This window comes from Abramis brama, assembly GCF_963993115.1.
Source record: "Abramis brama genome assembly, chromosome: 8".
Lineage (NCBI taxonomy): Eukaryota > Metazoa > Chordata > Actinopteri > Cypriniformes > Leuciscidae > Abramis > Abramis brama.
In genome coordinates this window covers 24637985-24926342 of record NC_139970.1, presented here as the reverse complement: position 1 = coordinate 24926342, position 288358 = coordinate 24637985, and the positions used below count along the sequence as shown (strand labels likewise).

General features: G+C 39.5%; 20 protein-coding genes and 1 long non-coding RNA gene across 56 annotated transcripts; 9 read left to right on the top strand and 12 right to left on the bottom strand.

The window, feature by feature from the left end:
- Positions 1-34598: 34598 nt before the first annotated feature.
- On the top strand, positions 34599-35957 carry LOC311089026. Its single transcript, XR_014607611.1, has 3 exons — positions 34599-34648; positions 35261-35351; positions 35861-35957. It is a non-coding gene; the product is annotated as an uncharacterized lncRNA (long non-coding RNA).
- An 8877-nt stretch (positions 35958-44834) lies between these two features.
- LOC311087856 (uncharacterized protein) lies at positions 44835-50313 on the top strand. The gene is made up of 7 exons (XM_084121329.1): positions 44835-44926; positions 45033-45275; positions 45459-45730; positions 47106-47113; positions 49425-49447; positions 49554-49796; positions 49999-50313. The coding sequence occupies exons 1-7, from the start codon at positions 44915-44917 to the stop codon at positions 50269-50271; spliced, it is 1074 nt and encodes a 357-aa protein (XP_083977455.1). The 5' UTR covers positions 44835-44914; the 3' UTR covers positions 50272-50313.
- A 24167-nt stretch (positions 50314-74480) lies between these two features.
- LOC311089016 (gamma-crystallin M2-like) lies at positions 74481-75549 on the top strand. The gene is made up of 3 exons (XM_084123453.1): positions 74481-74597; positions 74735-74977; positions 75216-75549. The coding sequence occupies exons 1-3, from the start codon at positions 74589-74591 to the stop codon at positions 75486-75488; spliced, it is 525 nt and encodes a 174-aa protein (XP_083979579.1). The 5' UTR covers positions 74481-74588; the 3' UTR covers positions 75489-75549.
- Positions 75550-79201: 3652 nt separating this feature from the next.
- LOC311089015 (gamma-crystallin M2-like) lies at positions 79202-80106 on the bottom strand. Its single transcript, XM_084123452.1, has 3 exons — positions 79985-80106; positions 79630-79872; positions 79202-79524 (listed from the first exon to the last, which is right to left on the bottom strand). Exons 1-3 carry the CDS (start codon positions 79991-79993, stop codon positions 79252-79254), a joined length of 525 nt encoding a protein of 174 aa, XP_083979578.1. The 5' UTR covers positions 79994-80106; the 3' UTR covers positions 79202-79251.
- Positions 80107-81313: 1207 nt separating this feature from the next.
- Positions 81314-82256, top strand: LOC311089005 (gamma-crystallin M2-like). The gene is made up of 3 exons (XM_084123441.1): positions 81314-81468; positions 81597-81839; positions 81921-82256. The coding sequence occupies exons 1-3, from the start codon at positions 81439-81441 to the stop codon at positions 82191-82193; spliced, it is 546 nt and encodes a 181-aa protein (XP_083979567.1). The 5' UTR covers positions 81314-81438; the 3' UTR covers positions 82194-82256.
- A 4919-nt stretch (positions 82257-87175) lies between these two features.
- On the top strand, positions 87176-88165 carry LOC311089014 (gamma-crystallin M2-like). The gene is made up of 3 exons (XM_084123451.1): positions 87176-87239; positions 87452-87694; positions 87851-88165. Exons 1-3 carry the CDS (start codon positions 87228-87230, stop codon positions 88121-88123), a joined length of 528 nt encoding a protein of 175 aa, XP_083979577.1. The 5' UTR covers positions 87176-87227; the 3' UTR covers positions 88124-88165.
- Positions 88166-95032: 6867 nt separating this feature from the next.
- LOC311089006 (gamma-crystallin M1) lies at positions 95033-95952 on the bottom strand. The gene is made up of 3 exons (XM_084123442.1): positions 95898-95952; positions 95476-95727; positions 95033-95346 (listed from the first exon to the last, which is right to left on the bottom strand). Exons 1-3 carry the CDS (start codon positions 95904-95906, stop codon positions 95071-95073), a joined length of 537 nt encoding a protein of 178 aa, XP_083979568.1. The 5' UTR covers positions 95907-95952; the 3' UTR covers positions 95033-95070.
- A 3087-nt stretch (positions 95953-99039) lies between these two features.
- On the bottom strand, positions 99040-99998 carry LOC311089018 (gamma-crystallin M2-like). The gene is made up of 3 exons (XM_084123455.1): positions 99928-99998; positions 99549-99791; positions 99040-99452 (listed from the first exon to the last, which is right to left on the bottom strand). Exons 1-3 carry the CDS (start codon positions 99934-99936, stop codon positions 99180-99182), a joined length of 525 nt encoding a protein of 174 aa, XP_083979581.1. The 5' UTR covers positions 99937-99998; the 3' UTR covers positions 99040-99179.
- A 1952-nt stretch (positions 99999-101950) lies between these two features.
- LOC311087855 (uncharacterized protein) lies at positions 101951-104446 on the bottom strand. Its single transcript, XM_084121328.1, has 6 exons — positions 104393-104446; positions 104028-104270; positions 103603-103870; positions 102797-102843; positions 102412-102654; positions 101951-102243 (listed from the first exon to the last, which is right to left on the bottom strand). The coding sequence occupies exons 1-6, from the start codon at positions 104420-104422 to the stop codon at positions 101968-101970; spliced, it is 1107 nt and encodes a 368-aa protein (XP_083977454.1). The 5' UTR covers positions 104423-104446; the 3' UTR covers positions 101951-101967.
- A 1212-nt stretch (positions 104447-105658) lies between these two features.
- Positions 105659-106666, bottom strand: LOC311089019 (gamma-crystallin M2-like). Its single transcript, XM_084123456.1, has 3 exons — positions 106560-106666; positions 106234-106476; positions 105659-106131 (listed from the first exon to the last, which is right to left on the bottom strand). Exons 1-3 carry the CDS (start codon positions 106566-106568, stop codon positions 105859-105861), a joined length of 525 nt encoding a protein of 174 aa, XP_083979582.1. The 5' UTR covers positions 106569-106666; the 3' UTR covers positions 105659-105858.
- A 1206-nt stretch (positions 106667-107872) lies between these two features.
- On the bottom strand, positions 107873-108890 carry LOC311089025 (gamma-crystallin M2-like). Its single transcript, XM_084123462.1, has 2 exons — positions 108336-108890; positions 107873-108154 (listed from the first exon to the last, which is right to left on the bottom strand). The coding sequence occupies exons 1-2, from the start codon at positions 108510-108512 to the stop codon at positions 107879-107881; spliced, it is 453 nt and encodes a 150-aa protein (XP_083979588.1). The 5' UTR covers positions 108513-108890; the 3' UTR covers positions 107873-107878.
- A 763-nt stretch (positions 108891-109653) lies between these two features.
- On the bottom strand, positions 109654-113189 carry c9h2orf80 (chromosome 9 C2orf80 homolog). Of its 2 annotated transcripts, XM_084122490.1 has the most exons (9): positions 113078-113189; positions 112486-112575; positions 112261-112342; positions 111991-112073; positions 111798-111888; positions 111076-111153; positions 110717-110804; positions 110489-110595; positions 109654-110333 (listed from the first exon to the last, which is right to left on the bottom strand). In XM_084122490.1, the coding sequence occupies exons 2-9, from the start codon at positions 112524-112526 to the stop codon at positions 110265-110267; spliced, it is 639 nt and encodes a 212-aa protein (XP_083978616.1). In that variant the 5' UTR covers positions 112527-112575; positions 113078-113189; the 3' UTR covers positions 109654-110264. The 2 variants fall into 2 exon arrangements, with proteins under 2 accessions (XP_083978616.1, XP_083978617.1); XM_084122491.1 differs by lacking the exon at positions 113078-113189 and having other exon boundaries at positions 110495-110595; positions 112486-112604.
- On the bottom strand, positions 112773-117932 carry sgo2 (shugoshin 2). Of its 2 annotated transcripts, none has more exons than XM_084122487.1 (8): positions 117419-117932; positions 117244-117324; positions 116945-117120; positions 116586-116663; positions 116360-116399; positions 114106-116019; positions 113850-113904; positions 112773-113720 (listed from the first exon to the last, which is right to left on the bottom strand). In XM_084122487.1, the coding sequence occupies exons 1-8, from the start codon at positions 117483-117485 to the stop codon at positions 113636-113638; spliced, it is 2496 nt and encodes an 831-aa protein (XP_083978613.1). In that variant the 5' UTR covers positions 117486-117932; the 3' UTR covers positions 112773-113635. The 2 variants fall into 2 exon arrangements, with proteins under 2 accessions (XP_083978613.1, XP_083978612.1); XM_084122486.1 differs by having other exon boundaries at positions 112816-113720; positions 113850-113955.
- A 134-nt stretch (positions 117933-118066) lies between these two features.
- Positions 118067-124339, top strand: uchl3 (ubiquitin carboxyl-terminal esterase L3 (ubiquitin thiolesterase)). Of its 2 annotated transcripts, XM_084122488.1 has the most exons (9): positions 118067-118231; positions 118385-118396; positions 118742-118870; positions 122363-122519; positions 122646-122731; positions 122843-122890; positions 123459-123534; positions 123701-123759; positions 123855-124339. In XM_084122488.1, the coding sequence occupies exons 1-9, from the start codon at positions 118190-118192 to the stop codon at positions 123936-123938; spliced, it is 693 nt and encodes a 230-aa protein (XP_083978614.1). In that variant the 5' UTR covers positions 118067-118189; the 3' UTR covers positions 123939-124339. The 2 variants fall into 2 exon arrangements, with proteins under 2 accessions (XP_083978614.1, XP_083978615.1); XM_084122489.1 differs by lacking the exon at positions 118385-118396 and having other exon boundaries at positions 118068-118231.
- Positions 124340-125342: 1003 nt separating this feature from the next.
- lmo7a (LIM domain 7a) lies at positions 125343-174325 on the top strand. Of its 30 annotated transcripts, none has more exons than XM_084122271.1 (35): positions 125343-125710; positions 130890-130960; positions 135824-135893; positions 138923-139029; positions 149013-149043; positions 149646-149759; positions 150340-150535; positions 152945-153185; positions 153770-154060; positions 154330-154611; positions 155272-155427; positions 156570-157301; positions 159137-159166; positions 159792-159918; positions 160343-160482; positions 160787-161426; positions 162047-162280; positions 162603-162717; positions 163098-163259; positions 164431-164531; positions 164645-164708; positions 165340-165396; positions 165508-165582; positions 166635-166660; positions 166845-166952; positions 167166-167258; positions 167644-168158; positions 168977-169033; positions 169203-169258; positions 169439-169597; positions 170689-170878; positions 171006-171257; positions 172088-172196; positions 173449-173551; positions 173632-174325. In XM_084122271.1, exons 1-35 carry the CDS (start codon positions 125642-125644, stop codon positions 173652-173654), a joined length of 5796 nt encoding a protein of 1931 aa, XP_083978397.1. In that variant the 5' UTR covers positions 125343-125641; the 3' UTR covers positions 173655-174325. The 30 variants fall into 30 exon arrangements, with proteins under 30 accessions (XP_083978397.1, XP_083978395.1, XP_083978381.1 ...); XM_084122269.1 differs by having other exon boundaries at positions 165505-165582; XM_084122255.1 differs by having other exon boundaries at positions 164356-164531.
- A 45789-nt stretch (positions 174326-220114) lies between these two features.
- Positions 220115-221470, bottom strand: kctd12.1 (potassium channel tetramerisation domain containing 12.1). Its single transcript, XM_084121231.1, has one exon. The coding sequence runs from the start codon at positions 221384-221386 to the stop codon at positions 220520-220522; it is 867 nt and encodes a 288-aa protein (XP_083977357.1). The 5' UTR covers positions 221387-221470; the 3' UTR covers positions 220115-220519.
- Positions 221471-228829: 7359 nt separating this feature from the next.
- Positions 228830-231956, top strand: acod1 (aconitate decarboxylase 1). Its single transcript, XM_084122677.1, has 5 exons — positions 228830-228867; positions 229014-229175; positions 229269-229358; positions 229487-229686; positions 230345-231956. The coding sequence occupies exons 1-5, from the start codon at positions 228856-228858 to the stop codon at positions 231312-231314; spliced, it is 1434 nt and encodes a 477-aa protein (XP_083978803.1). The 5' UTR covers positions 228830-228855; the 3' UTR covers positions 231315-231956.
- Positions 231957-232851: 895 nt separating this feature from the next.
- On the bottom strand, positions 232852-238522 carry LOC311088509 (glutamine amidotransferase-like class 1 domain-containing protein 3, mitochondrial). 3 transcript variants are annotated; one of them, XM_084122679.1, is made up of 4 exons: positions 238278-238522; positions 234451-234622; positions 234154-234352; positions 232852-233168 (listed from the first exon to the last, which is right to left on the bottom strand). In XM_084122679.1, the coding sequence occupies exons 1-4, from the start codon at positions 238383-238385 to the stop codon at positions 232973-232975; spliced, it is 675 nt and encodes a 224-aa protein (XP_083978805.1). In that variant the 5' UTR covers positions 238386-238522; the 3' UTR covers positions 232852-232972. The 3 variants fall into 3 exon arrangements, with proteins under 3 accessions (XP_083978805.1, XP_083978804.1, XP_083978806.1); XM_084122678.1 differs by lacking the exon at positions 238278-238522 and adding an exon at positions 237816-238173 and having other exon boundaries at positions 234451-234639; XM_084122680.1 differs by lacking the exon at positions 238278-238522 and adding an exon at positions 236660-237510 and having other exon boundaries at positions 234451-236253.
- An 809-nt stretch (positions 238523-239331) lies between these two features.
- On the top strand, positions 239332-240911 carry mrpl30 (mitochondrial ribosomal protein L30). The gene is made up of 5 exons (XM_084122243.1): positions 239332-239843; positions 239952-240011; positions 240309-240455; positions 240548-240621; positions 240718-240911. The coding sequence occupies exons 1-5, from the start codon at positions 239793-239795 to the stop codon at positions 240848-240850; spliced, it is 465 nt and encodes a 154-aa protein (XP_083978369.1). The 5' UTR covers positions 239332-239792; the 3' UTR covers positions 240851-240911.
- Positions 240912-244427: 3516 nt separating this feature from the next.
- On the bottom strand, positions 244428-248796 carry txndc9 (thioredoxin domain containing 9). 2 transcript variants are annotated; one of them, XM_084122242.1, is made up of 5 exons: positions 248724-248796; positions 247897-248085; positions 247593-247711; positions 247231-247485; positions 244428-245224 (listed from the first exon to the last, which is right to left on the bottom strand). In XM_084122242.1, the coding sequence occupies exons 2-5, from the start codon at positions 248080-248082 to the stop codon at positions 245104-245106; spliced, it is 681 nt and encodes a 226-aa protein (XP_083978368.1). In that variant the 5' UTR covers positions 248083-248085; positions 248724-248796; the 3' UTR covers positions 244428-245103. The 2 variants fall into 2 exon arrangements, with proteins under 2 accessions (XP_083978368.1, XP_083978367.1); XM_084122241.1 differs by having other exon boundaries at positions 248411-248795.
- A 1409-nt stretch (positions 248797-250205) lies between these two features.
- On the bottom strand, positions 250206-270981 carry rev1 (REV1 DNA directed polymerase). The gene is made up of 22 exons (XM_084122140.1): positions 270688-270981; positions 268766-268832; positions 267461-267593; positions 264380-264548; positions 264035-264301; positions 262909-263609; positions 262691-262795; positions 262471-262587; positions 262228-262354; positions 261301-261429; positions 261043-261197; positions 258388-258507; positions 257697-257917; positions 257412-257584; positions 256339-256580; positions 255894-256087; positions 255265-255495; positions 255055-255154; positions 254535-254728; positions 254249-254399; positions 254058-254160; positions 250206-251080 (listed from the first exon to the last, which is right to left on the bottom strand). Exons 2-22 carry the CDS (start codon positions 268820-268822, stop codon positions 250969-250971), a joined length of 3801 nt encoding a protein of 1266 aa, XP_083978266.1. The 5' UTR covers positions 268823-268832; positions 270688-270981; the 3' UTR covers positions 250206-250968.
- Positions 270982-288358: the final 17377 nt, after the last annotated feature.

Here is a 288358-nt window from a genome sequence, read left to right as displayed (position 1 = left end):
CACCTCAATCCATTGACAGTTTTGCAGCAGTTTAGTAGCTTCTTGGTTTGCTGCTCTGCTTCCATGTCTCAACGACTAAGCTCTTCATCTGACGAAGAAGCAAACATCACCAGGGATGCACCTTCGCATTCCGGAAGTCCCACGACCATTCCTCCTACGCCGGACGTTGCACCTGAGTCCCAGGCTTCTTCACGCGGCCGCACACTGGCCCGAACAGCCCTGCGCTCACCAAGACGTCGAGGCCAGTCTTCGCCGCCCCTGGCAAGACTTCCATCTTCTTCCCCGGCCTCCTCCTACCGCTCGGCCGTCCCGACGATCCCACCTATCGGGAAATGGACTGTAGCTGGATTGAGGCAAGCGCTGGGTAATTCAGACATACAGGCTTCGCGAAAAATGAACAAAGCAGAGCTGTATGATCTGTACGTTTCCTTACAGTCAACTCCCAAGACAACCAACAGGCAGAGCAAATCCCGCAGGACCCAAAAGTCACCTGCCCAGTCACCACCGTCGTTTTTCCGCACAGGAGCCTGGGCTGTGCCCCAGATTCTGCCATGGCAGGTCCACTCCCACCTCTCGATGAGGCCCAGCCCTCCACCACGGCTTCTGCTGCCACAGCGCCGCATGCAACCGGGCCCAGCGGCCTCCCCACAGCCACTCAGTTTTATACTCCCGCTGTTCATAACCCTTTTCCTTTTCAGTGGCCTCCAGCTCCCGTCGCAGACACTAGCGCGAGGCTATCGCCGCTAGCAGCACAGGCCCAACCATTTCAACAGTTTTACCCAACAGGTTACAACCCCGCCCACTTCCAGTGGCCTGCAGCTCCAGTAGCTCAAACAAGCGCGAGCCCGCCTCCGCTTGCAGCTCAAGCCCACACTTCAACCTATCATCCTTCCTTTCCTTCACATCCTCCAACTAACTTTCCTTTTCAAGCCACAGCGGGTCATCCAAGCGTGAGGCCACCGCCGACATTCGCAGCCCCGGCTTATAACCTTCCCAGCTCTCTCATACAACCTAAATCACCATATTCTCTCTTCACAGCAACACCGATGCCCGTTCTGTCCAACGCCGTCGCCATGGAACCACCACCAGTATCCGAAAACATCCGAGCACAGATCATCTCAGGTGCGGATGTAGACCTTTCTTCTCTTCTCTCTCTACTCCCCGCAGCCGAACCAGACCGCCAAATAGATTGCGGGGATTTCTCCGTTACCCTGAAAAACACAAACACTCACTCATCTCGCGTTCTTTCATTTTCTGAATTTTCAATTGCTTTTTCTCGTTTCACTGAAATGATCTGTTCAGCTTTCCCCCACAGGCGGCGCGAACTGAACGATTATCAAGCAATCATAGCCGAGTTCGCGCTGTCCTATGGGGGTGGGCACTTCTACACGTACCATCAACTTTTTTCAGCCAAAAGTGCTGTGTGAGTCGCACAGTGGAACCAGGGCAGATACTGGGGCGCACTCGACCTAGATCTCCACAGCAGGGTGTTTTTAGGTTGCAAAAACATTACTTGCGCGGTCTGCAGGTCAGTGGCGCACTCAACTGCATCGTGCCCGCAGGTTAACCCTTCCTCTCTTCCCTACTTGGGAACAAGCACCGCTAAATCCACCAGCTACGTGCCTCGTGCAGCAACCACCAGCGCAAACCAGGACTCCTCTTTCGACGAAAGCAGACAGCCCTGTAACCATTTTAACTCGGGTAAATGTAACAGAGCGCGCTGCCGGTTCATGCAGTTTACAAATCTGTGAATAAAAAATCAAAAAATTATTTGGCGACTCCTGTAAATATTTTGCGCATGCACTTTGAACTAGCTCATCACCCGGACGCTGAATTTACTCATTATCTGCTGTCAGGCCTAATAAATGGCTTTAAGCCCGGCCTAGAATGCCCGCTCTCCCAAAACATCATATGTAATAATCTTCAATCCGCCCTCATAGAACCTGAAGTTGTAGACAAACTGATCAAAAAAGAAGTCGAGTCAGGCTTCATGATCGGCCCGTTTGACAATCCTCCATTTAATCTGTTTCGTATTAGCCCCATTGGAGTGGCTACAAGAAAATTCTCGGGTAAAAAACGCCTAATAATCGACCTGTCAGCCCCACACAATTCCCCGTTCCCAAGCATAAACAGCTTGATCCCTCTCGATGAATTTTCGCTTAAATACCACGACATAGATCAGGCTATCGACATGATCAACATCGCAGGTCGCAGGTCACATCACAGTCTGAAAGCTGCTTGCGACCCACCTAATTGTAAATACCTGGCCAATCTTGAGCAGTTGTACATTAATATCTCCAGCTGCCTCAAGCAGCAACCGAGTGGTTTTGTGAGACTGGTTGAATAAACTATACAATTTAGAAATGAAAATCTCAAAATGGTTACAGCCAGAGACCGATTTAAGGGAGTCTGCTACAGCCAGTTCCAATCTGTGAGCTAGACAGTGAATACATTTTATCTTTGGGAATTCTTGCTTAAGCTTAGTAATTACACCAGATTTACTACCAGTTAAAACTGAGGCCCCATCTGAAGCAACACTGATAAGATTATGTTGTAAAAAAGCATCATAAAAGCCAGCTTCCCTCAGACTTCCTCTCAATGAATTATAAATGGAAGTGGCATCTGTGCCCTCCTTCAACTCAATTAGATCTAAGAAGACATTGTCAAGATCGCCATCTCCACTAACATCACATCGGATAAAAATGATCATGTATGCCCGCCCAAACACAGTGCTCTCATCTATTGTAACAGAGATGCGGGAGTTCTTTTCTCTAATTGTTCTGACTAGCTTTTTTTTCATTTCATGTGCAATGTGCTCTATGATTTCTGCGCAAGAGTGGTCTGATCGGTGCACCTCCCCCACTACAGCACCATTAAGTTCTTGAAGTGTCATAAGGGATGGCATCTTTCTGAATGCCAATCTCTCTTTAGCAACAGCATAAGCTGTTCTGAAGGAGCTGGTGGTTTCACAAATTAAATTAGCACTAATTTCCAAGATGTTTCTGGGTAATACATCTTTTTCCCTCTGATGTTCAATCTCTATAGCTCTCTGGTGTGCTGCACTGTCACGGTGCTTGTAGATTTTCTTTGCCAGAGTTTTCTTAGAACAGTTGCCAACTAGTCCATTTATCCATTGCTGTGAAAAGTGCATCCCAATATATTTGTCAGACAAGAGGAATGTCTTTGCGTCTCTGCAAGTGGCACAACCTAGCATTCCGTTTTGTCTTGAATATAACCACGGATTTCTATCTTTCCACCCCAGCCACTGTTCTTGTGTCCAGCAGAATGGCGTTATCCCTGTCTCCTCATGGTCAATCCCTATTATAAACTAAAGAAAAAGGCTATAAGCATGTGGTTTGGTGGCATACTATGCAGATCTCTGTCTAACAAACTCACCTCTTGGTCATGTCCTGCCTGCTCATTGCTTTGCTCCTGTCCACTACCTTCTCTTGCCTGCTCATGTTCACTACTTCCTGCTGCTTGTGTCTGTCCACTACTTCCTGCTGCTTGTGTCTGTCCACTACTTCCCTGCTGCCTGTTCATTGTCCTGCTCCTGCAGAGGACCTGTTTTCTTCATACACATTAACATTTTGTTAAATATATCAGCACTCATACCTTAATTACCTGTCTCTTAATTGTTATATGTCCTACTTACTGTTCTTTTACCACCAAAAAAATGCCTGATGTCTGCCACTGTCCCTTTTCTCTTACTCATAGTTGCTCTGTAAATGAATTAATTTCAAGTTTAAGTGACTTCTTTCACGTCAATCCCTTACAAAAAATAACTGCAGTACATTGAAGTACAACTGAAATAAAACTGTCCTACTTTTACAAAGCAGTATAACTGCAGTAAAATCAAGTACAACTTTAGATTGCAGTATAACAAAGTATAAATAACTGCAGGTCAGTGATACGCTGAAATGTATGTGAAGACCAAGCGGCAGTTATTTCAGTTGTTTTCCTCTGTGATCATGCATGCATTAATGGATGTCTAACAATTTCGTTGCTTTTTGGAGTTTTCAGATTTAAAAATGTCTATAGATACAGAGGCTCCTACAATCGTTCTGTGGTACCGTTGCTCTCACGGAGGTTGGAACAGATAACGTTAGACTAATATGCTTGTACCGTCTGATGAAATCCTGCAGGTGTCGGTGCTTTTTCCGTCCATGCAATAAATGCACATCCTTGAACGAGCGCGGATTTCTAGCGCATTTACTTGAACTTCATAGGTAATGTATCTATGGTTTGACCCATTTGAGAGGTGGCCAAAATCAGAATTTAAAATGGACAGAATAAATCTCTCTATGAACTTGATGAGCGACTGTAAAAAAAAGTGACATGTATGCACATAAATCACGGTCACACACACACACACTGAATAATATTGTAAGTTACTGCATAATACATTTTCAACTAGCAGAATAGTAGGCTACAGAATCACGATACACAGCCTCACTTGTAGCTATGTTTGTTTAAATATTTTAATATTTCGAAGGGCAAAACAGGAACTTTTAACTATTGGCTTTACATAATTAACTGTCATTTAGCGCACAGATGCAAAAACGTCTCGGGTTACTAATGTAACCCTCGTTCCCTGAGTAGGGAACGAGACGCTGCATCGATACTCGATACTTTGGGGAATGCCTTCGGCATGAAGCGTCTGAAGTCAACTATGGAACTATTCCAATCTTGATTGGTGCAACGTCACCCGTGACGTCGCATGTGACGGTGATCCGGAAGCTATAAAACGGTCACAGGAACCAGGAAATGTTAGCTTCTAATTGGTCAAAGCAAGTCGTTCTCAGGGGCGCGAAAAGTGTGGCCGAGGGATGCAGCGTCTCGTTCCCTACTCAGGGAACGAGGGTTACATTAGTAACCCGAGACGTTCCCTTTCGTAAAGGGAACTCCCGCTGCATCGATACTCGATACTTTGGGGAACGAATACCCACGCCGCCACACTGAGAGAAAAAACGCCCTGGTATAAAGCATCTGGTACGCTCACGGACGATAGAATGAGTAGAGGGCAGATCCAAACTAGCTTGTCATAAGATTTGGTGCAAGAAGGGGAGGTCTGGAGCCGGAGGCTCAACTGACCTCATGGATGGGAGCCCCAGACAGTAGAAAATATTAGATGAGAGGTGAAGGCAAAAGCGCACCTTGTACTTCAGATATGAGTGGTTTTAGATAACCAACTGTGCTCTTGATAAAGGGAATAGCTCCTAACCCTTGATGCATAACTAGATGGACTGACTTCTCAGCTTGAGGCCTAATGTAGGAACCTCAAAGGCTACGACCTTGACCATCCGACACATGCGATGGAGGATGGAATACCCGAAGAATCTTAACATTGCCTACAGGTACTTCAGTACCGGGCAAAAATAACGTTGAGTGGCTCCCACGCTAGCAAGTAAGAGGGGGCAGCACCACCACTCTTCCAGGGAGTAAGACGAGCAGGAAGCAGACTCAAAAGATTCTTCTATATATTCATATATACTCCTATATTCATATATGTCATCCACAGGACATGATGGGTGCCAGGGATAGCCCATCAACCTGATGCCAAAAGGCTGGATGAAAGGATTCATCCTCCAATCTACAGGAACATGGAGTTTCAGTGGGAATGTCCCTACGTGCACACCCTTAGAAGCTTGTGGAGGGCACTAAGGCCGCCACAGAGGCCCTAAGCATGAACGGGAGATCCCGTTAGAGAGTAGGATGGAACACCAGTACTGAAGCCAGTGGGCAGTAATAACACTGGGTTCAATGCCCTCCCTAACTTAATTATTTAGTTCCTAGTAGAGTGGGGTTCTAGTATGGATGTCCTGACCACCTCGGTGGAAAGGGCAACCTAATTATGGGTGGGACCCCCTCAGGGGCCAGACCCATAGTCTCCATAACTCTGGTCGGGGATGAAATAATGTACCATCAGCCTGAGACAGAAGATCTCTCCTAATAGGAATTTCCCATGGAGGACTCTCCAAGAGACTAATAAGGTCCGAAAACCAAATTCGGGCCGGCCAGTACGGAGCTACAAGGAGTAGTCTCACTCCGTACCTCCTGACCATTTCTAGAACCCCCGGGAGCAGAGCAATCGGGGGAAAGCGTACAGATGTGACCTCAGCCACATCTGTACCATGACATCCAAGCCCAAAGGAGCTGGATGTGAGAGAGAGTACCAGAGCGGGCAATGAGAGTTCTCATGAGAAGCGAACAGGTCAACCTCCGCCCGGCCAAACTCTCTCCATATAAGCTCAACCACTTCAGGGTGGAGCCGCCATTCCCCGGGCCTCAGCCCCTGCCTCGACAGGATGTCTACTCCCATATTTTCAACCCCAGGAATATAAATAGTTCTGACAGAGAGAAATTTGTCCTGGGACCAAAGAAGAATTTGATGCGCCAGTCTACAAAGAGGGCGAGATCTCAAACCTCCTTGGCGGTTGATATAAGAGACCACCGACATATTGTCTGTCCTAACCAGAACATGATGGCCTCTGAGGTCTACAAGGAAGTGCCTCAGGGCAAAAAATACGGCCAACATCTCCAAGCGATTAATATGCAATGTGAGATGATGGTCTTTCCAAGTACCTCGGGTGTAACGGCCCTCCATAACTGCACCCCAGCCCGTGAGGGACGCATCCGTGGTCAGAGTTTTTCTCTCACATGGTGCTCCCAAAACCGGGCACTGAGACAGGAACCATGGTTTCTGCCATACGACAAGAGAACGAAGGCATCTGCGCGTAACTCTGATCGTACGAAAAGGGTTTTCCTAGAGGAGAAAATCCCTTGTTCCTGAGCCACCACTGCAAGGCCCTCATATGGAGCAGACCAAAGGGTACTACCGTGGAAGCTGCAGCCATAAGACCCAAAGCTCTTTGAAAGTGTTTGACAGTGATAGCCTGGCCAAACCTAATACTCTTCATTGTGTTTAAGATAGTATTTATACGAGCAGGAGACAATTGTGCCCGCATCGTGACTGAGTCCCACTCTACTCCCAGGAACGTAATCCTCTGAAGAGGAGTTAAGGAACTTTTCTTCACATTGAGTCTCAACCCCACGCACCTCAGATGACGCAAAACAACATCTCGATGTTGAATTGCTAGTTCTTTTCGACTGAGCCAAAATGAGCCAGTCCTCTATAAGATGCGGACCCCCTGAAGTCTCAATGGAGCAAGGGCCGTGTCCATACATTTAGTGAAGGTGCGAGGGGATAAGGCTAGGCCGACTGGAAGAGTCCAGAACTGATGTGCTTTTCCCCCCAAAAGCCGATCTCGGAAACTTCCTGTGATGGGGTTAGAAGGGAAAGAGGAGTTAAGGAGCTTGTGGATCTATCAAGACAGACCAGTCCTCGGAGCTGGTCTGACTGACAGTCGGTAACTTGAATCTGAACCCCCTCGGAGGTTGATCCAGTACCATGAGATCCAAAATAAGGCCTAACTCCCCCCCTCATAGGAACTATGAAGTGCCAGCTGTAGAACCCGGGCTCCCGTAACCAAGGAAAAGCCCACCTTGAGGTTTCCTGTGTTAAGAGGGACTAGACTTCCTGTTCCAAAAACCGACCCTGCTCGGGGCTGGCCGACATGTGAACCACCCTTAGTAGATAATATTTGTATATTAGCTCCACTGTAAGCAGGACCCCCTAGGCTATATTTTGAAGACCCCTCGGGGTGTCTAAATATGCCATTATGGGGACCAGTCCCTCGAGACTGGCCTCGGCTATAAATTTCCAAATGGCTTCGGTGACCTGAAGCAGCTAACTGGCAGGAACTAACCGAAATATGCTCTCTACAGACCTCCTGAGAGGCGGCGAACTCGACAGGGCCGCAACGTCTTCGGGCAGATACTGCGATTTGTGTTCGCTGGAAGCCGATGTGTCCCGAAGCGCCATCGGCGGCGGGAAGCGAACATCGATTTCCTAAGGGCTGCATAAGGGGGCGAGACTCCTGTACTCGCTCTCCTGGGGGAACGCCCATAAGGGTCTGTGTGTTACGACAAGACCTCTTAGTTGAAGCCATCTTAACCCGAGAGACAGTCCTCAGACCTGTCTTCGGTATGGAGGGCTTCGTGCGAGAATGTTTCTTCTGGCCCCAAGCCTTATAAGGGGGGGCACGAGAGGAAACCTTCTCAAAAAATGAGGAGCTGGCGGCTGTCCCATGAGGCTGCCCCCTGGCAGCAACCCCATGAGACCTGGACTGACAACTGGGGATAGCTGATTGTCGCTCTGCCTCCTGAAGCCTCTCGACAACGGTTCTTGCCGCGTCGCCAAAGAGGCCAGAAGGCGAAAGGGGGGCATCGAGAAGGAAAGCCCTGTCTTTCTCCCCGATCCCCAAGCGATTAAGCCATAAATGTCTCTCTGAGACGACTAGTGCTGCCATAGAACGGCCAATAGCACGGGCTGTCTCTTTAATAATACGGAGAGATAAGTCAGCTACTCTACGAAATTCAGTAATATCCATTGAGTGAGACCTCCCAGTTATCATCCACCTGCTTGAGGAGGTCAGCCAGGTATGCCTGTAATAACCCCATCATGTGTGGGCATGCACCGGCTCGACCCACCGCCATATATGCTTTCCCTAACAAATTCGATGTACGAGATTTGGAGGGAAGTGTCTGAGCTATCAGGGGTGACGCAATGTCGGGGAGAAAATATTTCGCAAAATATTCCTCAACCCGAGCCATCACCTCATAACCATTTTCATTAGATTCCCTAATGGATGAGTAAATATATACATGCGGGGAAAATAATGGATTTTCCCACGATCTTGATACCTCAGTATGGAGATCAGTGAAAAAGGGAAGGCTCTGACACGAAGATTGTGACTGGGTCTGCAGGAAGCGCTCATTCATTTTATTTTTCTTAGTCGCTTCCTGCTTATTATATGGCCATTTAACATATAATTGAACCACTGCCCTGATTACAACCTCCAGCAACTCCTCACTAACGGGAATATGGGGTGGCGAATCCCCATATCCACGTGATTCAGTGTTGATAGATAATATCTAACTCCTCGGAGCCAAATAAATCAAACGCTGTGTCTTTAACACGGTCGGAAGAAGCCGCAGCGCGGGCTTCCGAACCGTGCGCGAGACAAGTGGGGCTGGTTGATAAACGCTGAGAAAGGGTCGCAACCGTCTCAGTATTATATGCCAGCCCCACGTGCGAATCCCATGCATACAAGCGGCGCGCTGCCTCAACAGCCGCGGGACCTAATGCACTGGAAACGCGAGCCTGATCTAATTGATCGAACAAGCTCTAACGGGAGCGGAGCTTTTTCATTGAAAACAGTTTGCACAGACAGCGCCCTCGAGCCCCGCCCGTGCATGCTCCACTCCCAGACAAACTACACAAAGCGAGTGTGTGTCACCCTCGCTTAAATAACGTGGGCAAGGGGACGCACACTGCCTGAATAGCTTCTCTTTATTCGCCATAAATAATACTCTTTTCACGGGACAAACAACACCAAATAGAACAGACAAGATGACATAGAGCGCTTGCTGAAGACCAGAAGCTAACATTTCCTGGTTCCTGTGACCGTTTTATAGCTTCCGGATCACCGTCACATGCGACGTCACGGGTGACGTTGCACCAATCAAGATTGGAATAGTTCCATAGTTGACTTCAGACGCTTCATGCCAAAGGCATTCCCCAAAGTATCGAGTATCGATGCAGCGGGAGTTCCCTTTACGAAAGGGAACCTCAGTTCATCTGACAATTTTTTTTTTATTAGCTTTTTTTCTTTATCAGGCTCTTTTGTTTAGGTTCAGTAATTTTATTTTAAGGGCAACTAAAATGACCATTTAAGGGAAATTACTAAACCTAAACAAAGGAGCCTGATAAAAATGTTTGTTAAAAGAAAAATCTCAGACGGACTTAGAGGTTTTTGCATTTGAAGTCTTCATAGGCCTATCGTTTGTACTACTACACTATACTGCAGTTATGCTGTATCGTGCAACACAAACTTCACCCGCATAGATAATTAGCCCGCACATGACCATTATCTTCTTCCTTCGCGCGAACTCTCGAGAGCAGCTGACGCTCGTTACCGTCAGTCAGCGTCTTTTCCCGTACTGTCTACTACTCCATAAAATACGTTTTGGTTGATTTCTTTACTGACAACATCGTTCATATATGTAAATGATCACAATTAAAACACAAAGACATGACAGCATTACATGCAGCCCGTTGTCATTCACATCACAAGTGGAACGGAAGAGAAGCATTTTCTGGAAGAAAAGTTCATTAGGCGAGGTGGAACCTTGGTTATATTGAGTTGCAGTATTATTGTAGTAGGCTACTACTTCAGTTGTATTGCAGTAAAACTGCAGTTGTACTACAGCTATACTTCAATAGTAGTGCCATTTTTTGTGTCCAAAAAACTGAATTTTTCTACATGTAACAAAAACGGCAGTATTACTTCTAAAAAACTGCAGTAAGCGGGATGTTTTGAAATGAATCACGTTGGTTCATGTGTTAACGTCAAATATTAAAATACAAAACGATATTTTAATAATTGTTTCACTTGCTGTAGTGGTGTATGTTCGGGAGTGAAGAAATCGCGCGCCACTCTAACTTATGTTGTTCGGGGCGAGAGTGAAGACCTAGTATCTCGCGCCTAAATACAGATAGAGCTAGCTTCTGCAGCAGTTCAAACACACATTTTGAGCACGTTTCCATCCAACAACCTTGTCCATGAGATAATAAACAACTTCTTGCATTAATGCAACCATTCATGGCTTAGTTTCACCAAGATACGGACAATATTTGCTTGGTACAGAGAGCTTCAGGAGCTGCGTGAACTTTTAGCTAGCTAACGTTAGCTAGACTACGACTTCATTATATAGAATGAGAGAAACACTATGAACAACCAAATTAGGACAGTTCTGAAAACCTGTTTAGATGACGAGCTGCTCATAACATTTAGCACAAAGTACAACACATGATACATGGGAGTCAAAACCATAGGCAAAGATTAATGTTGATTCAACCACTTACTCTTAATTTTTCACTGACACATCAGCGCCTGCGCCCCTACCGAGTACGTACGTTTTGACAGCTAGTGAAGTGATATCAAAAAACCATGGTAAAGAACAGAGGCTGAACGTACCCTAAAAATGGTACAGCCCGGGGAGTAGGGTTTGAAATCGTATTAGATTATTTCCTGAATTGTTGATATGTGGTGGTAATACATACTGCATTTAAATACATACTATTTTGGATAGGCTAACATTATATTTAATTTTTTTAAAAATCAGTACCCCCCAACTATTATTTTCATCCCTTTTGGGAGGTACCAAGTCTCATCTAGGGGGGTCGGACCCCCCCAATACCCCCCGTAATTCGAACTATGCTCACAGCAGAGAAAGAAAGGCGCAAACTCTCCCGATTGGTCGTTCCAAATTACAACTGCTCCCCGTTCGCAGGCCAGCAGGGCCCATCAGTCCGGCGCAGTGAGCCGCCATCACGGGCCCTCCTGGCCAAGCATCCAGGCCCCTTCTCGAGATGCCAGCCCGCCAAACTCGGCACTCATTTGAGGGGGTCTTTAGTCTGGCGGCTGTCCTCTGCTCTTTAGCCTTTTGGGGGGAGTACTCTGGGTTTGGGCCGAACTCCGAGCTCGGAGCCCTCCCCCCGGACAGCACACCGAATACGCATTAAACATTACCCCCTCAAATTGTATGTAAGTGTGAACTCGTGAAATGATGTTTTATTAACAAAGTTCGGCAGGAGCATGTTCATAATTAACACAAGTGGAGAGCACTCAGCAATCAATGGTAAGAGGTATACACTCAGCAGTCTCACCTCAATCCATTGACAGTTTTGTAGCATCCCTCCACCACCCCTTCTCCACGCTTCTAGTCCTAAACACATACGGGGGGAGTACTCTGGGTTCGGGCCGAACTCCGAGCTCGGAGCCCTCCCCCCGGACAGCACGCCAAATACGCATTAAACTTTACCCTCTCAAATTGTATGTAAGTGTGAACTCGTGAATAACTGATTAAACTAATAATAATAAACTATTAAATAAAGCCTAATCCTTATATGGTGTAATAAATTAACTTCTGATGAGTAAGTTATTTATTCTTTCTTACGTAAGAAAACTAAATTTACTAAAGACCGACAGTTCCTGACAGACTGGAAGCAGAGATGTTTTATTTCTACAGTTTTTTTCCTACACCAAATACCCTGGAAACAGTGGCGGCTCGTCAGGGAAGGCAAGGGAGGCACAGCCTACCCAAAATTGTATGTCTCAGAATGTGTATTTCTTGTTTGTAATTGCACCTCTGTGTAACCACCGCACACTTTTTCCCAGAATGTGTTGAATCTGCGAAGCGCGAGTCTGAGGGGATAGAAAAAGGGAGGGGAAGGCAAATCCATAGCCGGTGTTGTGTAATATTCAGTTCCTGTGAAAAACGCCTCGGTTACGACTGTAACCTCGGTTCCCTGAAGAGGGAACGAGCGTTGCGTCGAGAATGACGCTATGGGGAACGCTTTGCGTGATGACGTCTTGAAGCACATGTAAAATCAGTCCAATGGTGTGACGGAACGTCAGAGGCGGGTGACGTCACGTACCAGGAAGCTATAAAAGCCGGCCTGAAACAGAAAACGAAAGCTTCGTATAGTCTGAAGTCGTGCTGACAGGCATGAAGGAGATATGGCAGGGCGACGCAACGCTCGTTCCCTCTTCAGGGAACCGAGGTTACAGTCGTAACCGAGGCGTTCCCTTTCAAGGGAACTCGCGTTGCGTCGAGAATGACGCTATGGGGAACGTCTATACCAACGCCTCCATAGCTACAAGTGTCTGTCCTGTGTGAAATCTGGAGAGCAGCACTAGGAAGACAAAACATGAGACCCTGGAGCAGAGTCTAGATCCAAAGAGTAGAACCTGACGAAGGTGTGCGGTGAGGACCAACCTGCCGCATCACAGACGTCCTGTAAGGACACTCCTGATATAAGGGCCTTAGAGGCCGCCATACTCCTAGTAGAGTGCGACCGGACAACCAAAGGAGAAGGCTGCCCAGCCGCCTCATAAGCAAGTGAGATAGCCTCAACCACCCACTTGCTCATTCTTTGCTTAGACACTGGGCCTCCCTTGTTGGGGGACCCAAAGCATACAAACAATTTATCACTTTTACGCCACAGGGCAGCTCTGTGGACATAAGCGTCTAACGCCCGAACTGGGCAAAGCAAATTATTAGCCTCCTGGTCCGCATTCTGAAAATGAGGAGGACAGAAGGCCTGCAGAACAATAGGTCTAGCCACATTAGTGGGGACCTTGGGGATGTAACCCGGTCTAGGATGAAGAAAGGCTTTAACCATACCCGGAGCAAACTCCAAGCACGACGGAGCAACTGACAGCGCTTGGAGATCCCCTATTCTCTTGAGAGAAGAAATGGCGAGAAGGAACAGAGCTTTCAGAGTTAGGAATTTCTCAGGAACCTCCTCAATGGGCTCAAAGGGGGCCAGGGAAAGGCCTTGCAGCGCAATGGACAAATCCCAAGGTGGCACCCTAGAGCGAACTGCAGGCCTCAGCCTCCAAGTGCCACGAAGGAAACGAGATACCAGAGGGTCTTTCCCCACAGACATTCCACCCAAAGGAATGTGGTAAGCACCTATAGCCGCCACATAAACCTTTAAAGTGGACGGGGTCAGACCTGCAGTGAACCGGTCCTGCAGGAACTCCAGAACTGTACCAATTGGGCAGTTGACTGGATCCAACCGACGGTCACTACACCAAGAAGTGAATACTCTCCACTTCAGGGCATAAAGTTTCCTCGTGGAGGGAGCTCTGGACTGTAGAATGGTCTCAACAACCTCAGTTGAGAGACCTGACTCCATGAGCTGGGCCCCCTCAGAGGCCAAGCCCACAGGTTCCACAGTTCTGGCCGAGGGTGAAATATCGAGCCCTCCGCCTGGGACAGAAGGTCCCTCCTGACGGGTAGCTCCAGAGGAGGCCCGTCGAGGAGAGACACAAGATCGGGAAACCATACTCTGCCCGGCCAGCGCGGGGCTATAAGAAGCAGGCAAACCCGGTCCCTGCGAACTCTCTCCAGAACTCCCGGGAGCAGAGCAACTGGGGGAAAAGCGTACCAACGTAGCCTCGGCCACGCCTGTACCATAGCATCCAGTCCCAGAGGAGCTGGATGCGTGAGGGAGAACCAAAGTGGACAGTGAGACGTCTCTCGAGACGCAAACAGATCCACTTGTGCTTGGCCAAACTCCCTCCATATCTGCTCCACCACCTCGGGGTGGAGCCTCCATTCCCCGGGCCTTGGCTCCTGTCTTGACAGAGTGTCTGCTCCTATATTCTGAACCCCGGGGATGTAGGCTGCCCTGAGTGACAGCAACTTCCCCTGGGACCACAAGAGGATATGGCGTGCCAGATTGGATAATGGGCGCGAACGCAAACCCCCTTGGTGGTTGATATAGGCGACTACCGACGTGTTGTCCGTGTGTACTAACACATGGTGTCCCCTGAGATCTGTGATAAAGCTCCTCAGAGCCCGGAAGACAGCTAACATCTCTAGGCGATTGATATGCCAGGAACGATGATGGTCTTCCCACAGACCTTGAGATGAGCGACCCTCTAGGATCGCTCCCCAACCCGTGAGGGAAGCATCCGTCGTTAGCAGTTTGCGACGACAAGGAGCTCCCAACACTGGGCCCTGGGACAGGAACCAAGGTTTCTTCCACATAACCAAGGCATGTAGGCATCGCCGCGTGACCTTGATCGTGCGAAATGGGTTGCCCCTCGGGGAAAACCCCCTGGTCCTGAGCCACCACTGCAGGGGCCTCATGTGCAGTAGTCCAAAAGGTATCACGTTGGAAGCTGCTGCCATGAGACCCAACAGTCTCTGGAACTGTTTGACAGTGAGTAGCTGGCCTAGCTTTACACTTTTCACAGCTGCAAGGATGGATTCTATACGTGGCGGTGACAGGCGCGCCTGCATCGACACAGAATCCCAAACCACGCCTAAGAAAGTGGTCCTCTGTAGTGGAGAAAGCACACTCTTCTTGGCGTTCAACCGTAACCCCAACTCTTTCATATGGGCGAGAACGACATCTCGATGTCGAACCGCCAACTGATGCGACTGAGCTAAAATCAACCAATCGTCGATGTAGTTCATTATGCGAATGCCCTGGAGGCGCAGAGGCGCCAGAGCTGCATCCACGCATTTCGTGAAAGTGCGGGGTGATAAAGCTAGGCCGAATGGAAGAACTCGATATTGGTATGCTTTGCCCCCGAAAGCAAACCTCAGGAACTTCCAGTGACATGGACGGATGGAAATGTGGAAATATGCGTCCTTGAGATCTATCGTGACAAACCAGTCCTCGGACCTGATCTGTGGCACGATCTGTCTCAATGTTAACATTTTGAACTTGAGCTGCATGACTGACTCGTTCAGAACTCGAAGATCTAAAATGGGACGCAATCCCCCGTCCTTCTTTGGAACTATGAAGTACCGGCTGTAAAACCCGGTTTCCCTGCAGGAGGGAGGTACATATTCTATGGCCCCTTTCTCTAACAGAGTGTTTACTTCCTGTTCCATAACCAGAACCTGCTCGGGGCCCACCAGTGTGGGCAGGACCCCCATAAACCGAGGTGGGCGTTTCTTGAATTGCATCTGATACCCTTTTTCTACGGTCTGCAGGACCCAACGAGAAACATTCGACAGTAGCTTCCACGCTGTCAAAGATTCTACTAGAGGTACCAGCCTCTCGAGACTGGTTTCTGGATTTTGTTGTTGTTGAGTAGTCGGTTCGTCGCCCTGTAACGGCGCACCGGCAGGGAACGACTGAACAGACTGCTCTAACACCCTCCTCAGAGGGGGCGGGCATCCCGAGGCCACTACGTTTCCGGGTGGTCCTTGAGATATGTGCTCGCCGGAGACCGCTGCGCCCTGTAACACCAGAGGCGGCAGGGTTGGCAGAACGGTCCCCTGAGGGCACCGAAGAGAGACGGGCACCGTAAAAAGAGGTGTTAACCGCTCTGCTTCGGGGGGGACTACCCTCATTCGTCCTGAGCCCTCGGACATCAGGACTTTTTCCCAGCAGCCTTCTTGGCGGTAATAACGGTCCGCAGATCCGTCTTACCCCTCGAAGACTGCTGGGTTTGAGAGCGTCCTCCGTGTCCCCGTGATTTTTGTGGGGGAGCACGGGAGGACACACTCTGTTTTTGAGTGGCACGATGTTCAGCGCTCTTTTTAGATGAGTGAGGCTGCTCCCGCTCAGCAGCCTCATAGAAAGAACGGCGGGGGAGAAGTTTTTGAAGTGCGGCTGCCTGCTTAGAAGCTTCTTGAGATTTAACTACAGCACTATTTACAGCATCTCCAAATAAACCTGAGGCAGAAACCGGAGCATCGAACAGAAAATGTTTCTCTTTGTCCTTTATATCGCTCAGATTGAGCCACAGATGCCTCTCAGTGGCCACCAGGGCTGCCATAGACCGCCCGATTGATTTAGCGGTCTCCTTGGTGGCCCTGAGAGACAAATCTGTGGCCCTACGCAGTTCGGACACTGCCTCAGGACCAATCCCCCCGCCCTCATCTAAATCACCCAGTAATTCAGCCTGATAAGCTTGCATGAGAGACATAGTATGGAGACACGCTGCAGCTTGACCAGCGGCGGAATAGGCTTTATTAATCAGTGAAGATGTGAATCTGACTGGTTTGGTGGGTAACACAGGAGCCTTCAGGGAAGATGCCGTTGCTGGAGAGAGATAGCTCGCAAGTGTCTCCTCCACCTTCGGCATCTCCCCATAACCATGCTCTTTATATTTGGAAATGGAAGAGTAGTGAGATGTTTGTGCACTGTAAACTCTGTATGACATGGGTTTCCCCCACGATCTCGACACCTCGGTGTGGAGATCGGGGAAAAACGGAAGGCTTCTGCGCTGAGGCTGTGCACGGGATGGCAGGAAGCGTTCGTCGAGCTTACTTTTCGAACGAACGTCCTGCCTATCCTCTGGCCACTCAATAGAAAGTCTCTCGACAGCTCTAGTCACTACATCGAGCAATTCCTCAAATGCATGAGACTGAGGTGGCGAATCCTCAGACTCAGCTTCAACACTAACAACGTCCAACTCCTCAGAGCTGGACAATTGCAGTATTGGTGCCTCTATCGGGGGGGAAGAAACCGCAGCGCGTGCTTCCACACCCTGATGAGAGGCACTGGATCTATCAGTAAGAGGCTGAGATAAGGCAGAGCCCGTCTCAACATCCACTGATAGATCCATTTGCGAACCCCAGGTCTGAGATCGACGCCGTGCCTCGGCAGCGGCGGGACCCGAGCCCTGGGGAACGCGATCCTGGTGAAATAACGCCAGGCGGGATCTGAGCGTACGCATAGGGAGCACGTCGCAATGCACACAGTCACCACCCTCGAGTGCTGACTGGGCATGCTCTTCACCCAAACAAACAACACAAAGAGTGTGAGTATCACCTCCCGTTAAATAACGCGGGCAGGGATGAACACACACTCTAAACTGCTGCTGCTTACTCGCCATACTGAATATATATATATATAATATAGACAGACAACACCAAATAACAAGGACAGATTCAACACAGAGCGCGACTGAAGACTCAGAAAGCTTTCGTTTTCTGTTTCAGGCCGGCTTTTATAGCTTCCTGGTACGTGACGTCACCCGCCTCTGACGTTCCGCCACACCATTGGACTGATTTTACATGTGCTTCAAGACGTCATCACGCAAAGCGTTCCCCATAGCGTCATTCTCGACGCAACGCGAGTTCCCTTGAAAGGGAACTGTTCCAGTGGGAACTGTTCCATGTTGTGGGCGTGGCCTTGAGACAACACGCAAAATGAATGGAACTGAAAATATTAATGCTTGCTCCTCAAATTGCAACTCGTTTAATGAATTATTTCGAAAAGCTAATGAAGTTTCAATGTTAAGCATTAACTTCAACAGTTCACATTTTCAAAACAATGAATAGTTTGTGTAATATAAATCGTCTGAGCTGTTTTACCTGATTGATTACAGGCATTCAGATAAATACAGCAGCAGAGCAAACAATTAGTGAATAACCTATACTCGTCTAGGCTAATACAGTTTATTATTATTATTATCATTTGTGCCCTAATAAAATGTTTTCTTTAAAAAAATTTCTCTAAAAAATTTCGCATATAGTTATATGTTTCTGTTAACTACCTACTGGGGAAAATGTTGTATTAATCTTGTAGTCATCACGTTAAACATTGCAATTTGTACTTGATTATATAACATATATTATATATTACAGTGCATAAACCTAAAGCATAGTTCTGATGGTCCAATCTTCTTGGACAAACTACCTGGTTACTATTTTTAAATTTGGATAGTTAATTTTAGGCATTACGCTCCAACACCGGACCCTCTCCAGGGCTTTCCTGAGCGACTCAGGGCGGCACCGCAAAACGCGGAGGGGGAGGAAGAAGCACAAGAGGACAGAGATAAAGGACAGTGTCATCAACATCTCAACTAAACAGTTAAGTCAAGACCAACTTTCTGTTTTATCCAAAGGTCTTTCTTTTGTACCCGTGAAGGGGAATGATCCTTTTGTGACTAAAATAGAAATGGTTAAGTCTATCCGTCTCAAGGCTTTCTATTCAAAAGGCACTGAAAGACAATATAGCCAACAAATGACTATTCCATCTGAGGAATCCTCTCCCGTCTTCGAAAAGACTCTGTTTAAACCTAAGAGCACCTTTCTCCCTCCCATGAACAATTCGTCAGTTGAAACGTTCTGCCGGCTGGTAGAACAAGATGTTTTCTCCTGTTTAAAACCTGGTGACTATTCTATTAGACACAATCTTATGACCTCCGAGAAAGAAGCATTGCATGCATTAATGGCTGATGATGACATTGTGATAAAATCTGCAGATAAGGGAGGGTCTATTGTCATTCAGGACAGGGCTGCTTATGTAAAAAGAAATAGAGGGACAGCTTGGTGACGTTAACTTTTATGCTTGTTTACACGGTGATCCCACAATGAAGTTTAGTGAAGAGATCAAATCTATACTAAAGAGAGCCGTGTTTGACGCAATCATTGATGAAAAAGAATACAAGTACTTGCTACAGACCAACCCATTAAGACCAGTGTTTTACACTTTGCCTAAAATTCATAAAAGGTTGGATAACCCTCCTGGCCGTCCAATTGTATCTGGGAATCAATCTGTGACTGAGCCGTTGTCTAAATTTGTTGATCATCACATAAAGGATTTAGTGCTTAACCTGCCATCCTTTTTAAAAGATACCACCGACTTTCTGGTGAAATTTTCATGTATTGGAGAGGTTAATGCAACCGATATCTTGTGCTCTATGGATGTAACCAGCTTGTATACTAATATCCCGCATGATGCAGGTTTAGCAGTCTTAGGATATTATTTACAGACAGACCAAGTGCCACATACTGAGTTCCGATTGTACCAGTATGAGTTTAACTCGTAACTACTCGGCATTCTATTGGCCAATCGCTGCCACAGCCCCCTATAAATACAGGTAGTTGCCCTTCTGACTGCCTCTTGCTCGCTGGTGACGGAAGTGCGTCATACTTCCGGGTCACTCGCTCCGTGTTTTGCTGCTGCGTTTCTACAGGTAAAGTAGCGGCTCTGCTGTCTCTGCCCTCATTCCATTTGGTATCGGCCGCTGTTATGTTTACTATGCATTGAACGTTCATAGATCTCCGGTTGGCGGGCCAGTCCTTCACTCCGTCGTTCAACGCATTTAAAAGCGGATGTTACTGAAAGCTGCCTGTACTGTTTGTACCCTTTGAGCTGCCTCCTCCTGGGTGATACAAAACGCTGCTTGATCGGTATGTAGGTTAGTATGTAGGTTATGTTAGATAAACTATAGTGTAGGATTTATTTGTTTGATTTGGGGTTAATTCATTTTTTTTAATAACTAACAGGAACCGGGCTGGTTCAACGGGAGATCGACTTCAGTTGCAGAGCATTCATTCACTAGCTGCTGTTTTGCCTGGATTGCTGTCTGTTTAACGCACATTTTGAATATTGTACAATCAACCTTAACGTCATCTGATTTCTGCACGTCCGTCCTGGAGTGTTGCTTGCTTAACGTGTATATTTTGAACATTGTATCAGCAACTTTACTCGATCGCGCTACCTGCTCGTCCTGGACGGCTGTTTCCTTGTGTGTTTTGGACATTACGTACCAGCAACTCTAACGTTACTCGATCACTGTACAGCTGTCTTTTTAATGCAGATTTTGAACATTGCATCATCAACTTTACTCGATCGCTGCCCGCCCGTTCTGCCTTCACGGCCACTGGGCAATCACGGCCACTGGACACTCACGGCCGTACGTTTGACTGTGCGAGCCTCTAGTTTGACGTGGGCCAGTGTTTTAACTGTTTGAATGCAGTTGAAGGGGTTGGCTCTTTACAGTTATAATTTGAGTTAAGTGTTTATGTTTCTTTTCTATTATTTTGTTTTCAATTTAGTTAATTTGTGCTTCTAGTTTGTTTCTTTATCAGTGATTTTGTTTCTTTATTAGTGATTCTAGTTTATCTCGTTAAAAAAAAACTAATCCAGTTAATAGATTTATTTATATTTTGTTTTCTTTTGTCTTATTACTGAATTTGTTTTCCTTGGCCAAGGTTTCATTGTACTTTAATTCATGTTTATTTTGTCTTTCTTTGTTTGAGAAGTGTCTTAGAATTGATCTTCTATTTATTTTGTGGACTGCCTTCTGGAACCATTGTTGGTTCTGGCAGTTTGGCTATTTTGTGATTAAGATTATTTCATTTTGTTTTTTTTTATTTAAATATTATATTGACTTTTTTCTTTTTCTGTTGAGTGAATCCCCCTTGATCGTGTGTGTCTGTTTCAGTTGCTGAGAGCCGAAGGTGGTGGTGTTGGTGTCTGGGTGGTGGTGTCCCCCTCCTGCGTGCTGTGTTGTCTACCCCGTTTCCTTTGCTGTGTTCACTGTGTTTTTCAGTGTTTGTGTGTGTTCACGTGGTGACCTTTCCTGGGATTTCTTCGTGCCTTGTGACTCCTCTCTCCTCCACTGGTAAGCCTCAGCAGCAAGTATGAATGTGTTCTGAATTGTTTTAAATTATTGAATAAAATTTATCTCTTTTAAAAATTGAACTTCGTCTCTGGCTGAATTGTTTACTTACCTGTGTGTCCTTAAGTGAATCAATAGTATTGCAATTAGGAAATAAAGAATCATTCTCTGGGTGAAATTCCCAGGGTGGCGTAGTCGGTGTTTTTGGGGCAGGTTCCACTTAGACTATAACCTCCTCAGTACTGTTTGGCTCTCTGTATCGCCACACTATTGTCATTGGCTGATGAAGTTCTAACAAAAAATTATTTCATGTTTCAAAACAATTTTTTCTTACAAACCCAAGGTACCGCCATGGGTTCTCCCATGGCGCCTAATTATGCCAACCTTTTCATGGGTAAATTTGAACATGATTTCATTTATAACTATAATCCTTTTAAACAACATCTGAAAGTGTGGTACAGATACATAGATGACATATTTATTGTGTGGTTGGGCTCAAAAGAAGAACTGATTGCTTTTAATAGTTATGTAAATACTAGATTGCCCTCTATCAAATTTACATTGACTTATGATGACAAGGTCCTGCCCTTTTTGGATGTTTTAGTGAGGAAGGTAGATAACGCGCTACACACTGAAATTTATCGCAAAGAAATGGATCGTAACTCTGCACTACCAGAGTTTCCATCCACCCTCTCTCAAACGTAGCCTGCCTTACAGTCAACTGTTGAGAGTGCGCCATATTTGTAATGACGATGAGGTATTTGAGCGACAAGCGGGGGAACTATGTCAAAGATTTCTTGACAGTGGATATTCAGATAACTTGGTGCGTGATTGTCTAGAGCGCGCGCGCAGTATCCAATGTGCTGATTTGATGACCAAACGTATCAATCAGAATAGCTCTAACAACACTACAGTTACACTTGTATCCACTTATGGTCAGATTTCAAATAGCTTAAAGAACATTGTGCATCTCCACTGGCACATTCTAGTGACCCGGACATAGGTCACACTTTTAAGGATCCGCCGCGTAGCTGTTATAAACGAGCACCCAGCCTGAGAGACCGGTTAGTGCGATCGTACCCTGCACCTACCCAGTCGCCTTTTCCCTTTAAAATTTTACACGGCAATTTTAAGTGTTTTAACTGTGCAGCATGTAACTTCATGCTCACAGAAAATTTATTTACACATCCAAAAACAGGCAGGATATACAAAGTAAAGGGCAGAATCACATGTTTATCCACTTTTATTGTGTATTTACTGACGTGCCCTTGTGGGCTGCTTTATGTGGGCAAAACTAAGCGACAACTCAAAACCCGAATTTTTGAGCACAAATGCACTATCAGAAAGAATGATGACAAATCATCAGTCACAAGGCATTTTAACTCTGCGGGACATGATGTCAATATGCTCACATTCATGGGCTTAGAGCTTGTCAATCGGTCTCCAAGAGGGGGAGACCGTGAGAACCTCCTCCTGCAGCGAGAGGCTTGGTATATTTTTAACTTAAAGCTCGTTTCCACTGAGTGGTACGGTACGGTACAGTACGGTTCGGGTCGGCAAACCATGAATCGGCTTGCGTTTCCACTGCCAACAGTACCCTTACTTGATAGGTGTGGTGTAGCCTATGCCGGAAAGAAGCGATCAACGTCATTTTCGCGCGAAGAAGAAAGCTACATAAACAACAATGGATTACATACAGCAGATCCGCCGCCAACATTAGGCGTTTCTCAATTGCAAGTACGCAAAGTTCGGACTTGCCAAGTCCAGCTCAGGAGAATGACTCCCGAGGACGTGAGTCCGGTAATTCTGCAAATGGAACAGCGCGTTCTTCAAAGCGTCATACATTTTAGGCAACAATAAAACGAAATATGTTATAAAACACCACACTGCCTCTTTACGTTTTCATTTAAAGAAATCTTAAACATTATAGCCACACAAATGTGGTTCAGGCAACGCGTATTGATTATATTCACTGCATGTAACGTTAGCCTATTTATAACAATATATATATATATATAACACAAACCTGCCTCTTTTCGTTTGAATTTTAAAAATATAAAAATTATTAATATCAGGCAATATGTGCATTTGTACTGTGATCATCTTCACTGTAATAAAATAAAAAATTACAAAACTAAACCCTGTATCTTTTTGTTAAATTTCAGTTTTTATCAATAATAGCCATTATAAAAGTATAAGTAAAAAGTACAAGAAGCTATACAATAAGAAATAAAGCAAACAATTCAGTCAAACATACAAAGTCAGTGCTCTAGTCTAACGATACAACGGTAAAGTTAAATAGCCTAAATATAAAGTTATGAAATTTCACTTAGCCCTCAGTTCGGCCAGGGAACAAATTATAGATTCACAAGACCAAAGATCACCGGTTAGGTCTACACAAGGCGAATTATATCTCGTTTAACCACTACAGAGACGTCAGAGTCGGCGGCAAACGTCAGAAGGACTAGCCGAGGAAAGGCTGTTCCAGGAGCGCCCGGTGATTGCATGGATCTCAAATTTTCATAAATCTTTATAAATAAACCACAGATTTGAGCTTTAAACAACTACATTCTCGCCTGAAAAACTCTTAAAATTACATTTCGTGACACAGTAACAGTAGTATTATATTAAACTGTATATTAAAAAATTACGCTTCTTATGTTGTCATTCCCCTTGTAGCACGCGCAAATGACGATTCTCTGTCAACCAATCAACGTCCTGCAGTGAGTCTAGCTCCACCTTTTAGTACCGTACCACTGTGCTAGGTACCCCAACAGAAGGGTACCCAAAAAGTGGTACGGTACGGTTCGGCATTTTGGTACCAATCACAACTTTTGATAGTGGAAACACAAATAAATGCGTACCGTTCCGTACCGTACCGTACCGTACCGCTCAGTGGAAACGAGCCATAAAACACATGTATCCCGAATGGGATGAATGAGGATCTGTCACTAAGTTGTTTCTTATAAATGGAACACTAATATGTGTATTGTATGTTTATTTTCTTATATGTATAACAATTGTTGTCTTTCATTAATGGACTGTGACATTATTGGTTATCACTTTAACATCATTGGCTGGTGTTAATATGGGTGTGTCAATGGGTGTGGGCATATAAGATTGGCTACATTGTTACCTTGTTGCACACTGAAGAAGTCACGCGCCGAAACGTGTCTGTGCAAATAAAAGTATATTTATGCATAGTGCGGCCTCTCTCCTCACTCAAAAAAATGATTCATGGCATAGTTTATAATTATGTATTTGCATCCTTTTGATTTTATTTAAATCATAATATTTTCTAAATGTATGTAGTCAGATTGCTTAGAATCAATGTAAATCTGTTAATTGTGAAAACTATTCGATTTAATCAGTTAAAAAGCATGAATATGGTTTAAATAAAGGTAGCTGCGGAACGAGCCAGATTCTATTAGTTACATTTTATGAGATTGGTTTGCATACAATTTATGGGAAATGGAAGCCGGAGCCGATCCATAGGGGGCGGTACTGCACATTAGACAGGTCTAAATGCACCTGGAAAAAAGATGAAGCAGAGACCAGCGGCAGTTGAAAAAGTTCTCCTCGCCATCTTACATGAGATCGGAGCACCTTCTTGGATCAACCTGATTGCAAGGCAAGTTACATTATGTACTCATCGTATATAAGTTGACTGTTTCTGTTTTCAATGTATATACATGTGTTATTTCTGCTGTTGATATCGTATTACACGTATCAATGCCCCGACTATCAAATTTGGATTTAGTCCACTAGCTAACTTGCACATGGTTCTAATAAAAGCTAACTTTATCTACTTTCCCCTTAACCCTCTGAGGTCGACAAACGCGCCGACGCGTTTTGCCGGATTTTCTCCACATTGTAGCACTATAAACTTAAATTACTCCATCATTTATGGTCATACAGAAAAAAGAAATATAAAAAAAGAATCTGTGATATTTCTCCTTTTGTATGTGTCCACTTACAATCAAATCAAAACATTGTGCTTTTGTAAAATAAAGAAAATAAACAGGGTGTGCGTTCTGCCTCTCTGTCGCGGTGAACTTTTTTTTCTTGAGCACGTCTATAAACTGAAACAAAACTCAGCGAATACTTGTCACACATTTATGAGCCATATACCTTTATAAACATTTAAGTGTGTACTTTTAAATGATCGGATTCAAAACGAAAACAAATATTCTCTGTTTAAGTAATTTGTATAAAACCAACAAGATGTCCAGCTTCTCAAACGCTTGCTCATTACAGTTAATTTGGCCACGCCTACTCGCGCAAAAGATATTCACATGCAAATCTCCACATGGAACGCGAACGCGCTCGTTACCTCAACAACAAAACACTTCACTTCACTTTTCGTCGAGTTTGAAAGACGTGCCTGAGCTTACATTGGATTTAGGCTACCTCAGAAGAAGAAGAACGCGATTTGAAGACAAGAAAGATAAGGTAAGAAATTCTTACATAGCCTAGTTTGTTATTGTTGCATAAATGTCACGTTGCAGCTGAACTGTTGCTAGATATATGGGGAATATTATAATATTTAGACCCGTGTTTACTGTGTTTGTGGATATCTGCTCAAACATAGATATGTTTATGGTAACCATAATGTTTTATATTTGAGAGTGATCGCGTTTGAATGTATCATATTTTGCAAGCGATCGCGTTTGAATGTATCATATTTTGCAAGCGATCGCGTTTGAATGTATCATATGTGTTTACTGTGTTTGTGGATATCTGCTCAAACATAGATATGTTTATGGTAACCATAATGTTTTATATTTGAGAGTGATCGCGTTTGAATGTATCATATTTTGCAAGCGATCGCGTTTGAATGCATCATATTTTGCAAGCGATCGCGTTTGAATGTATCATATTTTGGATGAAAGCAAAACGCACCAAACGGCTTCATGTTTTTATTATTATCTCATTTCATATCATCATAACGGATGGAAACATTTGAAGTAACATGATAATCAATATATTTTTCTCTAGCTTCTTTTGGAAGATTTATAGGCTGCTATAGGTTATTTATTGTTATTATTATTTTATCCGCACTGCGCATATACCTTATGCCTACAAGGCACAACAAACCTGGTGTTCATTATATTATATATCGTTGGAAACGTGTGTGTGTGTGTGTATTCTGTGAATTTTAAAAAGGAATTTTAAAAAGCAATTTTAACCAGAAAAATCTAATATTTATTTCCAAAATCATGCAGGCCTTTCTCTTGATATCAGTATGTTCACTTTTTTTTTTTTCAGGTCCCAGATGCCACTGAGGACTTCAACATTCACATGAGTCTCAGTACGTGAACATGGTAAAGTGAAAATCTTGGAAATGAAAGGTATGTACAATGTTTTTAGGAATGGCACAAAGGTCTCTGTCTTTGAAGTGCTTTTTTGGCATTTGTTGTGTATCTTTGGATTATGTTGTGTTGTAAATAAATCCAAACAATTTAAAAGCCATTATTTTTTAAATCTCCTCATTTACAGTATTGTGCAAGGTTGCTCAGAATGATAGGGGCCTGATAGCTCCTAATAGGGCCGTTAGGGGAGGTTCTTTGTCTTTCTCAGGTGAGAAAAGCTTACATATTAATGAGCTCTCGCATAAGGCTTTTTCACACAAAACACGTCGTAAAATTTTTAAATCAATATATTGTCTTATCTGAATGAGCAGTCAGGGTGATTTTCACATAGTTTTGCAGCAAATATTCTAGGCTACGTCATACAATTTTCAAAAGTCTTGTGAAGAAATAATCAGTATGGGTTTCATGGCCTTATTTCAGTGAGAATTTTTTTTTGTATTTTCAAAAACCACGCATAAATGTCATTATCTCAAAACTACAAACTTTTACATACATGCTGCTGATATATTATTGTAGCAGAGTTTGTGCTGAATACAGTGTAATTAGACTTTAGCCATGAAAATGTCACAAGTAACAGAAATAACCAGAAATGTCAGAGCATGTCAGAACACCTCCAGGGCCCAGAAAACAGCTCAGACCTCAGAGGGTTAAGCTACTTTTTCAGCTACACAGTATAACTAATTAAAAGTAACTGGGAGATGTTGTCACGGTTCATGAGTGCGCTGCTTCCTGCTTGTCTCGTGCATTTGTTATTGTTGTCTGTGTGCCATGTGCGTGTGTGTGTGGGTGTCACCGTATTAATTATCAGTTAATCACATCATCCGCAATCAGCTCAGCGCCAGCTGTCACTCATCTCCTGTTCCTTTAAAAGACTCACTGAATCCTTCTCTCATTGTCAGATCGTTGGTCGATGTTTGTGCGTGTTTCCCGTTTGAGTTGGTGTCTTCCTGGAGTCCTGTGCTGTTTGTTCTTCGTGTCTGGTTCCTGTCTTCACCTTCACGCCGTTTCACCGCCGGATTCATCACGACCATCTAAGTCCCTGCGTCACCCTGCTACAGCCGTCTGACCCTCACGATCTGCCTGAGTCTTCTTCTGTTCTGAGTGTTAATAAACGTACTTTCTTGAGATCGCCTGCATTTGCTTCCTTTTTTCCCAGCACGTCATGACAGAACGATCTGACCAATCGATGGGAGCAGCAGGCGAGACCCAGATGTCTATGGAGGCTTTCATCGGCACTAGCATGCAACGAATGGACGCTCAAGAGGAGGGGCTTAACAACAACGGACGTGCCATACAGGCACTGGTGACGCAGGTGTCCGAGCTAACCCAGCAAATTCAACATCTGCGCATGCCCACTGCGCCACCCACGCCGTTCGTGCCCCCCGTTCCAGCTGATCCGCTCTCCCAGTCTGAACCTCGGATGCCAGTTCCGGAGAGGTATGCTGGAGAACCTGATTATTGTCGTGCTTTCATTACCCGTTGTGAGATGCATTTCGCCCTACAGCCACGCACGTTTGCCACGGAAACTTCTAAGGTGGCATTCGTTCTCACTCTCCTGACTGGGAGGGCGGCCCTTTGGGGTACGGCGGTGTGGGCGAATAGAGATCCCTGTTGCGTGTCGTTCCAGGCACTCGCGGAAGCCATGAGGGAAGTCTTCGACCGCGCGGCGGCCGGGAGGGAGGCTGCTAGGAGGCTGGCGGAACTCAGACAGGGTAATCGCTCTGTATCGGACTACGCCATTGAGTTCCGCACCCTGGCCGCCGAGTGCCAATGGAACGACACGGCGCAGTGGGACATGTTCCTGCATGGGCTGGCTGACCGCGTTCATCAGGAGATCTACGCCCTGGACCTCCCGACGACCCTCCACGGGTTAATAGAGCTGGCGCTGCGGGTGGACTCCAGGCTTGGCCGGATGAGTCGACGCGCGCCAACCGAAGCTCCAGTCCACCTCTTCAACCTCCCGAGGTCCAGTGGCACCGACGCGGTCAGCCCCATCAACGACACCGAACCCATGCAGGTGGGGAGAGCTCGGCTTTCCCGGGAGGAGAAGGAGAGGCGGAGATCCCTGGGCCTTTGTTTGTACTGTGGAGGATCTGGACATTTTCTGAACTCATGTCCGTTAAAAGGCCCAGCCCGGCAGTAACTATGAGGCTACTGTCGGGTGGGATCTCCGCTGCTAAGACCTCAGGAACACCATCAGCGACATCTACTCTCCTCCCGGTTAGACTTAGATGGTCGCATCACCAACACCACTGCCACGCACTCTTGGACTCTGGGGCGGAAGGTAATTTTCTGGATCATCACTTCGCCATCAAACATCACATTCCTCTCCTACCACTCACCCAACGCATCTCTGTCCACGCACTCAACGGCCAAGACCTCCCTGTCATTACCCTGTCCACTGCTCCTCTCACACTCACCACTTCCGGAAACCACACTGAAACCATCACCTTCTACATCATGGACTCCCCCCTGGCTCCCATAGTACTTGGACACCCCTGGCTCACTCAACACAATCCCAAAATAGACTGGCAACACAGAACTATCAATGAATGGAGCACTGAATGTCATAAGTCTTGTCTTTTGTCTGCCTGTTCGTCTGTTCCCATGTCTGTCTTACAGGAGAAAGCAGCGGACTTGTCAACCGTGCCCGAGGAGTACCACGACCTGAAGGAGGTGTTTAGTAAGTCTCGAGCTGCTTCTCTTCCTCCTCACCGTCCCTACGACTGTGCTATAGATCTACTGCCAGGTAAATCTCCGCCTAAGGGCAAGTTGTATTCACTTTCTGCTCCAGAAAGGGAGGCCATGGAGAAATATATTTCTGATTCTCTGGCAACCAAATTCATTCGCCCTTCCTCTTCTCCTGCAGGGGCGGGGTTCTTTTTCGTGGGGAAGAAGGACGGATCCCTGCGACCTTGCATTGATTACCGGGGACTGAACAACATCACGGTAAAGAATACTTATCCTTTGCCGTTGATGTCTTCAGCCTTCGAGAGGTTGCAGGGAGCGACTCTCTTCACGAAACTGGATTTACGCAATGCTTATCATTTGGTCCGCATCAGGGAGGGTGATGAATGGAAGACCGCCTTTAATACCCCCAGGGGACACTTTGAATATTTGGTTATGCCCTTCGGGCTTTCCAACAGTCCAGCGGTCTTCCAGGCACTCGTCAACGACGTGCTGCGAGATATGGTAGATCAGTTCATATATGTTTACCTGGATGACATATTGATTTTTTCTTCATCTCTCCAGGAACACGTGCAGCACGTCCGACGAGTGCTTCAGCGGTTGCTAGAGAATGGGCTTTTTGTCAAGGCGGAGAAATGCGAATTCCACGCACAGTCGGTTCAATTTTTGGGGTACGTTATCTCGTCCGAGGGGATTCGCATGGACCCTGACAAGGTTAAGGCTGTGGTAGAGTGGCCAATTCCAGATTCCCGCAAGGCCCTGCAGAGGTTTCTGGGATTCGCCAACTTCTACAGACGTTTCGTCCGTAATTTCAGCCAACTAGCCGCACCTCTGACTGCCTTGACCTCCCCCCGAACTACGTTCAGGTGGACAGACGCGGCTGGCTCCGCGTTTGCCAAACTCAAGGACCGCTTTGTTTCGGCCCCTATTCTCATCGCCCCTGATTCCTCACGTCAGTTCGTGGTGGAGGTCGACGCGTCAGAGGTGGGGGTAGGAGCAGTGTTGTCCCAGCGTTCCCCCACGGACGAGAGGATGCATCCTTGCGCGTATTTTTCACACCGTCTGTCTCCTGCCGAACGTAATTATGACATTGGTAACAGAGAGTTGTTGGCCGTCAAGCTAGCGTTGGAGGAGTGGCGCCACTGGTTGGAAGGGTCGGGGGTACCTTTTATTGTTTGGACCGATCATAAGAATCTGGAATACATTCGTACTGCTAAAAGGTTAAACTCCAGGCAGGCTCGGTGGGCACTTTTTTTCGGTCGTTTTGATTTTTCTCTCTCGTACCGCCCGGGTTCCAAGAATATTAAACCCGATTCTTTATCGCGACTTTTTGATCGTTCCGAACGCCTGGTTACTCCCGAGTGCATTTTACCGGAGAGTCTATTTGTCTCCACACTCGTATGGGAGGTCGAATCGAAGGTCAAGAAGACCTTAGAAGGGGTAACGCCCCCGGTCGGGTGTCCACCGAACCGTTTATTTGTGCCGGAGGAACTACGGTCTGAAGTTATTCAGTGGGGTCATTGTTCCAACATAGCCTGTCACCCTGGAATCAATCGCACGAGGTTTTTGGTTAAGCAGCGATTCTGGTGGCCACGGATGGCCCGCGACATTCACGATTTTGTTTTGGCTTGCTCGGTATGTGCCACTGGTAAGACTTCCAATCGCGCGCCAGATGGGTTACTCCAACCGCTGCCAGTCCCTTCGAGACCCTGGTCCCACATCGCTCTAGATTTTATTACCGCCCTCCCGCCCTCCCAGGGCAACACGGTTGTTTTGACCGTGGTGGACCGGTTCTCGAAGGCGGCTCATTTCATTCCCTTGCCCAAATTGCCGTCAGCCAAGGAGACAGCGGTTGCCGTCATTGACCACGTCTTTCGTTTACATGGCCTTCCGATTGACGTGGTCTCTGACAGGGGTCCCCAGTTTGTGTCCAAATTCTGGCAAGAGTTCTGTAAATTACTGGGCGCGACTGTTAGCCTGTCCTCTGGGTTTCACCCTCAGAGCAATGGCCAGACCGAGAGAGCCAACCAGGATTTAGAGAGAATGTTACGGTGTTTGGTTTCCAAGAATCCGACTTCCTGGTGTCAACAACTGTCTATGGTGGAGTACGCCCACAATACGTTACCAGTGTCATCCACGGGCCTTTCTCCGTTTGAAGGTAGTGTAGGATACCAGCCACCTGTTTTTCCCAGTCTGGAATCTGAAGTCGCGGTTCCCTCCGCACACGCCTTTGTCCAGAGGTGCCACCGCACCTGGACTAGAGCCCGTGAGACTCTACTCCAGGTGGGGGCGCGCACTAAGGCTAACGCCGATCGCCACCGGTCTAAGCCTCCCGTTTACATCGTCGGTCAAAAAGTGTGGCTTTCTACTAAGAACATTCCTCTCCGTTCCGTCTCGAATAAGTTAGCACCCAAGTTTATTGGCCCGTTCACTGTCACCAAGATTATTAGTCCGGTGGCAGTCCGCCTCAACCTTCCTCCAGCGTACAGGAGGATACACCCCGTGTTCCATGTCTCCAAAATTAAGCCTGTGTTTCGATCAGCAATTAATCCGCCTGTACCGGTTCCCCCACCGCCGCGTCTTGTAGATGGGGAACCGACGTATTCGGTTAACCGTATTCTGGACACCAGGCGGAGGGGACGAGGATTCCAGTACTTGGTGGACTGGGAAGGTTACGGTCCGGAGGCGAGGAGTTGGGTTCCTGCGAGAGACATACTAGATCACTCCCTTATTGATGATTTCCATCGACAGGTAAGGGAGTCTGGGGACGCCAGGAGGCGTCCCTAGGAGGGGGGGTACTGTCACGGTTCATGAGTGCGCTGCTTCCTGCTTGTCTCGTGCATTTGTTATTGTTGTCTGTGTGCCATGTGCGTGTGTGTGTGGGTGTCACCGTATTAATTATCAGTTAATCACATCATCCGCAATCAGCTCAGCGCCAGCTGTCACTCATCTCCTGTTCCTTTAAAAGACTCACTGAATCCTTCTCTCATTGTCAGATCGTTGGTCGATGTTTGTGCCGTGTTTCCCGTTTGAGTTGGTGTCTTCCTGGAGTCCTGTGCTGTTTGTTCTTCGTGTCTGGTTCCTGTCTTCACCTTCACGCCGTTTCACCGCCGGATTCATCACGACCATCTAAGTCCCTGCGTCACCCTGCTACAGTCTTCTTCTGTTCTGAGTGTTAATAAACGTACTTTCTTGAGATCGCCTGCATTTGCTTCCTTTTTTCCCAGCACGTCATGACAGATGTTTTGTGTTTTTAGTTTATATTAATTAGCATTTTTTTGTTTGACCTAAGTAGCCTAACGTTATAACTTTGGCCCACGTACATTGCGTAAATAAAAAATGGTGTTAGGTTTGTGGTAAGTTAACGATTTAAAGATTAAAAATCGCGATAATACTCTAAAAAATGAATGCTGGCTTTGTAATTTCATAAGCAAAAGTATGCATTTTGTTTCTAACTAGAACCGTTTTTTCTTTTACAGATAACGTTACATCAAGCATCCTTTCTTACATCTATATGGTTGGACATGGACAACCTCCGATCTTGTATGTATGCTACAAAAATACATAGAAAAATCAATACATCAAATTATGAACAATTAATCTCAGTTTGAATGTTATATGATTCAACATAAAAAAACATTACATTCCGAATACATAGTTAAAAACATATTTTACAGACATGAACAGCCGATATCATCTTGCAATCAACCATATTTTCTTATAAATTGGACCTACAGTGAGGAAAATAAGTATTTGAACACCCTGCTATTTTGCAAGGTCTCCCACTTGGAAATCATGGAGGGGTCTGAAATTGTCATCGTAGGTGCATGTCCACTGTGAGAGACATAATCTAAAAAAAAAAAAATCCAGAAATCACAATATAGGATTTTTTAACTATTTATTTGTATGATACAGCTCCAAATAAGTATTTGAACACCTGTCTATCAGCTAGAATTCTGACCCTCAAAGACCTGTTAGTCTGCCTTTAAAATGTCCACCTCCACTCCATTTATTATCCTAAATTAGATGCACCTGTTTGAGGTCGTTAGCTGCATAAAGACACCTGTCCACCCCATACAATCAGTAAGAATCCAACTACTAACATGGCCAAGACCAAAGAGCTATCCAAAGACACTAGAGACAAAATTGTACACCTCCACAAGGCTGGAAAGGGCTACGGGGAAATTGCCAAGCAGCTTGGTGAAAAAAGGTCCACTGTTGGAGCAATCATTAGAAAATGGAAGAAGTTAAACATGACTGTCAATCTCCCTCGGACTGGGGCTCCATGCAAGATCTCACCTCGTGGGGTCTCAATGATCCTAAGAAAGGTGAGAAATCAGCCCAGAACTACACGGGAGGAGCTGGTCAATGACCTGAAAAGAGCTGGGACCACCGTTTCCAAGGTTACTGTTGGTAATACACTAAGACGTCATGGTTTGAAATCATGCATGGCACGGAAGGTTCCCCTGCTTAAACCAGCACATGTCAAGGCCCATCTTAAGTTTGCCAATGACCATTTGGATGATCCAGAGGAGTCATGGGAGAAAGTCATGTGGTCAGATGAGACCAAAATAGAACTTTTTGGTCATAATTCCACTAAACGTGTTTGGAGGAAGAAGAATGATGAGTACCATCCCAAGAACACCATCCCTACTGTGAAGCATGGGGGTGGTAGCATCATGCTTTGGGGGTGTTTTTCTGCACATGGGACAGGGCGACTGCACTGTATTAAGGAGAGGATGACCGGGGCCATGTATTGCGAGATTTTGGGGAACAACCTCCTTCCCTCAGTTAGAGCATTGAAGATGGGTCGAGGCTGGGTCTTCCAACATGACAATGACCCGAAGCACACAGCCAGGATAACCAAGGAGTGGCTCTGTAAGAAGCATATCAAGGTTCTGGCATGGCCTAGCCAGTCTCCAGACCTAAACCCAATAGAGAATCTTTGGAGGGAGCTCAAACTCCGTGTTTATCAGTGACAGCCCAGAAACCTGACTGATCTAGAGAAGATCTGTGTGGAGGAGTGGGCCAAAATCCCTCCTGCAGTGTGTGCAAACCTGGTGAAAAACTACAGGAAACGTTTGACCTCTGTAATTGCAAACAAAGGCTACTGTACCAAATATTAACATTGATTTTCTCAGGTGTTCAAATACTTATTTGCAGCTGTATCATACAAATAAATAGTTAAAAAATCATACATTGTGATTTCTGGATTTTTTTTTTTAGATTATGTCTCTCACAGTGGACATGCACCTACGATGACAATTTCAGACCCCTCCATGATTTCTAAGTGGGAGAACTTGCAAAATAGCAGGGTATTCAAATACTTATTTTCCTCACTGTATGTAGTTATTTAATTGTTATATAAAAGTTATTAATTTATTATTATTTATTAATTTATTATTAGTAGTAGTAGTAGCTGTATTTTGACTTGTCTTGTTACAGCAAAATTAAGTGTAAATCAAGTAATGTCGATTCTCTAAGTAAACTGTTTTTTTTCTTTCTTTTGTCTTTTTTCACAGATACGTGAATGTGGCCATGCAAAGTGTGTGACGTTTCATTATCTACCCGGTATGAATTGCTAAAACATTTTAGGCTGAAACATTCTTTCTCTTTATTGGCATTATTGTTTAAATGCAATATTGTTAAAGCATTATTCATATAACAGGTATTATGACATATGACAGCTACGCAATCACCACTTTGACACTTCAAAAAGTTAATAAAGAGATCATAAAACTAATCCATATGAATTTAGCAGATTAGTCCAAATTTTCTGAAGAGACTCAATCCTTTTTTATGATGAACAGATTGAAGTTTTTTCACATTCAAACATTCATCAACTCACACATCAGTTATAGTAAACGGAAGCTCAAGAATTTTCGCTTGACGTGCGAGTGAGGTTTGTTCTAGTGTGTTAAGCAAGTTCAGTTGAGCTTCTGTTTATGTTCGCTGATCAATGTTTATGTGAATAAAAGCCTAAATTTAGTCTGTCTCTTTAGAAAATTTGGACTAAACCACTCAATTCATGTGGAATAGTTTTACTATCTCTTTATGAACGCTTGGAAGCGTCAAAGTTGTAGTTGCGTAGCTGTCAATAGAGGGACAGAAAGCTAACTTACTTAAACTGTAAGTTAATAATTAATGACATGTTTTTTTGGGATCTTTTTATGCTTGTTTGAGAATGAAGACAAACACCAGGCGAGATTGTATCCTGAGGTGCCTAAGTGTCTACCTCAACGAAGACATCGAAACACTTCTCAAAGAATATGTGGTAAGTGTGTGTCAACCTACTCTCTTTATGTTATAAATTTCTTATGGATATATTTACATTGATGCCAATGAGAAAATTAACATAATAACAGCCTAGCTTATGCCCTTGTGTGTAGTGTGCAGCGAAATATTAAACTATGCAGCAATCAGTGCAGAGCATGATTGATCACACCAGACAAATGAGAAGCTTTTCAACTAGAAATGACCTGGATCAGCTGCAAAATAAAATTGTAAGCCTTGGAAAAGGTTCACCCACAAATGAACATTATGTCATAATTTACTCACCCTAATGTCGTTCCAAACCTTTATGAGTTTCTTTCTTCTGTTGAATACAAAAAAATATATATTTTGAAAAATGTTACAAAATATGTAACATTACATATTTTGTGTTCAGCAGAAGAAAGAAACACATGAAGGTTTTGAACAACATAAGGGAGGATAAATCATGACAAGATTGTTTTGGGTGAACTAACCCTTTAACTTATTTAACCACTTCGATGTTTTTTTCAGCAAATCAAGACACTTGTTCACAATCACTGGAACATAATTTCCAGTTGTGTCCAGTTGCATCAGGAATTTCTTCTTCTATATACTTCTCCTATTCTCCTAAGCCAAATATTATCTGAATATTACATTTTGACTCACATTGGGACACGACTCACATTCTCTTTGTTTATCCTCCAGGACTGAAAGTAGAGAGGCGGAGTCTCATTGCACAGACAACAATGGGCATCTATGTCATTCGAGCGGAGGGTACTGGTCCTGGAGAAAAACTTTCAGATGTGGGTGTTGTTCTTGAAGTTCTGCAAAGCCTGCCAAGTGTCACACTTGGATGTGTGATGCTTTTTTGACTAATTTATGCCCTTAACTTAAACTATCCAATGGACCTCGATTGCACATTTGACGCATTTCAGAAAATCCTGATGGAACTGGATACAACCAAGCTGTCGCCAAAAGTTCAGGGACGGAAATTAAGACGCTTCAGTGATTGACAGATATGCTGATATTTTCCTCTTGACTTGTTGCACTTTTTCTACTCATTTGAATGACTTTTAAACTTAAACAAAACTTGTTTTGTCTACTTGTAAAAGTTGAACAGATTCTTTGTTGTTCTAGATTTTTCTCTTTTTCCCCGCTGTCGAACCTTTTATACACCTGTACTCCTAACTTGTAAACGTGGGTAAAAAGTGTGGTGGTTGATTGTGGCAACGACAAAAACAAAACAAAAAAAACATTGAAATAAGTGCATTTAACCTTAATGTGCATGTAAACATGAAGGTACTTTTTTTATTTGTGTTGAGGTTGCACACATCACAGTGTATGTGAGCATGGGTTATGTCTTTCTTTCTATCTCATCTTTTTGCTGCCTTTTGAGCTTGTTATTCCTAAAATAAAAATGAGGGGGAAAAATGTGAAATGAGGTGGTCGGGCTGTTATTTTTGTGTTGTATATCGTGATTGGGGAGGGGAAATGGTGATTAATAAATACAAATTTATAAATATGATTTTAAAAAACATTGGGTTTATTAATAAAAATTACTTAAATGTGATGCATTTTAAGTAAATTAGGTTTATTATATAATAATACATAAACCTGTTTCTTATTCATTTTAAATAAATTGGATTTATTGATAATTTTACATAAATCTCATTCTTACTTGTTTCATTTATATAGGACTTACAAATATTTATTGCATTAAGTTTATTAATATGTTTACGTTAAAAATATGTAATCCAAATGGATGGAAAATTTATATGCAATCAAATTACATAAATCTTATCTATTAGGCCTAAATATTTTTTTGAGTGTACTTTATGCATTTTAATTATCCAGGCCAGCACTCTTAACGTTTAATAGTATATGCATTGAGTGAAGCCTGCTCCTATCCTCACTTAATTTTAGGCATGCCATCATCACCAATGTCATAATGGCTTCATTTTGCTTTTATGATACATATATTCATCATCATGTAGTTACTGTCCGTTTCAGACTGGATGTAAGAGCTAAAGCCACTGGTAGCTCTGGCAGTGTGTGATCTGGACATACATGGAGGCTTCTTTCATTGAGTGCCAAGGCCCTATTTTAATAATTATCTCAGACACCAGACCTTCACTTAATTCCGCATTGCTTGAGTTGATGAAAAGCATAAAACTGTGAAAATAAAAACAATACAAATAAAACTAAAAAAATATGATGTTTTATTCATTTGCATGCATGTCATGTCACCATTAACCAACATCAGTGAACTGTGAACATCAAAGTGTGTTGTTAAATTTAATGAAATATTAACTTTATTACTTCAAGTAAGAACTTCAAGTAAATGTTGTAGGTCAAGTTTGGCTGACAAAAACGTTTGGGAATCCCTGCCCTACAAAGTTGAAGATCAAAAATGGTATCATTGTATACTTGTAAAATGAGAAAAAAACTTTTGAATACAATTTTCAAATGTTGAACACGATTTACACAACATTATAAATCATTAAATTTTGGATGATTTCACATGCCATAATAAAACACATGACATGAAAGTAGGTTGTTTTTCAGTGCAATTTTTCATGGTCAAAGAACAGACATGATGCATGCTTTATAACATGGTACATGGTATTATTATTATTTTATTTTATTTTTTTGTACATATACAATGGAAGTCAATGGGCACCAATATTGGTTCTACTGGTTCCCAATGTTCTTCAGAATATCTTATTTTGTGTTCCACAGAAGAAAAGAAGTCAAATTGGTTTTGAAAGGGTGAGTAAGGATGACATAAGTTTTATTTTTGGATGGACTATACCTTGAATCTATTAGTAAACTGAAAACTGATAAATACTGCCTTCGGAGGACGCATTCCAAGGTCGGAAGGCATCAAGGCAAGTCCGAATGCAATGTTAGTTTCACTTCCTGTCTCCTGAGATACCTTCATCTGATTGAAGATTTTTGAAGGCAGCATAGATGTATCCTTTACAATTTTTTGATATCCCACAATTCTGTGCTTTCCATTCTGTGACAGTTGAGCTAGAAGAATAAAGATGACATCTGAAAGTTGCGGCTGGTCATCAGTTTGTAGGGATGGGAATTGATAAGAATTTAACGATTCCGATTCCATTATCGATATTGCTTATCGATCCGATTCCTTATCGATTCTCTTATCGATTCTTATTGGGTGAGGGAATAAGTACAAATTTGTTTGTATTAACTCGCTTTAATATCTGATCAGAAGACACAGCACAGAGTATACACAAATTATGTGTAGCAACCTCAGAACAAACCTAAATGTAGGTGAGCTACTTCTCAAAGTAAAGTCCAGGGACCTATAGCCTAGGGCAGTGTTTCTCAACCTGTGTGCCTTGAAAGATTATCAAGAAGAGTGCCTTAGGATTAGGAAATTGACAATTTTCACATTCATTGGTCCGGACAAAAAAATAAATAAAACTGCCATTTATGTGCCATAAAAACTAAAAACACAGACTGAAAACAGTTTAGGAAGAGCTTGTGTCTTTTGGAATATTAACAGTGCTCATTTGGATTAGGCTATTGAGTTACTAAAACAATCTTTGTCAAATAATACACGGGTTTTCTTCACATTTTGAACGTTTTTGTTTCCATTTGTTTAATTTCAAGATCTGATGTGACTTATCCATTGTTGTTTTTACAGCTACAAAGCTGGGAGCACTAAATGATATTCAGGCACATTATACACGCTTTTAACATTAAATAAAGCACAAAAATAGTACCTGATATTATCATTGCCACACTTTGAGATTGTTGTTCCAGCGCGACGTCGCAGTAAAATAGGATCCGTTTCAAATAGAATCGTCGCGTGTCGCGGCTGGTTAAACTTTGATTAACATGGAAAATGATACTTTTTATCGCGTGTAAAAAGTGTATCGCGTGTTTTATCGCGTGATACTTTTTATCGCGTGTCGCATGTAGTTAGGACGCGGTCAGAGCGCTTCTGCCTCGATGCCATGTTTGCTCATAGTGTTTGCTACGTTCTGAACCAAAACAACGCAGCACGTGTGTGATGTCGTGTCACATTTGAACGAGCGGAACCGATAAGCGGAATCGTTAAGCAGGCATGCTAACGGTTCCAAGGAATCGATTCACTGGGCACCGGTTCTGAAGAAGAACCGGTTCTCGGTTCCCATCCCTATCAGTTTGTGTATAAATGTAAATTTTTTATCATTGTTCCCTTTCGAAGGGAACTCGACACTACGTCATCGACGCTTTGGGGAACGCCTCAGGCGTGACAGGTGTCTGAAATCAAATATCAACTCACGGCAATCATGTTGACCGGCGACAGCCCGTGAATCATCAGCTTGATTGATTAACGCGCGACCTGGATGTATAAAGGGGAGCCTTGAAAACATGACAACATCTTTTCGTCTTCAGGGACTGTTTGTCTGTTTAAAGAGAATATCGCTTGGAGAATGAAACGCGCAGAGAAGAGGGAGACTTTCCGCAAGTGTGCAGACCCATGCCCAAGATTTTTGACGCCAGGTGACACACACGATCTGTGCGTTTTCTGCTTGGGGGAAGAGCACGTATGAGAGCCTCTTGTGCAAACTGTGAGAGTTTTCAATTGAAGACTCTCCGCTCTCGTCTGACCCTTTTCTCGAGGGAGGAGGGTTCAGCATCTGAGCCCCGTGGTGCTGGTCCCGCTCGTGCTGAGGCGCAGCGGCGACTTTCATCATGGGGCTCCCAGATGGAGCTGGCCGATTGTCTTGAGAGGGAGGTTAACCTCTCAAACAGTTCGTCCGCTGACGAGGGCGAGCTGCAGGTAGATAATGATGTATTATTGTTATCTCCTAATGCGTCTGCAGCTGGTGCTCTTCTGGATGGGCAGGATGTGGTTGATGATGCTGGCAGTCAGGTGGAGACCGAACCATCTCAACCATCCTGCCCTGTGTATGCGGAGCTGGTGGACGTTATGGGACGCGCCACCGACAGATTACAGCTGCCGTGGAGGCGCATTAGGGAAGAGACCGCTCATGGCCGTCTTGACGATCGGTTTCTTCCCAGCCATAGGCCACCAGCTCAGGTGAGCCTTCCATTCCTTCCGGATAGCCATACTGAGATCAAGAAGGCATGGAAGAACCCATACTCTGCACGTATTCATCCACATCAGTGGGGTAGTTTCGCTGCTGTGGATGGAATCGCAGAGCATGTGTACGTGTCGATGCCGCCCATTGAAGAGACGTTGGCTAACTATCTCGTGTCTGGGCAGGCATCGACATTGAGAGCTCCTACCCTGCCATCCAAGCCGCTAAAAACAACGTCGCGCTTGAATGGCAGAGCATACACAGCAGCGGGTCAGGCCGGTGCTGCTCTGCACACTCTAGCGGTGTTACAGGTGTACCAGGCCGACCTGCTGCGGGATCTCGACCAGGGGACAGGACTGTCCCCTGAGGCGGTCACTGAGCTGCGCCGTACCACGGATCTTGCTCTCCGGGCCACCAAACAATCTGCTGCAGCGATCGGCCGGTCGATGGCGGCTATGGTGGCCACGGGAGAGGCATTTGTGGCTCAACCTGTCTGACATCGGGGAGAAAGAAAAGACCTTTCTCCTCGATTCGCTGGTTTCGCCCGCTGAACTTTTTGGCCCTTCCGTTGAGACGGTGGTTGAAAAGTTCAGGGAGGCGAGGGTGCGCTCAGCTGCTTTTAGGAGTTGTACACCGCTGAGATCCGAGTCCACGCCCAAGCAAGCGGGAAGGCCTGGCCCGTCTTGGTCTGAGGGCCATAGACAGGCCCAGAGAGCCAGTGTCGCCTCTCGTGCACCCCCTCCTGTCCGGAGCAGGTCGCAGAAGAGACGCAACTCCCGCAGGAAGCAGGATCTGAGGGAGGTTATCCAGGATAAGCGCACTCAGCGGCACTAGGGATAATCTCCCCGGAGCCTTCTCCTAACTTCCCCCAGGCGTCTCTTACATCAGGCCTGGGGCTGGGCCCATGATGAGAACCATGTCTGATGGCTCTCCTCGACCTGGTAGACAGGCCCAGAGAGCCAGTGTCGCCTCTCGTGCGCCCCCTCCTGTCCGGAGCAGGTCGCAGAAGAGACGCAACTCCCGCAGGAAGCAGGATCTGAGGGAGGTTATCCAGGATAAGCGCACTCAGCGGCACTAGGGATAATCTCCCCGGAGCCTTCTCCTAACTTCCCCCAGGCGTCTCTTACATCAGGCCTGGGGCTGGGCCCATGATGAGAACCATGTCTGATGGCTCTCCTCGACCTGGTTAGTAGGAGCGCCTCTTTCAGGCATGTAAGTGGTGAGCCCAGGTGCTCTTTGAAAACGCCGCAGGTGTACTGTCTGGTCTTTTTGTGAAATGTTTTTTGTGCGCAAATAACATATTTCTGTTTCTCTTATAGACCGCATCTCCTGTATAGAGCTTGGGGCATGTTATGGATAAGAAAGTAAAATCTAAAAGCTTTTTCGGAGGCTGCATGGTCAGGTAGTAGGCCTTAGCAGGCCTCCTTGACCAGACAGTCCCCATCTTGCAACTGGACAGCGCTTGGGCCTCCCTGAGGTGAGCTCCCAGGAGTTGGCTATCAAGAGAAAAAAAAAGAAGAAAAAAAACATGTGGTGTTCAGGTAATAGGCTTCACCAGGCCTTCCCGAATATGAGCTCCCATATACTGTGGCTTATCAGGTCAGAGGCCTCACTAGGCCTTCCTGAGTATGAGCTCCCACATACAGCAGTTATCGGGTTATAGGCCTCAACAGGCCTTCCTAATTATGAGCTCCCACATACTGCGGTTAGCAGGTTATAGGCCTCACTAGGCCTTCCTGAATATGAGCTCCCACATACTGTGGTTATCAAGTATCAGGTTATAGGCCTCACCAGGCCTTCCTGAATATGAGCTTCCACATACTGTTGTTATCAGGTAGTAGGCCTCACCAGGCCTCCCTGTGAGTACAGGCGGACCATGTGCTCCCCTCACCGAGGGTCACTATGAGCACGCGGACTCCTTAGTCTGGTCAGACGGTCGTAGGCCTCTTGTGAGGCCTCCCAGTTAGATCAGCCCTTAGGCCTTCACAGGCCTCCTCAGTGTTTTGAAACACAAACACTGGGTAGATCCGTGGATCGAGTAGAGAAACTCCCCTCACTAGCAAGGGTTGGAAAGTACTATGCTGAGTCATACTCTCCGGGATATCCTGTCTCTGAGATCCGGGCCGAGTGGTCCACTGCCAGCTTTGCAGTCCCTCGGGTTGGATGCCTTACCTGAGGCAAGTGTCCAGAGGCTCTGTCTTCGGACAGACAGGAAGTGGCCAGACTAAGTGTCTATGTACTGACGCCAGGTCAGGCCGTCCTGGTGGCATTTTGGGGTATGTTCCCCTGAATAGTGATTGGCTGGGGTTCCTTCGGGTTCCCTAGCCACATTCCCTAGAAGGGACCCCCTTTCTAATTGGAAGCTGTGGTTCTAGGCCCTGATCAGGCCCAGGTAGACATTTCATTTAACCATTTTTATGAAGGTTTTCCTGCGAGGCTTATAGCTTGGGCTATGACCGTAGGGAATGCTGTCACTGACAGCCCAGTGTGACCTGAGGGTGAGTGGTTCTAGCGTTTCATTTGAATTGCTGGTTCTGACCGGTGTCACTGCCATCTGGCATGCACTCCCCTTAGCATGGCGGTGTGGGTATATCGCTCCCCAAAGCGTCGATGACGTAGTGTCAAGTTCCCTTCGAAAAGGAACGTCTCAGGTTACGACTGTAACCTATGTTCCCTGAGAACAGGGAACGAGACACTACGTCTCCCTGCCATGCCTCGGGGCCTGTCTACCAACAGTCCCTTCAGACGATAGGATGTTGTCATGTTTTCAAGGCTCCCCTTTATACATCCAGGTCACGCATTAATCAGTCAAGCTGATGATTCACGGGCTGTCGCCGGTCAACATGATTGCCGTGAGTTGATATTTGATTTCAGACACCTGTCACGTCTGAGGCGTTCCCCAAAGCGTTGATGACGTAGTGTCTCATTCCCTGTTCTCAGGGAACATAGGTTACAGTCGTAACCTGAGACGTTTTCCACTTATGATGTCATTTCTAGCGAGAAATCATTATTGTAGTCATTAAATATTCACTTAGTTTTCACCGAAGCTCATTATATTTTGCTGTAGATCCCTAAACCGTTACGCTGCCTCTGTCTGTCCGAAATCAGTTTCTTAAGGAACCTTCTTGCGCAAACGCTGCCTGCAAAGTCATTGCCTGATAGGGCAGCGAGGCAACAAGTCAGCTGCCTACGTTTTCGGATGCAGCCAACACCGGAGACTTTTGCCTCCGTTGGTAAAAATAAAGATTAGCCAATCACCATTGAGTATTTCACTCTCAGTGATTAGGAGTGTTGAGAAAAGTAACATGGCAGAGGAGGCTAGTTTCCCTTGGTATATCAACCAATCATCGACAAGATGTAAATTACGTGATATTAGTTTTAACTGCTACCGCTGATGTAACTATGGTGAGTAGAGATATTGAATATTTGATCGCAAACAAATTTACTAAACTACCAATCAAACAACAGCTACAAATTTTAAATAAAGGAAGACATGGCTAAGTTGGATATGCTACAGCAATCAGCTTCACTAAATGACCGAACGTGCTCTTTTAACATGGACATTTAAAAGGACAGAAGGATGGATTTTTTGTGATAGTGATAGGCTAGGACTAGATGAGTGAACTTATATTTATATTGTCTTGATGTCTGTGTCATTTTCTATAAATATTCAGGTATATAAGGGACCAAAAAAGCCATTTTAAAGTAGTTTAAAAAATCCTTCCACTAAAATAATGTGTGCCTCCTTTATTTTAAAACTCACCAGCCGCCACTGCTTGGAAATGCCAGGTATGTGATGTTCACTTATATTTTTGGACATGATTCATTTCCAGGTATGACTATCATGAGGCCATTTGGCCCTCATTAATATTTGGATTATATAGTTGACTATATTGTAAATAAACTACATACAAACAATAAGTATATATAACAAAATTATATATATATATATATATATATATATATATATATATATATATATATATATATATATATATATGAAGAGTTCAGATGCAAAAGCCTCTAAGTGCCATCTGAAATTTTCTTCTAGAATGATCATTTTTATCAAGCTTGTATGTTTAAGTTTAGTAATTTCACTTAAATGACAATTAATAGGTAATTTTCATTGTCATTTAAATGAAATTACTGAACTTAAACATAAAAGCTTGATAAAAATTATCATTCTAGAAGAAAATTTGAGATGGCACTTAGAGGCTTTTGCATCTGAACTCTTCATATATATATATATATATATATATATATATATATATTTCTTTCTTTTGTCCTAAAAAAACCCTGAACATACCCTTAAAAAAGTGAACTCGAACATCTAGATTCTAAACTTTTGCTAGAATAAGTTCTTTTCTATTTTGCACAGTCAGGAACTGACTAACAATAGAGGCTGTGTATTCTTTAGTCTTGGTCTAGTATAAAGGTATGGGTGACAGCAGTCAGTCAACAACCAGAATCAGCTTCAGTTTCAGCTTCTCCTTTTTGGAACTACTGAGGATCAGCCAGCGCAACCATGATGGGCAAGGTAAACTTCATTGCAGCAAAGATTTTTTAAGATAAATTCAAATGAAAATGAAAGTAGAATTTTTTTATTTTTTTATTTTTATTACTTAAATTTAATTCATTTTCAGGTCATCTTCTACGAGGACAGGAACTTCCAGGGTCGCTCTTATGAGTGTATGGGTGACTGTGGTGACTTCTCCTCCTACCTGAGCCGCTGTCACTCTTGCAGAGTGGAGAGCGGATGCTGGATGATGTATGATCATCCCAACTACATGGGAAATCAGTATTTCTTTAAAAGGGGCGAGTACGCTGATTACATGTCTATGTTCGGGATGAGCAACTGGATCAGGTCCTGCCGTATGATCCCCATGGTGAGCTCAAAAGTAAAACTTGTTTAGATCAATGTTATGTTAAATCCTGTAGCATGAATACCCTTTCAAAATGGCAATACATTACTAACTTGTTCTAAATTTAGTTTGACATTTCCTGTATTTATTTAGCTAAAACTTGCTAAATAGTGCTAAAATCTACAACGGACTTCTCTTCCACTACAGTACAAAGGCTCCTACAGAATGAGGATCTACGAGAGGGAGAACTTCATGGGTCAGATGTACGAGATGATGGATGACTGTGACAACATCATGGACCGTTACCGTATGTCTCACTGCCAGTCCTGTCATGTGATGGAGGGCCACTGGCTCATGTATGAGCAGCCCCACTACAGAGGCAGGATGTCCTACTTCAGGCCTGGAGAGTACAGGAGCTTCAGCAATATGGGTGGCATGAGATTCATGAGTATGAGGCGTATCATGGACTCTTGGTACTAGTGTTTCAATAAAATTATTTTTCTACAACACTAAACATTGTGCCTGCAAAATCCTTACTGCCACTAATATTTGCATGTCTAATCAATCACAAAAAAAAATCTAGTGAGTTAAACAGACTAACAAATAAAACAAAATTGGCTCATATAGAACAGTAGATTCTTTCTCATTTACAGCCAGGTTTAAATGAGGCAGGCTAAAATGGTTTCAATAAACAGTTTGTTGTTGTTGTTAAAAAAATGCTACTAAAAACCTTCCTCATAGAGGAAGTGCAAAGTCTGGAGTGCAGTTCCAACTGTTGGATTTGTAGGGCCCAAGCATTGTTGGGGAGTAACTGTAATTTAATTATAAAATAAATGTAACTGTAATCAGTTACAGTTACTGAGAAAAAAATCTCAATTTAAAATCAATTTAAGTTACTTATGAAAATGTTAACAATTACAAATGGTGTTACATCTGAATATTTTCTCTAAATAGGAAATGCTCTTAGCTAGGAAATGTTGAATAATGTTAATTTGTTGCCTTGCCTTTTTTTGATTGGCACGATGCCTCCTGCCATTTAATTTGATTGGTTATCTTGTTTGAGTTTGCAGCGCACCACGTCTGCCAACATCAATCCACATTGCCACTGAAAGCTTTAGGCTACAATCTGTCTAAGAGTTGCCACCATGGTGAGTGATAAAAATGTGTTCCAATGCTGGAAATTATAAAAGTAATCAAAATGTAATCAAATGTAATCAGTTACATTGCTTTAATAAAGTAATTGGAATAGTTACACTACTTATTTTAAATAGGGTAACTTGTAATCTGTAAAGATTGGTGCAGGTATGACATCACTTTGTAGGCCAACCGGCAGTTAACTGGTTGGTTTGTCGCTGGTTCCCTCGACAAAAACCCAGTAGGATTCTCCCATAGGCTTTTGGATTATTGCTAAAAACAAGCTCTGTGATCAACACAAGTTTATGATACTTGCACGTTTTGTCCATCAAGATAATTATTTAATTCAATTCAATTTACATTTATTTGTTTAGCGCTTTTCACAATACACATCATTTCAAAGCAGCTTTACAGAAAATGCATGAGTCAACATTACAATTATCACAGATGAACACAACTTTAATAAATTTTGAAGCCTAAATGCAGTCGCCAGAAGTAAAAAGCTAAAGGTAGGCTACAAACGAACTACACCACAGTCCCACAAATTCAACGTCACCATCACTAAGCTACCAACAACTCTTTCAGTTTTTATCTAAAAAACAAAATACCAGAACGTCTGAGTTAGAATGGTTTGTAAGAGCACAATTATAACCTTAACAATGCTGTAAAAACGGACTGAGCTTACCTTTTCTGCGTGATGACGTTTAATCTCCTTGACAGCCTCTGTAGTCCCATTTAGCCACTTGTTAGCAACCCCCTTTTCAAGACACGTAACAGCTTAAAAAAATCATGAGTGGGGTAATATTGATTTATTTTATGTCGTAGAATAAAACGTGCAAGTATCCTGAGCTTGTGTTCACCACATAGCCTACCTTATTTCAGCCATTTAACCAAAAGCCCATTCAAAAAAAACCATTGACAGTGCTAAAATGCTAACTAGCTTCCGCGTTTTGGCCTACAAAGTGATGTCATACCTCCACCACTCTATTACATTTCCAAAGTAACCTTCCCGACACTGGGCCCAAGGCATCATGAAAATGGGCTTTAACAGTGTAAAAAAAAAAAAAATACAGCACATATAAACAGTGATTCTTTTGGGGTATAAATGTAGTAATCTATACAAGTTCAGACAGATTTGTTACAAAGAAAACAATCATCTCCTGAATCAAATACCATGTGGCTGATTTTTTCTTTTATTAGAACTCTTTGCAGCACATAGGGAAAGTCATTTTCACTGCATACAAGGGTCTATTTCATGCTTTTAAGAGCCATCCAAAGAAAACATGTACTATAATGAAAATTGACTAATTATATATTGCTGGCAAAAATCTTATTTTGTCAGAATAGAGAGGTGCCTGTACGGAGAGTACACACTCTGCATACCCTGACTTCAATAGCATTTCAATATGTTATTTCTACATCATGTATATCACTAATCATATATGATAATAAAGAATCCTGTGTTTAAACAGAATGAACTGTGATGAGATGAATAAGCAAAGGGGTCATTTACACAGAACACATTGTTGCTTTTAAAAATGTGGCATGCAGTGCAGTGGAATGGGAAAACTCTTGAGGCACAATTTTAAAAGTTGAACTCACCACTCATGCCCAAGACAATTAATAAGCAGTGAGATGCAGCGTAATGGTCAGACACATCTGTATAACACATATAAAAACTGTTTAAAAGCAGCAAATGAAAGCCAAAAAACTAAAACTAAAACAAATGATGTTTTGCTGGCATTAATATAGCCTGCTGTTGAACAGTTACTGCTCTTGCCAGTAGGTAGGAATTTCATTCAACAGGTTCAACAAACCGTCATTGATTCAAAGGCCTGATGAGGTAATAAAACTATTCAGTGAAAAATTAAGTTTAATTAGGATGACAAGATGTAAATAAATAGCTGTTGTGATGCAGTCACCTATGATTTAGGCTACATTCATGAAAATCCTAAGGGCACCCCTATACATGACTACTTTTAATTCTCAACCAAGAAAGATGATTTTTGCAATCCATTCAGCTACAACTTTGAAGGCTTTGTGTCATTTAAATTCTGTTTGATTATATTGATCTCAAATTGTTTAATAAACTGTGATTTAAATTCAACACTCAAGCGTCTTGAGCATTAATACATTTAAGAAGCTTCATAATGATTAAAAACAATCGGTAGAAAAAAATGATTATGGTAAAAGATCTGCCTTTTAAAACTATTTCAACATCATTGGCATCAGAAAGGTCCATAATGGATCTAAGGTTTATTCACTTTAAACTGTTCTTCTATTTCAAATACTGAGAACTTTTCACTATGCCAAAGAGCAATGGTGAGGCTTAAGGCAAGAAGTTTGAATCCAAGTGCTAGATATAATGTGCTTTGAATTTGAAAAAACGAACCATTAGCCGAATGATGCAGGTAGACCGAAACAATAATACATAAAGACAAAAGAGACATGAGGATTACACATAACAGCTAATAACTTTAAAAAAAAACATCTAAACCATTAGGTTGTGAACCTAGAACAGACAGAAGAAGAACATAACACAAGAACTTCAAATGGAAACTTCAAATGGAATCCAGAAGGAACATAATAAAATGACACATGTTCTCAAATTAATTTCTCTCAAATTACAGTTGGACTAAAAATGGATCCATCATGGTCCAAGTCTTGTGAAAAAAAATAAAAAAATAAAAAAAATAAACAAGAATATGAAACAAGACAAAACAATGGAAACTCCTTGTTTAAATCTTTTCTTAGTGTTCCGCATTTTAATTTTTTTATTTTTTAGTAAATTAGAAACTTTTAGAAAAAAAAAATTAATTTAGAAACTCAAGAAATGCTAGATTCCTGAAAATGAAAGGACTAAGATCTACATACCAAGCTTTAGCTAGAATGGCCTCTATTCCAACTTGCACAGTCAGGAATTGACTTAACAATAGGTGCTGTGTAGTCTTTAGTCTTGGTCTAGTATAAAGGTACGGGTGACAGCAGTCAGTCAACAACCAGAATCAGCTTCAGCTTCTCCTTTGTGGAACTACTGAGGATCAGACAGCGCAACCATGAAGGTAAACTTTATTACAGCTCCCAATCCATACAATTTCACTCAAATTACTTTAATGTGCTATTTTCCTCCCTTAAAACCACTAAGAGATTAACTAAATAAAATTTCAGGTCACCTTTTATGAAGAAAGAAATTTCCAGGGTCGCTCTTATGAGTGTACCGGCGACAGTGGTGACTTCTCCTCCTACGTGAGCCACTGCCACTCTTGTAGAGTGCACAGCGGATGCTGGATGATGTATGATCATCCCAACTACATGGGAAATCAGTATTTCTTTAGAAGGGGCGAGTACGCTGATTGCATGTCCATGTTTGGAATGAGCAACTGCATCAGGTCCTGCCGTATGATCTCTATGGTGAGCTCCATGAACCTCTTGACGTATTTATTAACTGACATTAGACAACAGTCCTAAATTTATTTTAACGATTTATTTTGAAATCAGAATGGTCAACTGTGTGAGATAGACCTAGATTTTTGTTGAAGTTAGACTTATGACTACATGTGATAATGGTTCTTCCTAATTAATCTATACATAACTGACTTCTCTTCCACAACAGCACAGAGGATCCTACAGAATGAGGATCTACGAGAGGGAGAACTTCATGGGTCAGATGTATGAGATGATGGATGACTGTGACAACATCATGGACCGTTACCGCATGTCTCACTGCCAGTCCTGTCATGTGATGGACGGCCACTGGCTCATGTATGACCAGCCCCACTACAGAGGCAAGATGACCTACTTCAGGCCTGGAGAGTACAGGAACTTCAGCAATATGGGTGGCATGAGATTCATGAGCATGAGGCGTATCATGGACTCCTGGTACTAGTGTTCAGATGTTTCAATAAAATGATAACTCTACAACATAAAACTGTCTGAATAATCATTATTGCCAATATTTACATGTGTAATCCACCAAAAAACACCTTTCATGTAGTGTGTAACATAGCTCTAAGTGAATGAAAACATCCTGCAAAGTTTTAAATCTGAAAGTGCACCGTATATAAAGTTATTGTTTTTCAAAAGTAAGAGTCGACTCTGAGTCAATTAAATTAATAGTTTTTAAAATGAAACCTAAGCCGTGTCTTTGTGACGTCAAGATGAAACATTAGCATATTGCCCATCCACTTATTGTGCGCAGACACCAGAGAAAACTTGAACCCCCTCAAACACTGCAGCTGATTCCTGTGGATACTGGATAGCATCATGTCGAGAAGACGCTGTGCTCTACAATGTGAAGGTAAAGCCAGTATCACTGAGAAACGTCCAGCTCGAGTCGTCCTTTTGAATGCGATGGAGGTTCGGGTTGAATGACTAGTTCTTCCAGTGTTTTATCATCGGACTCACGCTTGGATTGATATGGTAAAATCAACGTAATTGTTTGTTACTATTGTAGCAAATTAGCTCTAAAGAAATATTAAAAATCAATCAAAACTTGTTATAATTGATTATGAATATTTGGATTAGTTAATTTTTAATGTAGTAAAATTAATATTACAATCAATCCCCCTGTTCGTCCCTTGAACACTCCGTGTTAATTGTTTATTAATTCTAAGAAATTTTCATTTCCAGGGGAGGGAAATGTCTTTCTTACTGTACAGTACTAATAAGAGCCTGTAGTCAAAATCTAAATCGTAAAATAAACTTTGTTGCAAGCAGAGAATCAGAACCAAATACGTATTGTGCACAAGTTTTATTAACTAAATCACAAACATAACTAAACTAAACACACATACATACATGCATAGGTAAAATGGTGAGTGACAGAATGAAACCGGAAGCAGGAAATGGAACTATGGAAAAGATCCATTTAACTATGAAAAGAAGCATCAGCTTATCATTTTCAGAGCACTTCATTAAATGTATACTTGCATTGCCTTTGCAGTGAAACATTTTGTGAAGTTCCTGAAGAAGGATTTTGATGGTTCCATGAGTCTCAATCAATTTATTTGGTGTTGACTGAAGAATTGGTGATGAAGTTGCGTGGTTGGTTTGACTCTGTTCCCATGGCTGGAGTGCAGATTGTGGCCTGCCAGCCCTGGGCCGGAGACAAAGGCGTAGATTTGGTTTGAACATTGGGGGGGTTGAAGTTTGGGTATGCCTCCTGATATTGTGATCATGGTATAAATATTGGGGGGGTTGTAATGCATAGATTTAAATATTGAGGGGGTTACCCCCCCCCCACACACACACACACACACAAACTACGCCCCTGGCCGGAGAGGACACGCAGAGCAAACAGGAGAAGGGAGGAAGTCGGAAGAGTTGATGGTTGGAGTTGCAAAGGACTTCTTCTGCATTGAATGAAGACATTGTGCCACACTCCTGATGTTGTCCTTTGATTCTGTTCTGGTGGAGAGAGTCCTCTCTCTCTCCTGAATGAGCACATGGCTGGTTGTGGGCCAAGGCCTGCTGCCTTGAGGCCTAGTGTGGCCACGCAGGACAGCTATGCGAACATACCGAGAAGGCAAAGCGAGGGACGGGCTTGTGTAGAGCCCATTTATAGTCTGAGATAGGTCCCACCTCTCAAGGTTGGCTCGACCAATAAGAAAGGGGGAATTTCCAAGGGGGATTTATGGCTCTGTCTCAAGTGTGGTTAGACATAGGCCTTGCTGTTTGTGTCCATTTATACTCAATTAGATATAACAAACACACACTGCATTCTATGAGAAGGTGATGTACACTAAAGTGTGAGTCATTAAATTAGGATTAATTAGATAGGAGACATGATACAGGTGGGGTTACATTGACCATTGGTTCTCTCATAAAATACATAGTATCAAAGACATAATAGTATCAAAAGACACTACACAAGACAATAAATCATTCACACAGTGTCCTGGGGTGCATGTTCATTTACAGATCAGTTCGTCCATAAATTAATGCAGGAAAGTCTGTTTTAGGGGCTGTGGGTCTTTCCTATGGCCTCTGCTTTTTCCACGTGACCACATTTTACCACGTGACCACAATAAAACCAACTTATCTGATCGTAGTCATGGTAACCAAGATCCTTCTTGCCCTTGTTGGGGGGATGGGACCATAGATCCCAAAGTGAGTTTTAAAGATTATTTGTTAAATATAACAAATAATTGTGTCTGATTTGTCTCAGTCGTTACACTGTCTGTAGTTTACGGTGTACAATCGCTTCCGGAGAGAGCTTCCGGATGTACATAGCTGAAGTTCAGTTATGGTAATGGACGTTTTTGTTTTCCACAAGCGCGCTGTACGTGGTAGACCAATCACAACAGACTGAGCTGTCTGGTCAATCAGAGCAGAGTAGCTCACGGAAAGGAGGGATTTAGAGAGACTGATTCATGTGGTGAGTCGTTTGAGAATAATTGAAAAATGTGGTGATGTGCAAATGTATATTTTGAGAAAATGAAAGTTTTTTTACCTTTGATGCATGTAAACCTGTTGTAGAAGACTCCAAAACAACATTATGAAACTTTAAAATAGTATAATAGGGGCACTTTAAGGTGTCCGTGTTGCAGAGCAAATATACATTTAAGTACTGAGTAATATTAATTAACTACATGTACTTACATTAGGGTTAGGTTTAGGATTAACCCTATAATTGACAGTCTTTAAGGCAGTTTTAAGGTGTCCTTCATTATGTTTCAGATGCATTCACAACATCAAAGAATATAGATAAACAATATTGTCCCATGGTGGAAACTAGGTTCTGCACACAAAGAAGCTCTGCACGTGCAGTGGTTAAACAACACTATTCATTAGGTACACATACGTACCGAACTGAAAGACCAGTTCCCGAAAATCTTCCATATGACTATGTAAAACTAGGTTCTGCACACAGAGAAGCTCTGCACGTGCAGTGATTAAATAACACTGTATTCATTCGGTACACGCATACCAAACTGAAAGACATCATGTGCCGAAAATCTTCCATATGACTATTGTGGTTGATTTTCCCCTATGGCACCTGACTTAAGTTGAACCAAGTGTCCCTGACACCTGCAAAATTATACTCAGGTGACTTCCCCTCTGAGCGCGTTGGTTGATGCCTAATTGTAGCTACTCCTAACCCTAACCCTAACCCCTAACCCTAACCCTAACCCTAACCTAACCTGTACGTTGTGACCGACGAATAGGAATCTCGCTAGAGAGGCCAATCTACTTCGAGTGAAACAAAAAAAAAGCCAATGCACACTGGTGTGCAATCATTTGCATCAGCTGTTCAGCCACGCAGCATGGGTATATAATGAGCAGAAGGTGCGATTGCACTTCAGCTTTTTGCTTCTGAGCCGAGCATTTCAATGCTGTTCTATATTTCAATGCTGAGTGTTTATATTAAACAAGCGAGCTCTCCAGGAGGATCTTTCACGTCTGGTGTGGGCGATACAGCGCGGCAGCGAGGTCGACTTTTCTCTCTTTCTGTCTTTTGTGTTTGTGTTGTTTGTCACTGAGCAAAACAAAAAGGCTGTTCTTACAGCTGGTTCAGTACGCCAAGAGCGCTGAAAAGCCGTTCTTACGGCTGGTAAGATCGCCAAGAAAGAGAGACAGCGCACGACAGGCTGCACACTTCCCTGTCGGTGTCCGCTGCGACCGTTCCCATGCGTGCTTCAGCACCAAGGAGAGCAGTCCCCTGAAAGAGCTTACATGGGTGGAGCGCTTCTTTTTAAGATGCCACTCTACCTGTGTGTTTCTGAATGCGGCCGTTACCTGGGATCGCGGGATGGTCACGAACGCTGCATCGCATGTCTGGACATTGAACACGCTGAGGCAGCGTTCGTGGATGAGTCATGTCATCTCGGAGCTACAGTGGAGACTCTCGTTCCTGCAAAGGGGCGGAGTCCCTGCGCCTCTGCAGCGATCTAACCCTCCTAAGAGGGTTACTTCAGGCAGTAGTGTGGGTGACCTGAGGATCACGGTGAGAGCGACCCAGAGATGATGGCCATGCTTTCCCGGGCCACCAACAGCCCTCGAGGCTGGATGATTGGTTTCTCGGGGTGGTGCTTGCTGGTTCTCAGCAAACCATCCTGGTGCCTTTCTTCCCGGAGGTGCATGAGGAGCTCACTGGGGCGTGGACGGCACCTTTCACTGCCAGAAACTGTAACGATGGCTCCTCCTCCCTCACCACCCTTGATGGCGGGGCGGCTAAGGGTGGCGCAGAGAGCTGTGTTTCCCTTCCCGGGCCTGTAAATACTCGTTGGACTTAACCGGCAAGGCTTACAAGGCCTGTGGGGAAGCTGCCTCTGCCATACATGCCATGGCATTGTTGCAGGTCCATCAGGCCAAGGCACTGAAGGACCTGCACGAGGGTGGTCATGATCCCCAAGTTCTCCAAGAACTTCGTGCCACGTCGGGCCTCACGCTTCGTGCGACGAAGGTGACCGCGTGGTCGGTGGGTCGTGCGATGTCCACTATAGTGTTCCAGGAATGCCATCTCTGGCTGTGTCTGGCCGACATGAGGGAGACCGACAAAGTCAGGTTCCTTAACTCCCCTGTGTCCGAGACCGTCCTCTTCAGCAATACGGTCGAGAACTTCGCCCAGCAATTCACGGCTGTACAGAAGCAGACTGAGGCGATTAAGCATATCCACCCAACCGCCCGCGGATCCTTAGTCTAATCATCGCCGAGAGCGTCCTCCTGTGAGGAGCCAGTCGCAGGCAAAGCCAGAGGTAAGTGGCCCTAGGACGGGAGACCCGGAGATGGATGGGACTGCTCTTCAGGAGATGCTGACTGCACCGGAAGAGGGCCGGGTGGAAAATCTTGTGTTCCCTTTTGTTTGTGTTCCACCGCTGGCGTCAAAACCAGCGGTACCCATATTTTCAATAAAAGAGCAGTTTCTTCCATCTCTGGGTCTGAAGAGCGCCCAGAGAGCAGTGGGAGGAGAGAATCCTCACCACTCTCATCCACCTCTTCTATCACCAGCGGGCAGCAGCGTGCAGTTCGGGAATGCAACCAAGCCTCCTCCTGTGCCTCCTGCCCTGTGGAACCAGGTAAGTGTTGCACAGCACACTAAGACCCCGCTATGGGCCGCCTCCCAGAGAGAGCCTCTCGAGCCGCATCCATGCACTCCACCTCACTGCCCCACTGCGGGTACGCCTATGGTCCCTTTGATCCCGCTTGTACGGTCTCTGCGAACCTGGTTAGCTCTCCCCAGTCCGTCTCGCTGGCTCATTCGTACCATCAGGCTTGGCTATGCGGTTTGGTTCGCCCAGCGTCCCCCCAAGTTTCGGGTCATCCACTCCACTACAGTGAGAGCAGCCAATGCCCATGTCTTAAAAACGGAGATCGCAGTCCTACTGGCGAAGGACGTGATAGAGCTGGTCCCTCCATCCGATATGAGGTCAGGGTACTACAGCCCCTACTTCATTGTACCCAAGAAAAGCGGTGGGTTACGACCAAACTTGGACCTGCGAGTTTTGAATCGAAACCTTCACAAGCTACCGTTCAAAATGCTCACGCAGAAACGCATTTTCAAATGCATCCGTCTCCGAGATTGGTTTGCAGTAATCGACCTGAAGGACACGTACTTTCATGTCTCGATTCTTCCTTGACGCTTTGTGTTCGAGGGTCGACCATATCAGTACAAGGTCCTGCCCTCCAGGCTGTCCCTGTCTCCTTGTGTCTTCACAAAAGTCACGGAGGGGGCCCTTGTTCCCATGAGAGAACAGGGCATTCGCATCCTCAACTATCTCGACGACTGGCTCATATTAGCACACTCTTGAGATCAGTTATGCGAACACAGAGACCTTGTGCTCAGGCACCTCAACCAGTTGGGTCTTCAGGTCAACTGGGAGAAGAGCAAACTCTCCCCCGTGCAGAGGATCTCTTTTCTCTGTATGGAGTTGGATTCAGTCGCACAGACAGCGTGCCTCACAGAGGAACGCGCTCAGTCAGTGCTGAACTGCTTGAACACATTCAAAGGCAGGGCGGCGGTCCCACTGAAATTTTTTCAGAGGCTCCTGGGGCATATGGCAGCGGTATGTAACCGCATTAATACTGCATTAACATTAGCTCAAATGATATATAGGGAATTTTAATAATCAATCAGGAATATGATTAATATATATTGCATATTACAGTTACATTAAAGTGTAAGTTGCAGGTTAACCACCACAGCCAATTAATGTGTAAATTAAAGTGCTCTATATGTATATATTTAATTATTTCTGTCTTAAAATGCGTTAAAATAACATTTATTGGGGTTTCTTCAAAGGTAGCGTGTTTTTTCAGTAACTGGTGATGACGTCATAAGAGGAACTCGCAACCCATACTCTGCTAGATTCTTACTGTATTATGGCTATTTGGAGAACGACTGAGGATGTGGGAAACCATCAGATTCTTTATGGACCACAGCCCTACAATTTTTAACCGGTCAGGCGTGAGAGAGGGGAGGAAATTGCCAGGAGCCATGGCACTCAAAGAGTTATTAATGCTTGGTGTGAGGAGAATGAGTGGAGGGTTGGCCAGGTGTCCTGGTGTTAGAGCTAGTCTAGGCTAGCCTGGTGCAAACTTAACCCGGATAATATAAGGGAACAAGCCAGTCTTTTCAAAAGTTTGCCGTCATGTAGAATAGCAAGGAGGGACAACGACTGAAGACATTATTTACTTACATGGTGTCAGTCCAAATCAGAGCTGTAGAGATGCACACACTGCACAGGCACCAATCGCTAGTCTCATCGACGCCTCAAACGTCATGTAATACCCTTCCTCAATCCACGCTATTTCTCACGATTTAATTAGCGATGTTTATTGTCAGAAAAGAAAAAGAGAGATCGATGTCCCCATCACTGTGTTTGTGTGGGCTATGCCACCCAATTGAATCAGCAGTGGAGAGTATGTGCTGCCGTGAGGTGAACGCGTTTTGGAGTTTAGTGGAACAGCTCGACCTACGACCGGCTGATCTGATGTGCCTGAACCCGGTGCCTGAACCCGTTTGTTTTGCGAATAGCTTATTCTCATTTCAGGCAGGATCCCGGTCCCCTTGAAGTCAGCACACACGAGTATGTTTACTGTTGAGTTATTTTATCCATAATTTTTTTTATCAAATAAAACATACAACCAACTTTTCTGTAGTTATGTAAGGCATCTATAGCTATGACTATGCCAGTAACTCTACTAGTGAGTTCCTCTTATGACGTCACGCCCCATCTAGTGGAAGGGAGCGGGAGCGGTTAAAACCACTGTTAAAAGTGCCAACTTTTCATATTATATTTAGCATTTTGGTATAAAAAACAATGGTGGGCGGTTCTTATCTTTATGTTTAATAAACACATTGCATTATCTTCGTGAAAAATTTAACCTGCAATTTACACTTTAAATTATCGAAGCTGAAAATAGATTGATTGTATATATGAATGATTACCACAACGGGTTATGGTTCGTCATTAATATATCAATCGTCTTATTACAGATCGATTGTATGAGATAACTTTTAATAGAATTAATTTAGTTATCGAACAATCTGTTTGTCCAGCAAACGGCCGTAAGATTAACTTATCAACTTCTCAATAAAGTTATCACTTCTTATAATGTTCCCGGTGCTCAACCGTGTGGCTGATGAGCTATCACGAGCTGTGAGAAGGAGAATGGCGACTCCACCCCCAAAGTACATGCTGCCGCGATTTCAGCATATCACGACCACATAGATGGCAAAACAGTAGGAAAGCATGACCTGGTCGTCAGGTTCCTTAGGGGGACGAGACGGTTAAATCCTCCTCATCCCCCCTCCATACCCTCTTGGGACCTTTCCCTGGTGCTTCGAGCACTCCAGGATACTCCCTTTGCAATCAGCAGACTTAAAGCTTCTCTCCATGAAGACTTTTCTGCTGGTTGCACTGGCCCCTATCAAGAGGGTAGGGGACCTGCAGGCATTTTCGGCCAACGAATCATGCCTAGAGTTTGGGCCAGGTGACAACCATGTTGTACTGAGACCCCGGCCTGGCTATGTGCCCAAGGTTCCTACCACTACCTTCAGGGACCAGGTGGTGAACCTGCAAGTTTGCCCCTGGAGGAGGCAGACCCAGCCCTGGCTTTGCTCTGTCCCATCCGTGCTCTGTATCTGTATGTGGAAAGAACTCAAAGTCTCAGGACCTCAGACCAGCTCTTTGTCTGTTACAGAGGCCAGCAGAAGGGAAAGGCTGTCTCCAAGCAGAGGATGGGCCGCTGGATAGTGGATGCCATCGCCTTGGCTCATCAAGCACAAGGCGTGCCCTGCCCACTCAGGTTGCATGCTCACTCCACGAGAGGTGTTGCATCCTCCTGGGCGCTGGCACGTGGCTCCTCCCTAACAGATATCTGTAGAACTGCGGGCTGGGCGACACCTAATACGTTCGCTAGATATTATAGCCTACGTGTCCTCCCGTGTTCTCACCCTAAACGGATAGAAGCACTGAGAGGCCAAGCTCTGTCGGCTTGCTGCACCCTACTGTGAACCGTTATTACTCCACTGTGAAAAACCTGTTGAGTCCTCCAACCCCCTCGGCCCGGACGTGGCGGATCGTCCGGCGCCAGGCCTTTATCCGTTGAATCCTTGAGAGTGACCCTGCGGGGATCCCATATGTGTATTCTTTCACGGCTGCTCCTAAACAGAAGCCTGTGTCTTTCCCTTGGGCTAGGTCACCCAGTATTTCATAAGCAGTACAACCTTCAGGTTAGTCCATATCTATATCTCCACATAACTCCTTCGGGGAAGAATGTGGGTTCCACAGCGTTCTCCTTCCTAACAGAAAGGGCACACTTCCCAGTGTTATCCAATAATCTCACTGTATGGGTTATCACAGAACACCAGTTCTACCAGAAAGACTCGGGAGAATTAATACTGTGACAAATGAACATTTATTTAAGAGCTCAGCAAACAATCAAATTCTTTGGCGTAGGCCCCGTCCGTAACTCGCATTCCGAAGGTACGGAATCTGCATATCCTGCCTGAAGACGAAGGCAGGGGCGCAGCCCACCCCCTGCGAAGAAAGGAAGGGGGCCATCTGGTGGTGGTGGGGTGGAAGGAGGAAGAGGACATCCTGGCATCTTCAGGATGTAGGGGAGAGCCCGTCTGGAGGTATAGGAGAGGATGGAGGGGAGGACCCAACATGGTGGTGTTGGGGGGGTTGAGGAAAGGTCCCGTCTTAGTGGTGGTTGGGGAGGATGGAGGTGGTTGAAGCGATAGCATCTGCGAACTCCGACATGAGTAAGTACCACACTTTTATACTGGGCTATTAAGATATGAATGGATAGATAAGAAGGTAATAAGTGACGAGAACGATTGAGTCTTCCTGGCTTGCACAGGGCGCTGGATGGGGTGAGCAGCTGTGGCGCTTTGGTAGGGATTCCAATTCGTCGATCACAACGTATGTCGAGAGTGAACGACTGATAGGGAACGTCTCGGTTACATATGGTAACCCTCGTTTCCTGAAGGAGGGAACGGAGACGTACGTCCCGTCGCCACATCTGGCTAGGGATGTGCGAGACTATTTGACTAGTCAATTAAACGATACTGCTTCTGCTAGTTGACTTGGTAATACTAGTTGTTAACATTTTTTTGCACATTTAATGTTTTACATAAACCCGCCCCCAGAACACAATTTATAGATTATCAAGACAGAATATGCTAATCAATGACTAGAAGATAACTACTTATAAGCTACATAAATTCATCAACTAACCATTCAGAAATGTTGCTTACATGTTGTCACTTCTTCTTGGGTCTCTCCATCTTTTTGACTCCTGTTTGAACATAAAAGGCTAAAAGGTTTTGACATTTTCAGTGCATGTCTGTGTGAGGTAATCGAAGCTGCTGTTGTAGCTCCGCCCTCTGTGCCGGGAGTAGCAGCTCATTTGCATTTAAGCGACAGACACAAAACGAGGCATTTTTGCTCACCCTCAAAAAGTGATAACTTTAACATGCTATATAAAAATATCTGTAGGGTATTTTGAGCTAAAACTTCACATACACACTCTGGGGACATCAAAGATTTATTTTACATCTTGTGAAAAGGGTGTTATACCACCCCTTTAAATGATTAAAATGGATTTAATGGAATAAAGAAGAAATAAGAATGGTAAAAGAAGTTCTAGGACTAATTATAGCCTATATAGTTGTGAAGCAATCCATTTAAACTCTTTGTAAATAATATTTTATTTAAAAATATGCACACATTCACTCTTGTGTGTATGTCTAATATGTCAAAAATAAAAAATAAATGTTTCTTGTCTCATTACATTCAGATATGAAATTACATCATTTCCAATTCAAAATGGCAAAAGTACATTCAAAAAGTTGAGGTGTTTGCATCACTGTATGTTACTGTGGGTCGTTAAACGTATCCATCATAACAGTTGTCAAATATTAAATGTTTAGCTACTTATATCTTATCACGCATGGTCACACTATTCACACTGGTCTTCAGTGAAGATTAAGTCCCACCTTCTTTGATCTGACTGGCCATCATTTTGACATTGACAAACACTGTTAGACTGCTGAGGCAGACCTAACTAACACCTCCTTCTAACTGCCAGGTTTCAGCACCAGTATAACAAGGTTTAAAGGCTTAGGGAAGAAGGAGGTGGGAACCAGCGAACATAATTTTAATATCACTAAATATTAGACTAGTCGACTAGTCAGTTTAAACTTTAATGAAATTAGTTGTTGTGCACATCCCTATTAGTAGCATATTAAACGTGATAATGTTAATATATAATGGGATATTTAGGATTTATAAGATGAGCTATAGGATTTTTTTTTTCATAATACAGTGTATTATTACTCCAAATCTTTTTTATTGGTTTTCAACGACAGTACAGAATAAAACATCATAAACAGTATAAAGTAAGATATTGTCCATTATTAACCCCTTACATGATCCCCCCCCCCCCCCCCCCCACCATCCAATAGCTCAGAAAAAAGAAAGAAAAAAAGAATAATAAAATAAAAAAATAAATAATAAAAAATTAAAATAATAATAATAATAATAAATAAAAAAAATTAAATAAAATATATAAAAAAAAGGTAACAAAAAATAAATAAGTAAATAAATCCCCTACAAAGATCCTCCTAATAAGCGAAAATTATGTACCATTGCCAGTTGCAGATGCACAAGGTAAACCCAAAATGTAATTTAAAAAGGGATTCCAGGTCTTGTAAAAGGATGTAAGTGAACCAGAGAGTGAATATCTTAACTTTTCAAGTCCAATACAGTGAAAAATGTCCTGTATCCACCTGTCATGCGTCGGAGGGGAAGCATGCCTCCACTTAAGAAGGATGGCCCGTCTGGCCAAAATTGTAGTAAAAGCAATGACTTTACGATCTCGGGCAACCAAATCAGGCATAGGGGAAACCCCAAATAGGGCTATAATTGGATCAGGGCCAATATTAGTGTTGATAGCTTTTTTAAGCGTCTGAAATACATTAGACCAAAAGGACACCAGCTGCGGACAAGTCCAAAACATGTGTAGATGGTCGGCAGGAGAAAGTTTACAACGGTTGCAGGCAGCACTCTTGTCTGGAAAGATTTTTGCCAATTTGGCATTGGTTAAGTGCGCTCGGAATAGTATTTTACATTGAATTAAGCCATGCCTCGCACATATGGAAGAGGTATGTACCTGGTTCAAGATGCTATTCCATAGGTCCTCTGTAATAGTAACACCGAGGTATCTTTAAGAGTGGCATTAGTGTCAGAATTAATAGAATTTATTAAATTATAAATGACTGAGATTAAATGCCTGTGGTTGGCATTTAAAGCAAGAAAGTGATCAATTTTTGTTTCAGGGGGACGATTGGGAAAGTAGGGGAACTGCTTCTGAACAAAGTGTCGGATTTGAAAGAACCGGAATAAGTGATGACTGGGTAGGTTATACTTTTCAGATAAGGAAGAGAAAGAGACAAATACTCCCTCATCATAGAGGTCACTAATCTTGAGAAGGCCATTAGATGACCACAGACGAAATGCAGGGTCTGAACTAGACGGGGGGAAAAAGTAGTTATTGAGGATGGGCATATAAGTGGAGCCTCTATGTAAACCGTAATGTTTCCTAAATTGGACCCAAATTTTAAGAGAGCTAGTGACTACTGGATTATCTGAAACTTTGTTTACAACTAAGGGAAGCTGAGAATGCAGTGTATTATTATACAGTGTATTACTATGTCATAATTAGTCAACCCCTATTCAACATTGCGTTTTTTAAATCACTTATTAGTTCTGTCTTATTTTGTTCAGTTTTCCCGCACTCTTTAGTTGTCATGGTAATTAATTTAATCAGCACAGGTGTTTATCATTATTTAAAGGGGTGGTATAATGCCCCTTTTCACAAGATGTAAAATAAGTTTCTGATGTCCCCAGAGTGTGTATGTCAAGTTTTAGCTCAAAAACAGATTATTTTTTACAGCATGTTAAAATTTTCCCTTTTTGAGGGTGAGAAAAACGTGTTGTTTTGTGTGTGTCCTTTTAAATGCAAATGAGCTGCTGCTTCCGGCACAGAGGGCGGAGCTTCAAGAGTTTGTGTTTGTGTGTGTGTGTGTGTGTTGTTGTGTGTGTGTCTGTGTTTTAGCAGCTCCGATTACCTCACGCAGACAAGCACTAAATTGTCAGAAACTGTTCTGCCTTTTATGTTTAAACTGGAGTCGGACATTGATGGAGAGACTCAAGAAGAAGTAACAACATGTAGAATGCAACATGACATTTCTGAATAGTTAGTTGATGAATTTAAGTTGCTGATGTGGAGTTAACTATCTTCAAGTCTTTGATTAGCATATTCTGTCATGATAATCTATGAAATTGCTCATGTGGGAACTGTTGTAAGATGCTTACAGAGTGACATGCTATTGCATTTGTGTTGTGTATTGTATTCAGTGCTTGAAGTGGGGGGAAAAAGGTGCCGGTACTCTCTTGCATTGGCAAATCATGACATTTGAAATTTCTACAGTGAAAAACAAAACTCGGAGATATTGCCGGTACAACAACAATTTATTGTTATTTATTAAAAACATAAATGTATTTAAACAAATATGGGGGGGGGGGGATGTAAAAAAAATCGTGCAAAAAAAAAAATCTCTAACTAAACTGAATTTTATTAGGTTTAGTAACAACATGTTACAATGTTTATATGGTACAATTTCTGGTAAGCTACGTTTTTTTTTTATTATTGCTTGAAATAAATTTCACGATTTCAATTCAATTCTTGTGATTTGATTTAATATTGACTCATTTGGATAAATCAGGTACACAAGCATTCATTTTTCTCAAGAAAAAAAAAACTCATCTAATGCTGTAAACATGCAGAGAGCCCTATCAGCTGGTAGTATTATTTAAGGTTAAAAATAACTCAAATTAAATATAATGCATTTTTTATTATAATAACAACTTTATTTAATGATAGAAGTAAAAATATAATAAATATGTAATATAGTATTTAGCAAAATACTCTCTATAGCTCTTTTTTTTTCTAGCCAACTAACGTGCTATAGCCTATATTAGGCTATGGTCATTAAATGGCTTTCCTGAGGTAAATGTTATGTGACATAATTGTTCTCCAGCTGTTTTATTGACCCTTTCCGCGGTTGAAAAACACTGATTGATCGATATTATGTATGATGAATATACATTTCGGTAAGTTGTAGCCTACTGTTTCTTTCAACATTGTTAATTCCTGTTTATTTAGGCTACTAGCTAGAGATGATCGGTTCACGTGCGCTAGGGATCTGTCACGTCACATTTACAAACGCCAAAACGGTATTTATTGTTTGAATTTCGTAATAAAATTGACAGAATCTGAGAGGTGAGATTTTTTTATATCATAACTAACCTGCTCTGTCTAGTCTGTCGGTCTCCGTGTCCTCTTTGCTTTGCGATTTTTCTGTGCGTGAGAAAATGGATGAGAGTTAGCTCTAGAACTCCTCCAAGTCTGCAAGTCCAAAAATACATTTATGGTGAGATTACTACATTTTATTTAATTAAACGCATTTATGGTGAGATAATGATTATTATATTTTCATGTCAATCTGTGCTCATTTTGACCACGAACCATGCGCTTTCACTTTAATTCAGCGCGTGCAGCACAGCAGAAATAGACTCGGTGTGGAAACGATCGCTGCACTGCTGTATAGCCTACGCACCGCAACTAACACGCATCCGCGTGCAGTGTGAAAGTTCTACACCTGTTAACATGGGTGCGGAAAAAAAATACGCACTGCAAAAGGAGCATGTGTGAAACGGGCGTGACGCTGACGCTTTTTCTGTCAGTGGTAGAGTACCGGCTGAATATGAGAAGTAGTGGTACGCAAGAAAAGGTTCAGGTACGTTCAAGAGTAAAATGTAGAAGTGCCGGTACTGCGTACCGGTGAGTACCGCCCCACTTCGAGCACTGACTGTATTGCATGTGAAAAGACAGATGCGACAGCTTGAGCAGAGTCACAAATGTGCTCTACTACAAAAACTCTTCCTCTTCTCAACATGGACCCGGGTGCGGGGTTTATGTACATTTTAGGGTTAGTGATGTCACTAACCCAGGAGGAATGTCGTGTAGTCCCTATCAGCCATTTGTTGTAGTCCTTAAAAAACGATTTCTTTAAAAGGAAATATCTTCCTTTGCTTTAAACTTCGAGTGTTGTAACTTTGCAGATGTTGTTTATGCTCAAACAGCAACATTACACACTAACTAAAGTTAGAAAAGTGAAATCATAGTCAACCACCCCTTTAATTCATTTGGCTTGTACTTAAGTTGCTGTCTGTTCACTCCTCAGTTGTCCAGTCTTGTTAATGTTATGTTGATGTTTGCTGCCTGTTGTTATTATTTGAGTTTTTTGAGTGTGGATTATTAAAGCCATTTTACCTGATCATCATCTTCTTGTTTGTGAGAGAAGACTGGGCCATCAAAATGATATATCAAAAAAATATACTGGAAATTTCTTCCATCAACGTTGCCCCAATTAGAGGAACCAAATTTATGAGAGGAGCGACAGTGTTTGTGTTTCAGCATGGCAGAGACTGGGAGCGTTTCGTAGAGGAGTTCCTTGACATCTGCCACCTTCAATGACGTTGGTTTATTTGAGGGATTTTGGTGTGGTCTGACACCCAAAGGGTTACGCCAAACTTTGCGCTGTGGACAAATGGATCCGCATTCACAGTGGGCAAAGCGAAGGATAACAGCAGCCTCATCCAGCCACGCCGAACAGATGTTGTGCAACACCGCTCACCATGGAGACGACAACGCCAGAGGCCCCGCAGATGGAGAGCTTCCGCCCTGCACGAGCACGGAGCTGAAGCCCCAACGTGAATCAACAGCTGTGCCTGAGGAAATCTTGGTGGAGATTGATTCTGGTGAGGACTGGCTTATTGACTGGGACACTGAAATACTGCCTCACACCCTGCCCCACCCTGAACCATGCGCCCTTTCTTCATAATCGCTGGTTTTAGCCAGCACAGAGACTTAATTATTGCCCTATATGAACTATGAACTGTTATCAGTGGTCCCCCCAAGCTCCCTCTCCCACCTCCACTGTTTAACACTGCCAGTCCTCCAGCCCTATCTAAGCTGATTTCATGCAGCCCATCATCTGCATGATGCATGATGCCTTACAGCATGGATAAGCCTCAGGTCATGCACTCACCAGCCTCGCAACCTGTCGGTTCCGCCTTGGCTCCTCCCACCCTGGCTTCACCAGAGACCCTTGTGTGGATTATAAAGCCGTTTTACCTGATCATCATCATCATCTTGTTCCTTCCTGCAATTGAGCGTGACACTGATATGGTAGGGTAAAAAAAATGTGTTAAAACACAATTAGGACTTTGGGAGCTCTATAACAACAATGATTTGAGTGTATGATGTGTTTGTTTAGATTAGTTATGTGATTTATTTCAATAAAACTTTTGTGTGCATCCATGGAAGTTGATTCTGGTCCCTGCTTGTAAATCAACCATATTCCCATATATGGTACATGCGATGCGATCACAGCTTAACGATACGATCACAGCTACATGCTAAGAAAGAGTTATTTTTCTGTGGATAGACGATCAATACTGAGTGTTTGCTGAGTGTTCAGCTAAATCAAGTTAATTCTATTAACTGATCCAAATATTTAATTATAACAAATTATAATTAATTATTCATATTTCCCTTTTGAGCTAATTTACTAAATATGGCTACAAGAACATGTCCAAGACACTCAAAATTTCTAGAGACACAGTTGGCAGCATTATTTGTAAGGGTAAAATGTATAGTTCCATAGAAAACCTTCCAGAGCCTGGAAGAAAAAGCTAAATTCCACCAAGGGAAATAAGATATTTGATCAGAGCAGCTAAGAAAAACCCTTGCGACAGCCTATGACGTCACTACTAGTGTGACCCGGAAGTATAAAAGGGGCGCCAAGAGAACATGTCATCCACTTATTGTCTGAAGGGACTGTTCAGCAGGCATCCGCAAGGCATTGCTAACAACGCAGAGTTTTGTTCACTGTTCTCAGGGAACAGAGGTTACAGTCGTAACCTAGACGTTCCCTTTCGAAAGGGAACTCACACTGCATCGATGACGCTATGGGGAACGATGTACAATCCCACCATGCTGAGGGAAGTGCATGCCAATTATGGCTTGTGACAGAAACATCAGAACTGGCAGTTCCACCATGAAATGCCAAGAAAACACTCCCCCTTCGGGTCACATACAGGCTGTCAGTGACATTATTCTCTATGGTCACTGCCCAAGCTATAAGCCTCAAAGAGGCCTCCTAACAAGGAAAAGCCTACCAAGGCCACTCGAGGGCTTGAAACCAACAGCTTCCATGAAAGGGGTTTCTTTATGGGAATATGGCCAGGGGGTCCAAAAGGAGACCCGTCCAGTCACTTTCTGAGGGGGACAAAAGGTCAACCCCACATGCCACGGGAGGCAGACCTAATCAAATCTACCAACCTAGTCTTGCCAACAACCTGTCTGTTTCCTAAACAGTGTCTCTCACAAAAACCAATAGTGAAACCGGATCATAGAGACAGACATCCTGGAGAGTAGAACTCAGCATGCTGCTTGATAGCGAACTTGTTAGCAGAACTAGCCTCAGATATAATAGCTGTTCTGGTTTTCCTGCTTTTACATTGCCAATGGACAAGTGTACTCAGTCAGAGCGCTATCGACCCTTTAAACCTGACTATTGAGGAGGCCTATAAAAAGGCCTACAACTTCAATTATCAAAAGCATCAGCCCATGGCATGCTTTTAGGCTCTAAGGGAGTGTACTCAAACCCGTCCCAAATGGAAGGGAGTACTGAAGTAAGCCCCAGTGGTGCAGGGCGAATAAACTAAAGCTGTGGGTAGCAAAAGAACCACTAAGCCCAAGGGAAATGGAGGCCTCAGCTATGAGGCCAACATTTTTTTTTTTTTCTTGTGACTTGAAAATTTATTCAAGGGGCCTAGATAACCAACCTAAAGACTTTTTGAGCCTCAACGGAGGTGCCAAAAAGTTCAGATGGCGAAAGCGGGGCATCGATGAGAAAACCCTTTTCTTTCTCCCCGATGTCAGCCAGGTTCAGCCACAGATGTCTCTCCATGGCCACCATTGACCTTCCAATCGAGGCAGCGGTTTGTCTGGTGGCCCGAAGAGCCAGATCTGTGGAGCACCGCAGTTCATCCACTGCGTCAGGGGAGAGATCCTGACCCTGATCCAAATCATTCAGCAGATCGGCTTGGTATGCCTGCAACACAGGCATTGTGTGTAAAGCAGCCCCAGCCTGACCTGCTGCTGCGTATGCCCTGCCATTAAAGCGAGATGTCATCTTGAGTGGCTTGAAAGGCAGGGCCGGAGCTTTCAGTGCCGATGCTTCTCCAGCGGCGAGATAGTTTGCGAACGTCTTGTCAGTTGGGGCATTGACACATACCCATGTCTCTGTTCCCTACTCAGGGAACGAGGGTTACATACATAACCGAGACGTTCCCTTTCGTGGTCACTACGAGTTATGTTGTGACGACGAATGGGGTTCCCAGTCTAATCACGCCACCTCGCCACCTGTCTTCCAGTGCCCTGCATAAGTCTGAGATCCCTGCCGTGAGTCTAGCACAGACAAAGGACTCCCACTTAACACAGGAATACCAAGGTACACTGGGAAGCATATCTCAGTGGAAATATGCAATCAGTTCCAGCCCGAAAGGGGGGGACTTACAGAATACACATATGACCTGGGAGGGGGCTGCATATGGAGAATCACTGGGGTGTCCAGCCACAGGTGGAATATTTCAACCCCATGGGTGGCAAGGTGGCTTGCCAAGGGAAAGACACATGCTCAGAGAGGCTTACTGTGGAAATACACATGTGGGGGTCGCCCAGAGGGGGAACCATGCACATGGAGGCACCTGGCCAACGCGAAAGCTGCCGGTGGCATAACTCTGGCGTTGACGTCAACAGCGCTGGAGGAAACTCAGGGCTTATTAGGCTCACCTGAGGAGAATATCGCACGTATCCCGTCCCTTGAATGCTGAGCAAGCGAAGACACCTGAACAGAATCTAGTACCATCTGGTTGAAGTGAGTACATGAGTAGAAACTGGCTCCACTTGGAGATTGTAGAATCTCGCGAATGTGTTGGGTGTCGCCCAGCCTGCAGCTCTGCAGATGTCTGTTAGCGAGGCGCCATGCGCTAGAGCCCAAGAGGAGGCCACACTCCGAGTGGAGTGGGCCGTCACACCAAGGGGGTATGGCCGACCTTGCTGCTGGTATGCCAAAGCAAATGGCGTCCACTATGCAGTGAGACAACCTTTGCTTGGAGAGAGCCTTTCCCTTCAGCTTCCCACCATAACAGACAAAGAGCTGGTCTGAGGTCCTGAAACACTGCATTCTGTCTACGTAAGCACGGAGGGTGCGTACTGGACAGAGCAGTGCCAAGGCTGGGTCTGCCTCCTCCAAGGGCAGCGCTTGCAGGTTCACCACCTGGTCTCGAAAGGGAGTGGTAGGAACCTTGGGCACGTATCCAGGCCGGGGTCTCAGGATCACGTGAGAGTAGGCCGGCCCGAATTTCAGGCACACTTCGTCAATGGAAAATGCCTGCAGGTCCCCTACCCTCTTGATGGAGGCCAATGCAACCAGGAGCGCTGTCTTCATTGACAGGAACTTAAGCTACACTGATTGCAGAGGCTCAAAGGGAGCACTCTGCAGGGCAGTTAGAACCACTGAGAGGTCCCAAGAGGGTACGAGAGGAGGGCAAGGAACCCTCGCTCCTCTCAGGAACCTGATGACCAGGTTGTGCTTTCCCACGGACTTACCTTCAACTGCGTCGTGATGTGCGGCAATAGCGGCAACGTACACTTTCAGGGTGGAGAGAGACAGCCTTCGCTCCAACCCTTCTTGCAGGAAGGAAAGCACGACACTGATCGGCCATTTCCTGGGGTCTTCTCCAAGAGCACCAGGTGACGAAGAGGTTCCACTTCAACGCGTAGGCATGTCTTGTGGACGATGCTCTAGCGGAAGTGATGGTAGCCACCACCGCTGGTGGTAGGGTACCTTCAAACCTGTCCAGGAGCCACACGTGGAGGTTCAAAAGATCAGGATGAGGGTGCCATAGGGTGCCCCGTCCCGGAGAAAGGAGGTCCTTCCTCAGAGGGATTGGCCATGGAGGTGCTGTCGCGAGGGGTACTAGTTCGGAGAACCAGGTCCGGTTGTGCCAAAGAGGGGCAACCAAAATGACCTGCTCCTCGTTCTCCCTGATCTTGCACAGGGTCTGTGCAAGAAGGCTCACTGGGGGAAACGCATACTTACGAAGGCCCCGCAGCCAGCTGTGCGCCAGTGCGTCCGTGCCGAGCGTGCCCTCGGTCAGGGAGTAAAACAGGTCGCAATGGGACGAGTCGTGGGAGGCAAACAGGTCTACCTGTGCATCCCTGAACTGATCCCAATTCAGCTGAACCGACTGGTGATGGAGTCTCCATTCTCCAGGGATAGGCTGAAGCCGTGAGAGCTCGTCGGCTGCACAATTCTGGTCTCCCGGGATATAAATGGCTCGAAGCGACCTCAGATGCTTCTGACTCCATAGGAGGAGGTGGTGGGCGAGTTGCGACATACAGCAGGAACGCAGACCACCTTGTCGGTTGTTGTACGCTACTGTCGCGGTATTGTCTGATCGTACTAGTACGTGCTGACCCTTGAGCAACACATGGAAGTGGTGCAGGGCGAGACGTACTGCCAGCAACTCGAGACAATTGACATGCCAAAGGCGCTGGGGCCCGCGGCAGCATGTCCATTGCACATGGCACCCCAGCCCGTGGTGGAGGCATCTGTTGAGACAACAACATGCCTGGAAACTCGTTCTATGGGCACTCCGGCCCGTAGAAGCTGAGGTTCATCCACGGGGTGAAGGTCTGACGGCAGATCGGAGTAACTGGTACTCGGAGCGTGCCGTGTTGCCTTGCCCACCTCGGGACTCGATCGCGAAGCCAGAGCTGAAGCGGTCTCATATGAAGCAGTCCGAGCGGCGTTACTGCGGCTGCGGATGCCATATGCCCAGGAGCCTCTGCAATAACTTCAGTGGAACCGCACTCTTGCCCTTGAACTGTCTCAGGTAAGTCAGCAGTGACTGCATGCGCTCGCTCGTAAGCTGCGCACACATGGCGACCGAGTCGATTTCTATAACGAGAAAAGAAATCTTCTGCACGGGGCAAAGTTTTCTCTTCTCCCGGTTGACCCGAAGGCCCAGACGAGCTAGGTGCCAGAGCACTAGGTCCCTGTGTTCGCAAACCAGGTCTCGAGAGTTAGCTAGGATCAGCCAGTCGTCGAGATAATTCAGGATGCGAACCCCGTGTTGCCTCGACGACCTGCGTGAAGACGCGAGGAGACAGGGCTAGACAGAATGGGAGAACCACGTACTGATATGCCCGCCCCTCGAAAGTCGAGGAGAAAGGAGACATGAAAGTAGGTGTCCTTCAGGTCGATCGCTGCAAACCAATCCTGTGGCCACACACATTCGAGAATGCATTTGGCCGTGAGCATCTTGAACGGTAGCCTGTGGAGGGATCGGTTCAAAACACGCAGGTCCAGGATTGGCCGTAACCCACCGGATTTCTTCGGTAGAATGAAGTAGGAGCTGTAGAACCCAGACTTCATTTCGACTGGAGGGACAATCTCAACCGCACCTTTCGCCAGTAAGGTAGCGACCTCCGTACGCATGACAGGGGCATTGCCACCCACCATAGTGTAACGGACTCCCCGGAAGCGGGGAGGAGATCGTGCAAACTGAATCGCATAGCCGAGCATGATGGTTCTCTCGACCCAGTGGGACAGGTTGGGAGCTCTAGCCAGGCTCCCAAGAACTGAACCAGCGGGGTCATGAGAACCACAGACGTACCCTCGGTGGGGCAGCGAAGCGGAATGACCGGCCCGGACGTGGGCGGCATAGCGACCCGATGTGGGGGCATGGTCATTGCCGCGTCCTGACAGAGGAGACCAGGGAAGGACCAGCGTTCCACAGGGGCCTGCTCTGACAGGGGTCTGGCGACAGAGGGGGACGAGAGTGGCGAGGCTCGTGAGCAGCGCACACTGTCATCCGGGACCTCTGGGGGCTTGGAGGAAGGGGCATCAGTTCTTAAAAACAAAAGATTTTCCCCCGGCCCTCCACCGGGGGAAGGAGTGGCCCTGCTACCAGCTCCTGAGAAGAACTGAGCCCTAACTCCAAGCTGCCCGTCTCAGGAGTGCTGCTTAGCCTGGTGTTTTAGCCGGCTAAGGGGCGGAGACGGGCGGTGCCGCCCTCCTGCGACCTCCTCCTGCTCGGGCCAGTGAAGGCTGCGGAGCAGGAGGGGAGGAGTCGCAGGGAGGCGGCCACGGCGGGAAGCAGACTAAGGAGACCGCATGGACGGATGGCCGTCGGTGCAGAAGGGCCTCAGTCTACTTCTGGGCGGTTGAAAACTGTTGGGCGCAGTTCTCAACCACACTGCCGAAGAGCCCAGCCTGGGATATGGGGGAGCTGAGAAAACGAGTTCCCAGACACCCTCACATCAACCTGGCTGAGCCCATTCCTGGACCACACTTGTGGACATCACCTGGCCCAGAGATCACGCAGGTACTGATGTAGAGCGAGGTCAGTAGTGTGCGTGGCGGATCGACCAGCCCAGACATGGAAGGCATAGCGTCCCTGCATGGTGGCGTGGTCGAGTTTCCACGTTCTGTCAGTGTTGGCCAGGGAAGGACCAGCGTTCCACGGTGGCCAGGTTTCGCCCTCGAAGGCGAAGACGACACACAGCACTGCATGCCTGTGCCACAACAGTGGCAGAGAACATGCAGCCCATGATCGCCACTCCAACTGGCGCCACTACAACCGGCGCCACTACAACCGGCGCCACTCCAACCGACACTTTCAGCTGCCCGGGAAAGCATGGCCGTCAGCTCTGGATCTGACTCGACTAACGCTGGCACTCCCGAGGGAGGCAACGCAGTCAAATCCTCATTTCCAGAGGAATCAAGCCCGCCTTGTGATGCTGTGAGTGACATGACATCATCTGCTGGAGCCCTGAATGAAAAACTGGGTCCCCGAGACGAACCAGCCACACACGGAAGCCCCACGGTTTGCAATGTAGAGGGGGCCGTGGCCCGAGGAATGACTCATCGGTTATATGTCACACCATAACCCTCAGATCACCCTGGCCACCAGCTAAAGTATCCCCTCTCGAGGAAGAGATAAGTTGGGGTGTGGCAGAGGGGACTCTACCCACATGTAGATCATTGAGTCTCGATCTATAAACATCGCAATGGTCATGTTCCCGCAATGAAAACATGACTCATCCACGAGCGCTGCCGAGCGTGATTAAGCCCAACACTCGAAACATCACTCGTGACCGTTAGGTAGGCGGATCACGTGCCCACATCCGGAAAATACACGGGTGAACCATCTTGAAAAAGACGTGCCACATGCAGCTCTTTTAGAGAGAGGAAAAGCTCAGCAGAGTGCTGAAGCGCCCAGGGAGAAACACACACACTGTCGGCAGATCACTGCACAGATCAGCAGCAGGCAATGCGATCTCGCTGGAACACGCCGTCACACCAACACACTGAAGAGCCGCTCGTCTCGTAGAGTGAAGATGATTTAGAATGGCTTGTGGGAGTGAAGAGAACTCTTGGATCCGAAGCGAAAACATATCTGCATGTTGCCAGCGTACTTCCTTATATACCTATGAGGTAAGGCAGAGTTACGCAATGCAAATTCCGCAGACCCATGGCATTTCTTTGCCATTGGCTCGTTTTATTTCTCGAAGTTGAGAGGCTTTCTAAGCGAAACCCCATTCGTCGTCATGACGTAACTCGTAGTGACCACGAAAGGGAACCACTTATCACTTGCCATAATTGGACACAAATATTTATTTTCTATATATTTTTGTTTATAAAACACCATATACTTTTACCCAAACTGGTATTACTTTTACCCATAACTGGTATATTTATTTTGTCCCTGGTTCTAGACTATGACGGATTTGAGAACAATCAGTGTCATTTCCAGATAATATTCCCTCTTTCTATTTCAATATTTTCCTGTTACTCTCTACTGTGTTATACCGTGACCATAAACCAAAACATTCAATAAATGCAAAACATTTAATGTAAAATGTAATGTAAAACATTAAAAAATAAAAAATGTATCATTTTAAAAACAGACCATAGTCAGGGACGAATTGTCATTCCAGCTAATTAATTCAGAGTGGTGGATCCTGGAATATGCAACACAGATTGGCAATATCTAGTTTCACTTATTGCATCCATTTTAAGTTCCATGACTGTAATGAGATTTTGAATGAATTTTGGTATTACTTGTAATTAGATTATGAAAATATGACAGAGCTCAAAATTAATCTACCATAAATAAGATCAACCACTTAGCTCTAGATATTTTGGATGATTCCTCCAAATGTATTCATTCAAAAGAATCTTTTCTGTGCCAAAAAGCAGTTTAAAATGAATTGGGGAAAACGCTGAAAACATTCCCCTCATTCTTGTTGAAAAAAGGGGAATAAAAAAGGAACCATTGAAACAGGTGGAAAGCATGATCTAGTCACGTGTAGAATGGAGAACACAGTTGACTACGTAAAAGGCCAGTGCACTGCAATGCTGGGTCAGGCATTCATATACAATAGGGGACACAGAGTCTTTGAACTGGGACAGGTATATAAAGGTAGCCAAGCGCAAAGAACAGTGCATTGGAGCCATATCAACTTGTTAACAGTTGACAGACTGACATCATGGGCAGAGTGCGTTCTTAACATTTTGATTTACATTATAAATTGTTATATAGCAACTTAAACATAAATTGTAATGTTGGCAAATTCCAAATATTCTTGCAGGAAACATGATCAACCAATTAAAAAAATTTTTGACTAATTTTCAGGTCATCTTCTACGAGGACAGGAACTTCCAGGGTCGCTCTTATGAGTGTATGAGTGACTGTGGTGACTTCTCCTCCTACCTGAGCCGTTGTCACTCTTGCAGAGTAGAGAGTGGATGCTGGATGATGTATGATCATCCCAACTACATGGGAAATGGGTATTTCTTCAGGAAGGGCGAGTACGCTGATTACATGTCTATGTTTGGAATGAGCAACTGCATCAGGTCCTGCCGTATGATCCCAATGGTGAGCTCCATGAGCATTTTAACGTGTCCATAATAAATCAACTTGGGGTAATTACTGTAAAAAAAAAATATATATATATATATATATACAGTGTATATATATATATAAACATTTTTAGATTAAATCTTTTTTTAAATAGGATCATTTCACAATGGTGATCTACAAAGAGGCATAAACTGTTTCAGATGTTGTTTACTATAAAAACTGATAAACTTAAATTACTTCTCTTCCACAACAGTACAGGGGATCCTACAGAATGAGGATCTACGAGAGGGAGAACTTCATGGGTCAGATGTACGAGATGATGGATGACTGTGACAGCATCATGGACCGTTACCGCATGTCTCACTGCCAGTCCTGTCATGTGATGGAGGGCCACTGGCTCATGTATGAGCAGCCCCACTACAGAGGCAGGATGTACTACTTCAGGCCTGGAGAGTACAGGAGCTTCAGCAATATGGGTGGCATGAGATTCATGAGCATGAGGCGTATCATGGACTCCTGGTACTAGTGTTTTAGCATTATTATGGATTAATTTATCTATAAAAATAAAACAAAACAATTTCATGAAACTCGTTTCAGTGTCATTAATATTTGTATCCCCACAAAAATGCCTGATGAGATAATTCACAATCACAAAATGTTATTAAACACTAAAGATCTTACAAATGAGCATGACTTCAGATCTTCAGATATAAGAATGAGTGTCATGACATTTATAAGCATAAGGCATGCCATAATTACTTGTTTTTAAAAGTATCTGATTAACAAGCAAGAACAAATAAAATTTGTATTCAACAGCTTACAATATAAATTCAGCAATTGCATTCTCCACACACTACAAGACAGAAATGCAAAAACAGATCTCTCTCTAGTTTGACCAGGTGAGCGTTGATTTTTATGCTGGTTTAAAGCCATCACACACTGCTCAGAGAGCCTTATTCCTAGCCTGGATGCCAGCCGAACTTAGCCCCGCCCACAAAATTTTTAAGTCAGGAAGTTCGGTCTGGACTCGATCCGTTGAGGAGCTATTATGCCCGAACAAAAATTGTTCGGACCAATCAAATTGTCAGGGCGGGCTTTATACGATGATGGACAGATGAGCAACGTAATCATCTACGACGTCACCAACGAGCGCTTGGGTTGAATTCGTTATGACTGCCGCTGGAGAATTGAGATTTCACGAGTTCACACTTACAAATAAGTCAGATAGAATAAATCCATATTTGACATGCTGTCCGAGGAGAGGGCTCGATATTCGGCCCGAAACCAAAGTACACCCCCCCATTCCAGGCTGTGGAAGAACAAGCCGAGAGTGAGTGGAGGGATGCTGAAAACTGTCAGGGAATGTTAGGTGAGTTGACAGAGTGAATATGTTTCCTCTCATGCTGATAGGGTAGACATGGTGTTTGATGACAAGTTGATTGGATTGATTATGTGAACGTGCTCCTGCCGAACTTTGTTTATGAAACATTATGTGTCGATTCCGCCATTGCGTCTGTTATAGAAGATATCGACAGCGCATTCATTTTAAAAGAGGAATAGAGAACCGCGATTTGTCGATTGGAAACATGAATGAAAACTTACTCCGTTGCTCTGACTGGTTGTAGGTCTATCCAATTGAGTGCAGAGGCATTTTCCTTCCTGATTCGGTTGAAACACGCCCCATAATTAAAGCTCAATGGAGCAGTATCAGACTCTAGCCTGACTACGTCAGACTTCGTACTTCCGCTCAATTTCATTTCGCTTCTGTACTCAGTCTGAGACAGCGTCAGAGCTTTCCGTTTTCCTCCGGCCTGAAAACAGCCGGCCAATCAACGAACAGAGGGCGGGCTGAGAGCCGTGACGTAGACGCTGATTGTACCGTGGATGTGTAGATTTACTTCACATAATCTGCAAAAGTCGTTCACAGCCATGTTCACTCCGGTATTTCGCTCGATGGTTTTGTTTTCGCATCATACATGTGTTTACAGTGGAAGTTAGATGCGGCTGAGCATGCGCATAACACACGCCATAACCAAACGTTATGTGATTGGCTTACGGGTAACCAATGATTTTAAACTTCAGACAAGCGACAAGAATCTGAGTATGACGACGCCAGGCTACCTTATTCCAAAACAGAAACCCTTAAGAATAAAAAAAGAACTACCTTCAAGTCAAACAAGTGGACACATGGATCAAGAAGCACAGGAAAACAAGAAATTTTATAGTACACTTTAACAATTGTGGTTAAGGATTCTGTTAAAAGATTCAGGTTTTTTGTTTTTTTTTACTTAAAGCTACAATATGTAATTTTTCGCCGCAGAGGTCGCATTTTCAAAACAAAGTCGAAGCTTTTATGTCATCATAATGAATTATCTGCAAGGAACGTGAAATGTAATGCTATATTAGCCTGTTACTAATATGTGACTATTTGTCAAAAGATGGGTTAATGCTGCACCGTTTTACACATTTAAAACAATCGTACTAAAAGTAAATTTTAACGAAACCACAGTATTTGCAAGTAATGGCTAAATATTTTTGTGCAACACATAATGTATTTAATTTCACTGCCATAGACTTTGTCACCAGACTTGATAAAAAGTGTTACTGAAGTCCAAACAAAGTGCAATATAACTGTATGTGTACAATATATATTTGCTTACAGCAGAGTCTCTGTCAAGTTCGCAAAGCTCTCTCCATCCTGAAAACGCCACGCCGATATTTATCCTTGTTTTATTTCTCTGTTTTTCCCAAAGCCTGCTTGCCTTAGTTGATCTACGTTTACGTTTTTGGGGGGATTTTCTGTACTCGCAATCAATAATTGTGAACCACTTATGAGGCTAATGAATATATTTCTATGTTTTCTACAAGTGGAAACCGAGGTTAGTGTGGATATTACGTCATTGATAGGCGACAATGACAAGGGACGAGCCATTATTTAAAACTGGAATTTCTCTGGATTTACAAATCCTTGGGAACTTTTGGGATAATGTACGTCCACAACTGCATTAATATATAGCACACTGTGAAAGTGGATTTTGAATATTTTCTTACAAAAATCTTACATATTGTACCTTTAATCTTTGCTAATTAGATTAGAATTGTCAAGTGAGCAACAGCAAGTGTGTAACACTGATCTGAGTGCTTGATGTTGGAGAGGTCAGAGTATGCCAGGTGACTAGAACTACTGGGAAAAAGGAAAGCATGCCCTTGCTGTCTCTTCTCCATTTAGTCACATGAATGTGACAAGAGTTCAAGCCCACTAAGCCCGGTGAACTCCCAGGGAGTTTGCCTTCTGATCACTTTATTACACTGTAGATGATAACAGAGACATCGGAATTACACAGGGCTCTTATTTTCTCAGCGTTTGACTTTATACTGACACCTAAAGGCCAAACATGACAGGACATAGAAATCTCAGAGGCAGTCATTTTGTCTGTTAGTCTATCCATTCTTAATTAGTAAGAGGGACTATTCAACAAGAGGGTGAGATATTTGGACAAAACATCACACCTACCAACATCACTGGCAATAACAGTTTATTTTAAGTCAGCTAGCCACCTTATTCTTGCTAAAGTAAAAATATTTGCCTTGCAACTATATTTTTTAAACATTATGAAATCAGTCTCAAATTATTTTAGTTATGATTATCTTTCAACCCACATTCATGGTGACATCAACCAAAATATTGTTTCCCCATACTTTATTTTGTGGTTTTCATAAATCGACATCAACTAAATATATATTTTTAATTAAATCATATTTCGCTCATGGCTAAACTGCAGTAGCCTTATGGTGCTACTTTAGTGCAACTTCACAAATCTCAGCGAACAAATACACCTTTTCACCCCAGTTTTTCCCTTGAACTTTCTACTGATACTTACTGATGCATGAAGTTAGCTTATTAACTGCTTCTACTTCACACTAGAGTCTATCTCCTTCTTTGGACATTTAATTTTTTTCTTGTGCTCATTTAGTTTGGACAGTTTTTATATTATTTTTATGTTTTATAAAGCACATTTAACCAGTGAAACATGCTAAGCACATTCAACGTTGTTTTGTTATTTCTATTTACAGATCTATCAAATTGCAAGAAGTAAATTGTCATGTGATCTACACACGGCAGGCTCCCTGAGCGCAATAAATAAAATAGCATTTTGGTTTTGTTCAAAAGCACTGTCATTTTCTTTCACTTTACTTTTTTAATGAAAAAATAAATAAAAATACTGAGTGCACCTTAAATTTATGGACTGGTTCAACTGTTCTTTATTGTAGTACTGCAAAAATACATTTTAAAAATAAGAATCATTGATACGCCTCATGCTCATGAATCTCATGCCACCCATATTGCTGAAGCTCCTGTACTCTCCAGGCCTGAAGTAGTACATCCTGCCTCTGTAGTTGGGCTGCTCATACATGAGCCAGTGGCCGTCCATCACATGACAGGACTGGCAGTGAGACATACGGTAACGGTCCATGATGTTGTTACAGTCATCCATCATCTCGTACATCTGACCCATGAAGTTCTCTCTCTCGTAGATCCTCATTCTGTAGGAACCCCTGTGCTGCAAAGGTATGAACAGAAATTTACAATTTGTGCTAAATTGTTATAATTGAGCATTTAGTGAACAGCTCTAGAGGGAGTAAAGTTGTATGTATTATGCTCTTACCATGGGGATCATACGGCAAGATCTGATACACTCATTCATGCCAAACATAGACATGTAGTCAGCATAGTCACCCCTCCTGAAGAAATACTGATTTCCCATGTAGTTGGGACGGTCATACATCATCCAGCAGCCACTCTCTATTCTGCAAGAGTGACAGCGGCTCAGGTAGGAGGAGAAGTCACCACAGTCACCCATACACTCATAAGAGCGACCCTGGAAGTTCCTGTCCTCGTAGAAGATTATCTGTTTTGGAACACAAAAGAAACAGTGAGACACTTATGTACTTTTAAATGAGTAAAAGTAGCATCCTAAAGATGTACTATTGTTTTTATATTTAAGTATCAGTAGTACTCACCCTGCCCATGATGGTAGTGGTAGTCTTTTAGAGCACTTTCGTACTGGTACACTGACCCTCTGCTAATGTTAACCCTTACATTTATACCTTCCCAAACCTAAAGAATATGTGCCTCCTATTGTGGAAACTCCTGACAAAGCAGCATGGTATAGAGGCCCATGAAAAGCTAAAGTGCTTTTGTAATATGTCAAATGTAACTGAATCTCCTGTTTCTAGGTTTACCAGTCTCAAGTAGTCAGGGTTTGCATCTTGATGTTTCTTTTGTGTTGAACGAACAATCAAGTGAACCTACAGTCACATGAGATGTAAGCACAGACTAGGCAATTATTCCTCTACCAATCCATATTTTCACTAAGAATTCATTGTAAAATAACCCTCTTTACATTTCACCCGAGCTGGCAGATCAACTTGACAAGATTCCCAGCATATTCAGGTATGGAAAAAAACAAAAAAAAACCATCTCATTTTCTTTTCCTGATACACAAGTCTGTTAAGTGTGTTCATTACTATGCTAAAGAGTAGGTATTGTAAACCTCTGTTTAAACTTCCTTAATCTAATATCTATAAATATACAAACACTATGGGCCTCCCCTGCATGTACACACACACACACACACACACACACAGATATATATATATATATATATATATATATATATATATATATATACATACATACATACATAAACTGAAGTAAATGAAGAAATAAAGAATTAAAGAAAATGAGACAATAAAAGGTAAAAAGGTTTTGGAAGTAAACCACAAAATCATTTCAAAATCAAATAATAAAGCAGATATGTTTAAAAGGATAACATGTAGCTACTTGCCTTACCACAATCATTTTCTTTTCACTTACATTACAAATATTGGGAAGAGGAAAATCAGTGTTTTTGACTAATTTAGAGCTGCTCATACTGTGTTCAAAGTCCAAATTCACACATTTGATCAATAGATCAAACCACCAAAAGTCTGTGTTGTAACATTGTTTATGAAATGTTGAGGTATATTAGAACAATCTTCAATCAGAAGAATTTTAATTTAATTTAAAAAGTTATTTCTTAACCTAGCATGTTCACAAAAAATACATTTCAAATGAGTTTAAACAAATTACCTTGCCAAAACCTATTGTCCTACATCTCAATATATGTTTACACATTTCTTTAAATGTTGTAAAATTATGGTATTTTTAACAGATCAATTTTGATTAACACTGTGTTTGACAAAATTAGAAATGTTATTGTGGAGTGTATATAACCTGTAGGTTCAGTTGAAATGGTCCACAATGAATGCACTCTAAACGTTTCCATACTGGTCTGCTGAGTCAGGAGGTTGTCCTCAATCTCAATAGCAAGCACACAGTTTTATTCAGTTCGCTCGGGTATAAAAGTAAGGGTGAGACCTGTCAGGAGGACAGAGCAGTGTAAACGGAAGAGCGTCCAATAATAAAATAAAAAATGACTACCACCAGCATGAGCACGTGCAGGGTAAGTAATCATATAAATAACAACGAAATACCGCTTTCTCTCTCTCTCTCTAGTAGAATGCAATTTTTTACTGAAATGCATGCATACCTCAAAATTCCTAGTTAACCTCTTATCTTTAATCTTTTCAGGCTGTCTTCTACGAGGACAGGAATTTCCAGGGTCGCTCTTATGAGTGCATGAGTGACTGTGCCGACATGTCCCCCTTCTTGAGTCGCTGTCACTCTTGCAGAGTGGAGAGTGGCTGCTTCATGATGTATGATCGTCCCAACTACATGGGAAATCAGTATTTCTTTAGAAGGGGCGAGTACGCTGATTACATGTCTATGTTTGGCATGAGCGACTGCATCAGATCTTGCCGTATGATCCCTATGGTAAGAGAACAATATATACTTCACAAAATGCTCTTATAACAGTTTAGCACAATTTTTACCTTTCTGTTTATATGTTTGCAGCACAGAGGATCCTTCAGAATGAGGATCTACGAGAGAGAGAACTTCATGGGTCAGATGTACGAGATGATGGATGACTGTGACAGCATCATGGACCGTTACCGTATGTCTCACTGCCAGTCCTGTCATGTGATGGACGGCCACTGGCTCATGTATGAGCAGCCCCACTACAGAGGCAGGATGTACTACTTCAGGCCTGGAGAGTACAGGAGCTTCAGCAATATGGGTGGCATGAGATTCATGAGCATGAGGCGCATCAGTGATTCCTTCTATTAAAAAGTAAATTGTATTAATGTGAGAAAATTTGTGTTACTTGACAATAAAGCACTTCTGAACTACTCTCTTAAAACACTTTATTGACGGAGAAACCATTATTTATTGGTCAAAAATTATGACTTTTATAATATTTCAAACAACTTTAGAAATCCTTTGTATGAAATTATGGATCACTCACTGTAGTCATATTGTTTGGTCGATATAGAACACAAGTAATTTGATTATAAACTGTTCCACTCTAATTGAATCTTCATTCACTTTGGGTCAGGATATCTTCAAACCTTCAGCCTGACTAAAAGTATCTGAATGGATTTTCTGTATACAAAATGGTCTATGAAATGTCAGTGAATTGGACATGAAGTAAACAGGCAGTTTGGCTGTAACTTGGTAAGGCTTTCACCAACTGAAATAACATTTTGTAAGTGTCATTACCAACATTTGCTGACAATATGAGCAGAATAACCATGACTATGAAAAGGTGTAAAAAAATATGTAATAGAATTTGTGAATTATAGCTTAACAAGACTATAAAAACTATATAAATATAGGGCCCTATCTTGCACCCAGCGCAATTGACTTTGTACATCGACGCATGTATCATTCCTATTTTGCACCCGCGCACAGCGGACTTTTCCCTCCACAGACGCACGTCAGTTAACTAAGAAATACACTTGCGCTCGCGGAGGCGGTTCAGCACAAAGAGGAGGCGTGTTCCGGCGCAAACGTTCCCTCATGCTATTTTGCAGGTTTAGAAAACAATTCCGCCACTAACCGAAAAAAACTAGTTTAAAGTCAGTGGCGCATTGCGCATGTTATTCATATGCTATTTTAAGGGCGCATGCTTGGCCATAATCAATGTAGCGTGTGCACAACACGCATACACTTTGATTCTCTCATCTACACAGAAGCAGCAGTTTTCATTTTTGCAAATCATATATTATTACGATAGATAGCTAGATAGATAGATCTTGCCCGCCCACAAAGTTACTTGCGTTTCGCGCTTGATACTTGCGTTTCAGACCGTTAAAATAGGGCCCATAGTCTATTAAGTTTGTAAGGTTGTAACAATTCAAGCAGAGTTTATCCATTTTCCTTTAAGAGGCTGCAACTACATCTACAGGTTAGTTCATTAAAAATGTACCCCCTCTGACTACATCTCAGTCTGCATATTGTAGTCATATTATATTAACAGTCATGTGCTCTGAATGTGGCATTATATCACAGTCATGTCCAGAGGTGGAAAGAATAATAAAATATTCGTCTCAAGTAAAAGTACTATTACTTCAATGAAATTTTACTTAAGTACAAGTAAAATTACTGGTCTAAAAATCTACTCAAGTAAAAGTAAAAAGTATCTAATTTCTCAGAGTAAAAGTTACTGAGTTACTTTTTTAACAGCAGGAGTGGGGTGGGGGACTCTCCCGTGTAGGGTTGAAACGGTATGAGATTCTCAGATAAGGTATTAAACAATTATTAAATAAATAAACGGTATTATTAAACAATGGTTATTATCAGTTAGAATGACAGTTAAATTAATGAAAATGAATTTTGGTTGAACAAATGCTTTATTATAACAAACTTGAAACCATTTGTTTGTTTATTAAAAATTCAATAATAGCCTACATCTAATCAACTAAATTCAATAATTGATTATGTATTAGATTAACAACTTATTTTTATCATTATTAATTTATTAAAATGTTTAAGAATAATAGAGTCCTATGGAATGTTTTTGAAGAGTTCAGATGCAAAAGCCTCTAAGTGTCATCTGAAATTTTCTTCTAGAATGATCATTTTTATCAAGCTTGTATATTTAAGTTCAGTAATTTCACTTAAATGGCAATGAAAATTATCATTAATTGTCATTTAAGTGAAATTACAAAAAAAAATTGTTTTGTGATTTTTGCAGTTTTTTGTTCTCCCACCCTCCAATTAATCAATGCAGTAGTTTCCAGAGCGCGATTTATTTATTTTTCCTCCCTTGTATTTTGTATTTTATTTTAATTTTTTACTCAGTAACAAATATGATTTAAAATGTAGCGAAGTACAATGCTTCAAACAAAACATACTTAAGTAAAAGTAAAATTACAGATTTTAAAACCTACTTAAAAAAGTTGAAAAAATTTTTTTTACTCAATTACAGTAACGAGAGTAAATGTAATTTCTTACTTTCCATCTCTGGTCATGTCATAAAGTGGGGTGAAAACCAATAAACTTAAAGGGTTAGTTCACCAAGAAATTTTGTCATTAATTACTCTCCCTCAGGTCGTTCCAAACCCCCAAGACTTTCCATCTTCGGAACACAAATGAAGATATTTTTAATAAAATCTGAATGATTTCTGTCCCTCCATTGACAGTTACGGAACTACCACTTTGACAATTCAAAAAGTTCATAACGAGATTGTAAAACTAATCCGTGTGAATTGAGTGGTTTAGTCCTAATTTTCCGAAGAGACACGATCTGAAGAGACACTTTGTAAACTGAACAGATTTAATTTAGGCTTTTATTCACATAAAAACATTCACCAAGGCACACATTGGCTATGATAAACGGAAGCTCAATCAAGCTTGCTTGACTTACGAGAACCATGTCTCTTCAGAAAATGTGGACTAAACCACTCAGTTTACATGGATTAGCTTTACAATCTCTTTATGAACTTTTTGAAGCGTCAAAGTGGTAGTTGTGTAGTTTTGTGTACAAAACTGGCTCAGAGTCAGATTTGTTTATAAAAAAATCTTAATTTGTGTTCCCAAGATGAATTAAAGTTTTATGGGTTTGGAACAACACAAGGGTGAGTAAATGATGACAGAATTTTCATTTTTGGGTGAACTATCCCTTTAACTTTTTTAGAATAATTAAAAGGAATATTTCAGGTTTTATACTGGCTCTATCAACAGTTTTTGCTGAAAAATATTGACTTGTATCAGATTTTATGTCACATCTTACGTCATCTTCTCAGTTCTCACGCATGTGTCGTGGCGAAACAAAAAACAGAAACAAAAACAGAAACAAGTCCTATAAAACAAGACTAAAAAAACTGACTGAATATATGAAAGGTTACTTATTAAAAATAATAATAAAAAGTACACGTCATCACATTTCTCAATATCCTGGATCTGACTGAGACCTAGATTCGGCCAGAAGATGAATATCATCTGCTCTCTCCACCAACTTCACTTCAAAAAGGTTAAGGAAACTAGTTCTACCAGAAAGACTCGGGAGAATAGATATTGTAACAATCATGCATTTATTATATGTGATAAAGTATTTGGCGTAGGCCCCGTCCGTAACTCGCAATCCGAGGGTACGGATTCAGCATTTCCTGCCTGAAGATGAAGGCAGGGGCGCAGCCGACCCCCTGTGAGGTATTGGAAGGGACTGTCCTGGTGGTGGTGGAGAGGTTGGAGAGGAAGGGACCATACTGCGGTGGTAGAGAAGATGGAGGGAAGAAACCATCTTGTTGGTGGCGGGGTGGATGGTGATAAGTGAAAGCGTTCAGCATCTGCAAACTCAGACAAGTGTAAGTACGGGTCCTTTATACTTCTAGTATTAGAACATGATTGGATAGATGAGAAGGTAATAAGTGACGCAACAATTGAGTCTTCCCGGCGGAACTTACGCTAAAGCTTTCATTTTAGGAAAATATTTAATAATATATAACACATTTGTAATTGAAGCAAATACAAATTAGCCTGACTACATCAGACTTCGTACTTCCGCTCAATTTCAGTTCGCTTCTGTACTCAGTCTGAGATAGCGACCTATCTCCCAGTTTTCCTCCGGCCTCAAAACAGCCGACCAATCAACGAACAGAGGGCGGGCTGAGAGCCGTGACATAGACGCTGATTGTACCGTGGATGTGAAAATGCTTTTCAATTATGCCCTTCCAGACTCTGTCTACGAAGCAAAGCGAAGTAGCAGAGTTTGGTATTACCAGGCTAACTACAAATTGCTGAAATCTGCAAAAAAAAAAAACAAAAAAAAAAAAAAAAAAAACAATTGTAGTAAATTTATATCCATGTCTCTCTGTCCCTCTCTTTGTAAAATAGTATATATACCATGTCAACAAAAACAGCACTCACAAACTGTTAAAGAGATTCATCTCTGCTCTACAATGTTATGTCTCCCTCAACTCTTCAGCTAATTGCTGACAATGTTCTTCACAAACTAAATTAATTACCATCGCCAATCAATTCTCAGAACTGCAAACTATCAACTTTTCTACTTTCTAAAGGCTGAAATCTCTAAATTCTATAGATAAATAATAAAAAATGGATTAGGTGCTCTCATAAAAGCAATATCAGAATTTAAATATCTGCTATAAGATTTGTTCTAGCAACAGTCACTCCAAACACTCTGACAAGTGAAAGCGGGGGTCCTATTAAAGTCAGTTGAATATTCATGCTTGCTATACTTTTGCCTATGTTGATGAAAAAGAGTTATATATGTAAAAATTGTATAGACATGAAATGTTATTATGCAGTGTTACGTTGCACCAACACCAGGCCCCAGATGAATTAGGTCAGTTAAAATACATAGAAAGAAAAACATATGATTTGGTATCCAATGCAACCTAACATTTAAGGAAAATATATAAAAAAGTTTAACAAAAGTTCATTGTGAAAAATGTAGTGTGACATACAGTAACTTGAAATGTTTTAAAAGCAATCAACAGTTACTGTAGTTTACATTAACATTAAACTTAATGATAAAAACAATTTGTTTGATAACTTCCTCCACAAGCCCAGGTTACACAAGCATATTTGGTTTGAGCTCCATTTTAGCTGTTTAAAATGCTTTCTTGTCATTGGAATTGCTTTACAAGCAGAAATTTCAAATTTTCTCCACCACAAGGCTTGAAATAATAACCCTTTCAGGTCTGTAGTAGCAAACTGTACCACTCACTACACCATGCAGCTGACTAAGGCCTTTTTAAACAATAGGAATACAAATTCTTTGGGAGTCCATATAGTATAAATAAGGCAGCAGGCTGTTGTTACAGTAGCAAGTTTGGAATAACCACAACCACAATCATGCATGGAAAGGTAAGCCTTAAAAATTCTCAATATCTTACTAAAAACATGATTTATTTGCTGTTCTGATTTATAATGGTATCGCAGCTCTAATTGATATATAGAAAATAAAACACTGCAATTCAAATAAAATAAATCATTTGGATATTGTGTTGGGTGACATTTAATATAGTATTGATAAATAGTAATTAAGTCAATGCTGAACATTTTTTTATTTGTCCCAGGTCATCTTCTACGAGGACAGGAACTTCCAGGGTCGCTCTTATGAGTGTATGAGCGACTGTGGTGACTTCTCCTCCTACCTGAGCCGCTGTCACTCTTGCAGAATAGAGAGTGGCTGCTGGATGATGTATGACCGTCCCAACTACATGGGAAATCAGTATTTCTTCAAGAAGGGCGAGTACGCTGATTACATGTCTATGTTTGGCATGAGTGACTGCATCAGATCTTGCCGTATGATCCCCATGGTGAGTTCCATGTACATTTTGCATTTGTAAAAACTTTTTTTTTAAATATATTTTTTAATCCTTTTGTTCAAAAAGCATAGACGGTAATTTCAGAATGCCAATTCATAAAAACGAATCCCCATGCTAAACTATTGCCTGACAACTTATTCACTACAGTACAAAGGCTCCTACAGAATGAGGATCTACGAGAGGGAGAACTTCATGGGTCAGATGTACGAGTTGATGGATGACTGTGACAACATCATGGACCGTTACCGCATGTCTCACTGCCAGTCCTGTCATGTGATGGACGGCCACTGGCTCATGTATGAGCAGCCCCACTACAGAGGCAGGATGTCCTACTTCAGGCCTGGAGAGTACAGGAGCTTCAGCAATATGGGTGGCATGAGATTCATGAGCATGAGGCGCATCATGGACTCCTTTTACTAGAGATTTAATGTTTCAATAAAATAACTTCTATACAACATTAAACATTGTGTTTTGAACAATCTTTAATGCCAATATTTCCTTTGTATTAATGAATAATCCACATAAAAATATCCAATGGATTAAATTAAACTTGCAAATAACACAAAACAAAAATATTATTTTATATATAGAAGAAAATGTCTGACAGATTTCTTTCAACACAACTGTGTGATCAATGGCTTGTATGATTAAGCAAAGCATAATAGTTGAACCCAACTAAATAATATTTCTTAAAACAATTGATGATTAACTTCGGTTCAATGCTGATATGACTTCTAAAACTTAAACACATTCAAGTAAACAAGACTGCCACGAGGGCAGCACTCTGACACAGGTTTGGAGAATGAAGACCAGGGTTGGGAAAAATTTAGAATTTAAAAACTTGAATTAGGATATTAACCTTTTACAGAGTTTGTGTAGGCTATGTCAACATGTTCAGTTTAGCTCATCGTTTGTATTCTCACACTTCCTAGTTGCTATGGTCGCTGTCATTATATGTTTGTTGAGTTCAACTGTGTTTGATTAATTACCGTGTTTGAATCAGTACTTAAGTTCCGTTTTCTTCTCAGTTCGCTGTCAGTTGTGGTATGCGTTATACACACTGTTGTGCACCCACCTGTCTCTGTTTAATAAAACCTTTTTATATCTCGTCTTCAGACCGTGACAGTGTAGTTGTTTTAACAGTGAAATTCAAGGACTTTTCCATCTGTGCTTTTCCAGGGAGAGGTAGCTGTTTGTAATAAACTAAAATAATTATAAATTTAACAATCTCATGAACCGATCGCAATTTCCGACACTGATACACGGGGTTGTGTACTTGTTCTCATACTCATTAAAATGCTCCTATACCAACAACCGATACCACGCAGCATGTACAGTACAGTGATTGTGACAAAGAAACACAGACAACAGAGCAAACAGAGAGCAGAATGGATATATCAGAGAAGGATGTCTATGAAGTAAATGTATCGAATGAATAGAATGTTAAACATATTAAATATTTACGCCTATACAGCTGCTGTGTGCAAGGTGATAAGCGAAACGCGGAGTGAATTGGTGTGCAGCGGCACAGACAGGCAAGCTTGATGAGCGCACATCCCTTTTTCACAGATATCACTGGAAAGTTTGTAGTTCGGTCAGATATGTCAATAGCAAAGAAGGTAAAATGAGGCACATATTACTACTGTTAAAGCTGCAGTCCGTAGTTTTTCCTCTTTGTCGCCATCTCTGTTCGAAATCTGCAATTGCAGTTATTCGCGGAATTATCAACTTTTCGTGGGTTGTGCCTCGGCACGGCACAGCGCGGATGAATCCAATGTTTTGAGGAGAATGTGTGGCTGTCAGTCACCGCGCCAGTGTGGATACTGTCATTCGGAATCACAGTTTCTACTTTTTGGAAGTATGACCAACATAAGAATTTTAACCGAAAAATGTCATCTGAACAAGTAAGTATTGCAGTAAATCGTGCTGATTAAATTTAACAATCGCTTATCATATCACGTCAAACCATGCAAATTATACTTTGTTCTCAAATTGTTAATGTTAACAACATCAGCATTGCATGACTACATTTAATGCCCTTCCGATATTATCCTTGTTTTCGCATGGGTCGGTTGCAGTCTCTTTTTTTCCTGTAGCCACTCCAAAGTCCGAACAAAGTCTTTTGCGTTGTTTTTCAACGGGTGAATTTCCAGTTGTCACTGGTGATTTTCGTTTGAACCTTTCTGGATCCGTCATCAAATTGATAAGTTTAATTATATCAAGTGCTGTGAGAAAAGGCTATAAATCTCCATCTCCAACATCCTCACACGCAACATAGCCTACTAGCCGAGACACCTTCTTTATGTGTACAGATGTGACATAATGAAGCAAAGACATGCTCGAATTTCCCGCAGAAATCCACCAGTACCACTGGAATTAAAAACATTATTACAAGCTTGCCGTTTAGAATTGAGCTTAGGCAAGCAGATAGTTTTGAACACTGGCTGGTTATGTACTTGCTAAAAAAATTATTTTGGATAATTTTTAACCCAAAAAAGTTACGGAATGCAGCTTTAAATTATGTTTTATTAACAATGTTCGGAAGGAGCACGTTCAGATAATTAACCTGATTAACACGAAAGGAGCGCATTCAGTCAATCAACTCAATTAACGATAAGAGGTATACAGTATATACAGCAGACTTACCTCTGTTCGTTGACAGTTTATCTGCATCCCTCCACCACACCATCTCCTCACTTCTAGTCCTAACTATTCTTATCACAACTGGGGGGAGTACTGGGTTTGGGACAAAATTCAGAGCTCGGAGCCCTCCCCCCTAGACTGGGTAAACCCAGCCTGATCTGCCATCGATTTGATTTTGCCCTGCAGTTCAGGCTGGAAACCTGTACATTTATCTCCGCTGCTTCCTTTACAAATTTGCGGGAACCAATCACAAACTGGCTTATCCACCTGGCACGCTATTGGCGGGTTTAATCCAATCCGATTCCAGAGCTGTTACGGCTCTGTCCAATTCCTTTTAACCTCTCGACGATGCTCAATGGCTTCTTTTTAGCAAACAAATCGCTTGAGTGGGGGTAAATACCACTAACTTTCATGTTTTTTGGGTTTTTTTTTTTGCATAACCTGCAAAAATCGCTGGATTCCATTGCTGCTTTGCAAACCACTGATCAACACGTTTGGTTACACATTTCCTGCCTGGAGTTTTTGCGTCGCTCTGCAAAGTACGTTACCCGGATCGTTGGTCTGATTGGTTGAAGGACTATCCAATTGCGTACAGAGTCATTTGAACTATGCCTGTTGATCACACCTCTTGTGCAGTAGAAAATACAGAGCAGACTCCCCAGACCAATTTTCAGTCTTAAAAGTTTGAGCTTGGTCTGGTGATAGCCAGATTACCTCCCCCCGGAACAACACGCCAAATAAGCATAACCCTTACTCTATTTAATTAAATGTAAGTGTGAACTTGTGAACTGACGGTAAAAATAGAGAGAGTGTGCACTTCTGTTGCATTCTCTTGATCGCTGATCGCTTACTCAGCACACATGCATAATTTGGATTAAAACTAAATCGTATATGTAAGTAAAAACTTGAACTCCACGTGATTTATGTATAACGAGTGGTTAGGGCTGTCGCGGTGAAGGAATTTCCCTTGCGGTAATTTTGAGTGGCTTAATAGCGCAATATGCGGTATTATCGCGATTTATTTATTTTTATTTATTTATATTTATTTGTTGCTATATAAATAAGTGTTACGATGTGGTCAGCATGCACAAAAACGAGGACATTTTCAGTAACCAATGTAACCAAAAATAAACAAGGCTGTCACTCAGTGCGCAGTTACATTGTTACGGCAACGGACTGTCTTTGAGTGAGTCATAAACCGTTCATTCAACGAACACATTCAAAAACGCTGATTCATTAAAAGATATATGTAATGAAACAAGGTGTTAATTATTTTTAAATTTGAGCTCCACTTTTCAAGGCTCAGCTGACCAGCAATGCGTTGCATGTGTTACCCGCATCAGGGCTGGGAAGCCTGAATGAGTAAATAGAATGACCACTTATGCCAGCTCTGTAGAATAATAAAAGACACGCTGTGAGACAGGAGTACTGGCTGCAAGCTCTGGCAAAGTTTAACTCTCAAGCTTTTCTTAGCTCTTTATGTATTCACAACATTAACATATTTAACTTTACAGAACAACAATTACTTGTTTCTCTGGAACACAACACATACCATTAAAGAAAATAACATTTCAGTAAAGGCTTTTCAGAAGTTACTTTTGTCTGTACTTGACTTGTTCTGCAACATTAGAATCAATCACAATACATTGACCTGCCACAGTGTTTTCACGTTTTCACATCATCATAAACATTAATTCCATTTTCACACTGCCACATAAACGAGTCTCGCATTTGGCTTCACACTAACCTCATGTTTTACCAAGGGGGTTATCCAGCATCCGGAAAGCGTATGGGGGCATCCATTGGCTAACAAGCCATCACCTGCTGTTAGCATTCCATTGACTCCCATTCATTTTGGCGTCACTTTGACAGCGGATAACTTTACATCTTTGGCGTTTAAAGACTCTATTTGTCCATTGTTTATTTCTAAAGAAACACAACAATGTATAAAAGGCTCCATTACCTTGTATCTTACGTTATGGCCCCGTAGAAGCCGTTTTTGTAAAAATAGGCTAACGATTGCGTCATAACCACGCGACTCTCTGTCGCACAGTAGAGAAATTACCGTATAGACAGGAGGAGAAGCTTGCAGGCAATCGGGGGGACGTGGAGGCATGAAGTCCGATAAGGTCAAGGGAGAAGAACATAGAGAAAAAGAAAAGTTGCTCCTGCTCCTAGCTCATGGACACGTCCTACTCACGCTCTCCGTCTCTGCAAGATTCGGAAGGGAATGATTCAGATTTCTCTTGGCACAGCTATTAGAATTCTTACAACTGTCAGACAGGTTGCTCACGTCACATATAGGTCGTCAAGCTCAGTTTGAGGCTGCGCAGTACGCTCAGCCATCAGGAAGAGAGTGTATGTATGGCAAGCTGTTTTAACATTTAATCCTTAAAACCTACTAGTCTCTATTTTCATGCTACTAGTACTTATTTTTTAGATACTAGTATCTATTCCATTAAGCTAATGAATAAGTACTAGTACTTAATGGAAAAGATACTAGTATCAAAAAAATAAGTACTAGTAGCATGAAAATAGATACTAGTAGGTTTTAAGGATTAAATGTTAAAACGGCTTGCCATAGAGAGTGCTTCTAATTGACTTCACTGGTCTCCGTCGAAGTCTATGGGGTCGCTGTGTCCATTTCTTTTATGTGTTTTACATGAAAGTTGCCATTTTGGCTCTAGTTCATGCAAACATGCGCCGTCATTTTGGATCGAGATAACTCTAGTAGCAAATGTACATTTAACTCACTTAAACTTTATCATCCAATTACAATCAACATCTAAAACACTTGAACTTGAAACATTGAACTTGTGTTGTGTTTTATTATATGTGACAGTAGTTGTCCATGAGGGGCTGCTGTCTTTTACTTTTGTTTTGTATTTGTTTTATTTGTATCATTAAAGTTTTTGAATGTTCGCTGGTTCCCGCCTCCTTCTTCCCATAACAACGAACTGCATTACACTGGTGCCGAAACCCGGGAAGAAGGAGGAACGCGCTGTCAAAGAGCCCTCGCCACTGTAGGGAATCCGCGGTGCCATCGAGCATGGTGAGCAGTCCCGTCGCCATGGATGCTCGAGGCGGTGCGCTGGAGTGCGTTGCCGGGTGGACGGTCGAGCTCGCTGCCGGCCGCCTGGGTGCTGGAGGGGCGGCTGCCGTCCATGAGGGAGCATAGGAGTCGCCGCCGTTTGCCAGAGGCCGGAGCCTGCTGTCGTCCTCCTTGATGGGGAGGAGCAGGGAACGAGGGACTCCTGCCGACTGCCCGAACCCGGTGGAGCCATCGTCGTCCACCAGGCGACGGAGGAGTGTCGAGCCGTCCACCGAGGGCTATCCAGCGCCACCGCCAGGCACCGCGGAAAAGATCGCCCAGCAGGTGGAGGACCAGATGGCAGCGTGTTGTGGGAACCGGACCAAGGCATGAAGCCGGTGGCGTGATTACTGATGAGCGGCACCTGCGCGACGCACCGGTCTCGTATCTCTCACGGAGGAGCGGAAGCATAAAGGGGGAGCGACGACAGTGGAGATCGAGAGAGGACAGGCCTGAACTTGTGTTGTGTTTTATTATATGTGACAGCAGTCGTCCGTGAGGGGCTGCTGTCTTTTACTTTCACTTTGTATTTGTTTTATTTGTATCATTAAAGTTTTTGAATGTTCTCCGGTTCCCGCCTCCTTCTTCCCATAACAACGAACTGCGTTACAATATAGTTTACGACCTCACAGCTGCAAAACTGTAGAATTTTGAGCGACTTTTTCCACGCCAGTAGACCGAAATTGCGCTAAACATTAAAATATATTTAGAAATTTTACATTTTCAAGGCTTATAATGCTTTTATGCATTTTATAGTCATTAAACATTGAATATAAATTGTCATATGTTCATATCAAATTAACCAGACACATGTACAGAACATGTGCTCGGAGAAAACTCACCAGAGTTGAGAAAGTCACAATAAACTAGAACCTCTGTTGTAAATGGACTTTTATCTTCACAAACAACAATTTAAACATATAATCTAAAAATAACAGATTCCATTCTTGCTTCAGCTTCTATTATTTTTTTATAAACTCTGTCTCCACTTATCTTCTCTCTCAAGTTCAGTAGCCTAAATATAAAAATTGCCCTCCTACACATGCATACTGCAGAGTTGTCAGCGGGTCAATGGATCAAATGCATATTGTACAAATAGTACAAATAACTACTAAGTAATAGACATGTTTTCATTATTCTCCATATATTCTGCCTTTGATGTGGTTTATAGGGAAAACTATTTTAAAAAAACTATAAAAAGGTCAGTGAAGGCATCATGAAATAAACGTAGCACCTAATTTGGCTTAAGATTTTTAAATTAAATTAAACTAGGTTGATCTATGCAATTGTTTTCAAATCTGAATTGAAATTAAGCTGCAAATGGGTGTTCTGAAATGTTTCGACCTTTTGGACATGAAGCAAAAAAAAACCTACTTAAAAAAAAAAAAAAACTATTTAATTTTAAGGCTCAGAGAGAGGGTGAAAAACAGCCATTCAAAACTAAATTATGATTGTTTTAGTCTAACAAAGTGACTTATGTTATTAAGTATAGTCTAACAAAAAAGTATTAAATTGTTTAAAAATGCATGATCTAACCCTTTTAAAATGTCAGCCATTCAGTAATCTAATGAAACAATGGACACGAAAGCTAGTTCTGAAAATAACACTTTATTTGCTTCTAAATTCTAGCGATTTAACACATGTCAGTGATACGCCTCATGCTCGTGAATCTCATGTTGCTATATCCCATATCCCTGAAGCTCCTGTACTCTCCAGGCCTGAAGTACGACATCCTGCCTCTGTAGTGGGGCTGCTCATACATGAGCCAGTGGCCATCCATCACATGACAGGACTGGCAGTCAGACATACGGAAACGTTCCATGATGTTTTCACAGTCATCCATCAGCTCGTACATCTGTCCTCCAAAGTTATCCCTCTCATAGATCCTCATCCTGAAGGATCCCCTGTACTGTAAAACAAAGAAAGATTATTAATTTAGCAGTCTTTCAGCAATGCATGCATAGTATACTGTTAAAATTATGAAAAAATTGTGCATTGCTAAATCTGCACAACACCATTAACAAAGTGAGACCCTTACTGAAGGAATCATGCGGCAAGATCTGATACTGTCGAACGTCATGCCCATGCTCATCATGCGCTGCATGTCATGGTATTCGCCCCTCTTCAGGAAGAACTGGTTGCCCATGAAGCTATTGCGCTCATAGACCATGAAACAACCACTCTCCACCCTGATGGAACCAACGCGGCTCAGGTATGAGGAGATATCAGAACAGTCACTAATGCACTCATAGTTGCGGCCCTGGAAGTTCCTGTCCTCGTAGAAGATTATCTGTTGATGGAATTTAAAAAATACACTGTTTTCAAATAAACAGAATGCTTTTTAGATCTGAATTGCATCAGGTTTAAAACAAATACACACTGGCTTCAATATGAACATATAAAGCTTTCTATCAATTATTAAGCATTTGTATGAGGCATACTTATTTCAAGCACTATTACCTTGCCCATGGTGGTGATATGTTGTTTTTCTCAGTGCTTCAGCTCACTGTACCAGCTGTACTTTGATGCCCTTTGGTTGTGGTTTTTATACAAGAATCATGGACCCACATGTTGTTGTTATTCAAATGCCAAAAGCTGATGATTAAGCAGTATGACTTCTGCTGAAGTGGTCCTGTAAACTGAAACAATAGATTTTATCCATACATCTCTGGCAGCTTTTTGTGCATTGTCTTTTACAGACAATGTGGCTGATAGATTGTCCCTTATCATATTAACTAGTTTACAAAAGGGACAAAATAGACTTTAGACTAACCTCTAGAATTATACATGTAATTTTTTATACTCAAACAAGGTAAGATTGGATGTCAGGACCATGGAAATAAATGCTCTTTATGCACAAGTATAGCATTCATCACATACAAACATACAAATAGTGCATTTGACAATATCTCTTTGTATTTACAGTCTCTTGTAACTATGCATGTGCCATTTGTCATTAAATGTGCTATATATTTTATTTTATATTTATAAATATACATTTATTACTCATGTTTAAATATTGTACATCATGGAAACAGAGAAAATTCAGTTTCCTAAATTTCTTACATGTATATAACGTTGTTTAAATATATGTATTATTTGGATCAAATGTATTATTTTAATATATATTATATATATATATAATTAATTAATTATTATATAATATAATTATTATAATGAATAAATAAATATATTTATATATATTTAAACACGTGGATGAGAATATTTAGCAAGTATGATTTTAGATGTTCTGAAGTATGTGCTTCTTATAAATATATGTGCTTTTTAGTTTCAATAGAGAAATAAAATGTATTTTTTGTTTATTAATGTTTAGGCGGTGACTTTAGTTTAGATCAGATTTTATGAAATATTTTCCTGTATGTATTCCGGATAAGTTCTACTAACTCTAAAACTTTGAGGCAACTGATTGCCTCTATTTTTTATTTATTTTTTTTAAGTTTGCCAACTTAAATATCATCAGTAAGCATAGCTAGTTTTTTTTTTTTTTATATAACTGTAAATTACAAATAAACATTAATTTAAATCAAAATATATATTTAGTGTTTTGTTCATCTTAATTTAATGCAATTCAAATTTTTAAGTACTGACAACTTTAATTACTTCACTTATGCAACTTAAAATATCCCTTTTATACATATCAACATTTTATTTTATCTAAACTTAGTTTTTTTTAAGTCACTTTAAATGTTATTAAATTAAATTATAGAATTTCATATAACTTCAATTCTAGTAGCAATGTTACTTAAATATTTTGTGGCAACTGATTGCCTGATTGAAACTTTTTTTAAAGTTTCCTCTACTCAAATATCTACATTTTACAACTTAGACAGTACACTGTAAACCCGAATAATTTGTCAAAACTCAAATAAATGCAAAAAAAAATTAAGTTTAGAAATCGAAGTTTAAGCAGAACTGGCAGATTTTTATTTTGTACTCATACATTTTACTTGTTCTTAACTTGAAAATTTTGAGTAGACTATTTCATACATTTAACTTAAAATGTTCATGTAATCTCAAAGTGAATAATTGTATTAGTATAAACTTAGCTAGTCATAACAAACTTGCTCATTTGCTAACATGTTAACAATAGCATGGTATAGCACTTGCTGTATGACTGCAGCAATATAAAGCTTGTAACATTGTTCTCAAATCAAGCCACATGCACCACTTGTCACTTGTCAAACATTAGTCACTAATCTGCCACTTAACATTAATCTTGCTCAAAAAAACATATTACACTTAATTTTAACATTTTTCTCTCCCTTTTGTGTGCCATCGGCAAAGCATGCTGGGAAATAGAAATCCAAGTTTCAGTTAAATTTAAGTTTGTCTGTAAACTTAAACCTGAATAAGTTTGCAAAACTTAAATAATATGAGGTAATTAGTTACATACATTTTTTAAGTTAAGAAATTTAACGTTTAAGTAAGCAGAACTTGCAGATTTTTATTTGTAATCATACATTTTTATTGCTGTTAACTTAAAATATGTGAGTAAGCTAATTCATATTTAACTTTTTTTTTAACTCTTAAATTATCATGTAATCTCAACTTAAATATTTTAGTGTAAACTTGGCTAGCTTTAACCAGCTAATTCAAAAAAATGCTACCTTGCTAATTGGTGACATATATCATACACTGTTCTCAAACCAAGCTCAAGTCAGTTAAATTATAAGTTTGTCTAAATTAAAAGAAACAAGTTCATGGAACTCAAAACAATGAAACAATTCAACTTACTTAAAATGTGTCAGTTTTGTGAACTCAAAAGAAAAAGAAAGTTCTAAATACTCATAAAAGTTAATTTGATTGAACAAATTTGTATAATTTAAGTTGGCCCTACTCAAACCAATTAATTATTTTGAGAGTTAGGGTTTACAGTTTACAGTATGTGTGACATTAAAATATTTGATTATGGTTGAATCTATTTTTTCAAGTTCCCTAAACTCTAAACTGGTAACACTTTACAATAAGGTTCCTTTATTAAACATTAGTGCATTAACTAACATGAACTAACAATGAGCAATACATTTATTACTGTTTTTGTTAATCTTTGTTAATGTTAGTTAATAAAAATAAAGCTGTTCATTGTTTGTTCATGTTAGTTCACAGTGCATTAACTAATGTTAACAAGATTTTAATAAAGTATTAGTAAATGTTGAAATTAACATTAACAAAGATGAACAAATGCTGTATAAGTGCAGTTCATTATTAGTTAATGTTAACTAATGTAGTTAACTAATGAACCTTATTGTAAAGTGTTACCTCTAAACTTTATCAGAGTTGTAAAAACTGTTAACTTAAATCTCTGATAGATGTTGAATGAACTCAAAAATAATAGTTAGTTAAACTTTTTGGCACATTTTGAGTAAAAGGTACTTTCCATTATAAGTTAGTTATACTTTTTGGGTTTACATTTATTGATATAAATGCAAGTTGTTGTTATTATTATTGTTTTATCTTTTAATAATTGTAAGATTTGTAAATGTTTAATAATGTAAAAATCAAATAAAAAAGTTGAAAAAAGCCGGTTAATTCTGTTATAAAAGTCTGATTTAGTGCTGACAATTCAGTAAAACAAGAGTACTTTATTATTACAAATATCATTTTATTATTATTTATTTTTTTAGATCCAGGCACAAGAAGTGAAAAATCAAAATGTTTATAAACAGTTATGCTTATAAACAGGAAATGAACAGTTCATATAAATTAGTGCAAGCAGAATGGCTAATAATCATTGACTCGTCTGAAGGAGCCCACAATAGCGCAGGTAGCACACCAGTCTCGGTATCTCCTGTATTCCCCAGGTTTCAGGAAGTACTGCCTCCCTCTGTAGTTGGGATATTCATAGAAGATCCAGTAGCCATTCATCACATTACAGGAGTACACATGCCGATGGTGGAAACGGTCAGACACACAGGGGCAGTCATCCATGAATTCCATCATGTGACCTCCGTAGTCAGCCTTCTCATAGATCCTCATTCTGTATGGTCCCCTGTACTGTTGACATCAAGATGCAAAGGAAGGATTCAGTACACTGGCATCAAAGAAACCGTCATGTATATCCACAAAAGCAGCACATTCAGTGAACCTCACCATTGGTATCTGGCGACAGGATCGAATACAGCTACTGAAGCCCATCCATCTCTGGTAGTCAGAATACTCGCCTCGCTTCATAAAATACTGGTGGCCCATATAATTTGGACGTTCATAGATCATGAAACAGCCACTCTCTACTCTGATGGAGTTGCAGCGACTGAAGTAAGTGTGTAGGTCTGTGCAGTCGTTGCTGCACTCATAACTACGACCTTGAAAATTTTTGTCCTCGTAAAAAACAATCTGAAAAAGTTAACAAAATCAACACTTCATTTTAGTGCCGCTATTAGGAGAGTAATCCGTATGCATCAAAGGTTAGTATACATAGGGGAGGTGCAATTCAATGTAAAAGTCATGAAAGTGGTGCCAAAAATCCTACCTTGCCCATGGTCACCGTTGGAGAGATTCCATATGCTTCCCAAGCTTTTTATACTGCCTCTTGACAAACAAAGTATTGTTATTCAAATTATCACAGGAATATGTCAGGGTACTGGCACATGTTACCTTTTTGTTAGAGCACAATATTGGGTTCAAAATATGGATTTTACTTGAAAAAGGATATATAATTACATGTTTGGTGTTTTCTCTTGCATGGTCCAGGGAAATGACTGGTACGGCACCCACACATTCACAACACAATGCTCACAGAACAATATGGAACATCCCTTTTGCATTAAAGAAGTTGCTCAACAGAGGGAGCGGTTACTGAGATTCCATTCTCAATAGGATTTTCAACTGCACTGATATACTTTACAGAATTTTTACAGAAAATGCAGAAATTATATGGAGAATTTACAAAGGGAAATAAAGGGAGAGAAAAAAAACTATTGTAATCCTAACTGTGTTTTGGGAATGATTGAACACAAGTGTTATGTGAGCATTGTCTCATTCAAATGTCAATTCGTCTCTAGAACAGGGGTGTCACATTCAGAAACAGGAGGTCTACTATCCAGAAGAGTTTAGCTTCAACCCTAAATAAACATACCTAAACCAGCTAATCAAGAAACTTCCAGGGATGTGTTTTGGTGCTGGTTAAAAACCATAGATATTGGTTAATAAAACTTTTGTTAATAAAAAGTTTGTTTTAGCTATTAGTTAGGCTAGCAATATTAGCAACAAGCAAAAGGAATAAGCCCAAATAAAGTATAAAATAAATTAATTAATATATTGTGGCATGTAAAATATGCAAAAAGTTTAGTTTTTTTTGTTTATCAATATGATGGTCATTTTCAATTTCTTACTAACACCTACAGCTGTGGATGCAGCATCTTGCAAAAGTTAAGTAGAAAAAGTTCAATGTAGAAATTGCAGCAAGTTTGTCCAACAAATTTTCTGTAACGTGCATGTGTATTATTTATGTGCTTTTTGTAAATTTCTTCTACATGTGGATAAATAGCCTAAATATTTTTAATGGTAAAAGTAAAATGAAATGCAAAACTTTTTAAGTGGAAAAAAATATTTTTTAATCTTTTAGAAAAGGCCTAGGATACACAGTAAAAACCAAGCAAGCAAGCAGTAATCATTACATGTTCTTGTGATATCATAAACTACCAATTGACTATGTGTGCAAATAGTTTTTATCAGTCACACAAAAGGAAAAATGATTCACAAACCTGTTAGCAGTAGTATTCCAAGAATAAAAATAACCACATAATCACAAAGCCATACTTGCATAAATCCAAGTAAAGTAGGACACTTATCCATCTACCATGTTGTCTATATTCTTCCATTAGTAAAAAAAACTTGTATTAAGTTAATTACAAAATTGTACGGCATGGCACTGATGTAAAAACAAGCAGATATTATCAGAAATTGAACTGTATCCACCCAATCACAACTTAAATTACTTACTTTCATTAAAAATCCAGAATGACTTAATTGATTGATTGATTTTGTCTTCTTACTCAGTCTTCTTCTTTACATTATAAATCTGAATAGGTGTTTAGGAGAAAAAACGGTGTAATTTGGTATTTGATAGCTTCTTTGTACCACGATAACATGCATGTGTATTAAATACGTCCTCTAATTTCTTTGAGGTCAATGTGCATTTAAATAGCAGAGCTGCTTTTGTTTTTTGTCATAGTGATAGATTTAACTACAATGAGGACAGTTAATCCAGACTGAGCCTCACATTGTTCAGCCAAAAGCATAAATTGTGTGATAGACAGTTTGCCCTCAGTTTTGCTTTACTGAATTTTTCAATGAATATTTTCCAGTCTGGTAACCAGATTTTCACTGATAGGTCAGTGAAGGAAATTAAGTTTAGAATAACTATAATTACAGTTTAATTATTTAAATGATGTTTTATGGTGATTTTAAGTTCACGTTAAAACACTACAACAGAATAATAGCCAGACAAGAAGATGTTTCAGTCAAGAAAATTTATTTAGTGCATATGTTGCTGCACAGTTCATGTTGTCTAGTTGAAAGTGGTTATTCTCCTGAGGGACCCAATTCTTGGGGCTGTTCCTCCCCAGTCGCTGTACTTTCTGTATTCACCTGGTCCAAGGTAGTACATTCGTCCCCTGTAGTTGGGCTGCTCGTATAGAAGCCAGTGGCCGTCCATCACGTGGCAGGAGTGGATGTCAGATGTATGGAAGCGGTCCATGATGTTAGGGCAGTCTTCTATGAGTTCAATCATCTGACCTCCCATATCAGCCTGGTCATATAGTCTCATTCTGTAGTTACCATTATACTACAAGAAAACACAGATTTGGGATATACTAAGCAACACATTTATCATTTCATGTGGCAAGAACATAAGAACAAGTGTGTTTCAGCAGTCAAAAGCATTATTGAATTCATGAACTAGTGCATGGTTATTTTTTTAATCATTTAATATTTATTCCCTTAGATCACTTACCATGGGGATCATACGGCATGATCTGATATAGTTACTGAACCCAATCATACGCTGACAGTCAGAATACTCGCCCCTTCGCAGGAAGTACTGCTGTCCCATATAATTTGGGTGCTCATACACCATGAAGCACCCACTCTCTACCCTGATAGAGTTGCATTGGGTAAAATAGGGGTGCAGGTCTGCACAGTCACTGCTGCACTCATGATGGCAGCCCTGAAAGTTCCTGTCCTCGTAGAAGATGATCTATTAAAGAAAAGTGGTACAGTAAATCTACTATTCAAGTTTGCAATAATATGAGCTTACAGCTGTAAACTGGCTTCATGTTATAGACTTAAAAACAATTATAAGTCTATTAGTATGAGAGTGAGGGAAATTACAATCTTACCTTTCCGATAGTCATGTTGGCATCTGGCAGGGCTATACTGCTCAACACTGACATCCAATTTATCACTGTCTTTTATAAAACCTAGAAGCAGCTGTGATAAAGTTTTGTCAGCATAAAGTATTGTCATTCAAATAAATCTAGCCCAGGGAGTAGTAATAGGGGCTACAATCAGGGGGACAATGAAACAATCTGATTATGTTTGGCTTGGCCTGGTGCAGTTTTTCCATATTCAACAAAATGCTCCTGTCCTGCTAGCAGAATCTTCATGATGCTTAGTCTGGATGAAAGCTGAAATATTGTTATAAGATTCATCTTATATATAATGACCAAACTAAAAAAAATACCAGTAAACTAACATGAAAGCAGAACATGGAATCATTTGAAAGAACTTTTGTCCTTTTAAAACTGTATACAAAAGAAAACATTACAGTAATTTATAAGCAGTTTTATTTGATTTATTAGTCGTAGAAACAAAATTACATTACGAAAAATATACTGTCAAATATGAAGTAAAACATTCTATGAGTCAAAAATAAACAGAGTTTATTTTTGAGGTAACATAAGAGAGTGTCAAGGCTGCATGAGTTGTTAATTAACATGTTTGCTTGTGTTACTCAACATGGCAGGCCCTAAGTAAGCAAATATTGCCAATTTGAAGTCTGTATTAAGCTTGGTGTGTGTTTACAACAATATTACAATACAAAATGAACAAGTAATAAAATAAATCATCTAATGGATTAAATATAGCAAAGTTTTAAATGAGGTTTAAAAATATTAGGTTGATTTTAAGCTTGAAAGTTAATTCTAGTAATCCATGATTCGTTTGATGGAACCCACACGGGCACTCATTCCTCCCCATTCAGTGAATCTGGTGTATTCTCCAGGCCTTATGAGGTACATCCTGCCTCTGAAGTTGGAATTTTCGAAGAAGAGCCAGTTTCCACCAATTACCTTGCAGGAGAATATGTGGTTTGTTTGGAACATGTCCATCACATCTGGACAGTCTTCCACAAGAGACATCATTTGACCTCCATACTCCATTCTCTCAAAAAGCTTCACCTCATGAGAAGATCCCTGTGTATGATAGACAGAAGAACAAAAAGTGTATGTAAATTAGCTACTATCTACTCGTTTTGTAAGAAAAAAATCCTGAAATGTAGTGATAAAAAAGTGAAGTTTGTAATTTCTTTCAATGTAAATCACTCAATCATATATAGTAGCATATCATCACCATGGAAATTACACGGCAGGAGCAGACAGAATCATTTTTGCCCAACCAGCTTTCAAACTCTGGGTACTCTCCTTTACGGACCAGGAATTGCTGGCCGTTGTAATTTGGTTGTTCATAGATCATGAAGCATCCACTCTCCACCATGATGGAGTTACAGCGGTTAAGATAGCAGAGCATATCTGCACAATCACCACTGCATTCATATTGATGACCCCCAAAATGTTTGTCTTCATAGAAAATTATCTGTAAAAAAAAGAAATTTTATACATGCACAATTTACAGTAAACCATCATACATGTCTTCAATATAACACAAAACAAAAGCCTATTTTTTGTGGGTTAACCCAAACCCTAACCCTTTCTCACTTTCCTCGCAGTGTTGCATACCTTCCCCATTTTTGACAGTGCAGCTGTACCATGGGAGTGTGACACTGCTCATTACTTTGAGGACACTCTTTGGTATATATAGTAGACACGAAGTGCCGACACTGTGTGTGTCATTCATATTACAATTGCAAAAAAAAAAAAAGGAAAGAAAAGGGAGAAAAAAACTTTTCTACTGGTATTCTTTGTTAAAAAAATATTGTCCGTACTGCCATTTTGTGAAATAGATTATAAAATAGAGACTGTAATCACATTAAAAAATCATTAATATCCATACCCAATATCCAAATTGCATTTAAGTCTCGACATGTGATATTTATTTAAATCTATGAATTTACAATGGTTTGTGGGATTTGCATATATCATAAAGTGATAAACATGCTTAATGTAAATGTATGTATTTTAATTATTTAAGTACTTAATGTTACTGATTATTTAATTTGATTGTAACTTTTATATCTATATTTTTATATCACTGTTTCTAATGGATACATTACAGTTAGGGTTACTCACTCACCATGTGCTTACAATAAAAAAATCGATTGAAAATATATTTAATAATTTTAAATTATATATATTTAATGCTGATACACACACACACACACACACACACACACATATGACAGTCAGAATACTTGCCCCTCAGCAGGAAGTACTGCTGTCCCATATAATTTGGGTGCTCATACACCATGAAGCACCCACTCTCTACCCTGATAGAGTTGCATTGGGTAAAATAGGGGAATATATATATACACATACATATATATACATATACAGTTCACTTAAGCCGAGGACACACTTAACGACTGTAAGCTGATTATGAATGTAATTTGATACTTACGACTGATCATGCCCAAATGCGCCGAGTCAGATACAGTTGCGTTCAGTCAGTGTTCACAGTCGGTGATTAAAATCTGCTCCAGTTGTTGGAAACAGTCTGTAAGTGTGTTCAGTTCAGTCTTAGAATGTTTCAGCTATAGTTGTTAAGTGTGTCCCCTGCATTAGCCTACTTCACCTGAACTAAACTGGGGTTAAGTGTATTGCTCAAGAGCCACTAAGTCACACCCCGTATTTAGATTATACACAATCCTATTTTTTAATGCTCATCTACATAAACAATGTTAAACATTGGCCGTATTATTAAAAAACACGTTTTTTACACTTCATCTGTTTATCATTAGTTATTCACCATGAGTGAGTTTAATGTGTAGTACAAGCAAAGAGAACACTCAACACCTGTCTCGTGGAGGAAAATGTTTCTATAGTTTTATTCAGGTTACTGAACAGTGTAAAGTAGTCTGGCAGCCTGTAGCAAGTGTCATCATCAGACAGTGACCCCCCCAGGTAGAGGGTGCAAGAACAAAACTGAATACACTTCAGCACAGACACCATTTTATTTAGTGTGTGAAAAAGGGCATACAGCAGACATTTCAAAAGGACTCCTTTCATTAGAGGTCCATGATACGTCTGATGGAGCCTATCCTGGAACTCATGCCACCCCAGTCACTGTACCTCTTGTACTCGCCAGGCCTCATGTAGAAGTGCCTGCCTATATAGTTGGGCTGCTCATACCCAAGCCAGTGACCATCCATCACATGGCAGGAATGGAAGTCGGACATATTAAAGCGGTCCATAAGATTAGGGCAATCATCCATGAGTTCCATCATCTTGCCGCCCATGTCAGAGCGCTCATAGAGCCTCATTCTGAAGGACCCACGATGCTAAATGGGTAACAAAACAGGAGTTAAGGCTGAGTACTTAACTTCAATGTATTAAAACAAGACCATTGATAACTTTAGATAATGATTTGCTTCAGTCTTTACCATTGGGATCATATGACAGGATCTGATGCAATCATTCATTCCCATCATACGCATGTAATCGGGATACTCGCCCCTTCTCAGAAAGTGCTGGTGTCCCATGAAGTTGCTTCGGTCGTAGACCATGAAGCAACCACTTTCCACTCTGATGGAGTGACAGCGATTGAAGTAGGAATGCAGGTCAGCGCAGTCACTCATGCACTCATGGTGACGGCCGCCGAAGTTCCTGTCCTCGTAAAAGATAATCTAGAGAAAACAATATTTAGATAATGAGAGAAGCACAATAATAATTAATTTATGACTAATACGTTATTGTAATTCATACAGACCTTTCCCATGTTTAAGGGGCTTTGAAATATTTCCTGTGGAGGTGCCAAGTGCTGCTGGAACTATAATATATAGCCTATCCAAGAAGATAATGGTACTACTGTTTGTGTTGTCATTTAAGTCGCAGTGTACTCATGTCAGCAGAAACTGTACAGGAAATTTGTAAACATGACTGTCTGTTTTAGCCTAAACAATCACTGTGATTGCCTCCGTAACATTAGTTTTTCCAGCAAAAGCTGCTCTGTTGAAAGCTGCTGGAAAGGTCTGGGGAAACAACACAACATTAGTGTTAGTCTCTATTTATTTTAGGATTACACATTTTAAATAAAATAATTTAATTTAAACTGAATAGTTTTGCTTCTGAAATTGTGAAATGTCTTTAGGATAGCTGATAGTGGATGTTTATATATGTTTCATGAGGGTATCTGTTAAAAAAAAAAAGAGATGTCAGTTTGATTACAGTTCGATGTCAATGACAGTCCCATTGCCTTTATTCATCTCACTAACTAATGTTTTGGACCAATTAATGTTTTGCAGGACCTTGCCAGTGTAGGATGGCTACTTCATCAAAATAACTGTCAATGACTAATAATGTTACCAGCATGGTATGATCTACGTGATAGCCAGTAGTGACATTTAGTTAGTCATTACGATCGTTATAATATATAACAGGTAGTATATAACTTGCTTGATTCCAAAAGCAAAAGTGCCATCAATTACGATATGTAATGCCGACAGTGTATTTCTAAATAATTTACATTGGCAAACATGAAGAAATACTAATCTTGGGAACACTTTTTTTCCCCCAATGGTCCACTTTAGACATTCTAAGAAACAAGAGGTAACTTTGCAACTACATGTCAACTAACTCTCATTAGAGTATTAGTAGACTGTCCGCTTAATATCTGCTAACACTTTATTTTGATGGCCCCCCAACAGACATTCTACTGATAATAAGTAACTTTGTAATTACATGTCAAATTATTTTACTTAACCAGACCCTAACACCTAACCCAGTACTAATACTCTGATGAAAATTAGTTGACATGTAGTTGAGAAGTTACTTATAGTTAGTAGAATGTCTAAAGTGGACCATCAAAATAAAGTGTAGCCCTATTCTCTTTTAGGAATTAAAGCATCCCCCACAGATGCCATATAGTCTGAAATCTATATGTTTGATCATGGACAGCTGTAATAATCAACTTGAGTGTGAATGACACACCTGCAGCATGAATACATACACTGCAAAGCATATGGTTTTGTGACATTTTATTGACAAGTCAATGCCAGTAAAGGCACAGTTATTTTAATAATGTGGACTCTAAAAATCAGTGATTTTGCGGAAGGAGCCAATGGTGGCACACATGGCACCCCAGTCGCTGAACTTGCGATACTCTCCGGGTGGCATGAAATACTGACGGCCTTGAAAACTGGGGTGCTCATAGAAGGTCCAGTATCCCTCCATGACATTGCAAGAGTGAATGCTGCGGCACTTGAAGCTTTCATGGATGGACCCGCAGTCATCACTGAATTCCATCATCTGACCTTGGAAATCTGGCCGATCGTAGATCCGTATGCGGTAGGATCCACCACTTTTCTGCAAGTTTCAAATAGTTAAAGTCAAGAGTTTGAATGTGTGCTGTGTTAACGTGTACAACAACACAAAATACAACAATAGGCTTAAACACTGTGGGTACTGAGAAAAAACAAAGTTTTTGTGTGTCAGAACAGCAAACTACAAAGATGGAATAATAATCATTAACATGCATATTACTCACATTGGAAAATGTACGGCATGAGCTAATAGTGTCATTGTAGCCCATCCAGCGCTGATATTCAGGATACTCTCCCCTGGTTAACACATACTGGAAACCAGAGTAGTTGGGTCTTTCATACAGGACCCAGCAGCCACTCTCCACTCTGATAGAGTTGCATCGACTGAAATGAGGGTGCATGTCTGGGCAGTCTGTGCCACACTCATAGGAGCGACCCTGGAAGTTTCTATCCTCATAAAAAATAATCTGCAAGCAAGTGATTAAAGCAATACACACTGTATTGGTTCTGTTGTTATGTTCATAGTCAAAGTACAGTTAAGTATAAGAAGCATTTGGATAACAATTTTTCATAGTCAAATGCTAACCTAAAGTTTCCTCAAGAAATGCAAAAGTCTTTGACCATCTCATTTACCTTACTCATTATGATGTGAACCTCAGGAAACAGTCCTAAACAAGAGAAACAGTCAAACAAACTAGGGCATGAGGTCTGCTTTATAAACCTCCATCAACATGGTGGATCAAACTTTATTTGTCCTCTCAATGACTGGGATTTGTCACTCTGATGGTGCTGCTTACCTCTTAATCCTATCCATAGATTTAAAAGCCCTGATTCATCAAATCAAAATTCCTACCTGGCAAATTACTGACCTAAGCTGCCCTCCTCTCTTTTGATGCTTTATGTGATGGAATTATTGCCTATGACATGGAATGCATCAACAGAACGAAATACATCTGCAATGTACCACGGGTTACTGAGTGAAGAAGTAGTTCAATAACTTTATTGATTACAGCATATTTAACATTGCATCTTCATTCACATGTACTATAAAATGAGAATGCATGGGCAAAATAAATATACACACCTTCTATTTCTTAAAGATAATGTGTGACATGTTAAGAAAGTCAGTAAAACAAGTCATCTTGGTATTTATAAAATAGATTACTCTAAATTAATCTCCTCTCTTTATTATTCCCTGGCTGTGAACAAAGTCTTGGGAAATAACCCATATTTTAACAATAAAGACAAACCAGGAAACACCTGCAAGGATGTTAAATGTGTAATCATAGCAGTGTTTAATAAACCACACTGTTAGCAATTGATGTAATTTTTACAATAAAATTTACAACAACATATTGTATTCATGTTTTTATTGTAAATACAAATGCATGATGGGAAATGTATGGACAGTCCTGTAATTTTGTTGTAACTACACTGTAGAAGCATTATTTTACATAGAAGAATGTCAGTAACCAGACAGTTTTTGGTCCCATTGACTTCCATAGTAGGAAAAAATATATACTATGGAAGTCAATGGGACCAAAAACTCTGACATTCTTCTAAAGACCCGGAGATCGGCTGAATGGATTCGAAAACGGTAAAACTCAACTGTTTAACTCTGGTGGAGTTGTAAAATGAGCCTATTTCCAAAAAAAGTGGAGTATCCCTTTAAAAGTAAAATTTTGTTTTATGTGTGATAAAGTGGATACTTTTGTAATATGTATTTTTGCACAGTTTGTTAATAAAAAAAAAGAAAATATACCATTGTTGTGTTTTTAATTGGCCAATACGGAAAATGACAGCTTTTTACTTGTAATATTTATACTTGTAATGTTTTACAGTATATTGATTTGTCCTGTGAAATAACAGGAAATTCCTGGCTACTGGGTTGCCGTAAATATAACATTTTGCTGTAATATTTACAGTATTTTATCCTGTGAAATTACAGGAAATTCCTGGCAAATACCAGTAAATTTACATGATTATTGTAATTAATTACAGTAGGGATGTTGTATTAAGTATTACAATAACAGTCCTGTATACTGTTTACAGTAAATTTACGGCAACTATTAGCCAGGAATTTCCTGTAAAATTACAAGAAATTTCTAACAGTGCATGCAAATGAATATTTGCTTGTTGGACAGCTGCTGTTTTCAGTCCTGCAGAGATTCTTGCAAGCCCTCATAGTGAGCGGTTTCATCTTTTAAAGAGTCCTCACTGTCCTGTTTTTGTCAAAAGACAGGTGCAACAATTACAGTACATAATCTGAGCACATGATGGCAGTAATTTTCAACTTTATGAGTGCATTGTTATTTTACTGAGTGTATAGTGCATAACAGATTTTGGATAGAATGTATCTGAGGATAAGCAGACTTACACTCACACTAAATGAGGAGCTGGAAGAGGAGGAGGACTCGAGTGTCTCTGTTACTGGAGAGACTTTCTGCTTACTGTGTACTTTGATCCAGCGTTTCAGCACCTGGGCTGGTAAAGAGAGAAAAGGCAATGATAAACAATCAATAAAAAACATGTGTTCTATTTTAGTGATCACTTTCAATTTATGCATTAACAATGTTTTTATTAAAATATGTAAAAGGTCACATACTGTGTTTTCTTGAGCGCTCTACTGCTTTGAATGAACTAAGCATAGCAAATGGATGATAAGAAAGGGACAATGGGTGAACAATGTTGCCCTGTTGAGGAAAAGACATTGAAATAATGTTAAAACTATGCTGAAATTTTGGAATACCTTTTCATGCCACTGTACTGTATGTCTGTACGGTATAAAGTAGCGGCTCTCAACCTGTCTCAATTTGAAGGCCCTCCATACTGTATGATAAAATATAGCCACCTAAACTGGCTCCATGGTATAGGCCCCCATGTATATCCCTTCAATTTTTATCCTGCATGACATCTGCTCACTCGTGTGACAAACACTCTCAAATAATAAATACTCTCAAATACCTTATCGTGATCATGAGGGTAAGATGCAGATGGTTTGCAACTGTACAGAGACAGAATGTCTTCTATAGGTAAGCTGTTCTGAAAATGAGAGGACATGATACAACTTGTCAAAAACAGAATTGCTGTTGAAAACCTCTGGAATTCAAAAGCTGACAAAATAATAAATAAATAAATAAATACATAAATAAATATACATAGAAATGTTTCCTTATTTATATATAATTGTATTTATTTTATTTCGTTTTTCATTTATATATATATTTATATCTACATATCGTTTGGTCACACCACAAGGTGTCACTGTGCCTCAAAACTTCAGCACTGCCATTCTGAGCTCTAGTCTGTCTGTATGCTAATGAGGAGGGCGTTTTACCTCAAAGAAATGTATAAATAAATGTGAAAATAAATAAATAAATGTGGAAAACACAATTATAGTTGTAACAGAAAGTATTCAACCCCCATTGCAAACCACGTTGCATTTTCAGTTGAATTTGGGGAAACCACTTGAAACATTTGTGTTGAGCTATTTCAATTGCTGAAAGTCTATACATTTTGCCAATAAACCTGATTTGCAATGGGTGTTGAATTATTTTGATTACAACTATACATAAATAAGGAAATAAATATATACATTTCTTTGTATATTTATTTATTTATTTATTATTTTGTCAGCTTTGGAATTACATAGAAACCGGCAAATTATATTCTCTTCTGAACCTTACCAGAAGCATTCCAGCAAAGGAAGAAAGGATCATTGCTTCTCTTTCCAGATGATTAGGGTACTGGCTAATATGTCGTAAACTGCCAATTCCTCTACAAAGACATAGCATGGTCAAATGTGAATTTATGCAAACACTGCAAAAATAGCATGAAACTATTAAACATACACAAATTCCAGTTATATAAATTACTCACATGTAGTTGTTCTCAACTAAATTCTTCTCATCATCTTTATTGAGCCACCACAAAAGCACACTTATAGCCAAATCATAATGGGCCTATATGAATGTGTAAAGATGCATATTTAGCAATACAAGCCCAAAGCTAGATGAATTAATCTTTTTTTTTTTTTTTCATAACATGTATGATTATAACATAAAAACATCAACTCACAACTAAATTTTCATCTCAATAAAACAATGTAACCTTTGAAATTAAACTCTTGTTTTAATATTGACCACTTACCAAATCATCTAACATTGTAAAAGTGCTTTTCCCTTTTGGATCAAAACCATTTTCTCTGAGTCGCAGTCCAATATATTCACCACTAAAAGATGTTAAAATATATATACATTTTCAGCAGCAGTTAAAAGTTTTAAGATTTGTTCTAAATGTGTGTCCTTACGCAAGTACAATTTATGATCCTATTTATCCTGACACACATCAGTGAATTTATTTCGCACTACTTACAGCAAAGTTTTAACATCCCTCTTCAATCGCTTGGCCTCCATGTTGTAGACCCTCAGTTGAGACACTTAATTCTTTATGCCAAAATTCAGTCTGGAAAAATAGTTGAAATTCCATTATAACAGTAATGCTAGGAAAACTAAAAAAAAAAAAATAATTATGGGTTAAAAAATTATTCTTTTTAAAACACGAGTTCAACTTTACCTATAATATTATTAATAATAATAATCTTTAATAAACCAAAAGTACAAAGTGCTTTACAAGAAACAAATAGTACTTAATCCTCTGCCAGGGGCAACACTAAACACAGGAAGCAAACTGCAAACTTTGGTTTCCAATGAACAGGAAAAGTGAGACGAAAATTTGACAGGTTATCTAACAGACTTGTGTTAGGTTACCTGAGGCATCTGGTAAGACTAACATTTGCAACAAATTGGGATAATCTAACAAGTTACTAATGAAATAAGAACAGTCCATGAATATAAACCAATTACATTTTAATGTAATGCATCTACTTATGCCTTGACGCAAAAAGACTGATACATATAAAAAACACATAAAAATTGTTGTAAACTAAGAAAACACCTTAACTTACCTAAAACTAACACTTCCTGATAGCACAATAAGATGCCTATATCAGAAGCTTCCATCTGCTTTCAGACAGTATAAACTGGTTGAACAGACACTCCTACTCGATCTCAGAATTGTAGTCCTCTCATGTGAACAGTCCTCTAAATAATTTATTCAGTCCTTTAATCACTTTAACACTGTCGGCCAGTGCTCGGTTGCATAACACAGATACAACATTCATGTATATATAAAATGAGTTAGGAAAGAGATTAGAGATTACTTCTATATGATCAGTAGGAACACAACTTAGGGTTGGAAAGCAGAATCAAGTTTATAATAAACAGCAAATAGAGCAGGTTTTCTTTATTAACCACAGAAATAAATATTTAAAATTCAAACAAAATCGCCTAAATGCACAAGAATGAAACTATGCTGAGATCTGAAGGCTAATTAACAGCTGTCATTAAAATGCTTACTTTAAGAACAATCCATTAAACAATTTAATTGCATAAAAAAGTAAATAAAACAAAATAAAAAATAAAGTTAAATAAAAGACTGAAATCAATCAATGGGAAATTCACTTCTAAGTTTGTTTCTTCTTCTTATCTTTGAACACCGGAGAGTTTAAGAATTTTGTATCAGAGTATTTGTCCCCACGCCTCATTTTGCTGCAAAACAAATAAATAAATCAATGAAAGAAAATACAAAAGTTATCCAAACTTATTACAGATTCTATATCAAGGCAGAAATAAATCATAATATATTTTATATCATTATATTATTCAAGTGTGACTCACCAGTTGAGAGTTGGCTCTTTGTAGGAGACTGGTGCTGCTCTTCTTCGTGTTCTCCCTAAAGAGTTAACGTCTGTATTTGTTAGACTCTTCATAACCCTGCTACCTTCTGTTCACAGAATAAAAACGTATAAAATACAAACAAATATAAGACAAATATGTGAAATGAAAAAAGGGGAAAATATATATATATATTATTTGATTCACCTTGCAAAATACAATAATTGACAAAGCATTTAAACCAACACATAAGGATTACCTGGAGCTTGGTGCCTCAGTTCTGAGTCCTGGTCCTGGTAAATGTTCATAGTTTGAGAGCGGGCCTCTGGTTGAGGGCTGTGGGCAGAGCTTTCGACTGAGAGCGTTTCAGCGTAACCATCTATAGTCTCCCATGGAGGCCTCTCCTCTGTGAGCTGAATGTCTTTTGTGTGTTCACTAAAACGGTCTGAAGTCGCATTATATTTTTCTATGATAAACATGCTCGAGTTCATGGCAGGTGAAACATCATCCATTTCATTTGTGAGAAGATGATGTTCAGAAGATGATGTTCTGCTGGAAGCACCAATGTCAGTCATTTCTTTATTTAGAGATTCATGAGTAGATGAAATTACATATGTTTTCCTGCACCTGCTCTCATGAGCTTTGTTGGTTTGGTCCAGATCTATGTTAAGAGCATCCATATTGATATGGTCAGCCTGATCAAGCTCGTCAACAGAGGAAGGGCAGCGTATTTCAGGGGTTTCTGCATTATGTTCATCCCTGATGTCCTCCTCTGAGCAATGAAATATCCCTGGTAGTTGTAAAGTATTAGACAAAGACCTGCATCCTGCTCCATTTTGAAGATCAGTCACATCTTGCCTTTCAGTCGACACATTTTTATCCATACTCACAGCACAACTGTTTTGTTTCTTTGTTAATGCTTTGGATTTTTCTTTTCCTGCAGCATTCCATTTTTTTTTTTTATCTGCCCCCTCTTTTCTGTGTTTCTTAGCTTTAACGGGAACTGAGGATGGAAATTCAGAGGCTTCCTGTACAAGGCTGATATGCACATCTTGTGTACATTCTGGATGATAGGTGTTTTCCTTCAATATCTCATGAGAAACATGCTCAGGCTCCTTGTGCTGTTGTGCAGTAGTATCTAAACCAATATCTTGAGCTGTCATTTGGGTTCCTGGTGCTACCTCCTGTGATCCTTCTGAACTGTTGAATGATTGACTTGGCTGTATCACAAATGTTCCTCTGTTTTTTTGTGCCAGAGTTTTGTTTTTATGTTTTTTAACTTGAACTGCACTCTCGCTTGCATGCACGTCAGTACCAGCAGTTTCTGGCCATACAGTACCAGCAGACTCAACATTTTCATGCACATACGATGCACTGTGATCCATCATAAGGGATGAGACTTTGGTCCTCCTTCTCTTCTGAGGTCTTAGCTCGTCTGGAACTATACATGTTCTCCTGGGTTCCTGGGTAGCATGAGACTCTTTTGCTTTGTTTTTAGCAGCTTTACTTGAAATATTTCCATCTAAAGAAATTGTCTTTCTTTTTTCAGAATTCTGAAGCTCAAGATCACTGAAACAATCATTAAAAATGTCATTAGAAGGATCTTGGGAGATAAGGTACGTTTTCCTTGGATCTGGGTTTGGTTCTTTCCGTTTACATGTGCGCCTGCTACTTTTAGTGCAACGAGAGGTGACGTGAGTCTTCCTGCGTGCAGTTATTGATTCCGTTTCATGCTCATTCAACACCTCGCTCTGAACAGTGGGAGAGCACTGCTGTGTCACAGTGGTCAACTCTTTTGGCACAGCTGATGTATAATCTGACCTACTAAATTCAATTGGTAAGTCTTCCTCTGCAGATACACGCTCACTACCTTCTCCTGGAAGACACAAAATCTTCTTTTCCTGATGTTCTTCTGTAACTCTAGAGGTTCTTCTTGCATTTGTGTCAACTGTTACAATTTCAGCAGCACTGTCATTAACAGTCATCTCCATTTCAGACTCATATAGGGTGTTTTGCTGTGCTGGAATGTTTCTCTCTTGGCTGAGAACATCACAGGCTGTAGGTTCTTTAACCATAGCTGTATCCACTGGTACAGACACAACATTGCCCTGCTGTGGACACAACTGACCCTCTGGCAAATTCTCAACCTCTTTTTCCATTTCAAACAGTTGGTCTGAAAAATAAATAAATAGCTAATTAAAATTATAATAACAGCATCAACATATATTGCATCAAGATACATTGAAAATTCATAAATTTTCTAACAGTGCCAATCATTCAAACTTTTCAAAATTAAGCTTGACTGACATTCTTAAAGGTATAGTGGAGGATCTTTCCGAATTTTAGATAAGACCCGCCCTCTCCACTTTTTGAATAAGTTTGATTGATTCACCAGAATGATTGACAATTAGGAGGACTAATAGTATAGGTGATCCACCCAGAAGTAAAAAATCCTCCGCTATACCTTTAAGGAAACTTGTATACAATGAACAGCTTACACTGTCTTCTCATACCTTTACTGGTGTTGTGTTCAGTGTCCATACTGTCTGGAACCTTTAAAAATAATATTAATAATTATTATTATTATTATTAATGAACAACAATAATAATTTAACAATTAGCTATTTGTGAACAATCAACAAAGCTTGGCTGAAGTCTTTAAAATAATAATGATTCATATGATTCTGATTATTATTAACAACAAGAAAAATAGCCATATAACTTAATTATTAGACTTACCTCATCATTACAAAAAATGTCAACAGCCTTTGTCATCCAGTTAAGAGAAGAGTCATAAAACTCTCGTATAATGGAAAACTAGGGAAAGAAAAGAAACTACATTAACTACATCTATTGTAAATAATAATAATACAAATAACAATAATAAGTTATGCATGTTCTTTAAAGTGTTTTTAAAGTACAGTACAAGCTCAATATGACATACGAGTCAGACTTTGTGCCTGTACAAGTATATGAGTCAGGGAACCAAGGCTTAAGTTAATACGAATGCCTAAATTTAGAAAGTAACCTACAAAAACAAACCTTCGTGACAGAATAATTAAATTCCATATAACCAGACTTCACTCTAACGGTCTCACCAATTGTTTGCTTTTATGACGCTGATAAGCAAGATCGAAATTAGTGGTCTGCGCATCTTTCCTCAGCCGCACCACCTCTTCCTCCAGCTCCCTGCTCTTCTTCTTCTGAGCAACCAGAGCCAGGGCCAGAGCCTTGTTGTTGCTTTTCAAAGAGAACTTGAAGAATGATGAGGTATCTGGAAAACATTATTATTATCGTCATTGCCATAATAAAAGTTATAGTCATCGGTCAACTTATAAAAGAGCAGTAGCCTACTGCAAACAGATTAACCTGTTTGGCATTTCTGAGTATTTCTTACTGTGTATTTTCGTCTTTATCTTGGCTGCGTATACAGACGTCTGTTTGCCCAGTCGTATGTTTTCCTTTTTATCATTGGGGGCTGTACGTTAGAAAAGGCATGAGTGATTATACAATGTCGGAATAAAACACAGCCGTTAAGAATATGATGCTATATTCTGACTAACGTTACTCACCAGCAATAAAAGACGACGACAAACTCGAGGCTTGATGTGGTTTATCTTTATTCTTGTTATAATGCATTTCTATTCGGATAACAAATACTGCGCATACAAATTAAACCGGTTTATACAAATTTAAAACCAAACATTGCCGCGGAATTTTAGAATTCTTCTTCGCTTGCGGTTTATAGAATCAACTGTTGAGTAAATACCGCCACCCACTGGACTAACTTAAATCTGTTGCGTGACAGCCTACAACAAACCAGCTGTAGGCTGTCACGCAGGAACAAACCAGCTAACCAAAACCTTTCTGACGGACCTGAAAAAGGTCATAATATTACTAACATAAAACTAGAGTAGCCTTATGAAAGAATAAGATGAAGCAAGTAAAGGATAAAATAATTACAAAGCACAAAGAGAGAAGATTTCAGAATAAAGGTTTAACCACAATATCGACTTTAATAGAAAACTGATGTGCATGTACGCGTGGTGAGACTATCAAAGATCTTCGTGATACTACAACACGAATGATGCCGCATAAAGGCACGTTGCCCCTAATATAAAATATCGTTTCTATGGTAACTTTGACTTTTATTTTGAAATTGAAGCCTGCATTTCCGCTGGGACATTAGGCCAGTCGCTGAATTCACACACGCACGCGTCACGCCACGCGCGCGCACATATTCCATTGAACTTCCTCCTCAGCTGTCAAAGCGTCCACACCATTGCTCGTGGAAGCAATATCATCTATTATTATTTAGGATATCAGACGGGGCTTAATCTGAGATGGAGGGCCAGCGCTGGTTACCACTGGAAGCTAACCCAGAGGTATGAATTTCTCCCCGACCTCACGATCCTTCGCCGTTCATTTAATTTTATATCGTTCTGGGGTTCATTTTAGCAGGAACGGTAAGCTGCAGCTTATGTCTTTTACATCATATTTTATATGATACTGTTTTGTGTTCTGTGTCTGCTTTACAGGTTATGAACCAAGTGAGTAGATGTCTCGACTATCTGGGTGTGTCTAGGATTCAAAACTTGTGCCAAATGAATGAGTCAGGTTTATTAAAGCACGCTTGTGATAAAGCTAATTGTCAACTTTGATTTATTATGTTTATCAATAATACCGCGCTTGGTATATTGTTTGTAACTTTATTGCATTTGTACTAATGTAAAATGTATTTTATGTTCCACATTAGTTTATTATTCAAATGTTTAAATAGAAATGCTTTTGGATTGTGTAACTTAGGCCCTTGGTGTCTATGTATGTTCATACACTTCATACACTAGTCTTATGATTTGTATTTAATCTACGTGTTGTGTTATACTTTTGTTAAGTTTTTACGGCAGCTTGGCTTGGTACCCACCTGGCAGTTTGGGGATGTGTATGGTCTGGAGCCCGAAGTTCTCAGTTTGGTGCCAAGGCCTGTGTGCGCTGTACTTTTGCTCTTCCCTATAACAGAGAAGGTATGACTGTACTTTACACTCATATAGACTCCATGTCCGTAAACAAGCTCTGTGTTTATAGTTAGTTGTCTGTTTGTAAATGATGGTGGACATTAAACTGGATATGGTTGTTTCTGGCATCAACTCTTTCCCTTTATATGCATGTATGTTAGAGATGCACTGATATGAAATTTCTCAGCCAATACCGATAGTTTGTTTTTTCTTATGGATAAAAAATCTCTGCCAAATAATGCTGCAAACTATACAGAGAACCTTCTCATTTGGTACACTATAATATTAGAGGTTAAAATTAACAACAGAGCTATTCAACTGCTATTTATTTCCAGATATAATATTTACACTCAAATAAAAGCTCAAATGTTTGTATACAACTCAGTTAAACATATTAATAGTTTTCATAAGCACTTGTTTTCATGGCAAATTTATTCAAACATGCATATACAATTAACAGTACATAAGCTACTCTCTAGTTTATTTTTTAATTTTTTTTAAAGATTGGTTAACTAACAAACGAATGACTTTCCTGAGGTTAATGCAACATTAAGTGATATTGTTCACAAGCAAGTTTCAAGCTTCACAAGTAAGTTTTATTGACATCTTTCCATGGTTGAAACACTGTTTGAGTGATTACATGAAACGGATTTCGGTAAGTTGTACTGTAACTTTCAACTTACCTTCTGATATTCATGCATGTTTTTCTAGATATAATTTGTTTTAAATTGGAAAAATAGACTGCTGCTTGAACTGAGGCGCTACAGCGATCCGTCACTTCACATTTAGGAGCGTCAAGCGTTTGTTTCTTTTTAGAAGTAACAAAGCACTGAGTTATTTGCGATTTATTGGGTGAGAGGCGCGCTACAAATAATGTTTAGTATAGGGAAAAACTGCAGATCTGAAAACCCTACGGTTTCATAGGGTCAAATAGAGTCTGCTTTTATGTAGCTGTTTTTAGCTGTTAATGCGTTATTTTCTTCACACACAGTGTGAGTTGCAGTCGGTCATGTTTTACCGCACCCTTTTGATTGATTGGATATAATCGGCACTGATCATCGGCTGTTTTTAAACAATCGGCCGATGGCTGATCGTGAAGATAATTGCTTTTATCGGCCGATAACGATTGTTGGCCGATACATTGGTGCATCTCTAATGTATGTGTGTGTGTATATATATATGAATCTGGTGAAGACTTGACCTGCATGAAATGTAACCGAGCAGTCTCATCATGATTTTTAGTAATTTTTTCTCTTTATTATGACCCAAAATAAACAAAATAACTGAATTTGCTGTACCAAATGTCTAATGATATTCATGATTTGAGCACCTTTTTTGTTGGTTTAAAGCGATAATCTGTCTAATCTTTATGTGGTTATGTAATTAGTGTTAGTGAATTGAGCAGTTAGGTTTCAGCATGACAAAACGTGACAAATTGTATTTGTTATACAAACCTGGGCTCTCATACAAACATGCACAAACGTTAATTAACAATACTATCTAACAAAGTTACTTAGGCAGTAAATGAAGAAATAAGACAAAACTGCAAGCTATTACAAGTAATTTGTATTAACGGTGCAGTAAGTGATTTCTGAGAAACACTGTTGGTATTTGAAATCATCCCAAACAAACACACCCCTCCCTTCATCGCTCCGCCCCCAAATAACAAGTGGCCTACACAATGCAAGAGTGGATGTCTCTTTATCATAGCTGAAGCGAAGCAAAATAAATCTTCATAAAAAATAAGCGAAGATGACGAAGGAACGACAAGGAAGAACAAAAAATGAGTATATACAAGCAAGAGTTTGTTGTTAGTCATCATCTTCAGACAAACAATGGCTGTGTTTACATGAGGCATTAACATGCGATCACCGTGATCTGATCAAGCAGATTGGATCATTAGCCAATCAGGACAAGGCGTGTTTTCATTTGTTCACATTAAGTGGCCTCTGTATCTGGATAACCGATTGGATTTCTGTTTCTCACACAATATTTAAATGAGGTCTGTGGCTCGTTTGAAAGGCAGAAGCTTCCAATGGCTTAGCGTAAATCAACTTTCACTTTACCCTCTATCAATGGCAGTGCACACAGCAGGGATTTTTTGTGATTTATTCAACAAAAGGACAATTGATCACAAATAGAGCACTTAATCTACCAATTTAATTTTCCCAACATTAATGATGTATGATGAAAAGCATTTATATTGTATGTGTAACATGTCGAAAACGGCAGAATCTGAACACCTATGTATTAAAGAAATTAAAGAAATAAAAGAACACCCATCACATTAAAGAGCATTAATTAGAACTAAACAAGGGTAGGCTATACTACACCAGATTAAGTAAAGATGATATAAATTAAACAATGTACCATTGCTTTCACCCACTTACTTTACTTTCCTATGCAATCTCCAGTCTTAGATCAAATAAAGTTTTTTGAATGAAGGAATGCTTCTAGAGTTGATCATACAAAAATAACTGGGTTGATCATGTTAAACAAGTCACATCATCGATCATCAGGGTTTAAGGCTATGACTATATTGATGGAAATGGGAGATTAAAGGTGCTCTAAGCGATGTCACACGTTTTTTAGGCCAAAACATTTTTTGTCATATACAGCAAACATCTCCTCGCTATTCGCTAGCTGCCTGTCCACTGAACACGCTGTTAAAAAACGCGGTCTCTGTAGACAGCCCAAGCTCCACAAACGGCAACAAAAACAAACTGGCCCAGCCTTGGTCACGAAGCATAACAAACAGTGTTCCAGCCAGTAACCAACAGTAATGATTTGGGGATGGGGGTTGGGGGGTAGTGCGCGTGCACATGAAGTGGGGTGTGGGGAGTGGAGGAGAGAGAAGCATGAAGAGGGAAGTTAGCTAGAGGAGAGATGTCCACGACAAACGACTAGCGTTAAAAATTTATATTCTTGAGAATTTTGATATGGCCGACACACGACCAAAGAGACGACGTTCTGATGAACAAATAACAAAGAATAGGGAAAAGAAGAAGGAACGTGCAAAGTCCTGAATTTACATCGGAAAAGCGTTCAAAAGGTGGTGAGAACTCCGCCGGCAGAAGGGCTTCCAATCCGAAATTCAGGTGGCTCTGTTTTTGCTGGACAGGTGGGTAAATCCAGTTTGGTTTTTCTAAATGGTTCATGACTGTTTCAGGAAGCACGGAAGGGAGGGGACGGGATGAGGAGGAGAACTAGCCTCCGTTTTGTTTGACAATAATTTGAACGTCAACAAGAAGTGACGTCACCCAACATCGCTTAGAGCACCTTTAATGAACATGCTGAAACAATAAAAACATACAACATTTAAAACATTAAAAAATACAAAGTGTATTCCGATTATTTCTTTGGCAAAGCACTAAAAAAGACTATATTCATAATCAGTCAGTAGAATGAAGCATCTTTGTCATTCTTTTTTATTATTATTTTTTACAACATGATATTTACTGTAGATTTATTTTAGTAATATAATTATTTTCCTCAATGCAGTATGAAACCTTTAGACAGGAAGAGGAGGCAAAAATTAAGGCACAAGGACAAGAGGTGTCCTCGGATGTGTACTTCATGAAACAAACCATCGGCAATGCTTGTGGTACAATAGGGCTGATTCATGCCGTGGCAAACAATCAAAGGCATCTGGAGTTTGGTATGTATATGAGTTGCTCATTTTCAGAATGATTTCCCTTATTTTGAAAAGTATATTATTAGTCAGTTCATTTTATATGTTTAATATATTTGTTTATGGTATGTTCATGAAATTCTTCTTTTACAGAGCCGAATTCGCCCCTTAAGGCATTTTTACTGCAGTCTACAAAGATGAGCCCAGAAGAAAAGGCAGCTTTCCTTGAAAAAGATGAGGTGATAAATAATGTGTATTTTAGTGCAGCAGCTTGCAACTGGAACTGTTTTTGGAAGTTTAAAAAACTTCTGACTGTTTTCAGCAAACCTCTGATATTTTTATGTTCTCAGAGTATCCGAGTAACACATGAGTCAAGCGCTCAGGAAGGACAAACAGAGGTTGGTATTTGCTAAATCTAGTATTTGATTAGTTGTTAATACAGCATTCAAAACAGTACCAAGTATCTACACACATTTTGAAGTTGTATCCCATTGCTGAATGTTCTATGTTATGTTTTTCTTTTGTTGTACTTGCAGACTATATTGAAATATTGAAGTGTTAGTCCTTGTTTCTTTTTAAAAACAGACAACCTTATAACAGCTTATCACTGTCCTCATCTTCCATGAATAAATCTCTTGTTTTTGCCTTTGTTCCTTTGAACTTGAAAATTGCTGCTGTCTTACATGTGAGAGACCCACTTTAAATGTGTCTGAAATTGCACACCCAAATTCTTTTGCTGCAGTCACCTACAGTATAACCTTTAAGAGCCCTTCCAATCTGGTTTCACGGCTTTTCAAAGGACTGAGATGACTTTCCTAATTCTTAATGACCTTATTGTTTTCTCTGACTCTGAGGCCTTTAGCATTCTTTGTGTTGGACCTCAGTTCTGCTTTTATGTCTTGTTGCTACTCCAGCTACTCCAAAAAATCTAACCTGCTAACTTATTTGTTCTGCTCACCATTATAGGCTCCAGGTTTAGATGAAAAAGTGGATTTGCATTTCATTGCCTTTGTAAACGTTGAGGGATATTTATATGAACTGGGTAGGTACATTTTAATAAATGTATTTTTGTGATTTTGTTTTAGGTGCTTGTCACTTCTGCAAACAGAATGTAAAGATTAACAGTATCAACACCTATTTAAAAAAATATACGTCATATTTTTATACATAATTATTACAGCTGTTAATGTTTTGTTCATGTGTTTCAGATGGACGTAAACCTTTTCCAATTGTTCATGGGAAAACCACGGACGACACATTTCTTGAGGTGTGATGTTTGTCATTGACTTTCTATAGACGTATAGACTCTCTCTGACAAGGTTGTATATTTGGAACTTGTTTGAAATTGTGTTTGATCCACAGGATTCTGCAGAGGTCTGCAAGAAGTTTATGGCACGTGATCCCCAGGAGCTCCGCTTCACTGTGGTGGCTCTTTCCAAAGCATAAATGTTCTTATTTTACCTGAAAGAAAAACTGCCAATCATTCAGAAGTGCTGAATACTTTAAAACTTTAGCATTTATACAGTATAGGTTACATTTTGACTGATTCAAATAAAAGTTTGTTGAAAGTTTTGACCACAAGGCAAATGAGAAGCAAATTAGAATTAGCCAATATCAAGAAATGTACATGCACATAAAAAATGATTTTGTATCTGAATGTTGACACTCTGACTAAAATACTTTGTGTTCATTTCTTCAAAATGATATGAAATGCATTCTCTGTTAATGATACAAATTGACCTAAGGGCGTTGTTTTTCTGCCAGAAAAGAAGCCATTTAAAATAAAAGTTCTCATGATGAATATGTACACATATTTTGACAAAAATAAATGTACTGTTCTCACAGAAGTGTTAGACCGATGGCAGTGTTTCACTACATATGGTGTTCTACTTCTAAATACAGTTTTCTCAAGAATACAGTCAGTTAAAACTAAAAGAATAAAGAACAAATGTCCAGTGTTTTCATCTCATGTTGGCCTCATTGCTGTATTATGAGTGACAACAGTTCACACCGTGAATACTCAAGCAATGATTAATTTCTATCTTTTGTTTTTACATCCATACTTTTTCCCCTTCAAAACAGTATTATCTAAAAATAAATTTAAATGTTTACCACAATAATTGATTCAGATTTATATTTGAATGTAAGGTAAGGTTTAATTATATTTAAGATAAATTGACTGTTTTCATGCCACATTCAGTGGTCACGTGTTTGAATAATGACTGTTGTCCATGGAAATTCAAGAGACCTTTGTTTCCTACATAGCTGTGATGATTTATTTGCGAATTATTTGACAAATACCCTTGAAATAAGCATGTAATGTACGGTCAGCTGGTTATTATTACAAAATAAATGCTGATAGGTCCAGTGTTTCTGGAAGATGTCTTCTCACGTAATGACAATAATTTTGTTATTCGTTATTTTGCAATTTAGTCAAAATGACTAGCTGACTGAAATTAATCCCTTGTTTGCATATTAACTAGTATGTACTTGCACTTTAAAAATCAAAATGATGAATATAAGCTGAAAGTATTTCAATTGTAGCCTATTGTCATGAGAAATAATAAATCAAAACTTGTATTTAAATGATTAAAAGTCGCCATCCTCTGCTTAAATTAGATACAATTTTCCATTTTTATTTATATGCTATGCACTTCTGATCTTTAAATATTTTCTCTGTTTTTACTCTGTACTTGTAAATGTGTTTAACTAAATCTTAGACATTAGTTTTTATGTTTTTGTTTTTTTCTACAGTGTTTTCTTTGTCCTAGTTTGGCACCTGTAACGTAACCTGACGGTAGTTTAGGTGTGTATCCTGACGCACTAGGGGGCGTATAAAGTACACAACACGACTCTAAAGTTTCTCTGGAGTAGCTAAAAGAACAAGGGGAGATTTAAGAGTTTATCCTGCGTCCTTTACGGTCGTTGACGTTCGATAGCATAGAGTGATAGTTTTGAAACTGGTAGTCGAATAAGAAAAGCGTTTCAGCGGCTGACTTCTTTTTCTTTTCTTTTTTCTTTTAAGAAAGCAGGTAACGTTGGTATTAAAAATATTCACGCGACGCGGTACCGTAGAACAGAACTCTCGCGTCTTGGCTCTTGGATTGTAGACGCCTGTTTCCTTACAGCTTCACCACTTAAGACCGGTGATGGAGTGGCGAGCGCAGTCTGCAGTGGGTTATGAGGCTGCTTACTCAGAAGCACAGAGATGGATTGAGGTAAGAACTGTTCTCACTTTTACACGTGCCGTGCTCTCATTTAAATAAATATAGTTCAGGAAAATGACACTTGACACTGCCAAATTATGAGGTAACTAAAACGATAAATCACTGAATATATTAATTTACTCATGTTGAATTATACCCTGACACACCTGTTGAAATCGCCTTTAACAATGATTAGAATTTATAAAAAAGCTGACTAAAAATAACATATGGTGTTGCATGCGAAATATACAAAAGTATCTCCAAAAACCTGATGGTGAATAGGTTACTAAACCAGACATTAGTGTCTGTTTGTTTATGATTAGTTTGGAGTGGGGTTTCAATCTTCAGTTGGCTCAGGCTGAAGATTGGCAGGAATCACGTGACCTGGTAGCTGGCGGTCTGATTCTGGCAGGTCACGTGATCTGCTGGTGGCTGGCGGTTAGCCTTGGCAAGTTTCAGCAACCATTGATTTTTTTTGGGCCAGATTTTATGTTTGTGTTCCTCCCTCTCTAGTTCTGGCGAATTACATTAATTTAATTACATTAATTTATTTTTGTGCATCTGTTGATATGATGATGTTCCTTTACATGATTGGTGTTTTAAAGAATTTTATCGTAATTAAAATAGTCAGATAGCCCTGGTTGGTTGACACTTCTCTGGCCGCTGAATCAGCCCAATATATATATATATATATATATATATCAAATATGCAATATATAAAAAGAAAAAACCCTTAGTCTATATTTATTCAATTATAATAAAGCCACAAAAAGAAAAAAACATTCCATGAATCAGATTAAAGTAGGCCTATGAAAGATAAAACACGAAACTCATCATATAGGCCTAAAGAATTCAGCACAAATTTGTTGGAGTTTGCAGCTGAGAGTGGGAGCCAACCAGTAGGGATCACGGCCATTTGACCACTTTATTTTTGATAAACCTCTCTAACATGTCGATTGTGTAAATTAATGTATTCATAAGAATACATATAAATTATAAAATAATATATTTCCTTGCAGCGAGTGTGATTGGGAACGTGTTATAGCTCAACCTCGGTAGCCGGTTGTGATCAACCAGGGCTAGCTGACTATTTTAATTACCATAAAATTCTCTAAAACACCAATCATGTAAAAGAACATAATCATAACAAGAGATGCACGATAATAAATAAATGTAATTCACCAGAGTTAGAGAGGGAGGAATACAAAACACAAAATCTGCCAAAAAAAAATCAATGGTTGCTGAAACTTGGCAAGGCTGACTTGCTAGCCACTAGCAGGTCATGTGACCTGCCTGAATCAGACTGCCAGCTGCCACCAGCCACTGACAGGTCACGTGACTCCTGCCAGCCAGATGAAGATTGAACCCCTACTGTTAGTTTGAGAGAATTTTCTGTTCTCATTTACTTTAACCAAACGCTGAGGGTGAGTAAATGAGGGCACAATTCACATTTTGGGGTGAACGATCACTTTAATGTATCACTGTTTACTTTTATATGAAACTTTCTTTAAAGGTCACACTCACAAATAACATGTCTAGTACCCTGTCGCACTTCATATCATGGTCAAAACGACAAAACGGAGACACTCTTTGGTTTTTATTATTATATTATTCTAAAAATGTATAAATAACATACTTATCTAATATTGATTAATTAAACGAATACAACTTTTTATTCATTTTATATATATATATATATATATATATATATATATTTATATATTTATTTATTTATTTATTTATTTATTTTTATTTTTTTATTTTTTTTATTTATTTATTTTTATATTTATTAATTATTATCTTCCTGTCCACCACCAACAAATTTTGGGTATGTGATTAAGAGGACATGACAATGCATTTTTGTATCTTATTCCACGAACAGTGATGCATTAAAGGGATAGTTCTCCCAAAAATTAAAATTATGTCCTCAATCAATCACCCTCTTGACGTTCCAAACTTGTACGACTTTCTTCGTTACACAAAAGAAGATATTTTGAAAAATATTGGTAACCAATTTGGTGACCATTGACCTCCACTGGGCATAAAACAGTGAGATATTTCTCAAAATATGTTCCACAAAAGAAAGAAAAACATACAGGTTTGGAACGACATGAGGGTGAGTGTAAATTACAACAGCATTTTCATTTTTGGCTAGAACTATCCTTTAAAGAACCTTTTAGAAAAAAACTGATCTATTTTATTTTTTCATCAAGCTCACAGTGGAAAAACTAGTAGTCCTGCAACAGTTTGCACACGCTTTACTGGGTTTATTCTTCCAAACCCTCTGGAACCCACTTAGTCTGGGGAACAAATGATTAGGACTTTCCTATCCTTGTGAATTCCCTTCTCAGCGGGAGATGGCAGGGCCAAAGCACTGGCTGTAACTGAACAAATATTGTTCTTAATTCATGAGGGGTGAATCTAAATGCTTTCAGTGTGACATCAGTCTCACACAAATGCACACTGGTTCATTGTCACAGGCAGTGGACCTTGGCAGGGCAGTTTCAGCCCCAAGCCGATTGCTCCCCTGCAAAGGAAGGGGATGTGCCGCTTAGCGTCCAGTCTGAATGACTAACGGGTTGTCAGGCGTGAGGGCGCACTGAGCAGTGCTGGAGTCTGAGTGTGTGAGTGTGTAGGGTGTCATGGTCAGCTGAACGATCTGGAGTTTGTCACATGTGCTCATTCTTGCACCCGGTCTGTGGGCAGAGACATTCTTGTTTTTTCTCCAGGGTAGTTCTCAGCTTGTTAAAGTCAAACCTAAAATTAGCCACCCTTCTGAAGTTGCTTGGTATGTCTAAGTGTAGAAAGTTGCTATTAGCCACTGTGGCTAAATCATTATTGTAGTGAAATCATATTACATAGAAGTTTTGTTAAATATCTCATCCATTATTGTTTAGGTAAATCAGGGTCATCTAATTTGAAGTTTAAATTTGTAGTTGTACATAAGTTTTTTTTTTTATTATTATTATTATTATTATGTTTTACAGATTTGAATTGATTGTTCTTTTTAGCCTAAAATGACCCTAGAGATGTGGTGTTGAACATTTTCTCCCAATATTCCTTCTTGCTCAGCAGACTTTACTTGGGCAAAGGGATTAAAGCACTTTGGCACAATTAACGATGTGCAACATTCCGTGTGTCCAAACAACTTGGAATGCCTCATTGCTCGTTCATGAATGAACAATCGCTGTGTGCAAAAGTGCAGCTGAATTAAAATAATGTCTTGCATTATCAAAACCTGCTATTTAAATTAGTATGTAATCACATTATGTGAGCTTGAAGGAAAAATAGTTTGTAGTAATAACTCCTTTTTTGGAGTAGATTTTTGTAGGTAGAAAAGGTGCGTGTGTGGAGGTAAGGGATGTGAGACTGTTTAATTTGAATTCTTTAGATAATCTCAAATTTGTGTTTTTTAATAGAAATACAGTAAAAACAATAATATTGGGAAATATTATTAAATGTATATATTTAATATATTTCAAAATGTAATTTATTCTTGTGATGGTAAAGCTGAATTTTCATCATCATCACTCACATATGTCACATGATCCTTTAGAAATCATTCTATGATTGATCAAGAAACATTTATTATTATTATTATTATTATTATTATTATTATTATCATTGTTGAAAACAGTTGTGCTGCTTAATATTTTTGTGGAAATTGTGATACTTTTTTGCAGGATTCTTTGATTACTGTCACTTTTGATCCATTGAATGGATTCTTGCTATATAAATTCTGTTTTTTCTTTTACAATTAGTATATCATTTAATAGTTCATATTTTTGTTCAGTTTTTAATTGGTCATGTAAAAAACTGGTTATGTATTGTTCAAGCTCTTAAATTGTTATCCACCTGCTACAGAGATCTGTTTAAAAACAATAAGCCAACAGCAGGGGTCAGGATTTCATATGTCATTGAACACTGATGTTTACTGCACCAGTTTACTGCTGTGTGAATGTGCTTCATATATGATTAACCTCTTGTCTCTTTACACTTCATATCTGTGAGGGTTTGTAATGGTTACATAAATCTACATGAAGGGGACAGGAAGCTATTTGACATTTAATTCCAAAAACATTGATCTTTAATATTCTGACAATTTACAATTTTTTGGCTGTATTATAAGATTATCTTGTTATTTTTTTCTCAAGCTTTAAAAGATTTAGATCAGTGTGACATGGAATACAAAATTCCCTTTGAAATAATCTACCTTTAGTTTGTAACTTGTAGTGTAACTGGATCTAGTACTATAGGATCATAGTATTTGTCCATACATTATTTCTGTCCTTGTTTTGTTCAGCAGACATAGAAAGTGTCCTTTGAAGTTCTGCTTCTTAAAAGAGAACAACTGTGGTTCAAATCTCGCAGTCAATGCTGATCTCAACATAACCAGTGTCCTTTTACATGTAAGGCCCTCCACACCCTCTGAATACATGCCATGTTTTTGAGTGACAGCCAAGTAAAAGCAGCTTAAGAATGTCCTGTTCTACACAACAGACATCAATAAGTGGTTACCTGTTATTGACATCTCTAATTTCATATCTTTTGCATACTTTGTTTTTGCAACAAGACTGTTTTGGAGATAATACAATAAAGTATGTCTGGCCTGATTGTTTGTAGTTAATTTCTTAAATTGAATGTTATACCAGTAGCATATTATAAAACATACCTAAAGTATTACTCATAATGACATTGTCTCATGAAAGCTAAACTCTGTAAAATGTTTTTACTGGCGTTTAAACTTGGAAATTGAAAACATTTGCATCGGAAAAAGGGCTTTAGTCATAGATTATGTTATATGAGGTGTGGAGCAACAGGGCTCACATTGTAACAGTGTAGTCTGAGGGAATAAACACAACATAAATGCTTCCCTGTGTGTGAGCAAAAACAATGGGCTGCCTGCCTTCTGTATCCTGCAGGAGTAGTTTGAGATCATTGAAAAGGCATGAAGCTGTGTGTAGAACTGTGACATTCCTCCAGATGCTCTCGTTCTCTGTGGTTTGGCCACTGGGCTCCAGCTCTGATTACTGAATAACCCACGATTCTCCAAAAGAGGCTGTTATTGTACTGGTGTGCTAGACGCTTGGACTTAAAGCTCGGAAGAACAACTTTCCTCTCCTTTCCCTGGACATCCTACCTTCCCACTCACTGGTTCTTAGTGCTTCCTGTGTTTGTCCTTGTCTCGCAGGCAGTCACTAAGAAGAAGTTTGGGAGCAGTAATTTCCGGAGTTCTCTGGAGAATGGACTTCTGTTGTGTGAGTAAGTAAAGCTATGTTTATTTATACTTCTTTATTTATTTATTTTTACTATGGTTTTCTTGCTTAAATCATGAAAAGGATTCTGCTATAATTTTGTGGCTTAGGTTATCATTTTGTAATGGTTTTTAATATTCATTGCACTTTTTGTGCACCACAAACATAATGTAAACAGTCCTAAAGGACAGTTCATTCAAATAGGGAACATTCAGTCTTCATTTACTCACCCTCATGTTGTTCCAACCCTGTATGATTTCTTTCGTCTATGGAACACAAAGTAAGAAAATTTTGATTCTCATACTATTAAAGTCAATGGGGTCCAAAAGTTTTGAGCTCCAAAAGTACATAAAGGTAAGGTAAAAGTAAACTGATTTAAATTAAGTCTCCTGAATCAAAATTACTCTGAATGATCAACAGAGCAAGAATTAAGTGGTTATTCAATTTCAAACCACATTGATGCTTGTCATAATGCAATGACAATGAATTTAGAATTTGACACCACTGACCTTTGACTCATTGTGTGGACAAAAAAAAAGTAAAAAAAAAAAAAAAAGTGTATGTGTATATATATATATATATATATATATAAAAAATAATAATAATAATAAAAAAAACACACCTCTTAAACTAAACCATACTCTAAACCTAAGCAATAGTGTTAACAAAAGAAAATGTGAGTTGGGGAAAGTTACTTTTAAAAGTAATGCGTTACAATATTGCATTGCATTTACTTCCTAAAAAAGTAACGCCTTGCGTTACTTATGGCACTTTTCCACTGCATGGTACGGTTTGGCTCGCTTTGCTTTTCCACTTTGTGGTACGATTCGGCTCAGCTCAGTTTGATTTTCCACTGCAGTTTATTACCGCTTCAAAGTGGGTGGCATTATAGACTGCTCGTTAAAGTTGATGCAAAACTTCTTCATTCCTGGTCACAATATCCAGCTCTCGCTGGATCCGCTCCTTGGCTACCAGCGAGAGGAACGTCTGCACCTTGTCTACTGACCAGTCACCACTATTCAGCCATTTCTTTTTACAAGTTTATTTATTTATTTTTTTATTTATTTTATTTTTTTTAAAGGGGTCATATAATGGTACATGCACTTTTACAAGTTGATTGTACTGAAATGTGTGTTGGCAGTGCCTGTACACAACCATCATATGATAAAAATCCATCCAGTGGTCTTTTTTTAATCTCCTTATGTTTTCCCCCATCTCAAATCGAGCCGTCTGACCGTGTGACGTCACACGGTCGGACGCCCCTCCCACAATTGTTAATTGACAGCATCGTTTCAACACAGACCCGCCCTGAGCGAGCTGTCATCATAGTCCGCGCAGACACGCTTCACGATGAATGCGGCTAAGGTTTACACTCAGGGTACATTACGGCATGTTTTCTATGTACAACGTTCTCAATATAATTAATAATCCCAAGTTTATAATGAACAACGCGTTATGGTTATTGTGTTATATTATTACAAACTGTGTACACACAGAACAGAGGGGCGGGGTGGGCAAAGCTCATTATCATTTAAAGACACATGCACTTAAATGGCGTGCTGAAAACAGAGCTGTTTTTGACCAGGTAAAATGAGTGTTTTCTTACAATACTAATGAGAATTTTTAATTAAAGTGTATTACAAGCTTTTCATTTAGACCCTAAAGAATCATAATAACTTGTACAAAAATGGCATTATATGACCCCTTTAAATATTGCGAACAAATAATACTTGGGTGGCTGTTGCTGACTATTTAAATCTAGCGGGTTTGGTGTCTTGTGTTGCAAATCCAATGACGTTGGTTCTGTCTGACCAATCGCATTTTAGTATCTGTACAGTATGCTTGTAACCTCAACAGAGGTGGTACCATTTAAAGTGAGCCGTACCATGCAGTGGAAAAGCGCCATAAAATGAGCCGAGCCGAGCCATACCGTATACATGCAGTGGAAAAGCGACATTAGTTACTTTTTATGGAGTAGTAACTTAGTTACTTTTTAAAGTTACTTTAATTTTGCATTACTTTTTCTCACCTGGGATGGGCTTGCCTGTTTGTTTTTTAATAAGAAATTTTTAAAAAGTTATATTTTTGGCAAATGGCCAAAAGTGAAATGAATAAGCCTCAGGCTGAAGGAAATACACTTTACAGGTGTGAATTTGCAACACTCTTACTTCAGCAATAAAAGAAAAAGAAACACAATGTGAAGTAATTTTGGTTATTAGTATGGTTGAATTGGATCATCGAAGGTCAGTAGCAAAGGCATTGGTTTATACATTTATTTGTGTAATTTAACTTTATTTATTTATTTATTTATTTATTGCAGCTTTGTAAAATATTCTGAGTTTGCAATGCATTTCACTGCTATTCATTTTGAGGAATAACAAATCTGCTTTTATTTGTGCAAGTGAGATGAGTAAATGCCTGCTCACATTCAGTCTAGAACTACAATACCCATCATGTTTACACACAACGCCTCTGCATTTACTCCCGATTTTTCTCAACATAGGGACAGGAGATGTTTCAGTCAATGAATGGGAAAACAAAGTAACTTTCAATACTTATTTGAAAAAGTAACTTGTAATTTACTTGTAACTTGTAAGTAATGTGTTAAGCTGCGGTCACTCTGGACTTTTTTATAAACATGAATTCAACAAATAACAAATGGTAATGCATTCAAAATATACAATCTACTCGATCTGAACTTTGGAACTCAGTGAAATGCGAAACTTTTCTCATGAGCTTGCGTTTGCGGTCTGATGCATTCGTATGCGTATGAGTGAAAGTCAATTGAACGAAAAGTGTAGTGTGACCGCCCCTTTATTTTACTAGTTTACTATTTTAAAAAAAATCATCTAATTACTTAACTCGCATTACTTGTAATGCATCACCGTCAAGACTGTGCTGAAGTAACCATTTAGGCTGCTTCTACAAGACTTTGAGCTCTTTTATCACTCATGTTTTACTGGACTCATACATGTGCGTTCTGCATTGCAAATGAAATGCAGTACCAGGTAAGTTACCAAGCAAGTTTACATCATAAAAGCCAAACATATGGAGCTCAAAATGGTATAGTTTACAAATCATGCAGCATAGTAAAATTGTTGGAGGTCTTAACATAGTATTGTGCAAGGAACTGTGCAAAAATAAGTCTTTATTAATCAGAAATCTGCCAAAAGTTGCAAAAATGTGGTTAGAGGCACATTTTTCCAGTGAGCCTATGTTGGAGCTACCCCTTTAACTACTTTTCTATAATGCACTGAAACAATATTTTACCTGTTGGCTGAAATGTGATGCAAGCTAACACTACCTGAACTTTTTCATTTGGAATTTGCATCTAATGCCAGCTGCATGTAATTTAACGTGCATGATGCCTTGCAGCTATTTTTAAAACAAATAATTTGTTCCCTGCTGTCACAATCAGAGACTCTTCCATCCCAGGAAGCATTAGTAAGCCCAGCAGAGGAAAACAACATGGATGGCAGAGCATTTAAAAGGACAGCTGGGAAGAGGTGTTCCATAGTGCCAGCTACTCTAGCCGGGTTCAGAAACCTGAGCAGAGGACAGGCACACGGGGAGGAGCAGCTCTCTGGCCTCTTGTGCTGTTTATGTAAAGGGAGAGTTGGGTCGGTGGACTGGGCGTGACATGCTGCAAGCTCAGGGATTTCAGCACATTTCTGAACCTGACTGGATGGTTTTGGGGCAGTGCGTGGGCCGGTTTGACACGCTGGTGTCAGTCGAATGACTCGGCAGACTAATTACCACAGTCCAGTGCAGAATGTCATCGTCCTGCTCCTGCGCTCTTATGCTGCTTACAGTCTGTATACTGAGCCATTAGCTTTGCTATTTCCACATGAGCTAACAAAAGCCTACATTACCTGAGGACACTGTCACTCTGGATTTCACGTCTAAACAAAGAGTCCTGTGAAACTACTGCTGGGGCCGGCACAGCAAAGGCTTGACTTTAGCTTAAAGAGTGTGCAAATACTTCTTAGATGTGTGAATGGGTAGATGTGTTTTAGTGATTACAGACAGAGAATAAATGGCCAACACTACATATTCTTTAGATACAGTATCTATACTTTTTTTATTTATTTATTTTTTGGGCCACCAATCTAATTTTAAAAAGCTTTGTGTAGCTCTAGTTCCGTATATTAGTATATAGATACTGGTGTTTAAAAAGTCATTTATTTTAAACAGGTGCACACATCTCTGACTTTGTTACCATGTTATGACCTGACTTTTTGCATGCCGCTGCTTCATTAACCAGTCAGATTCTACATTTTAATTGCCTTTAATTGTAAATGTTACTGTTAAATTTAGCATTCAACCAATCACATATTTACACATTATTTTGTTATTCTTTACATGTTATTAAATACACTACATGATATTGATTCTAAAGCCTGTATTGACCTGTAACAAAAATGACAGCTATGTTATTCCCTTAAAGTTTTTACCCAAAATGAAAATCCTGTAATTTTTTACTCACTGACTTTTTCTTCTACCACAGAAGGAATTGCGCATCACTAAATGAGAGAAAATACACTGTATGAGACGAGTCATAAAAATGTTAATGACTGCCTCTCCCTTTAATGCACATCATTTCATGCTCATCACTCAGCCGCATGCCTTGTATTTTGCACGTCAATGTTTCTGTGTATTTCCCCAAACCAGTTTTACACACAAAACTAGACTTACTTGGAGGCTTTTGACTGATGTCTGTTTCCACAGAGAGCTGTTGGTGTTTTTTCAGGGCATTAGATGGCTTTGTAAACTGAAGCCAGATGGTCAGAAGTAAAGAAAGCCATAAACTGGCAACTGACACACAATGTAATTGTTTGTGTTGACTTTTGTTCTGCTTTTCTTTTTCTAGACTGATCAACAAGATCAAGCCTGGCATTATCAAGAAATTAAACAGATTATCCACACCTATTGCTGGCTTGGTAAGTTGTTGTTGTTGTTTGTACTTTGACATGCATACAGGATTTTTGCTGTAGTATTCCATCCTGATAAGAACTTTAACTCTTAAAAAGAAGTTTGATTGATTTACTAAATGGTTGACATGTACATGGGTATTTAGCGTGAATTGCAAAAAGTTGATTTACTTCTGCCTGTTATTTAATAGAAATCATTTGTCACCATTTTCCAAACAGGAAGCATTGCAATTTTCTATTATGAATGATCCATACACATGCATGTAGAGAAGGGGAAATTAGATTTTGAAATAATATAATATATTACTTGGACAGTACAAAAACCTATGCTCTATGTTCTTGCTATGGTCTATGCTCTTGCTTTTCAATGCAAGAGCATAGACAAGTGGCATATGGGCCTGAATTGAGCTGTTTTTATTGAAACTTTTTGGCCTAATCAATGCAAAACATGCTAATTTATTTCCTATTGCCCTTTAAAACTCTTGACCCAGGTAAGCTTAGATAAGCATCTGCATGTCCAACAGCATCACAGCGGTATTTCCATAAAATGCTTCCAACCCCAAAACCTATCGAGCACAGCCTAAACTCACAATTGAGGGCTTACATGGCACGGGCTAAGCAAAGGCATGCAAAGAAAAACACAGTTTGGAGTATATTTTAGTTTTGCTAAATACTGCTGAGCCTGTAAAGTTTGTCCATAAGATAGCTGTTTCTGAGCTACCAGCAAACCGTAAGTTGCAAAAGAACATAATGCACTTATCCAACAATGTTTATGACTGATGAAAGATTTTTTTCCACCGAATGAAAGGCTCATTCAAGCCTCTGAAATCTTCCCAGCACTATTATTGTTCCTTCTGGCTGCTTGGCTTTTGTTAGACGCAGTTTTATTCTAATACTGAGGTTTTATATTTTGTTAAATCAAGGCTCATTAGTGCAAGAGTGGAAATCTCTGGTTTTGTGGACGGTGTAGCGACTCTGGCTTTGGATCACTAAACTCTACTCAAGGTTTGGCTTTGGTTGATCTTTGGATCACTTTCCCATAGTTCCATCAAATCCGGAGCCGTGGTTTACCCTTGTGTTTCCCCGGATAGCTGATCCTCCTTTTAACAATTTGAAGAGAGGAAGCCTACTCTTGTGTGGCACGCTGGTCGGCCACATTAGAAAAGTCATTCTGGCAGGGCTTTGGACTGAGGTTTAGATGACTCTGTAGAGCACAGCCCTTCATAAACCCCCCTATAATTGAGCTGGATGGATATATTTGCAATGAATCTCACCACTGTGAAAAGAGAATTGGCAGAACTAATTATTTGAATAGGATTTTCCACAGGCCACCAGGCTTGTTTGCTCTTAAAAGTGTGCATTTAAGCAGTTATATTTTATTATTTACTTTAATTAAACCCATAATGTCTAAGTGTTGTAATTGTAATTTCGTTTAGCATTATTGCCTATTCACATAATAGTTTACTGAAAACAACATGATTCATATGAGAGCTTGATCTATGCTGACACAGTTTATCACAAGAATTTAACTTTAGCATACCTCAGATTACATACATATCACCAGTAATGCCTGTGCAACAAACCAACAACCAGCAGTTGCAAAAAAAAGTGTTTGACGGTAAGCTTGATAGTTTTTTTTCTGATGGTTGTAATCGCTGAATGAGTGTTTCTGACAGGATTACTGTATGTGCACTGGCTGTAAAGTTAGAGATTCATTATGTCACTGTCCCAAAGCTATCTGTGCAAAAAATTATTAAAACATATTAGTGTTTTAACCAACATGTCCTGTTGAGGAATTGTAGGTCATTTAAAATTCCAAGTAAAGGTTAAACATGTAATAGTCTGTCTGTTCCTAACCACCTGCTTCAAGACATTTATCATTCAGGTATTCAGGTAAACAGGTGACTAGTTGGACCTTTTCACATCTCAGATATTTTGCATAAATCTAGGTTAAAGGTTAAGGACACTGATCAAGCTGTTGGAGTGTGAGAATTTGGTTGAGGAACAGAACAAACAATAAGAGACGTCTTGATGTTGACATTCATTTTCTGTGTGGTGTATCTCATTTGTCACCTTTAAAAACAGATAAAACGTACTTCAACTGACCCTTTGACTCCCACACACAGGGTCAGGGTGAGACCTTTGACCTTGCACCTCGGGAAAGGATTTAAACAGCAGGCGAGGAGGTGATTCAGAAGTAGAGCTCCTCATTGCCATCTGCTAATAAGCATGTTTGCTGTTTAAATATAGGCCAAAGCACCCTGTAATTATTTCAGAGCAAGCGGGAAAGCAGGAAAGGGTGGGCTGCATGCTCTGAACTATGATCCAGATGGTTGATCAAGTCTAATTGAAATAATGTCATAACACAACTTCAGTACCATGATAGTCTACATTTCTCAACATACCAGATCAGATGTGTATGTGAATGAACAGACACGATCTTTAGTTTAGCTTAATATTAAAAGCATTTCCTGACCCACCCACCAAGCAATTTTAACAGTTGCTTGGGGGAAATACTTTGTCGTTTCTGTCACCTGTGTTTCATGGCAACCTCATCTCCAAAATAATCCACCGCCCTGAAGATTCCTCAAATATTCTGTTGAGAGATTTGTGTGGCGGTTTCTGGGTGTGAAAAGTGAGAGTATGCTTGAGTTTATGTTTGTGCACATGCAGGTATGTGTTTGGGTTAGTCTAGAGCGAATGAAAAGAAAGTGCGTGTGTGTGTTTGTGTGACTGCAGTACATGTGTGGGGGAGGGTACTAGTTGCTTTGACACTCTATGTCATACTTTTGCACCGCCCTGAGGCCAAACTCCTGCTCTCACAGGTACAGTCACAGGTCAATCAGTGATATCCTGCCTTTATTCTTTGCTCTTGTGGTGTCACTTTTTATTTGCCACCTGCCCTCTTTCGTCTCCTCCCACTGCTTCAGCTCACTGGACTGAACTTTGGAAGCAATGATTTCTGGACTGTGTGTGCCAAAGATTCCCATATGAGTGCTGTCTAACTCAGAAGGTGGACACATATTCTCTGTCGACAGGACAACATCAACCTCTTCCTAAAAGCCTGTTCAAAGTTTGGACTAAAAGAGGCACAACTTTTCCACCCAGGAGACCTGCAAGACTTTTCCACACGTGTGACTGTCAAGTAAGTTTTGGTTTTCTCAACTTACAATGTTCGGTAATAAACTTGACCTTCCGCCAATGTGAAAATAGCTGTGGTTTTGCTATAACAGAATGTGTCCAACCACTGTTTATGGCTCACTAGATGGTGATTTTGGCAGATCTTATTGTCCTCTGGTCTCATATCCACATATTTTTGTAAAACAGGCTTGTATTACTAAACCAGTCATTTAAATTCAACTGAGCCAGTATGAAACTCAATGTGAATGTCTATTTTAAAAAGATTCATGGGCACGTTGTTGACATAATAGCTTAATAACATTTATCATACAGTCATGCCTGGCTTGTATGAATATGTCTTGTTTGTGAAAATGCATTGAATGTTAAATAAAAATCATGAATTAGCTTTGCGCTCTTTGTCAGGTGAGAAATTAAAGTTAGAGAAGAGCCAATAAATAAAGAAGAGCAGAGGTGAGTTGCAATGAAACTATAATTTGATCTTAAAAAGGCAGAATCACCCTCATGAGGGAAGCATAAACTCTCACTATCACTGAAACACAAGCTGACAATTGGCCTGTGTATGTGTAAATTCGAGATGAAGAGAGATTAAAGACTTTATGTGTGTGTGTGTGTGTGTGTGTGTGTGTGTGTGTGCACCGTGGGTAAATTTGCCACTTGCAGGTGTTTATGTCCTGTGCATGCTGTAATCATGCTATATTGTTGTAGTTTCAGTGTTTCGGATCAGCCCGTGTCTGTGAAAGGGTGGAAAAACATGGCATGTTGATCAACCTGTTCAGTATTTTCACAGGTGTGTCTTTGGGAGGTAGTGACGTTGTGAGGTCTGTCAGTCCAGCTCTGACATGTTCATCACCGCAAGCACTTTAATATTTGTGAACAAAAACACAAGAAGTCCTATGCTATTATATTTTCTTGGTGACTTAAATGAACTAGAACGTTTCAGGATTCATTGCAACAGTTCACTGAAAAATAATAATTCTGTCATCATTTACTTACCCTCTTGTCATTCAAAACCTGACTTTATAGTCTATGAAGCACAGAAGGAGAAATGTTGATGAATGTGCTGGTTGTTTTTTTACCCAGTGAAGTTGCATTGAATAGGGACTCAAGCTGTCAACCTTCAGAAAAAGGAAGTAAAAGCACCATAAAAGTATAATAAAAGTAGTTTGTTTGACTTATGTGCTATTTTCCAAATCTTCTGAAGTCATTTAATAGATGTGACTAACAGATCAATTGTTTACTGACAATCTTTGCTATGAGTGGATTGTTATCTAGATCATTGAGTCAGTGAGTTGAACTTGAAAAGTTTAATTGGATCAGTTCAATTTGTAAAAAAAAAAAAAAAAAAAATTTACTTATGATCTGTTTAATCAAATTCACTGAAAAGTTCTTTTGTGAATTGGCAATCACTATTACTCTCATAAGCTCTCATGAATTCTCATGACCTTGCCAATGAGAGTTTGGGCGAATGTCAAGTTTTTCAGTGAATAATGGCTTAAAGTTGCATGTCAAGACTTAGAAATAAATAAATAGCACAAGTCATGTAAACCACATTAATTTATGTTGCTTGTGCTTTATGGTGCTTTTTATGGTGAGCTTCAGTTATCATTCACTTTATTTAAAAAAGTTCTGATGATATTCTTCCAAAAATTCACATTATGTGTTTTTGGAACATATTTACAAGTTTGGAACAACATTAAAAATATATAATTTGGGGTGATCTAATTATTTAGTGGACTGTCTGCAAATGATTCTTGTCCTTTTCCTGTGTTTTCCGATAGTTGATCCTTTTGTGAGCTTCATTTGACTAGGTGTGTTCAGCTCTGGCTTGAACTGGTCCAGCACAAAATGTGTATTGGGGCATTGTGACATATCATAGCTGTATTACGTCACATACAAATTAGTAACGATTCAAATATGTGAAATCAACCTGCCCATATTGATAAGACTGTTTTGAATAGGGCAAGGGGAGGGCTTTATGTTTCTGCCCATCCTGTCATTGTTACCTCAGCAAAAGTGACAGTGCAGACACTAAACTGTGGGCCGAGATTAAACAAAGCATGACTTGCTGCATGACGGTTACCATGCCACACCCTTACTGCCATGGAAACTGTACAGAGGCTCTGATTAAACAGGACTCATCCAATCCCTATAGGCTATAATTATAATCACTTATGCCACTTATGTCTGGGGGTGTGTGTCTGTGAGCATGAAGTGAGGGTTTATCTGCATCCACTGTCAGGTATTTGTCGGAGGAGTTCCAGGGTTCCTAATTTTAGAATTGAAAGGTCACTTTTCGACACTAGATGAAGTGCAGCAGTGATATGATTCCTGACTGTTACTATTTTTAGCTTGTTTTCTCCTTCATTCTCCTGGTGTAACTTTACATCCTTCAGAAACATGTTTGTGTTTACATCAAGAACACAACAAGAAGGCTACCATTTTGGCTTGTATTTTCTGTTCCGGGTTTGTGTAGACCATGCAATTTGCATATACTAACTGTAAGCTGGCCAAGAATTAGACTACACCCTATCAGCACTGTCCAACACCGATATATGGTAGGGCTTATTTTTAAATGTTTTTACAACGACCCCTGCCAAATCATTCTAGAAAATGCATTTTTTTTGTGTTCTGAAACGATACATACAAGCAGTAAACGATACATGGCAGTAAACCATCTGTAATGTGAGGGCAGAGTTTGCACGCCACATTACAGTTTTCAGATCTCTCACACTGATCTGAGGTTTATTGCCCTTGTGGAGTTTGATGGCGACTGTTCACAGTCACACAGAAGGCAACGTGAGCAGATATTGCAGCCTGTTGATGGCAGGCTTGCGATAAGCAGGGCCTACATTCATTATTACTCATCAGTCCATGAAAAGCAAGTGTCTCAGAGAGGGAAACAACTCCAGGTCTTCTGTCCCACTGGCAGTCTCTTCCAGCATGACAGCTGCTCAGTTTGATGGCCTGTTTACATGTGCCAATAAACACGATCAACATTGCTTTACTTTTACACACACACACACACACACACACACACACACACACACACACACACACACACACACACACACACACACATATGTATGTGTAACCCTAATCATTTTAGTATTTATTTTTAAATGTTAACATCCTTTGGTTTAGTAATATCATTGAAATATCATTGAGATACTGTTAAAGTTTTTATTAATTATTAATAAGAATTTCATTAATAATAAATTATTATTACGGATGCACAAATACCACTTTTTCCAGAATGAGTCTGAGACTGATATACTTTCATTTTTGGTACTTGCTGATACTGAGTATCGTTAGCTGTTTTTTCATTGCATTTGTATTTTTTTTTATATATATATATATATATATATATATATATATATATATATATATCATTTAAATATTGGTTATAGAATCCAAAAGAAAATGAATCATATTAGTTTGCTTAATTCACAAAAAGATGTTTCCTTCAGTTATTTTCATGCTTAATTATTCCCGTTAAACTGATTGTACAAACTTCTTATACTCTTCTGTTCTGTTCACTGTTCATTCTATTGCTCGTATTTTATTTATCGTATTTCATCGCACATTAGAGCTGCTCCAGTGCAGCGGCACAGTAATCACATGACCTTTTTCTGTAATAATGTAGGGTTAGGGAACCACACGTTATATTTACGTAATATTTACGTAACTTTAACTAAAATTTAATTTAGCAAGAGTTAGTTGTAATCCAACTAAGCGATCAGCAATCAAGCGCATGCAACAGAAGTGTGCATGCTCTCTTTGCTATTGACATAACTTTTCAGTGTTGTCTGTGAGAAATGGATGTGCGTTCGACTAGCTTGTGCATCTATCAATACACTTAGCCTGCTTCACTTATCAGCTCGTGCACAGCAGCTATACGTAAATATTTATGTTTAATATTCTTTTAGTTAGATACATTCATAGACATCTTTTATCTCTTGATATCTCCATGTCTCTGTTTGTTCTGTTGTCTGTTTCTTTGTCTGGACACAAACACTGCACACACAATGCGTCGTATCAGTTATTGGTATAAGATCATTTTAATGATTTCGAGTACACAAGCACAGTATTGGGACCGATGGACAAGGCATTTGTTGGTAGATGAAAACTATGACTAGTGGTGAATCATAGTTTAGAAGGTTTCATTTCTTTGTCATTGTAGATGGTGAAATCTAGGTAGCTGTGTGAACTTTGTCTCTATGTTTTATTATTGTCTCGTCCAGTAAACATATTGCCATGTTACTAGCACTTACAAAATGTTAATGATAAAGAATTTGATCTCTTCCTGCATTCCAGTAGTTTATAGAGTTGTGCATTTGAACTGATTAAGAGTCTTGATAGCACTTCACTTTTCAATTTCAAACCGTATTAATAATTATGGACAATCATCAGTTATTGACTTTAAGAGAAGCCATACATTGCTCCAAATAAGAGAGCTAAATTATTCATAAAAGAAATGTGATCACAAATGCTTTCATGTCATTAATACAAACTTCTAAAACTGTAAGAGTTACTGGGATGTCAATGTGGTGACGCAACCGAACACGAGAGCAACGCAACCTGGGTGTTTAGATCTTATTGGTTGTTTGCTTGTCAATGGTAGCACGCTGATTTATCAAAACATCTGATAGGCTGTTTAAGATCTATGGCCGATGCGCACGCATTTTAATGAAAATAAAAAGGTTCAGAGGGGTTTTTTTTTGCAATACAGTGTGGCAGAGTGTGACAGTATTGTTCTTATTGACCGCAGATGCCATCATCTCATGCCCAAGCACCAAACTGTTTGACCGAAATCACTTTTAAAGCAGTTCATGCAAATATACTCTGAGGTTGGCTGCTGGATACGTTAAGCTGGTTATTGAAAAATATTTGAAAATAGATGTGCTGAATGTTGTACTCCTCCTTATTAGATTTAAATACACTACCGTTCATCATTATCGACAATCATCACAGCTTGATTATTGTAACTCCCTCTATATTGGAATAAGTAATCAAATACGAATCGTCTTCAGATGGTGCAAAATGCAGCTGCCTGACTTCTGACTGGCACACCACAAATTTGATCACATATCCTCTCTGTTATGCTCTTTGCATTTACTCTTGATTCATTTTTTGTGTGTGCTTTTTTCACACAAAAAAAAATCTTTAAAGCTCTGAGTGGAATGGCTCCTGAATATCTCTGTGATCTTTTAAATCCAAATTCAACTGTTAGATCTCTGAGGTCTTCTGAGCAAAGAGTGTTGATGGTCCCGAGATCCAGATTAAAGTCGAAGGGTGACCGTGCCTTTTCTATTGTTGGGCCGAAACTGTGGAACAGTCTTCCGGTTTCCCTCAGATTAACCTCTTCAGAATCTGAATTTAAATCCAAGTTAAAAACTTGTCTTTTTACCTAGGCTTATAACTGTCCCTAGATTATAAGGATCCATCACCTATCAGTGTTTTGGTACTCTCCTCCTCCTCACTGCATTGCGGTCTAAATTGTTTGTATGTATTCTTTTGTCTTTTTTTTAGCAAGGTTTTGTACAGCACTGTTCAACTACTGTTGTTTTTATTGTGCTTTATGAATAAATTTAGATTTGATTTAATTTTGAATACCGTTCATAGGTTTGGGGTCAGTACGTGACATTTATAAAGTTTTGTTTCATATAAATTCTGCTCTTTCGACATTCATTAAACAATTCTGGAAAAACAAATATTTCCACAAAAATATTAAGGAGCACGGCTGTTTTTAACATCGATAATAATAAGACAAGTTTCTTGAGCAGCAAATCATCATATTAAAGTGATTTCTGAAGGATCTTGTGACTATGAAGACTCTGAAGTGTCTGAAAACACAGCTTTGCCATCACAGGAATTACATTTCTTTCAAAAACATTGAATGATCTTATCTACCACAAACTTTTGAACGGTAGTGCAAGTCTGTTTAGGTCAGTAAAAAGTACTATTGGTGGACCGTTTGTTTATATTATTTAAAAGATCCACTTTTCTACAGTGTTGTGAATTGTAATATAATGTTTTCATTATAAGTGCTGTGGGAGAATGAATATGTCATTTGCTCAATGGTGTGTGGCACTGGATGGCATCAGTGGTCACTATGACAGGGACACTGGTATATTGTGAATTGCTCAATTGTCCATACCATAAGCAGACAAACAAGAGCTGCATTTGTGCAACACTCGCTCATCCGACTAGTGAAAATTATTCCTTACAGTGTTTTACTTGTGGATTATAGCTGGTGAATCAGATAAGAATGTAACAAGCCTTTTGGGAGACATTAAATCAATCACAGCCAATGCCTCCATTTAAAATGTATGTGTTGTATCATAGAGCTGAGTAAAAACACAAAGAATGATTGATGCAAGCTGGCATGACTAATTAGTGGCATTTGTACATAAAACCAGGAACATTCTTTACCCGCTGAATGTTACTAAAAAAATGGGCTGTGAGGTCTTACTCTCCCAGCTATGCACACACACCCACTTTATAAATGAGGGGTGTTGTGTCATGAACCTGCCCGTCCATTGTCACTGTGTCATTTTATTGCATTTCCCAAAAGGGTTTGGCAGGCCTTTTATGGACAAAGTGTTTCGAAATAGAGGACGGATGTACGACTTAAAAATTCCAGAAATATGCCGTGGATATTGTGTAACTGAAGGCTAGATTTGTGTCCGTGTGTAAGTATTTTACATTATGTGTAGGTGATATTCTATCTCTGTTATAGACTATCCTACTTTTTCACTCACAACATCTTTGTGAGCCACTGTGGTTTGGAGGGAAACAGCACAGTGCCATTTAGAAACTTCCATTGTGTTTTATTTTGAAATGTTCCAACTCAATCACACATACAGAAATGGTTTGGTTTCTAGAGAGACAAATCCTAATTGTAACTGTGACTTTCCCACGGACTGGTACAATACTTATAACATTGACCTGCTCAGACAGTATATTTAGGCCCTAAAACAGAACACAGAACACAGTTTTGGGGAATGTAACTTAATTTTTTAGTTCATTACACATGAATATTAAAGAATGCAGCAGGTTGATGTCGCCTTTTGTGAGAATGTAACCGTGCAAGCATTATATTCTCACAAATGGTCATTAACATAAACAACATTTTTTGCCTTGGGAACAGACGGGTGATTATAATCAATTTAACGCAGTCTTGTACTTGTTTAGACACATTAGTTCAAAGCATTTAAAGCCTGATGTGTGAATAGAGACCCTATTGAAAAGCATTTGTGCTCTGATTATGTCTGACAGTGTTTTGAGTAGAAAATTTTGCTGTTGTAATTGGAATGTTCCAGCCACAGTTCTCTTACTAAAGGATGGAGAATTAAGAGTGGCAAGAGCGGCTGTTAAACATAAATGCACTAGTTGGATATGGGTTAGGTCACCCAAAAAAGAAAATCCCATTAATATTTATTACTCATCTGGAAGTGGAACACAATAGTGAATTTTTAATAAATATTCTGCCCACTCTTTTTAATGTAATGAATGAGGACAGGGGCTGTCAAGCTCCAAAATGATTTTAAAAAGCACCATAAAAGTATTAGAAAAGTGGTCTGTGCTACTCATGTGCTTTACTGCATGTCTTACAATGCATATTATAGCTTTTTGTGAGGAACAAAACCAGAATTGAAATGTAACTGACTACTTTTATGATACCTTTTCACATATACCTTTTATAGTGTCTTTGCGTCCTTTTTGATGTTTGAAAGTCCCGATTCATTGTAATTGCAAGGAAAAGAGTAGCCTACATTTTTCAAAATTTCTTCTTTTGCATTTTGCAAGGTTTAAGGAGTTTATGACATGAGAGTGAGTAAATTATAACACAATTTTTGGATGAACTTTCTCTTTAATCAGATTGGATCATAAATGTTGATTTTGCTGATTTAGCTTTCCCTTTCAAGATTCGTACACACGATTTTTTTTTTTTTTTTTTTTTTAAGGATTTGCTGATAAATAAATGCCACATATTCATGTGAGTGAACAGCTGATCAAAATACACCCTAGAGGTTCCCAAAATAAAATAATTTCCTTCCCTCTCTTCTCACCCCAACAAAGAGTCCTTTGACTTTTTCAAGGATCGTAAATTATCATTAGGTAACAAGCATTAGAATGTTCTTGACTTTTTCTTTCTTTTTCAAACAGCTTTATAAATGTGGACTTTGTTCTGATGGCAGACACAGACCTTTTTTTCTTTTCTTTTTTCCTTGCAACTTTTATTGGAGCAATAAATTGCTGTTATCGTGAATAGGGAAAACGCCTTCATTCAGCTAGTTGAACATGTCATACAGGTTCACCAGCTTGAAAAACACAGGTTGCTGACTAGCATAATCACTCTTCAACCTCTCAGCTGTTGAACTCTTTAGCTTATGTCATAAATCTTGCATCATGGCTGTCACAGCTAAAAATGTATTTGTATTCTGAAAAATAATATTTTCAACAATACAATACATAATATATGTATTGTTAGTACTGTAAGTAACAGTTGGACCAGTGTCACTAAAGTCCATTGGAAATTGATTGGATTGTTAGATTGTTGTGGTTTGCTACTGCTGTGATGTCATGTGAGTTACAGGTTGTCCCGCCCTTGTGCCAGTAAACACGTCATCAGAGAGGTGTCATTGCAAGTGGGAGGGAAAGTAATTTTGAATTTAAAAATTTATTTAAAAAAATAATGACGTGCAAGGACAAATAATTTCTAATAAATACTGCAATATTCCATTAAAAAATAAGAATTGTTCATTTTGATTTCGTGGTGACTTTAAATACTCTTGGGTCTCAAAATACTAAAATGTACGGTCTAGGCCTGAGCTACTGTACTATTGTATTACCTATATCTCTAGGAAAATGGGGCATATGTAGATGAGGGCCACGTGATGTTTACTGTACATGTTAATATCAAAACATTAAATTGTGTCATGTGATAATGAGAGTAAAAATAAGACTGTGGCAATGAGTTTTGTAAAACAGTAATGTAGGCCACAAACATTGAATCATTATAACTGGAACAGGAACTTTGTTATTTTTGTTACGGAATCAAAGGCAAGACAAAAGGAGTCAAATTTTGGATGGTTAGCCTGGGCCTATTTGCCCATCCTGCTGATATATGCCTTTAATATGCACTCTGGACACACAAAAAAGCATATTTCTCCATTCACATATCCATTTAAAAGCTTTGTATCTATTTTTTTAAGTAATGTATTAAAAATAGTAATGATGATGAAGATGATGATTATTATTGTTGTAGTTTATATCTTAATTCCCTGCATGTATACATAATAATTTAGTATATCATATCAAACTACTATTTCATTATATTGTAGTACAGTGCCCTATTTAGGCGGGCTCTTAAGGGGCACTCCAGTTCCAATAACTAATGGCTCAAGTATTATATAATCTTTTGGTCGAAACATCAGCAAGAAATACAGTACCTCGCTTTACATGCAACAAAAGGATTTCAGGAATCTTAAGTTCAACATGCAATAGATGTTTTACATCAATGAATGTGGTATTTTTATAGTGATCCTATTTGGTTTTAACCTTAGGTGACAGTGCTCATATATAACCAGTCAAGGACAAGATTGTGACATAAAAGTAGAACATACACAGTACATATACTGTATCTTATTTTTTTCTGCTTATTTTGCTTGTTGCATTTATAAAATAAAATATATTGTCAATTTAGAGTGGAGCTTGTGTGAGTAGGGTTCTTTGGCTGTTGTTTTTCTGGTCTTTATATCTGCTGTCAACTGTCCCTATGTCGCGGTGTTTGTCAATGTGTTTGAGTGAACGTGTTTTCAGTGTGTATCCTTTTGAATAGAGCTGCTGGGAGCCGGCCTGATGGGATTGTGCTCTCACTTTCTAGCTCATTCACTAGGGCACACAGAAACCCAAAACACTGTTCTTTTATTGTCCTTTTCCCAGACTGTGAGTGATTAACCAAACACCTCTTCTCCCCTACAGACGCCAGGAGAGCAGCAGGAGGCTCAAAAATGTAAGTGCTAATGCTGAATTATTTGGGTTAATGTAAAATCGTGTTTATCCCCCTAATTTGCTCAACTGAAATATGCTGTGAGCTTTCGGAGTCTTTGCTTCATTCCTGTGGTGTCAAATAAAATGCTTACTTAACCGCTCACATATTGCGGTTTGTGTTTGTCTGTTTATTTCTTAAAGTATCACAGTAGCAGTATGTCATAGTAACATTTCAAGACGCTTCATCTAAAACTCAAGTACACTGATGAAGACATCTATTTATAATATAATATAATATAATATAATATAATATAATAGATGTCTTGTCTCGTTTTTTTGTTTTTGTTTTGTTTTTATATGTTTGCCCTAATTGTAAAGAATATATAAACAGTGAACTGGTTTTATGTATAAAAACTAAAATGACCACTCAAGTAATTGGGATACTTCTCAAAAAAGGTATTAAAAAAAAAGTTCAATACTTTTTAGGGCCAGTGTATATAATAACTTAAAACTGTACAATGTGATTTATCTAGTTCCTGTTGATATCTCAGCATGCATGGTTTATTGACATATACAACTTTGTTGCAATATGTACTAATACAGTTGTGTTGATTTGTCTCACAGGTTCTGATCACCATATATTGGCTGGGCAGAAAGGCACATGCTGATCCTTTTTACAATGGACCTTACCTAAAACTAAAGGCTTTTGAGGAATTACTTGGCACAGCGCTATATAAGGTAAGATTATGCAGTATTTGCTGTAGTATTTACGCTTAGATGTTACTGTGTATATAGGAGTGCGTGAATATTGTGGATTCTTCTAGACTAGCTGACCATGTACAGTAAATCTCATTTTACATCCATTCTGGATTTTAAAATATCTTGCTAAGAATGTAGCATACTAGTCTCATGGTATGAAACCCAGTCATCCAATAGCAATTAATTCACCTGATTGCATTGATACTGTTGACCATTACATATTGTAAAAAAAAAAAATAATAATTTGAAGGGAATTTGACCATGCTTATTCTATCCTTTTAAGTGACATAAAAAAAATTGCCATTAAAACCTGCCATTTAAGTTTACAACTGTGCACATATCAGTTATTGTAGTCAGAATCATCTATGTAAAAAAAAACACAGTTTGAACACTTTCAAAAGTATGACTTTCATTGGAAAAGAGACGGCAGATTCTCACGAGCAAGACTGTGTTTATGCACTGATGGAGGCTGTATGCTGTGTTTGTTGTTTGTGTTGTTCCCTTGTGCATGCTGTGTGTCGGCCTGTCTCCCTCACACTCACACCCTTGTGCTCGACAGGCACTAGAGGATTGCACATCACTGCGGGGCAGTGCACGAAACAGCACTTGTAGAGATAGCTGGTACTCAGAGAAAGAAGAGCTCTTCCCGCTACGGGCCGGACACAGGAGAGAAGACTCTCTAGACAGCCTCGACTCGCTGGGCTCCAGAACTTGCAGCACATCCTCAGACGCTACACTCAAAGGAAGCAGTGAGGGTAAGACTCTTCAATCTCTGAAGTCACTCTTGTGCATTCTAGCTTGACTTTGAGAGTCAGAGATGAGTATTTGTATGAAAGGTGGAGGTGGATATCTCATTTTGTGTCTTTTTAAACAAAACACACTCCACCAGTGCAAGAAAAATATGCAGTCAAGTTTAAAAACCTGACCACAGATAGCTTTGGCTGAAATGTAGTTAAAGGATTAGTTCACTCCAGAATTAAAATGTCCTGATAATTTACTCACCCCCATGTCATCCAAGATGTTCATGTCTGTCTTTCTTTAGTCAAAAAGAAATTAAGGTTTTTGAGGAAAACATTCCAGGATTTTCTCCATATAGTGGACTTCAATAGTGTCCAAATTGCAGTTTCAATGCAGCTTCAAAGGGCTCTATATGATCCCAGCCGAGGAATAAGGGTCTTATCTATTGAAACGATCGGTCTTAAAATAAAAATAAAAATGTATATACTTTTTAAAAACAAATGCTCATCTTGCACGTCCACGACTTCACGCATTACGTAATCACGTTGGAAAGGTCACGCGTGACCTGTGTTTACAAAGCGAATGTGCAAAGACTTTTCACCCTTTACAAAAAAAAAGGTAAAACAACGATGTCAGACGATTTTGAAGTTGGAGGAGAAAATGAGATGGAGTTTTTCGCCCTACCCTACCTTTTTGAACCGGAACACGCGTGACCTTTCCAACGTGATTACGTAATGTGTGGCGCATCGCAGAGCTAGTGCAAGACAAGCAATTTTACAATTTTACAATTTTTTTTTAAAATGACAGATCGTTTTGCTAGATAAGACCGTTATTCCTTGGCTGGGATCGTGTAGACCCCTTTGAACCTTCAATAAAACTGCAATTTGGACCTTCAACCCATTTGTCCCTGTTGAAGTCCACTATATGGTGAAAAATCCTGGAATGTTTTCCTCAAAAACCTTAATTTCTTTTCGACTGAAGAAAGAAAGACATGAACATCTTGGATGACATGGGGGTGAGTAAATTATCAGGAAATTTTAATTCTGGAGTGAACTCTTGCTTGTCAAAACAAATGCCTGGTGCCCTCTAGTGGTATTCGAACTATACCTTTTAATGCTTTAATGAGCTATATTTTGCTGTCTGTGATGGTCAGCAGATACTGTTTTGATGGAAAGTGCAAACTCCCATCAATTCATTCTCTTCTGCATGTTTGCGTTTCAATGACATTAGCATCTTTTTACTCAGTCATGGTCCCAGGGGCTCAATTGTAGCTCATAAGGAAGGTGCTGATGTAATTAGCTGCTGATATAATTACTGTGCTGGACTGTCTACACGTTCACCCCAGTGAGACATATTTTTTTTCTTATTCCCCACTGACCTGCCAATGAGTCAGACGCATCCCACTATCATGTTTACTACAGAGAAGTGTGTTAAAAAAAAGCTGTCGTCTTTCCGTGTAAAATATTTACAACAATACAAATTGTGTAAATATGTATTAGGATGATAAAGACATTTTCAGAGAATTCCATTCAAAAGTTTGGGGTCGGTCAGATTTTATAATGCTTTTGAAAGAAGTCTCTAATGCTCACAAAGGCTGCATTTATTTGATCAAAAATACTGTTGTGAAATATTATAATAATTTAAAATAACCGTTTTCTATTTTTTAATAAATATAAAATGCAATTTGTTCCTGTGATGGCAAAGTTGAATTTTCAGCATCATTACTGTCTTCAGTTTCACATGATCCTTCAGAAATCATTCTAATATGCTGATTTTCTGCACAATAAACATGTATTATCACAATTGTGCTCCTTAATATTTTTGTGTAAAAATGTTTTTTATTTGAAATATAATTTTTTTCTAAGTAAAAATTCTTTACTGACACCTTTGATCAATTCAATGCAGTTTTGTTGAATAAAAATGTGTATATATATATATTTTTTTTTTTAATCTTACTGCCACCAAACTTTTGAACAGTATTATATTATATGAATTATATTTTCTTAATCCATCAGCATAGAGTTTTTTTCTTGCTTTAAATTTTGTGAGATTTGTGTGTAAAATAAGAAAAATCTAAATTCTAATGAAGAAAACAAATTTTTGCACTGCATATATTGTGTGGATCAAATTTTGTCTCCTAGGATAATAAAGTGTGAATTCACCTATGGGGACCAATAGAAAAATAAGAAAAATCAGCTTTGTAAAAATACAAAATAGGCTAATGTCTCAATGCAAAACAAAAAAATTCAAAGAGATTATTCTGTTACATTCTATAAGGTTCAGGGTTATGGATTAGAAAACATCATTAGCTCAGTATAAAAACAATAAAAGTCAATGGAAAGTCCCCACCAGGAAAGAAAAACAATCATGTGTGCATGTGCGTGTTTATACGCTCACACTCCTGGCTCTCTGTGCTGTTTCTCCAGGTTGTGGTAGTGACCCCGAAGCAGATCTGAGCTTCATGATGTCAGAAAATAAGGAATACCGCCGTTCATTGGTCTTAACACCTAAGACCACCACTCCGTTCAATCAGTTCCTGCCATCAAAGGATAAGCAGTCGGGCTATGTTCCAGCACCATTACGCAAGAAACGTGCAGAGCGAAATGAAGACAACAGAAGAAGCTGGGCTAGCCCTATGTTCACAGAAGATGATGGCACTTTTACTAGGTAATGCAAGTCTACACTCTAAAGATTCAATGGGGGTTTTCATGGGATGGTATATTCACCTACTCTGGTGAAAGGTGACCATCTGATCATAGATTTATGATGTAATACAGACCATGCTTGCCGAAGAAAAATGTTTTTTTCTTTCTTTGAGGAAAACACCCACAGAATAGAAAAGTCACAAATGAGGTCTCAGTAGTTTCTCCTAGGCAGCAATAAAATTAAAAAGAGAGTAAAAGGAGACTTTTTTTGTCTCCAGCTTTTCAGATTTTTCTCCAGACAAAAGACCCTAGTAATCTTAAATCTGTCTCTTCTAGAGTTTCAAAAAAAATCGCAACAATGTCTCACATTGTGCTGTGATACCTGCCATCAAAAGATCTGAAAGTGAACTTTTCTCAAAACAATTCTCAAAATTGGTCTCTTGATCATTTGCTTTGCTTCCTAGAAATGTTTATCATTATATTCCTCCTTTGTAGGTTGAGATGTTAGCTATGAAACATTCTCGATGTTTGAATGCCGGTGCTTATTATTCCCACTATTTCTTGGCATTTTGTGCTTTCGTGACCATCATTGGTGGTGTGTCCCAGTCATGAGAGGGCTGGTTCAGACCCTTCATCTATCACCGAGTTGAAATCCCAGACAACTGCCCACCAGTCTTTGGCCTATGAGTATGAGAGCAGTGATTCAGATACAGATCGACCGGATCCCGACATGGTTCTAGATGACCTCGCTAGCCGTAGATTTCACAGGCCGTCCCCTGTCGCTCCGACCAACTTTGCCTTACCCATGAGCCCGCTGGAAGGAGCTGCTGTCTCGTGTACCACCAGGCCACAGGTGGCTGTCAGTAATGTGCCCCGGCATTCATTGACCCATCTCAGGTCAGAAACTGGCTTCTTTGACACGCATCTGTTTGCTATTTTGTCAGTGTTAACTCTGGGTCTTCTCCAGAAACATTCAAAGTTTGGTTTTGAGTTGCTGTGATGTCATTATTTCGCTTGATTTTCAACCCATAGCGTGGACTTTTTGAAACAACATTTTGTTTTCAATGTTTGATTTTCATTTGGTTTGGTGTGCTTGATAACCATCGATGGTTTGATGTGCGTTGATCATTGGTGGTATGTAACACAAATGGCTGTCTTTTGAGCAGCGGTCAGTCACAGCCTCTTCAGAGGACTTACAGGAGGCCTGTATCCGCTGACGCCTGTATTTACGATGACTCTGAAGAAGAGGAGGAGGAGTTTGGCTATGCTGATCCTGTTCAGGATGACCTTTATGCCCGTAAAGTAGGCCTGATGCCACAAACATCTGCCACAGTGCCTTTTGATAAATTTCTGCCCAAGTTCTGGACACCTGAGGAGGATACACATGTGAAGAAGATCAAACTGGGCTCCCAGCGCCGCCCTTGGTACAGGAAGATCCAAGGTTTCAGGTCTGTCCAGTACTGAGGCAAAAAAATAAAAGAACATAAATTAAGAAAAGAACATAAATAATTCTAATAAATAAAAATAACCCTATCCCTAACTCCAGGAATACTCAGGAATAAATCAGCTGTCCCATATTTATTATAATTGGCAACTGTCCATTGAAGTAATTTGGAAATTAAAATGGAAAAATAAAATTACACTTACTGTATTATTTTTAATGAAATCTGACTAAGAACCTGTTTTCAATTCTAAGCCCTATTGATCAGTCCATCAGCTGTTTTTCAGATAATAATTTATAATTCTCTGACATGTTTGGCTATCCAGTGGCTCCAAAAAAGTACAGTAAAGTACATAATATATTATACAAACAAATGGTCTTATACCTGTTAGATGGACGTTTCATAAAATTTGACAACCTGTACAGATGTCCAAATTTTTTATTAGTTTTTATCTTGATTTTGAGCAGTACATCTGTTTTGCTCATACTTTCATATATTTTTAAGTGTTGCTTAAATGTATTGGATGCCACTGTAAACCCTGAGGTTTCTTTTTTACTTATTTACTTTGTTGCTAAGGCTTCTGTTACCTCCTGTCTTCTTTCTGGTGATGGTTACTAACTTTTCTCCATTTTCTTTCTCTGTGCTCTTTCACCTCACATTTTCCAGTCGCAAGAAGTCAGGTTCGTCCTCTGAAGAATCAGATGGTGACGCCAATCCCTGGCTCTCTCTACCTGCTTTCTCTCGCACTCAGTCTGAACCCCCTCCCTCTCACTTCCATGCACCTGAAGGCCTCGCTCAGTCCAGCCTCACTTCCACACCCAGGTCCTTATCACAGCCCCATATGCAGTAGGACCGGACATCCACTCACTTCCCCTGATCAGCTTCTCCACATTTTATAATAAATCTATCAACTGATGCGTACTAATAAGTAGTGTTTTTTTTTTTTTTTCATAATCTTTGTGAATGTTAATGATCTCAACAGACAAGCGCACATAAGTGATGGAAATGGTGAGAAGGTCCAAATGACTCATGCCTAACATTGCAAGTTTTCTGAAGCTATATATGATTTGTGCGAGGAGACAAAGCCATCCAATAAGCTGTTCATTCGAGTCAGTGAGTTGAATTCGAAAACCAGTTCATTGAACAAGTCATTCTCTTGAGTCTGATCTTTTCAATGAATACAGCTGATTCAGAAATCTGACTGATCAATTCCTTTACAAACACACTGATTTCATTTGACTCAATCAATGCTCTTTGAGCTCTTGAATGATGTGCCACAACTGACGTAAGGGTAATATCATCAGTGAATAATTAAATTTTGGTCTGTTCCTCAAACAAAGCTATCATATCTTCAGAAAATGTGGAATATTGCAAACAAGTTGTATGGACCATTTTACAGATTTTATGGTGCATTTTTAGAGCTTAAAGGCCCGCTCACACCAAGAACGATAACTACAGAGAACTATAAAAATAACTATATTAGCGCCCACACTAACGCACCATAACGTCCTGTTTATTATAAGCTTGCGCTGCAGTTATGTCGTCTGCCGCTTTAAATGCTCAAGCTCTTTAAAGCAAGATACATTGTGATTACTGTCAATGTTTTCATTATTCATCAGCTGGGATCTGAAAGTGATTCCAACGATATCATTCCTCTGTGGTTATAGTGGTGGTGTGTATCAAAATTCTTAAAACTACTTTTATTAAATCTAAATTTGAAGTAACTTTTAGTATTTTGAGGCAGAGCGCTCACACTTCTGCTTTTCCAAAATTTAGAGCAAAATGAGTCTGCATAATGCTGCTGTTACTTATATATTGCATGGTTAGTTGCAACCTTCTGCATACACTACTCGTGTTAACTGGTCTTAACTGATTTCTACTTCTTTTTTTTTTTCTTTTTTTAACTGTCCCCTTGCATGTTCTGAATCCTTTCTTTACTCTTTTCTCCTTTGATTCACCCACAGTTCTCAGACACAACACCTCACGGTTGCTCAGCAGAGTGCTGGGCTCTCTAAGTCAAAGCCCCCTGATTTTTGGCCCAGACCAGATCCCACCTCTGGCCCCAGACTCATAAAATGCGAAAAGCGCCCCCTCCTTGGGCGTGAACAACCTAACGACCCATACAACGTTTCTGCCGACATCCTGCCTGATTTGGAAAATGACGACATGTTTACACGTCGTACAAAAACCTTCCACTCGAGTGATGATCTGGCCCAGTTGAAGTACGGTAACTTCCTGGTGCCTCGCCGCAGATCGGAGGCTGAAGTCACAGTGGTAATTCAGCCCCGCCATGAGGGTGAACCCGTTTATCCTGACATTGAAAAAGACGATGTGGTTTTTCGAAGGGCTCAACAGCAACTCAGTCATTACCCTCTGTCTGGGGCCCCTGATAACTACCACCCTGTTCCTATTCCAGAGACATGGGCTTTGCCACCAAAACTGCAGGCCAAGCTAATGTTTGGCCCAGTTGAACCCAGACAGAACAAACCCATGTCCGAGATTAAACACGGAGCAGAGCAGCACCTGAAAACAGATGATATGCTACTTAGGAAGCTAAAAGCTTTAAATACCCAAGGGATGGAGAAAAAGGGATCTCCCAGTGTTTCTTTGTCTTGCAATGAAGAAGATATGCAGAAATGGCAAGCCATCAGAGAGGCCAGCCGTGTGCGATACAGGAAGAGGCTGATGGTTGAGAGGTTAGGTTTCTGAGCCTGCAGAAATACCTGTGTGCGCTTGTCATCATGATCTCATCTGCGGTGTACTTTTTCGCATTCTCGTGTTAACTATGATCTTAGACTGGCAATGGCAAATGTTTGTGAATCTGACATGGGTTTGACTTTGATTGCATGAGAATGATTGTAACAGGTAGATATTTGGTTTTCTTAGTGTTTTTCTCTTAAATAATTTTGGACCAGCTTCAAAATTTGCACTCATTTAGATAAGTTTGTGCATGAAGTGATGAGGTCAAAATGGTTTTCAGCATTGAAATGTGTTGTGTTTTATCTTGAATGTGCAAGGCTTCCATTGTCAGCCGCTTCCAATTATTTTAGCTGTACAAAAACAGTCAGTTATGCTGCTTGATACTACAAACTGGTATTTGTTATCATATTATTTTAATTTATTGTCATAATCATAAGCACACTGGTTTGTAGCACATATAGTTTTACAGTTTAATCCACTTTCTTGTTATTCTTCTAGTTATTTACCTATAGTGGTTAATGAATCAAAAGTCTATTTTCTTAGGTTTACTTTACTGAATTATATAAAATTAAAAGCATTTTTGATTAGCTGGAACACCAAAGAATGTGACATTACAGATACACTTTGTTTGACTTTGGAGAGACTGACCAATTGCTTGTGAAATGCATTTTGCTTGTGTTTAATAAAAGACTGAAAGTTTTGGTCATGAAAGCATCTAAGAAACTGATACATCAAGTACAGACTCAACTGCTTTGACTTTCGTTTAAGTCCCAAAGTCCTAACAGACTTTATAAGGTGCGAGTGCATCCAGCTAAGCTGTGGTGGAATTTTAAAACCTGAGTAATGTCTAAAAATAATCCAGTCAGACACATTCACTCTTTACGAAGTAACTTACCATGCGCTCTAGCTCCAAATTCCCCACACCCTTGTGATCCTGTGAAAGCTGGAACTTACACTTATGTGACCATGGAAACACACCTAGCACTTGAACCCCAAGTACAACATTGCATTTGATCAGAGTCCATGTAATGTCAGGGCATTAAAAAGATCAAATGCACTGGGATTGGTGGGGAATTCTACAAGTTTCCAATGATGTCATTCTACCTTAAACTGAAACGAATTAAGTTACAACTGACAGTTAATATTACGTTTGCACATTTTAAATGTCAGACAGCCAGGTCTGTAATCAGCGAATTAACTGAATGCTGAAGCATGACTTTGTGAAAAATAAATAATCATTATGCACTTAATCATAGCTGGAGCGGTGTGGCTAAAGCTAATGACATGTACAATACCGTCCGAAAGTTTAGGGTCAGTACCATGAATTTTTTTTTTTTTTTTTTTTAAGAAGTTAATTATGAAGGATGCATTAAAGACATTTATAATGTTACAAACATTTTCTATTTCAAATAAATGCTGATCTTTTGTACTTTCTATTCAAAGAATCCTGAAAAAAATATCAGTTTCCACAATAATATGAAGGAACTGTTTTCAACATTGATAATAATAAGAAATGTTTCTTGATCATCAAATCAGCATGTTAGAAAGATTTCTGAAGGATCATGTGACACTGAAGACTGGCTGCTGAAATTCAGCTTTGCCATCACAGGGATAAATTATATTTTTATACATATAAACATAAATATAAATATAATTTATTTTAAATTATAATAATATTTCACAATATTACAAGACTTCTGTCAAAAAAATCTTACCGACCCAAAACCTTTGAACAATAGTGAATGTTACTTTATTGGTCATTCAATACAAACTGTCAATCAACACACCAAAATATGACTATTTTGTTGCTGTGGTTCTCTTTGGTTTCTAGACTGTTCCAGAAAAGCTCTGATAGTAAAGGGTGAGTTGTGGCCTTGTGCAGTAACGGCATGTTTTTGTGTGTGTGTGTTCACGGCTGCTGCGTAGGCCTCTGCCCTCCCCTATATTAAGCACTGAAACTCACAATGTACTCAATGCTATGATCCCCATGGGCTGCTGTCTAAAAAATTTTCACTGCAAAAAACGTGTCGACTACAGATATGCACACTGCTGGCTAATTTAATCTCTGTTCAAACGTGTCCTTCTGGAAAGATCCAGAGCATGAGAAGCACAGATGTACTTCTGCAATGCAGACGTATTGTGCTCTCACAGGTAAGTCACATGAGTGGAAGTGATTGAATGAGCAACTCATCGAAAAGTATTAACCAATTGCCACATAACATAATTCGTTAGTTGTCTATTATGATAACTAATTGTGGCTTGAATAATATTCAGGACATGCTGTTTTACTAACCCTTCAATACTTTGTCTTGTAAATTTCTGTTATTAATGCTTGCCTTGCTTGATGTGAGCTGAAACACTTTTATTCATATCAAAATGCTGAATGGCTTAACTCCATTAAATCTTTTTTCCATCCTAATGCATTACTTTTTTTTTCTTAAGGAATTAATTGGACTACTAACGGTTTTTGAAAAACATGTTTACAGGAGCAAATCAGTGAGTGACATCACTGATAGTGAGACGAACCTCAGCACCTCGGCGGTGGAGTTGCGCTTCGAAGAGCTGCAGAAGATGCGCATTCGGATTAAGGAGAATGAAGATAAGTGGCAAGATGTGAGTATCGGATCACATGATTTTGTTATTGATGATATTCATAGCTGCAGATGTTCGGCCTGTGATTCAGTGAAGGTTGAGACTAGTAAGATGTCCTCATAAGGACCTTGACTGCTTCGAGTCACATCAATAATAAATAGTTTATAACTGTTCAGTGATACTTCGTAGTGTGAATGTGGTTGGACTGAGCTTCAATACAGCATCTAGGTCGTATACGGGCCTCTAATTCACACGGGAAAAGAAGTCGGGTGGAGCCAAACAGGCAAAATAGGACACCGGCAAAATCTAGTCCTCCCTCACTCCTCAATCTGTCCTTGTATCTCTCTACCCTTCCCCTGCACTGTCCCTCCTACCGTTACTGCTTATGAATAAGCACCTGTGCTCCAGTTATGGAGGCTGAGCGTCTTTCTCCTCGTTCCTGCAGGATCTTTCAAGGTGGAAGAATAAGCGCAGGAGTGTGAATTCTGACATAGTGAAAAAGAAAGAAGAGAGAGAACAGATCGAGCAGATCACTTCAGGCGGCAGCAGGAAATCAAAGACCTTGAAGGAAATGCATGATGAGAGGTGAACATACATTCCTTCAAATCAAGCTGTAGTTGTGTGTCTCTAAATCTTAAACGGTACAAAACTGCATATTTAATTTGTTTAATTTAAATTATTTAATTTCCTAATTGTATTTTATTTCTGTTATTGTGTGTGGTGAACTATGATGAAATGTTGCTGTCACTGTTTGTTTTTTGACATTCTGTTGTCTGTTGTTAGTGCGGAAAGTGTAGTGTGTTCTACTTTCTCTGATCCATTGTCTGCTCATTGTAAAAGTGTAATCTAATCGCGGTTCTTGTCCTGCCTCCCTCCTGCTCCTTTTCAGAGAGAGCCGTGAGCAAAGCAACTACAGGGACCGCTTTAACTCCAGCGTTGATGATGTCTTTGAAGAACCTGTACCCCGAAGCAGAACTCTGCCAGCACGCAGCTACACCATTGACACCCCTTACGCCCCCACGGAAAAACCTTCACTACCCTCCATACCATCTATGAGAGAAAAGGAACCTGTGGCTGGCACCCTGGCATCACATCAGCCAGATTTTCCAACCAAACCTGATCGCTCTAGCCCAGATATCCCACTTACAATGAATAACAGCATTCAGGAGACCAAAACAACAACCCAAAACCTTCTGGATGATCCAGTTCCTGCTTTCTCCTACAGCAACACCAGCCTGATTAAACCCACCAACATGATCAAGCCCATCAGCGTCAGTAAACCCAGCAGCGTTCTCAACAGCTCAGACTCGATTAGCAAAACTAAGCCAGTTGAAAACTACAGCAGCACCATTAGCTCATTGTATAAGCCCAATTCAATGGATACAAAGCAGTCTGGGCTGGATCAAGTTTCTGCCTCCCTCCCCAGGAGCTACCAGAGATCAGATAGCGCAAGACTCACCTCTGTAGTTACGCCCAGGCCATTCGGCACACAGGCCACCCGAATAACCTCTCTTCCCAGAGCATTCACGGTGAGTTGGCCCTGTTTGGTCTCAAACATCATGATGGTGTTTTTCTTTTGTAATGAATGAAGGTCTTTGAGAACATTATGCTACCTGCCGCAGTGTGCGATCGATTTACAATGAAGTTCTGATGTAATTATAGCTCATATGAATTATAAAGTATCTAATTGAGTTACAACACTAGAATAAAACTGTAATGTGGAAGCCAGATTTTTTGGGCAACGCGTACAGTGCCATTAAAGAGTGCAGTGGTTCTGGAAGTAAAAATTAATTTTCTCCATAGACTTTTTACGATAACTTATAAACCGTTAAATGCCTACTGTGTGTGACAAGGTTGTTATATTTGTTCTATTAGTTGTTATAATTGATGGGAAATGTTTTTGTTGAAGCTATTAACATTTAATTCCTATGGGCAAAAAATTAATTTGAATACTTCCAGAATCAAGCCAGCTGAACAGTGGACTGTTGCACTCTATTCCTCTGTTTGACTTTTCCCATGGTTAAAATGATCAGTCATGATCTCTTCTGCTTGTATTCACTATAACTGTAAGTAATGAATGCATCTCAAACAGTGAAGAGTTCAAATTGTTTCTGAAAATACTTACAGTATATGGCATCAAACCTTTTAGATGGATGACTCTCTTAAGCGCACCAATGGAGAGACAAACAGCCTCAAGAAACCTACAGCTTTCAACCGCTATGCTCAGTATGTGAAAGATGATGAGGATATGTCCCAGGAAAGCCCTAAGCAGAGCAGTGACGAAGAGGAGAGATCAGAAGAGAGAACCCCGTCTCCTGTCCCTCCGATCAACAAGGTGTTGCCTCTGCCTAAATCTTCGTTCCCGCTCATCCCTCCAATTGAGGCAAGACACTCCAGAGCAAATCTCAACTACACATTACAATAACTTTACATTTTCTAAAGCAAAAGCAAATTTCACATGCAGAGACAGACATATGAGCACTTTAGATTCAGTAAATCTGACTAAATCCAGATCATTTAAAAAGTTTATAGGTCTGGGTTGCCTTCTGTGTAGATTAATGACAATTTGGATGTCAATGTTGCTGCTTCAGTAAATCTAAAGTAAATTTCAGTAAATCTCAATGGCACACTCCCGAAAACCAGAAAGCACTTCATGTGAAATCCCTTCACTTTTTGTGTGTAGCTGACCTGTCTGTGTCTTCCAGGTGGACTACAGTGAGATGAGGATCAGCCTAAACCAGAAACCCAACAGTAGCCGGGACTTTGGCTTCCAGAACGACTGGGACTCCACTGGGGTCCGTGTCAAATCTATAGTTCCAGGTAAAAGAAACTGTTAAAGTCCTCTGAAATAGAAGTGATGTCAAAAGTGATCTCATGTGCTGCCCAGTGAATTAATGAAGCACAAAGTACAGGCTCTACCTGCAGCTTCAGAGAACGTCTGCTACTCATAAAAAACACACATGTACTGTACTGCTACAGTATATAGGGCAGATATTTTTCTAGGTTAAATCTGATGAGCCTCTAGTTGCCCAAGATAGCAATGGAACAAAATGTGCATGAAACAAAATGTATTGTCTGAGATGCTAAAATAAATTATGTTTAGTTATATAAATCACAGTTCGGGCATCATTGTCATTCCTATAATTGTTTTGAGGAGTTTTGAACATTTATTTTGTGTATAATGCATGTGTGCAATGCAGGCAGCACAGCGGAGCTCGGTCAGGTTAAGGTTGGAGATGAGATCCTTGCGGTGAACGGGCACCGGGTGGCAGACATGAGCTATAATGAGTGGAAGAGCAGTATGGAGGAGGCCTTGCAGCAGGGAAGTCTGCTTATGGACATCCGCAGACATGGAAAGAATAGTAAGTCCCCGCCATCTCATTGAGTGCAGCACTGACTACAGCAAGCCTTGGTAAAGCTTTCAACTGAAAAAAACATTGCCAGACTTCTTATAGTTACCTTTTGCTACATATATTGCAGACTATCCTCTGTTCTTGGTTGACCCTGTAGTTAAAGTCTATATATCTACTGTAGTAGCAACCAGTGGCGTAGGTTTGATTTTGAAATTGGTGGGGACGGGGACATCAATATAAATATATTTTAAGTTTTGATCGAAATTATTGCTAAGGATATATCAGTGTCACTGGATATTGGTAGGGACACGTCCCTAGCGTCCCTACTAAATTCTACGCCCCTGGTAGCAACACTACTATATGCTTGTCAGTTGTGTATTTGGCTTTCTTGTTGCTGATATTCTTTTTTCTGCTTTTTTCCCATTTAAAGGAAAAGTTCACTCAAAAAAAAATTAAATGCTATCAATATTTCCAAACCTGTATGCTGCTGTTTTTTGTGTGATTTAAAAAAAAAAAAGGTAATAATAGGTATAGTGGACTGTCAAGCTCCAAAAAGAACTAAACTACAATAAAGTACCATGAAAATAGTCCATATGACTTTTGTGCACTTTATTCCAACTTCTTATTTTATTTTGTTTTGTTTTATTTAAGTTTATTTTATATGGAGCACATATTTTAGTTATATAAAATAACCGGTTTTCATTTTTGGGTGAACTATTCCTTTGTCTACCTTTCCCTGATATGGTTTCTTCAGTATATATGTGGTATGTTTGAATTTTTCCTAAACAGTGCATTATTTTAGTTTCTAAAGTAAGTGGTTCTTTATATTTTCAGTGGTTCATATTTTCAGTGTTTACTAACAGGCTTATAGTTTGTGACTGAAGGCAGATCAGAGGGCATCTGTAAGCTTGTTGGTAAACCTGGTGTGTGTGGAGCTCATTCTGACTGTATGGCAGGGGAAGGTGGTCTGTCTTTCATCCCCACATTTTAGAAGTATTTACCGTACACATTCAGTTTTTAGTATCTGTCTGTCGTACATCTGTTTTCATAGTTTGCTAATTCTGTGTTTTTGAAATGAATGGTTTTGTTGACATGCCACAATCAGACTGGGGCAGAGACCTACCTTCCCTTCCATTTAAAAGCCATAAGACCATCAATCTGACCAGTCTGGATCCTCTAGGTCCCTCTGAGTCATACATCAGCACCAACCTGGATTTCACATCCCAACAAACCAAGGACAACGTTGTGAAAACCGTGAATGTCAGCTCACAGCCAGGCAATGTGAGCAGACTAATTAATTGCCTACTATATATGGCACTTTATTTTTTAATTGGTATTTGAATGTATTTTAAAGCTTCTTTCATAATGCTAAACAGATTACCTTTTTTCCACAGAATAATGGTTCAAATGGAATAAATGGTGGTTTCCGTGAGGATTCAGACAATATGAATGATAAAGGTAAATTACTTTTTCAGCTAATTGCTTGGAAATATTCTGTAAAGTTTTTTTGTTGTATGCTTGTTTTAATAAACGCATTTTTGCGTGTGAAAATTTGTGAATCTTGTTCTGAGATTGTTTAATAGCTTGACAAGAATGCTTGTTTTTGATTAACTTAAAACAGTGTGATAAAGTGTATATATGTATGTAACACTTTACAATAAGGTTCATTAGTTAATGTATTAACTAACGTGAACTAACAATGAGCAATACATTTGTTACTTTATTAGTTCATCTTTGTTAACGTTAGTTAATAAAAATACAGTTGTTCATTGTTTGTTAGTTCACAGTACATTAATGAATGTTAACAAATGTTTAAAAAAAAACAAATGATTTTAATAAGGTATTAGTAAATGTTGAAATGAATATTAACTCAGATTAATAAATGCTGTAGAAGTATTGTTCATTCTTAGTTCATGTTAACTAAGGTAGTTAACTAATGAACCTTATTGTAAAGTGTTACCATATACATTATTTTTCTTTTTCTACCAAACTTTTTTTTTAAGAAAGCAGTGTGGATTAAGAATGAATTGCTAAATCTACTTCCCCTGGACAAATTCATCTTCTTTTAACATTTTTATCTCCCGTGTAGAATCTGAATCCATTTCTGTGAAAAACTTAAAAAGGAGATCAGAGTTTTTTGAACAAGGTAACAGAACAGCATCAGTGCAGTGCTGATGCATTCAGGCTATGTGTTTCGGGGGCTGTGGGTAAACCTCTAAGTCTTCATCCTGCCATCCTCCTCTCCTCTCTCTAGCAGAAGCCCCTCATAACCTCTGTGCTCTTCCCTCGGGCTCTGCAGGGCTCACAGTCAGTTCTCTGGTCTACCTCTGTGGTAAATGGGGGTTGAGTGTGCAGTGCCCACTTCCATCTTGTGCGCTGACATGCTGTCTACAGGAGCCAGAGTACTTCCTCTAAAAAGTAGAGGAAAATTGGCGAGTAAATAGTGCAGAGGAACAAAACAAACTAGTTTATCTAAAAATGGCAACTCTGCCATCATTAATCACGGATAATCTTCCCTCCAATAGGCTGTGAACCACTGACAGATCAGAGTCAGTAAGTTAAACTGCATCATTTGTAAATCTGATTCATTAATTAAACTTGTGATCCAGATCCACTGATTCATCAAAAAGATTATACTCACGCTGTGAGTGCAAACAAACCTCAAGAGTTTGTAGATTGTTTTTAAATGCATCTTCATTAGTCATTCTCTGAGGCCTCTGAAAGACAGCATGTCAGGACCATACCAACATACAAAGCACTAGGAAAGTACTTTAAAAGGAAAGTTTATCTTGCTGATATCTTACTTACAGTCCCATATTAATATAATATCAGAGATTTTCCCCACAGGTATAAATGAAAGAATTTAGGATAAGACCGATATGAATATGAGACTGTTTTACCTTCACACACTCAAGTCATTCTTGCTGTATATTCTTGATTGTAGAAGCAGCTCAGGAAAAGAAATAAGTAATCAGTGTGGATTGTGTTGGTATTGTGTTGTGAATGCAAATAGTGCATGCTGTGCTCGGCATGGATGTGGGGTTTAGTTTTACTAATAGCCAGTGCTTCTGCATGTGGCATTGCATATGGGGACTGGCCAAAGGGGTTTATCTACGAGATGTGTTTTTGCATTATTCATTTGGTTTGTTTATTGAAGTCTTTGCATGCATTTGTTTATCCGAGTCTGCATGTGGTTCTAAATTAACATTTATTTATGGAACTGTTGGGTTATGGGTTTCTTATTTTAATATATTTTATGTTATCAGATATTGGGATGGAATGCTGTTCATGTGTTCCCTTCATGCTATGATGGGGTTTTTTTTTTTTCTTCAAAATGTAGGCTACACTGTCTAAGAAGCATCTAATTGTAGCTCTTTTTTACAGGTGGATCTGATACAGCAATATCGAATGTAAGTTGAGTTTCAATGTTTTTTAATCCAACCACTGTTGCTTACACGCATATGATCTGATTAATTAATAATAAGTGAATTATAGGGTTTGGGTACAAAAAAAAAAAAAAAAAGCCAAGATATTGTAAAGGATATCTGGGATATGGTTGGCTCCAATAATTCAAAGCATTTTCTGTGTGTGTAGCTTCCCATGCCCTCCATCACTACATCCACTACACGCTGGTCCTGGGACCCAGAAGAAGAGCGCAGACGTCAGGAGAAGTGGCAGAAAGAGCAAGAGTGTTTGCTGCAGGTGAATATTATATGAGCTCAACCGTTGGGCTTTATAGAGTTATGGCCTAAATATGGGTTATGTTGTCGGGTAAAAGAGAACATATAACATTTAAATGAATAGTTGTGAGATTATTTGTTCCTAAGGTTGTAGAAACTAGTTCTGGAAGGAGATATGTATAGTGCTGCTGATCATGCAAACTCAAACTGTTTTTCTCTTGTTCTCTTTGTGCAGGAGAAGTACAGAAAAGACCAAGAAAAACTTGATGAGGAGTGGAGAAAAGCACAGCAAGATCTTGCGAAAGAGGGCCCCAAAGATTTTGAGGAGGTGTGTTGTGTTATGTTATATGTGTTATGATATGCATTTATTTACAGTAAACCATTGTTGTATGCAGGTCAGTATTTTATGGATACCTCAGCAATAATTAGACCATGTTCACGGGAGAAAGTATATTCCAAAAGAAATATAACAGAATTTATAAAAATAATTACATTTACACAAATTACACTTTTCAAAAGTTCATATAAATAATCTGGTGATTTTCCAGCAAAACAAAACCTATTATTTTATCTTGTGGAATTTATGTAAATGCCTGTAATTTCATATAGCTCCATAAGGGCATGCAAACAATTTTTTTCTTCAGATTTTGTTAGGGGTATGTAAATGTATGTCATTGTCACTGTCAAACAATTCTTTGATTGTTGTTGAACAGGAGACGGAGCTGAACAGACACAACCTCTACTCCCCTCTTCCCTCCATCAGACAACCTACTGTTTCATGGGAAGAGCAAGAGGCCTCCAGATTGGCCCAGCAAGAGGAAGAAAGGAAGAAAAGAGAGGAGGAGAGGCTACGTTTAGAGGAAGAGAGAAAAAGAGAGGAAGAGAGGCTGCAGTTAGAGGAAGAGAGGAGAAAAAGAGAGGAAGAGAGGCTGCGGTTAGAGGAAGAGAGGAGAAAAAGAGAGGAAGAGAGGCTGCGCTTAGAGGAAGAAAGTAGAAAACGAGAGGAACAACAGCGTCTTGAGGAAAAGAAGAGAGAAGAAGAAAGGAAGAGAAGAGAAGAGGAGTGGCAACGTTTAGAGGAAGAGAGTAGGAAGACGAAAGAACAAGAGCGCCTTGAGGAACAGAGGAGGAAGAGAGAAGAAGAGCGCCTCCTTCAGGAAAAAGAGAGGAATAGAAGAGAGGAGGAGTGGAGGCAACTGGAAGAGCAGAAGAGGTTTCAGGATCAAGAGTGAGTTTCTGCGTTTCAATAGTCATTAATTGGTTTCTCGTTTTAATTTTATGTCCCATCTTTCATTATCTGTGTCATGCTAATATGAATGTATAATTTTCTCAAGCATGCAGTTTAAACAGTTTTTGTTTTTTTTACTTCCAGAACAATAACATCAAGGAATGGCATTGAATAGCATGCTTGACAAATACATGTATTAGTCCTGCTTTAAATACCAAAGTAACCTGACTAAACTAACATTGTCTGTGTTAGGGCTGGGCGGTATGACTCGTAATACATTCTATGTATTGGTAGATACTGTATGTATATGTTAGTGAGCATGACTGTTTTGCATTATTTACACATTAAGAGCAATGAAGAAACATGGAATAATGCGAAAATACATAGTGAAATTAGTTAATATGAGGAAGCCTATTAAATACACTGTAAAAAAAAAAACACTGAAAAAGTTTAAGGATTCTTTGATGAATATAACATTTAAAAGTAACAGCATTTTTGTAACTGAAGTCTTTTGTAACAGTTTTTACAGTCAACATACTGACCCCAAACTTTTGAACACTGTAGTATAATAAATCAGTAGTATAAAATTATTTTGGGGGGTCAATTTTTACAGCAATAATAACTATATTGTGATGAATGCTGTTGCCGTGATACAAGATACTCATGCCACGATTTAAGATTTTAGTCCTACTGCCCAGCCCTAGTATGTGTTTTACTCATGCATTAATAATCGCACTAATTTATCTTCTATTAATGTTGTCCAATCATGACTGTGTGACCATCTGCTTGTCTGTGCTGATTCTGCTGTTTGGCCACAGTAAGGTGGACTCCTTTGGCTATACCAATGTTTACCCTGAATTATCCTACTCGCACAGGTAAATTGGACTCTGCTGTTTGCACTACCATTTTTATTTAACAAAGTTGTAAATGAATGCAATGCTTTCAGGCTATGCGTCCATACAGGAGTTATACATTGATAAGATCTTTCATCTGAATGTTTATCGGACTGAGTAATCTTATTGTCTCTTTCGGTTCGGTTTGCAGGTCCATTTCCAAATCTACTCCAGAACTTGATGAGGTTGCAAAATCAGATATTAAAGGTCAGTGCAGCTTTTATCTTTTCCTCTAACCCTTTATGTGTGTCTATTGTTGGTTTGACGAATGAGGAGCCGCTGAGACAGCATTCCTGAAGAGCGTGCTGTCAGTGTGCCACATGTTGTAAGGGCTGGAGTTAAATCACACAGACAGTACAGTGCTGTAGAGTCTGTGGCTCTCTGCAGGTGTGTACAGCAGACACAGGGGGTTGGCAGGATGGCTGCTGGAGGAGGAACTGAGGCGAAAGAAAAACCCTCAGATCCAGAGAAAGCAGGCAGCGAGTGAGCTAGAGCTTGAGAGGAGGAGCATCCTCAATGCCATGAAATACAGAGACCCAGAGAGAGGTGGGGCGGCTCGGACCCACGCCAATCAATCAGCTCAACCAATCACCTTGGCCTTATTTGCTGCAAATTTGACAGATGCAATGTCAGCAAAATCAGATGTAATCGAGACTGTGTCCACATGATCAGTGTGCATTTGATTAAAAACTCTAATATAAAAACAGTGGGGTCAAACAGCCTGAGACCATAAGTGAAAATGTTTCTATTTTTAAATTGTTCTAATTTAATTACTTTTTTTCAAATGATCTAATATATATTACACTACCATTTAAAAGTTTGGGGTCAATACGTTTCTTTTTTTTCTTTTTTTTTTAAAGAAAAAGAATACATTTATTTTGCAAGAATGCATTGTTAAAATGTTCTATTTCAAATAAATGCTTTTCTTTGGAACTTTCTATAATCATTAAAAAAAAATGTCACAGTTTCCTCAAAAGGAACAGCACAGCTGTTTTCACCTTTGATAATAATAAGAAATGTTTCTTGAGCACCAAATCATCATATTAGAGTGATTTCTGAAGTATCATGCATCACTGAAGACTGGAGTAATGATGCTGAAAATTCAGCTTTGTCGATCACATTTTAAAACATTAAAATAGAGAATAGTTATTTTACTTCTTTGAAACATTTTTTAAAAATCTTACCAACCCCAGACTTTTGAAAGGTTGTGTATATTATCAATAAAAACAATTTTTTTTTTTTTAAATACTAAGTTACATTTTTTTTAAGGATGTCTTAATTTTGGTTATCCTCGTTTTGCTTTAATAAAAGCAACGCGAGCTGCATGAACTTTATGTAAAAAACCTGATGATCATGTTCTTCAGCATGATTTGAGATGATCCAAAGAGCTTCATATTGAGCTTTATTGGAAGCAAGAACATCTGAGCGTCTGTGACTTTTTTTATTGCCAGGCTTACATTATATTTTGAATCCCAGATTTTCACTGTGGTCTTTCTGTGGACATTCAGACCCCACTATATATATATATAATCATATGAAGATTATCTGAAATCGATTGCTCTTGATGTGAAATTACATGATGTTTGTCCAATTACAACTTGTCACTTTGTTATTAATTGTAATTTTTGTCTGAGCAGCAAGTGGTGGTCTGGGTGAGGTCAGCAGGGACTATAAGAAAGAGCCTCTATCTCGGGCTGAATTGGAAAGGCAGCAGATCCTTCAGGAAATGAAGAAGAAGACTTCCTTGAACACAGACAACAGCTGGATTCGCCAGCAGAGCTCTGCCAGTGTCACCGCCAAAGAACCGGTCGATCTTCCCATTAGGAGGTTAGTATATGCCAATTTTTCTTACTTTGTAAGTAAACAATGAGGCAGAAAATGACCATGCTCCTGTAAAGATACAACTGATGTTACTTGTGAGCTACAAACATTGACAAACTCACTTTGCTTGCAGGGGCGAGTCTCTTGACAACCTCGATATGCCCCATTCCTCCTGGAGATCATCATGGAGCACATCTAACAGCACCTCGTCCATACCAGACTACAGCCGCCCTCATTCTGCCCTCTCTGGCTCCTCGTCGTACCATAGTGGACGTCCAGGGTCTGCCACTCTCGAGGCTTCTCAGTCCATGAACTCCCTAAGGCAATCCTGGTCTCCATCCGCAAACACACCAGAGCCAGAGCCTCGGGCTCCACCACGAAATAGGTATTCCTCGCTAAAAGAAATTGTTATTGGTTTCTAAATACTCTAAAACAGTGGTTCTCAACTGGTGGACTGATGACAGCAGAATAATAAAATGTAAAACATCCATCATTTTTTTTGTTGACATCAAAGGCCATGTGTCCTATTAAACTGTACATGTTTTATTTAAATTAAGACATGTTAAAAAAAAAACATCCTAGTGCATTAATACAAAATACATACTTATTTTGTTTTTGTTGGATTTTTAGATGTTTATACTAAAAACAAGTAATAGGCCATCTAAAAATGAAAATTGTCGTCATTTTCTCCCCCTCATGTCATTCCAAATCTGTATTTCCTTTCTTCTGTGGAAGACAAAAGAAAATAGTTGTTAATTAAACAGTTTTGGTTCCCATTTACGTCCAGCATGAGGGCGAGTAAATGATGACTGAATTTTCATTTTGAACTCTCCTTTTAAAAATGCTTTTCTAAATCCTTTTTTTTTTTTTTTTTTTTGCAGTTAATATATAATTTGGCCCAGTGCTTGTTCTATGTGATAGGCTAATAAATGAATATGGTAAAGGTGCACTCAACAACTTGTTGTGACCACACCTTAAGATTTTTTTGTTGACATTTTATATGATAAATGGTTTAGATACTATGTTGGGCTGTGACTTGATGTGGCTTGTCAAGAAAAACCATTTGATAACCACTGACCTAAACAATTCCATCCATCCATCCCCATGTGTCTCCCATATTTTTGTTGTCTTCAAAATGTGTTTGGACCCCACATAAGCCATGGGCTGTGTGCAAGTCTGTTGCTTAGCCCTCAGATCATGTTTTGTGTAATCTAGGTCAGTGAGTGGCAGGAAAATCTGTTCGTTCTGTAGTACTCCACTGGGCAAAGGAGCAGCCATGATCATCGAGTCCCTGGGGCTCTGTTTTCATTTGAATTGTTTCAAGGTGAGCTTTCAGCTACTCCGAGGTCAGGTCCAGCCTGGCTTCATCAGTGACTAACCTGACTAATCTTCCCTGCCTGCTTTTACGATTATTCTAATCAGTTGTTGTGTGCACATATAAACTCAGCCATCAAAATGTCAACCCAGAGAATCAAAATGCCAATTCTAAACCTCTAGCTGATTCGTAGATAACGACACTGACAGCTCTGCCCTGTGACTTTCCTTTCTTTCCTAAAAGACTGTCATTTGTTTCTCTCAAATGGAAACAAACCATCAAGGAGAAACCATGTGCATTTTTAAAAAGCTGTACTACACAAATCCATTTCTGCCATGATGGAATCTCATGACAAAAACACGTCTTATTCACTAACCACCTATAGTCTACGCCTATATGTGCTGGATTAGCACTGCACCGTGGCATATTTAAATAAAAACTAAGTTGCGTAAACGCCTCATTTATATGCAAATTAGAATAGAACAATAAATTGCACATTATTCACTAAATTCTAAGTACTGTTTGACTGGTGCAGTAAACATTGTGCTATTATAAAGTTGTATTTAAAAGGCATATTTGTGTATGTGTACAATTTGCAAGGGTAATTCATCAAATGATGATCAAATGTGGTGAAAAGTGTTATGATGGACATATCCAAAAATGTTGTGTAATCAAGCATACTTTCTGTGTGCTATTTAACTGTCACAGTGGCCCAGTTAAGAACTCCAGATTGCAGTAATCTGCTGCATCTTCCATAATTTAGCACACAAAAAATGGCCTGCAAGATGGTAAAATGCACTGTGCATAGTGCGTTTAGCACATTTCTGTAGAGAATCGGGTGCTAAAACAGCACAGACAAGTGCGTGTAAATAAGCAACACTATCAGTGGGCGTAATTCATTCTTATTTAAAATCCCTTCTGAATTTATTCCTGTCTTTACCTTCAGAGCAGCCATATGTGGCTCATCTAGAGCTTTATCATTCCTCGCACATACTCGTCATTCTCCAAATGCCAGTCATATGTATTTCTGCTCATCCTTTCATTCACACTGCATCGTCCTCTTTCTAATCTTGTTGCCGGATTATTTCTGGTCCTTTGGGGCTGGTGTTACTACTACAATTTCATATCCTCTTATGCTGCTGCCTTTGACCTCAAGCTAGGATTCTCTCTCTCACTCTTAGACGGAGGTGAGTGTATGATATGGCATTACATTGAGGATTCTGACTGTCTAACAATGTGTTCTTTCATCTTGTGTTTGCAGTGTTCTGACTGCAGGTCTGATTTGGGAGGCTCAGAAGCAGGAGCAGAAGTCAGAATACGAAACCAACAGCTCTATTGTAACTCCTGCTATGTGCGACTCAAAAGTAAGCCAGACATCTCTGCAATATGTGCAATATAGTGAGATTTCTGATCTTCTTTATGACTATATTTTTTCTCTTTCTAGCTGGGCAGCCCACAGCCATGTGATCTTGCTGTACTGCAGCAGATTGAGGAAGAACCAATCTCAGACAAGGAACTGTAAACACTAAAGAGTGTGTTGGAGATGTGATAACCATTGAGTGATTCAGCCAGCCTTGATAATTCAATGAGCTTCTATTCTTCCTTTTTTACTTATGAGAGGGTGAGATTCCTAAGGTTATGTTTATTTGAAAGTATTAGTAATTGTTTGTACAAAAGGGACGTGCATGAACCTGAATATGAACTATGCATTTGAAAAGATAAATCATACACTTTTTCATCATCAGTGATTGAAAGATTCTTATGATTTCTGGCTGGTTAATGAATATTTGTGTGGTCCTAAAAGTGTTTATAGTAATTAATAGAAATGTTATTTTATTGTTATTGCTTGTCTAGGTTTCTCCTGCAGTATGTGTTATATAAGGGTTTGCTGACTAAAATATCCTGTTAATATTCCACTTCATCTGTGTGCCTTTTTGTTTTTTGATGGGGAAAGATAATTAAGGATAAATGCATTAAGAATTTATTTAAAATGGCATGGTTAGTAAGCAGCACTCATTAGTTATATACTGGTAGCATCTATTTTATGCATCTGAGCAATTTCTCTGCTGGGGGAAAAATTAATCTAGAACAAAAGCAGCATACTCAGTAATAATTGTAAATAAAATTTACCAAACTATGTCTTACCTGGGTGTGATTTATTTAACTAATCTCTCATTAATAAGATTACTACACCTTAGACTAGGCTGAATTCATCGCTGCTGTCTCCATGTAACATTGACTCATCTTTCATAGAGTTCATAATGTAACCTCATCACAGTTGCAGGGAAATTTCATCCAAAACCTTTTCTAATGGTTCATGTATTTTTATCACAGTACTACACTGCATTTCCCATGATACTATGTTTTCAATGAGTGTGTATTTGTGTTGCAGTTCCCTAATGATATTACAGTTGCACACTGCCAACATTTGTTGGCAACTTACTGCTGGTCCTCTGAATAAGATGTATCAGGGCCTTGGGACATTACGATGGAAATTTTATATGCAGCCAACAGTTTTCTGGTTTTCTTCTAATGGAGAGCATCAGCTGATTCTCAGAGTAGTATTGCCAGATAACTAGCAAGTAAATACCTATCAATATACACATTGTAAACATTTAAAAAGCTTCAGTAGCTATTGTTTAAAATTTAATTTACAACGAATTATATTGATTTATATCTTAATTTATTATTATTATTATTTAAAACTTACTGGACGAGGGCATGTCAAACAACAACATAAATGATATATACATCATCCATATTTCCACATTTGTATTAATGACGCTATAACGCAAACAGAAAGTTTCTCGTGCGCACGCGAAAGTCCTATTTTTTTTATAGGACTTCAGGGTCCCTCAGGGGCTCCGTACAAAAGAGTGCTACTTATTTGAAATAGAAATCATTCGTAACAATGTAAGTCTGATTAATTTAATGCATCCTTGCTGAATGAAAGTCCTTAGTAATGTCATTAAAAAAAGAGAACAGCAGCAATGAACTAATTATTCACGAGATTTAAGTAATCCTTCAACTTCATTTGTACCTCGTCAACATGCCAGTCTAAACAGTGTGCACCAGCACAATGTTTCACATAAAAACAAAAGAAAAGGTTAATACCTATTTGACAGTCTTTGAGTCCATTTGGAGATAATGAGAATTCTTCCAAAACGAACAAGCTAAGCTGTGCAAAGAGTTGGTGTCATTTCCTCTCAGGGGTCTTCCTCTGGTGCAGATACTGTTCGGTTTACTCAAGCCCTTCAGTCAAGGAGGCAAGAGGAAGATAACAGCTGACCTATCCTGAGCTGAACTACTCTTCAAAAATGTTTTTGACATGTCTCAGTAAATCTCCATATATTGTGAAATTAAAGCATTCTTATCCAAAGGTTGTACATTTCATTACTATGACTAGTATTTAAATATTATTTCAAACAGTTAATGTATTTTGTGTTTACTTTTTCTTGAAGACGGCACTGTATTATACAGTTTGTCCATTCATGTTTTTTTAGTTTGTTTTTTTGTTGTTGTTTTTTTTAAATAAAACTTCAAAAATCAGTCAGCTGCAGGCAATTTATCACCTTCATGGATCTGCACATTGTGAATAAACTTTTAGATTACAGGGTTATTTGTCGTAATTACTCAAATGCAACATAAAGGGATATAAAATTGGCTTCAGACAAAGAGTGTCTACAGATTAGAACAGAAGCTATACCAAGGGAAAATTACACATTCATTCTTATAATGACCGGATAATAATGTTTTTAAAAAGAAAAACAATTACAAGTACATTTTCTGTGTGGGATGAGTCACATGACTGATGAAGAAGGTAACAAAAATGTTGATGAAAAGTTGAAAAAAGCATACTTCTCGACTGGAGAGAGTTCAGAGAGGAATCAGTTCTGTACTGCTGTGAGGAGAAATCAGATCTATCAATGAGAAACAAATAGGGTGAATGGACACATGCAGGAGAGGCGCATGGCTGTCATTACCCTCACGTCCTGTTGAGATTGACTTATGTTTGGGCTCCCTGACACCTCCATGATGTATATAATAATAATAATAATAATAATTTTAACGTCAGATTCACGTCATATTCTGGAGTCTAATAAGTAATATAACAGTGAAAATGTGTTATTCAAGTTAAATGGGGTAGTCCAAACAGTTGTGGGGCGTACCATTGACTTACTATGGAAGTCAAGGGTGTGGCACAACTGTTCAGCTGAATCAATGAAATTTACACAGGTTTGGAACAACTTGAGGGTGAGTAAATGATGACATAATTTTCCTTTTTGGATGAATTATCCCTGTAAGTCTTTATTTCTATAGGGAAGATCATTAGATATCAACCCATTACTTAAATGTTAAGTATATATTTTTTAAGGTATCAAAATTGCCCTGGGGTCTCTGAGACCTCGAACAGAGCATGAAAGTTAATTTCAAAGCACTGTAGAAGCTAATTTACAGTAATCAGGGGTTTTTTTTATGGTATATTATATAAATGTACAGTAAAGCTAGTAAAACACCTAGGTTCTAACTAATACTCAAAAAATAATTATTATGTAATAATCAAGTCTGACCACAAGTGTTTAAAGTGATTAAGCTCTAATGGCTTTTATCTTGCAACTCTGCAAGAAATAAAAGCATTTTTATGTCATAAAACTGTTAACATCTTAAGGAAGGGAACACTATTATATATGGTCTAAATTCACAGTTCTTGTAGCACAAATGGTATGTTGCATTCAGGTGATTAAAAGTAGCTTGACATTCACAGCACTGAATAAGGATGAAGCACCTGAGGAGGAGGCTTTGTGTCGCTCTGTTGCCCGTCTTGCCAGCTTGCAGCTGCAGCAGTGTTCAAATACAAGGAATATGTAAAATTCATACATTTAAATCCATCGGGCAAATCAGTATTCGTGGATTTCCTTTTCTAATCAGAGGTGTAAAAACATGAGCGCATTCTCCAAAGTTGGAAAAAAAAAAGTGTAAAACACTGCAAAGAAGAATAATACAGCCTCAGACCACACTTTGAATTATGATAATGGGCTTTAATTGTTTCCGTAATTCCACAGTGGTTTATGGAGCACGGGAAGCCTCTTTCTTTTAATCCAGTTACAAATAATACCTTGGCTCACCTCCATTATAAGCCCAGGCATTTGTTTCTATGACAACTGCTTCGTCACCGAACCCAGAGAACACTTGATCAACGTACTGACATCTTTAGAAGATCTGAGGTCACTACTTAAAGCTTGGATAAAAATAAACCTTCCAATGTATGTACTGAGGTTCTCAAACACATTCAAAGTGATTCAGTTACATCAATGCAGCAGTCGGTACGTTGTTCAAACACCAAACTTATATTATGCCAATGTTATGTGTTGCTTTATATACTGGTTTAAGTAAATGGAATAATCTCCCACACATTGTCATTAAAGACTTGATCCCCAATATTGATCTCACATTGTACTCTTTTAACAACCTTAGAGGCATAGGTTCATTCTAGTCATAAAAATGCAGGTTTGGCCTTGTGTTGCTCAACCCATCCAAAAGTGCTTGCATTTGTCACTGGGACCATGTTATAGTATTGCTTCGGTTTAGACTGACTTAATAAGGCTCTCCCTATAGCCTACATTTACATCTCTTCCCTGCTCATATTAGATGTCATTCAGGCACAATGCCAAAAACATCTGATTTAAGGTCATGCACCACTACAGTACATTACCCTTCTCACACAGCTGTTAACATTTGTCTAGTTGAAGTCATGGAGCGCTGGTTCTCTGTGGGGCTAAACTGCACTTTTATTCATTCTAAATGATTAAGAAATAATGAGAGCATATTCTTTATTTGCTTTGCCTTGTTTAAAGTATGGTTGTCAACACAGTAGCTTAAGTCCATTTGATTCTGTTTTTAAAATACAGGATTGAGCACAAAATATCAGTTTTGAAAATATACAGGCATGAAAATGTACACATAAGTACATATTAGCATTAGTGTGACAGCATCTCTTAGTAACCTTATCTTAGTAAAGTCCAGCAGAACCTTCAACTAATGTCAAACCATTCACACCTGACTCTCCCATGATACACACAAGCATACAGAAAGGAACATGATGTGCAAAATAAGCACCACCCACAGGAATTATATAGCCTACTTGCAAAGCTAGAAATGTATTCACCTACAAAAATGAAAGGAAAACTATAGAAAACAAATAATGAACTTTTGAGAATTCATTCATATAGGTCTAATAATAATAATAATTAAAAACAAAATTTAAATAAAAAATGTTACACTCAAGGAACGATAATGATTCCATACACTGTTGAAAAATTCAGCATAGACTAGCATGAATTCCATGTTGGCCCAGGTTAGTTTGAGCTGGTCTAGCTGGTGGACCAGCATAGTTATGCTTTTCTCAAACAAAATTAAGCTGGGCTGCGTTTCCCCAAAAGCATTGTAAGCCTAAATTGATCGTAGAGACTATTGGTGGTCAACCTAAGCTTACGATGCTTTTGGGAAACGCAGCCCTGGTGTGGCTGATCCACCAAATCCTGCTTCCCATGCAAATTATGCTGGTGACCAGCAATAGTGTTTTTTCAGCAGGGTTTTTTATTTATTTATTTGTTTTTGTAGAAAAGTATTAGCTATTAGTATTATCTTCGGAGGAAACAGAGAACAATAGTTGAATTCCAGAAGTAAAAATCCCAAACCCATTTTTTTTTTTATATAGAGAAAATTAAATGAAAGTTATTAATCGTCAGTACAGTAGGCTATATGAAACTAGTTCCAGTAATTTTTTTACTTTAAATCTTTAACTTCATTAAAGTGGCCATATAATGCTCATTAAGTCCATAATAAAAATTTTGAAGTCTTCTATAATACATTTACATAATTTAAAGTTAATTAAAAAAGACAATATTTTTCTCATACTTTACATTGCAGCAGCACCTCTTTTCACGCTCAGCCTGAAACACTCTGTTTTAGTTCCTAAGAGCTTTCTGAAAAGCCCAGTCTGCTCTGATTGGTCAGTTGGCCCAAGCTATTGTATTTGGTCAACCATTTAAAGTGTGTCGAAAATATAAAGGCCCTTTTCCATAATCAGGTATTCAGCTCCTGAGGCTTCATGAGCAGCTGTAAACAGCATTATACCTATAATGGCAAATATGGTGACGGCATTGAATGTCCATTCAATGTTTTTTTTGGCCCTTGCAGCAAAAAACTGACTGTCCCTGACATAGCAAATTCACTAACCCAGGTTCTTTGAGGCCGAATCAAAGCAACAGGCGGGCATTATGTAAATGTGTAACATGGTGACGGATATAATAGAGTGCTGCGGGGATGACGTATTTTTGTAGGGCAAAACAAGTTGGTGGAAGCGAGTTAGCAATTTAGCACTTTCGTTTTTTTGAACGGGTTTTATTCTACAACATAAAATACATCAGTAATACCACCTTTTGATTTTTTTCAAAAAAAAATCTTTTTTTTTAATTGTCTTGAAAAGGTTGCTAACAAGTGGCTAAATAGGACTACGAGGTTGTCTGGAACATTAAACCATCATACAGAACAGAAAAACCAGGGTGAAGCTAACTTTAGGGTTATACATCAAAAATACATCACTGCAACACTAGCAGGACTGCAAATGAGACGTTTCAGGCAAGTGTTTTCTGATGAAGAGATTAACTTTTGTCAGGATTATGCTTTGTGTTTGTTTCTGTTCCTGTGACCTTGTTTTCAAGTCTGTCTTTCTCATTCAGTTCACCTGTTCTTAATTAATTAGCTCATTAGTTCCCTCATTTGTTCTGCTATATATAGGCCTACTCCCTGTTTGGTTCAGTTCTTTGTCTAGTCTTTTCATTGTTTAGTGGACTTTTTGCTTTGTAACAACACTCCTGGAATGCTTTTTGGCCAGTCAGATTTGAAGAAGTGCAGAACTAACTGTTAGTATTACTTAATCTAAATCGTTCCTGTAATTATTATTATTTTTTTAACAAATAAATAAAAAATAAATAAATAAATAAATTCTAAAGGCTTTCCAAGTATCACTATATTTTAAAAGAGGGACATTCCATCATTTCAGTGTTATATTTCAAATGACAATCTGGTGAGAATAATTTTCAAATTCTTATGTGCCCGCCTTAAATGAGCGCTCATTAATTTAAAATTTAAAATGAGCACTTATTAATTCCAAGAAATGGTCCAGAAATTACACACAATCACAGATATATGGGTGATACAGTAAAATATGACAGTAAATGTCTTAAAGTATGAATCAATAAGACTAAAAACATGATTGGATTAATCAAGTGCACTTGTGCCCTTTTAAGATTTTAAAAGTGTGATTGTGTCTATACCAAAATCTGCCCACAGCAGTAATTTGCCAATACACCCTAAACTTCACACCATACTTGATCTCCTGAGATCATCAAAATCATTTAGTGTGAAAACAGAAGAATAACTTGTGACTTAATATTCACCTCCATACCCATCTTAGCACAATGGCAGCTGAAATCACTGTGGGCTAAAAAAAACATTCTCTTGGCATAATAACTTCAAGCATATCTGCTTCCTCCAGTTGTGGCCGTCTTAGCATTCATGAGCAGTGAAACATTTTCCATGTCAATGAAAATGAAGGGCCTGGACATTTCATTGGAGGCCAAGCGTTAGACTGAGCAGTACAGTAAGATAGAAGCCAGATTGGATCTTTGAAGTATGCCATCAAGGGAAATTAGAAATCAGTGCCTGAAGTGATAGCACTTGGCTTAGGTCCTGACATAAAAAATGAATCACTTTCTACCCACACCAAATCTCCATTTGACTGAAGAGTGGGTGCTTTGCCCCTCTTTAAAAAAAAAATCCCTTTGATTCTCACACCTGCAAGAACCCTTCCCTCATCCACTTCAGTCAGGTAGCCATTCACTTTTCATGCGTGTTTGGCTCTAAAGTGCGGAGGAGAAACGATGTGGCATCTAAAAAACTATGATTGAGGGTTGCGCTGCATGTCACTGCCAGGTTACTAAGTGCTGGTTTAATGGCCTACTCTAGTCAATAAGCATATTACCCACCTCCACGAAACAACAGAAGCCTCCTGCACAGAAAGGCTGATAATAACAAGCCATGACAAAACACTAGAAAAGGGGGATACAACTCAACTACCTGTACAATTAACCAAAACAGGACCACTGAATTAATTGAAGACATTCAGGAAACTCAGTGTTAAAAAACTAAATGTGAGCTGCATAAAAAAAAAGCAAGTGCACATTTGCCTCCACAGCGCTAGAACAAAATGGGAACATTCTTTATCCTTAATCGATCCAAAGTATTGCCTAGAGCTACAGTCTGGGACACATCATATCTAACTTGATTTCCTTTCACTTCATCAAAAGGTCCTCCAACAATCATTTTCAAAGCGCCGGAAGAAGCTTCTGCTTATGGTGACACAAGAAACGTTGAGGAAAAAAAATTCACTGATAAGTTGTAAAAGTAGTAAGTCAAAAACACATTAAACTTGAAAAAAGCCATCACTCACATGACATCACAGCAATAGCAAACACAACCATCCAATCAATTCCCCATGGACAAAATCAAGTTTTTTCTTGTTCAACAAGCCGTTTCACTTAGATATGCATTTGGGAAGAAAAGACTATCACAACTTCCAATTCATGCAGACAAAAAAAATGAACAAAAAGCACAAAATTACTTAAGATTACTAAATTAAATATATATATTTTTTTTTTGTATTAATACATACTATAATTGTACATAAATAACTGCATCAAACTAAGGTCTTTGATGAAACAGAGGACATGGAAAACTTAATAAAAATAAAAACAATAATAAAAAGTACATTTCTTACATACATTAATAAGCCTTACAATAAAATTAGCATTTTTAGATAAGAATATCTTTAGAGTGGTACAGGTATGAATGAATTTTTCCTTTATTTGTAAATGTTACCAAACATGTCAGATTAGAGAAGTGTAGCACTTTGCAGGTGATGTTCAGTGAGAAACTAAAACCATGGCAACTAGACAAGGCTGACATCAATCATGCGGACTAAAATTAGCATCAGTCCAGATAGCAGGTGGGCGAGCTTGGGGGTGGATGAAACCCTCTATCCTTCCACCCAGCAAACTAAAGACACTCAGACAATGAAATCGGACATCTGTAGCATCTCTTTAAATTAATTTCAAAGATCTCTTTATGCATGTTCCACAGGTCAGTTAAAACTGTTCATCTAGGCGCCTAACAGCGCCTCCTGGAGCTGACTATACTTCGATTTGAAACAACACGATGTGGGAGGGAAATCTATGGAATGATATTCCGGACATTATTCAAAAGGAATTGCAAATTGTATTTGTGGACGCATAAAATGTGACATAGGCTAATCCAAACGCAAATGCAAATCGCGCATTACCGTTTGCATTTTCGTTTAAGCGAACGCACAGTGACTGCCAAATTTAAAATGGAAATGCAAAGTCCGTTTGCAACTGTGTTTCACATATCTTACGAGTCTTGACCCTGTCATATTTAAATAGCAATTTCAATTTCCACGTCTGCTTTTTCACTTTCTCAGCGTCGCGTATGTAGCCAGCCAAAACTCAAATGACATCGCAATTCCCTTAGTATTTCCATTTCCGATGCCTTACACGGAAACCTGTCAATCAGTGTCAAGGGTGGGATTTTGCTATGGGGCGTGTTCGTATTATGGGGGGAAAATATCAAATGAGGTCCAAATAGAACCCAAAGACAATGACTGTAATGCAGTGGGATTTTAAGTGCATTTAAGTGCATTACAGCCATTATGAAGAATTCAGCGCTGATCTAAATGCAGCTGTGTCCAGCAACAGCTTTGGTTTTGGTTTAGTTTAAAATGAATATTTCTTAAACCCTCATGTTGTCTTTGGGTTCTGTTTGGACCTCATATTTTCTCCCCATTCAAAAAAACATTGCTCCCTTATCTCACTGTAATGGAATTTTGTGACTTTTGTTACATTATTTGTCTAAACACACAAAAAAAACCTGGGTTTGATTTAATTGTTCTGAAAGTAGCCTATGTATAATTTTGTTTTTGTCCATTTCACAGTTGAGATTCATTTTTCAATAAAATGATTAAATCCCACATAAATCTAAACAAATTGACAAATGAAAGCCTGATACTACACCACAAATTTAAAGTGGAACAAACATTCTCACACACACACATACACACACACACACATCCACAGGTTTAACAGCAACAGACAGCATTTTTATTGAATTTCACAAATTGAGAGCACTTATTTGAAGGGGTGAGACCTAGCACCGACACTCATCTCTTGTGGTATGTCCAGTAAAGGACGTCCAGGTCCTTTAGTTGTCCTGTCCTTCACAAAAAGCCTGTTAGCTAACGTTACTTCACTGAGGTTGGCGTAGACAACATTACTGATGTTGCTGTTGGTCAAGGCCACGAAATCATTTAACTTATCCAAAACGAAATTGCTTCTGAGTAAGAGGACATCTGTAGAGGATGTACTGTCATCAACTTGCTGCGCGAGCATCATAAAGTCCTCCACAATTTCACCAACTACCTCCATTGTTTAAAATAAATCGGCGTCTGTCTGTTCCATAGACAGTATAAGAAGGTCTGTTCAGGGCATCTCTTGACCGTCGACTGTGAGTGACGTCACGTCCCAACACGAACACGCCATAGCAAAATCCCACCCTTGACACTGATTGACAGGTTTCCGTGTAAGGCATCGGAAATGGAAATACTAAGGGAATTGCGATTTCATTTGAGTTTTGGCTGGCTACATACGCGACGCTGAGAAAGTGAAAAAGCAGACGTGGTAATTGAAATTGCTATGACAGGGTCAAGACTCGTAAGATATGTGAAACACAGTTGCAAACGGACTTTGCATTTCCATTTTAAATTTGGCAGTCACTGTGCGTTCGCTTAAACGAAAATGCAAACGGTAATGCGCGATTTGCATTTGCGTTTGGATTGTCACATTTTATGCGTCCACAATTTGAAAACGCAATTGCAAATACGATTTGCAATTCCTTTTGAATAATGTCCGGAATATCATTCCATAATAATGAATTTGAACTATTAAAGGCACACTATGCAAGATTTGTACCTTAATATAACAGCTTCAAAGTCATTTCGATGGTAAACAAACTCGTAGTAGGGCGAATCATCCCGCTAGCAAAAACCAGCAATGCAGGTTTGAGAGGTGGCGCCCCACCAAATCTCGTGAGAATAACGACTTGCTTTACGGCACGACGTCACATACGTCAACAACATATGAAGCAGCCTATATGGAAGACACTAGCACGCTTTTCAGACATGAATCATGGCAGAGTCGACGAAGAAAACGAAGAAAGCGCGGTCGGAAGAGTGCAGAGATGGCTCTGCGTGATGGTGTTTACGACAGTAACGTTAAATACAAGTACTCCACAGCGACTCTAGGGGTCGCTGTTTGAGAAAAATGAAACTGCATAGTGTGCCTTTAAAGCGATAGTTCACCCAAAAATGGAAATTAGCCCATGATTTACTCACCCTCAAGTCAGGTGTATATGACATTCTTCTTTCAGGCGACTACAATCGGAGTTATAAGCTCTTCCAAGCTTTATAATGGTTGTTCTTTAATAAAATCAATGGGTTACACTAATCAACATTAAAAGACTTAATTTTTTTAGAAAGGAATCTACAGTGACCCATTCATCTTTAGAGGATCTGTACATATGTTTGTATATATAGGCGTCTCTTAGTTACTGAAAGGCCCACACCAATAATAGCATTTATTTAGTTGCATCCTTTTCTGATGATGAAAGCTAGAGGAAGGTAGACGTTTGAGGGATGAATCAGACCGCTGCAGTGGAAGAGTCTTTTGATTACACAGTGCTTGATGAATTTCAAGGTTATTGTTTGTTCTCATAAAATCAACTTGCATTTGCTTTACTCTGAACTCAGTTTCATACTGGCTTATGAGCTGTTTGCTCTAAGTCTGAATCACACTACTGCAGATGCTGTTAATTATTTTGTAACTTAGTATTGTGGTATAAGATCCATCAAAATGACATCTGAGGAATACCTGTAATAGAATATAAAACTTTTTTAGGAAAGACATAAAAAATAAGTCATGCCAGATCTGAACCAATCCCAGCATTAAAATCCACAGTTGCGACAGCCGAATTGATTTGTATTATGTTTTGTTGTATATGCTGTTCTCAAAATTTTGGGTGGCAGATTTAAAATTGCACACTTCTGGGGGGTCCATTTCCAGCTGAGCAACTGCCACTGGGATGAATGGGAGAATAGCTTTAGAATTATAGACCTCCTTCGAGATCACTGGTGTTAGTGACAGATGTTACTGTACGTTATCAATATAAATCTCTCATGATGCATTTCCAATGAGGAGGATAGGTCATCAGCATGTAATTCTCAATTAAATGGCTACCAACTGCTTCCACAGCTGTACAGGTTGCACCTTATTGACAATACCACCCCCTACCAAGTCCGGTGGCCAAACCAGATCAATAAATTGCCTGTGCTGGTTCAGGAACAGTGTACTCATGTTGCCATTTACAGACCCCAGCATGGGGAAACCCATGCTGCTTAAGCGAGATAAGCTGATGAGATAGAGGATGATGGGGCACTTGGCAGGTCCATCCTGAGGAAGTGTGTCTTGTGACCGTGTTTACTGATTAAACCAGACTTCCTTTTGAGAAACTAACAGAAGAAACGATTCCTTTCCTAACTTTGTTTAAGACGCTAAACTGAGCTTCTCTTTAATTCATGTGGACAGACACTGGAACACATCTTTGCCATTTTTTTTAATTCTTTTTCAGTCAGAGTCTGTGCCTGATTAGTGGAGGATTCAGTGACTCTTTCTGCAAGTTACGCAAGTAGGTGGCAACAATTGACTCATTATGAGTGAAACATTGAATCATTTACTCAACCGAGTTGTTCAAAAACATTGATTAATTCATGAACAAAAAGGGTGTCTTCATTAGTGAGTCATTGAATTGTTCACATTGACTCATTCGGTAACACCACTCTTGAACTTGACGCACAACTTAATGACGGCAATTGACGCCTCTCGCGGTTCAAACACACAGGGCTGGGCAACCGCATTTGTCATTACGTTGTGTGTCAAGTTCAAGGGTTACTCTTTTGGCATAAATTGATGCGTACAGCCGTCTGCCGGAAGCTAGTTATTTTAGTCGATAAAGTTTTAAATATGGATATTTTTCTTACATGAACCCATCTTAATTAACCCCCGTAGAGCTGTTTTGAGCACTTTTATCATGAATAGATGCGCTTTAATGGACTTCTAAAGTCAAACAGCCATTTACTCCCATTATCAAGCTTGGAAGAGCCAGGACATTTTTTAATATAACTCCGATTGTATTCGTATGAAAGAAGAATGTCTTATACACCTAGGATGGCTTCAGGGTGAGTAAATCATGGGCTGATTTTCATTTTTGGGTGAACTATCCTTTTAAGTGTAAATAAAATAAAAGTAGGGCTTGATGTAAATATAATATTAAATGTAAATATTATAAACTTAAGTTTTGTGTGTTAATGGAGGGCTTGGCTAATTGGGACAATAAGAGACAATTAACTACCAATTTTCCTTTTTATTATAGTCTAAAAAAATGTGCCATTTAAAAGCTTCACGAAGCTGAGACACAAGGTTTGTCTTCACTGTGGAGCACAAATAGACAAAGTAACTGGCAATATTGTGTCTAAAATGTAAGTTACTCAATATTACCCAGCTATTATTACAGCTCTTTTCACTGCTCAATTGAGTGTGATATCATTGCGGCTTTAGCACGGAGGACCAGTAGCAAAGCCTGTAATGACAGTAGCTACACTTGCTCGCAACTTCATGCGTAATTGAAAAAAAAAGTTATGTTAACTTCCACATAACTTAATTTTTTTTTCAATTACGCATGGTTTATTTGCTTAATAATTTTAAGGCAACAGGTTTTTTAAGTTAAGTCAACTTTTTATTGTGAAGCTTAATTATTTTTAAATGCATCCTGTTACTCGTCATAATTGCATTTTTATTAGTAACAATAGAATTAAAGAGCTTAAATTGTAATTGTCAAAATGATGCACTGTTAACAGTTAAAAAAGTTAATATTACTTAATTGTGTGTGCTCTGTTGACATTACTCATTTTGACTGAGTTTTCTTTCTTGACGTTATTAAATTATAGAGCTCTCCAGTTCAATTGGTACTTGTAAAAATGTAATTATGACGAGTTACATTGAGATAATCAAAAGCTAATTTGACTTGCTAAATGTGATCATTGCATTTCAAAGAGAAGCAGAGTCACCTGTTCTCAGACTACAATCAATAGGCTATTTCATGCATAAATGTGATAAGATCTGTTTTAGATTGTTATCGTTTGCCAAGATTCTGCCCTAAAAGATTATCCATTTGAATGAAATTTTGTGTCAAGTGACACAATAGATTAAACCCAGTGTCAAGAGATATACTTTGTTCCAGCAGTGGCATATTTAAATGTATGAATATCTGTGCAGGTTATAGGTGTTTCCATCAAAACAGATAATCGGACAGTCTGTTAATCAGATAATAATCAGTCTGGTGTGTGTGTGTGTGTGTGTGTGTGTTAATTATATATAAGATAAACTGATGTTATCATAAATGTACATTTTTATAGATCTTTTACTGGCCATTACAGGATCATGTAATGCACCTTTATTGCATTACATTTGACCATAACGCAAGATCACTGAACACTGTCCTTTTCTCTCAAATAGAATTACCAAGAGTAATACTACTTAGAAATGAAGGATTATACTCCTCAACACAACAGGAACCAGTAATTGTCTTTTTTTCCAAATTCAATTGGCTACTGATTTAGACAAATGAGCATTTGTTTAAAACAACGGCAGAAGCAAACATCTATCAACATGCTAATGGAATATGAAATCTAAATGACGCCTTGTCTGTATCTATAGCTACTGAGATGGGAGACATTGAGGTGATGGTTTAACAGCAATACTTTACACTCTCAGAGCCCTGATAAATCCAGCACACACTCATGCACGTGCAAATCCGTGTAAAAATTTACAAACACACAAATGCATAACTCCCAGGTTGTCTTTCAAATCATTTAAATTAATAATCTATTTGAATTTATAAGGATATTTCTTTGAGCTGTTTTTGAGTCAGAAGTGGCTGGTCTGCTTTGTTCCTGATGATCTTGCAAGGACAAAGTTATTTCCTGAAGAACACAGGCAGGCCCATTTATAATGCATTGAACTGTAGAACGTTGAAGGTTTGTGGCATGCACCAAACCAAGGATACTATCTAGTTTTGAAGGATCTTTTCTCGAATGGGAATATGTATTGAAAATCTATTCTTTGCTGCTTTTATGCTCCGCTCACGGTTGATATTTGGCATTAACATAATTTGTATGTTTAATTGACTTTATTCAGTTTAGATTGCCTGACATTAAATGATCACTCTTTTCATTGCCTTTCTGAAAACTACAGAGAGCTGTTACTATGATTATTGACAGAAAAAGCTATACTTATTATTGACAGAATGCAGTTAGTTATGAAACAAACCCCTTCCCTCTTAGGAACTACGACTACTTCTTAGTGATGATAAACAGATTTGTGGGTAAATTGATTACAGGGTTGTTTGATGCTGTGCTTGGTACTTAGTTGCTTATTGGCTTTTTAAGACTTGTATTGATCATAGTGGTCCATTTATTTCTTTACCTATGTCTAGTAATTCTAGAAGTAAATGAGTATTAGTGAACATTATAATTGTTTTGCAAAAATAAATGCAGATAGACAGAAACATGAAGACACCAGAGGTGAATAGGTTAAACGTGTATCCAAAAGATATCACTATACTTCCCCCTGTTGATTAATTAAGACAGTTGTTTTCTGAAATGTTATGTTTATGCTAATGAGGCATTGTGTAATTAAATATGCACACATTTACATACCAGGTCATTAACAAAACAGAACATCAGCCAGCATTTCTCGGCAGTCCAGAAGTAGACTGAGGTGATCAACCACATCCTGCCCTGGCGTGACTCCTCTGTCATCAGGCTACCGCGGGATGCCCCCCAGTCAGCTCATCGCCAAGGGCGTCCCCCTGCGGCGTCTACATCTGCTCGGGTGCCACCGGAGACAACACCCCGGCCACCCTGTCGAGCTTCCCACAGGAAGGTAACACAGCCTGTCCCTCAGGCTGCTAAAACCACCACACCTCCATCGAAGCGGCCATGAAACAGGCATGCCCAGAGATGTGGGGAGCTGCTCTCGACCAGGAGGTGGTGAAAGCACCGCTCCTTCCCCCGGAGGAGGGCCGGGTGGAGAATACTTGTTTTTTTTCTTCCGTTGATGACTGTTGAGCTCAACACATTTTCAATAAAAGAGCAGTTTCCTCAATCTCTGGGCCATACAGGGCGTGGTCTGGCAATGAGCGACGCTACACTTCCTCATTCCCAGTCCCCCCTTTCACATTTGCCACGAGCCAAGAGGGCGCAATTCAAGAATGCGTTGCCTCCTCACTGTTGCCTCTGGCCATCCCTTCAGGGGGATCCTTGGAGCCATGTAAGTGTCACACTAGACTCACTGCCTCTACTTCGGGAGTCCCCCTAGGTTCACCGACATCTTCTTTGCCTTCGTGGCAGGAAAACACACCCCTGTCCTGCACATAGAGATTGCAGTCCTTTTGGCGAAGGACATAATAGAGCCTGTACCTTCAACTGAGATGAAGACGGGGTTTTACTTCATCATACCCAAGAAAGGAGGTGGGTTACGGCCGATCTTGGATCTGCGAGTTTTGAACTGGGTCCTTCACAAGCTCCCATTCAAAATGCCGACGGAGAAACACATTCTCAAGATAGGTTTGGTCAGCAGTCAACCTGAAGGACGAATACTTTTCAATTCTGCCTCGACACAGACAATTTCTTGGGTTTTCCTTCGAGGGTCGGGCGTATCAGTACAACGTCTTTACCAAAGTCTCTGAGGCTGCCCCAAGCGGCAACATTCTGATCTGAAAAATGAAGCCTACCCGGAAGTGCGAAAAACTGCAATACATCGAAAATCCGCTAGAGGGAGGTCCCAAAAGGGAGCAAATGTCCATAGACCCCATGTTAAAATGTCCGTTTTCACAGCATAAATTCATGTTTTTACAGGTTGGTCCCATGGACTTTTATTGTATTTTTCGATAGCTTCCGAGTGCCTGACAACTGTGAGGGGGGTGAATTTTTTTCTGACTCGTTAGTTTATATCGTATTTAGATATAAAATGTATGACAAATAAGGGCGTGGTTAACTTTGATTGACAGCTTGATTGACAGCTTAGGCTGCGCCAAGGAGAATGACAACATAAGAAGCGCCATTTTTTAACACAGTTGAAATATAATAATACTGTTTCTGTATCATGAAATGTAGTTTTAAGAGTTTTTCAGGCGAGAATGTAGTTGTTTAAAGCTCAAATCTGTGGTTTATTTAAAGATTTATGAAAATTTTATCCAGTTGTGAGATCCAGCGATGACCGGGCGCTCGGCGTCATGTACCCCGCCTGGAACAGCCTTTCCTCGGCTAGTCGTTCTGAGGTTTGCCGCGGACTCTGGCGTCTCTGTAGTGGTTAAACATGAGATATAATTCGTCTTGTCTATATCTAATGGGCGATTTTTGGTCTTGTGAATATAATTTGTTCCCTGGGCAATTGTTTTGGCTGAGGGGAAGTTTCAGAACTTTATAAGGCAAGGCAAGGCAAGGCAAGTTTATTTATATAGCACATTTCATACACAATGGTAATTCAAAGTGCTTTACATACTATTAAAAATAATCAGAAGAAATAAGAATATACAAAACAGTTTAAAATAAAGAAACAAGAAAGAACTAAAAATAATTAAAACAGTTTAGAATAAAGAACAGTTTAAAATAAAGAAACGAGAAAGAACTAAAAATAATTAAAACAGTTTAGAATAAAGACTAAAATAAGACACAGTATAAACAGTCGGACAAACAGTGACACAGTGCTCATTCATTAAATGCAAAGTTAAACAGATGTGTTTTGAGTCTGGATTTGAATGTGACTAATGTAGGAGCACATCTGATCTCCTCTGGAAGCTGGTTCCAGCTGCGGCTGGCATAATAGCTAAAAGCAGACTCTCCTTGCTTAGAGTGAACTCTTGTAACAAGAGTTAAACTCTTGTTATAAGCTATTTAACTTTACCGTTGTATGGTTAGACTAGAGCGCTGACTTTGTATGTTTGACTGAATTGTTTGCTTTATTTGTATAGCTTCTTGTACCTTTTACTTATACTTTTATAATGGCTAATATTGATAAAAGGGAAATTTAACAAAAAGAGACTGGGTTGAGTTTTGTCATTTTAAATTTTAATACAACGAAGATGATCTTTAAAGTTGTTTACTGCAAAATCTGTTGTTTAGTACAAATGCACATATTGCCTGGACCATATTAAAATGTTTAATTTTTTATATTATATTTAAAATGAAAAGAAGCAGGTTTGTGTTTTATATTTCGTTTTGTTATAAATAGGCAAACGTTATGTGCAGTGAATATAATCAATATGCGTTGCCTGAACCACATTTGTGTGGCTATAATGTTTAAGATTTCTTTAAATGAAAACGAAAAGAGTTAGTGTGGTGTTTTATAACATATTTCGTTGCCTAAAATATACAGAGATAACCGGAGTAGCAGAGCGAGCTGAGTGACGCGCGCTGCGTCAGAAGGTGGGCGGGGTTAGGATTTCCCAAAATTTTCCAAGATGGCGCCGCCCATACCCCCCATAAACGGCTTCAAACCCGTTCTTCAGAAAGTCTATGGGTGACGTCACAGACGCTTTGTCCACATTTTTTACAGTCTATGGGCTGCCCTTGCCCAGTTAAGGGAAGTGGGCATTCGCATTCTCAACTATCTTGACGACTGGCTCATTCTAGCTCACTCTCAAGATCTGTTTTGCGAACACAGGGACCTGGTGCTCAGGCACCTCAGCTATCTGGGGCTTTGGGTCAACTGGGAAAAGAGCAAGTTCTCCCCTGTGCAGAGCATCTATTTTCCCAGTATGGAGATGGACTTGGTCAATATGACGATATGTCTCACCAACGAGAGTGCACACTGCCAAGTGCTAATCTGCCTGAATAAATTCAGGGGCAAAACAGCGGTTCCACTGAAACATTTTCAGAGGGTCCTGGGGCATATGGTATCCATATCTGCGGTCACGCCACTCAGATTGCTACATAAGACGGCTTCAGCACTGGATGCACAGCCGAGTCCTGAAATGGGCATGGTACCGCAGCACACTCTGTGTGGTCATCACACCGATCTTTTTCCAAACTTTCAGCCTTTGGTCAGACCTTGCCTTTCAACGGCCTGGAGTGCCCTTAGAACAAGTGTCCAGGCACGTTGTTGTGACAAGAGATGCCTCCAGAACGGATTAAGGTGATGTATGCAATGGGAACACAGCTTCAGCCTCCTGGACAGGACCTCGACTGCGGTGGCATATGGTTCGGACGGACAACACTGCGACGGTGTGTACGCTCACGTCGCATGTCTCAAATTGCCCGCCATCTCCTCCTCTGGAGTCAGCAGCAGCTTAGATTGCTCCGTGCCATTTACATTCTGGGCAAGCTCAATCGTGCGGCCGACGTGCTCTGACAGCTTACACCCTCAGGAGAATGGAGACGTGCGCCTTCTTGGCTCCCAAGGTGAGTTCCCCACTTTGTGAACCCTGGATTGAGTTTCCTACATGCATCCTTCTGTAGTCAGATTCGGCAGAGAAGTCCGATGTCAGGCCCAGTAGGTCGGTCAGCCCTTGTACTGGGTTAGATCCCCCATATGTTGTGATTCCCCCTTGCTAATCCCATATGTGTATTCCTTCACGGTACAGTTTCCCTGTCGGTAAACCCATGTCTTTCCTTGGCCATTCTGTTCTGCCCCGTCTCTGCATCTGTAGCAGTTGCACCCCTGTCTAGGCAGATCTTTCCATATGTAGCACTGGCCCATGGGTCAGTCCATATGTGTATTTCCACATGCTCTTCCCTACGGGGAGTATGTGGCCTCCGTAGTGTGCCTATCCATTGGTCTAGGTATGCTTCCCCAGCTTTTATTACTCTGGTCATGGCTAAAAAAGAAAATGGGATTTGGTAACCGAAGCACTCTTCCCAGGAAATAAAATGTAAAAGGAACAGCAGATATTACAGTCTCCATGGTAAGCCCTGTCCCTTCCATCCTGTTGACAAGAGGGCTTTTCACACTTGAAATAATTAACCCTGGATCATTCTAAACCAGGGGTAAACAGAATCCTGATTTATCTTTATTTACGTTTCACATTGCTCATACTATATCCGGGGTTAACCGTTAATCGCTTAAGCTGCCGTTTCACACTGCACATTCCTAAACCCAGAGTTAAAGTTCTTATTTGCATATTCGTGGTGTCAATGTTACTGACTGGACAAATGCAGCATGTGACCTGTTTACATAAAGGCTCTAGCATTGTGCATCCTCATATTACACATTGCTGACTGTAATATCAAGTTTCTTTCTGAGTGAACTTTTCGAATTATAATGATAAGAGTGACGGTCTCTTTTTCACTCCAATTGTTGCGTTTTTGCTCCTTTACCCAGAGTTAAAAAACGGTGTTTAGAACGACGATAACCAGGGGTTAAGCGCAATGTGAAAAGCTCTAAGAGGGACTCACATTCTGTGACTTCTAATGGGTTTGAACGGTCTTTGAAAACTCTTTCTCTTCTTACTGCCCTTTCATGAAAGCAAAGATTAAAGGGGTGGTATAATGCCCTTTTCACAAGATAAAATAAGTCTTTGATGTCCCCAGAGTGTGTATGTTAAGTTTTAGCTCAAAATACCCTACAGATATTTTTATATAGCACGTTAAAATTGTCAATTTTTGAGGGTGAGCAAAAACGCATCGTTTTGTGTCTGTTCCTTTAAATGCAAATGAGCTGCTGCTCCCAGCACAGAGGGCGGAGCTTCAACAGTTTGCACTCACACAGACATGCACTGAAAATTTCAAAAACTTTTAGCCTTTTATGTTCAAACCGGATTCAGACAACGATGGAAAGACTCAAGAAGTGACAACATGTAGAATGCAACAGGACGTTTCTGAATGGTTAGTTGATAAATTTATGTAGCTTATGTGTAGTAATCTTCTAGTCATTGATTAGTATATTCTGTCTTGATAATCTATAAATCATGTTCCGGGGGGCGGGGTTTATGTCAATTTTAGGGATGGTAATGTCACTAACCCAGGAGGAATGTTGTGTAGTCCCTACCAGCTGTTTGTTGTAGTCCTTAAAACGTGTTTTCTTTAAAAGCAAATATCTCCCTTTGCTTTGAACTTTGAGCATTGTAACTTTTCAGATGTTGTTTATGCTCAAACAGCAACATTACACACTAACTAAAGTTAAAAAAGTGAAATCATAATCAACCACCCCTTTAAAATATCCAAAGATTTAAAAAAAGACATTTTTTTTACATTTTTTTAAAAAAAGACAAAGTTGGGCCACTTTTGTGACTCTAGAGCACTTGACAGTTTATTAGTTTCCATGGTAACATAGATTGTAACAGAAAGTTAGCCAAGGGGGAACCAGTCTTACTTTTTTGTCTAAAATTAGACCAATCTAAAATTGTATGCAAGCAACTGACTTAAAAAGTAAATACCAGTCTTAAAGAAAAAAAATTAGACAACTAACTTGTAAGACCAGTCTTAAATAGATGTATGCAACCGGCCCCTGGACTTACGTGGGGTGCTGGGTAAGTTACGACTCAACAGGAGCAGTTGCCAAAAGGGGACACAATAGCTTTCCAGCATCTGCATTTCCATCACTCGTAACACAGTTCAGTGGTTGTAGCATTTTCCATAGGGACCCCATTTGTCAGTCGACATAATGTTGTAGTGACTGACAGATGGGGAACGTCTTGGTTACTGATATAACCCTTGTTCCCTAGAGGGAACGGAGACGTTATTGGCTCGTCATGCAAATTCCACTCGCCAATTCCATTGGCCATTTTTTTCAAACTCTGAGGTGAATGGGGCTCCCAAGTGAGACCCCATTTGTCAGTCAACATAATGTCTCCATTCCCTCCATCAGGGAACGGGGGTTACATCAGTAACCAAGATGTTTTCATACACTCCAATTCAAGGTGGAGTCAATGTATTTCATATATGCCACTATCGTATGTCCCAATCTATTAAGTACAACAAGACATCTCAGTTCATGACATGCTTTCTCATATGATGGTAGCTAGTCTGCAGTTCATGATATATGAGCATAAGATCATTGCATGGCAGATTATTATATAGCGGAGCACTAGATCATCTTAAATCTTCTCTTTATGGCTACTCATCATACTGTATGTGAGCACACACACACACACACACACACACACACACACACACACACACACACACACACACAGTGACTATAATAGTAGAATAACTTGTTAAAGTAAATGGCTATATTCATATTGATTATACTTGTTTAATTTATATTCTGATTATATAATTCTTTCACAGTGGCACCCGCAGCACTCTTGCTGTTTCACCAAATTTTATCACATAAAAGAGCGACTTTGAAGTGATTTTTATTTTAGGAGCAAGCCAACCAGGAAATCACAGTCCAGGTCACTGCTGTGAAATATTTCACGCTCCAAAGACAGATTGTGCTAGCATAAAACAGCTGAACTGTGTTTAAATATGGAAGCAATCTTTTTATTATTTTGATATACTGAAGCTGTGCCCTCTTAATAACACGAGAAGTTAGGAGCAGACATCTGGTGATAGTATAATAATGAACAGATGTGTCTTCCCCAAATCACGTTGCCTTTGTGACTGCACATTTTGTAGTGCTTATTATCCAATGAGTAATCCAACAAATATATAAAAACAAACATTTACTACCATTCAAAACTTTGGAGTTTGTTTTTGAAAGAAGTCTCTTATGTTCACCAAGGCTGCATTTATTTGATTAAAAATACAGTAAAAACAGTAATATTGTGAAATGTTAATATGTAATTTATTCTTGTGCAAAGCTAAATTAGTCATTTTAATATGCTGATTTAGTGCTCAAAAACATTTCTTATTATTACCAGTGTTGAAAACAGTTGTGCTGCTTAAAGGAGAACTCCGGTCAATTTTAACATTGAGCTAATTTTTTTGTACATTTGGAGTGCTGTCAATACAGAGAACAACGACAAAAATCGGTGTTGCCTACACCATGTTATCCTCTTTTTTAAATTTGCACCCTGTTGACTTAAATAGGGCAAGTTTTAAACCTGCTTTTAGCCCAAATGTACAAAAAAATTAGCTCAATGTTAAAATTGACCGGAGTTCTCCTTTAATATTTTATTTTAGAAACCATGTATTTTGTTCAGGATTCTTTGATGAATAGAAAATTCAAAAGAAAAGTATTTGAAATATAAATGTTTTGTAAGATTATAAATGTCTTTACTATCACTTTTGATCAATTTAATGTGTCACTGCTGAATACAAGTATTAATATCTTTAAAAAATAATAATAATAATAATTATGTATCTATTTGGGAGAGAGTGATTTGTAATTTATTTGATGCAAATGCAAAAGCCTGTAAAAGCTTCTAGAGTTATTTCAAATTAAAATGATTACAAATGCACAAAATGTCCCCTTAAGATGTGCTTAGCCTTCTCGTCTTTGAAGACTGACCATCTGTTGTGTAATTTGTACTGTTTGTCTGTTACATGGCCATATACTGACAGAGTGATATTGTTGTTCATACAGACCTTTATGTAACCCGTTTCTTCAGCAAATTATGCATTGGATTTGGCAGAGCTTAAGGCCAACAGACTCCAATTGCCTATTAATGTTTTAGGCCAAACAGATGTCCAAATGTTTTGCATAACACCTGTGTGAAGTGTTTATTATAAGGAGTTGATTAAAGATGGGACTAGGGTCATTCCGACCCAATGTTTTTTAGAAGAAGCTGAGGATGTGGAAGGAAAGCAGGTGACAAGTGACAAAGCTTTTTAATACTGAATTAGTGTCCTTTCAAAAAATACATTTCAATAAGTTACTAAACATCAAGTATGTATTCTGCGAGGAGAGCCTTGCCAGCCAAACTAAAATAGCATATTCTTATATTTGTAAAGGTCACTGCACTGTACCTTGTTTGGAATTTTCATTTCTAAAGTGTAGACAGCTTTTTTACAAAACGATAATACCTCATCTTCCTAATAATAAATTTTTAATTGGTGTTTCCTTTGATTTAACTTCCTTTGAGCTTACTTCAATGAGAAAACAATGCAATTGCATTAGATTTTCATCACATTTCATTGCAGATTTAACATGACCCACTCACCTTTAAACACAGTCCTATGACGCATCTGTCACATTATTTTATTTCTATTTGAATGAATTATGTAAAATGATTAATAATTCAAAACAGTATAAATGTGGTTCACCCGTTTAACCATTGTAAAATGTCATGTAAAAGGACACATTAGTTTGTGTCTAGTAGTTAAATGCACATTAACACAAATAGATACATAGAAGAAACAAATTTATGTGCGTCTGGCTGAGTTTCTAGAAAGTATCTAAAGGGGTCATATGACAGTTCTAAAAAGAACATTATTTTGTGTATTTGGTTTAATGCAATGTGTTTACGTGTTTTAGGTTAAAAAAGTCATTATTTTAAACATACCGTACATTAATGTTGCTCCTCTATGCCCCACCTTTCTGAAACGTGTCGATTTTTACAAAGCTCACCATTCTGAAAAGCATGATGTGCTCTGATTGGCCAGTGATCCAGTGCATTGTGATTGGTCCGAATACCTTAAGCGTGAGACGGAAATGTCACGCCCCTTACCATTTTTGGAACGATAGCTGTGTCCCAATTCAGGGGCTGCATCCTGCGAAGGCCGCATTTGAAGGCCAATTGCGTCACAGCAGCCGACGAAGGCTTTCCTAAGGCTGCGTTCCAGTCCACTTTTGGACACGCACTTGCGAACTTCCCTAAGCACTTCCCCTTGGGGGAATCCCTGCCACCATTTTGAAGTGCATATGGACAGACCCTTGCTCCCTCGGTCAAAATATACCACAATGCAACACGATTGTGACGTCAACGCATATTGCGTTTAATTTACCCCACCACAAACAACTCTATGATGTATATATGTATATATGTGTATATATATATATATATATATATATATATATATATATTTTTTTTTTACATTTTTAAACAACTCAAACACACCTATATACATATAGAATATGCTGTAAAATATTATATAAAAAATTATAATAAATCACCCCCGTAGTGGATTCTAAGTAATCAAGGCCTCCAATTCAACCTATTGCAAAGGTTCCGCCAGTAGTGGGCACTCATGCAACGTAAACAATGACGTACATCCGAGGAAATGAGACGGAGGGAAGTTAGCGATTTAAGGGCATGATAATTTTGGACTGGAAGTCGAAGGATCCTTCTAATGCGGCCTACCGTCAGTGTTGGCAAGTCCGAGGTTTTCCGACAGAATTGGGCTACTTTTAAGTTATTGCCGTGGGTAAACATTTTTTCCGCTGGTTGATTTCCATCCCCGTAAGTACAATTTTGACGCTCCAACACCCCCAAAACATCCCTCAGACGTACAATCCAGTGGAGAATTCGGCCGCCCGATAGACAAGAGCCGATGGGCTTTTTGGGCTACTTTCGTTGCACAGACTTGGGCCGCGAAGGATAGAACGAGGAACCAGCACCAGCCAAGAGAAACGACAGAGAGGAGGAGCTGATCAATGTATTTAGGGAGGACATGAGGTTTCAGAGAGACAGAGCAGGAAGAGAATGGACAGATTGTGTTCTCTTCTTGACAGATTGGTAGAGAAATAAACTTTTGATTATGTGAATGAAAATGTGTAAATTAAAGCTACAATATTTAAGATTTTTGTAATAAAATATCCAAAAATCACATGCACAGTGTGATATATTTCCTGCAGTTGTGTACTTACAATATCCCAAAAGTTCCCAAAGATTTTTAATTTCAGAGAAATTCAAATTTTAAATAATGGCTCGTCCATGTTCACTTGTCGCCTGTCAATGACATAATATCCGCATTATCCCTGGTTTCCGCTTGTTTAACTCTGCAGGACAGCAGCCCCCCAGGACCGAACGTTGCCTATCCCTGATCTATACAACATATTTTTAGTGTTTCTATTATATAGCCTACTGTTCATTTTTTTTTTTTTAACAATATCTCATATAAAAATCTAATATCCATGTGTAAAAAGTCAGTTTTTCATAAAAAGTACAATATTTGCCTCTGAGATGAAGTGGAGTTGAATCTAAAGTACTTCAAATTTATACTTTAATCCAGAGTAAATTTATGTCGTTACATTCCACCACTGGTTATATGGAAAATGAAATTAACAAAATGTATTGTCACATTAACAAATTGTTGCTAGCTGTATCCCGGGAGTTGTTCAATGGGACGGTCTGGTTTGTGTGGCAGTAACATTGGTACTGGACTTCACATACTGGTAACATATAAGTCAACATTTGAACCTTTATTGTGATATATATTTTTCTTTCATTTTTATTATTAGATACATTAGATTAGTCGATTAAATTGAAACCTAATACTTACATTTAAAAGTGTAATCTGGCAATTTGTCTCCGGCACGCAATGAATTCTGGGGTAGGCAAGGCTGCGAAGGATCCTTCTGGTGTATCCTGCATTCACGGGAAAAGGACGTATTTGCAGGCCACATTTTGAAGGAGCCTTCGAAGGACCTTCGAATTGGGCTGCTGATGACGCAGTGGAGTGACGCTCCAATGATCAAGTATTCCAATGTATAAAAAAAAAGATTTGATTCCTCGTCCTCCTTTTTAAGTGCTCCTCATCTCAGCTCCACCCCCTGTAGGATGCGAGGGAAGGACGCAAGGAAAGAAAAGGAGGATGGAGGAATCGAATGAAAGCTTTTTTTATACATTGGAATACTTGATCACTCAAGCGTCACTTCACTACGTCATCAGCAGCGCTCAAAGGATCTGCCCTTATGTTGTTAAAGTTTGGTTATTTAAGAAATTCATAATAAATAATAATAAAGCAAGATACCCTGTTGAAATATGTGAGATGTGTGGTTTATATAAACTGCAAAGGTAAAGTATAAATTAAAATGATTGTGACCGATGTGAAGGGGGAGGAGAATTTATACGTGCGCCGCGTTTAGTCGATAAAACACTTCCGCATAGGATACACCTGTATATCCTTGCTCATAACTCCTCAGGAAGCCTCCTCACTCCTCGAGGTGCAATTAGAGAATTGAGATGTCCTTCAAGATGGCTGAGCTCGATCGGTTTCCAGGTCATGATGGAGGACGGAGGAGCGGAGGAGACGAGGAGGGATATTGAGAAGCACCCTCGGTGCGCCCTTCGAAGGCTGCGTCGGCTGCGCACTTAAGGACGCGGCCTTCAAAGGATGCAGCCCCTGAATTGACCTATGGCTAAGCCACGCCCCCTCCACTCACTCGGACAAACAGTCAACATTCGGTAACAGGCGCTATGGCAGCTGTCACAGTAGGAGACATTTCACAGGAGGCAATTGATGATTTTTGGAGACAGAAAGATTATATATCATCTCGAAGTCACAAAAGGGCCTTAACTATGCATTGGAGGGTTATATTAATAATTTTATTGTTGAGTAGGTCGATGAAAAGCTTTAGCTCCAGACAAAGATTTACAGGTCACAGTGTAAACGTTATGGCGTGTTATTTGCGCGAGTAGATTACATACAAAGTCAATGCAAAGACGCGAATTTGACGCTCTATTCGCGTTTGGTGTGAACGAAGCATAATGAACAGGCTGCGATGTCAAGATTGCAATGCTGGAATGTGTGTGTGTCAGAGAGAGAGAGGCGCGGGCGCGATCGAACAGTGGAAACATAAAAACATACTCCATAATTTTGTTCATACAGGACATCATTAAAACTGCAAAGTGTTTAGCCTACTTATATTTGTGTAAAACACAACATTGTGCTTTTGTCAAACTGTAAACTCTTGTCAAACTGCAACGCAGCTAGAAGCTAGGCTAGGCTAACGTTAGCCTAACGTTACGTTAGAGATGTTAAAGATAACGTTCAAATACGTTGTTGACTTACCTTAGAACAGATGTAGACATCCTTGTTTAATTTATCCACGTTTAGTTGGTGTTGTGGTCTAACGTTACCGCATAACTTAATCCAGAGCAGACACTTATCTCGGTTGAGATGTGGCTTGGGAAAGGGTAAAAAATACACACCGTCGCCCAGCCTCTCAGGATACCTAGTGTCGGAGTTGCGTGTACCCCATGCACACCATTTGACCATTTTAAACTTAAAATGACAAGAAAAAAATATATAAAAACGAATGAAAACTGACTAACTGCAATGCATTTCAATGGACGTGGAAGCAGAGAATGTCCGAGTGTATTGGGTTAGCTATGCGCACTGTGATTGGCTCATCGCGTTTGGGGGCGTGGCTTAGCCATAGGTCAATTGGGACACATAAGGTCAGGTGATAATGTCAGTACAATTCGAGCCCGAATCTGATCCGGAAAATGCAGATGACCAAGCTGATCGATCAACCTTGCCAGCACGACTGGCCCAGAACGTATCAATTTGGTAAGGTTTTATACATAAAACCATATCTGCATTTGTGATCGTAGAAATGACAAACAAGTGCTACTACTCTATTCACCTTATTTTCCATGACAACAAGGGCGACGCCATTACGCTCATTTTGTCATCTTACTTCCGGCTAAGCGGGACTTCAACTTCCGGCTGAAAGAACCTACGCTAGTTTCTAGCGTAATTCTATAGTTGTAACGGTAAAATATGTTAAGTATTATATGCTCAGTTAGGGGCTGACATAACAATTGGATTAAGAGGATAGAACAATTTAACCAACGGTGTTACGAACACAATGTAGGCTAAAGCGATCGGAATGTTGTGGTGTACTTTACGATTTACACGAGGAGCACCTGAGGCAATGGCGGAAGGCGCTAAACTTGAAGTGCTCACCCAAGCGCTGTGTGTTCGTACCATGTGTGTTCGTACCATTTTATGGACGGGGAGCAGACTGACGAACGAACACCCTTACCCCGACCCGAGTAGATTGTGTGTATACTGTCTCGTTTTTAATGCATCTCTCTTTTTCACACTGTTCTAAGTATGAGTGCCATCATAAATTAATTAATTCTCATTTTAAGTACTCATTTAAATCTACATTTTAAGTACTAATTTAAATCTAATTTAAAAAGTACTATTTAAATCTATTTTAAGTACTAATGTAAAAATGTTTATGGTTCTATTATTTCCATAGAACATCGATGAGAGTCAGTGTTGCAGTGGACAACTGTGAGGATGATCACAGCCACATGCCCCAGACCTGTGATGCAGAAACACAATGGGAGGATCCATCTGTCTCTGACCACAACTACGCTCCAAAATCTCAACTCTGCTGAGAAACGACCACCTTTGTCAGCTCTACACAGGGTCGACATTGATGCATTCCACTCAGTTGCTGAGCACCTTACCAATTCATACACCAACAGCTTTCAGCTACACACTTGGTATCAGCTCCTGATGACTCTGATGAAGCTGTGTCTTAAAGGGTTAGTTCACCCAAAAATGAAAACTCTGTCAGTAATTACTCTCCCTCATGTTGTTCCAACCCCGTAAGACCTTCGTTCATCTTCGGAACACAAATTAAGATATTTTTGATTAAACTGAGAGCTGTCTCACTCCTCCATTTTTTTTTTAATTATTATTATTTTTTTCTTAATTTGTGTTCCGAAGATGAACGAAGGTCTTACGGGGTTGGAACAACATGAGGGTGAGTAATTACTGACATAATTTTCATTTTTGGGTGAACTAACCCTTTAATTTATTGCAGGGTGATCTTGCTGAAAGGTTTGGTGTTTCTCAGTTCATTGTAAGCAAGGTGATTTCGCGTTGGCTTGACATCATGGAGAAGTGTTTCAGAGAGCAGTTTCCAAACACAACATGTAGAGCACAATATAGCAAAATATCGCAAATGTATATATCGCAATATGCATAATTTTTTTTTGCTTTAATAAGCTTTAATCAGTTTATATAATTCATACAGTGGAAAAACTAAGCAGTGTTTTACTTTTACATTTGATTATTCAGTTTCTGTTGTTAAATAGACCTAATGTAGGATAACCTGAACCCCGTGGTTTACACTGATGTTAAAATAACACTTATATACAGTAAAACACTGATGTTCACTTTCACAAGTTGAAGGGATGTTTTCTTGTTACAAAAAGAATGTGAAACACATATGTAGGTTATATCATTTTAAATCTAATTTAAGTTAATTTTATATACTTTAAGCATTATCGTATCGAATATCGCATTGTTTAATGAGTTATCGCATTTTTCTTCAATATCGTATAATAACCTTGTCCAGGTGATGAAGTAATGGCAGACAGGCTTCACCATTACCGATCTCCTCTATGAAAGGAAGGTCAAACTTGTCCTCCTTGTGAATCTTGTAAAACAGATGTTACCTGTTATGAATAGTTATTTGTATAAACCTTTACAATGTGCCCAGATGTTACCTGTTATGAATAGTTATTTTTATAAACCTTTACAATGACCAGATGTTACCTGTTATGAAGTTTTTTTTTAATAAACCTGTACAGTGCCCAGATGTTACCTGTTATGAATAGTTATTTGTATAAACCTTTACAGTGTGAGCAGATTTTACCTGTTATGAAGTTATTTTTATAAACCTTTACAGTGTGAGCAGATGTTACCTGTCAGTCATTTATTATGAAACAATATAAAGTGAGCTCTGTAGATTCCCCTTAAAACTTAAATGAATTAAGTCTTCTAGTTAGAAGGAATAAGTCACGTCAAGTTTGCAAATGAATACCATCTTGGTTTATTACTTATGAAATTTAAATGGTGAAATGTATCTACATGAAGGTCAGTAGAAGGTGTCTCTAGCTTCCTGAAAACATCAAACACTTCTTACAACTGATTTTATACAACTTATTTAATCGTTCATATTTAACCAATTACCTAATCTCCTATCCTTAACCCTAAATATTCTCATTCCTTATTATTTACAAATAATTTTTTATTGCTGCTCCATCAACTCCTTCTGAAAGGACGTAGTTAAATATTCCCATAGGTTAACGTTACCTCTGGCCACGTTAACAATGACGATGAATGAGACAATGTGAGACGAACTGATAGTCGTACTAAGTTTTCTCCGTGCTCCCAATTTAAAACATTTACGGTATTGACGTTATTTGTCATTTTGATAAAGTTTTGGCTAACTATAAACAATCTTCTAACTATTGAAATAGCTACCAGGGGCTCGTTCTTCGTACGTTGCTTATTACATCCGAGATCAAATGACACATCCAAGATGATTTCATCGTGCTAATCATGATCCGGCTAATTGGGTTCTTCGAACTCACCTGTTGTTTATGATTAGTATCGCTGGATTGAGTTATCTGAGATAATTGCGCGTTCATGCGCTGGCTTAAAAGGGGATATGTATCGATAGTAGAAACATTGATCAGCAACGCTGCTATTGGCTGCTCAGCGTGGCCAAAGAGCGTGCTCAGTTTTTCTCCTCAGCCGAGCAAGAACGTCTCCGGTTACTTTCGTAACCTCGGTTCCCTGAAAGGCAAGGAACGAGACATTACGGATGTCGTATATGGGAAATCCTCTCATCCTTCACTTCCGCTGAAATCTTATAGGCTAACGCCAGCAGAGCTGGCCAATTGACGCAAAATATGCAAATACTGAAACACCGTTGCAGTTATAATGCAAGTGCAGCGTCAATTCCATCAGAATCGAACACACGCTATAATCAATAGCGAACACGGCGGCGAGCGTAATGTCTCGTTCCTTGCCTTTCAGGGAACCGAGGTTACGAAAGTAACCGGAGACGTTCCCTATCAAGGCTACGGAACTCGACATTACGGATGTCGTATATGGGAACTGTATAAAATCCCGCTGTGGCTCGCAACCACTGAACAGACCCAAACAAACCTCGCCCCCAGAATGTAAGCGCCTGATAGGCCGAGATTGACCAATAGTGAACCTCTAACCTCCGATAGGTCCAAAGGGACCAATCACAAGCTCACAAAACACTATCGGAATTTGCATATCCCGAGCAGTATAAATGGGGGAAGGTTGCACTGAAGACCAACAGGGCAACAACAACAGAGAAAGCCAACGCATAGCGGTGACAATAGTACAACACACAATAGCACACAGAACAACTCATGAGCAAAGCGCAGAGCAGCTCTTTACACTGTGTAAGCGATCAACTCACCGAAAGCACTCGAGACGCTACAGAGGGCAAATCCAACTTGTAAAATCTGGCAAACGTGTTCTGAGAAGACCAGCCAGCTGCAAGACATAAATCCTGAATAGACATACCCTTAGTCCAGGCCCACGAGGAGGCAATCGCCCTAGTCGAATGAGCCTTGATGTTTAGGGGACATTCTTGCCCCATACAATCATAAGCCATAACAATAGCGTCCACGATCCAGTGAGCAAGCCTTTGCTTCGAGACCCCCCGTCCCTTGTTGCATCCACCAAAGCACACAAACAGCTGGTCCGATTGTCGAAACGCAGCCGAGCGAGAAATGTATTCTCGGAGCGCTCTGACTGGGCAAATAGCACTCTGAGCATCCGAAACCTGAGAGGTTGATGGCTCAGCGGACAGGGCAGGCAGAGAAACGATCTGCGCTCTGAACGGGGTATTGAGCGACTTAGGAATGTAACCCGGCCTCGGTCTGAGAATAACATTACAGTTTCCCGGTCCAAAGCGAATACAATCTTCACTTACAGAGAAAGCCTGTAAATCCCCGACCCGCTTCGCCGAGGCGAGAGCGAGAAGCAGAGCCGTTTTAACCGACAGCTCCTTAATGGCAATCGAGGCAAGGGGCTCGAAAGGCGGTCGTGATAAAGCTTCCAAGACCAACGCCAAGTCCCACGGCGGCACCGAAGGCGGCCGTGCAGGGCACAATCTCCTAGCTCCCTTGAGGAACCGTGTCACCGACGCATGTCTACCGATAGACTGTCCGTCAACAGGGGGGTGAAACGCGGCAATAGCGGCCACGTATACCTTCAGAGTGGATGGTAGGCTCCCTCCATCCATCCTATACTGAAGGAAGCGTAGAATATCCGACACAGAACAGTCCGCTGGGTCTATACCGACATCCTGACACCATTTAGAGAATACACCCCACTTCAGAGCATACAAACGCCTGGTGGACGGAGCTCGCGCCTCTGCGATAGTCTTCAAAACTCGCGAATGCAGCGCGCCCCGCTCGCTCAGCGACCCTGCAGCGGCCACACATGGAGGCTCCACAGCCCGGGGCTGGGATGCCAAATCGTTCCGCCCGCCTGAGACAGAAGGTCCTTCCTGAGCGGAATCTCCCATGGCTGCCCTGCTAGTAACTCTACCAAATCCGCGAACCAGGGCTGATTCGGCCAGTTCGGGGCTACCAGAGTCACCGCCGCCTTCTCCTCCCTGATTTTGCACAACACCATGGGCAAAACTTTCACCGGAGGAAAAGCATAGAGACAGACTCTCGGCCATCGTGCAGTCAGCGCGTCCACCTCCCGGGGGGAACGGGACAGCGAGAAGAACACCTGACAGTGCGTGTTCTCGCTCGTCGCAAAGAGGTCGACCTCCGCCCTGCCAAAACGATTCCATATCAGCTGAACCGTCCCGGGGTGAAGCCTCCATTCCCCCTGGGGAATCCCCTTTCTCGAGAGCATATCCGCCCCGCGATTTAGAACACCGGGGATGTGCGCCGCTCTCACCGAGAGGAAAAACCGGTCCGCCCATAGCAGAAGGGATTCCGCCTGCCTGAATAGGGCTTTGGAATGTACACCGCCTTGGCGATTTATGTACGAGACCACAGAAGTGTTGTCGGTCCGAATCAACACATGCTGCTGCTCCAGCTGAGACCGGAAAGCTTTTAGCGCTAGAGCGACCGCTTCTAGTTCCAAGCGATTTATGTGCCACTCCATCTGCTTCTCTGACCACCGACCCGAGGCGGGCTTGCCTAAGCATACCGCTCCCCATCCGGTGGATGAAGCATCCGTCAGAACCTCCACTCGCCGCGTCACTAAGCCCATAGGGACGCCTGAGCTGAAGAGATCTGGGTTCCTCCACGGGACCAGGGCGCGGGCGCATCCGCTGGTGACCATGACGCGCTTGTGGCCAGAATACCACGCACTCGGGGGAACGCGCGCTTTCAGCCAGAGTTGAAGCGGTCTCATATGCAGCAGCCCCAGATGACACACCGAAGAGGCCGCTGCCATCCGTCCCAGTAGCCTCTGAAACTCTTTCAGTGGGACGAGCCTGCCCGGTCTGAAGAGACCGAGAGAAGAACTCAGAGCCTCCGCTCGCTCGGGGGAGAGGCGCGCTCTCATTCTCACCGAATCCAAGCACACTCCCAGGAATGTTGTAGTCTGGCTCGGTGTGAGCACACTTTTTTGGACGTTCACCCTCAAACCCAGCATCTCTAAGTGTCGAAGGAGGGCATTCACATGGCTGATCAGCGTTTCTCTCGACTGAGCGAGAACTAGCCAGTCGTCCAGATAGTTCAAGACGCGCATTCCGCTCGATCTGAGGGGTGAAAGTGCCGCGTCTACACATTTCGAAAACGTTCGGGGGGCTAGGGCCAGATTTGGGGCAAAGTTAATGACTGAACTACGCCGCGGAAGCGGGGTGGTCTGCGTTTGAACTGAAGCGTGTACCCGCGCCGAATTATATTCAACACCCACGGTGAAATGCCCGGAATAGCTTCCCACGCTGCCTGAAAACGACTGAGCGTGGGCTGATCCAAACCTGCGGTCATCGCCGCTGCGGTCATGGCCGCTGTGTGAGTGCTGGGGGTAGTTATTGACCGTGACTCTGCGCTGCTCGAAGGCAGGGCGGGTAACACAGTGTGTGGTGCAAGAGGAGAAAAAAGCTCTGTTTGTGAAGTAGTGATTTGTTTTATTGGAACAACATCGATTACATTTACATTCACAACACAACTGCACGCGTCGCTCGTAGAACTCCGAGGGACCGAGTGCATTAGAGCGCGCCGCTTGGACGCGGGGCCGAACTGGCGCTTTCTCCTCCTCTTGCCCGAGCGGTCAGGAAGACTGTTTGGGCCTCGCAGGCGACGCGGTGGGCTTCCTGCGCGGGCTCCTCTGCGTCCTCCTGTTACCCGCCCCTTGCCACTGACCGCTGCGGCCTCTACGGGCGTCCTGTCCCGAGCGGGGCGCTGCTTGTCTCCTGGCCGCAGCCTGGGGTTGGCGGCCTGAGGCTGAGGATGAACGGGAGCGCGGCTGTGGCGCCCTCCGGGGAATAACGTGGCTCATAGCCTTGGCCTTCTTTTGCGTCTCCGAGTAACGCTCGGTGACCTTCTCCATCGCGTCACCAAACAGGCCTGCAGGGGAAATGGGCGCGTTCAGGAGCGTCTTCCTGTCGGCTTCCTGTACGTCCGATAATGTAAGCCACAGATGCCTGTGGAGGACCACGAGGAAGCCCATAGAACGGCCGATCGCCTGGGCCGAACGCTTCGTGGCCAGGAGCGCGAGGTCCGTGGCCGAACGGAGATCCCGGATGGCGTCAGCGTCAATAGAGGCGGCGCCATCCAGAGACTTTAGCTGCTTTGCCTGCAGCACTTGGAGAAGGGCCATGGCATGCAGCGCGGATACCGCCTCCCCCGCGGCACCGAAGGCCTTGTTAGCCTGGTGGGCCGTAAATCTGCATGGTCGGGACGGCAGGCTGCGGTCCGCGCCCATGGCGGGAGCCGACGGGCAGAGGTGAGCGGCGACGGTCTCCTCGACGGGGGGGATGCTGAGGTAACCGTGGCCCCCCGCATCGTCCACGGGGGCAAACATGGCCTGGGTGGAAGTGAGGGTGCGCGCCGATTGCGGGGCCACCCACGACTTCACCACGTGCTCATGCACGTCGGGGAAAAACGGTGTTCCTCTCTTCGAAGCGGCCTGGCGGCGGCTCGATTGAAGGAACCACGAATCCAACTTGCTCTTTGAAGGTTCGTCGGGAGCTTTCCACTCGAGCTCCAGCTCCTCGACGGCCTTAGAGAGGACACGAAAGAGCTCGTCCTGTAGGTCCGCCGGGGTGTCCTGCCCCGTGGCCGCCAGCGGTGCGGCCTGCTCCGCACCCCAGTCGATCTCGGAGGCCGACAGCGACATGGAGTCGCCCTCCTCACTCGCCCCGAAGGAAACGAAGTTAGCGACGTCGCGCGGGGGTTAAAAGGAGGGGTCGGGGAAGCTCACGGGGGAGCGGACCTCGACTCTGCGGTTGGGGGGGGCTACCAGCGGCTCGGAGGCGGCGGTAGGCCCAATCCCCGCTGCTGCGCGAGCTTCCTCCCTCCTGGCTCTGAGGGCTCGAAGGGGCATTTCCAAGCAGAGGTCGCAGGACCCTCCGTCCCCGAGGGCTGACTCGGCGTGGGCCAGCCCCAGGCACGCGATGCAGAACAGGTGCGTGTCGGTGGGGGCGATGGGGGCCGAGCACAGGTTACAGGTAGCTGCCATCGGATGCAGGAGACAGTGAGAGTATCTCCGACGCAACTTCAACGACGGCGAAATAATTTCCAGTATTGTAGTATCAGCTTTCTAGCACACGATTTGAGCGTGAAGAGAGAGATTCTGATGGAATTGACGCTGCACTTGCATTATAACTGCAACGGTGTTTCAGTATTTGCATATTTTGCGTCAATTGGCCAGCTCTGCTGGCGTTAGCCTATAAGATTTCAGCGGAAGTGAAGGATGAGAGGATTTCCCATATACGACATCCGTAATGTCGAGTTCCGTAGCCTTGATAGGGAACTAAAAGTTTATTCGGAATTTTAATGTTTAATCAAAACGCCAGGGAACACCTCAAAGTCTGCAAAAGCCAGGATAGAGGGCTGGCAAAAAGTAGCAGACAATTTAAATCCGTTAGAAGTGGCCATGTTAGATGTTTTTATTACTTAATATCACCTATATTTTTGTATTTTAATAATTGCATAATTACTTTGTTCATTGTAATGTCAGAGTCACCACACTAGAACATGGGAGCAAATAAAAGTGAAGTACAAAAATATTCTACATAATGGTATTTTTAGTTATATTATAGTCTCTTTTATAAAAGGCACTGTTAAATAAATGGTTGTCTGTTTATAATAGCAACCAAGAAAAAGGCTGAGAAAAAATATCTTAGTAGCCTACAATGTAAAATAATTTTTGCTGCATTAAATTAAGGCCGTATAGTCATTTCAACTGTTAAATCTTGAGTATGAATTGCTTTGACTTGTGAAAGTGAAAACTGATAAACTTATGTTAATGTAAAAATATGAGTTATTGATCACATTTTTCCCCAGTGTAGTTCATTGTAATGACATTGTGTTTTCCTCTTTTGTGCACTTTTACAAAATACACCAACACTTGTATCTGTTCCCAAGAAAGTGGTGGCTGAAATATGTGCAGTAAGTGGACATTTTCTAACTTTCCAAAGGAAAGAAAGTATAAGACTTTGTAATGTCCATTTGTTTCCATTGCACTGGACAGTGAATAAACCCTCTCAGATAACTGTCATATGGAGGAACTAGCCTACCTGCAAGTGCATAAATAACTTTACTTCATTTATACTTGTATGCTTTATGGCTGCAATATAAGTTGCAGGATTCCACATCTACAGAAAGGCCTACAGAAGAGTCTGCACAGACAGAGGAGACACAGGCCTACAGGTGGGCAGTGTATAGACAACTTTTCCTTTTTATTTGTTGCATGAGGCATGTGTCTAATATCTCTTTTTGCAGGCACTTGACCACTGGCTTTTCTTTACAAAGAACAATTGAAATAAAACTCAAGGAACTAAGCATATTTGTCTTTTATTAAACATTTAATGAAAAGTGTTTTTTTTTGGCAGTGTTGTGTAATATGGCACATGCAACAATGTCACAGGCCCTGTCAGGTGTGCAACCCTCAGTCTTTTCAGACACTGAAATCTTCCCTTTAGTTAGCCAAAGTTCATTTCATTGTGTGCCCTTGTCCTGGCTAGAGCTGCATTGTAACTGGTTTGGGTCAGGGAATGGGGTCATAAAACACCTGTCTGCAGGAACATGTCATAATCACCTATGAAAAAATGCAGTTCTGTTAGGATCAGCATAAGTGTATGTAATACAGTGAGCTTGATATTTAATTGTGGAACTTTCCTTACCACTTTTAAATAATGTGCATAAATGTGAATTTCTGAAAATTCTTAAGTCATGCACAGATCCTGGCCATTTTACTTTCACATTTGTGATATGGAAGATTTGTCAACTGCCTTTTTTATTTGATATAATATTATTAATCTGGAATATTACGATTAAGAATCACAATAGTAACTGGGCTGCACATTTACATTGTGAACCCCCTTTCTGTTCACATAATCCCCTTCATTGAGGCCTTGATGGCAGTCTATGGTCTATAAACCTGAGTGACATATACTGTAATCAGCATGGTCATGATTGCATGATCTTCATAAAAAAATATGATAGCCTAATAATAAAATAAATAAATAAAAAAAACTGCTTAAAAAAACTGCTTTACAACATTGGGTCTTAAGTGGCTTGGAAATGCCACAAAAAAACATAAAACTGTTTTGTAAACCTAAAAACGACAGACAGCACTTTCCATCAAGTTCTCCCCATCTCCAATAGTGTAAAGGAAAGAGCCACTCGCAAATAATCTTAGGGCACAGTGTGTGCTGTAGTTAAAGCCCGACTCTGACAAGTCGAAAATAAATGTGCGTTTCCAACAAATTAATAATGTAAACGACAATCTCACGAGTCACGAGAAAAAATATATATCTCAGAAAGTGCACTATCGCGCTGCGCTGGACTTCCCATATCAGCTCCGCTTGTGAAGCCGCGATCTAATCCTGTTTACATGAAATAAGCCTGCTCGCGAGCAGGTTTAAGTTTGCGCACCTGTTGCTATGACAGCAAGTCCAGGATGAGCTTCGAAGAACCAAACAATCCAAGATCATGCCAAATCGTCAACAATCAAATCCAGCTAACTGAGTTAGCGACGTACGAAGAACGGGCCCCTGATGTGCCGTGTCAGTTTAGCGGAAGTCGGATGACAAAATGCGGAAGCGCGAAGTATTAAAAGTGGGCGGGGCGGAATAAGGTGCTCACGTTTGAATAGTCAGTAACAAACTCTTAAAATACAGGCTGTGTCTATGAGTCAGAATGCACCAGAATGTACTTGCAAAGATGGAATTGCCCCACTTTTTAGAATCAGCGTTTGTGCGCAGCTGGCCTTGTACTCTCACAGGTTCTGGAAACAGTCCTCCGAAAAATGCGCAGCACACAGTCGAATATTTTGGTTGTACTGTTCTGGAACAGTGTTGTAAATAAAGCTTAACCACTGTTTTCTGATTGTGTCCTCTTTTGGAAGGCCAAAAAAGTAGTTTGGCTTTCACAATGAAAAACACAGTAGGCTTGTTCGACTTGAACCGGTGTGGTGAACAGTCGAGTCCGGTTGAAGAGATGAGTCCGAGCTTAGGACCCAAGCAGAGGAGAAAGACCGCGAAATTGAAAAATACGACGGTTATTGTGTCACGAAATGTAGTTTTAAGAGTTTCTCAGTCGATAATGTAGTTGTTTGAAGCTCAAATATGTTGTTTATTTATTATAAAAAACACACTAACAACGAGAAATGTTTAATTTCACAATCTATAGCTTCGGTTAAATACTACCATATTAAACATATAAGTTGAAATACATTAATGACTCGTTATAACGTAGTACAAACTTCTTCTATAATAAAGTGATTTTGTATTATTTGTAATCAGGCACTAAAGCGATTACCCATAAAACGTGCTTTGAACCAATCGGATTGCTTGGATCCTAAGCTTGGACTCAGGGACGTCACTAGGTTTGGAGGACAGGGGGGGCTTAGCCCCTAGGGTATTTGTAACTTGTGTTTATAGAAAATCTTACAGTGAATTTGAGTAAAAAAACAACCATGTATATATGTCGCTGTATTTGTCTCTTCAACCCCGTTACCATCTTCAACCCTGTTACCCTAGTCTCAATTTTTATTAATTTTTTTTTTTAAGTTTATGAATAAGTAATTTAATGTTTGTTGAACTTAGTCAGAAATGTTCAGAGCAATCATAAGAATACTGATTTTAGTTCAAATTCTGAAGTTAAGCCACATCTTTGATCAAAAATGTTGCTGTCACACATTTCAGGTTTAAAGGCACAATATGTTTTTTTTTTGCTTTAAAAATATAAAAAATCACTATATCTATGTTATATATTTTTTAAAGTTGTGTATTTACATTATCCCGACAGTTCCAATTAACTTCTAAATCCAGAGAAATTAATATTTTAATTCGAAGACACGGACCGTGTCTTTATTTCCGTTATGTCGCAGTCAATGGCGTCATATCCGCGTTGTCCCTGGTTTCCGCCTATGGTGCCATGGTAACCAGAGCTATGAGCAGAGCCCTCTGATTAACCAAAGCGACAGACGCAGACATCTGTGTCTATTTGCACGCTGTTGTTGTTTTGTTCAAACATTATGGACCAGTGGTGTAGTCTAGTTTTTTGTAGTGAGTATACTCTAATATAACAAAAATAGCCAAATTCCGTGACGTTCTGCTTTATATAGCAAGTTCCATTTGTGACTGGATTCCTCGATTCGATCCGTCGCTTCGCAAACACAGACGGGGTGAATTTATGACACAAAACGAAGTTGATACGTATCCTCACGCTGTTTTTTACAAGTGGGTATACGCAAATCCTTGGCCTTTTCTAGTGGGTATACGGCGTATACCTGCGTATCACGTAGACTACACCACTGTTATGGACCATGGCAAGCAGACTTTGGATAAAAAAGGAGAACTAAAACGAGAATCAATATCAGCGCGGTGTTTTCGAGATGCCTAGAGCTCCCATACACAGTATATGAGAGCTCCACGTCCGAGACTTCGACCGCTTCTACATGTACTTTATTAAACAGGTGAGCACATTTACATAAAACTAATCAATGTTATATAACGTTAGTTCAACAATGATAAAATGTTAGAATATGATCTGTATGTTATTCTAATGTTGATCTAGCTTACTGCTAGTCTCATACAGACAGACTAACACATAATTTCAACACATTCAAATGCAGTTTAGTGTGCTAGTGTAACGTTAGACCAGGTGAAACAGCGCTGCGTTACCTCACAAGTTTAATTTGTCTAATAAACTGACCTGTGAGTAGTAATTCTGCGTGTAGTTCGGTAGAATGAAATGTCCGTATTCCTTTTATATCCGCGGGAGCTCGCGTCGCGTTTGGAGCTGATAGCTGTCTCTTAGCAATCCCGAACTGCTTCATATCACAGTCATGATAAAAACATCGATGTATTCAGTCATCCATAAACATTATTAGATCGGTCGGCTTGACGTTGACGACAACATCCATAATTCTTAGCATGTGTTGCGTCATCAAACTACGCCTTTGTTATTGTAAAGAGGTTAGCGACCCCTAGTGGAGAAAAAATCCCATACTGTACGTTTAAGGTTCAAGTGTAAAATGATATGTTAATGTTATGGTGCATGGTACAATTTCTGGTAAGCTACACTTTTTTATTATTTCAATTAAATTAAATTATTGTGATTTGATTTAATATTGACTCATTTGGATAAATATTAGGTACTTGAGATAGGCGTTAATTTTTCTCAAGAAAAAAACAACTCACCTAATGTTGTAAACATAGACAGCCCTATCAGATGGTAGTATTATTTAAGGTTAAAAATAACTCAAATTAAATATAATGTTTTTTATTATAATAACAACTTTATTTAATGATATAAGTAAAAATATAATAAATAGGCCTATGTAATATCACACATATTTAGCAAAATACTTTTTTTCTTGCCAGCTAGGCTACGTGCTATTTCCTATATTATGTTCATTAAATGGCTTTCCTGAGGTAAATGTAACATATTGTTCTCCAGCTTGACCTCTTCACGCTGATAAAAAACACTGATTGATCGATATTATGTAGGCCTATGAGGAATATACATTTCGGTAAGTTGTAGCCTACTACTGTATCTTTCAACAGTGTTCGTGTTTTTTTTACTATTAGAGATGATCGGTTCACGTGCGCTAGGGATCTGTCACGTAACATTTACAAGCGCCAAAACGGTATTTATTGTTTGAATTTCGTAATAAAATTGACAGAATCTGAGAGTTGAGATTCTTTTATATCATAAAGTAACCTGCCTTGTCTAGTCTGTTGGTCTCCGTGTCCTCTTTGCTTCGCGATTTTTCTGTGCGTGAGAAAATGGATGTGTGGCGCGAGAGCGTGTGAAAAGTGTCAATTGCGCGAGTCTCACGGTGAATGCGTAAGAGTTGGCAGCTCTCCAACTTCCGACTTTTCGGCTATTTTTTGTAGCTGGATATATATCATTTGTTGCGTCTAAATATGAATGAGGATACGGTTATTGATAAATCGAATTGTTATTGTTGTTCTTATTATCATTTAGGGGGGCTTAGGAACATTTTGGGGTTGCTTCAGCCCCCCTAAAATAGGCCTAACGACGTCCCTGCTTGGACTCATCTCTTCAGCCGGACTCGATTGTTCACCACACCGGCGCTGCACAGACCGATCGGTGAATGACATTAAAATACCGCGAGAGCGAATAGAGCGCAGACGGCTCCTTATGCTTTTGAATTGCTCTCGCTGTACTTTGATTTCTTAAACCGATCGGTCTGTGCAGTGCCGGTTCAAGTCGCACAAGCCTAGTGTCTCCACGACATGGCGGCAACAATAATAAAGCGAGAATAAAAGTTACGCCTTCTTTCTTTGAGTATACATTTGGTCGGTGTTAAACTCTGCCCCCAGGGGTCGTGTTTGAATCAAGCATTTTAGGAAGGCGTGGCTGAGCCTTAACTTTTACAAAGAATATCTCTTTGGGTTCAGTATAGGCTATTTATTAGAAACACTAAATATGTCGTATATATAAGGTATAGTCTCTTTGAGCTTTGTAACTCTGCAAATCAAATGCACAAACTTTGCAAATGCACAAACAGATACATACATAACACACTAAAGAAAAAGGAAAACAAGAAATTGCATCACATGACCCCTTTAAGAAAGCCAGTGATCACTATTTTGAAATTACTAGCCTTGACAACTAAAGTCCCTGGTTTAAATAAGTGAGGCCGACATCTATTCTAAAAGCAGGAACTGCATTTATGATTAATTGTTGGACTTTTCGCTTGCTTGTTTGCATTAGAGAATGCTATAAGAAATATTCACACATTTAATTATAAACATACAGATTATATAATATGACATGATTTTTGAAAAAAGTTTTGAGAAATCATTCCAAGTATTTTTGAAAATAAATAATATAACATCAGGCCTTCACCAATAAAATATTTGGTCTATAATAAGCATCTGTTTTCCCATCCCAGCCACATCATCTCTTATTTATCCATACACCAGGATTATGTCAGTCACTTATTTTAATGGTTTTCCTTTCATGTGCCAAAACAATAAGCTTTCCCATTTTTAAGAACATTTTAAGCCTGCATAATTTCTGTTTATTGAAAAGATTCTGTCATTCTGTCAAGACAATAAATCCTAGAATTGAAATCCATAATGTTGGATCTTTTTAAAAGTTGGATATTCCACAGCTCATTGTAGTGACATCACTGAAAAGAAATTGTGTGAAATATCAATAACGTCACTCTGTATGCAAATTCTACATTACACTTCATTCAAAACATGAATCCCTCTCAATCCTAATCTCAGTCAAAGAATAATGCAGAAGTATATTATCATTTAAACACTGGATCACTAATTAAGATCACTAACTATGTTGTGTTCTATTCATGTGGATTTTAGGATATTTCCAACAATATATTGAGTTAAAAAATATATAACAAGTTACTGCTCAACAACTGAATTTACTGAGAAAGCACTAAAATCTACTTCTACTAAAATAACTATCATAAACCGGTTTTCATGCGTCATGAGGTGGCTGAGTGATCAAGGCTACGAACTGCTAAACCGTTCATGTCTGTTCCCAACTTCCCATGGGACTGCATTCCATAGTTGTTAGGTAATGGAGTTGTCAGAGGTTTATTTCAAAATGCTTTCAAAGATGTCAAAAATCCACTGTCTTCCCTCCCAGACTACATAACACATCACCCTGCATTTAGCTGTCACTAAATTGCTCTGGTTGCAGATTATACATCGAACCGTTAATGATGGGCTAATCCATTCCAAAAAAAAAGAAAAAAATACATGGCACATCATGTGCTCAACCATGCCTGCAAATAGTGATGCTGATTAAAAATGCAGTTTTTGTAGATTTAGAACGCCTATTTTAATTTGTTCAGTTAGTTTAAAGAACAATATGAGTCTAGGTTTTTAAACGTATAGAATTTCAGCTGTAAGAAATTATGTAAATTGCTGTAAGACACAGCATTTCCACAGGTAAAATATAAATGCCTCATTGGGAGACTGTTAGCACCAGCTCAGGGAATGTTGAACATACTCTCAAATTAAATCTGAGTCAATGAGTGGCAAGTAATAATAACCTCATTAGCCCTTTTATGTACACACATCGATTGGAAAAGTTTATGAATGCAACTAAGATTGAGTGTGTGCGCGCAATGGTTGATAATGTTGCACGTAAATTCTACCTTGATTAATATTGAATCTTATCAATTATAGGCTACCATTTTTTGGAGATTGAAACTTCAAAATATATGAAATTTGCGCTATACTCAATACTCAAAAGTTGTGCAATTAGTGCATAGACCATTAATACATTTCTCAGCTGAGAGTATGGTTATTTTTAGCTAAGAATTGAACTGGAATGATCACTTTAAAAAAAAAAAAAGTCTGAAGTCAGTCTTGTGGAATGTTTTGTTACGCAATGCTTTTGATCTGATTTTCTCGGAAAATAAAGGTTTTCTAGGAGAACAGAGAGTTTGCTGGAAGCTGAAACAGCAACAATAGAGATTTTCAAATATTCAGAAATTGTCATCTGTCTGATGCAATGATTTGATCTGATAGAAATGGGTGTCCAAATCACATCAAATAACCAATGGTGTGCCTCATGGTCCGGTTCTTGGTCACCTTCTTTTTATATACATGACTTAATTTGCCCCAAGTATGATGGCACATCAATGAGCTTTTACAGTCACTGCAATGCGGACAATATGCTGCTTGATATTGCAAACTGGTATTTGTTATATTAAATTTTTTCATAAACATAAACACTCTGGTATGTAGCACATAGTTTAACACGCACTTTCTTATTCTTATAGTTATTTACAGGGCTAATGAATCATAAGTCTTGCACATTCACAGCCTAATTCTGTGTTGACATATAAGGTGGATACTTATATCCAGAAGTGTAATGATTATAATGTGTCCACCCCACACTTTTCAGATCATTCTTACTCCCATTTATATGTAATGAACTGAAAATGTTTAGTATATTTTGTAGAATGCAAATAGAACTGAGGACTTTCATTGCATGCTAACAGAGAGACCCGTCCTGTAACCCTAACCTTGCAGCTGGATCCTTTCATTATTTACACTCGAAATGATAATGCCACCTATATTTGTGCACAGCTGCGCCATCTGCATTTCAAGAACATTTGTGTCACAAAAAACGGAAACAGAACTATTGTACGTTGATACAATTATTGTATTCATTAGAACTGGCAATGATCCATGATTAGGCCACTGAAATAATCTGGCTGACCCCCAAACCTCTTGGGAGCACAGTTAATAATACTCCATCCAAAAAGCAAACTCAAGGACTGATTTCTTAATCCCAGTTATTTCCAAGTAATTAGTTTTCTCCCTGAATCTCTATCACTGCTTGAAGAGTTTAGATAAAGTTCTGCAAAAATGAATGTTTAATGTTTTGTGTTATAGCTAAAAAAAAATTAACATTCCATTTCAATTCAAATATGATTTTTTTTCCAGTGATTCCACTTCTATATCCATGCCACAAAAGGTATTTTAAAAATAGAATGCACTTAAAGCATGGGATGCATTTGCACCAAACAGAAGAGTAAAAACAGAAGAGTGGGTTGTTCAGCAGCTGGTTAGACATGTTCTTGTTTAGCCCTCCAGCCTTTAGAGCTGCACAAGACACAATGGAAACAGACAAAAATCTGACTAAGGCTGAAAGATTATGACAGATTATAATTTATTGAATGATTGACTCTTTGAACAGACTACAGATAGAGGATGTTTACAATGTTGGAATAAAAGGAAACACTCTGTCATAATATAGACATAGAAACCTTAAACTTTAGACACACACACAAACCCCCGAACTATTCCCACTCCTCGCCCAAACAAAAAAGGTGTTCAAAATTGAATACAATCCAGTTGTATGCTATACAATTTTAAGCCTCACTTTTAAGAAAATGTTGTAATTTATTTGTTTCATTGAATTTATTACAAATGTCTTTTTCTCTTTATTTTAAGAGGTTCCACTCTATTTCCTTAATGAAATTCAAACTGGTCAAAAAAAGGCAATTTTGGCACCACTTTAATTTTACTAAAAAAATAACAAAAAAACAATTAAGGCAGCAATTAAACTTACACTTTCCGTTTTAGTGGATTATTTATTTACAGTGAAAAGATAAAGCTAAACTTATTAAGGGAAAGTGTCACTGAGATCTACCTGATCTGATGAACACAAAGTAATCTGTCTGAGTTTTTCCAGATTGTTGCCTAATGATTGAGTAATCGACTTTTCCTGAAAGTGGAACTGTCCGTTAAATCATTGACCCATGGAAGTATAGTAGGACTACCATTATGAACATTCATCAAAATCTTATAACTTACAAAATTGGTCTCTGTGCCATGTTGAATGAAGCAATATTTTACGTGTTTATTTAAAATACATGCATAAAGAATAGCAAGTAGCCTACTAAACACATCTGGGACTTTTTACAAATAGGCCCTCAAATCTGGATTAAAGAAAAAAAGACTTTATCTGCAAACCAAATTAAACTACAAAGGGAAGTGTAATAATAGCTAGGCCTAGTTATTCTGCGTTCGTTAGTTCTTATTTACATATGTAATATGCTTTAAAATACTTAAAGTAAACAGCCGATACAATGATGATGCAAAAAACGAGACAATTGCCTGGTGTGAATGAGGCAAACTCCTATACTAGTTTGCACCTCTAAAAAAGACGGATGAAACTTTACTCTTGTAGTGGAATGCCTATAGGCTACACTCACACAATTAAATGCAACACATTTTGGCTCATTCGCGACAGAAAACATACTCTGTGTAGCTCGTCCAGATTTTGTCCTCGTTTGGGTCACTGCTGGAATAAGCGCACGTGCCAGTGGAGCTGCACGCGACCATATGGAAGCCAAACTCTGACAGTTTGTCAAACGCCTGCTCGAGAAAATTATATTTCAGATAATAGCGTGATGTGTACCTCTCCAGAGGTCGATCCGGGTCTCTGCTCTCGTTCAAAGTGTCTCCGAACACCTCCTTAGCCAGAGAAGTTTTCCCGCACACCGTGATCCTCGCGACCCGCCTGAATTTGGCGTCTGTTTGTATGTCTCTTCCGATTGTATAGGAGCCGCGGTAACCGACTGTGATGTAGCCCGACTTTTTGGACTCCAGGGAAGGAGAATGAGCGGTGCTGGCGACGGACAGCGTGCGAGAGGTGTCGGGTCCGACCAACGGAGTCGCGCTTGCGCTCGGCTCCTCCGAGTCACTCTGGCAGATCTCATCGGTGATGGAGTTGTCTTTACTCATTTTGGGACACAAGAGCTTGGACAGGTCCCGCAGCTGAAAAAACTCAGCTTCTCGCTGTAATCTGCTCTTTTCTGGAAAATAGTCAGGCAGAACCAGATGTAGATCCCGTAGATAGTCTAAAATGTAGCGGAAAAGAAAGCCGTCCCTGTCCAGAAAAAAGCGACCTTTGCTGTCCCGTGCCAGTTCTGTCGGTGTCTTCTTACTAAACATGTTCCACAGGAGAGAATCCGGTACGGCTATTAAAGTCGTATGCCGTGTCACATACACTTGTCCTCCTACATTTAGTTCAATAATGTCAGAAAACGGGGACCTGGAATCCGCGCCGTTTGATATTCCACACTCGGGATCTGCCAAAGCCATAACGTCTCTTCAACTGAAGATGACAGTTATTCGCGATTGTGTGCTACGGGTTTCCCAAAGACTCAAGATAAGGGCAGATGCTTGTTTAAATAGGTTGTGGGAGGGGAGAGAATACGGCTGATGTTAACGCTTCATTGGCAAAATGTCGTGCCTCCTGCTGTCAGTGAGATGCTACACTGACTCTTAGTTGATGTCTCTTATCAAAAGGAAACAAAATGTTTAAGACATATAACTTACACTTAAATGTAAATAATAAAATTAGGAAAAGCAAAGGAATATGGCAAAACGAATCTTCTCGCACACAACGGTCTTATAGGCTAATGAATTAAATTGCATTTTCTTCCATGCCGTTCAAGACAAAGGAGTGGTAGTGGCATCATCTAGTGGTAGAAAGTCTAAATTATGGTAATTCGCTCTTCTCCACAAGCACTCAGTTGACACTAACTAGAAGAAAATTGGCAGATAAAATGTGAAGTCAGTCATTATGTTTCCACTGGTTTGTCAAAACTATTAAATCTATCTGACCCATCACAGTGTCACATGGAGCCCGGAGTAGCCTATCACACTGCACAACCTACTCATGTAAATAGTCTAGGCCAGGGGTTTTCAAAGTGGGGGCCGCAGCAAGTTGGAAAAAAAAAAGTTAAAAAACGTTAAAAATAAATATTTGCTAATATGAGTATTGTTATGAAAAAACATTATAATAATTTGTTGCATAGCCTATCTGATATCTGATTGATCGGCTAGTGACAAGAATTGGCCGATTTTCACGTGATTTTCAGTCTGACATATGCCAATTCAAATGCACTCGGGCGCCGCATGAATAACATCGCGCAACATCAACATCACACATGCACACAGAACGCACATGTAGGAAACCTTGTGAATTACGGCCGTTTCAGATCGCGAGCGGCGCGTGAGCAGCGCGAATTTTTTTCGGCGTGCATGTTCAGTGAGTGCATTCACACCGCGAGCTGGAGCAGCGCGTGAGCGTCAAGCAGGAGCGTCGCATGAGCAGCAGTGAAGCGGAGGGTTTCGACGCCGAGTCTATTTTTGTAGCGCGGCTCACGCTCAGTTAAAGTGAAAGCACACTTTTGATGGACAAAATAAATATAATTTCACTCAAAAAAATGCACATAATTTGCATGTATAGTGTGTTTTAACAAGGAGTAGGCTATGTCAGAAAAGAAAATGAAGACAAAAATATTTATAGAGAATGTATCCATTTAAACTTGTTTTTATTAACCAGTTTGGGTAAAAGTGGTGTTTTATTATATATAATTGCAGCAGGTCATAACAGCAAAAGGGTCTTCTACTAAGGACTTAAAGGTGCCATAGAATGTGAAATTGAATTTATCTTGGCATAGTTAAATAACAAGAGTTCAGTACATGGACATGACATACAGTGAGTCTCAAACACCATAGTTTTCTCTTTCTTATTTAAATCTCGTTTTTGAAAAACACCCCTGAAAAACGGGCGAATCTCCACATAACACCAACTGTGACGAAACCGATGGGATCATTAATATGTACGCCTCTAAAAATTTGCATATGCCAGCCCATGCTCAGTGCCAGGCGAAACTGCACAGCCGAATCATCAGAAGTTCTGCAGGTGAAGAAACAAGCGAGGATCATAGGGAAAATGGCAGATCTATCTATAATCTATCCATCTATCTATCTATCTATCTATCTATCTATCTATCTATCTATCTATCTATCTATCTATCTTTAATCCGATACCGCTACAGTTTAATTCGAAGTTGTTTAGTTGCTCTGCCCATTTCACCACGGACTGTTACAACAATATCAAGCAGCCAGGCTTCTCTCGGCGTCTCAAACGGACGAAGGGGGCAATTTCAACTAACGTTATATTCCCGCAAGCGGCAAGTAGGGATTTTATTAACGATAATTTACATTGTGTTATCTAGATCCAGCGCGATATTGTTTTTTCCTCGAGAGACATCATGGCTTGCAAACGAGCGAACGAAGCATGGCAGTTGCTCAGTGTTTGGTTGTACAAATGAACACAAAAATATTTTTTTGCTCCTTCATCCGAGCCTCTGGAGAACCAGTGGGTTATGTGAATTTCTGATGTGTAATTGTTCAAATTCAGACAGATAATCTTTCTTTCAAAGTCGTTCAACACTGTTTATGCATCAGTAGGCTATATCGCGTTGCAGTGATAAGATCTTCATTCACGCGATCAACAGGCTGTCATCTGCTCAGTGCTCATCACTGAAACCTTTTATGTGATGGGAATAGATCTAAATACTTAAAAAAAAACTTCTCATGATTTGTTAATCCCGTTAGCTGTAATAGTAAAAACATATAAAAGCTGTAATAGTAAAAGTTTTCCAGATAGCTCTACATGTAATGCCAGATATTTCATATGCAAGCATGTCAGCCAATCACAGCAGTGGGCAACAACACTGAAGTCTCACAGCAGACACGCCCCTTCAAACAGAGTGTTCAAATCAATGGATGAAATCAGGCTAGGAAATATGCCTTTTATTTCTAAATTATAACAAATTTTGATCTAAAAAACATACTAACATTATAAGGGCACCCCAGGAAACATTATAAAATAATAAAATAATCCATTCTATGGCACCTTTAAGATACTTGCCTTGAAGGGGTTGAATAATTTTGAGACTGCATACGTCATTAAAAGTTGCATTTTCAGTTGAATTTAGGGAAACCACTTGAAACTAGGGATGAGCATTTCAAGCAAAAAAAAATATATTCGAAGATCGCTGGGTATTATTCAATTATTATTCGACAATCGCACCCCTCCCCCACATGCACGCACACATGCATGTATAGGCTACACACCAGAGCAGGTGAGCAAAGCAAAGCGGTGTGACGCTTAAATATAACTTAAAAAAAACCTAAACATACATTTCATATTTATGTTTAAATAATATAATGTTATTTTTTTTTATTTCATCAATGTTGATTGTATGAATATTGTACATGGTGTTAAATGCTGATGATATCTGATATAGTGTACAGCACCTTGGTCAACAATTGTTGTTTTTAGTGGTGCTATATAAATAAAATTGAGTTGAGTTTAAGACTGTAGGGACGGTGCCGACCACTGCGTGTCTTCATCATGGGCTCTGCCACAGAATGGTAGATGTCCTGGTAGGCCTGTACGCTGTAGTCGTGGATGGAGATATAGGCTCTTCCTTCTGACGCACTTCCACTGAAGAGACTGAGGATGTCAGGAAGGACAGCAGCGTTCTTCAGGTGGCGCTCTTCCAAACCCGTGGGTCTTTGAGCTCTGGCAGAGATGCAGGTGATCTAACCTGACTAACACTATAGCTGCCAGCTGTGAAAGCTCACAGGGGTCTGGAAGAGACGCCCTCCACCAAGAATTCCCTTAGGTGTGTGGGAAGAGCCCTGGTTCTTCTCGGGCGATGCTGCTCCATGATTATGAATCAGGAATAACTTTCCAAATTTAACAAATTGATTAAACTTAGAAAAATGGTAGAATTGTGAAGATCAGGCTTCAATGCTTCAGAAACAGTAGTGTTGATTTCAAATATCAACTCAAGCTGCTGGAATATATATTTTCTATAAAAAATATAACAAATATATTTATATATTTTTCTAGCAGATTATGTAAGGAAATGCAGACATATACAGTGAGGAAAATAAGTATTTGAACACCCTGCTATTTTGTAAGTTCTCCCACTTAGAAATCATGGAGGGGTCTGAAATTGTCATCGTAGGTGCATGTCCACTGTGAGAGACATAATCTAAAAAAAAATAATCCAGAAATCACAAAGTATGATTTTTTAACTATTTATTTGTATGATACAGCTGCAAATAAGTATTTGAACACCTGAGAAAATCAATGTTAATATTTGGTACAGTAGCCTTTGTTTGCAATTACAGAGGTCAAACGTTTCCTGTAGTTTTTCACCAGGTTTGCACACACTGCAGGAGGGATTTTGGCCCACTCCTCCACACAGATCTTCTCTAGATCAGTCAGGTTTCTGGGCTGTCGCTGAGAAACACAGAGTTTGAGCTCCCTCCAAAGATTCTCTATTGGGTTTAGGTCTGGAGACTGGCTAGGCCACGCCAGAACCTTGATATGCTTCTTACAGAGCCACTCCTTGGTTATCCTGGCTGTGTGCTTCGGGTCATTGTCATGTTGGAAGACCCAGCCTCGACCCATCTTTAATGCTCTAACTGAGGGAAGGAGGTTGTTCCCCAAAATCTCGCAATACATGGCCCCAGTCATCCTCTCCTTAATACAGTGCAGTCGCCCTGTCCCATGTGCAGAAAAACACCCCCAAAGCATGATGCTACCACCCCCATGCTTCACAGTAGGGATGGTTTTCTTGGGATGGTACTCATCATTCTTCTTCCTCCAAACACGTTTAGTGGAATTATGACCAAAAAGTTATATTTTGGTCTCATCTGACCACATGACTTTCTCCCATGACTCCTCTGGAATCATCCAAATGGTCATTGGCAAACTTAAGACGGGTCTTGACATGTGCTGGTTTAAGCAGGGGAACCTTCTTGATTCTTCATGAATCAATGCATGATTTCAAACCATGACGTCTTAGTGTATTACCAACAGTAACCTTGGAAACGGTGGTCCCAGCTCTTTTCAGGTCATTGACCAGCTCCTCCCGTGTAGTTCTGGGCTGATTTCTCACCTTTCTTAGGATCATTGAGACCCCACGAGGTGAGATCTTGCATGGAGCCCCAGTCCAAGGGAGATTGACAGTCATGTTTAGCTTCTTCCATTTTCTAATGATTGCTCCAACAGTGGACCTTTTTTCACCAAGCTGCTTGGCAATTTCCCCGTAGCCCTTTCCAGCCTTGTGGAGGTGTACAATTTTGTCTCTAGTGTCTTTGGACAGCTCTTTGGTCTTGGCCATGTTAGTAGTTGGATTCTTACTGATTGTATGGGGTGGACAGGTGTCTTTATGCAGCTAACGACCTCAAACAGGTGCATCTAATTTAGGATAATAAATGGAGTGGAGGTGGACATTTTAAAGGCAGACTAACAGGTCTTTGAGGGTCAGAATTCTAGCTGATAGACAGGTGTTCAAATACTTATTTGCAGCTGTATCATACAAATAAATAGTTAAAAAATCATATATTGTGATTTCTGGATTTTTTTTTTTTGATTATGTCTCTCACAGTGGACATGCACCTACGATGACAATTTCAGACCCCTCCATGATTTCCAAGTGGGAGAACTTGCAAAATAGCAGGGTGTTCAAATACTTATTTTCCTCACTGTATATTGATTTGCAAGTTAACAAACATAAAACAGTAAACATGCTTTAAAATAAATACAAATTAAGTTCTTCCAAACTGGCATAGGAGAATGTACCAAAATGTCTGACTTCCACAACAATCTAGGACTTATATTATTCATTTCTGCCATCACCCTCACTGTTTCTATCATCCTTGATCTTCAACTTATTCACTTCTTACTACATTCTCGTGTTCTAGTGCACTGCCGTCACAGTCATCAATACTTTCTGGAAAAGGTAAAACTTTTCCTCTCTGTCTTATATAAACGTACTAACATCAACCTAAAACACAGGCAAAAAGGCTATTATACTGCCAGTACTGAACAATAGTGCAGCTACACAGAAAATATGTATCCGCTAAAAGGTCTTTGTCATTTAACACACAGATTTGTTTGCTCTTTGAGTTATTGATTTTACAAAATGTGCATGAAAGAATAAACATTTGGATGTACAATTATATTATTTATAAATTGAATTTATATGTATTTCCCAATCTAAAATGAACTCCCAATGGAGCTTTGACAGCATGTGACCTAACATGTGCTAATGTCTCCTTCACTTCCTTGTTGCCAAAAATGTCAAGCACATAGCACTTTTTTTGGTTGAATATTATTGTTTTTTAAATGCAATTTTCTCTGCACCATTTACAAAGATGACACAGCAATTATTCAATTATTCACAGGGTTCAATTATTGTTCAAATTTTTTAAAATCCTTTTTGTGTCCTTTTTCTAGAATTTGTCCAGTAGCTGACCAAATAAAGCAAAAGCAACAGATCTGCTCATGTTATTTAATTAATTCTGTTTTTTTGCCTGTCTTGATTTTATTGCAGACGCCAAGGACGAAAAGAAACTTGAGGTTGTGAACAAGAAATATTGTGCAGCTGAAAAGAACAAAGCAAAGATACACATTGATTTATCAAGATTCATATAGTAATCTTTAGTCATTAATAATATTTGACTGCTCACTTGGTCAACTAATAATTTGTATTTATTTTAAAGCATGTTTACGGTTTTATGTTTCATAACTTGCGAATCAATATATATGTCTGCATTTCCTTACATAATCTGCTAGAAAAATATATAAATAAATTTATTATATTTTTATAGAAAATATATATTCCAATTCTTGCTCCAAATATTGAAGGCTTTTAAAGCCAAAATAAAGAGCGTATTTACAGGTTTCAGTGATTCTCCATCCCAGAGCACCAACTGCACATTTTGCACAGGTCCTTTATTTGACACCCAGTTCAGCTCACGAGTACTTTAGTAATGAGCTAATAAGCTCAATTCATGCATAACAATGGGAAATAAGCATTTACTGAACCCGAATGATGTTAAAGCAACAAGACTGGCTTTAAACTGTTCTATAAAACATTCGAAAGACATTTAAAGAATAAATCCAAAACTTACATTTTTTCATTGAAAACTGTCCTGTTAATATTGATGACATTAACCGCTGGAAAGCCTAATAATTTAATACTGTCTATGAAAAAACATTAGCCAATATGATAAGCTATATTTCTTTTACCTTACAGTGGTCGCACTCATGTGACACTTTGAGGAACCAGTGACAGACAGAACACTGTCGCTGACACTACAACACAATTGCATATAGAAATTCCGGATTTCACACATACTGGAGATACACACTTACTGTGGATGCAAAAGATAATGAAATATGGTGTCATATCATGTGATTTCATGATTGTCTTTTGTCAATTTCATTCCATGAAAGCACTCTGATTTAATGAAATGATTTTAATTTCAACCTGTAAAAAGACAGTATTTTTCTAATGTGTGGGCACATCTAATCACTGTTAATGTGTAGACAATTTCTTTTAACCTCCACACAGTATTATGTATAATTTGATACTTTTTTTTATTAATAATAATACTTTTATTATTGTTATTTTGTTTGTTTTATATTTATGTTTAAAAAAATATTACTAAATATTTTAAAAATCAAAAAATATGATTGAAAATGATACAGTATAGTAATGTTTTTGTACAAAGTTTGAACTGATTTAATACCAAGGCAGTCACAAATTGTGAAACAATGCACTTCACATGTGGTTAAGTAACCTTGGAAAGTTGGTGGTTGGTGAAGCAGTTTTGCATATAGGAACATTGGTATATAAGGCAAACGTTACCAAGCTGAACTCACAGTAGGATTCATTCCTCGCACAATGATCAGAAAGGTACTGACTTTTAATCATTTATGTTAGATAATTCATCCAGCGTTATTTTATTTTTTTTACTTCTTTTGCTACAGTTAGAATTCAAATGCATCAAAAAGTATTCATGCTGTTGATGGGCTAATAGGTTTTATCTTTTCTTTTTCCAGGGTGTTACTGAGAGTTTTGGGGCAGCAGTCTCCTGTTTGAACACATCTCATCTGACAGATGAAGTGATTAGAAGGAGTAAGCGAATGATATTGGACACGCTGGGAGTGGGATTGCTTGGAACCAGCACTCCAGTCTTTAACATAGTCCTTCAGAACAGCCAAGTAAGGATGCTGTTTCAATAGAGGGATATTGTTAAGTTAACATCCCATCACGTCTGTCTCTTATGCTCATTTCTTTGATCATTTATAAATTAGAGGCAGCAAGCACTGGAAAACAGCAAGGTCTGGGGAAGACCAGGAGTATCTCTTCCACCTCAGTATGCTGCCTTTGTTAATGGTGTTGCGGTAGGTCATTTTAAATACTCCCGTTCAGATACTCTGGTATGGTCCTCTGGTCCTGCTAGAGCATGTATGTATTCTCTCAGATGGGTCAGATGGGTGCTTGATAATGGGATGTGTTCCTGTGCTATTAGGTGCACTCTATGGACTTTGATGACACCTGGCATCCAGCCACTCACCCCTCTGGCGCTGTGTTACCGGCTCTCCTGGCACTGGCTGAAACGCTGCCTACTAAACCCTCTGGCCTGGAGCTGTTGCTGGCTTTCAATGTAGGCATGGAGGTTCAGGGGAGACTCATGAGGTTTTCTAAAGAGGCTCATAACATTCCCAAAAGGTAAAATATTTTGTACAATTATGTACTTTTTAAATGAAATCTCAAATTAGATCAAATAAATTCTGGCCCCCATTTTATAACTTTTTTCTCTCTCAAATAGACTCATCATTTTAAATTTGAGAAAATGGCTGAAACTTTGATATTTATGGAATATCAAAGTAATTAGAAGTACTGAATGTAGCATGCAAGTGGCAATCTATATAAAAAAACAACAAAATTGCAAATGATCAAAAAAATGTGATTATCATTTCTTATTATTATCAATGTGGAAACGGATATATTTTCCCCCCCAGAATCTTTCAAAAAGTCCTTAAATGCATCATTTGAAATAAAAATATTTTGTAACATTTATAAATGTCACTCTTGACTAATATAATGCATCCTCGCTCAATAAAAGTATTCATTTTTTTTTCTTTTTTTAAATCTGACCCCAAACTTGAATAGTAGTGTACATTTCCAATTATTTGAATGTGCATCAACAAATTATCAATTAGGTATATTTAATGAAAAAAGAAAATACTTAAATTGGCTTTATTCATAAAATGCAAGCAGAACTATATGACTGTCCACACCTTTACTGTTTTAATTAATAAAGTTTTTTTAAGTTTTTTTAAATGTATTTATTAGATATTTATTCTGATTCATATGTCCCTCTCAGATTTCACCCGCCTGCAGTTGTTGGGGTCATGGGCAGCGCGGCTGCTTCGGCTAAACTTCTGGGTCTCCCAGCAGCCCAGAGCATAGCAGCTCTAGCGATAGCCTGCTCATCAGCTGGAGCTCCCATGGCAAACGCTGCTACTCAAACCAAACCTCTGCACATGGGCAATGCTGCCCGCGGGGGTCTGGAGGCCTCCCAGCTCGCTCTCCTCGGCCTTGAGGGTAATACACAGATTCTGGATCTGGCATCAGGCTTCGGGGCCTTCTATCCAGATTATGTCCCTCTCCCACTGGCTGAGGTCACCCCTACTTCTCAGTACAGGTGGGTGTTAGAAGACCAGAACATTGCACAGAAGCGCTTTCCCGCACACCTCGGCATGCACTGGGTGGCGGATGCAGCAATAGAAGCAAGGGCGACATTTTTGAATAAATACCCAAATGCAGATCTCAGTCAAATTAAGAAGATCACACTCAGAGTGCCCTCGTCCAGATATGTAGACTGCCCTTTTCCAGCTAGCGAACACCAGGCCAGACACTCCTTCCAGTTCAACTGCTGTACCGCACTGCTTGATGGTCAGGTCACAGTTGAATCTTTTAGCAAAAGCCAGATGAACAGGAGTGCCCTTAAGGAGATGCTTCCGAAAGTAGAGTTGGAAAATCCACAAGACAATCATTCAAGCTTTGAAAAGATGTATTGCGAAATCGCCGTGGAGACAACAAAAGGGGAAATGTTCAACGCACGCTGCAACACTTTTTACGGTCACTGGAGGAAACCACTGAGTCATGAGGATCTGGTGAAGAAGTTCAGGGCTAATGCTTCAACTGTGCTGACCCCTGATGTTGTGGATGGTATTATTTACACTGTAGACCGTCTGGACACAAACCAAGACTGCTCAATGCTTTGGTCATGCATGCACTTTAATAAGCACATGATGCACAGGCATGAGCGGCGCTACTCAGCTTTGGCTTGAATTATTGTGTAATGTCACTTGCGTTATTCAGGTTAAAAGTATCTTGGTAAACCACTTGTCTTATTGAAACCTGTTGACTGTCAAGACTCTAGCAAACATTTGATGGTAAATATGATAAACCTGTAAATTCTGATGAGGTAAAAGTTAAAAGCACGAGAACCACTGTACTATTGTGATTGAAATTTAGCATTTTGTATTCCAACCAAATTGTTACAAGTTATTTACTCACCAAAATAAATGTTTACTTTAATGTAGAGTTCAGCAAGTGTTCATTTTGAACCTTGTCTATAACTTTTATATGCATTTTGAGGGTATTGTGGCTAGCCTATTTCCGCAATGTCAGATTTTTTTTTGTAAATACACAGAATTAAGTAACAGTGGTCTTTTGTCAGATGTAGTTTTTTCCAGAATGCAGAAAGTCAAAGTGAAAGTAACAAGAGAGAACAGAACAGCTCCTTTCATTTTTACACTTTGTGAATGAAAGGTTTCACATCAATTTCTTCTTTGGATTTTGTCACCGTGTTTTCTGTTCTGCATTTGTATTTTTCTCCATTTTTTGTATAATTATGACCGCCGCTAGCGTAGCTAGCGAAAGCGGTCATATAGGGATTGTCAAAGTTTTTTTTTTTTTTTTTCTCGTCATCTTACTGAATTTTCCGTCAACGATACATTTATGTGCACATTTAGTGACTGTACACTCATCGGCCTGTAGATGGTGGTGTTGAGCAAAGGGTTGCTGGTTTAGGATGATACTGTCACACACACACATGCAGGAATACAAACAAATGCAAGCATGCACACACACTGACATCCACACGCACAGACACACACCCATACACACACATACAAATCCACATGCACAGACATACACACACAAACACACACGCACACACACATGTACTGTACGCACGCATACATACACGCACAGACACACAAACACATACACACACACACAGACAGACATGCACATACTACTACTTTTTTTAGGTATATACATAAACACGCAATACAGCCAAATTGCTCCACGTCATTTATTTTTGTGGAAAGCCAGTGCAGGCCTGAGCGGCGGTCATATTTTGTACCGCCATGCGGTACATCTAGTTTTAATAATTTTTTGTATAATTTCTCGTCTTCAGTCACATGATCCTTCAGAAATCATTCTAATATGCTGATTTGCTGCTCAATAAACATTTATTATTATCTGTGTTGACAATGGTAGTGCTTCTTGATATTTTTGTGGAAACCGTGATACATTTTTCAGGATTCTTTCATGAATAAAAAGTTCAAAATAAAGGCATTTATTTAAAATAGGGTTTTTTTTTGTAACAATGTAAAAGTTTTGATTCTCACTTTTCAATTTAATGCATTGTTCCTGCATAAAATTATGAATTTCTTTCCCTCAAAAATGATTGATCCAAACTATTGAACGCCAGTATGACTTTTGTGTAGAAAATGGAGACAAATAAAATTTACGTAGCTTCTCTGCGATGCTCATAAATGATTTCTCTGATCAATAAAATAAGGCTTGGACTCAATATTCATCTGTAACAAAGTCTAAATTTTATTAATGAGACAATGCTTGTTTATTCAGACACTTGTACATGGAATCGCTATATAAAACATTAGAAAGAATGTCAATCCACTCATTTTGCAAGAATTCAGGCAAGTTTCAGCACCTCTTGTACCATCACTCCAATTCCATCAAATATTTCATGTAGTGGAGCTTTGCACATGAAAGCAGAAGTGGTGACGATCTTATTTTTCTCATCAACATGAGCCTCATTCACATGCTTACAGATGTGCTTGCAGCCAAGCTGAGAAATAGCTTCTGCAGTGTCTGGAACATCTGGATACCTGAAAGCCAAAGATTCAGACAGTATGCCTCAATTATATCTTTTTATACCAATATCAACATTTTTGTGAACAATATGGCAACAGTAAAAGATAATTGTGTATAAAAATACATGGTTTTGTATAACCAGAGCTCAGCATTTTCTGTGGTTTCCATGTTTGTTTGTTTTTTTGCCTGTTCCATCACATTTGCATCCTATTTTGCTAAACGAGGACAAATTATTTCAATGCTAATTAATGATACAGTACCATTCAAAAGTATGGAGTCGGTAAGATTTTTTAAATGTTTTTGAAGTCTCTTATAAGTCTCTTATACTGCATTCTTATACTGCCTCAAAAATAATTTCTTTATAATAATCTTTCTTACTATTATGAATGTTGAAAACAGTTGTGCTGCTTTTTATTTGTGTTGAAGCCATGATACATTTATTAGGATAATTTGATGAATAGAAAGTTCAGAACAGGGTTATTATAGTTAACTAAATCTGAAAACCATAAAAAAAAATTTAAAAACATTTTTATTACTTGAAATAATATAAATGTTAACTGAAATAAAATCAAATGTAAAAAAGCTTAGCTTTTTAACTTGATGTACTTAAATAACTAAAACTGAAATAATAAATTATAAACTATATAGACATTAAAAAACTAATAAAAATAATCATTTAAATTTACTACAATTAAAATGGAAAATATAAAACTAATCCAAAATATTAAAACTATAACATTATCTCAATGATAGTAATGCACTGGTTCAAAAGAACAGCATGGAACAACAAATGGAAATATTTATCTTTTAAAACATTATAAATGTCTTTACTGTCACTTTTAATCAGCTAATGCATCCTTGCTGAATAAAAATATTTATTTCTTTAAAAAAAGAATCTTTCTGACCCCAAATTTTAGGACAGTAATGTACATGCAAACTGAAGCCTTTCAGTTTTCTTAAAAATATTGTAAGTCACATTTTGTAAGTCAACTTGTTTACCTATCATCTTTGTCATGGCCAACAGTAACTTCACAGCCAGGGAAAACCTTCGCTGCCAGCACAGGTGAGATGCAGCACAAGCCAATGGGCTTCTTCTCGGCATGGAAGGCCAGCAGCACTGTTTTAACCTGCTCATCGACCGAGCAGTCTTTGCCCTGGACAGCCCAGCTACACAGGTTCTTGGCTGCTCCAAAGCCACCTGCAAAATCAGTTCAAAATAATAGTAAATGAAATTTTGAGCTGAAGAGTGCATGGAAATTCTTCCAAAAGTGGCCTCAATAAAGGCAGTGTGCTAACCAGGGAAGATGATGGCATCCAGATCCTTTACACTGAGCTGCGAGAGGTCTTGGATATCACCCCGGGCAAGTCTGGCACTCTCCACGAGCACATTTCTCTTTTCCTCTGTTGGAGAGCCTTTCAAGTGATCGACAACATGCATCTGATCAGTGTTGGGTGCAAATATCTTGACCTGTGGGAAGGTTAATCCTGTTACCAAAGTCCAAGACAACATGAACGATCAGTGCATTACATGATATTATTTACAATGTAGGCTGAGAATTATTTGAAACCAGCAACACGGATGTTATAAATAAACTTATATTTAATAGTTTAGATGGACTACTTCATTGTCGACAGTAAAGACATTGCAGTGTTGCAACTTGCCACTAGGCATGTGCCGATAAACAGGATTACAATACACTTTCTGTTTCTGAACAACACTATTTAAATGTTTCAAACAGCCCTTCAACAGCACCAAATACTTAAATAATTAGTAGGCTAAGCGATTTATTTTTTAACTTAAACTTAAGTTAAACTTAAACTTTTTTAACTTTAACATTTTTACGTTTTAATCTGGACTCAAACATGCACTAGATATTGATTGAAAATGTTCTAATTCTTTATCATTTTTCAGTAACACTTTACAATAAGGCTCCATTAGTCAATTCATTATTTAGCATAAACTGAAAATGAAAAATACTTCAACAGCATTTATTAATTTTAACATTTACTAATACATTACTAAAATTAAAAGTTGTACATTTTATGTAGGCTACCTAAGCTAACATGATCAAACAATGATCAGTTGTATTGTGTAACTAACGTTAACAACAAATAACTAATGTAACAAATGTAGCTATTGCTCATTATGAATATAAGTTAAACTAATGTTAACTAATGAGACCTTATTAAGTGTTACCTGTTGTTCTTTATAATTCTTTAGCACTTATGTGTTTGAAACATTTGTTTACTCTATTTTTTATTTGGACTGTTATGTTTTTATTGTATTAAATGTTATTCTTTTTTATTTAAAGGTGCATAACGCAAGTCTCTGAGTTTTTGCAGAACTATGCCCCCCTCTGGCGACAAATGAAACTGCAGCACTGCAACTGAACGCGCATGACGTCACGCCCAGTCTCAGATTCCGACCCGAATCCCTCTTATTTATTTTACTGTACAGGATTATAGAGGCAATCGCATTGATCAGAGAAGGGCTCATTCAGCCCATCAGGCAATTGTTTAAGCATGTATGGGTTAGAATAACGGGTATTTTTAACTTTAAAAGTTGCATAATGCACCTTTAAGAAAAAAAGTTACTAAATATGTTATAGGATGACATCACTTTGCAAATTATTTCAATATCTTGATAATACCGTATACCATGATTAAAACTCAGCAATGGACTATTTGCACAACTACTTCCGCGTTCTGCTTATCGGGGAGTTTAGAGCGTTCAGCGTTCACTACGTTTAAAGTCCGCGTGAACCGGAAGTTGCAAACGACTTTTCTCCAGTGCTGTGACGTATTTCCCAGTGAAACGGAATATTGAACAGAGGGCAGGGTTTTACTCTAGCGCTCCTCCTCTCCATCTCTGCTCATAGCAGACTAACGGTTTGAGGGGAGTGGTTAAGGGTTTCCCAACCCAAGTCCTCAAACCTACGTCATCAGAGAAGGGACGCCATTCCAGACCGGAAGTAACTTTTCAGACTTTGATTAAAGATTACGACGGCAAACAATTTTTTTCTGTGTTTTAACTTGCACGGATTAATTGTTCACCACTAGTAATATGCGAAAATGAAATGAAATAGTGATGGGTCCGGGCTGAGGACCCAATTAGTATGCCAGTAGTATGCCTGATCTAAATCTGTTCTCGCGATACGTTAAGGCAGTATCAGTGCAGTAATATCAGGTAAAGCTCATAGCACGATCTTCGGATAACGTTAGCTGTATGCTATGCTACTATCTAAGCTAACTAAAAAACACACTAACAACGAGAAATGTTTAAATTCACAATCTATAGCTTCGGTTAAATACTAGTATATGAAACGTATAATTTAAAATACATTAAATACATTAATGACTCGTTATAACGTAGTACAAACATCTTCTATAATAAAGTTATTTTGTATGATTTGTAACCAGGCACTAAAGCGATTACCCATAAAACGTGCTTTGAACCAATCGGATTGCTTTGGTCCTCAGCCCGGACCCATCACTATAGAGTTACCGGATACTTCCAGGGGGGCATGGTTTTCTATTATTTTGAAGGTACCCCCGTGCGCCGCCATTGGCTAGCGGACCCCCACCTGCTGTTAGCATCCCATTGACTCCCATTCATTTTGGCGTCACTTTGACAGCGAATAACTTCACATCTGAGGCGTTTAAAGACTCCATTTGTCCATTATTTATTTCTAAAGAAACACGAAAATGTATAAAAGGCTTCATTACCTTGTAGCTTCCGTTATGGCCACGTAGAAGCAATTTTTGTAAAATTAGGCTAACGATTGCGTCATAACCAAGCGACTCTCTGTCGCACAGTAGAGAATTACCGTATGGACAGGAGGAGAAGCTCGCGGGCAATCGCGGGGACGTGGAGGCAAAGTGACAAAATAATTAATCAGAATACATAGCAAAAGTTTCTCCTGCTGCTAGCTCATGGACAGCTCCTACTCACGCTCTCCGTCTCTGCAAGATTCGGAAGGGAATGATTCAGATTTCTCTTGGCACAGTTACTAGAAGACAGACGGGTTGCTCACGTCACATCTACGTCGTCAAGCTCAGTTTGAGTCTGCGCAGTACGCTCGACCCCCAGGAAGTAAGAGCTTCTATTTGACTTCACTTGTCTTCGTTGAATCCAATGGGGTCGCTGTGTCCAGTTTATATACTGTCTATGGATACTTCACCACACCGGTGCTCCCTAATGACATTTCAATGAAAGCGGATCCTAGGGCTTAAATATTGTGATTGTCAAAACATTTTAGTAACTAAACTGAATTTTATTAGGTTTAGTGACAACATGTTGCAATGTTTATATTATATGGTACAATTTCTGGTAAGCTAAGTTTTTTTTATTATTGCTTGAAACAAATTTCAGGATTTCAATTCAGTTCAATTCTTGTGATTTGATTTAATATTGACTAATTTGGATAAATATTAGGTACACAAGATAGGCGTTAATTTTTCTCAAAAAAAAAAAAAAAAAAAAAAATTCACCTAATGCTGTAAGTTAAACATACAGAGAGCCTTATCAGCTGGCAGTATTATTTAATACCAAATTTGTGACCTGTGAAAATTTAGTTTCGCTTTCTGTTCAATCCAATATGGCGGACGAACGACATGGACTTGTGATGTCATCTTCGCGAGCAACTTACACCGGTACTGACCGGACGTTTTAAAGTTGGAACGGTGTCTCTGTCTCAAAGGGCCTAGGCGCAGGAGCTGGCCAAAATGTATCTCCCGGGAATAATAATAAGAAGAAGAAGAAGAATAAGAAGAAGAAGAAGAAAACTTAAGAAGAAGAACAATAAGTGTGCTGCTTAATAACATTTCGTACAGCTAACGTTACATCTGCTACAGCCGCCTACGGGACCAACACGCTACTTCCGCTACTTCCTTAGCAGCAAGGCACGCAGTACTGGCGGTGTGGTGAAGTATCCGGTGTTTCGCCGGATTCGTGTATAAGTGATCTGATAAAATTAGCACCAACTTGACAAGCCATTTATTGATTTAGACAAACTATGTATTGCATTTCTAATGGATTATGTTCTGTTTTGAATGTCTGCGTTATTGCATTATATGCAGTGGAGAACATTAGAACTGATAGTTGAAGGTTCACATAAACTTACAGTAGCTTGCTGACGGCTCAAATGAACCAAAACCGCAGACGCCTCGTGGATTTCACTACCATCGAACACACCGCAGCCTGCCAACACTACAGCAACACGCTTTCCCATGTTTATAAACGAAACAAAGTGGCTAATTCAGTGAAGATAGCAGTGAACTTGAAAGGTTACGAACTAGTGATGTTACGTATGACACTGAAGCTTCGATGCGCGTATCACAAAAGCGAAACAATTTCTAGTGAAGCCCCCTATCGGGGTGTGTATTGGTTTACTAGAGTCACGTGATCGATGACAAACGAAGCCTCACTTTCTCTCCAATCACGTGCGCGTTTCGCTTTGGGTGTCAGAAGGCGCGAACTCGATGAGGAGAGTGCTGTACTTTGAAAGTTAATCAGTATATTACATTTAAATAAGCAACATTTATTTTTCACTACTTAGGCTATTTTTTGTTGTTGTGTCTTTTTGTTTTTGTAAAATCTTTGCACTTTTTGGTGATTTTAGGTAGTTTGGTGTTGGTATTTGGGTTTAGGGTGGGATTAGGGGAGAGGGGATAGGGTGTTGGTGTTTGGTGAAGGGTTTGTATTTAGAGCAATGGAAACAGCCAAAAATAATAAAAATAATTCAAAACTTTATCACCTTTCTGTCATTCCTACAGTTTATAAGCACTATCAGTAACAAGTGTCATAAGCACATAGATGATCCTATCAGACAATGTCCTTATTCATTGTGTGTGTGTATGTGTGTGTGTGTAGAGAGAGAGAGAGAGAGAGAGAGAGAGAGAGAGAGAGAGAGAGAGGGGGGGCCTACATTAGATCTTATTGAATCATATAAGCTCATTTTATATTTTAATTGTCACACTTTAATGGGAAACTGAATTAATTTAATGAACAAATCAAACACAAACATGTAAGGTTTTTATTTGTACACATAACATTGAAACTATGGAGTGTGTTGTTGCTTCATCTGCCAAGAGCTTCTAACACAGGCTTCTGGCTGCTTTATTTTAAATAAGCACCAGATGGCGCTGTTCTCGACAACTCACTGAGTTATCGTTTTTGTGCTTATGTGTTTAAGAAAAAGCTTTGGAAAGCTTAAGTGAACGTAATAGGTAACAGAATCGCTGAGTGCATTTTAACAGGCTCTTTATAATGAACTGTTCTAAAGAACCGATTAGTGAGTCAGACCACTCATCAGTCATCACTACAAGAGAAAGGACTAGGCATCGGGGAACTTTTATTTTGAAATCACTCTAAAACGAGTCGTTTCCGTTTCTGGTCAACTCAGTTGACATACATGCATGAAATCCAGCATAGTTAGAGTTGGTAGGTTTATCCATGAACATATCTAGATATCGTGGGTGTTTGAGTAAATAACATTACATTCCTTGATGCGATTACGCTCATTATATAGTCCACTTACTGAGGACTGTACTGGGCACGATTAATTACTTCTAGCTAGCTTGCTAGCTAATAACCTTTCTAGGTAGCGCCCACCTCAACACAAGCCAGTCGTCTGATAATGGCAGGATTGTATCGAGCTCTTCTAACATCTGCCTCCACTGTCACAAAGGTGAGATTATTTCATCAGCCTCGTTGAATAAACCGTGATAATTTTGATAATTGCAAAAACAACAACAAAAAAACGTTTAATATAAACTTTTTTCAAATTTAATTGCAGAATCTGACACAAGCCACATCATGTCGCACTAAATTCACTAAGAGTCGCATCCCTCCACAGGTACGTGACAGTTCAAAATGTACATGTATCGTTTTATTTCTAAACCCACCTTAAAACATATCTTTTTGCTACTTGTTTCCTTTTTTTGTTTGTTTGTTTATGTAAGTTACCTCTATTTATTATGTTATCCATCTCAGTTTATTTATATTGTTTCTATGTCGTGTTTATTTGTACTTTATTGTAAAGCGACCTTGAGTTTTATGAAAGGCGCTATATAAAATAAACGTATTATTATTATTATTCATCTGATTCAGTTTATTTATTGTAGTAACATCACACCATCTACTCGTCCTTCAGGTATTTGAGGAACGAGCAAAAGAACATGACAAGTACGGTGGTGATCCAGAACATCCACATAAATTACACATAGTGACACGGGTTAAAAGCACAATGAGGCGTCCATATTGGGAAAAGAAGGTGATAAAGAGCTTGGGGCTAATGAAGGTGGGATGTGGTCTCCAATTTTTTAAAATAACTTTATGAAATAGTATCACACACAACTACAATGTTATAGTTAAATACATCTTTTTCTCCAGGCGCATGAACCCCGTGTCCACAAGAACACCCCTTCAGTGAACAATCTACTGAAAACCATTAAGCATCTGGTTAGGTATGTTGGACTTTTGCATTTCATAACATTTTTAAATCAGTTGATGATTGCTGACCATTACAATAAACTTACCTATTCAAATATTCTTATCTGCAGGATTGAGCCGCTCAAGCTTCCGTATGGACTACCTGCTGAGGAGGACATGGCCAACACATATCTGAACAGCAAAGGGGAGCTGGTAGTGAAACGTCTCCTGCAACCACTTGAGCAGAAGGCCATTGAGTCATAGAATTTTTCTTGCCTAACATGTGTTGTGTATTTGCTATTTGTTAAATAAAGGTTTGAATAAATTGATCTTCTCTTAATTACAAAAGCATGCATTTCAAACCTTAAATCACTCTGGTGATGTAACCTTAAAACCACTGGTATGTTCAGGGAGACAGTTTTTTTTCCATTGACGAACAGAACAGGTATATATATATTTTTTTTTATTATATATATATTTTTTTTTAATGACAGGGTTCCTAAACATTTTCCATTTCAAAATGCCATACTTTTCCAGACTCAAATTTCCAAAAGTCTGTAGATTTTCAGACCATATTTAAAGTGCCCCATTATGCTTTTTCGAATATTCCCTTTCATGCAATGTGTAATGCAGCTTTCTGCAAAGTTCTGAAGACGAAACAGCACGCGATAAATAAAGTTGTTGTTTCTCAAAAGAATTGCCTCTGAACCGCCTAAACGAGTCGTCAGGAATTCGAATCTTACTTCTGTGACGGCTACACGTCACTGGGTAACACATTTGCCTAATGCCCACCTATGTTTTATGTTGTCCGCCACAACTTGACCCGCCCTCAAACGCTGTAGCTGGTTCGTGTTGTCTAGAAGACGTAGTTTTCTGCTCAGCAAAAGCAAATTCTCTTTGTAAACACTTTAAAAGGATGAGGATGTGAAGAGTCTGGTTAAAATTACCACAGCGATACAACCTTTTGACGAATGCTTCTAAAATCTCTGTGAGGTCTAAATGAGGTTTACAAAACGCTTATCCATTAAAGATGGGCAGTATCCACTTTATAAGCAAGTTTTGATTATTTATTGATGTATACATTTTCTGCCGGGTGTTCAAAATATGTAGTTTTGTGTTTTATATTGTGTAGTTCTCCGGCTAACCGGCAAACTCACGTTAATGTTACATCAGTCATTCGGCTAACATACGCACTATTATTAATACAGTTAATGATACAGTTCCCACATGTGCACCACAATAAATTAGAAATATAATGGGTTTGTTGATGGACATGCACTTGTTAATGCTGATGGTGAGGAATTACAGCAGCAACATCTCATAATGTACCTCAAACTGAGTAGTGTATCACTGAGAAACACTGAGTCGTGCTCGAGTCATCCTTGCGAAGGAGGTTTGGGTTGAATAACTAGTTTTTCCAATGTTTCATCATCAGACTCGCGCTCGGATTGATATGGTAAAAATCGACGTCATATGGTGCGTTCAAGTCCTCCTGGGAAGTTCGTACTTATGAGGTGGGAAGTCGTGTTTGCGACGGCAGGTTCAAGTCACTTTCTTCGGAGTCAGATGGCGGTGTACTTTCTCTTAATCAATTACACAAAAATACAGCAAGGTTAGCATTTGTCAAATATTGCCAGTGGGTGGAGTCAGGCTCTGACCAGGGGTTTAGTTACCCTTTAAACTCTAGTTCTAGAAAATGAAGAACTAAGATTTGCATATGGTGTGCTTAATTTATGAAGCCACTGCAAACTTTATCGTTACATATTACATTGTTATTTTATAATGCTATCATATTCTGTGCAGACAATTAGCTTACTGCGCTGTAAATAGAAAAGCCTGACAATATCACTGCTAATATATTTAAGTATTGTGGTATTCCGCCATGTTTCTCACTGACACGCCCCCAACTCGTAAAGATCGAGGCTTAAAGAAAATCCACGTGCTCCCCACTCGTATTTACGACATTGTGGTGGCGTTCATGTGCGTTCAATTCGTAAATACGATCTATACAAATGACTTGAACGCACCAATAGTAACTGTCTTTACAGTGTGTAATCGCTGAGCTTTAGCATGCCTCCGGAGCTGAAGTTCAGTTATGGTAATGTGTGTTTAGCTTCCGACAGGCGCTGTAAGCGGTCGACCAATCACAACAGTTTAGGCCATCTGGCCAATCAGAGCAGAGCAGGCAGCAGAAAGGAGAGATTTAAAGAGACTGAATCATCAGACGATTCGTTTGAGAATCATTGAAAAATGTGGCGATGTACAATGTATATTATGAGAAAAATAGAGCGTATGTTGTAGGAGATCTCCAAAGCAAACTTAGTATTTTCACCCCCCAAAAATGTTTTTTAGACAGTTATTTATATCCTTTGCTGTAGTGTCAGTAGGAAATATCAGTTTACATTTCCAAACTTTTATTTTGCATTGTAATAATCCAGTGAGATTTTTATATGCATAAGCAGTCTGACAACAGCCGGTCTGCTCCACACAGAGATCTGATTTCACCATCATCGAGTCCATCTGGGATTACATGAAGAAACAGAAAAAACTACTAAATCCATAAGAACTGTGGCAACGTCTCCAAGACGCTTGAAGAAACCTTCCTACCTGAAAAGCTATGTGCAAGTGTACCTGGACAACAGCTGTTTTAAACGCAAAGGGTGGTCACACCAAATATTGATTTGATTCAGTTAATAGATGCTAATTGATAAATATAATCCATTTATGACATTATTTTGGAAAGTGTCCTCACTTTACAGCATTTTTACAAGTGCCTAAAACATCTCACAGTACTGTAGCTTTGCAGGAAGGTTTCTTCAAGCATCTTGGAGACATTGCTGCAGTTCTTCTGGATTTAGTCTGTCTCAGTTTTTTTCTGTTTCTTCATGTAATCACAGACAGAATCAATGATGGTAAGATCTGATCATACCGGCTCTTGTCACTCCTTGTGCATACAAAAATCTCACTGGATTATTACAATTAATGGCAAAATGAATGTTTGGAAATGTAAGCTGACACACTACAGCAAAAATATACAAATAACTGGCTTAAAACTATTTTTTGTGGGGTGAAAATACTAAAGTGCCTAAGACTTCACAGTAGTGTATATATACAGACTTCTGCATGCACACAAGAAACATTTTCGTGCCCTCGAGAAACTATTCACATGCGCACAGGAATTTTTTGCATGCTTGCAATTTACAATTTCTAGTTTTATATACTATAACCCATGTCCTTTGTGCATCCCTGCCAGCTTACTATGAAGAAAAAGAGCAAATATGCACATGAATTAATAGAAATCTAGGCCCATTTGCTCAAAATTTGGCTTTCCTTCGGGTAGTACCTCTAAAATCAAGGCCTAATGTCCAATTTAATGTATCCTCTGTGGCAAAGGAGAAACCATGACACGAAATGGGCTGATGGCACAAATTGGTCTGTGTGCATTGTCCTATTTGCCAAGTACAAGAGTCTATAAAAAAATTAAGTGGTCAAAATTTGGCTTTCATTAGGCCAGTACATTATATTTCAAGGCCTTAGGTCTGCTTTAACACACTCTATGGGGGCCAAGAAACCACACCGTGAAATGGGCTTATGGTGCAATAGGTGGCTCAGTGCTTTGTCTATGCTAAGTAATGGTTTCTCATGCGCACATGAAAGTCTGAATATTTTTTATTTTTGCAAAGATCTTTTTAGTGGCCCTGTAATACGGTGCTAAGAATATCACGAGAAGAAACCCAAAACGCTTATAACCTGCATTTTTGCATAATGAAAGTGCACCTTGAATTCAGTCGTGTTTGACAATCACTAAACAGCTGCCATGAAAACACACTTAAATGATAAATTTATGTTCATTCATTTTTTTATTTTCTATTAAAGAAAACTAAATAGGGGCAATAGTCTGGAAATGCAAATATTTTTCCATACTCTGCTTTCTTTTTTTCATACTTTTCCAGACCTGGAAATTTCCAGACCTCAAATCAAATTCCATACTTTTCCAAACTGCGTAGGAACCCTGTAATGAGTCATGTACTGCTACAAAAGAAAAAAGCCTGCACTTCTTTCACATCAATGGGAGAAAGAGGTGACAATTCTTAGTGGAATACAGAAGCTTGCTTCCTTGGCACTTTATTGATGCTCATTGAACTGTGCTTCAGTCCATCAGAGGCAGAAATATTCATTTTGTTTTTTTGCGCCATTGTTTAAACGTAAGCTCCTGGTTGTTCAGTCTTGCAGAAACTCAATCTTCCTTAATTAATAAGAGCTAAATAGAGTGAACCTTCACTAGTATGATGCTCCATACAAATGTTTCACTTCTAAAACATATGTAAAGGAATATGAATTAAATAGGTGGTATTTGGTTATCATAAAAGGATCAAACATAAGACAAAGGTGAGAGACACAAATTAAATAGACACGGCAAGAAAAACAAGTGATCACAAAGAGGTGTTACAAGACTTAGGACTGTTATGTTGGAACTTGGAAGCCCTGAGAAAGACGGAGCTTGACGTTTTGGTCCTCTAATCCTCATCAGATTCAGAATCCGAGTCATACCCTTTGCCTCTGATGGTCTTTTTCTCCACCTTGGTGAACTTTGCCCCTGACTTCTGCCCAATTGTTGGTGGCTCCAAAATATTTCCACTAGATTGAGAAAAGATACAAATATAAAAGCAGTTTGTAAAAATGATAGTGTATATAAATATACCATTTAAAGCAGTGGATCTCTCAACCTTTTTGTCTTCAAGGTCCCCTCATTGTCCACAATATTTGACCCCCCTCACAATTTCAACCTGATAAAATATTTTAGAGTTTGGCCTAACTAGAAAGATGTATATTTTCTATAAAAATAACCAAAAAGAAGATCTTGATTTTTATGTCGTTTTAGCTTATTTTGTCTTTTAAACATTTTTAAGTCATCTTGAGGCCCCCTGGTTGAGAACCACTGATTCAGAGGTTTTGGGTTAGAATTTTTTTTTGTTAAAAGATAGTAATACTTTAATTAATCAAGGGTGCATTAAATTGTAAAGACATTTACATTATTAAATAAATGCTGTTCTTATCAACTTTGTATTTAATAAAGAATCTTTGAAAAAATTATCAGTTTCAACACTGATAATAATAAATGTTTGATCAGCATTTTTGCAATCAGCATAATGAATTCTGATGTCACTAAAGACTGAAGTAATGATGCTAAAAAGTCAGCTTTGCCATCACAGTGATAAATTACATTTATTTAAATAGAAAAGAGTTTCCCATTTTAAAAATAAGAGATAAAATATGAGTCTTAGAAAATGTATATATTAGGACTGTCAACGTTAACATCCAATTAATTCAAAATTAAAATCCTTAACACATTAAAATTATTTAACGCAAATGTGAAATTGCGTTATTTACTAAAAATGATATAGTCGGGAGTTTATCACACTGACCATCTACAATGGGGCAAGCACCTGTAACCCTGGTTGGCGGAAATTTCTATTCAAACTATTTAACCCGATTTCGCTTCTCTGTTTGCAATTAGATCATTTTAGTCTGCTAAACTCCGGGAACGTTTTCAGTCCAATTTTCTAGGAAGTGAATTCATTCAAACAATCAGTCCAAAACAGAGCTAATGTAAAGTTTGTTTGTTTATAATTGTAACATTATGCCAGCAACCCTGGCTATATTCATGGCGAGAAAGAGATTAAAAAAAAGAACAAGCGCCTAATGTAAAGAAAACCAGGCTGATTACATCAGATTTTTGAGAATCATCCTTCAATCTGTTTATTTAGCTGGATATAGCAAATGATGACAAAATAAACACATTAAACAAGATAAATGATGTATGATTGATTTCATGACAAGTATGCGTTTTAATCGCACCATACATACACATTTATCAGGATTCCCAAACCTTGGTTAAATTCAAATTCAAGGACCTTTCAAGGACTTTACAGGTCCAATACCCTCAAATTCAAGGACTTAAGCCTGGTTCACACGGCAGGATAATTAGGCCGATTTTAGCCCCGATTCACCCCTTCCGACAATCTTAAGGATGCTCCGATTATCGTAAAATAATCTGATCAGATATTCCTGCCGTGTGTGGTGTGTTAAGACTGCTCTCGTCTGCTCGGAAGGACGCCGGGACCGCTCCAATCTCAAATCGGGGATATCCAACATGTTGGGATTTTTTTGGCCCGATTTCTCCTCGTGTGTGGTGTCCCCCGGGGACAAACGAGCACGCAGCCTGTGGACTGTGGCGTGTAGCCAATCAGAAAGCGAGGTGACGAGGCGGCGAGGAAGCACCATCGCCTTTTCTTTTGATAACGTTTTTTTTCGGTTAAAAACAAACTACAAACTAAACTATCGCCATTGCATCCTCTTCATCCGCCATGATTGTTAACTCTGAAGTCACGTTTGATCTCGAGGGATTTTGCGAGATTTCCCGTCTGACCTGGGAATGCTCGGGAGTCAAATCGGTTCGTGTGTGATGTGTTGATTTTGCCGTGTGGCTGCGCACCACACACTGTACGACCAAAACTGTTAGACCCGTGATTTTTTATCGCCGTGTGTGGGGTCTCTCAGGTTTGGAAAATCGGCCGACAATTTTAAAATCGTCCCGCGTGAACCAGGCTTTAATGTGGGGACACACATACATACATACACACCTGTAGTTGATGATACTTGAGCACCCCAGTCTCCACTCCAGCATTTCAGTTGGAAACTCATCTGTGTTGCCCAGATCGGTGAAGCCCACAATGTAATCCTTTGTCTTCCCATCCTTCACCAGAGCCAGTGTTGGAATGACTTTAATCTTCAGCCTCTCCGTTAGGAATGGAGCCTTCTCAACATTCAGCTTGATGAACTTTGTTTCCAGATGTTTCTTAGCCAAGACCGCTAGGTGCTTGTCCAAAATTTTGCATCTTTGGAAAAAAAAACAAAAAAAACACTAAAAATAGCTGTATACACAATTGATTCATAACACAAGGATGAAGGGAAAACAAAAGAAAACAAACATATCCTCAAATACCTGAAGGTAGAGTCTCTGTAGAAATGGCAGACGACACTTTTGCTTTCCTTCACCTCAGCAAAAAAATCTCTCTCACTTGGGATCTCTCTGTATTCACCATGTCCTTTAGATATCCACTCCTGAGGACACACACATACCACAGTTTACAAAGTTTAAACACATCAATAGGGGGAATCTGATCTACTTCAAAGCACTAATAAACATCTCATGTAGATCATTTATTTTGAAAAAACATTTTAATAATAAACTTAAAACAAGCTCAGAATTTAGAGCTAGGTTCTTTAAAAATGTTTATAACACCCACCTGCTTCTGTTTCTGAGCTTTCTTGAGGGCCTCGAGCCTTCTCTCCTTGAGCCGCTCCAGGTCATCTTCATCCATGGTCTGCAACTTCTCTAGTTCTGCATCCAGCTGCTCTTCCACCATCCGTGCCGACTGCAGCACCTGCTGCTCCAAGGCTTTCGCAACAACCTCCATTGACTGACTGGCCATTTCCTGTTAGACATACAGTACATAATGGATGCAATTACTTAAAAAATTAAATAGTGAATTTTGATCAAACAATGATTAAAGTAAAATTAAAACAAGCTACTTTTTGAACAAACATTTTTTTTTTACACTGCAAAATAACTGTTGACCACTAAAGTGCATACAGCATGCAATTTATTTAGCAGAACAACTGCTACTAATGTGTGAGAAGGTGTGGCACACGTTAATCAATAGTTTTGATGGGCATTTTGTTGTTCGTACACAACAATGGAGGTGCTGGTGAGTTAGTCGGCCAGCGCTTCACTACAACAAGCATGCCAACTTAGCTTACCATCTCCAGTTCCCATGTCATTGTCTCACCTACAATTGCTGATTTAAAAAGACAATAAGCTCTTGTAAATAATGACTGATGATTTTAAAACGGATATGTGGGGCTTTGCGTCAAACCGTGCTAATGCTAGCGTATTGCTGTAGCTTTCAAACACCGTGGTAACGGCAGCTTTGATCGCCAACAAAGACTGTAGCGTAGTTATTCGGCAAGCGACACACTCTCCAGAAAGCAACAACAAGATAGTGATCATTTAACTGACATACAATTTAAAATGCAGAGTTTGTAGAAAAATATGTTACGCGACAACACTTACCAAGTCTGTATAATTTCTAGAAGGCGACACAGTGACTGACGCAGGGACAGGGTTTACGTAGAGGCGTCGTCTAATTACGTCATGCAATCGTAGCGCTCTCGACGCATTTCAGAATAAAAATATCTATTGTGTTGTTTTTTCATAAAATTCAGTGCAGATGTAAGACACAAAGTTGAATTCAATTGGCAAAAATCTCACGTCATTTATTTTCTGGCTTACCCTTACAGACATTTACCATGGTAACCTTATAGTTACACTAGTTATAATAATTAATAACTGCAGTATTTTGCACCATTACACAAAAGCTACATTTTAGAAATACATTTTAAAAGTATGTGCAGGACAATCGAAACAGTAATATAATATATATAGGAAATAGCTATAATGTGCTCGAACTTTTTTAAAATTTACATTAGATCAGTCTATTTTTTTTTCTTTGTAAAATTATTTTTTAATTTATGTATTTATTCATATTTAATCAATGATTATCTTCTATTTAAATTTTGCCTCTTCGTTCGCTCCATCAGAATATTGAATAATAATTAATTTTGCAGATTTCAGAGACAAATGCCTTTTGTCTTTATCCTTTCTTTAGGAATCTTAATTAGTTTAAGATGTTTGCTGTTACACTATCATTGTTAGTGATATTATTGTGGATCAATGTTAGCTTGACACACACAAAAAAATAAAATACATTTTAAATAAATAAAAAAAACAAGACCATATCAATTTATCCAAATTTATTTGCAAATTTAGAAAACATACAAATGATGTCACAGCTTCTGGTCTTCAGGCACAGGTCATTCTGTCATTACAGATTTTTGACCAAATATGTTTTTTCAGGCCTTCATCTCTGTAATGCCATGATAATGTGAGATAATAACAGATGTACGTCTCATGAGCAGCTTCTTAAAACCAAGAACGTATAAACTTAAAACATTTGAGGAGTCAAGTACATTCTGTTCATACATAAAGTCAAAACTACAGTGAAAAGGGACTGAGAGGACAATGCTTCATTGGGAATGTAAACTGAAGTATCCATCTTTGACCTATTATTCGGTTCACAACCATCTGATTGAAAAACCCTTCCTTTCCTCCAGCACCATATCCATATATTTAGAAAACAAGACTAAGAAGCATGACAGGACAGTTGAAACTCAATTTAGTAAAAATTAACCTGGCCAATTTTTTTTTATCCTTTTCTTTATAAATATTCATCTCTCTTTTAGCTCTTTCAGACATACGGACAAACATACATCATGATGATGAACAATCAATGAGCAGGAGTACTGTAATATATATATATATATATATATATATTTTAAATCTAGGAAAACAAATGTTAGCTTTACATAAAATGTTAGTATCCCCATGCTAAACTGCCAAAAGACTTTGATAGAATATACTGTTTTCCCTATTTCCACTTTCAACATCTCAGTCTGACCCATTAAAGGCAAATGACATGCCACTCCATTCTGCTTTGCTACAAAGTCTGTTATATATTTCTGAGGCCAGACATCCAAAATAAACACCGGTTCTGGGGTACAAGAGGACAAAATGCTGACAATAAAGACAAGAAAGAAAAACAGATCCAAATAGGAAGCAAAGGCTTTGCTTAGGACAGTGCATTCAAAACATTCAAAGAAGTTCTGGTGACATTTTACACTCAGGTTGTACACATTAATAGTTAACCAACTAAAAAATCAATGATGTTTTAATCAAGATTAATACGTGCTGTAAAATGTTAATTTCTACATTTATATGTTACAAATGTATGTTAATATGAGTTAATGCATTATCAACTAAGACGTAAAAAATAGAAAAATAATATATTTGTGAATTAACATTAACCAAGATTAATAAATGCCATCAAAAAGTATTCCTTGTTAGCTCATTACCCTTAATGCATTAACTTATGTTAACAAATACAACCTGACTGAAAAGTGTTACCAAAGCTCCTCCAGAGACATCAGTCTAGAGAATTGACATAATGAAAGAAATATTCAGTGTTCAGCTGCTTCTGAATAAAGCTGGTATGCTCATCTGTTCCTCATCATCATTGGCTTGATCTTGTAATCCTCAGATGTCCTCTGTGTTCTCAGAGAAGCTCTATTGGGTGATTTCACAAAAAGGACAGCAATGCTACGATTGTCAGACTCGAGCGGTTTTGTTGTCTCTCTCACACATCATGATGAGGTGGCAGGACTGGGCTGGCGTCACAGTGACTGAGGTTAGGACGGTCCTCCTATGTGATCTTCAGAGTGCTACCATAGGTTTGCTGTACCACCACCTGCACATTGTCAAGGATGAAGTCAAAGGCCATGCTCCATACTGACTCTGAGGACTGCTGCATAAGTCTGAAATGAACAGTTCAAATCATCAGAAAGTCCAATCGATCTACATCCCCATTTCCAGAATATTTGGGACATTTTGTAAAATGCAGTAAAATCAAGAATCTGTGATTTGTTAATTCTCTTGAACCGTTAAATTCTCATTTAACTGACAAATGTACAAAGAAAATATTTTCCAATGTTTTCACTGACCAACTTAATTTTATTTCCTAAATTTAAACAAATTTTGATTTTGATGGCTGCAACACACTCTAAAAAAGTTGGGAAAGAGGCATGTTTACCACTGTGTCACATCACCTTTCCTTTTTTTTTTTTGCACTTTTTAATCATTTGGGAATTGAGGATACTAATTGTTGCAGTTTTGCAAGTGACATTTTTACCCAATCTCGCCTGATAAAAGACATCTGCTCAACAGTCTGTGGTCGTCGTTGTCTGATTCTCCTTTTCATGATGGGTCATACATTTTCAATAAGAGACAGATCTGGACTGCAGGCAGGCACATCCCTTCTATGGTGCAAAGTGTCTAGAAACCACTCAGTTTTAGCATGTGCAGAATGAGGCCTGGCATTGTCTTGCTTCCCAGGAAAGATGTCATCTTGGTGCCATTAAATGTCTCTGTACAATCCCAATATATGCCTCCACGTCAGTGGTACCTTCATACATATGCAAGTTACCCATGCTGTTTGCACTGATGCACCCTAATACCAGGACAGATGTTTGCTTTTGCACCTGTCATTGATGAAAGTCTGGAAGGTCCCTTTCGTCTTTGGGACTGAGAATGTGATGTCCATATTTTGCTGAAACATGGACTCATCAGACCACAGCACACATTTCCACTGTATTTTAGACCATCTGAGATGAGCTCGGGCCCAGAGAACTCGCCAGCATCTCCTGATGTATAGCTTTCTCCTTGCGTAACAGAGATTCAAGTGGCATTTCTTGATTCAGCGTCAGACTGTGTGAAGTGAAAATGGTTTTCCAAAGTACTCTTGAGCACATGTGGCTGTATTTAAAGGGTTAGTTCACCCAAAAATGAAAATTCTGTCAGTAATTACTCACCCTCATGTTGTTCCAACCCCGTAAGACCTTCGTTCATCTTCGGAACACAAATGAAGATATTTTTGATTAAATCTGAGAGCTGATCACTCCTCCATAGGCTTCTAAGACACTATAACTTGCTGGCCCAGAAAATGTATTAAAGACATCGTTAATATAGTCCAAGTGACTACAGTGGCTCAATCTTAAGTTTATAAAGCGACGAGAATACTTTGTGCGAAAAACAAAACAAAAATAACGACTTTATTCCACTTTTCATTTCCTTCTCTCTGGGCCTCGAGTTTTTTCACGTAGTGTTTTAGCGCAGCGCGTCTGTGTTGCACGTCACACGCATCACACACATGACCAGCGTCTGCCAATAGTGAGTCTACGTGGTGACGTGCAACACAGACGCGCTGTGCTAAAACACTACGTGAAAAAACTCGAGGCCCAGAGAGAAGGAAATGAAAAGTGGAATAAAGTCGTTATTTTTGTGCAAAAAAAGTATTCTCGTCGCTTTATAAACTTAAGATTAAGCCACTGTAGTCACTTGGACTATATTAACGATGTCTTTAATACATTTCCTGGGCCAGCAAGTTATAGTGTCTTAGAAGCCTATGGAGAAGTGATCCAGCTCTCAGATTTAATCAAAAATATCTTCATTTGTGTTCCGAAGATGAACGAAGGTCTTACGGGGTTGGAACAACATGAGGGTGAGTAATTACTGACAGAATTTTCATTTTTGGGTGAACTAACCCTTTAACAGAGTAGCGTGACGGTTTCTCATGCAATGCCATCTGAGGGCTCAAAGGTCACGCACATTCAATGGAGGTCTCCTGGCTTGCCCTACACAGACTGAGATTTCTCTGGATTCCCTGAATCTTTTCACAATATTATGTATGGCAGATGGTAAAAGACAAATTCTTTGCAATCTTGTATTGAGAAATGTGATATTTGAATTGTTTGACAGTTCTCTCATGATATTTGGCACAAAATGGTGAGCCATGATGACCCATCTTTGCTTGCAAAGACTGAGAAGCTCTTTTACACCCAAACGATTCCCCTCACCTATTACCAATTCACCTGCTCATTGTGGACTGTTTCAAAAGAGTTGGATAATCTAACTTTGATAATCTTTTATTTTACTTCTGTCCCAACTTTTTGGTAGTTTTTTGCACCCAAAATTTGTTTATATTTACAAAATACAATTATGCTGTTCAGTGAAAACATTGGAAAACTTTTCTTTGTACTTTAGTCAGTTAAAAAAAGGTTCAAGTGAATTAACAAATACCAGAGTCTTGATTTTATTGCATTTTACAAAATGTCCCAACTTTTCTGGAAATGGGGTTGTACACTACTGTTCAAAAGTTTGGGGTTGGTAAGATGTTTTATGTTTTTGAAAGAAGTTTCTTATGCTCACCAAGGCTGTATTTATTAAATCAAAAATACAGCAAAAATAGAAATAATATTACAATAATAATAGTATTACCATTTAAAATAACTTCTATTTTAGTATATTTTTTTATATGTAATATGTGATGGCAAAGCTGAATTTTCAGCATCATTACTCCAGTCTTCAGTGTTTTACATGATACTTCATTTTAATATGCTGATTTGCAGCTCAAGAAATAGTTCTTATTATTATCAGTGCTGAAAAAAGTTGTGCTGCTTAATATTTGTGTGGAAACTGTAATATGTCTTTTTCAGGATTCCTAGATGAATAGAGAGTTCAGCATTTATTTGAAACAGGCATTTTTTTTGGTAAAAATAGTAGATATCTTTACGGTCACTTTTGATCAATTTAATGCATCAATGTTTAAGAAAAATATACATTTCTTTAAAAAAATCTTTCTGAACCCAAACGTTTGACCGGTAGTGTATATTACTGCTTGTGAGATTTATGATGTATTTATTGCAGGAATCAGTGACAGAGAATTCAGAACAATACCTCTTCATGTATTTGATGACAAGGTCGAGTTTCTCCAGGTCTTTATCATCCACGAGTTGTGTGCAGTACTTCACCACCTGCAGAATGTCCTCTTCCATTGGTTCTGTGAAGGTGCAGCACCGCACAATTAAACCAGGTGCACAATGCAAATATATACTAGCATTTAAAAAAGTGTTGCTGTTCTGCCGTACCTGAGATGGTAGTGACCCATTCACGAAGCAGAGTTCTGATGTCACTGAATTCATAAGCTCCAGCTAGTGTCGGGACTGGGCGGGGATTTAATTTGGACATTGTCTCTGGGACATCTATGCTCGGAGAGGACGGGCACTGTACATTTTCAGTCTACCAAAGAAAAATATCTAAGATAAATCCTTTTTTTGTCAAAACCTTGAACAAACGCATTTAATGTCAAATGGCTTAAGCATCAATAAACTACAGTATAAACAGAAGAATATTGTAACTGGATTACAGGCTTACTTTGAGGCCTTGTTGTTTGAGTGGCAGAGGAATAATTTTGGACGGGCTGGATTTGGCAGGGCTGTTTCCAGGAAATAGTTTTTTTAGTGGACTTGGACCCTTTTTGGCAGGACTAGCATTTCTCTTTTTGTAGCAGCGCTTTAATTTCCCCACTGCAGGCTGCTTTAGTTGAGGAAATGTTTTTTTTTGTTCCACTACAGAAACAAGAAGGCAAGATTAGAGACACCGTATGGTGTGTGGTAGCGGTTGGTTACTTAATTCTAGGGGAGACACAGATATCAAAACTCTGGATAAGCTGATCATTATTGTCATGTTAAGTTATAGCTACATTGTTAATAAAAAGTCAATTATAACACACAAGGACTAAATTTGGGAATCATATTCTAATGTACAGTATAAAAGATGAAATCTGTTAAAGAAAAAAATTAGAATAAGAAAAAGATAAGTGCTCATAATAATAGAGAAATGACATCTGGGATGTTGTTTAGATTGTTGCACATCCCAACTTATTTTTACTCACCAGTGGTGCCTTGAGCTTGAGCGTTTCCCTTGTTTCGATAAGCAGAGCACAGTTCTTCCTGAAGCTCTCTGGGAAGTGCTGCAAACACATCTGGGTCAACCTGTTAAAAGTTCAGTTTTAGGATCTCTAAAATACTAGTTTCTGATGGTCAATGTTAACACCATTTCAACCAAGTTTCCCCCTTGTAGTCGGCATGTTAATAACATGTACCTGAGAGAAGTCAGGGAGCTCTAGTATAATGCCCGTTGTACATGGTTGACCTGGCTGGTTTGGGAGCTGCAGTACAAGGGTGCCATGTGATGGGGCTGGAGGTGGAGAGGAGGTTCGAGGTGGGGTTGAGAGATGAGATGAGGTGCTTGGCTGCTCCTCTCTGTGTCTCCAGGACTGCTCCACCTGTTTCCTTATGTCTACAGGTAAAGCTTCTAAAACAGATGGGTCCACCTAATATGAGAGGGGAAACAGGGGCTTACATTTGAAATGTCACCATTCAAAAGTTTGGGTTTTTTCTTTTTTTTTAAATTAAGGCTGCTTTTATTTTAGTAATCCTGTAAAATATTTTAAATAACTGTTTTCTTTTGTAATTTATGTGAATGTATTAAGTATTAATAAATGTAATTTATTCCAGTGATGCAAAGCTGAATTTTCAGCATCATGATTACTCCAGTCTTCAGTGTCACACAATCCTTCAGAAATCATTCTAATATGCTGATTTGCTGCTCAAGAAACATTTCTTACTATCATCAATGCTGCTTAATATTTTAGTGGAAACCATGATACATTTTCATGATAAAATCCAGAACGATTTTTTTTAGATCCTGAAGTGCACTCAAGAACCTAACCTGAGAGGGAGATGGCACCTCAATGCTGATGTTTAGGCATGCCCTAACATGGTTGGGGGTGCGTGGATGGTGAAATTCTCCTTTACTCGTTCCAGGCATTGGATCTGAGCTGGTGGAGGGTGGTGATGATGGAGCAGTAACTCTCTCCTGATTGGAGGAGAAAGCTCTGGATGAGGAAGGGCTGGTTAAACCATCTAAAATACAAGCAACAAGGAATGTTTGTTAAGAGTCAGATACCAACATAAATCCTATACATCATATCCTAAATCAGGGTTTTTCAAATCTGGCCCTGGAGGGAAAGTGTCCTGCAGAGTTTAGCTCAAACCCTAATCAAACACATATGAGTGAGCAAAAACAATTAGGTGAGTTTGTTCAGGGTTATATCTAAACTTTGCAGGACAGTGGCTGGATTTGAAGAACCCTGTCCTAATCAAACTGCTCTGACCTTGTGCTAGAGGCTCTTTCCTGGGGCTGTGGGCAGGCTGTCTGGCCTGCAGCAGGTCTTTGATCGAGCGACCACGAGAGGCCCCTTGTCCTGATGGGTCTGCATGTGGTCCTTCCAACTGCTGCACCTGCAGCCCCACTCCCCTCATGTCCTTCACATGCAACTTCATGGCATGGAATAACTTAATGGCCTCTGCTGCAATCAGCTGACCATTGTCTGTGGGCTGAGCTAGTAAAACAGACCTGCAATGTGACAGTAATGAGAAACTCTCAAATGTATATCAAATCAGAGCTCAGTTATCAGTCAATATTAGAGATTCTTCGAATTAATTAAATCAGTTTCGGGTGATTTTGGATATTTAATCCAATGCTAATCTCACCTCTTTTTACATTTAAATGACCATTGCCATCTTCTAAAGCTCATATAAAGTTAATTTTTAAAAACACTAATTTAATTTCTTAAGCAAAATGCAATTTATTTATTTTTACAATTTCATACTTAACATTACATGTTGTGACGCCTAAATTTACTTGCAGCCTTTACAATGACTGATTTTAGTTTTTAGTTCTTTTTTATTCAGACAAAATTGTATATGATTTTAATATATCCCACAGCATGAAAATAATTATCATCAGCTTATCGGTATCAGCAGGATTTTTTTTTTTTTTTTTTATCAGAGAAATTCTCCCTATTTTCTAAATGCATGGTACTGTGAATGAATCATCCATGCATATATTGTTTTCTGATCTCATAATTCTAAATCAAAACATCATAACTTGAATCTCTAATCATTTAGTCTGCTTAAACCCACCCTTTTCTTACAATCAAGTGCAAGTTCACATTCAAATCCGCCTCTATCCAATCAACAACCGATTAATTAAACCAAATACCTGCCCTACATTTTTCCTTTTTTTTTGTTTCACTCAAATTTTACGTCACAATACAGAGGAAAAGATTTGTTGCTACTCCTGTTTCATCACAACTTTAAATGTCAGAGTATCACTCCCCATAAACAAATGATAGTGGTTATTTGAGAAGACTAGAAGTGGCAAATTTATCCTGGTGCAAGTCACCTGGCAAAGTTGTCGCATATCCCATGACCACCATATTTGGCTGGCTCTATCGGAGCCCCTGCTTTTCGCACCATGACCTTAAGTGTAACCCGGCGACCTCTAAGCCCCGCCCCCTCCAACCTCTTCTGCACCTCCATAGATAGGTTAGTGAGGAAAGACTCCGCCTCTTCAACCTAGCAGAACATTAGAGGTGATGGAAAACTAATGAGGGAGGTCAACAGATTTAGGACAATGACAGGTATAGGACGATTCGCAATGATTGCTGTAACTTGTATACTTCAAAACCTGTGTGAACCGAATGTTGTAGTTCATCTCTGCAGACACAGACTTTCTCTCCTTCTCACTGCGCACAGGCCTGTCATCCAGTCCCCTGCAAAAACGAAAGAGCGTCTGTCCCGTCCGTGGCCCAAACTCCTTTTGCAGTCGAGACATGGACAACTGCTGCAGGTCACCGCAGGTACTCACTCCCAAGGAGGTCAGCTTGGAGTTCATTGAGCGACCCACACCTGCACACAAGCATGCAGAAGCACAGGTCCACATGCACACAAACAGCAATAAATTCTACTGTAAAACTCTGTTTTCAGCTTTAAATACAATGCCATTCAAAAGTTTGGGAATCCAGAAGAATATTTTTCACCGTTTCAACTAAAATTTCAACATTGATAATAATAAGAAATGTTTCTTGACCACCAAATCAGCATATTAGACTGATTTCTGAAGGATCATGTGACACTGAAGGCTGGAGTAATGATGCTGAAAATTCAGCTTTACCATCACAGGAATAAATTTTAAAATGTATTACTAAATTTAAATCTTATTTTAAATTGTAATAATATTTCACAATATTAAAATATTTTTGATCAAATAAATGCAGCCCTGGTGAGCATAAGAGACTTTACAAATTTTACAAACACTAAACAGACCCTCTTTTGGACCCTTTGAATGGTAGTGTATGTGTAGGATGCTCTGTTCTCACCAGGCAAACTGGAGACAGGTTGATCCCTGATAAAATCATCCACTTCCTCTGACCTGAGGAAGTACTGTCCATTTGGTTTGGCCTTACGGGTCGCCATCCGAGCAAGAAGGATGTTGGAACCTGATGACAAGTATAAGGGAAGTTACAAAAGCCTTCAGAGATAAAACAGCACCAACAACTAAATTACAATATGACACATGGTCATTAAAGGGTTAGTTCACCCAAAAATGAAAATTCTGTCAGTAATTACTCACCCTCATGTTGTTCCAACCGCGTAAGACCTTCGTTCATCTTCGGAACACAAATGAAGATATTTTTGATGAAATCTGAGTGCTGGATCACTTCTCCATAGGCTGCTAGGTGACCGAAACTTGCTGGCCCAGAAAAGTTATTAAAGAGATCGTTAATATAGTCCAAGTGACTACAGTGGCTCAATCTTAAGTATATCAAGCGACGAAAATACTTTTTGTGCGCAAAAACAAACAAAAATAACGACTTTATTCCACTATTCATTTCCTTCTCTCTGGGCCTCTAGTTGGTTCACGTAGTGTTTTTGCGCAGCGCGTCTGTGTTGCACGTCACCACGTAGGCTCACTATTGGCCGACGCTGGTCATGTGTGTGATGCGTGTTGACGTGCAACACAGACGCGCAGCGCAAAAACACTACGAGGCCCAGAGAGAAGGAAATGAATAGTGGAATAAAGTCGTTATTTTTGTTTGTTTTTGCGCACAAAAAGTATTCTCGTCGCTTGATATCCTTAAGATTAAGCCACTGTAGTCACTTGGACTATATTAACGATCTCTTTAATAACTTTTCTGGGCCAGCAAGTTTCGGTCACCTAGCAGCCTATGGAGAAGTGATCCAGCACTCAGATTTCATCAAAAATATCTTAATTTATGTTCCGAAGATGAACGAAGGTCTTACGCGGTTGGAACAACATGAGGGTGAGTAATTACTGACAGAATTTTCATTTTTGGGTGAACTAACCCTTTAAACTTATTCATGGTATAGTTCACCCAAAAATGAAAATTGTGTCATCATTTACTGACCCTCATGTCGTTCCAAACCTATATTACTTCTGTCTAAATTAGATCATTCTAAAGAATATCCTGGCCACTCTCTTCTGTATGAAGCAAGTAAATGAGGACTGGAGCTCTTAAGCTCCAAAACATTTCTTGAGTTTACTGAAGCAATAGAATAGCTTAGTGTGAGTAACAAACCAAAGTTGTGTTATTCACTTAACCCTTGTGCATTGTTCAAATTTACTACCTTTCGTTATGTTCGTGGCTGAAAACAGCCACTACTTTAAACTGCTGTAAAAATGTATCAGATAAATATTTTTTTCAATTTTTTTTGCATAAATCTATTAATCAACCTCAGTCCTGCTCAAAAATACTAAATGTTTAAAAAAAATTCAGGATTTTAACTCTTTAATTGCCAAATTCGTAAATGATGTCACTGATTTGGGAAAAAAAAAAATCACACAAAATGACTCATTTTCAATATAAAACACACACACACACACACACACAAACAAACACACACACAAACACACACTTTATTATGCTATTATACTCCATATAAACTCCATATAACTCCATGTAAAAGCCAGAAACTAAGCTTTTTTTTGCACAGGCCTATCTAAAGGGTTAATGGTTCCACCTGGTTATCAACAGTAAAAATTACAAATTTTACCTCTTCCCAACAGGGAAAACCACCAACAATAAAAAATGCATGATTATATGGTGTCATGACTTTGCAATCAAAAAATGTGGTTATAATGGAAGTCAATGGGGCAAAAACAGCCACAAACAGTAAATGAGGGAGAAAAAGTTAAAAATCTGATGCTGCACAAAAACTAACAATGCATCAAAACCAATGTTGTTTCTAATCTTTGACATGTCCAAGACTGTGATAAAAGGTAAAAAAAAATCCACAATCACATTTTATATTGAAAATGAGTCATTTTGTGTGTTTTTTCCCAAATCAGTGACATCATTTACGAATTTGGCAATTAAAGAGTTAAAATCCTGAATTTTTTTTAAACATTTAGTATTTTTGAGCAGGACTGAGGTTGATTAATAGATTTATGCCAAAAAAATTGAAAAAAATATTTATCTGATAAATTTTTACAGCAGTTTAAAGTAGTGGCTGTTTTCAGCCACGAACATAACGAAAGGGTAGTAAATTTGCCCACAGTGTACCGTTGAGTTTTTGAAAAATTTCAAAGCATTTTCCCAAAATATGTGTCAAAATAAGATTTGTCACCAAAAATCATTCCATTTGCTGAAACACAGAGAAAGTTATGGCCAAATTTAGACTCAAAAATACCCCATAGTGGATGAAAACATCCCCAACAGCACATAAGGGTTAAAATCTTGACATCAGCTGTTTGGCATGTTCACATGAGTACATTAGAAAGCACAATGCTATTGTATGGCTGTAGAAGACTTGTGGAATATAGCTCACAAGTTTTATAATACTTTTACATCAAATTTCACATTCATTGTAAATGCATTGAAAAAGAGCAACCAGCACATTCTTCAAAAAATTTCCTTTTGTGCTCCATGAAAGAAAGAAAGTCATCCAGGTTTGGAACATCATAAGGGTGAGTAAATAATGACAGAATTTTTTTCATTTATAAAGTCTCTTACTCATTCCAACTGAGGCAGAGCAACCAGTCTTCTCCTTTATATCTTCACGGATGGCCCGTGCCAGATCATCAGGAGTAACCCCCAGCTCAACCAGAAGAGCCGTGGCGTCCACCAGGGCCTCGTCACAGCTTAGTGCCTCAATGTTATGAGTGTAACTATAAAACAAGCAACCGTGAAGCAAGAGAAAATGTTTGTCTACTGGGTTTAGGAATAACATAGCAATCCAAAGAAAGTTGCAGCAAACATTATATCTGTTACCTGGCCAGGGTCTCATACAAAGTCAGTGCCACTTCTTTATACGCCTGGAAGTCATATGGGACAGACTGCAGATCAGGACAGAGCTGCTTAGCCCGGCCAAAGAACATGCCGTTTCGCACACCAGCCTGCCTGTAAGAGTAACAGGAGTAACAGGTACTGCTAGAGGTCAAACCGTATTATGAAAAATTGCCATGGACTTTTAAATATATTGTAATCTACAGTTGTTGACAATGGAGGGCCTTGGAGTCAAAAATGTTAAGAGTTTTCTGGTTTACCATATTTTATGCACTCTTTTGTAATGAATCACTCAAAAGTAATTTATTTACTGTTTATTGTTATCTGCCGTCGGAATGTGCCATAACGAGTTGCTATGGCTTGCTTGACTGACAGACTAGCATTCTAACATCATAATCTTGCTTTCTAACCTTATCTCCACAATTTCTTTCTTCTTGTTGCAATTATTCTTCTTATTGTACATATACAAATCAAGAAGTTTAAATCAGTAGTCCCATATCCATAATTGTTACTGTTACAAAGTAATTGATATATTGGAATTACTCCCCTATTTTGCATTTGCCCCCTGCCCCTAAGGAACTATCTGTATGTCCCTATATACGTTGTATTGATTTTATAACTTTACTGTACTTGAAGTATGCACCTAGCACTAGGAAAATACCTGTATCAGATCAGGACTCTGTATCAGAAGATACTCAATATCAAATGACTCAGATCGGCGGCACAAAGAAATTGATCGGGACATCCATAATCTATGTGCTAATTTACTCCTACATTTTCAAAATGAATAGCAGATATATACATTTAAAATGTAAAAATCTTTAAACCTTTTTTGGGGGGGGGGAAATGGACCAAAATAATCAAGGACTCATGTTGCAAAAGAAAGTAACCTGGCAGGTTTACAATAAATACCTGGCCTCATAACTGCAAGAGGCAATCTCTGCCATTGAGAGGGCGGCCAGGTCCAGATCCACTCCATTACTGGGACCTTCATCACACTGTGGAGATGGGGTCATCTCAAGATCATTATCTGTCTTCTCTAAAGCAGAAAGAACAATGGTCACCTAAATTCAAACTTCAAAATAATCTTTAATAAATTAATTGTGATTTCAAGCAAAATTTAACCAACATCTTTCTTCTAAAATCTGGGTTTACCTTTTCTGTACTGTTTCTGTTTCCTCTGGTAGTACTGAAACTCAAGCTGAGGATTTGCACCAGGTCGCTGTGCAACACGGCCAGGACCGCGGTTACTTGTCACTGCAACCGGTTTCCCTGGAGTACAGATTGACCATCAATAAAGCTCAGTTTATCAGTTGCTATCAAATAAGCTGCAATAAGAAACTTGTGCACTTCCCTCTAACTGACTGAAACGTACCTGTGAGATCTGGTCGGTGTCTGATCCCAACGGATACAAAGAAGCAGTCCATATCCACATGAAGAATACAGGACTGACGCACCTGAGGAGCAGCCATTAAGGAACCTGTGCCAAAGAGAAATACAGAAACTTTTTTTTGCAAAAATCTGCATCACAAATACACATACTCCTCAATAACAAAATAAAATACACAAACATAAACCACAAAGACAAGCTACCTGAACTGCAATTAGCTTTGAGCTTCTTTAGTTTCTCTTTTCCAGAGAAAACAGCTCCTCCTGCTACTCGCCGCCTGCTCTGCAGGGAGTTCACATACTCAGAAAACTCATTACGCCATGTAGAAATATGATGCAGCCTTGAGTGAGAAAAGAACTCTGATATTATTCCAGCCTCTGCTCCCTGCGCAGTTGAACTTCCTGACTGGTTACTAGAGTTTGCAAGGATGAAGGAGTTAGGGGTCATGTGATAACTCCCATTTAGTCGAACCCTTGTCTGATTGCCCTTCTGAGGGGCAGCTGAAGTTCCTGGATTAGATGCTGGTTCTGGATGGAGTTCTTTTTGCATATTGTGAGGATCAGGCTTCTTTGCAGGGCTGGCTGTGGATATCAAGGACGTCTGATGGGAATTTGCTTTTGATCCAGCAGAAGAGCAGCTGGGCTCCTCCCTGTCCCAGCATCCAGCCTGTGGGAGGTGGGACTGAAGGGACCCTGTGTCAACAACATGAGGGCGATGGTCTGCAAAAGAAACTAAGTCCTGAGGCTTTAAGGCACCATTCACAGGGTGTACATAACCGTTAGTTAACGAAGTGTCTTGTGAGCCTCTTGGCAAAAGGGCACAGGCGTTGTCATCATCATCATCTCCATCATGAATCCCATTAACTCTGGGCCTCTGTGCATCCTCCTCAGAGGTGATGCCATTCCTGCCAGACAAAAGGAGAGAGAACAAGAAGATACAATATTAAATAATTATCCAAATGTGTTTTTTTATGAGGGGTGTAAAACCATGGCCCATGGTCGTGAAGCAGTTTTAACTGACCCGCAGGCCAATGCAATAAACCGATAACAAATAAATGGGCAAAATTAAAATTCTATACTATGTGGTCTAAATAAATGTGAAAAAATAAATAAACACTAAATTCAATTTTTTTTTAAATGCTTCAAGTTCATTTAGAAACATGAACATAATGTACAGTGTGAAAACCTGATACAATTTTTTTTTATTATATTTAACATTATTACATTTCAGTATTTATACACCTAAAGACTTTAAATGAGTGTTTTTAAACTAAACGCAGCATTTGAAACTCACGTGTGCCAGTGGATCCCTGGTATAAAGCATACTCACAGTTTGATGTCTAACTGGTGATTAGTTCGATCATTGAAGTTAGCCGTGTGGTTAGCGTGAGTGGATTTGAGAACTTCTTTAGAGAGGGTTTGAGTGTGGCTGGGCTTGAGACTGTCTGACTGAGGGTGGCTTGGACTAGGTTTGGACGGTCCAGGGCTAAATGATGGATCCTGCCCTCCTTGTGTACAAACACTGGCAAAGCTCAAGCCTTTCTGCTTCGTATAGAGCTGATACTGGATGTATGAAAGTTGGCAGCCTGCCTTTATACTGCACAAAAAAAACAAAAATATTAGTATTGCTATAATATTGTGCTTCAATAGCTTGCAAAGTACACAAAAGACACACCTGTCTGTGATCCACTCTGGCCGCACTACTTTCTCTCCTTTGAGCGCTTGTATTTTGCTGTTGGGGAGGTTGGTGGCAATGATATGTGTGGTTTTGGAGCGAGTGTAATAGAGATGGAACTGGCCGCCATGCAGCATCATCAGTCTGCGCAGCTCATCCGCACTGGGAACTGAAAACAAAAAAAACACACAATACAAGGTTCTCAAAACGGTAGAGCAGTGGCACTGCGCTCATCCTCCTGACACGTTCAGCTATGGTGCTCAATTGGGAAACATAAGTTTGAATCCAGCCTGCGAATTTTCCCAGAAACTATTTCACTTCATATTCCCAAATAATTTTGCACATTATTCTTATTATAAACAAATCTACAGTTGTGCTCAAAAGTTTACATACTCTTTGCAGAATCTGCAAAAATGTAATTTTTTTATTTAGTGCTGTCCTGAATAAGATTTTTACATAAAAGATGTTTACATATAGTTTACCATAGTTTATAAAAATGACCCCGTTCAAAAGTTTACATACTCTTGATTCTTAATCCTGTATGTCGTTACCTGGATGATCCACAACTTTTTTTGTGTTTGTTATGTGATGCTGCTTCTCGAGTCCCTTGATTGTCCTGAGCAGTTAAAACTGCCCAATGTTCTTCATAAAATCCTTCGGGTTCTGCAAATTCTGCAGTTTTCCAGCATCTTTTGCATATTTTAACCCTTCAGCAGTGACCGTATAATTTTGAGATCCATCTTTTCACACTGAGGACAACTGAGGGACTCAAACATTCACTGATGCTCCAGAAGGAAACATGATGCATTAAGAGCCGGGGGGTGAAAACTTTTGAACAGGACGAAGATGCCCAAATTTTTCTTATTTTGTTTTTAAAAAAAATGTTTCATTTAGTACTGCCCTTCGGAAGAAACAGAAGATACTTACATGTTTCCCGAAGACAAATTAAGTGCAATTTACCTTGATCTTCAAATTCAAAAAGTTCTCACCCGCCGGCTATTATTTAATGCATCGTGTTTCTTTCAGGAGCATCAGTGAAAGTTTGAACCTTTTATGAACCTTCCCTCAATTGTCCTCAGAGTGAAAAGATGGATCTCAAAATCATATAGTCACTGCTGGAAAAGGTTCAAATATGCAAAAGATGCTGGAAAACCGAATAATTTGCTGGATTTTTCTGAAGAACATAAGGCAGTTCAACTGCTCAGGACAAACAAGGGACTCAAGATCAACCATCACAAAACAAAACAAAAACAGCTGTGAATCATCCAGGTAACGACACACAGGATTAAGAATCAAGGGTATGTAAACTTTTGAACGGGGTCATTTTTATAAATTCAGCTATTTAAAATAAAAATAACAAATTAAAAAAATAAAATAATAATAATTATACATATATATATAGAACATTATATTATATATATTATATATATATATATATATATATATATATATATATATATAGTGAGGAAAATAAGTATTTGAACACCCTGCTATTTTGCAAGTTCTCCCACTTAGAAATCATGGAGGGGTCTGAAATTGTCATCGTAGGTGCATGTCCACTGTGAGAGACATAATCTAAAAAAAAAAAATCCAGAAATCACAATGTATGATTTTTTAACTATTTATTTGTATAATACAGCTGCAAAGACCCAGCCTCGACCCATCTTCAATGCTCTAACTGAGGGAAGGAGGTTGTTCCCCAAAATCTCGCAATACATGGCCCCGGTCATCCTCTCCTTAATACAGTGCAGTCGCCCTGTCCCATGTGCAGAAAAACACCCCCAAAGCATGATGCTACCACCCCCATGCTTCACAGTAGGGATGGTGTTCTTGGGATGGTACTCATCATTCTTCTTCCTCCAAACACGTTTAGTGGAATTATGACCAAAAAGTTCTATTTTGGTCTCATCTGACCACATGACTTTCTCCCATGACTCCTCTGGATCATCCATATGGTCATTGGCAAACTTAAGACGGGCCTTGACATGTGCTGGTTTAAGCAGGGGAACCTTCCGTGCCATGCATGATTTCAAACCATGACGTCTTAGTGTATTACCAACAGTAACCTTGGAAACGGTGGTCCCAGCTCTTTTCAGGTCATTGACCAGCTCCTCCCGTGTAGTTCTGGGCTGATTTCTCACCTTTCTTAGGATCATTGAGACCCCACGAGGTGAGATCTTGCATGGAGCCCCAGTCCTAGGGAGATTGACAGTCATGTTTAGCTTCTTCCATTTTTTAATGATTGCTCCAACAGTGGACCTTTTTTCACCAAGCTGCTTGGCAATTTCCCCGTAGCCCTTTCCAGCCTTGTGGAGGTGTACAATTTTGTCTCTAGTGTCTTTGGACAGCTCTTTGGTCTTGGCCATGTTAGTAGTTGGATTCTTACTGATTGTATGGGGTGGACAGGTGTCTTTATGCAGCTAACGACCTCAAACAGGTGCATCTAATTTAGGATAATAAATGGAGTGGAGGTGGACATTTTAAAGGCAGACTAACAGGTCTTTGAGGGTTAGAATTCTAGCTGATAGACAGGTGTTCAAATACTTATTTGCAGCTGTATCATACAAATAAATAGTTAAAAAAATCCTATATTGTGATTTCTGGATTTTTTTTTTTAGATTATGTCTCTCACAGTGGACATGCACCTACGATGACAATTTCAGACCCCTCCATGATTTCCAAGTGGGAGAACTTGCAAAATAGCAGGGTGTTCAAATACTTATTTTCCTCACTGTATGTATATATATATATATATATATTCTTCAATAAAATCCTTCGGGTTCTGCAAATTCTTCAGTTTTCCAGCATCTTTTGCATATTTGAACCCTTCAGCAGTGACCGTACAATTATATATATATAAATATATATAAATATATCAGATCTAAATAATAAAAAATATATACTGTATAAATAAAATACTGTTATTAATTATTAGTATTATTAATACTGATTACAAAAAGTATTTATAATCTCTTTTTTTAAGTATATCAAAATAATTAATAATAATATATATTTTTTTTTTAAATGTGATTGCTTTGATTTTGACATTTGTTATCACAGCACATGTGGGAGAAGTCTGACCTGTATATCCATTGACATAGATGGCCACACCGCTGAAGATACAGGAGGACATTCCATCTTTCTGCTTCTCTCTTGGGGCATCCTTCTGAAACTGCTCCTCAAGCTTACAGATTTTTGCAGCCATATAACCACCCTAAGAAAGAATTTAACAAACACAACTGTAATCTTAATTTGATTTTAAAAAAATCCCATTTACAAGATCAAGTAATGCAAAGGCAAAGCACACAGCACTCACTGACCACACACATTTAAACAGTAAAAAAAACAAAAACATTTCTAACCACTGGAAAAAAATGAACAGACTGCAATATAGAAACACACACAAAGAAAAATGTGCAGCGTCTGGCTGACAAGCGTTTGATTACGCCTCAGACATTCAATGAGACTGGAGGTGCAAGTCTGCCCTGCTGGCACGGCGACTCTCTGTCTCCATGGCAACGGATGGAACGCTGGGATTCAGGAGTTGAGCCTGAACCAATAAGCAGACTCACACACACACAAAAATACTCCACAATACTCACTCATTCGCTCCACCTGTACTGACAGGAAATTCCCCTGAACCTAATTAATATAACCTGAGATATGAAAACACACAAGGCATGAAGGTAACAACTGTTCTGTGCTTAAAAACTTAAAATCCTGTAAGAAAACAATTGTGATACTGTACATGCACTGGCAAGATTCACTTTTACAAGCAAACATGGGATCCGGGGTCTGCTATTGCAGCTGTAAATGACTAAATCACCAACTAAAAATCAACAGTTACACCCTTTTGGGTCTCAAATTTGGTGGCAAAACACTATGGTTGCCATCTTATTGGGACATATTGTGATTGTAATGTTAGCAGTGAAGACAGAAGCTCTTGGAGTTGTTTCTCCTAGTGCGGTTCTGCTAATGCCTGAGGAACATCATGACGCTGAAGCCTATCAAATCTTTTGCAGGGCTCGGACTGTGGCGACCGCGGCAGAGCAGAGGTGCTGGTCACCAGTGAGGAAAATTGAGATTACTCACTGGTGTAATACAAATGAAAACCTGTCTAGACTCCAGCAGGAACACACACATACACACACCAGCGCTCACATGAGGGGGAACGTTCGCCTGGTAGGAAGGCAGTCGACGGTTATGTGGAAATCAAAGAACAAGTTAAAATAACAGTAAAAATAATACTTTACAGTGTTTACAGGGGCAGCCAGGAAAAACAACACAATACATCAGAGGACAACTCAACTGTAAAAAAAAAAACAGCTGCTCGCCTTCTTGATATCAATAACGCACATTAAATGACAAAGAACAACAGACTCTTACCCTTCCTCCCCACCCATCATCTTCACTGGCTTTCTTTCTCCATCCATCTCGACTCATACTGAGGGACCTGAAACACAACGATTCAAGAATAAGTCTTGAGCATGTGTTTACAGAATAAAAGAAAGGGAACGAGCTACAGTAAATAAAAAAGTGCTACCTCTTTAATTAGCAGGCAGAAGAGTGACTTCTTTAATAAAGAAAATTAAATGCATCTGAAATGCTAAATCTTGAGCGCTGAATAAGACAAGTCAATTTTATTTGTATAGCGCTTTTAACAATACACACTGTAGAGCAGCTCTTTACAAAAAAAATCATGTTTTTATTTATAATCATATCTTCTTGCTTTATAGTCACATTTAGCTAACTAGAGCTTGGCAATAATATGGTTTACATTTGGCTACAATACAAACAATCAAGCAGTTGAGATTTGCAAAGTGAAGTCTAAGCTAAGCATATTCCTCTAAATTCCACCTCTTTTTATCTAACATAAAATTGAAATAATTGTATGCATTCAACAGACACCTTTATCCACAAGTGACTTAGGCTACAGATTTCATTCAAGTCTGAATCCACTGTATTTAATGTACTGCATTGAATTCAGGTAAATTCTTATATTTTGTAGATGCATATATCTGAATTTTGAAAACAGTGAGGTCAAAGGTGAACGGAAAACACTTGATCAGCATTTTTCTCCAAGTACTGCACACCTTACCAGAGCAGAGGTCATCTGTACATCTGTTCCAGTCAATTCTTGACAAATGAATATATAAGACCAGCAATTCATCTCCTTGATCATTTTTGCCTCTGATACAATCTTTTTCATTAAATGTGGTAGTTGAAGAGTAACGGAATGAAAAACATCCTCAGTAAGATGAATGGGAAAGCTAACAAAGTTTTTAATGTTATTTACAGCCACATGCTGGATTATTTGTTTATTTGGCATATTTAGTAGTTGTGATGTGACACATGACACATTTTAACCCACTACTAGGTGATTCTGGATTGAACTTAACTATGGCAGTTCAGACAATCGGACCAAAAACATTTACTTAACATCTGATTCATTTACCAAAAATTACACAAGAAATATGCAACGGACACCTTCACTAGGCCATGCAATGCACTTCTGCAGAAGGCAGTTGATTATGTTTTAGAAGCCATACAATTTACCAACAGTTAATGCCAATGAAAATAACAGTAAAAAAAATTAATGAATCATCATAAAATTATTAGCCTACTACTGAAAAATTTGTTTTGGTCGGGTCTCACAGCCGTACCAACCTTGTGTTCAGTTGGTTAGCCAGCTGGTCTTACTGCCCGACTAGCTGAAACGCTAAAACCAAACTAGCTTAGTCGTTTTGTTTTTTTCACCAGGGATGTGTATTGAAGGCTTAGATATGGTTGACAAATAGATTCACGTTTAGTGAACTGTCAATCAACACGCAACAATGTTTATTATATATCACAGCTATACTGCCTTTTTACTAAAAGACAGTTACAAAACCAAAAGTGATAGCTCCCTAACACGAATTATACTCCATTGCGGGTTTGTTTGTAGCTTTAGTTGAACACAGGATCAGCCACAGGACATGCCTGGCCATGTGAAAGACCACTGAACTGTCTCGGGCTGGAAGGAAAAACTTTGCAGTACATTTGGGAAAGAGAAATACTATGCAGAAGATAAGTTAGTGGGGCAGCTGATAGAGACAGTGATCAGACACGTAGGAGAATAAAAAGGCAAGTGACATTTCGTGCATAATAAACTGGATTGCCATCAGCGTTTTGAACAATGTAGCAGAAGTGCAACAGACATCAGATCGATTAGTTCAATACAGAACAACGCAACTGTAGCGTCACTCTGCGTGTGATATTTGCGTTTTCTTTTGAAAAAGAAACCTCTGAAAACTGAAATTGTTGCTCACCAATTATCCCCCTTCTTTACAGATGTATTTTGTTCAAACCAAAGCGCCTTTGTTTCCGCTCTTGGGTTGCGTCCACCCCCTTTGCGTCAATTGTGAAAGATTACTAACAGAGACTTCGCGCATGCTGGACTCTGTCCATATCAACATGCTCCCGTGACTGCACGATTCACCCCTTTTACCATTCACTCGTATCTCTCCATTGCTAGCCGCTTGCTCTGCCAGATTCTCTGCCTGTTTTCGCTTAAGACCCTCCTCCTCCTCCTTCTTCTCCTCCTCCTCCTCCTCCTCTCAGACGGGGTCGCACAGTGACAGCGTTAGCCCTTGTCTGTATCTCACAGCACCATCAAGCGGTCCGTTTGTCACCCTACACTTGACGCAGAGTTCAGCTTTTGAATTTTAATCACGTTCTGCTGACGTCGTTCCGAAATGTTCCAATGACTAAGCTTGGCTCATGTATATTAATTAGGCCATGACGTTGTCGCCAGCAATTTTCCAATGGCGAAGGCCTGGCTCTTGAATATTAAGAAGAGAGCCTTCGCTTTTAGCAGGATTTATGATTCACGAATTCGCCATTTATATTGTTGAATTTAACATACCATTGTGATCGAGCTCAATGACAAGCTTTCAAGGAGGATGTGTGGTCGTTTTTACACCCCAAAGCTCAACCAAAATGTTCTGAGAATAGATTTTCGTTGATGCTAGTCTGAAATCTGTCTATGCCAGTCTGCCTCTGCACAGACATTCATTGTTGTTCAGCTTATTACGACCCGAGTTCAAGTCCCGGTTCGTCAAACTTTCTTGATACTTTACTGTCCTATCATAATAAAAGGCAAAAAATATATTCTTTAAACTGATGCAAGTTAAGCTCCATCCACACACAAAAATAAAATCAGCATTTTTTAAGCCATTACATCAACACCTCTCATAATGGGAGTGGGGGAACGGATTCCGACAGCTGTTTTTTTTTGTCGTCGGATTCTGTTCCCCCCATATTTCTGACAAACTGAGGTTCTACTATTTATCAGATTGAGCCAAATTACTAGCTTCAATAGCCCAGTGGTCAGTTCCATGACAAATTGTTTTTCAGCTTACGACCCGAGTTCAAGTCCCGGTTCGTCAAACTTTCTTGATACTCTACTGTCCTATCATAATGAAAGGCAAAAAAATATATTCTTTCAACTGATGCAAGTTAAGCTCCATCCACACACAAAAATAAAATCAGCATTTTTTCAAGCCATTACATCAACACCTCTCATAATGGGAGTGGGGGAACGGATTTCGACAGCTGTTTTTTTGCTGTAGGATTCTGTTCCCCCCCTATTTCTGACAAACTGAGGTTCTAATATTTATCAAATTGGAGCAATTTGCTAGCCTCAATAGCCTAGTGGTCAGTTCCATGACATATTGTTTTTCAGCTTATTACGACCCGAGTTCAAGTCCTGGTTCGTCAAACTTTCTTGATACTCTACTGTCCTATCATAATAAAAGACAAAAAATATATTCTTTAAACTGAAGCAAGTTAAGCTCCATCCACACACAAAAATAAAATCAGCATTTTTCAAGCCATTACAGGCCATCAACACCTCTCATAATGGGAGTGGGGGAAAGGATTCCGACAGCTGTTTTTTTTGCTGTCGGATTCTGTTCCCCCCATATTTCTGACAAACTGAGGTTCAACTATTTATCAAATTAAAACAAATTACTAGCCTCAATAGCCAAGTGGTCAGTTACCTGACAATTTTTTTTTTTTTAGCTATGGGCGACCTGAGTTCAAGTCCCGGTTCGTCAAACTTTCTTGATACTATACTGTCCTATCAAAATAAAAGGCAAAAAAATATATTCTTTAAACTGATGCAAGTTAAGCTCCATCCACACACACAAATAAAATCAGCATTTTTTTAAGCCATTACATCAACACCTCTCATAATGGGAGTGGGGGAACGGATTCCGACAGCTGTTTTTTTGCCGTCGGATTCTGTTCCCCCTATGTTTCTTACATAATGAGGTTCTAATATTTATCACATTGCAGCTAATTGCTGAACCCAATAGCCTAGTGTTCAGTACCCTCTGCACAGACATTCATTGTTTTTCAGCTTATTACGACCCGAGTTCAAGTCCCGGTTCGTCAAACTTTCTTGATACTATACTGTCCTATCATAATAAAAGGCAAAAAAATATATTCTTTAAACTGATGCAAGTTAAGCTCCATCCACACACAAAAATAAAATCAGCATTTTTTAAGCCATTACATCAAAACCTCTCATAATGGGAGTGGGGGAACGGATTCCGACAGCTGTTTTTTTTGCTGTCGGATTCTGTTCCCCCCATATTTCTGACAAACTGAGGTTCAACTATTTATCAAATTAAAACAAATTACTAGCCTCAATAGCCAAGTGGTCAGTTACCTGACAATTTTTTTTTTTTAGCTATGGGCGACCTGAGTTCAAGTCCCGGTTCGTCAAACTTTCTTGATACTATACTGTCCTATCATAATAAAAGGCAAACAAATATATTCTTTAAACTGATGCAAGTTAAGCTCCATCCACACACACAAATAAAATCAGCATTTTTTTAAGCCATTACATCAACACCTCTCATAATGGGAGTGGGGGAACGGATTCCGACAGCTGTTTTTTTGCCGTCGGATTCTGTTCCCCCTATGTTTCTTACATAATGAGGTTCTAATATTTATCACATTGCAGCTAATTGCTGAACCCAATAGCCTAGTGTTCAGTACCCTCTGCACAGACATTCATTGTTTTTCAGCTTATTACGACCCGAGTTCAAGTCCCGGTTCGTCAAACTTTCTTGATACTCTACTGTCCTATCATAATAAAAGGCAAAAAAATATATTCTTTAAACTGATGCAAGTTAAGCTCCATCCACACACAAAAATAAAATCAGCATTTTTTAAGCCATTACATCAAAACCTCTCATAATGGGAGTGGGGGAACGGATTCCGACAGCTGTTTTTTTTGCTGTCGGATTCTGTTCCCCCCATATTTCTGACAAACTGAGGTTCAACTATTTATCAAATTAAAACAAATTACTAGCCTCAATAGCCAAGTGGTCAGTTACCAGACAATTTTTTTTTTTTAGCTATGGGCGACCTGAGTTCAAGTCCCGGTTCGTCAAACTTTCTTGATACTATACTGTCCTATCATAATAAAAGGCAAACAAATATATTCTTTAAACTGATGCAAGTTAAGCTCCATCCACACACACAAATAAAATCAGCATTTTTTTAAGCCATTACATCAACACCTCTCATAATGGGAGTGGGGGAACGGATTCCGACAGCTGTTTTTTTGCCGTCGGATTCTGTTCCCCCTATGTTTCTTACATAATGAGGTTCTAATATTTATCACATTGCAGCTAATTGCTGAACCCAATAGCCTAGTGTTCAGTACCCTCTGCACAGACATTCATTGTTTTTCAGCTTATTACGACCCGAGTTCAAGTCCCGGTTCGTCAAACTTTCTTGATACTCTACTGTCCTATCATAATAAAAGGCAAAAAAATATATTCTTTAAACTGATGCAAGTTAAGCTCCATCCACACACAAAAATAAAATCAGCATTTTTTAAGCCATTACATCAAAACCTCTCATAATGGGAGTGGGGGAACGGATTCCGACAGCTGTTTTTTTTGCTGTCGGATTCTGTTCCCCCCATATTTCTGACAAACTGAGGTTCTAATATTTATCAAATTAAAGCAAATAGCTAGCCTCAATAGCCTAGTGGTCAGTTCCTTGACAATTTTTTTTTTAGCTTTGGGCGACCCGAGTTCAAGTCCCGGTTCGTCAAACTTTCTTGATACTCTACTGTCCTATCATAATAAAAGGCAAAAAAAATATTCTTTAAACTGATGCAAGTTAAAATTCATCCACACACAAAAATAAAATCAGCATTTTTTTAAGCCATTACATCAACATCTCTAATAATGGGAGTGGGGGAACGGATTCCGACAGCTGTTTTTTTTGCCATCGAATTCTGTTCCCCCCATATTTCTGACAAACTAAGGTTCTAATATTTATCAAATTGAAACAAATAACTAGCCTCAATAGCTTAGTGGTCATTTCCCTGACAATTTTTTTTTTAGCTTTGGGCGACCCGAGTTCAAGTCCCGGTTCGTCAAACTTTCTTGATACTCTACTGTCCTATCATAATAAAAGGCAAAAAAATATATTCTTTAAACTGATGCAAGTTAAGCTCCATCCACACACAAAAATAAAATCAGCATTTTTTTAAGCCATTACATCAACATCTCTAATAATGGGAGTGGGGGAACGGATTCCGACAGCTGTTTTTTTGCCGTCGGATTCTGTTCCCCCTATGTTTCTTACATAATGAGGTTCTAATATTTATCACATTGCAGCTAATTGCTGAACCCAATAGCCTAGTGTTCAGTACCCTCTGCACAGACATTCATTGTTTTTCAGCTTATTACGACCCGAGTTCAAGTCCCGGTTCGTCAAACTTTCTTGATACTATACTGTCCTATCATAATAAAAGGCAAAAAAATATATTCTTTAAACTGATGCAAGTTAAGCTCCATCCACACACAAAAATAAAATCTGCATTTTTTTAAGCCATTACATCAACACCTCTCATAATGGGTGTGGGAACGGATTCCGACAGCTGTTTTTTTTGCCGTCGGATTCTGTTCCCCCCATATTTCTGACAAACTGAGGTTCTAATATTTATCAAATTGATGCTGTTTAAGCTCCATCCACACAGAGAATAGAATAAGCATATTTTAAGCCGATATATCAACATCTCTCATCATTGGAATGGGGGACCGGATTTCGACAGCTGAACTATTTGCCGTCGGAATCTGTTCCCCCTATGTTTCTTACATAATGAGGTTCTAACATTTATCACTTTGCAGCTAATTGCTGAACCCAATAGCCTAGTGTTCAGTACCCTCTGCACAGACATTCATTGTTTTTCAGCTTATTACGACCCGAGTTCAAGTCCCGGTTCGTCAAACTTTCTTGATACTCTACTGTCCTATCATAATAAAAGGCAAAAAAATATATTCTTTAAACTGATGCAAGTTAAGCTCCATCCACACACAAAAATAAAATCAGCATTTTTTAAGCCATTACATCAAAACCTCTCATAATGGGAGTGGGGGAACGGATTCCGACAGCTGTTGTTTTTTTGCCGTCGGATTCTGTTCACCCCCATATTTCTGACAAACTGAGGTTCTAATATTTATCAAATTGAAGCAAATAGCTAGCCTCAATAGCCTAGTGGTCAGTTCCCTGACAATTTTTTTTTTAGCTTTTGGGCTACCCGAGTTCAAGTCCCGGTTCGTCAAACTTTCTTGATACTCTACTGTCCTATCATAATAAAAGGCAAACAAATATATTCTTTAAACTGATGCAAGTTAAGCTCCATCTACACACAAAAATAAAATCAGCATTTTTTTAAGCCATTACATCAACACCTCTCATAATGGGAGTGGGGGAACGGATTCCGACAGCTGTTTTTTTGCCGTCGGATTCTGTTCCCCCTATGTTTCTTACATAATGAGGTTCTAATATTTATCACATTGCAGCTAATTGCTGAACCCAATAGCCTAGTGTTCAGTACCCTCTGCACAGACATTCATTGTTTTTCAGCTTATTACGACCCGAGTTCAAGTCCCGGTTCGTCAAACTTTCTTGATACTATACTGTCCTATCATAATAAAAGGCAAAAAAATATATTCTTTAAACTGATGCAAGTTAAGCTCCATCCACACACAAAAATAAAATCAGCATTTTTTAAGCCATTACATCAAAACCTCTCATAATGGGAGTGGGGGAAAGGATTCCGACAGCTGTTTTTTTGCTGTCGGATTCTGTTCCCCCCATATTTCTGACAAACTGAGGTTCAACTATTTATCAAATTAAAACAAATTACTAGCCTCAATAGCCAAGTGGTCAGTTACCTGACAATTTTTTTTTTTTAGCTATGGGCGACCTGAGTTCAAGTCCCGGTTCGTCAAACTTTCTTGATACTATACTGTCCTATCATAATAAAAGGCAAACAAATATATTCTTTAAACTGATGCAAGTTAAGCTCCATCCACACACACAAATAAAATCAGCATTTTTTTAAGCCATTACATCAACACCTCTCATAATGGGAGTGGGGGAACGGATTCCGACAGTTGTTTTTTTTGCCGTCGAATTCTGTTCCCCGCATATTTCTGACAAACTAAGGTTCTAATATTTATCAAATTGAAACAAATAACTAGCCTCAATAGCCTAGTGGTCAGTTCCCTGACAATTTTTTTTTTAGCTTTGGGCGACCCGAGTTCAAGTCCCGGTTCGTCAAACTTTCTTGATACTCTACTGTCCTATCATAATAAAAGGCAAAAAAATACATTCTTTAAACTGATGCAAGTTAAGCTCCATCCACACACAAAAATAAAATCAGCATTTTTTTAAGACATTACATCAACACCTCTCATAATGGGAGTGGGGGAACGGATTCCGACAGCTGTTTTTTAGCCATCGAATTCTGTTCCCCCCATATTTCTGACAAACTGAGGTTCTAATATTTATCAAATTGAAACAAAGTACTAGCCTCAATAGCCCAGTGGTCAGTTCCCTGACAAATGTGTTTTTTTTAGCTTTGGGCGACCCGAGTTCAAGTCCCGGTTCGTCAAACTTTCTTGATACTCTACTGTCCTATCATAATAAAAGGCAAAAAAATATATTCTTTAAACTGATGCAAGTTAAAATCCATCCACACACAAAAATAAAATCAGCATTTTTTTAAGCCATTACATCAACATCTCTAATAATGGGAGTGGGGGAACGGATTCCGACAGCTGTTTTTTTTGCCGTCGAATTCTGTTCCCCCCATATTTCTGACAAACTAAGGTTCTAATATTTATCATATTGAAACAAATAACTAGCCTCAATAGCCTAGTGGTCAGTTCCCTGACAATTTTTTTTTTAGCTTTGGGCGACCCGAGTTCAAGTCCCGGTTCGTCAAACTTTCTTGATACTCTACTGTCCTATCATAATAAAAGGCAAAAAAATATATTCTTTAAACTGATGCAAGTTAAGCTCCATCCACACACAAAAATAAAATCAGCATTTTTTAAGCCATTACATCAACACCTCTCATAATGGGTGTGGGAACGGATTCCGACAGCTGTTTTTTTTGCCGTCGGATTCTGTTCCCCCCATATTTCTGACAAACTGAGGTTCTAATATTTATCAAATTGATGCTGTTTAAGCTCCATCCACACACAGAATAGAATAAGCATATTTTAAGCCGATATATCAACATCTCTCATCATTGGAATGGGGGAACGGATTTCGACAGCTGAACTATTTGCCGTCGGAATCTGTTCCCCCTATGTTTCTTACATAATGAGGTTCTAACATTTTTCACATTGCAGCTAATTGCTGAACCCAATAGCCTAGTGTTCAGTACCCTCTGCACAGACATTCATTGTTTTTCAGCTTATTACGACCCGAGTTCAAGTCCCGGTTCGTCAAACTTTCTTGATACTCTACTGTCCTATCATAATAAAAGGCAAAAAAATATATTCTTTAAACTGATGCAAGTTAAGCTCCATCCACACACAAAAATAAAATCAGCATTTTTTAAGCCATTACATCAAAACCTCTCATAATGGGAGTGGGGGAACGGATTCCGACAGCTGTTGTTTTTTTGCCATCGGATTCTGTTCACCCCCATATTTCTGACAAACTGAGGTTCTAATATTTATCAAATAGAAGCAAATAGCTAGCCTCAATAGCCTAGTGGTCAGTTCCCTGACAATTTTTTTTTTAGCTTTGGGCTACCCGAGTTCAAGTCCCGGTTCGTCAAACTTTCTTGATACTCTACTGTCCTATCATAATAAAAGGCAAACAAATATATTCTTTAAACTGATGCAAGTTAAGCTCCATCCACACACAAAAATAAAATCAGCATTTTTTTAAGCCATTACATCAACATCTCTCATAATGGGAGTGGGGGAACGGATTCCGACAGCTGTTTTTTTTGCCGTCGAATTCTGTTCCCCCCATATTTCTGACAAACTAAGGTTCTAATATTTATCAAATTGAAACAAATAACTAGCCTCAATAGCCTAGTGGTCAGTTCCCTGACAATTTTTTTTTTAGCTTTGGGCGACACGAGTTCAAGTCCCGGTTCGTCAAACTTTCTTGATACTCTACTGTCCTATCATAATAAAAGGCAAAAAAATACATTCTTTAAACTGATGCAAGTTAAGCTCCATCCACACACAAAAATAAAATCAGCATTTTTTTAAGACATTACATCAACACCTCTCATAATGGGAGTGGGGGAACGGATTCCGACAGCTGTTTTTTAGCCATCGAATTCTGTTCCCCCCATATTTCTGACAAACTGAGGTTCTAATATTTATCAAATTGAAACAAAGTACTAGCCTCAATAGCCCAGTGGTCAGTTCCCTGACAAATGTGTTTTTTTTAGCTTTGGGCGACCCGAGTTCAAGTCCCGGTTCGTCAAACTTTCTTGATACTCTACTGTCCTATCATAATAAAAGGCAAAAAAATATATTCTTTAAACTGATGCAAGTTAAAATCCATCCACACACAAAAATAAAATCAGCATTTTTTTAAGCCATTACATCAACATCTCTAATAATGGGAGTGGGGGAACGGATTCCGACAGCTGTTTTTTTTGCCGTCGAATTCTGTTCCCCCCATATTTCTGACAAACTAAGGTTCTAATATTTATCATATTGAAACAAATAACTAGCCTCAATAGCCTAGTGGTCAGTTCCCTGACAATTTTTTTTTTAGCTTTGGGCGACCCGAGTTCAAGTCCCGGTTCGTCAAACTTTCTTGATACTCTACTGTCCTATCATAATAAAAGGCAAAAAAATATATTCTTTAAACTGATGCAAGTTAAGCTCCATCCACACACAAAAATAAAATCAGCATTTTTTAAGCCATTACATCAACACCTCTCATAATGGGTGTGGGAACGGATTCCGACAGCTGTTTTTTTTGCCGTCGGATTCTGTTCCCCCCATATTTCTGACAAACTGAGGTTCTAATATTTATCAAATTGATGCTGTTTAAGCTCCATCCACACACAGAATAGAATAAGCATATTTTAAGCCGATATATCAACATCTCTCATCATTGGAATGGGGGAACGGATTTCGACAGCTGAACTATTTGCCGTCGGAATCTGTTCCCCCTATGTTTCTTACATAATGAGGTTCTAACATTTTTCACATTGCAGCTAATTGCTGAACCCAATAGCCTAGTGTTCAGTACCCTCTGCACAGACATTCATTGTTTTTCAGCTTATTACGACCCGAGTTCAAGTCCCGGTTCGTCAAACTTTCTTGATACTCTACTGTCCTATCATAATAAAAGGCAAAAAAATATATTCTTTAAACTGATGCAAGTTAAGCTCCATCCACACACAAAAATAAAATCAGCATTTTTTAAGCCATTACATCAAAACCTCTCATAATGGGAGTGGGGGAACGGATTCCGACAGCTGTTGTTTTTTTGCCATCGGATTCTGTTCACCCCCATATTTCTGACAAACTGAGGTTCTAATATTTATCAAATAGAAGCAAATAGCTAGCCTCAATAGCCTAGTGGTCAGTTCCCTGACAATTTTTTTTTTAGCTTTGGGCTACCCGAGTTCAAGTCCCGGTTCGTCAAACTTTCTTGATACTCTACTGTCCTATCATAATAAAAGGCAAACAAATATATTCTTTAAACTGATGCAAGTTAAGCTCCATCCACACACAAAAATAAAATCAGCATTTTTTTAAGCCATTACATCAACATCTCTAATAATGGGAGTGGGGGAACGGATTCCGACAGCTGTTTTTTTTGCCGTCGAATTCTGTTCCCCCCATATTTCTGACAAACTAAGGTTCTAATATTTATCAAATTGAAACAAATAACTAGCCTCAATAGCCTAGTGGTCAGTTCCCTGACAATTTTTTTTTTAGCTTTGGGCGACACGAGTTCAAGTCCCGGTTCGTCAAACTTTCTTGATACTCTACTGTCCTATCATAATAAAAGGCAAAAAAATATATTCTTTAAACTGATGCAAGTTAAGCTCCATCCACACACAAAAATAAAATCAGCATTTTTTTAAGCCATTACATCAACATCTCTAATAATGGGAGTGGGGGAACGGATTCCGACAGCTGTTTTTTTTGCCATCGGATTCTGTTCCCCCCATATTTCTGACAAACTGAGGTTCAACTATTTATCAAATTAAAACAAATTACTAGCCTCAATAGCCAAGTGGTCAGTTACCTGACAATTTTTTTTTTTTAGCTATGGGCGACCTGAGTTCAAGTCCCGGTCCGTCAAACTTTCTTGATACTATACTGTCCTATCATAATAAAAGGCAAACAAATATATTCTTTAAACTGATGCAAGTTAAGCTCCATCCACACACACAAATAAAATCAGCATTTTTTTAAGCCATTACATCAACACCTCTCATAATGGGAGTGGGGGAACGGATTCCGACAGCTGTTTTTTTGCCGTCGGATTCTGTTCCCCCTATGTTTCTTACATAATGAGGTTCTAATATTTATCACATTGCAGCTAATTGATGAACCCAATAGCCTAGTGTTCAGTACCCTCTGCACAAACATTCATTGTTTTTCAGCTTATTACGACCCGAGTTCAAGTCCCGGTTCGTCAAACTTTCTTGATACTATACTGTCCTATCATAATAAAAGGCAAAAAAATATATTCTTTAAACTGATGCAAGTTAAGCTCCATCCACACACAAAAATAAAATCAGCATTTTTTAAGCCATTACATCAAAACCTCTCATAATGGGAGTGGGGGAACGGATTCCGACAGCTGTTTTTTTTGCTGTCGGATTCTGTTCCCCCCATATTTCTGACAAACTGAGGTTCAACTATTTATCAAATTAAAACAAATTAGTATCGTCAATAGCCTAGTGGTCAGTTCCTTGACAATTTTTTTTTTAGCTTTGGGCGACCCGAGTTCAAGTCCCGGTTCGTCAAACTTTCTTGATACTCTACTGTCCTATCATAATAAAAGGCAAAAAAAATATATTCTTTAAACTGATGCAAGTTAAGCTCCATCCACACACAAAAATAAAATCAGCATTTTTTTAAGCCATTACATCAACATCTCTAATAATGGGAGTGGGGGAACGGATTCCGACAGTTGTTTTTTTTGCCGTCGAATTCTGTTCCCCGCATATTTCTGACAAACTAAGGTTCTAATATTTATCAAATTGAAACAAATAACTAGCCTCAATAGCCTAGTGGTCAGTTCCCTGACAATTTTTTTTTTAGCTTTGGGCGACCCGAGTTCAAGTCCCGGTTCGTCAAACTTTCTTGATACTCTACTGTCCTATCATAATAAAAGGCAAAAAAATACATTCTTTAAACTGATGCAAGTTAAGCTCCATCCACACACAAAAATAAAATCAGCATTTTTTTAAGACATTACATCAACACCTCTCATAATGGGAGTGGGGGAACGGATTCCGACAGCTGTTTTTTTTGCCATCGGATTCTGTTCCCCCCATATTTCTGACAAACTGAGGTTCAACTATTTATCAAATTAAAACAAATTACTAGCCTCAATAGCCAAGTGGTCAGTTACCTGACAATTTTTTTTTTTTAGCTATGGGCGACCTGAGTTCAAGTCCCGGTCCGTCAAACTTTCTTGATACTATACTGTCCTATCATAATAAAAGGCAAACAAATATATTCTTTAAACTGATGCAAGTTAAGCTCCATCCACACACACAAATAAAATCAGCATTTTTTTAAGCCATTACATCAACACCTCTCATAATGGGAGTGGGGGAACGGATTCCGACAGCTGTTTTTTTGCCGTCGGATTCTGTTCCCCCTATGTTTCTTACATAATGAGGTTCTAATATTTATCACATTGCAGCTAATTGATGAACCCAATAGCCTAGTGTTCAGTACCCTCTGCACAAACATTCATTGTTTTTCAGCTTATTACGACCCGAGTTCAAGTCCCGGTTCGTCAAACTTTCTTGATACTATACTGTCCTATCATAATAAAAGGCAAAAAAATATATTCTTTAAACTGATGCAAGTTAAGCTCCATCCACACACAAAAATAAAATCAGCATTTTTTAAGCCATTACATCAAAACCTCTCATAATGGGAGTGGGGGAACGGATTCCGACAGCTGTTTTTTTTGCTGTCGGATTCTGTTCCCCCCATATTTCTGACAAACTGAGGTTCAACTATTTATCAAATTAAAACAAATTAGTATCGTCAATAGCCTAGTGGTCAGTTCCTTGACAATTTTTTTTTTAGCTTTGGGCGACCCGAGTTCAAGTCCCGGTTCGTCAAACTTTCTTGATACTCTACTGTCCTATCATAATAAAAGGCAAAAAAAATATATTCTTTAAACTGATGCAAGTTAAGCTCCATCCACACACAAAAATAAAATCAGCATTTTTTTAAGCCATTACATCAACATCTCTAATAATGGGAGTGGGGGAACGGATTCCGACAGTTGTTTTTTTTGCCGTCGAATTCTGTTCCCCGCATATTTCTGACAAACTAAGGTTCTAATATTTATCAAATTGAAACAAATAACTAGCCTCAATAGCCTAGTGGTCAGTTCCCTGACAATTTTTTTTTTAGCTTTGGGCGACCCGAGTTCAAGTCCCGGTTCGTCAAACTTTCTTGATACTCTACTGTCCTATCATAATAAAAGGCAAAAAAATACATTCTTTAAACTGATGCAAGTTAAGCTCCATCCACACACAAAAATAAAATCAGCATTTTTTTAAGACATTACATCAACACCTCTCATAATGGGAGTGGGGGAACGGATTCCGACAGCTGTTTTTTAGCCATCGAATTCTGTTCCCCCCATATTTCTGACAAACTGAGGTTCTAATATTTATCAAATTGAAACAAAGTACTAGCCTCAATAGCCCAGTGGTCAGTTACCTGATTTTTTTTTTTTTTTTAGCTTTGGGCGACCCGAGTTCAAGTCCCGGTTCGTCAAACTTTCTTGATACTCTACTGTCCTATCATAATAAAAGGCAAAAAAATATATTCTTTAAACTGATGCAAGTTAAAATCCATCCACACACAAAAATAAAATCAGCATTTTTTTAAGCCATTACATCAACATCTCTAATAATGGGAGTGGGGGAACGGATTCCGACAGCTGTTTTTTTTGCCGTCGAATTCTGTTCCCCCCATATTTCTGACAAACTAAGGTTCTAATATTTATCATATTGAAACAAATAACTAGCCTCAATAGCCTAGTGGTCAGTTCCCTGACAATTTTTTTTTTAGCTTTGGGCGACCCGAGTTCAAGTCCCGGTTCGTCAAACTTTCTTGATACTCTACTGTCCTATCATAATAAAAGGCAAAAAAATATATTCTTTAAACTGATGCAAGTTAAGCTCCATCCACACACAAAAATAAAATCAGCATTTTTTAAGCCATTACATCAAAACCTCTCATAATGGGAGTGGGGGAACGGATTCCGACAGCTGTTGTTTTTTTGCCGTCGGATTCTGTTCCCCCCATATTTCTGACAAACTGAGGTTCTAATATTTATCACATTGCAGCTAATTGCTGAACCCAATAGCCTAGTGTTCAGTACCCTCTGCACAGACATTCATTGTTTTTCAGCTTATTACGACCCAAGTTCAAGTCCCGGTTCGTCAAACTTTCTTGATACTATACTGTCCTATCATAATAAAAGGCAAAAAAATATATTCTTTAAACTGCTGCAAGTTAAGCTCCATCCACACACAAAAATAAAATCAGCATTTTTTAAGCCATTACATCAAAACCTCTCATAATGGGAGTGGGGGAACGGATTCCGACAGCTGTTTTTTTTGCTGTCGGATTCTGTTCCCCCCATATTTCTGACAAACTATGGTTCTAATATTTATCAAATTGAAGTTAATTACTAGCCTCAATGGCCTAGTGGTCAGTTCCCTGACAAAATGTTTTTTTAGCTTTGGGCGACCCGAGTTCAAGTCCCGGTTCGTCAAACTTTCTTGATACTCTACTGTCCTATCATAATAAAAGGCAAAAAAATATATTCTTTAAACTGATGCAAGTTAAGCTCCATCCACACACAAAAATAAAATCAGCATTTTTTCAAGCCATTACATCAACACCTCTCATAATGGGAGTGGGGGAACGGATTCCGACAGCTGTTTTTTTGCCGTCGGATTCTGTTCCCCCCATATTTCTGACAAACTGAGGTTCTAATATTTATCAAATTGATGCTGTTTAAGCTCCATCCACACACAGAATAGAATAAGCATATTTTAAGCCGATATATCAACATCTCTCATCATTGGAATGGGGGAACGGATTTCGACAGCTGAACTATTTGCCGTCGGAATCTGTTCCCCCTATGTTTCTTACATAATGAGGTTCTAACATTTTTCACATTGCAGCTAATTGCTGAACCCAATAGCCTAGTGTTCAGTACCCTCTGCACAGACATTCATTGTTTTTCAGCTTATTACGACCCGAGTTCAAGTCCCGGTTCGTCAAACTTTCTTGATACTCTACTGTCCTATCATAATAAAAGGCAAAAAAATATATTCTTTAAACTGATGCAAGTTAAGCTCCATCCACACACAAAAATAAAATCAGCATTTTTTTAAGCCATTACATCAACATCTCTAATAATGGGAGTGGGGGAACGGATTCCGACAGCTGTTTTTTTTGCCATGGGATTCTGTTCCCCCCATATTTCTGACAAACTGAGGTTCTAATATTTATCAAATTGAAGCAAAGTACTAGCCTCAATAGCCTAGTGGTCAGTTCCCTGACAAATGTTTTTTTTAGCTTTGGGCGACCCGAGTTCAAGTCCTGGTTCGTCAAACTTTCTTGATACTCTACTGTCCTATCATAATAAAAGGCAAAAAAATATATTCTTTAAACTGATGCAAGTTAAGCTCCATCCACACACAAAAATAAAATCAGCATTTTTTTAAGCCATTACATCAACACCTCTCATAATGGGAGTGGGGGAACGGATTCCGACAGCTGTTTTTTTGCCGTCGGATTCTGTTCCCCCTATGTTTCTTACATAATGAGGTTCTAATATTTATCACATTGCAACTAATTGCCGAACCAAATAGCCTAGTGTTCAGTACCCTCTGCACAGATATTCATTGTTTTTCAGCTTATTACGACCCGAGTTCAAGTCCCGGTTCGTCAAACTTTCTTGATACTATACTGTCCTATCATAATAAAAGGCAAAAAAATATATTCTTTAAACTGATGCAAGTTAAGCTCCATCCACACACAAAAATAAAATCAGCATTTTTTAAGCCATTACATCAAAACCTCTCATAATGGGAGTGGGGGAACGGATTCCGACAGCTGTTTTTTTTGCTGTCGGATTCTGTTCCCCCCATATTTCTGACAAACTGAGGTTCAACTATTTATCAAATTAAAGCAATTTAGTATCCTCAATAGCCTAGTGATCAGTTACCTGACAATTTTTTTTTTTTAGCTATGGGCGACCCGAGTTCAAGTCCCGGTTCGTCAAACTTTCTTGATACTATACTGTCCTATCATAATAAAAGGCAAAAAAATATATTCTTTAAACTGATGCAAGTTAAGCTCCATCCACACACAAAAATAAAATCAGCATTTTTTAAGCCATTACATCAAAACCTCTCATAATGGGAGTGGGGGAACGGATTCCGACAGCTGTTTTTTTTGCTGTCGGATTCTGTTCCCCCCATATTTCTGACAAACTGAGGTTCAACTATTTATCAAATTAAAGCAATTTAGTATCCTCAATAGCCTAGTGATCAGTTACCTGACAATTTTTTTTTTTTAGCTATGGGCGACCCGAGTTCAAGTCCCGGTTCGTCAAACTTTCTTGATACTCTACTGTCCTATCATAATAAAAGGCAAAAAAATATATTCTTTAAACTGATGCAAGGTAAGCTCCATCCACACACAAAAATAAAATCAGCATTTTTTTAAGCCATTACATCAACATCTCTAATAATGGGAGTGGGGGAACGGATTCCGACAGCTGTTTTTTTTGCCATCGGATTCTGTTCCCCCCATATTTCTGACAAACTGAGGTTCTAATATTTATCAAATTGAAACAAAGTACTATCCTCAATAGCCTAGTGGTCAGTTACCTGATTTTTTTTTTTTTTTAGCTATGGGCGACCCGAGTTCAAGTCCCGGTTCGTCAAACTTTCTTGATACTATACTGTCCTATCATAATAAAAGGCAAAAAAATATATTCTTTAAACTGATGCAAGTTAAGCTCCATCCACACACAAAAATAAGATCAGCATTTTTTTAAGCCATTACATCAACACCTCTCATAATGGGTGTGGGAACGGATTCCGACAGCTGTTTTTTTTGCCGTCGGATTTTGTTCCCCCCATATTTCTGACAAACTGAGGTTCTAATATTTATCAAATTGATGCTGTTTAAGCTCCATCCACACACAGAATAGAATAAGCATATTTTAAGCCGATATATCAACATCTCTCATCATTGGAATGGGGGAACGGATTTCGACAGCTGAACTATTTGCCGTCGGAATCTGTTCCCCCTATGTTTCTTACATAATGAGGTTCTAACATTTTTCACATTGCAGCTAATTGCTGAACCCAATAGCCTAGTGTTCAGTACCCTCTGCACAGACATTCATTGTTTTTCAGCTTATTACGACCCGAGTTCAAGTCCTGGTTCGTCAAACTTTCTTGATACTATACTGTCCTATCATAATAAAAGGCAAAAAAATATATTCTTTAAACTGATGCAAGTTAAGCTCCATCCACACACAAAAATAAAATCAGCATTTTTTTAAGCCATTACATCAACACCTCTCATAATGGGAGTGGGGGAACGGATTCCGACAGCTGTTTTTTTGCCGTCGGATTCTGTTCCCCCTATGTTTCTTACATAATGAGGTTCTAATATTTATCACATTGCAGTTAATTGCTGAACCCAATAGCCTAGTGTTCAGTACCCTCTGCACAGACATTCATTGTTTTTCAGCTTATTACTACCCGAGTTCAAGTCCCGGTTCGTCAAACTTTCTTGATACTCTACCGTCCTATCATAATAAAAGGCAAAAAAATATATTCTTTAAACTGATGCAAGTTAAGCTCCATCCACACACAAAAATAAAATCAGCATTTTTTAAGCCATTACATCAAAACCTCTCATAATGGGAGTGGGGGAACGGATTCCGACAGCTGTTTTTTTTGCTGTCGGATTCTGTTCCCCCCATATTTCTGACAAACTGAGGTTCAACTATTTATCAAATTAAAGCAAATTAGTATCCTCAATAGGCTAGTGGTCGGTTACCTGACAATTTTTTTTTTTAGCTATGGGCGACCCGAGTTCAAGTCCCGGTTCGTCAAACTTTCTTGATACTATACTGTCCTATCATAATAAAAGGCAAAAATATATATTCTTTAAACTGATGCAAGTTAAGCTCCATCCACACACAAAAATAAAATCAGCATTTTTTTAAGCCATTACATCAACACCTCTCATAATGGGTGTGGGAACGGATTCCGACAGCTGTTTTTTTTGCCGTCGGATTCTGTTCCCCCCATATTTCTGACAAACTGAGGTTCTAATATTTATCAAATTGATGCTGTTTAAGCTCCATCCACACACAGAA

Excerpts from the sequence above, each read along its gene's own strand:
- LOC311087856 (XM_084121329.1), top strand. Across the intron at positions 49,448-49,553 it reads CAGACAGCGCAACCATGAAG|GTCACCTTTTATGAAGAAAG; the intron begins GTAAACTTTATT and ends ATAAAATTTCAG. Across the intron at positions 49,797-49,998 it reads CCTGCCGTATGATCTCTATG|CACAGAGGATCCTACAGAAT; the intron begins GTGAGCTCCATG and ends CTTCCACAACAG.
- LOC311089016 (XM_084123453.1), top strand. Across the intron at positions 74,978-75,215 it reads CCTGCCGTATGATCCCAATG|TACAGGGGATCCTACAGAAT; the intron begins GTGAGCTCCATG and ends CTTCCACAACAG.
- LOC311089015 (XM_084123452.1), bottom strand. Across the intron at positions 79,525-79,629 it reads CTTGCCGTATGATCCCCATG|CACAGGGGTTCCTACAGAAT; the intron begins GTAAGAGCATAA and ends ATACCTTTGCAG.
- LOC311089005 (XM_084123441.1), top strand. The coding sequence starts at position 81,439 with ATGACTACCACCAGCATGAGCACGTGCAGG. Across the intron at positions 81,469-81,596 it reads CCAGCATGAGCACGTGCAGG|GCTGTCTTCTACGAGGACAG; the intron begins GTAAGTAATCAT and ends TAATCTTTTCAG. Across the intron at positions 81,840-81,920 it reads CTTGCCGTATGATCCCTATG|CACAGAGGATCCTTCAGAAT; the intron begins GTAAGAGAACAA and ends ATATGTTTGCAG.
- LOC311089014 (XM_084123451.1), top strand. Across the intron at positions 87,695-87,850 it reads CTTGCCGTATGATCCCCATG|TACAAAGGCTCCTACAGAAT; the intron begins GTGAGTTCCATG and ends TATTCACTACAG.
- LOC311089006 (XM_084123442.1), bottom strand. Across the intron at positions 95,347-95,475 it reads CTTGCCGCATGATTCCTTCA|TACAGGGGATCCTTCAGGAT; the intron begins GTAAGGGTCTCA and ends TTTGTTTTACAG.
- LOC311089018 (XM_084123455.1), bottom strand. Across the intron at positions 99,453-99,548 it reads CCTGTCGCCAGATACCAATG|TACAGGGGACCATACAGAAT; the intron begins GTGAGGTTCACT and ends TGATGTCAACAG.
- LOC311087855 (XM_084121328.1), bottom strand. The coding sequence starts at position 104,422 with ATGGGGAAGGTATGCAACACTGCGAGGAAA. Across the intron at positions 103,871-104,027 it reads CCTGCCGTGTAATTTCCATG|GGATCTTCTCATGAGGTGAA; the intron begins GTGATGATATGC and ends TATCATACACAG. Across the intron at positions 102,655-102,796 it reads CCAACATGACTATCGGAAAG|ATCATCTTCTACGAGGACAG; the intron begins GTAAGATTGTAA and ends TTTCTTTAATAG.
- LOC311089019 (XM_084123456.1), bottom strand. Across the intron at positions 106,132-106,233 it reads CCTGTCATATGATCCCAATG|CATCGTGGGTCCTTCAGAAT; the intron begins GTAAAGACTGAA and ends TTACCCATTTAG.
- LOC311089025 (XM_084123462.1), bottom strand. The coding sequence starts at position 108,512 with ATGCACCCTCATTTCAGTCGATGCAACTCTATCAGAGTGGAGAGTGGC. Across the intron at positions 108,155-108,335 it reads CATGCCGTACATTTTCCAAT|AAAAGTGGTGGATCCTACCG; the intron begins GTGAGTAATATG and ends TGAAACTTGCAG.
- c9h2orf80 (XM_084122490.1), bottom strand. The coding sequence starts at position 112,526 with ATGGAGGCCAAGCGATTGAAGAGGGATGTTAAAACTTTGCT. Across the intron at positions 112,074-112,260 it reads TTACAATGTTAGATGATTTG|GCCCATTATGATTTGGCTAT; the intron begins GTAAGTGGTCAA and ends ACATTCATATAG. Across the intron at positions 111,889-111,990 it reads TTAGTTGAGAACAACTACAT|AGGAATTGGCAGTTTACGAC; the intron begins GTGAGTAATTTA and ends ATGTCTTTGTAG.
- sgo2 (XM_084122486.1), bottom strand. The coding sequence starts at position 117,485 with ATGCATTATAACAAGAATAAAGATAAACCACATCAAGCCTCGAGTTTG. Across the intron at positions 117,121-117,243 it reads GATAAAGACGAAAATACACA|ATACCTCATCATTCTTCAAG; the intron begins GTAAGAAATACT and ends AATGTTTTCCAG. Across the intron at positions 116,020-116,359 it reads TGAACACAACACCAGTAAAG|ACCAACTGTTTGAAATGGAA; the intron begins GTATGAGAAGAC and ends TTTATTTTTCAG.
- uchl3 (XM_084122488.1), top strand. The coding sequence starts at position 118,190 with ATGGAGGGCCAGCGCTGGTTACCACTGGAAGCTAACCCAGAG. Across the intron at positions 122,520-122,645 it reads TCAAAGGCATCTGGAGTTTG|AGCCGAATTCGCCCCTTAAG; the intron begins GTATGTATATGA and ends CTTCTTTTACAG. Across the intron at positions 123,535-123,700 it reads GGGATATTTATATGAACTGG|ATGGACGTAAACCTTTTCCA; the intron begins GTAGGTACATTT and ends CATGTGTTTCAG.
- lmo7a (XM_084122244.1), top strand. The coding sequence starts at position 125,642 with ATGGAGTGGCGAGCGCAGTCTGCAGTGGGTTATGAGGCTGCTTACTCA. Across the intron at positions 159,167-159,791 it reads AAAAGCTCTGATAGTAAAGG|GAGCAAATCAGTGAGTGACA; the intron begins GTGAGTTGTGGC and ends ACATGTTTACAG. Across the intron at positions 164,532-164,644 it reads TCAGCTCACAGCCAGGCAAT|AATAATGGTTCAAATGGAAT; the intron begins GTGAGCAGACTA and ends TTTTTTCCACAG.
- kctd12.1 (XM_084121231.1), bottom strand. The coding sequence starts at position 221,386 with ATGGCTTTGGCAGATCCCGAGTGTGGAATATCAAACGGCGCGGATTCC.
- acod1 (XM_084122677.1), top strand. Across the intron at positions 229,176-229,268 it reads TAGTCCTTCAGAACAGCCAA|AGGCAGCAAGCACTGGAAAA; the intron begins GTAAGGATGCTG and ends TTTATAAATTAG. Across the intron at positions 229,687-230,344 it reads GCTCATAACATTCCCAAAAG|ATTTCACCCGCCTGCAGTTG; the intron begins GTAAAATATTTT and ends TGTCCCTCTCAG.
- LOC311088509 (XM_084122678.1), bottom strand. The coding sequence starts at position 237,978 with ATGTTATTAAGCAGCACACTTATTGTTCTTCTTCTTAAGTTTTCTTCT. Across the intron at positions 234,640-237,815 it reads TTCCAACTTTAAAACGTCCG|GATTAACCTTCCCACAGGTC; the intron begins GTCAGTACCGGT and ends CTTTGGTAACAG. Across the intron at positions 233,169-234,153 it reads GGCCATGACAAAGATGATAG|GTATCCAGATGTTCCAGACA; the intron begins GTAAACAAGTTG and ends TTTGGCTTTCAG.
- mrpl30 (XM_084122243.1), top strand. The coding sequence starts at position 239,793 with ATGGCAGGATTGTATCGAGCTCTTCTAACATCTGCCTCCACTGTCACA. Across the intron at positions 240,012-240,308 it reads AGAGTCGCATCCCTCCACAG|GTATTTGAGGAACGAGCAAA; the intron begins GTACGTGACAGT and ends CTCGTCCTTCAG. Across the intron at positions 240,622-240,717 it reads ACCATTAAGCATCTGGTTAG|GATTGAGCCGCTCAAGCTTC; the intron begins GTATGTTGGACT and ends TCTTATCTGCAG.
- txndc9 (XM_084122241.1), bottom strand. The coding sequence starts at position 248,431 with ATGACATGGGAACTGGAGATG. Across the intron at positions 248,086-248,410 it reads TGACATGGGAACTGGAGATG|GAAATGGCCAGTCAGTCAAT; the intron begins GTAAGCTAAGTT and ends TATGTCTAACAG. Across the intron at positions 247,712-247,896 it reads AAGCTCAGAAACAGAAGCAG|GAGTGGATATCTAAAGGACA; the intron begins GTGGGTGTTATA and ends GTGTGTCCTCAG.
- rev1 (XM_084122140.1), bottom strand. The coding sequence starts at position 268,822 with ATGAGTCGAGATGGATGGAGAAAGAAAGCCAGTGAAGATGATGGGTGG. Across the intron at positions 262,588-262,690 it reads ACACCGACCAGATCTCACAG|GGAAACCGGTTGCAGTGACA; the intron begins GTACGTTTCAGT and ends TCTGTACTCCAG. Across the intron at positions 256,581-257,411 it reads ATATGCGACAACTTTGCCAG|GTCTGTTTTACTAGCTCAGC; the intron begins GTGACTTGCACC and ends GTCACATTGCAG.